The sequence below is a fragment of the Xenopus tropicalis genome, chromosome 4 (assembly GCF_000004195.4).
Source record: "Xenopus tropicalis strain Nigerian chromosome 4, UCB_Xtro_10.0, whole genome shotgun sequence".
Lineage (NCBI taxonomy): Eukaryota > Metazoa > Chordata > Amphibia > Anura > Pipidae > Xenopus > Xenopus tropicalis.
Window position 1 is genome coordinate 68,574,748 of NC_030680.2, and position 288,358 is coordinate 68,863,105.

General features: G+C 37.6%; 2 protein-coding genes, 1 long non-coding RNA gene and 1 other non-coding gene across 5 annotated transcripts; all 4 read left to right on the plus strand.

Annotated features, from left to right (window-relative positions):
• Nucleotides 1–5,861: 5,861 nt before the first annotated feature.
• LOC116410678 lies at nt 5,862–6,003 on the plus strand. The gene has a single exon (XR_004222585.1). It is a non-coding gene; the product is annotated as a U4 spliceosomal RNA (small nuclear RNA).
• Nucleotides 6,004–11,689: 5,686 nt separating this feature from the next.
• Nucleotides 11,690–136,942, plus strand: pepd (peptidase D). Of its 2 annotated transcripts, none has more exons than XM_012960953.3 (15): nt 11,690–11,898; nt 25,245–25,428; nt 28,225–28,352; nt 41,103–41,166; nt 43,529–43,576; nt 44,184–44,245; nt 47,052–47,096; nt 57,120–57,195; nt 58,928–58,974; nt 77,039–77,107; nt 83,781–83,858; nt 113,428–113,576; nt 127,669–127,853; nt 132,736–132,927; nt 136,500–136,942. In XM_012960953.3, exons 1-15 carry the CDS (start codon nt 11,714–11,716, stop codon nt 136,650–136,652), a joined length of 1,665 nt encoding a protein of 554 aa, XP_012816407.1. In that variant the 5' UTR covers nt 11,690–11,713; the 3' UTR covers nt 136,653–136,942.
• On the plus strand, nt 12,751–16,638 carry LOC116410407. The gene is made up of 3 exons (XR_004222371.1): nt 12,751–13,135; nt 16,134–16,357; nt 16,445–16,638. It is a non-coding gene; the product is annotated as an uncharacterized LOC116410407 (long non-coding RNA).
• A 37,512-nt stretch (nt 136,943–174,454) lies between the features above and the next one.
• cebpa (CCAAT enhancer binding protein alpha) lies at nt 174,455–177,651 on the plus strand. Its single transcript, NM_001011044.1, is given in 1 exon segment — nt 174,455–177,651. A coding segment is annotated over 1 exon segment (894 nt). The 5' UTR covers nt 174,455–174,575; the 3' UTR covers nt 175,470–177,651.
• Nucleotides 177,652–288,358: the final 110,707 nt, after the last annotated feature.

Sequence of the window (288,358 nt, forward strand, 5' to 3'; positions counted from 1 at the left end):
GCATATATAAAATATAATTTTTGTGCACTGATTTTTAAAGTGCTCATAAAAGATAATTCTTGACTTCACATGTAAAAACAAATGGAAACATTGGATGCATTGTTTATTCAAAGTTTAAAAAGTTAATATCTGTAGTAATAAGTCAGTTCAACTGGACTTGCTGTGTTTTTCTTGAAGACATTTAACCAGTCATCCGACTGGCTTTCTTAATTCAGAATTTCTCCGTTCAAATCTTTTTAATTATGAATTGAGAAAGCCAATCAGATGACTGGCGAAATGTCTTCAAGAAAAACACAGCAAGTCCAGTTGATTTGACTGATTACTACAGATATACCAAGACCTGGATAATTGAGATTCTGCACAAACTTAAAAAGGTAAGGTTTTAAAAGCATATTAAATCTATGTTGTTGTATGGCATCTCTATCAATGTATGGCATTGTTATCGATGCTATCTTGACAAAATTATAAATTTTTACTTCAGGTATAGAGGAGAAGCTAAACCTCCTGAATGAATAAATTCCTTTTGCATCTCATCAGACTACTAGCACATTTTGAAATACCATTACATTTTTCTCAATATTTATTATTCACATGCTAGTTATGCAGCTCTTTCTAAATATCTATAACCAACACCATTTAAGATTTTGTTTTTCAACTATGAATCAAACTTGGAAAACGTATCAAGAAAGGTATGTTCCAATTTAGGAGACTATTGGATGCTATGACTATTGACAATATTCACAATCTTCTCACAGAAGCATAGGTAACAAAGGTAGCAAAGCCTGTTTATTACAGCCAAATGTGTGTAAATGTAAGGCCACCATCCAAAACACTATCTAAGAGGCTACATTCCTTTTGCAATTACAGGTATCGGATCCCTTATCCGGAAACCTATTATCCAGAAAGTTCTGAATGATGGAAAGACCCTCTCCATTATAAGCAAATAATTCAAATTTTTAAAAATGATTTCCTTTTTCTCTAGTAATAAAACAGTACCTGTACTTGGTCCCAACTAAGATATACAGTAATTAACACTTATTGGAGGTAAAACAATCCTATTGGGTTTAATTACAGTTTAAATAAGTTTAACAGACTTAAGGTAGGCAATCTGAATTACAGAAAGACCCCTTATCCAGAAAACCCCAGGTCTTGAGCATTCTGAATAATGGGTCCCATACCTGTACTTTAATTATTATTTTTGGGTGGATTTATTACTATATAACACACAAGAGCCACAAATAGCCTGCAAATGATTAACACTGGTAGTGATAAATGGTGGATTATCTGTCAACAAATAAGACTGGCAGATACCATTCTAGCTATATGGCCTCCCACAAAACACATAACCCGCAATACAGGTATGGGCCTGTAACGATTACCTGATGGTTGGAGCTTAGAGATGTAAAGGGAATCTCATGCATCTCACCACAAACACAACAGCACCCAGAGGTTGAACATAGTTTAGTGTAATCCAGAACAATTAGGATCAGAACTGGCAGTATTCAAGCGTAGTCACAATCAAGCCAGAAGTCAGGACAGGTGGAGTTCAGGTAAAGTTTAATATCAGGTCAGGGCACGCTGAGTTCAGGAATATGTCCAAAGTCAGGCAAAGGTTAAATACTGAGGATTACAACACAGGCTTACAGAAAAAGGAGCTAGGACTATAATAAAGCACTGATGGAGGTCTTCCACAAGCTTAAAGAGGGTGCTGCATGCTTGTGTAGTGACTCATGTGGTGCTGTGGTGGATCGTGCACGTGTCTAATTGTGTGCTTTGTTAGTTGGCATATGCACCTAACAATGTCACCAGTATGCACCTTACAGGGACCTATTATGCAGAATCCTTGGGTTTTCAGATAAGGAATCTTTCCTTAAATTGGATCTCTATACATTTATTCTGCTAAATATAATTTAAACATTAAAGGGGACCTGTCACCTTAAGAAATAATTCCAAATTGTTTTTTATTGTAGTTGTCAAGCAAAATAAACTTTACTTACACTATATAAATTATTTTAATCTTGGTTTCTTCAGCCTTGGAATTCACAATTGCAGCAAGCAGGCAGGGGCCATTTTGTGGACACTGTTATCAAAGCAGGCATTGCATCCTGCCAAAATCTTGTTTCTGTGCCAGTATGGGGGGACCTGATACCCATGTCCATGCACTAGTTACATAATTACATGGTGAGGAGGGAGGGGGAATGTGAGGGGTGCAGCAACATCTAAAAAGTCCTGAATTGATAGTGAAAGTAACTGTCTACCACACCTCTATGCCTAAGGCATAGAGGCGGGGCAGGCAATATATGACTGACAGCTGGGATTTTTAAATGCTTTTATAATGGGTATGGATGTGGTAATAAAAAAATGATTTTGGGTTTCATGTTTAATTTGAAAAGGGCTTTTATTATACAGCTTTTTATGTCTGGGTGACAGGTCCACTTTAAAGAAACTCCTTCTACAGGTTCTACCTCAGACTTATGAATTCAGAATGGATAAACAGCACCTGACATGCCACCCACCCAGGCTGCTGCCCTGCCCACCTGCCTTAGAGATACATACTCTTTCAAGCAGTGATAGTGACATTATCTGCACACCCCTTGTCCCCTCTTCATTCACATTATCCCACAGTTGCGCAGCAGATATTTTTTTCTCTGCATCAGTCAATTTATAGACAGGGCTTATTACTAAACAAATTAAACAAATTGTTGCCTTTTTTTCAAATACACTCACAATATTATTATATATTTTAATAGATTATCAAAACTGACCATTTTTATAGATGGAACTTTTTTTATGCTGTTTTATAATGTCAGAATGTACTTGCTGAAAAAAGTTTTCACAGTGACTTGAATAGCTTATGACAAAATGAATGCCATAAAATAACGGTTTTTGATACCATGATCAAGCGGTGTAAAAAAAAAAAATACAAACCTATAGAAATTCACCATTTATTTTACTTTACTTTTAAAACCATTTTTCCAGTGTAAATAAACGTAAACTGCATGATACAGTAAAGATGTGTGTATAAAGCCCAGTAACTACTCTGTGACTGTTACACACAACAAGCACTTATTGTCACTTGTATCTAACCAAAAAAGGAAGCACGGAAACAGATATAAAAGTAGAAAAACTGAAAGTGAAAAGTAGTCCAGGTCCCCACCCTCAGATAGGGAATCAAAAATTCATAGAAAGACAAAAATGGTGATGGATACTCAAAGAATCCACAAAGACTACATACAGTAAATAAAGAAAGAATCTATTTATTTATTTCAAAGTCACAGGGAAAAAAACTATATCTTAAAGGAACAGTGTACCCTCTGTATACAAATAATGCAAATGACACTAAAAACAAAGCAAAAGTATTTTGAAAAGTTCAAACCATATTCTATACAAACAAAATATATAGATAACACAACTGTACAGATAAACATGACTAGAAACAAATGTATTTATAAATAGAGTTGCCACCTGGCCGTTTTGACTGGCCCAGCCGATAAATCACCAGCTAGGGTCAGCAACGATATTACATATTTTTACTCCTTCCCTTGCCTTACCCTCTCCACTGCCAATCACTCTTTATAACTATGGGCCCACCTCTGCCCCACCCAAAACTCAATCTCAATCTGCCCCTTCCCCCGCCCGATCCACCCTTCCCCTACCAAGTCCCCAGCCCCTTACAGCATAGCTCTGCCCCAAATGACATCACGTCCGGCCCCCAACATGAAGGCCAGTATTAGTAACAGAAAAAGGTTGCAACCCTCCTTATACAAGGGGTTATGATTCTTTAAGTCTCACATTTAAAGGAAGACTATAGCCCCAAACAATGTAGGTCTCTATAAAAAATATATTGCATAAACAAGTTCATATGTAAAACCCTGCTTCATCTAAATAAACCATTTTCATAAAAATATACTTTTTTAGTAGTATGTGCTATTGGGTAATACTAAATAGAAAATTGTCACTTTGAGAATTAAGGGCCACCTCCTGGACTAGCAGGATTCACAGTGCACACAAACAAGCCAAGGCACACATACATGCTAGGCCACATCATCCAATTCATGGTGTTCTGTCTTTCGCTTTCACACTTCTTTCTATTACAGTTAAAGCTGAATTATTTCTAGCCATGTGATCTCTGAGGCACCACCACGGCCCATCACAAAATGGTGGATCAAGGGAAAGGATGTAGAAGGGCAATATTTACTGATATATATATTCCAGTTTGGCAAAATTCTTTAATTGCTCACTTAACATAATATAAATCTGTTAAAAATTCATTGTGGGGATATAGTTTTCCTTTAAGGTACCCAAGACCTAGTTAACTAAATTAGATCAACCCTGGTTAAAATAAATGGTAATTGTATTAGAAAAAAACAAACACTGAGAGAAAATAATATTCAGAAGTTACCTTCTGGACATTCTTTTTTTGAAAAGTGCTTGTTTTTTCAGAGACATTTATTCAGAGGCCTTAAATCTGTAAGAAATGTATATATTTTATTTGTGTGTGTGCGCAAATGTGCGTGCGTTTTTATATACTGAATACAGTACCCCCTGTTGTAAAATACAAGGATATTATATAAAAGCATATTAAAGCATGAGGCCAAATACAAGATTACTTCTAATATCCTCATATTTTTCAACAGAGGGTACTTTATTATTGTTTTACAAATATTTCAGTCAATCATATGACAGAAATGACATCACTAAACACCAATTATAACTGATGACATCATTATGCACCATTTATAAGGACATCATTTTCAGTGTGTGCGTGTGTATTTGTATAGAATTGTGTTTTGTAATTTTTAACATACTTTTGCTGTGCTTTTAGTGTTATTTACATTATTTGTATATATGGTTTGCTGTTTTTTTGCCACAATTTTTTTCTTCTGTTTTTCGATTGGTGCTTTTCTCTTTATATGTCAATATTCTGTTGCTCACAATTAGCCTTTGATTAAGTGACTCTGGGGTATAATATGCATAAAGCTACAGACATGGTGTCATAAATAGATTCTTTTTTTTCACTATATTTATGTGGCCTTTGTGAATTCCTCGAGTGTACATCGCATTTTTTAGGTCTTTCTCCTCACTGGGACTGAGGATTATGTATGAACTATTCACTGGTGGTTTTAAGCAGGACAAGAAAAATTTAAGGTAAAAAAAAGAAACAAAAGCATCAGGAAACCACAAACTACAAAACAACTGGCACTGTTAATTCCAATCATTAGCAAATGTTATCTTAGTCCTCAAGAAAAAGGATCAAAAGTCATCCCCAGAACAGTGCAATTAAGCTTTAGACTTTGCCCAGCATAAGCTGTGATAATATTCATCTTTTAAACCTTGATGACAAAGCTGTTGCTGAATAATCAGTTTACTTGTATTGCAGCTCAAAGACTTATCAAACATTTTATGGGATACTGGAATGACATGTGAAAAATACATATTTTAATTGAATGATACATCACATTCTACTTGAACCTTGGTCTCCTAATAATTAATACTACTAAACTTATACCAGAAATTCTTTAAATACTGCTTGATTTATTTAAAAGCTATCACAAAGAGTAAATATGTTTGCAATAGTATCGCATAAATAAAAAACAGGGGCCTAAATTCATACTGCTGAGCTGTACCTTGCTCTGTCTTAGTACATTTGAGTCTTGACCAAATACTGAATTACCACAAAAGACTGGGCTAAATTGTGAACCAATTCTGAGCCCTACTTTGCATATGCAAATAAGCAATTCCCACTTCAAAAACTTACAATATGGAAAAAAAGTATCATCTAGTTGCCCAGTGGTCTAAACCATGTTAGGCTAATGCCAGATGAGGTCGAAAATATCCGCCCTATGCCTCGTCTGGCATTAGCCTTTGCGCAGTGGCAGTATCACAGACAATGAGGTCAAACCGAGGCGTGATTTTTGCTAATTGTGATGAAAGCGGAGGGGCTGTGTTTCCATTAGGGAAGACCTGCTGACTTATTTTTTGTCGGGGGCTTCGCACATGCTCATTATGCCTAATCATGCTTCACTTCCTTGCCACAGCCATTAGGCGGCCGGGAGGTATTTTTCTTTTATTCCTTCCAGCTGCCAGCTGGAGCCTTACCAAGGCGATTAATGGCATTGCACCCGTACACTTCTGCACCCTTTTTGTGTTTGATTTGTGCACCCTGGATAGGTGTCATAGTCCTCTGGGCTTGACCCTAGGCCAAGACTTGGTGGTTCTCACCCTAGCTTCGGCGAAGGTGGATCTGCCCACACATGCTGTTCATTGGTGAAAGCCTTGGACACATGAGCATCGGCGCCCATACCTTCGGGTAGGACTCACAGGCAATGACTCAACATTAGCCTTATAGTAAGGGTTTTAGTTTGGCCAGACACACTTAAAATGAATGTGGGATTTAGAGCACCCATAGGGGCCGATTCATTAAATCACGAGTTCGAATCCCGAATGGGATAATTTCGGATTGGATGCAAAAATTTCTGAAGATAGCAAATATCACGAAAATGCTTACGAAGCGCCGAAAAATTTGGCAAAAATACGCTTGGAGAGTTCGAATGAGTGCTCAAAGAGTTGGTGTCTTAGTAAATGACCTCCATAATGTTTGGATTTCAGCCATAACTGTTACATTTATGTTTTTCAGTACTCTCTAATTTTCTTTATTACAGTGAGTTGCTACCAGGTTAATTTTCTTCTGTATTGATACTATTTTTAATAGATCTTTCAAAGCACTTTAATGAGCATAAATACTCAACTTATTTTTCCAGCCATGTTCTGCAAAGAAGACCAAGACTCTACATTTAAAAGAACATTAACAGTAAAAAATTACATTGTATCAAAATAATGTTTATTATGTACTATTGCCCTGCACTGGTAAAAGTTGTGTACTTGCTTCAGAAATCCTACTATAGTTTATATAAACAAAGCTGTTGTGTAGCCATTCAAATTGAAAAAAAAAAAGGCGAAAAGTGTAAGAAATCGTGTATTTGGGTGCCATTATTTGTGATATATATAAATATATATGTGTGTTTGTGGCTCTATTGTGTTATACACTGAGTATGGGGGGAGCTCTACTGATTACTAAACTGATTACTATAAACCAGTTTTTCAAGTTGCACCCGAAGCCAAATCTCCATATCTAAGGGTTTTTCTGTGGATGGTGGGACAGTACGTCCCCGAGAAGCCATAAAACTCAACAGTTACTGAACAATGGGCAAGGTGTGGTTTGTATCAACCCCCATCTGATCAGTTGGTATGTGGGGGGCAGTGGCTGAAAGGTGCATAAATGTGGGCTGGACAGTGGTCAAGGGGGCAACCGGGGAAGAGCAACCTGGGAGAGCAACCTGGGAAGGAGCACCTGGGGACTGGGCAGGATGTGAGACAGACCGGGGAGAGAAGGCCATGGCTAGGAATCAGACCACCATGTTCTTTGTTCATCGGTAGCTATAATGTAGATTTTGTCATTAATCTTTAAATGTAAATAATGTATAAATATTTTTTGTGTTAATTAATCATTTAAGTGTAACAATCCATTGATTTGCTACTCAATATATTCATTTTAATATACACTTATTGGTGTGGGTTATTTGTCTGCTTCTCAAAAGAACCAGAACCCTAGTAAGAGGGGTGATTAATATTATTATTAATATTATATTATTATTATTATATATAGTCAAAATCTTACAGATGGCGAATGCAGGCAGGAGAGCAATGCATGGCATTTAATTCATATTTATAAGTGTATATTATTGTGTAGCAAACCAATCGATTGTTTTGTTTTGTGTTGTTTTAGTCTTTGTTTTAAGTTTAAATAATGGATGTCTTAGCTAAAAAGATTGCCAAGGTCACGTGCTCAGGGGAGATAGGAAGCCCTGAAGCTATAAACGCAGGGGCTGCATGACAAGGGATCCGAATGACCAGCAGCCAGATTACACTGGTTTATGTTTAAAGATTGGAAAAATCAGATGCAGCTGTGATTGGGTGAGAAGCAATAAGTTAAGGAGGGGGAAAGCTAGGCTGGGGGTGGAGAAGCATAGGGATGTGATGTCACAAGAGAAGGAGTTCACTTCCTATCTTCTGAACAGGTAGAAACATCCCACCCACCCTCCCCTTATTTTTGCATATTTTGTAAAATGCCAGGATATTTTCTTCTTTATGCTCTCATATTATCTGTTAATAACAGAATGTGAATGTTTTCCTATATGCACTGTTATATTGTGGTTTCGGTAACACTATACAGTATGAATGTGAGAGTCTGCATGGTATTATTTATGTTAAATGAAAGTCAAATCCTTGATCCAGGGAATTTTCCGATCGCCAGGTGGGGTCAGGAAGGAATTTTTTCCCTCTTGAGGCATAATTGGCACAGGCTTCAGGCTGGGTTTTTTGCCTTCCTCTGGATCAAAACAGTTGATATATGTTAATGTATTTTAAGTTGTATCTGTCACAGCAGCGGTAGGACCTTGCCAGAGTACTGCACAGGAAATTTTAGAAGAGGGAGAAAGGAGCTTCTCTCCTTTGACTGCACGGTGGGTTGATTATACAGACGCTACTACTGCTTGTGCTAGGTGACAGCTTGCTTGGATTTCCTATCATCGAGGCACTGCAGATTCAGGACCGGCAGCAGGGCTGCTGAACTTCTCTCATGGTGGGAGATGCAGCTCCTGCTGGTAGCAGAGTTTGGGGCCATCCTCTCTGTAGGTAGAGGCAGCCTAATACTCAGTGGTGGATATAATGACATAGTGCTGATCTCAAGTCTTCAGTAAGGAACAGCAGATCATAGTAGCGATCTCTTATGGAATTCTGGCTTTGAATATTGCCTTGGGGTGAGGCTGGCAAGGTCCTATTTATTTGATAAAATGTGAATAAATGCTGTGGCCTCTTTTTAACCCATTTCCGGCTCCTGGTGTTTTATTAATGTATGTAACAATGGGGTTCAGAGGGATGGCTGAAGGTGAAGGGCAATTGAGGAGTCCCCTTGTCATGTTAAGTGTATGAAGGGATCTCCAGATCCATGGGCTGAGGCTCAGGTTTATGTGACCAGGGCAATACAGGAAAAATGCATGTCTAAAGCAAAAGGGAAATGTGCACTAGTTTTTGCTGCCTGCTGGATAGCAGAACAGTATAAAACTCTAGCGGTGCAGAAAGAGAATCTGGAGGAAAAGATTTTTTATTTGAATGATACGATTGATTCTCTAAAATTTTCTGTTGAAAATGCTGCTGCTATTTCCATTAGCAACCAGCAAACAATGGCAGAAAATAAGAAAGAGATTGCGCAGCTCCAACAGAGGCTGAGAGATGCAGAGGGCACCATTAAAAGTTTGGTTGCAACCTCAACCAGCAATGTAGGAGCTGATCATTCATCAGAGATTAAAGGGTTAAAAGCTCAGTTAAGAAGTCCTGTTGTATTAGCTGTTACCGGGCAGAGTAATACTAAGGGTAGAGATCTGTCTGCTAATGGTTTAAATGAAAGCAGTAGGAAATGTGAAACTGCAAGTGAAGGTAATGTGACTAGTTTAGAATGTACTAGTCATGCCAGGCCTTCTAAATTGATTTCTAATTGTGCAGAGTACAGGGCTGATAAACTGAAAGACAACAGTCCAGGAAAACAGGTTTCTAACCCCCTGCAGCATAACAAGGAAAGGGTGTCGGCGATAAAGGTTTCTCTCCCTGCTAAACAGAATTGTAACAATTCAGTTAAAAAACACACAGAAAAGAAAGTGTTTAGGTGCTATGTGTGTTCAAAAGTTGGCCACATAGCCAGGTATTGTACCATGAAAAACTATTATTGGGATAATAATAATTGGTACAATGAAAGAGAGAATTGGAATTCCTCTAGGTGGGGATTTCAAAAGAAAAGTAGGAATGGGAATACATGGATCCCATATCAGGTTCTTAAAACTCAGAAAGAAAGCCTGAGTGCAGAGAACTTCTATCTCCAAAAGGCATGGGGAGCATTTAAAAAAGAGTTGGAAAGTATCCAATTAGAACTTTCTCAAATTAAAGGAAGAAGGGCTAATGAGAATAGAGGGAAACAAAATGTGAATATGCCCTAACGTTTTCCCTTCACCAAGTTTATATTTTACAGGATAAACAAGGATTCAAGATTATGTAAAGGAAAATTCCGTACCTTACCTTGTCCTGTGGAAAAAAAAAAATTATAGAGGACCTTATGTATTTGTTTTTTTTTTCCTTTTTACACAGAAGGAGAAGCCTCTAAATTGGTTTGGTACAGTCAGGTTATACAAATTCAAAAACATTTTTGGGTTTTAATAGTTAGAATGACCTGCACTGTGAGGGAGTAAAATGGCTGCTGCTTTAGTTTAGTAGGAGAGTAAAAAAGTACTGAGGCACAATTTGAATTTTATTTTTGATATGATTTGCCTGAGTCAGATTTTGTTTTTTTTACTCTTTGTATTAGCAGCAACACGTTTGTGACATTTTTACATAGACTGCATGCTGCTTGATAACTTCAATATATGTTATGTGTTTCTGTATCAAAGCAGTATTCAGTCTATAGTTTTTTTTTCTCTCCAAAGTTTGTCTTTTGTTGTTTGTATTGTAAGTTTGATGTGTGTGTTCAAGGTGGGGTGTTTTTAAAATCAATTCACTCTACAAGTCTGCATTAGAGTTACCAGTCCAGTCTGTTCTATGCATCTCTAGTTACAGCAAATGATGTTTATGGTCTGTACCTGTCCAAAACAGCTAAAACAATACAATTGTCTTGCTCTATTTAGATGATCAGGCATGAAACTGAGGGAAAATACTGAGACAAAGATGACAAACAACTCACTAGTGATTTGGCTAAGATAGTGCTGCACACTTTAGTGTAGTGTATCTTTTTAATTTCCTGAAGTCAGTATTGGTTATGGTCACACCTATCCATGAATTGAGGTGCTAATCCCAGCTATGCTGATTAATAAAATGTGCCACAGAGTTTCTCACACTACCCCACAATAATAAAGGATTTTCCCTGTGTGGTCTCATTCATATGGTAACCGTGGTAAGCAAAATGTGTTGGGTGTTGCAAACACCAAAGTTTAATGGCCATGGGTTACTGCAGAGGCCTAAAATGGGATCCAGCCCAGACATGGGTGGAGCAGTGCCACGTGGGTAAGTGGTGTGTACAGCGCACAGACAATGCAGCAAAGTAAGCTGGAAACAAAGCCTCTAAAAGTGTGTGAGATTTTCTAACTGGCAGAAGGGTTCAAATTATGAATATAAACTGTGAGTGTTTTTATAATTAGGTTAAATATTACCTCACAGTACCCTAAAACTTAAGCATGTGTGAGTGTTATATAATTTGGGTCTCAGTAATCCTTTCACTTTCAGCACAAATACATATTATACATGAATGGGTGTCCCTGAATGTTATACCTTTTTGTATTTAGAGGGCTCTTTCCTTGTGAAGTCCTTCGCCCTCTAGGTGGGGATTTGTAAGAAATCGTGTATTTGGGTGCCATTATTTGTGATATATATAAATATATATGTGTGTTTGTGGCTCTATTGTGTTATACACTGAGTATGGGGGGAGCTCTACTGATTACTAAACTGATTACTATAAACCAGTTTTTCAAGTTGCACCCGAAGCCAAATCTCCATATCTAAGGGTTTTTCTGTGGATGGTGGGACAGTACGTCCCCGAGAAGCCATAAAACTCAACAGTTACTGAACAATGGGCAAGGTGTGGTTTGTATCAACCCCCATCTGATCAGTTGGTATGTGGGGGGCAGTGGCTGAAAGGTGCATAAATGTGGGCTGGACAGTGGTCAAGGGGGCAACCGGGGAAGAGCAACCTGGGAGAGCAACCTGGGAAGGAGCACCTGGGGACTGGGCAGGATGTGAGACAGACCGGGGAGAGAAGGCCATGGCTAGGAATCAGACCACCATGTTCTTTGTTCATCGGTAGCTATAATGTAGATTTTGTCATTAATCTTTAAATGTAAATAATGTATAAATATTTTTTGTGTTAATTAATCATTTAAGTGTAACAATCCATTGATTTGCTACTCAATATATTCATTTTAATATACACTTATTGGTGTGGGTTATTTGTCTGCTTCTCAAAAGAACCAGAACCCTAGTAAGAGGGGTGATTAATATTATTATTAATATTATATTATTATTATTATATATAGTCAAAATCTTACAAAAGGCACAGGTTACACAGTTAACAGATAAATTGCATAGATTCCTATTATTATCTGCTTATGTAGCCTGTGGCTTTTCTCGCTACATTGCAGCTATTTAAATAAACTATAGTAGTCTTTCTGAAGCAAACACACAACTTTTACCAGTGCATGGCAACAGTACATTATAATTTAATTACTTTAAAACATTTTTACTTTACAGTGTTACTGTTCCTTTAATTTCTATCATTTAATTACCTAATTTTTTGAAAAAAGCCTGAAGGCTCAGATTAAAATTTTGTACAATATATATAGTTCCCCTTATCAATTCAAACCTAAAGAATTATCCCTTTTTATGGGTTTACATTGATTCTATGTTACATAAGTGTTGAATAGAATATATTAGCATTTGGTTATTTGAAATTTATGAAATACTTGGTACACTGCACTTGGGTAAACTAATTTTCCCTGGTTAATTTGGCATCATTAACAAGAGGGTTATCTCCACCCCCCCTTCTAACTGGACAGAGCACATATCTTAGCAATTAAAGAATTAATAGTATATTATATATGCAAGCCTTCCCCCCAGCGCCTTTGTCTTTTTTTTCTCTGTCCTACTAACTAACTGGATGAAGATTGAGGAACCCATGTAATCTAATGGCTTCTATTTCCAGGGTTTTTTTTATGCTCCACTGAAGAGCCTGCGAGTCATGCCTGGTGGCCAAATAGCGGGTTACAAGATGGGGTAGAAGTGTCACAAGGCTGCAGAGTTCCTTACCTGGTGGAAGGGAGTATACGGGCATGCGACTCTAGAGGTCTGACCTGGTGCCTGACAAAGATATATTTACCGATGCGCGTGTAAGTGCTACAGGGGTCTGCGGTACTTTCACGTTTGACGCCAGCGAAGCATCAGGCAGGGGGGCGGAGATTTTTAAGGAAGTGCCTTCCATGCGAGTGGCGCTGCCATACTGGGACCGTAGCGTCTAGAGAAGCGCAGGATAAACAGAGAACAGGTATTGTAACTTGGATTTTTCAATACACAGGGAGAAAAGGCCATTTGTTTGTACATGGGACATCTCTTGTATGGTTTTATTTGTCTGTCTCCCATGCTTCTTTAGTGTGTCTTCCCCAATAAGAACTAAAAAAAAGACCAAGATGTGCAGCATGTGATAATCCAGCATCAAGACATGCAAAAATTTGTCAATCCTGTACAAAGAAATTATTAGGAGAAACAGATTCTGTTGGCATCATGACTTAAATTAAGGATGCGGTTGCTCAAGGCATCAAAGAAGCAGCGGGTCCTAGTACTTCAAGGCAGGTTTGGTAAAGAGTGGCTGAAAGAGAGATTTTCACTAGAGAGGAGTCACCAATAGAAGAATCATCAACGGAAGTGTTATCTGAGGAGGAACAGGAAGAAAATTTGGAACAATTTGCTGGATTTAATTTTGCCTTAGTTGAGCCCTTAGTCAAGGCAGTAAGGAAAGAGTTAAAACTGCCAGAGACTCAGGAGAGTCAGTCGTTTACAAGCAACCCCTTCAAAATATTAAAAAGGTTATACCCCTTTCCTCCAGACCAAGAAAAGGTTTGGGAGAAGCCACCAAAGATGGATGCGGCAGTAGACAGACTCTCCAAAAGAACAGTCCTTACAGTAGATGATGTTTCAACTTTTTCAAATCCAATGGATAGGAAAATGGAGGCAATATTAAAGAAGAACTATTTGGCTACAGCAGCCTCTTGTAGACTAGCAATAGCACTGACATCAGTGTCACGAGTTATGCAATCTTGGCTTCATGGGGTGGAGAGAGCCATTAAGCATGGAGTGGATAGAGAAGATATTGTAAAATCTCTTCCAGACAACAGATTTTGTTGCAGATGCGTCAATTGATTTGGTCAAGACCTCTTCTAGAGCCCTCGCATTGTCGGTGGCGGCAATACAGGCACTATGGCTGAGATCCTGGAGTGCAGATAAGGCCTCTTAGACAAATTTATGTAATATGCCCTTTGATGGTGACATGCTGTTTGGGGCAAAGCTATTAGACTTAATAAAGAGAGTCACAGGAGGGAAGAGCGTCTTTTTGCCCCAGGAGCGAAGGCTGAGGAGCAAAAAGAAACAAGTAATCTCATATCTACTGCTGCATGGGTGGATTATAAATCTAAAGAAGAGTCAATTGTTTGCTTCTCAAGACTTAACGTACTTGGGGGCAAGGTTCCGCACAGACAAAGCAGTAGTAACATTACCAAGAGAAAAAACAAAAGTAAAACAAAAGGTGCGTTGGATTCAAGAGAGGTCAGTCTATTCAGCAAGACAACTCATGGGACTGATAGGCTTATTGACGTCGGCGATACCGATGACTCAGTGGGCGACAGACGTCAGAATTCCTCAATGGGACAGGTTAAGCCCGGATTGAGACCAAAACATATTTATCACAAAAGATTTGAAAATAGGGTGGTGGCTAGAGAAAAGTCATCTATCAAGAGGCAGAATGTTAGGAGACGTTTCTTGGGAGCTACTGACCATCGATACCAGCTCAACAACAGGTTGGGGGGCATATTGGAGGTCAGAAGTGACCCAAGAAGTTTGGTCTGTACAACACAGTGTACTTCCGGGAATGTCAGAGAAATAAAAACAGTGGCATTAGCCCTAAAAGATTTGGGGAACTTGCTAAGCAACAAGCCATTACTAATCCGGATGGACAACATTACAGCAATGTGTTATATAAAGAAACAGGGGGGCACGAGGAGCAGGCAGTTGATACAGGTGCTGCAACCAATTACGCAATGGGCTCAAGACAATCTGGAAGATCAGCAATGTTCCTTCCTGGGAAGGAAACAAAATTGCAGATTTCTTGAGTCGGAACTTACTGAACAGACACGAGTGAAAACTCAGTCAGCAAATATTCGAAAGGATGGTCTGCAGATGGGGTCTACCAGACATAGACCTGATGGCAACAGAATCCAACAGGAAGGTGAGGACAATTTTATTCCAGAGTACTGAAACCGGAGGCGAAAGCAACGGATGTCTTAATACAATATTGCAGTTCAGGTCTCCTGTATGTCTTCCCACCAATCCCAATGATACCAAGGGTACTGAGGAAAATAAGACAAGACCGAGCAGAGGTAATAGCGGTAATTCCAGATTGGTCAAAGAGACCGTGGTATTTGCTACTCAGACGGTCTGACTATAGAGGTACCAATGGGATTACCACTGGCACCTTGGCTGCTGAGGCAGGGACCAGTACAGCATCCACAGGTCCATACGCTAGCCCTCAAGGCATGGCGTTTGAGAGAAAGAGATTAAGAGTGTCAGGCCTTTTATCGGCAGTAATAGACAATATGATGAATGCAAGAAAAGGGTCTACATATAAGACATATCAGAAGACTTGGAAAGTATTCACAACATTTCTGGAAGACAGAAAAGTGACAGCAGAGCAGTTTACTATTGTACAAGTTTTAGATTTTTTGCAGAGAGGCTTGGAAAAAGGATGAGGACACTAGAGGCGCAAGTCTCAGCAATTTCAGCCTTTACGGGGAAAGCTAGGGCACAAGAGACCGCAATTATTCAATTCATGGCAGCAGTATTAAGACTAAGGCCGCCAAGGAAGAATATGTCACCTTCGTGGAATTTGCCTTTAGTAAGAGAGGCTTTAACGGAGCAGCCTTTTGAGCCTTTGCAGGAAGCCTCAGACACAATAATGACTTACAAAACAGTCTTGTTAACAGCAGTAACCTCAGCAAAGCGAGTGAGTGGATTGCAAGCTTTATCAGCCCAGGAGCCATATATGTTGTTCCTGTTGGATAAGATTATTTTTAGAACTAACCCAGCATTTCTACCAAAAGTAATGACTTCTTTTCATCTGGATGCAGAAATTGTGCTGCCAGCCTTTTTTTTGCATCCACAATCAGATCAGGAAAAGAAATAGAGTACATTAGATCTGGTCAGATGTTTGTCAATCTATTTAAAAAGAACAGCAGAGTACAGGAAGTCACAATAACTGTTTGTTATTCCGGCAGGAGTAAAGAAAAGACAAGAAGCGGCAGTCTCCACGATAAGTCGGTGGATAGTGATAGCCATACAGAAGGCTTACACTTCAAAGGGGAAACAGATGCCAATGGGCATTAAGGCACACTCCACTTGAGCAGTGAGCGCTTCATGGGCTGTGGAATGTTCCGCCAGACGAAGTTTGTAGAGCTGCATCCTGGAGCTCTTTCGTTACATTCTTAAAGGACAAGGAAAGGTTAGTAAAGAGTTAATCTCAAAATGCAGGCATACCTTCAGTTGTCTCAATAGTGCCCTTAAGTCTCCCCATATTTCTCCCACTCAGAAGATCTGAAGCCAAACAGGAAGAAAAAAAAGCTGAGCTGGGTAGAGAAGATTCCCATAATGCCTCGCACCTGCACTGACCATGGGACCAGGACTATAGGCGGCACATGTGCACCAGCAGGAGAGCTCCCTCCAGCGTCCGGTTGCCATGGCGACCGCAGTCCTTATAAATAGTGTATGCAGCGGCAGCTTGGGACAGAACAAGACGAGACAGCCGTTGGCAGGTGCTGGTGGGGGGAGAGGCAAGCAGGGAGCATGGGATGCTGACAAGAGGTGCTGGTGGGGGGAGAGGCAAGCAGGGAGCGTGGGATGCTGACAAGAGGACGCAGTGGGGGGGTGAGTTGTGCAGACAAGAGGAGCGGAGTGGGGGGGTGCTGACAAAAGGAGCAGATCGGAGTGGGCGTTGTGTGACACGGGGGGTGCTGACGAGTTGGATACACATAAGTATAAGGATGTTGGGGGCGCATGCCCAGTAGAGACAGTGAGGGAAAAAGATGGCAGCGTCGTTCACTGAAACAAGTATGTAGAATGTAGCAGGTGTATCTCTATAAATCTTTCATTAGGGTAGCCAGAAATATAGCATTTTTACATAGCAATAGTAGTACTATTTTATAGTGTGCTTTATAGATTTTGACTTTCTTTGTCCTTTAAACCATTATCAGCTAGACGTTAGATCAACGTCAGAGATAGAATTTGGACAAAGTGTTCTGAGAGCAGTCCAAACTTGAGCAGAATAAAGATATTTTGGTGTTTATGCATACAAGTGTTTTTGGGTTTAATTTTTATTCAGAGATACCCTCCCATGACATTGCTTAGTAAATCCCTCTTGTTAATGATGCCAAAATAACCAGGGAAAAAAGAAAATTAATACCATACTTACCAAAATTTTATTTTCCTGGTTGATAGATGGCATCATTTACAAGACCCTCCCTAATTGGCTTAATGACCAAGACAAAGGTGCTGGGGGTGGGGCTTGCATATATATAATATACTATTAATTCTTTAATTGCTAAATTATATGCTCTGTCCAGTTAGAAGTGGGGGTGGAGATTACCCTCTTGTAAATGATGCCATCTATTTACCAGGAAAAGAAAATTTCAGTAAGTATGGTATTAATTTTCTTTTTTATTCCCTAAACTCATATTTGCTGTCAATTGTTTCAGAGTTCTGCACCTCCTTCCATAGCGCATGCCCAGCCAATGCACAAGCACAGTGGCAAAAAACACACAGTAAGCCTTGTTAATAAGGTTTACCATTTTAGAAACTAATTTAGTTTCTCATCTAAAATATAAATCATATCATTCGTATTACTTTGTCCTACCTACGAACGGATATTAGCAGCTAAATGAATTCAGAAACTGAAACCAAACAGAAACATCTGCTTTTGAGACGTTTTCACAATCATTAGTTTGCTAAAATGACAGACCATAATAGCATTAACTAATTAAAATTTAGATTATGCCAACAATATCAAAGTCACCAGTTTCGTTCTGCCTAACTCGCCAAAACACACGCTTTCACATAACCAAAGACCTTAAAGAGGACCTGTCAGTTTTGGGACCCCCAGTTTCTGAATATAGCTGTGATTTAGTATACACACACGGCTCGGTTGTTTCCTTTCAGAAGCTACGGGGGAGGGGAGAGAGCAAACAACGGAGCCAGCCGTGTCTATACTAAATTCCAAGCCCCTTCAGAAGCTACGGTGGAGAGGGGAGAGAGCAAACAACGGAGCCTCCCTTAAGTAAAATTAAAAGTGACAGGTTCCCTTTAAACAACACTCTCGGTTCGTATAAACTCAAATCGAGTCTTGGAACGCAAATCTCCGCCCGCAGAGCTTAGCACCCAGTATGGGAGAGTCAGCTGAGTTGTCATGTGACAGACAAAGTCCGGCAGGCAACAGAGCAACATGAGTTCTGCTGCAGGGTGAGTTTTTCTGTATGTAACGTGCTGGTTCTTGGGAAGTAGCTTTTTATGACAGGGATTCATACAGCAACACACTGTATGAGGTATATACATTAATTCTTAGGTTTAATAACAATATTAATAATACTTACATGGGGTATTTTGCGTCTTCGCCAACTAAGTTGTCTTCATTCATTATAATGCGAAGTTGGCATGTTTCTTAATCATATGCTGTAAGTTTGCACCTGAGCTAAAGCCAGGTAGCTGAGATTAGTTCAATATTAGAAATAACATATTTAAAATATAAGTTCTTGGGCTAGATGCTATAAAGATTTTAAAAACTGCACTCCACACATATGCTGTGCTGTTGGGCAGTGTGGCATTAGTCTTTACACCATGCATTGCATAGGAATGGTTTTAGGTTATGTATGTATAATTTAATTTCTTTTGCTCTACTTATATGCAGAGCAGTCCATAAAAAAACAGAACAGAGGCAAGACAATATAATAATAGAATATAGATACGGTAATTCAGTTACGCTCAATTAGTATTTAATTATAGGTTACAAGACAAGAAGAATGAGGTCCCTGTCCATAGAGCTTACACTCTTAATAATAATAATATAATAATAATAATAGAATATAGATACAGTAATTCAATTATGCTTAATTAGGATTTAATTACAGGTTACAAGACAAGAAGAATGAGGTCTCTGTCAATAAAGCATATAGTCTTAATAATACAGGTATGGGACCCGTTATCCAGAGTGCTCAGGACCTAGGGTTTTCCGGATAAGGGATCTTTCTGTAATTTGGATCTGTATAACTCAAGTCTGCTAAAAATCGTATTGAATAAACCCAATAGGATTGTTTTGCCTCCATTAAGCATGAATTGTATCTTAGTTAGGATCAAGTACAAGGTACTGTTTTATTATTACAGAGAAAAAGGAAATTTTTAAAAATGTGAATTATTTGCTTATAATGGAGTCTATGGGAGATGGCCTTTCTGTAATTTGGAACTTTCTGAATCACTGATTTCCAGAGAAGGGATCCCATACCTGTAATAATAATGGAATATAGATACAGTAATTCAGTTATGCTCAATTAGGATATTAGGATTTAATTACAATTCAATTTTAATTTAAGGTTACAAGACAAGAATAAGGTCTCTGTCCATAGAGCTTACAGTATAAAGCAGGGGTCCTCAAACTTCTTAAGCAAGGGGCCAGTTCATGGCCCCTCAGACTGTTGGGCGGCTGGATTGAACCCCCCCCATGTGCTGCATTCTTTGACAGCACCCCCCCCCCGCGCGCGCTCCCGCACTCCATCCGTCCTCCCTCTTCCAGCTCCCCTGCTCCATCTGTCTTCCCAGTGCCCCCCTCCCACTCAACGCTGGTCCTTTCTGCCAGTGCCATCCATCCTCCCTCTCAGCTCCCCCGTCCCGCTTCTCGCTGAGTCCTCTCTCTCTGCCAGGGGTGCGGACGCAGCGGGGGGTGGGTAAATTACCGTAGTTTGAGGATCCCTGGTCTAGAGCTTAAAGTGGGGAAGACATGAACAGTAGAGTAATTAGTGCAGGTGTTCGTGGTCAGATAAAACAAGTATTAGTTAAGCAAACATCCAACCTGCTCCCCTCCAGATTTTGACTGAAATTTTAATACTTTTGGGAGAAAACTGAAAGTTTTAGTTCACCATCAGCAGGAGGGAAATTAGGCATAATTGAAATTCATATTTTTAATTCCTTCATATTTGGTCCCTGTATTCAGCTGTTGAATTGCAACTGCACACTGATTAGGAGATGCTGAGAGTATATATTTACCAGTGCTTAGTGACGCTACTTTAGATGGTGGCCCTCAGATGCCTATATAGCAAAATAATTGTTCTGGGGAAAAAATAATACCCTCCATCCCCCCATGGCCACTGGATACTTACCAGCAAAATCCAGATGAATAGGGAATACCTGAAACTCCATGTTTGACACATGCACAGTATTGCAGATGCTTATTTGCGTTTGTTTATTGCGCATTTAGGTGGTGGGCTGAGATTGCCAAATTGCCATTCAACAGAAGAACAGCTAGAGGGCCCCTCTTTAATTATGCCACCCTAACTAAACCTAATCCTGACCCAGCCCCCCTATATATATCCCCACCCTGCACCCTCTCTGACATTGGAAAGGATTGGACAAAAATGCACTCCTGGTAACTTTTCAAATTAGGATTTTTTAACTGGATTTTCTGCTTATATGTGCAGATAGCACAGTAGCTATGCAGCCTTCCATGACCGCTGTAAAGTTAAGCACAGAGGGGCGATGGGGGCAGCTTCACTTCGGCCGCCTCTGGGGTCAGAAATGCCTCTGTTCATCAGTATTGCAATATGCTGCTAATTGTTACAGTTATGGATCACCATAATTTATTTATAAAAATTGCTATTCTTCGGTCTACGGTCATTTTTTTACAAAGTTCTATAGAATGAAAAATAGCAATAGAAAGGTAATAATAGCAATAGAAAAGCAATAAGTCAAATCAACTGGACTTGTTGTGTTTTTCTTGAAGACATTTCACTAGTCATCTGACTGCCTTTATTAGTTCTGAATTGAGAAAGCCAGTCAGATGACTAGCGAAACGTCTTCAAGAAAAACACAACATGTCCTGTTGATTTGACTTACTTCTGATATACCATGACCTGGATAAATAAGAACCTTCACAGAAATAGAAATGAAAAGGATTTTCTCTTTATTTTAATTTTTGAAGAACAGTTAAGTTTCCTTTAAAGGAGAAGAAAAGACTAAGTCACTTGGGGTGCCATAATGTTACTGAAAAGAATGTGACCTAAAGAATAAGTAAATCTTTTTTTTTTTCTATCAGTAAAATGACACTAAACAGCCTCTTGAATTACCTACCTTTGTCCCAGCATTCTCTCTGACCTGGTTCCTCAGTTAGAAGGTATTCTTTTTCTTTGCTTCCTTGTGCAGAGTGAAACCCCGCCCCCACTTCCTGTTCAGTTCTCTCTTCAATTCGACAAGGTTGTCGGAGTGGAGAGCCTTCTGCGCATGCCTGGAGGCAGCAGGAGCCAGTCTGTGCATTAGCAGGGTTTTTTTTTTGATGAGAGACCTGAACAGGAAGTGGGGGCCGGGGCTTCACTCTGCACAAGGAAGCAAAGAAAAAGAATACCTTCTGACTGAGGAACCAGGTCAGAGAGAATGCTGGGACAAAGGTAGGTAATTCTGGAGGCTGTTTAGAGTAATTTTACTCATAGAAAAAAAAAAACTTATACTTTAAATTGCTTACCTTGTACCCTGGGCTGGTGCTCCTGTTAGGGGAAAACCGCACCAGCCTGGAGTACCTGTAGCGCTTCCTCTTTTTTCTGCCGGCGAAACCCCTGGGCAGGCGCATGCACATTAGAGTGAATAGCCGACTTTCTTGTTAAAGTTCGGCTTTTCACTCTACTGCGCATGCGCAAGCGCGCCAACATGGAAGAAGGAAGCGCTCGCAGCTACCCTGGGCTAGTGCTGTTCTCTCCTAACAGGAGCACCAGCCCGGGGTACAAGGTAACTTTCCTTCTCCTTAATAAAAAGTGGGAAGTTTATTTTAGTTTGTGTTGAAATATCTTTTTGGCATTTGTGCTTGAATATGGACTTTTGTGACCCATACCAAATTGTCTCACCATTTGTTTGTATTAAACAGCAACATGTTGCTCTGGAGGTTCAGAATTATGAAATGTTGTGGTTTAACATGACTTGAAAATTGCATGTGTAGAATAAAAAAGGGGAAAAAGCTTGCAGGAAAAAAAATGGTATTTCTTGACAGCTGTATTTAAAATTAATGTTCAAAATAACAGAATAGGCTAGGGCAGTGCTGTCCAACTTCTGTGGTACTGAGGGCCGAAATTTTTCCGACCTACGTGGTGGAGGGCCGATAATGGAAGCCAGTTTTGACCACTCCCCTTTTTGAAACCGCACCCACTTGAAACCACATGATCATACCCATATTAATGGTTGTAGTACAGCAAAAACCTGCCATACTCTGCCTTCCCTACCCTGCCTGTGTGTGCCATACTCTGCCTTCTCTACCCTGCCTGTGTGTGCCATACTCTGCCTTCCCTACCCTGCCTGCGTGTGCCATACTTTGACTGTGTGTGCCATTCTTGGCTGTTTTGTGCCATACTTGGCCTGTGTGTGCCATACTCTGCCTGCCCTACCCTGCCTGTGTGTACCATACTCTGCCTGCCCTACCCTGCCTGTGTGTACCATACTCTGCCTGCACTATGCTGCCTGTGTTCCATACTCTGCCTGCCCTATGCTCCCTGTGTGTCATACACACAGGCAGCATAGGGCAAGCAGAGTATGGCACACACAGGCAGCATACAGTGACACAATGCTGGCACTGCTCCAACAGTCTGCACAATATTAAAAAAAACTTTTTAATTGCAGGACCACCTCAGTATATGTTTTTTTTGTAGTGTGCAGGGATTATTTGTGGGTTTCTACTGCTCCTACAGTCTGTCTGTGGTGTGAACAGGGGAACAATGTGGGTTATTACAGTCTGAGCCTGAGGTGTGAACACTGCAGGGGGTGAACAATGCAGAGATTAAAAAGTGTGAACAACACAGGGGATTACATTTTTAAAGAATACAGAGGGTTTACAGCCTGAATCTGAGGTGTGAACCATGCAGGGGGGTAGTTAATCACAGTACTGATACCATTTAAATCTTACACAAGAGTAAACCATCAAAGCAGCCAGACAGGTGGGGGGCCACACAGACGGGGGTCGCGGGCCGCCAGTTGGACAGCACTGGGCTAGGGTAAGAAAGGTTAAAATGCTCTTCCATTATGTTACAAATTCAGTGAAGACTTGTGTAAGTTTGGATTTATGGTTCTAAATCTTAGGGGCATATTTATCAAAGTGTAAATTTAGAGCTCACTACAGAAAACCTCATCCACTTTCTATTCATTCCTATGGAATACTTAAAAGCGTATTTATTAGTGGATGAAAGTTAGAGTGCACCATTTTAAAAATATACCTTTACAACTCCTATTTTTAGAACTCACTACAGAAACCTATAGGAATGAATTGAAAGTGGGCTCTAAATTCACTCTTTGAAATATCTGCCCCTTAGGTTGTATATTTGTTAGTTACAAGACATGCATATTTCATGTCTACTCCCATGATTCACTCATTTTTTATTTTAATGGAATTCCATGTATGAAACAGCCCTGGCTGTAAAGGTGTTAAGAATGCTCTTCAATTAGTAACCAACAGAATTACTGTGTAGGAATCAATAAACTTAGAAAATGCTAATGTGCTCAGTTTATTGTTAGTGGTTTGCTGCGTTTGCATTTACACAACTCTGATACCAACTAATGACTGAATTCTGCTGTAATAAAAGTGCAGAATTGCTCCTACCATTGATTTTTTTTCATCTAGTAATTACTATGTTTTTCAACAGTCCTGGAAACTTTTCTCTAGGACAATCAGTATTTCAAAATTCTGGGTCTGTCAGTTGGATCTTGAGGCAAAATACCAACAATATAGATCAGTAAAGATATAGTTTCTGAATATTTTTTTATATTTGCTATTAAATATTTAATGAAATAATAATAGGGAATCTAAAACATGTTGCTGTGAAGATAGCCTACACTGGTCAAAGGAGACTTCGCAATGTGGGTTAATTGTCACTACTTGTATAGATTACTAAAATGCATGATATCTGACTCATCATTATCAGTTTCCAGGAACGTCTCTTGGTGACTCCATTATCACTATATAAAGCCTGTTGTCCCATTGACATCAGTGGGAATTAATCTGCTGCAGAAAGTGGGCATTTTGGCTGCTGTTACTAGTCCTCTATTTTATGTTTATTTTTACTGGTAATTTACCTTACAGTATTCATTCATATAGCTGGCATCAGCAGGGGGACAGAAAGATAGTATAAAGCAGTGATCCCCAACCAGTGGCTCGTTAGTAACATGTTGCTCACCAACCCCTTGGATGTTGCTGTCAGTGCCCCCAAACCAGGTAGTTATCTTTGAATTCCTGACTTAGTGGCGAGTTTTGGTTAAATAAAAACAAGATTTACTACTAAATAAAGCCTCCTGATAGTGTGCATACCCAATAGCCAATCTTAGCCCTTATATGGTACCTCTGTGTACTTTTATGATGCTTGTGTTGCTCTCCAAGTCTTTTTACATTTGACTGTGGCTCACGAATAAGAAAGGTTGGGGACCCCTGGTATAAAGGGTATGCTATTATCTGTGTAAACCAACTATCTGATATATCTGCCAAAGAAATAACCTTTTCTGTCAAAAAAACAAAGCAAAATAAATTGATAGCCATAAGGTAGGAAGTAAAAATTTTATGTGCTAATCAGAAAATGTAATGATTGCAAGCTTATTTTGTCTAGGGAGAATTACTGTGCCTGAATCTTTGATTGCAAGAAACCTTGAAAAGTGGATAAATACTCAGTTTCTCATTAAAGGTGAAGGAAAGGCAAAGTCACTTGGGGGTGCCAAAATGTTAGGCCCAAATGACTTGAATCGCCTACCTTTTACCTGGGCTGGTGCCCCTGCTCAGAGAGAACAGCACCAGCCTGGGGTACCTGCAGCGCTGCCTCCTTCCTGTATCGCTCGCGCATGCACAGTAGAGTGAAAAGCCGAACTTTAACAGAAAAGTCAGCTTTTCACTCTACCGCGCATGCGCTTATTGTGTAGTCGCAGCGAAACGAAGCCGGAAGGAGGAAGCGCATCGCTCCAGGACCCCGGGCTGGTGCTGTTTTCTCCTAACAGAGGCACCTAACATTTACTGTACTGTACCAGAAATACTAACATTTCAACATTTCATTTTATTCATAATTTCATAATATATATGATATTTGTATGTTTAATTTCTGTTTTAAATACCTTTGCAGCCCATCATACTGGTTGGGGAATGAAACCCTGAGAGTTCCAGCCGCTTTGTTTGCTCTAAACAGGAAACGTCTGTGTGACAGACTTAAACAGAATAAGGATGTGCCAAAGGGGTCCATTGTACTTCTGCAAGGAGGAGAGGAGACCCAGCGATACTGCACTGATACTGGCATCCTATTCCGTCAGGTAGATCCCTTATTAGAAGATGTAGATATTGCTTTGGGTTTCTGTGTAGATTTTCAGAGGATGGAGTGCAATCTGACAGATTGAAGCAGAAATAATTATCTTAGGGGTCTATTCACTAAAGGTGTCCCAATTGTTAGATAAATTACTGAATAAAAGAAAGGAGGTTTCGGCTAAATATTCTGAAAGGATTTTTTAGTGTCAGAGCTGTGAAGTTGTTGAATTCCGTGCTAATTCATACTGGCTAATAGTTTAGATAGCTCCAAGAAGGGGTTGGATATCTTTTTAGCAAGTGAGGGAATACAGGGTTATGGGAGATAGCTCTTGGTACAAGTTGATTCAGGGACTGGTCCGATTGCCATCTTGGAGTCAGGAAGGATGTTTTTCCCCTCTGCGGCAAATTAGAGAGGCTTCAGGTGCGGTTTCATCAGTGTGTTAAGTGTGATGACATACCCTCATCTTTTTTTTAATAAACTGCCAAATGCCGTAGTTTTACAACTGTGCACGAGCCTACTTTCAGAAAAGGCGGTGTGCAAAGCCCCGTGGGAAAAAAGAATAGCTGAAATCTCATGAGATCACGTCTCATCCATTTTAATGTACGGGAAAAGGAAGAAGAGAGAAATGAGAACGTGGAAGGGCTTTTTTTTATCAGAGAAGGACTCCAGGTTTACCTTGCTTCAGTCAAAGCTGTTCAATCCCTGCATCATCCTCTTTCCAAATAGAGGAGTACCAATTAAACTTTGTAAGGCTCTGTTCCCCAGCTGCATTTGCATTAGGCAATTTATTTAAAAAGAGATGAGGGTATGTCATTACACTTAACACACTAAAGACATTTCTATTGTCAACTTAAAACTGACAGGTTCTCTTTAAGGTTGAAACTTGAACTTTAGTTATCGCATAATTTATTATTCTCTTGTGCCTTTCAGATAAGATGTATTATTTTGTTTCTTAATATTGCAAACTTTTTTTTTTTTTTAAATGCTTGTAATCGCAAACCCTGATAATACATGAGTTATCATTAGAGAGCATTGCCAGTGCTTTATGTCTTGTATTGTTTCAGTAAACTTTATTTTATAGAAACATAATTAACATATTAAAGTTTGTGTTCCCCTGTGGTGGAACACATGAAATATCCACAACAGGGAAAACCAGAGGAAGCGTTAGCATGTAAGAGCGCTTAGGGCAGTGGCACACAGGAAGATTAGTTGCCCCGCAACAAATCTTCGTTAACGCGGGCGACAAATCTCCCTGCAATGCAATCCCACCAGCAAGAATGTAAATCGCCGGTGGGATGGCATATGCGTCGCTACGATTTCCCAAAGTTGCCTTTCAAGGAAACTTATGGCGACTTCGGGAAATTGTAGCGATGCGTATGCCATACCACCGGTGATTTACATTCTTGCATTCTTGCCGGTGGGATGGTATTGCAGGGAGATAAGTCGCCCGCATTAATGAAGATTTGTCACGGGACGACTAATCGTCCCATGTGCCACTGCCCTTAGGTAACGTATAGACAATGTGACTGCAGTGTGTCTGACACTTTTCAGAAGTATATGATTTTAGGGCTGGAAAATGCACTAATTGTCTATCTAGAATGTGCCCTCGAGCTTTCCAGTTATTGCCATTTAAGAAACTGGGAAGCTTGTCTGAAGATAATTCATCAGGGTCAACTGGAGGGCCACTTGTTGCAGAACAAGTACTGCAAGTGCCCTGGACTGGAGTTAATTGTTGTTTTATTACAGCTGGAGGCCACCTATTTACACATTTACACCTATTTAGTACATCAGGAGTTTACCCTGTAACTGTGATGAAAGTTTGCTTAAAGGAAAAGTAACACTAAAATTTTTTAGCTAAAACATCTATTCTACCCTCCCCCAATAGAAAATACCTTTAAAAAACTTTGCTTCCGGTCATTTGAACAAAGGCGATACGGGAAAGTATCAGGGGAAGCATCAACTATGCGGCGATCAATTGATCAAGCCTAGCCTGACTCTTTCCTATACAGAAGCAAGGCTAAACTCGACCGCAGCATAGTGGACGCATCCCCTGAAACTTTCCCTGCATCGCCGTATCGCCTTTGTTCAAATGACCGGAAGCCAAGTTTTTTACAGGTATTTTCTACTAAAGCATTCACAATAACAAATTGTTTTCAGGATAGGGCACTTATTGGGGGAGGGTAGAATAGATTTTTTAGTTAAAATTTTTTAGTGCTACTTTTCCTTTAATCTAAGTCTGAAGGGAGTTTTTGCTGGCAGCAGGAGGGCCATCTAGCAGCTGACAATGAGACACAATAGAACTTTAGCTCCAGGAAAAAACTGCAGCTTCTCTGACATAAACAAAAAGCTTGTGGCACAGTTTAATCAGTCAGGGAGCAAAGAGACAGGAAGGAATTAGTTAAACCGAGAGCAGAGAGACATGAATCAGGGACTTGGGCTGCTATTGCTGACTTCTATTGGTCACTCACTGGCATCATTAGGTTATGCTAATGACAAAGAGCCAGTTGTTCTCCTGACTCAGTTTTAATTTTTTAACATGTGTAATTATATTAGACTTGCCTTAGCGAAAAATCAAGGTCCCCTTTAAAGTGATAGTGATCCATTTTTCCTGTTAAAAAACTTGATAATCCTGTTCGTATTCATTTAAGTATGTTAAGTTTCAAATAAGGATGCAAACGTCACACAATAGATTTTATTTTACATTTAAAATTACATGTAAAATTTATACATCATGTAATCTTTTTATTCGCTAAAACAATAAAACATCTAGTAACACCCAGCTGTCTAAATATTTTCAATACAGGAGTCCTTTTTTCACTGGACTTTTGGAGTGACTGAATCTGGCTGCTATGGAGCTGTTGATGTCGATAAAGGAAAATCAATTCTCTTTATTCCGAAGCTTCCCGAAAGTTATGCAGTGTGGATGGGAAAGTAAGTGTTTCCACCATTGCCTTTCTGTCTCTTATTTTATTGAATATATCTTTTCTGCTGAAAGCGCAGTAAAAACCTGATTGTGAAAAAAAGGTGTTTCTTATAGTTGAATGTTCCTTTAATGGAAAATTAGACTGCATAATGAATTCTAAGGGAATAACTTCAAATATGTAAGTTCTTTAATGTTTGTTTGTTGTTTTTTTTTTTTTTTTTTCTGTAATCTGTATGTTCGGTATGCTGCTGATGCTTTTAAGATGCTTGATAATAACAATATAGTCTTTTTTTTACAAATGCATGAGCATTGGAAACAAGGGATATTCTTCTGTATACAGCTTTATAATTGTAATATCTTCTTCATAGTCTTCATATTTTAAAAGCAAAGATAGTGTGTTTCAGTGGCATAACAAAACACCGCCGGGCCCCCCCACAAAATGTTTTTTTGAGGTGCTAGGTGTGCACTGAAGCCTACATGTGCATGCGAAAACGAGTGTATGCAAACTTATGCCTGCACCGGGCACACAATCTTTAAAGGAGACATATTGGATAAATGGGAAAAACCCTAATTTTGTAGGCAATTATGAATAATATACGGTGCTGGTTTCCCTTTGGGCTAAACATTAACCCTATCTGTAACAATGGCCCCTTTATTGGAGCTCCCTATAGATCGTATCACTTCTCTGTCCGAGTTGAAATGAAGAGTGGACGTGTCCTAACGGTCCCTGCCAGAAGCACAGTAGGAGGGGGAGAGCCAATCACAGCCCTGCAGTCACACAAGCAAAGATAGGCTTCAGTTCCCTATCAGGTCAGCCTAGCTGCTGATTGGTTCCTATCCTACAGTGCAGTGTACGGAGGGCCGCCGGCTCCCCAGCTCATCCAGAGAATTCAGCCAGCAGGAAGTGGAACAGATGGGCGGGACTAGTGGGGTTTTTGTGGAATTTCTCAATAAATCAGCAGGAAACACAACTTTTTAAAGCACAATCCTTCTATATCTAGAGGAGTATAATTCACTGGCACATTCTTAATTTTTATAGGATATGTCTCCTTTAAGTGGCTATAGAGGAACAGACCTTGTGGTTAGGGCCTCCCCTCAACCTCAGGGTCTGCTTCCTCTATAGCCACTAGTGTGTCTACTTCTTCTCTGCTATGTGAATTTATTTGTAAATTGAACATACTACAACATAACAACATATCAAACAAAATATGTTTAGTGTTGCAAAAGCTGGGAAAACTGTGCCAGGAAAAGTAGTTACCAGATGATATTAAAGTAGTGTTGAAATATGTAGCCATTGCCCTTCCTCTTTCTCAGACAAATAGAACCACTACACCCCCTGGTTTAACATGACTTTATTAATCAGTGCTTGTGCTGAATATACTTTTTACCCATTGTTTTAATTATGAAACATCTATGGGTTTTGTTATTTCTTAAGTTAAACATGTAAAAAAAAGGAACAAACTACCTCATTTTTGTTTTTTGCAAGGTAGATAATTAGATATTTGATTAACAGTCCACACATAAGCAGAAGTTTATTATACAGGGGTAATATACTCTGGGTATTCTACATCACCATCATGTTGTGAGGTGCTGACATTTGTCTTGGTGTGAAAGGCTAATTCCAGCATGAGTCAGTGGTTTCCAGTGCCCACAGCAGCAGGGCAGCATGACTGAACTCATATCTCAAAAGCTGGAGATAAAAAAGATTTTAAAAAATAATCGCAGCTGTAAAAAATAATTATTAAACGTTTACTACAATATGTGTGCCTGTTTATAGCCATGGACTCCAAATCTGATACTCAATGTCCAAAGTCAGATCAGCTGCTTTTTCTGATGACACATAAGATTTGTACTTTTTTCCTTAATTCTTTGTTGTAGAATCTGAAATTAGGCATCTGTACTTTCATTTTACAGAAAAAATACTTTAAATATTGTTTTGGTTTAAAGTAACTGCTCCTCTGCTGTGCTCATTATGCACATTTCTTAACAAGCAGTCATGCCATTTTGTCTTAGTATGTTTTACACTCATTTATTGTGGAAGTTTCCTAAACCATTTTCCAGCCTGCTTGCTCAAAATGGGCTTTTGTAAAGCTAGTGCCCAAGAAATAAATTAAGCAGTAAATTGGTTGTGCTTTCCTTAATTTCACTAATTAAAACTGTACTTACCATTTACTGCTCATTAATTTTAAATGTTAGAATGCGTCAATACATTGATCTGAGATATTCTGTAAGTACAACATATTGTGTGACAGATGCTTTCTGTAAATAGTTATCCATCTTATGATCTCATTAACTTAAAGTGTATGGTTACCAGCCTGCATTTAAAATTTAGACAGTAAGATGACTACCTCATTAAGTGGAATTGTTTAATGTTCAGTTCAACTTAGGAAGCAATACATTTTTTATGTTTTTAATTAAATAATAAAAACACTTTCCTTACAATCTGTTTAAGGTAAAATAAAACAGATACTTTTTTTTTTTTTACTTGAATGCATATTTATAAGCACAAAATAGTGCATTATTAAGGTCATATTTATTAAGGAGCAGAGCTCGGATTTGGCTAAAATGAAAACGCTCAACACCAGTAGCTTGGAACCTTGTATAGACAAGAAAGGACCTCTGTATTAAAGATAAAGCTCTGATAGCATTTATTTTTATGTGACTTTGTATTTTTCTCATCCCCTGTCTCAAGCTTACCACAGCTGATTAACCTGTGGTTAAATTCATACAGTCCTTCACAATATAAACGTGTATATATATATATATATATATATATATATATATATATATATATATATATATATATATATATATATAAAATATTATGATGACGCATTTTCTTGTTTAAAAATTAGACAAATGAACAGGAACACCAAAATTTAACTTGTATATATAAAAGCTATATATAGAAAAGTTCTCAGAAGAGCCCCCTAGTGATCAAATAACGGAAATGCATATACCAATTATAAACTCCTGTACTACTCAAAAAATAGTTTAAAAGATATTGTTTATTTCAATTCATTAAAAGCATAAACAACCCCATATGGATAGCCCTGGAGCCTATGATTAAGTGCTGGGTACACAGGAAACGCTTTTAATAGATTAAAATAAACAATATCTTTTTAACTATTTTTTTTGAGTAGTACAGGAGTTTATAATTGGTATATACAGTACATTTTCTCATTGTCAGACAGCTAGAATGCTATCGCTGGAAGCGAGTAGAATAAAATATTCAACAGTAACTGACTTGTGAAATTCACATATTTCATGTTTAGCGTAAAGACCGTTCTTCCTCGAACTACTGTAGGACTTGTTTAACTTGAGAAACATATCTGTCTTTCCCAAGGAGGAAAAGATCAGAATATCTTCAAGAAGTAACAAAACATAGAACTGGAGAAGATCCCCAAAAATGTTATTTACAAAGTCTTTAAAAAACCTCAAGAGCATTGCATAGGACAGCATGATTAAAAATTCATAGTGGCCATCTGCAGTGTAAAATGTTGTATTCATTACCTTGCTGGATACAAATGAGTTTAAAGGCTGCTTGAAGATTTAAATCAGTCTCTGAAACCAAGGGTAAAGATTCTTAGGGGGGATCTTTATTCATAGCTCCACAGACTATGAAGGGTCTCTAAGCCTTGTCTTTAGTCCTTCATAGCCTACATCTATGGTAGTGATACAAGATAGATTCAGTCTTCAGGTGTTAGGGTATCAATTGTGAGATCAGTAGGGCAATTGTAAGGTCTGATAGGAGAAAGGACTTTCTTTTTTCAAAGATATGTAATATTATACAGTGGAGGAAATAATTATTTGACCCCTCACTGATTTTGTAAGTTTGTCCAATGACAAAGAAATGAAAAGTCTCAGAACAGTATCATTTCAATGGTAGGTTTATTTTAACAGTGGCAGATAGCACATCAAAAGGAAAATCGAAAAAATAACTTTAAATAAAAGATAGCAACTGATTTGCATTTCATTGAGTGAAATAAGTTTTTGAACCCTCTAACAAAAAAAGACTTAATACTTAGTGGAAAAACCCTAGTTTGCAAGCACAGAGGTCAAACGTTTCTTGTAATTGATGACCAAGTTTGCGCACATTTTAGGAGGAATGTTGGTCCACTCCTCTTTGCAGATCATCTCTAAATCCCTAAGGTTTCGAGGCTGTCTCTGTGCAACTCTGAGCTTGAGCTCCCTCCATAGGTTTTCTATTGGATTAAGGTCCGGAGACTGACTAGGCCACTCCATGACCTTAATGTGCTTCTTCTTGAGCCACTCCTTTGTTGCCTTTGCTGTATGTTTTGGGTCATTGTCGTGCTGGAACACCCATCTACGACCCATTTTCAGTTTCCTGGCAGAGGGAAGGAGGATGTCGTTCAGGATTTCACGATACATGGCTCCGTCCATTTTCCCGTTAATGCGAATAAGTTGTCCTGTGCCCTTAGCAGAAAAACACCCCCAAAGCAAAATGTTTCCACCCCCATGCTTGACGGTGGGGACGGTGTTTTGGGGGTCATAGGCAGCATTTTTCTTCCTCCAAACACAGCGAGTTGAGTTAATGCCAAAGAGCTCTATTTTGGTCTCATCAGACCACAGCACCTTCTCCCAGTCACTCACAGAATCATTCAGGTGTTCATTGGCAAACTTCAGACGGGCCTGCACATGTGCCTTCTTGAGCAGGGGGACCTTGCGAGCCCTGCAGGATTTTAATCCATTGCGGTGTAATGTGTTTCCAATGGTTTTCTTGGTGACTGTGGTCCCTGCTAATTTGAGGTCATTAACTAACTCCTCCCGTGTAGTTCTAGGATGCTTTTTCACCTTTCTCAGAATCATTGACACCCCACGAGGTGAGATCTTGCGTGGAGCCCCAGAGCGAGGTCGATTGATGGTCATTTTGTGCTCCTTCCATTTTCGAACAATCGCAGCAACAGTTGTCACCTTCTCTCCCAGCTTCTTGCTAATGGTTTTGTAGCCCATTCCAGCCTTGTGCAGGTCTACAATTTTGTCTCTGACATCCTTGGACAGCTCTTTGGTCTTTCCCATGTTGGAGAGTTTGGAGTCTGCTTGATTGATTGATTCTGTGGACAGGTGTCTTTTATACAGGTGACTAGTTAAGACAGGTGTCCTTAATGAGGTTGACTAATTGAGTAGAAGTGTCTAACCACTCTGTGGGAGCCAGAACTCTTAATGGTTGGTAGGGGTTCAAAAACTTATTTCACTCAATGAAATGCAAATCAGTTGCTATCTTTTATTTAAAGTTATTTTTTCGATTTTCCTTTTGATGTGCTATCTGCCACTGTTAAAATAAACCTACCATTGAAATGATACTGTTCTGAGACTTTTCATTTCTTTGTCATTGGACAAACTTACAAAATCAGTGAGGGGTCAAATAATTATTTCCTCCACTGTATATATTATATAATTCAGATAGATAGTATATTATATACTATATATTATAGAATAGATATAATATTATATATAATATAAGATTATATTTAATATATAATCTTACAGTCAGGTAAAACTTTAGAGACCAAAGGAATAACATGAACTGTGATAAAACTGGAAAGACAAAAAGAACTTCAGGCAATTAGCTCTCCAGAGGTTCAGTCTATGAGAGGGTTATATTACTGTAGCAACCAAATTCCCAAAATAATGGAAGTATCAAGACAGTTGATTGTTACTCATAAAATCTCTTTGAAATGCACACAAGCCAGCTTGAGGAGAAGAGGGAAGAAGAAGAGACCTGGAATAATGGGTGTGCCATTCATCACTCCAGCAGAAAGTGGAACATGAAGTACAACCAACAGCAAGCCAGAGAGAACATCATTGAAGTTCTGAAAGCAGCACTGTAGTCAAAGAAGTCTTGGGAGAATAATTTGGACTCAGAAGTGACAGGTGCAAAGACAGTTATGGAAATTTGTAGGGAAAGAATTATATATTACTGAGAGAGACTTTCACTTTTTAAATTTTTCTTTGATTTACCCATCTGCTCCTTAGTGTAACATTTTAAATCAGACATTTCAGACATGATTAAAGAGCACATTTCATACTTTAATTTAAAGTTGCATACAAAACATTTCCGCAGTGTAGAAATAGTGAAAAAAAACCAACTTTTTTATACATAGTCCCCCTCATTTTCAGGGACATTAAAGCGGTCATGTTTAGCACTTTGTTGCATTTCCCTTGCATGCAATGACTGCTTGAAGTCTATGATTCATAGACATCACCAGGTGCTGCATATCTTCTCTGGTGATCTGCTAAGCCTCTACTCTACTACTGAACTCCTGCTTGTTCTGGGAGCTTGTCCCTTTAAGTTTCCTCTTCAGCAAACTTTTTTTTTTAAATCAGCTGACTGGCTTGGTCACTCAAGAATTTTACACTTTTTAGCTTTAAGAAACTGTGTTGCCTTAGCATTATGTTTGGAATAATTATCTTGTTATAGGATGAAGCACTGTCCAATGAGTTTGGAGGCATTTACTGGAAGCTAATGAAATGGAATTAACAAATATATAACTATATTGTACAGAAGTTTATATTTAGTATATAAATTTGAATAGCTAGGGACACTACAGTGGCTTGCAAAAGTATTCGGCCCCCTTGAACTTTTCCACATTTTGTCACATTACAGCCATAAACATGAATCAATTTTATTGAAATTCCACGTGAAAGACCAATACAAAGTGGTGTACACGTGAGAAGTGGAATGAAAGTCATACATGATTCCAAACATTTTTTACAAATAAATAACTGCAAAGTGGGGTGTGCGTAATTATTCAGCCCCCTGAGTCAATACTTTGCTGCAATTACAGCTGCCAGTCTTTTAGGGTATGTCTCTACCAGCTTTGCGCATCTAGAGACTGAAATCCTTGCCCATTCTTCTTTGCAAAACAGCTCCAGCTCAGTCAGATTAGATGGACAGCGTTTGTGAACAGCAGTTTTCAGATCTTGCCACAGATTCTCGATTGGATTTAGATCTGGACTTTGACTGGGCCATTCTAACACATGGATATGTTTTGTTTTAAACCATTCCATTGTTCTACTGGAAGGTGAACCTCCGCCCCAGTCTCAAGTCTTTTGCAGACTCCAAGAGGTTTTCTTCCAAGATTGCCCTGTATTTGGCTCCATCCATCTTCCCATCAACTCTGACCAGCTTCCCTGTCCCTGCTGAAGAGAAGCACCCCCAGAGCATGATGCTGCCACCACCATATTTGACAGTGGGGATGGTGTGTTCAGAGTGATGTGCAGTGTTAGTTTTCCGCCACACATAGCGTTTCGCATTTTGGCCAAAAAGTTCCATTTTGGTTTCATCTGACCAGAGCACCTTCTTCCACATGTTTGCTGTGTTCCCCACATGGCTTGTGGCAAACTGCAAACGGGACTTCTTATGGTTTTCTGTTAACAATGGCTTTCTTCTTGCCACTCTTCCATAAAGGCCAACTTTGTGCAGTGCACGACTAATAGTTGTCCTATGGACAGATTCCCCCCCGAGCTGTAGATCTCTGCAGCTCGTCCAGAGTCACCATGGGCCTCTTGGCTGCATTTCTGATCAGCGCTCTCCTTGTTCAGCCTGTGAGTTTAGGTGGACAGCCTTGTCTTGGTAGGTTTACAGTTGTGCCATACTCCTTCCATTTCTATATGATTGCTTGAACAGTGCTCCATGGGATGTTCAAGGCTTTGGAAATCTTTTTGTAGCCTAAGCCTGCTTTACATTTCTCAATAACTTTATCCCTGACCTGTCTGGTGTGTTCTTTGGACTTCATGGTGTTGTTGCTCCCAATATTCTCTTAGACAACCTCTGAGGCCGTCACAGAGCAGCTGTATTTGTACTGACATTAGCTTACACACAGGTGCACTCTATTTAGTCATTAGCACTCATCAGGCAATGTCTATGGGCAACTGACTGCACTCAGACCAAAGGGGGCTGAATACTTACGCACACCCCACTTTGCAGTTATTTATTTGTAAAAAATATTTGGAATCATGTATGATTTTTGTTCCACTTCTCACGTGTACACCACTTTGTATTGGTCTTTCACGTGGAATTCCAATCAAATTGATTCATGTTTGTGGCTGTAATGTGACAAAATGTGGAAAAGTTCAAGGGGGCCGAATACTTTTGCAAGCCACTGTAAATACTCGTGGCTACACAGCAGCTTATTTATATAAACTGTAGTAGTGTTTCTGAAGCAAACACACAACTTTTACCAGCACAGGGTAACAGTATATTATATTTTAATTACTTAAAAACACTTTAATTTGTTGATGTTACTGTTCCTTTAATTATCACAAGATCATTCCAAATAGGTTTCTGAACTGACTGAAGTAAAAAGTTGTCATTTATCATATTAGCAGATTTGCTTGCTTTTTCACACTAGGCTACCCCATTACTCCAGCCAATGTCTGCATAATTGAATCACCCATAATAACAACTTTATGTTTTAAAGCTATTTTATTCATATTTATAATGCAAATATGTGGAGAAGCAGCACTTTTTAAACATACAGTAAATTATGTCCACATTTATCTGTTTAAATTAAAATTAATGGATAATTAACCAAATATCTACATTTCAACAACAGATATCAGTGACCTGAAGCTCGATTTCCTCTTGTCTGTCCAAATAATTCATATTGCTTGAGAGCTTTGCAAATCCCAAGAAGGCTTATACTTGGGCTCATATTTTTCTCTATAATTGCCCTTGTGGCATTGATTTGCTATATTCGGAGATCAGAGGGTTGCTTGCTTAAACATTACTCACAGCTGCAAAGAGACTATTGCTTTCTTTGTGTTATAAACAAAATTGGCTAGGATAATAGAAGCCTAAAGGCCTGCATTATCATTAGCAAAATTACCATGTTATTATAACAACATTTGCATTCTCTAAAAGCTGTAGCAACATGTAAGGTGATAATTACTTAAATCTCATAACTCGGAATAAAAAAATGTATTTTAACCTGCTAATTTGAAAATTACCTTTTATCCGCATGTTAAAGTGCAACCATATTAATCTCATTTTTTGGTACTTAGAGTCCTAGATAGTAAAAGAATAATATATGTGAATGTTTACATTATGTGTTATAGTGTTATTTCATGTATCCTAACAGCAGTAAGCTAATTGAACTAGTAAGCCTTTTTTTGTGACGTATGCTAAAACGCAGTAAATTAAATTAAAATCATCAGGGTAAATTTTGCTCTAATATGGGTAAACCATGATTTAGCATGGGCTGCAATGTAACACCCCACTTCTAAGATGTTGTTTTTGGCTCATTTGACTGGCGTTCTAGTCTCAAACAATTTCCATGATTTACTCTTGCCATGCTAGTAACACCCCTATCCCCCAAAAGCATAAATACTCTTTAATAAGTCCATAACTGTTCAGGTATGTAAATTAGGACAGTCCAGCTTAAATAAGGACTAGTAGAGGATATGAAAATGTTCTAGCGTACTTAAAGGGGTGGATCACTTTTAAGTTAACTTTTACTATGTTAATAGAATTACCTCTTCTAAGCAATTTTTTAATTGCTTAGCCCGCAGGTCGGGTGGGTTCGGGCCGATCTCGCCACATCAACTGCGGGTAGGTTCGGGTTGAGCGCTTCCGGCTTCCTCTTCCGGCTCTCTAATTTATAGGCACACGCCCGGCACGCCCGCCCCACCCTGCCCCCTTTTGTGATGTAATTGTGGGGCGGGCACAGGTCTTTAAATAGAGGGAGGAAGCCGGGTCGGGTGCGGGTTGAGTATTTCTCGACCCGTACATCACTAATAGGGAAAATATTTATAAACAGTCCTATTTCATTTTGCACCTTTATAGTGAAAATGCTGTCTTAAAATGAATAACAAATGTAAATAGGTACAGCATATAAAAAAAAAACGAGGTTCCCCTTTGACATAAATTCCATATATAAAAGCTGTGGTCTATTGAGGTTCAAAAAACAGCATAGAAAATGTATATCTTCTTTGTTTTTGTATACTGTCTTTATAAATATGAATCTATGGGGCCTATTTATCAAAGTCCAAATTTCGGACATTTACAAGTACGATAGAAAAAATTCGGATTAACCCTTTCACTGCCAGCCGTTTTGAACAAGGTGGAACTTCTACTGCCAGAACATTTTGAACATTTTGCACTGTTTCACTTTAGGGGCTTTTCCTCAGGGGGACTTTTAGTTTACCCAGGAAAACTATATATCGTTTTTTTCAGGACAACCTAAGCTTTCAAAATATGGTGGAATTTTTGTGTAATTCAAATTCTGTAACAAGATATAGGCTTCTAAATGTCTAAAAAAATATTTTCCATAATATAAACACATACACCAGAAACAAAAATTATTTTATGCATGAAAATACAACTGATTTGGAAAGTTTCATGTCTCCTGAACGTGCGTGTCTTAAAAATCGCTTCAAAGCTTCCTGTCTATAGTATCTTATCTCCTACAGGTCATAAAGTAACCAGATAAAACACCCTAAATATGAACGCCAGGGGTCCACTGAACAGTTTGATGCCCAATATGTATAGGTTTACCTAAGTATGTTGCATGTAGGGGCCCCAATGTGAACATACCCCCATATGATCTATCATTTCTGTCATTTCAGCTTCTGCAAAATCAACACATTTACTTCATTTTATGTGGGATAAAGCTAGTAAAAAGTACACTCACCCCAGAAAATGATATATTTTTGGAAAGTACACATTCCCCGTTATGACAAATCCAACATGGGTAAAGAGTCCTTTCTACACCAAAGTACCAATCTGCAAAGCTTTCCTAAAGCTATTGGTTTCTATGACATTTCAGAAAATCACCTAAAAAGGTTGCAATTTGCCGCATTTATCTCACACAATTTCTTGCATACAAATGAAAATCAAGTAGGAACACCAGAGGTCTACTGAATAGTTTGATGCCCTATATGCATAGATTTGCATAGATATATGCGAAGTACAGGGGCACCCAAATGAAAATAGTGCATATGAATTTTCACAAATGACGCTCTAGCTTGTGCAGTTTTTGCACCCGGTATGTGTATTATGTGCCATAAGACCCCCCTAACAGTACGGAGACCCTAGAAAACCATGCATTTTCCGAAAGTACACATTCTGACAAAACAAAAATGGGTAAATACATCTTTCTACTGCAAACTACAAAGCTATGCTAAACAGAATGGTTTTTATAACATTTCTGAAAATTGTCACAAAGCTTGCATTTTGCCCCATTATGTACCCCACATTTCATAACGTGCCAACATAAAACACCGTAAATATGAACGCCAGGGGTCTACTGAACAGTTTAATGCCCTATATGCATAGATTTTCCAAACTATGTGGGGTACAGAGGAAGCCAAATTGAAATACAGCAGACAAAATGTCCATGTGCAAGACCAGTAACAAAGAACAATATGAAATGCAATAAAATCGTTAAAATCCCCCCCCAAAAAAACTAAAAGCAATGTTTTTCAGAATCACAGTTTGAGTATTCTTGCTTGGGCAAATTAGTTTTACAGACAAAGCCAAGCGAACAACAACTATGCATAACTGAAAATGCAATAAAATGACTAAAAATGCAGCAAAATCACAGAAAATGTAATAAAAACACCAAAATAATACACAAAAGGTATTGCGCAGTGCGGTTAGCGAATATGCTATCCGCAATGGCAATAAAATAAAATGGCAAGAATAAAAACGATGCGATAAAAAAAAAAAATTACAAAATTACATAAGTGTTTAAGTGTGTGTGTACACTAGGCAACATGTGTTCTGTGTGCATATGTGTGAGTGTGCTGTATCAAAGTACATGTGTGTGAGTGTGCTGTAAGTGCTGTGAATGTGTGAAACCCCTCAACCCCCCCACAAAATGTATAAGTGTTTATTAGTGTAATATGTGTGTGTGTGTTTGTGTGTGTGGCACTTACCTGGGGTCAAAGGAGCTGAAGATCGCTGGAGATCATAGGAGAGAGACAGCTGTAGTGGTTAGTGGGCAGCACAGGAAGCGGGGGGGCGGAGGGGGGAGTGCAGGAAGGGAGGGAGAGAGCAGAAAAAGTCTGGCACATAGAATCTACGTGCCTGACTTTTTCTATGGGGCCCCTGGGCGATCGCGCCTTAGGGGCCACTAGTTACCCCCCTCTGCTTGTTCCCTAGGGGGTTCTTTACTTTGTGCTTGTTCTCTGCACTCGGATTAAGCAGGGAGCGCAGAGAACGAGTGCAAGATAAAGAAAATGTAGCTCCTACGTGCTTGGCGTTTAACATCTGTTTATGCCAGCACGTAGGCGCTACGCCGTTGGCAGGGAAAGGGTTAAATACGATAATTTCTGCATCATTGTCGTACGAAAATATTGTGGTACAATCCAAAAGTTCCGAAATTTTCATATACGAACGATGGTAAACGACTTGATTTTGGAAGCCTCCCATAGGACTTAATGGCACTCTGCAGGTTCAACCTGGCCAAAGGTTGTCACAACACCAAAGCTTGAATGAATAACTAAACTTTCATACTCATTGCGACAAATATGATTTTGGCGCACAAATTGTCGCAACGTACGGGAAAATGTCGCAGAAAATACACACAGTTCTAAAAGTTAGAAAAAATACAAATTTTTTGTAATCGTACCCAATCGTAAATTGATAAATGGGCCCCTATATATTGTACTTTTTTATGGAATTGGAAAAGTATTGGCAAAAGGAATAGAAAGAAATGCTGGAAACAATTAACTGTTTTTTATATTATATATTATTATTTAATTTGTAACTTGTAATTTTTTCTTTTTTAAAGGATACACCCACCAGAGCACTTCAAGGAGAAGTATGCCATAGATGAGATTTATTTCACCTGCGATGTAAGTACAGTTTTTTTCCTATGAGTGTGTCATGGATCTAGAAGAAAATGCAGTGACTGTAGATCGATCAGCAGTAGCTGTTGGGTTTTCCTTTTTTTTTTTTCATTCTAATTTTCTTTTATATAATTGGTTTTTATTTGCGTCTTGTTTTTCTACTTTGCCTTTATAATTGAAGTATTTTTGGAGTCGGGGGGTGAGACCTTCATTAAGTAGGCAGTACCAAGCTGTCGGTTAGCCATCTAAACCTGGAGTTTTTACAGAGGGGAGACTGCCTATTGCTTCTTCTACTTCACAAAATGTTTTCTGGCCATCCTGATTAGACAATTCCACTCTGCTCAGTGGCTCTTGTAGTGTCATTAGTAATCTAGAAGCATATTTGCCATTTCCAGGGTTTAATATATACGTGCCATACACAATTTTATCTCTGAAAATTAGTATGGAGGGATGGCTCACTTTAGCTAGATATGCTAGTATCTTACCATATTTATCCCCTTTATCAAAGTATAATAACTTTTTTTGTACAGGTAGTTTGTGCAAACACTAAGCTTCTTTGGCCAGATGTCAATGGCTGGTGATTGGGTTTACTATCCTGGTCACAGAAAGCTTTCTCAGCTCTTAAATCCTGCTTCTGCTTAAACTTTTGCTTTTTTAGCATTGTTTTTCACTTTGAAATGCTCAAGCCATTGCCCTAGAGGACCCCCAGACTGCATTAGGCTGACCAGTGTCGGTATTTGCTTAAAATGGACTCTCATAATTTGGAACTTTGAAGTTAATGGATTTCCAGATAATGGTTGTCAAGCCTGTGCTACACTTAAAGGAGAAGGAAAAGTAAAAACTAAGTAAGCTTTATCAGAAAGGACTATGTAAATGAAGCCATAAGCACTCACAGAAATGCTGCACTGAGTCCTCAATCAAAAGAAACACAGGATTTCTTGTCTCATTTTTTGTAAACATGTTCTTAAAGTGTCTGACTTCCTCTCTCAGAAAAGTCCTTCATTCCTGGGGCCAGAGTCTGTGCAGTTCTCTCCTTTCTAACCTCTCCAGCTCCCCTCTCCCATAAGAATTCATAAAACTCACTCCCCCCCCCCCTTAGGAATATATGATCTGAGCTATAAGGGCTAGAGCTGTAGCAGGAAGCTATGAAGACCAAGGTAAAACGGCACCTGCAATCTTACATAAACAGAGAAAGTTTCCAAGGTTCTTTACTAAGGTATGATAGAGGTTTCTGCAGAATAAATATAGCGTTCTAGGTGGCACTAATGTGGCAAATCTATTAGCAGTAAAATATGTGGCAAATCTTTTGGCAGTAAAATGCCAAAATGACTTTCCTTCTTTCTTTAACAATAAAAAATTAAAGGATACTCTTATTTCATTGTTCATAGATACAGATCTCATAATATCTGTGCTGGAACAATTTCAATGTATTCATTACATTGTAATGTAATGTGTGCTCAATTACATTGTAATTTTTATTTCATATAAAGAAGGACATTTTATAACAGTACCTTGTACTTGGTGTTAACTAAGGGAGCAGTAAAATGGCAAAAATGCAAGGACCTCTTATTTGTTGAAACACCCAGGTGCCAAGACTTTCAGATAATAGGTGACATACAGTAACTGCATAATTCTTCATACCTGTTTTTTTTTTTTTTGTTAAGCTTTTTAAGCCATTGGTGTTGAATCTCTGTCATGCACTAGCTATAAATGTTTTGGGTTTTTTTTGTGAAGGATACAACAAAAATGTGTGTGTTAAATCAGTAATAGATGCACCAGCAAGCATGACTATAAATAAATTGAAATGATGATAGTGTTGTAACATTAACATTCACCATTATGTTTTATTATGTAATAGTCTCAACTTTATGAGTGCATACATATTTGTTCTTGGATTTTTATGTAATGCATATGCGTATCCAGCACATTTGATAGCACTGATGCATTAAAAATTGTTACTACATTGTTTACTTCCCTCAGTAGTTTGTCCTCATGCTGTCAGGGATGATTTAAATGGTTTTGTTTTTAAGCTTTAAGTTTTTCTTTCTCTGGAATGTAAAGAGGAACTGACAGATGCTACACCAATTCACCCCCCCATACCATCGTCTATTCTGTTTTGGCATGTTTGTGTCCCAAAACCTCACTATATCTAACACTTAGGTCAAGGATCCCAATATGATGACAAACATAAGCTATTTGAATGTTTAATAGAAGTGGCATGAAATTAGTTAAAAACCACAAAATAATTTCTTTATAGAAATAGTAAGTTGTATACTCATTGCCCCTGTGCGTTCTTGTTAGGATAAAAAGTTTGTAACATTAATGAAATGTATATATGTTCTTAAATGTTATAATCTTTTGCTATTAGATTTCCAGTGTTCTAAAAGCCAAGACCCCATCTGTCTTGCTTACTCTGGTAAGTCTTTTGTGTGTGTATGTGTATGTGTTACTTTTTGTCTGTACACATCTTTCTTATAAGTACTTAATGCCTAACCTAAAATGTTCTGGATTACTTGAGCTTTTATCTAATACCTGCACTAACTTTCTGTATAAATAAAGTAGCTCTGCCTTGAGATTACCTAAAGCACAAGGGCATAATGTTATCAGTATATTGGTATAAGCATTAGGGAACAGCTTCTGTCAGGCACAAGGATATTCTTTCATTTCTCTGTGGAAAGCTGGCCTTACACACACTGATGATATTGTACAAACCTTGTTTAGTACGATATTCGGTGCGTATATGGTGACTCGTTGAGTCGGATATCGATCGGGTGGGTTAAAAGATTGAAGGCGCTTGAGCAAAATCTACCTTGAGAGATAAATTGGCAGAAGGAGGTAGAAATCCTATTGTTTCTACTGCCATATCTGACGATTCAGCCCTGAACATCTGTGAAGGGTGGGAACCGAAGGTCGCACAAAAGATCAAAAATTGCCAAGTGTGTGGCCACCTTTACTCATCAAATTATTTGATATTAATATATGCCCTAAATAATTTTGCTCACAGATTCTCTCCTTCTCCACAGCGTGGTGTTAATACTGACAGTGGAAGTGTTTGCAAGGAAGCTTCATTCGAAGGAATTAGTGAGTAAGTAGAGCAATAAAAAAAACCCCACATTATATATACTATATATATACTATATACTTTGTATATAGTAGCATGTCTTAAAGGAAAACTATACTATTAAACAATCTTATCATATTGGCATATAAATATCTCTACATCTTTTACCCTGAGCCACAATTTTGTGATGTTCTGTATTCTCACTCACTGATCATCTGGAAATATGGCAGCTCTAACTGTAACAGAAATATGTGTAAGAGTAATAAACAAGGCTCTGTCCATTCGTTGGCTGATGTTGCTGGACTTTAGTAAATAAAGTGACAGTTTTCCTATGTGGGATTATCCCATGGACTCAGTACTAGAGAAATAGAATTTTCATGTAAAGTCTTTTTCATATGTATTGGTTTATATCCTTCAGTGTTCAGGTTATAGCCGTGCAGCATTACTAGATTTATATGTTTTGCTCGGGATGAGCCACTTGAGGAAGCAAGGAAATGACCCATCTGCCATAAGCTTTAAGGCATATATGTCTGCAGTTTTGTAGTCATCTGATGTTCGTGTAGTGGCAGAACAAATTTCTAGACACTTGCTTCTTGTTGGGTAAAGGTTCACTTGAAACAAAAAGCAGCAGTTCTTATGGGTGCACTAGACAAGTTATGTTAATTAGAATACGGAAAAAACTCTTTGTGCAGAGGATTAAACCTTAAACTAGGTTGTCAACAAACTGCTACAGGTATGGAATCCCTTATCTAGAAACCTGTTATTCATAAAGCTCAGAATTGCTGGAAGGCCATCTCCCAGAGATTCCACTTTAAGCAAAAAAATTCAAATTTTTCAAAATTTCTTCTCTGTAGTAATAAAACTGTGCTTTGTATTTGATCCTATCTAGGCAGCAAAAATTCATATTGGGGAGAAAACAATCCTGTTCCATTTATTTGATGCTGAAATGATTTTTGGCAGCAAAAAATTATATATATATATATATATATATATATATATATTTAGACAGTTTGTAATACCAATATATATATATAGTTATATATATATATAGTTTCTCTTATTTAAGTTAGTGATTTTATATTTCTAAACAGTTTCCACTCTGCATATGATTTTTTTAAATTTAGCTTTATTTGTTTTCTCTCTAGGAGGGATCCTCACTGAAAAAAAATGAACTTTTCATTCAAATATAAATTCATTGGTTTTAGTTATTCAAAAATTGAATTACAAGTCAAAATGATTGTTTATCCCTTTTTATTCTCTGTGTCTGACAGAAGTCAGTTTTTTCCCCATGTTTGTTTTAGGGATCAGAGCCAAAAGTACTATTCTTATATCTACCACTAAGTGGTGCATGGGAGAATTTTTAGCATTGCAATGTGTCCGGAAGCTGTTATCTTGTTACTAATTGTACTGCTAATAGGCTGCTGAGGGAAAAGGGAGGGGGATGATATAACTCCATCTTGCAGCGCAGCATTAAAGAGAGACTGAAATTGATCATAGCACAAGTTACATGGTTAAGGGCACCTGGGAAACTACACCAAATAAAATTTCAAAATGAAATATAAAAAGAAATTGATTTTGATGCAGGATTCTGATGGAGGAGCACTTTTAACTGATGCATTTTGTAAAAAACATGTAAGTTTCTTTCATTGGGCAAGCAATTTTTGGGGTCTTTTACTGTTCCTGCAATCATTTGTCAATGGCAGTCACATGTTGTAGCTCATTTTTCATATATTATCACAGTAAATATATAAAACAGCATAAAAAAATCTCACAGAAATGTTGTTGTTTATTATTTATTCTAATTAACCAAGACTTGTGACCCAGTCATATGCTTTCATTATTATGCATATCCACAAATATATTAAAACTGTAAATAGGAAGAGAAAATGAAAAGGTTTGCAGATACATATTTTTCAGATATCTCTGGCTTCTTGAGTTTGTCAGTTAAGCTTTTTTTACCACAAATTTATGCTTACAAGTATATTGATAGCCATATTTAATTAGTACTGTTGTTTTCACTTAAGATCACTTAAAATAAGTTCCTTTTTTGTAAATGAGTCAACAAGAACAGATGTTTTGTGGCATATTTTCCTTCCTACTTTCCTGTGCTTTGAAAATAGTAGAGATGTGATTAGAATGTTAGTATGCAGGACAGTGGGAATAGGTCTAAACAAATCAAAATAAGCACAAAAAAGAATGGCTTACAAATAAGTCCAGGATTCAGTACCCTAGATATGGGGTTAGTTGTATGGGAGCAGATGTGCATTATAGCCTTAATAAATGTTAATTGTTAGCTCCTCATTAGTTTGAACCATTTAGTCCTCTCTTTGCTGCCCCTCCCAAGCCAACCAAAAAGATGGGGACATGCTCTTAATACAAAAAAAATCACTCAATTCCTGAGCTGAAACCACCCCTGATATAGACAGAGAGGTAACTGAACTGCTGGCTTGTAAAGATGCAGTAATACCCCTGTTAATTATAATACTGATTCTGTAAAATAAAGAATGACGTGGGAACTAGTGGACTGATTAGTGCAACGTTATTATAATTGCTTTCCTGAGAACTAGGGCTCCCTTGTCTAAATTGTGGCTACTGGCATCTTTGGGGTCACAGATGTACCCTACTAAAGGGCTGTGGTTGCCATGGTCTGGTACAGAAACAAAAACATAACATTCTCTGCCCTACTTCTTTAGTAAAGCTTTAGTTCTCCTGTCAAAACGACTTAATTAGGGAAATGGAACCCATATTTTGCAAAAGGTCTGCTTTCAAAATTAACTGTATAAAATGTGTCTTAGGATGTTTACCTTTTTTGTTTTTGTTTTCCATTTAGATACAGTGTAAACAACACGCTACTGCACCCAGAAATTGTTGAATGGTATGTATAAATAATATGTCCTAATGCAGATTTCTAAATCACTGATCCTTATTGTTGTGTCCTTGGATTTTGCTATCATTTGCTATCATTTTTTTTATGTTAGAGGATGGGATTGTATTCTGCTAACATGGAAGCCTATTTAGAATCATTTAGAAAACTTAATAATAATAAGATTTAATAATTATTTAATAATAAGATGTTTTTAAGTGTTTGTTATGAAAAAGTGCTATACTGTGAATGACAGTCAATCATCTAAGTTTGAGGGAAACAACTTTTATATGTTGTTTGTTCTCATCACAATTGCCATCCCAGGTATTGTGATCTGCATATTTGGCCCTAGTTCTAAATGCACCATTTTGGCTAGAACCTTGTTATATAAAGGAAAGGTAGTCTTAGAACTCTTATAACTACCTGCCCATAGAGGCCTTATACAGTCTAGGAGATATTTTAGTAAATGTTTTTGTATTGATAGAAGATTACAAAAATAAACTTAAAAAACCCTATAGGGCCCTATAACATCCTGGGGGCACTGCAGCTATCCAGCAGTAAAGTTCCCCGCTACCCAGTGTTATAACTAAACCATATCATGATAAATTCATTATTTAAACCCTACATCTGGTGGACCTCATTCGAAATACAGTAAAATAGAATGGTGTAAGCATCTGCATGAAAAACTAAATATAAAAGTATTTCAATGCATATTAATTTATTTTATTTTGATCAGCAGAACTGATCAAAATAAAATAAAGTGTTGATCAGTGTGAACTATATATATATATATATATATATATATATGTGTGTATGTATGTATGTATGTATGTATGTATGTAATAGTGCTGGATTTGTGCTTTATCAGCTCTCATTATAATGAATGCTTTGAAAAACAGCCACAAAAGAAGAAATGCATTCAGAGAATTTGACAGTTTTCCCTGACATGTGGTGAAATTTCCTTGTTGACTTCAGCGGAATATTATATGAGATCTCCATCAATTAAGTGTAAAAATTCTCAGTATGTACTTAAAAAAGAAAAAAAAAGAATATATATATATATATATATATATATATATGTAATCGGTTGTTGTTTTTTTTTCTTCTAGCTATATTGTAGAAAGATGCAAAGAGTCTAGCTATAATTAAAAAAAAAATCTTTTACTGACTAATAAACATGGTTTTGATTTTGTTTGAGTTGTAGACCAAATGATAGATTTCTGTTTTTTGGTGGCAGTCATGCCATCTGGTATGCTACAATTAAATCAACTGGAATTAACTTACTCATAATAACACCATATGAATGGGAGTTTTTAGGATATAAAAACACTTTTTAAATCAGATGGGGCAATATCTGTGGTTTTGCTAACATCTATGATGCTAATGGAGAAAATGATTCAGATTCATAAAAAGAAAATAAAATAATGCTTTAGAAATGGGCCTTAATCTTAGCAGCACCTGTGCTAGTATGAAGTTCTTTGTTTACACACATCTAATTAATCATTTTGCTCACTATGGGTGACTTTTTTATAATCTGAGGCAGGGATTCTGTCATGATTTATATGGTGTACTTTTTATTTCTAAATTACACTGTTTACATAGCAAATAATTCACTCTATCATTTAAAATTTCATTCTTGAACCAACAAATGTATTTTTTTTTAGTTCTTATATTGGTAAGTAGGCAGCCATCACAGTGCATTGTGCCTGAGTCTGAGCTTTCAGAAGGAGCCAGCGCTACACATTAGAACTGCTTTCAGATAACCTATTGTTTCTCCTAATCTGTGTAACTAAAGGAGTTTCAAGCCAGACTTGGGTTTTTTACTATTGAGTGTTAAGGTGGCCATACACGCACCGATATTATCGTACGAAACCTCGTTTCGTACGATAATCGGTGCGTGTATGGCATGTCAGCGAGCCGACCGATATCGCAGGAAGCTGCTGAAATCGGTCGGCTCGCCGATCGGCCAAGTTAGAAAATTTTGATCGGGCGCCATAGAAGGCGCCTGACCAAAATTCTCCCTTCAGAGCTGAATCGGCAGAAGGAGGTAGAAATCCTATTGTTTCTACCTCCTTACCTGCCGATTCAGCCCTGAATGGTGTGTGGCGGATCTGACGATGTTTCGTGCGACCGACGGTCGTACGAAACATCGTGAGATCGCCACGTGTATGGCCAGCTTTATTCTGATACCTACCGCAGGTGTCAGGGAGCTGCTATCTTGCTACCTTGCTATTGTTCTGCTGATCGGCTTGCTGGTGGGGGGGGGAAGGGAGGCAGGTGATATCACTTCAACTTGCGTGGTACCCTGGGAAATGAAGAATATGGCTAGCCCTATGTGAAATTTCAAAATTACATTTTAAAAAAATCTGTTTGTGTTTTTTAAAAATGGATTCTAATTAAGCATTTGTTCTTGAGCATTCTACTTATGTATGTCGAAATTTGGAATTTGAAAAACCTTTGACTTTCTTCTTTGAAGGGCCTATATTCCCGGCATCTGTGTGAATGCTATCCAGAGTCTTCTGTTAAGTATCTTTGTAGACGCAACAATTTTGTCCGTGGGAACTTTAATGATATGTGGCATGATAAGGTTGCTTTTAGTCCAATTTGTGAATGATGGTATTTGTTTCAATTTTCTATCCACATTTACACCAACATAAGGGAGACTAACATTTGATTAGGGATAACCAGCATCCCACCCCTTGGATCAAACTTTTTCTAAAATATGTAGGTTAATAAAATAGGGACAGTTTGCTGGTGCAATGATTAGTTTCAAATAAGATATTATGTGCCTGGAGTATGTATATTTTCCAGTGTCTGTGTGGGTTTTCGGTGGGTGTTTCTGTTTCCTCTTGCAGTTTGAAAACCTACTAATAAGCTATCACATAATTAATAATTGAATTAATTAATACTTTTTACCATGTTATTAAATGTTTTTCAGTAGGGATTATTCAAAACCTAATCATATAAAATAAAAATCTTGTCAGTTACCAAGATGCTTGATACATACTTTACAAAAGCTTCTATGTAAGTTTTAGGTTTTAAGTTTTAGGTTTTAAGTTTTTACAGAAGCTATGTATACCACATAGGTTTCAATAAAAGTGTAGTTAAGCATTTTGTGTAACTTTGCAGCCGGGCTCTCATAAACTCTATGGATCAGAATTTAACTAAGCCCATCTTTTTTTCCCTCATCTTTTTCCTTGGTCCCCCCAAAAAAAACATTTATGCTGCCTGTGTTGTATTTTTTCCTTCTCTTACAATCTTCCAACATGTTAGGTGGGATAGCATGTTACAAAATTACTTTGCACTTGCTGCACAGTAGTGATTTAAATATTTACATTTTTTCACTCAAATCTTAGCCCACCTCAACCCAACGTGACTCATCATTATAATTTATAGCACCAGCCAGTTACACAGCGCTATAATATATAACAGCAGGGGTCATGCAATAATTAGAAAACAAGGGTTTCATAGATAAAAATAGAATCAGAGGGCCTTACTTGCAAGAACTTACAATCTAAAGAGTAAGGTTACATTTGAAACATAAGGGTATGAAAAAAATTGATGATTTATGATATTGATGTCTGATAAATTAAGATACTGACGTGTAGCAATGTGTTAGATAAATGAGTGTAGCAGCAGAGTTTAGAACATATTGTAAAAGACAATTGTCTCTGATAATTTTTTAGGTAGCCTCCCTGTGTGCTTGATTGAAAGGGTATTTTATTGACTGAGTGAAACCTGAGGCACAAGGGAAGATGTTGGGGGAAATTAAATTAATTCTGTTTAAGAGATATTCAGTTTCAGGTGGCAGTGCAACATCCAAGAGGAGAAAATATAGAAATAAAGTCTGTAACTTTGGAAAGAAAAGAAGAAGGAGAGGTCAGAATTAAACAGGTAGATTTGGGAGAATTCGGCATAAAGGTGGTACGGCATCCAAATGGCTAAATAAGTTTTCCTAGAATAGTATTATATAGTGTAATAGGAAATATTAAGATTTAAATCATGGAAGAGTACATCATATCTAGTATGAGTGGGTGGTCAACTCTGTCAAAGGCTGTGGAGAGATCTAAAAGGATGGGTATGGAATAGTAACCTTTAAGCTGGCCATACATGGTAAGATCCACTCGCAGAGGTTTCCAAGCGAGTGGATCTTCTCCCAATAGGCCCACCTATGGTTAGGCGTTATCAGGCAAATCGATTGAGTTAAGATAATGGGTATAGGTGCCGCCGGTTCGGGGACCACATCAATGAGTCGATGTGGCCCTGATCCGACTGAAAAATCAAACCTGCCCAATCGAGAACTGGAGGTAAAAGGTTAGGGGGTCAGGGAAGCAGGTTGTAGGGTTGGAGCAGTAATTCAGACAATTCGAATTGCTTTATAAAAGATGTTACAATACAGCACAATATTGCAGAAACAATATAAAACATTTATATGAATAAAAGACATTCCACCAAATTAAAAGCAAAGTAAGCAAAAATGTAAGGAAGCGGATAGCCAGGCCAAAAATGACAGTGCCCCAATGTATCATGAAAAGTCTTCCACTCTTCCCCTTCTCTCACAATATTGTGCTGTATTGTGATATTTTTCAAACATATTTTATAAGGAGATTTTCCTTTGACAATATTACCTCTTTGAATTGCTTCTCTTTACAGTACAAGTCCATTTTTTTATATGAGTATTTACTGTGCATGGGGGTATTTTAGGGCTGTGTTGCACCTTATTTTATTAATATTTTTTTGTTGCTTAATAGTGTGCCCTCCATTGATCCAAATTGTTGTGGGGTTGGAACAGGTCAGAAATGAGCTAATTTGCTCTGTTGTTGCAGGAGTGAAAGTAGATGTGACTGTACTGCAAGTTAATCTGCAATTGCTATCAAGTGGTATGCTCAGTCTACTGTCCTTAAAGGAGCAAGGTCTTAAGCGGCTATAGTGATGGGTGGAGGATCAGTGGAAGTAGCAGAAAGGAGTTAATATGGCAAACATGTGGTTTAAAGGCTAGAGAAGAGAGTACAGAAGTACAGTTGTTGAGCTATTGATAGAGCTTGATTGTAGCAGGAGAGCATGAACTTGAAGTGGTTGAAGTCACGATGAGTTTGTGACTTTCTCTACTGATGTTCAGCTGATTTACTACATCTGCTAAAGTAACAAGTTGAGTTAGTATGCCAAGGTTAGGGTTCCACTAACACAAACTGTGACAGGTGGTGTAAGGAGCAAGGGTGTCACAAGCTGATGAAAGTGTATCATTGAAGAGAGAAGCTGCCATATTTGGACAGGAGAGGCTGTTGCTATGATAAATCTGATATGCCGCTACTGTTAATAGTTGTGGGTGAAATACATTAAGATTTTTGTATGTGTGGGTGCAGAAAAATGGTTTTGATAAAACAGTAGAAAGTGTTATCTGAAAGGAATGTAAATAATGGTGAGATGGAAGTAAAGGAGAGTTAATGAGGTTGATAGGGTGGTTGGAGTGGCAGAATAAAAGATAAGACAATATAAGGGCATGACCTTCACTGTGAGTATAACTATAAACTTTGTTTAGTTGTTCCAATAACCAAGAATAGATTAGGATTATTTAAATGAAGTTATCTATAATCCACAAACCATCACCCTCACACTGAGCACTTTATTGTCTGGTGGGAAATGTCGTCTCCCATGCATGTAAAACACATTGCATGTAGCGAACCTGGATTATAATTAAAAAATGCCTTCCTTTGGGTGATTACCAGGGATGATCACAGCATATGAAACACGTTACTGTGAAAGGAAAGTTCAGGGAAAGGTATTGTCTAGCGCTTCATCACCTGTGCAGAGATTTTTTACCAGCCAATGAAGCACCCCATGTGGCAACTCCCTTATTCTTACAGTTTTTCTGTAGTAGGTTTTAAAATGGTGGGGATTTATATTCTGAGACCATAATCTCTCAGTATTAGACTTCATACAACCCCTTTAAGGAAATGATTATACCTGCTTCATTGTGCAAAATGTTTTATTTTACAAATCCTTTAAGTGGGTTTAGAACAGGGGTGGGCAAACTTTTTGGCTCACGGGCCACATTTACTCACCCCCGGGCCGGACCGGGCCAGGGCGGGCAGGGCCAGGCCAGCGTTACGCCCCCTTCGTCTCTTTAATTCCGGCCCGCCAATGACACCAAGTCTCGCGTGATGAGACTTGGCTTCGTCGGCGGGCTGGATTAAAAAGGCCAAGGGGCCGGATGTGGCCCGCGGGCCGTAGTTTGCCCACTCCTGGTTTAGAAAGACCTTTTTACAAACCCTTTTAGTGTCCCACGTATTTGCCTACTCAGAACAATAGTTTGCTTCCTTCTGTTAGTGTGTATTTTTTATTGGGTTTGAAACCCAAGACTCTTTTAATATACATTATATGCTTTCAACGTGGTCTTAATTTTTAGCACAAATCCTTCTTATCATTTTGCATTGGATTTGCTGATTGAGCAGTGAATTCCTTAATATTCATAACTTCCATTATCTTGATGCAGCTGTAATTTAGTATGTTGAAGACATTTTCAGCTGCATTCTCCCAAGGATTTCTTGCTCTAGCTATGCTTTCATATGAACATTTGCAAATAATGGATCCTATCTGCTAAAAGATATTGCCTTTAATGAATATTTTAAACTTTCAAAATGAAACATTAAATGCTTTATTGTTGAAAATGCCTGTAATAAATTATACTTCCTTTTTTCCTTTAACATTTAGGTGGAAAAGCATTTACATAAAATGGTCCATAGTTTTTATGATTGTTAAAGCTGAACACATTTATGTACCAATCTTAATAAATTACATTGACTTCCAAATGTATATTAATATGTGTTTTATGTTTGAGTCTACCAAAGGCAGAGTTATATAAATGGGTTAAATTAAATTCCAAGATTAAATCTGAGACATGTATTGTGCTTGCAAACACTGTATTAATTTGAATACATATTCAAGGAATGGAAATGAATTCCATAACTTTACACCTGAAAATTTGCTTGCTTTCTTTGAATAAAATGCATTCTATCTCATTTATTATGCTTTAGAAAAATGCACCTTTTACATGCTGATTTTATAAGCAGCATGGTTGTGCAGTGGTCAGATTTTCCATATTGATGTGGGTATTTCCTGTGGATACTCCTGGTTTCATCTAACAGTCCAAAAACCTACAGGCAGGTAACAATAACCCTAATATGTGTGCGTAGGACACACAGGTTGTAAGCTCCACTAGGGCAAGGAGCCCTGTATAAGGGGCTTTATATAAGTCCAACTAAATCAATTATTTGAATAATACAGTGAATTGTTAACCGTCCGACCTATAGCCATGTTGGTAGAATATCAGGTTGAACTTTGTGAGACTTGTCAATTGATATAATTTATCTGATCTGAGACTTTTCATTTTTACTCATAGTTTTGCATTTGTAGTGCATAACCCCTTTCAAAGTTAAAAAATGAATACATTAAAAGGAGAAGAAAAATTACTAGGGGATACATATTGTTAGTTAATCGATTGCTTACCTGTTAATGTTCAGATTGCAGGTGAAAAATTCAGATTGTTTAATGTAAAAAGTGTAATTTAATATTCATTATTACATAAAAGCAATCTGAAAACTTTGGTTTCCTCATATGTTATTTATAAATTGCACCTGACCCTAACCTGTGCCTTATGAACCTACACCCAGCCCAAAGCAATGCACTGATTTAGGTGATGCAGAACCTAACTTTTTCTGGAATGAGTAACTGCTGAAAAAAAAATTTCCTGTAAGACCTTGAAAAAGATGAAGAGGGGTATCATTTGCTATGGTAGATATACACATATTGTGTGCTTAAAGCTTAGGGCTCTCTTTGTAAGTGGAACTCCACATTGAGTGTCCTGTAAATATTTCCCACACAGGCTCAACTGCCTGCAGAGGAACAAATGTTTCCTATGGTTTTCAACAGATGTAATTTATTGTAATTTTGCAAAAATAATACTGAGTTGCTGGGAAAAAGGCATGGAGAACTGCCTAATTGTCTTGGACTTTGCATGATTTAGTAAATGATGCCCAGTATGTATGATTGGTCAACATTTCTGCAATACAGTTGCTATGTGTAAAATAGGATCTTGCTTCATCTGTGTAGCTTGCAGGGAAAAGTGTTCAGTATGTTCCTCCATGGGGAACAGAGACAAGCTCATTTAGTACCAGGGACATGAACACCACTGGGGATTAAGGGTTAAATTGGATGATGTTGCTTTCCATCCCTTAAACAGTGACACATACTTTGTGTTTACAGCTAGATTAGGCCATGGTCTGTTATGGCAAATTCAGACTCTTTTTGTCCACATTGTAAGGTTTTTGGCTGTGATGTGATATTATAGAGAAACATAATTGGTTTAAAATAGCTAGCCATGCCTTCTCTAGGAACTGGTTTGTGTACTGGAGTTCTGGAAGAAAACACAAAGTACTTCTGATGTTTTATGAACATATGTTCATCCAGTACCTACAAAAAAAAAAATCTCTAGGCAGAAAAGGTTTATATTACAGGTTTTTTTTTCAGTTTATAGTCCTTTGGAGAGCTGTGAGTAAAGGTGGCCAAGTGAGTGGATCTTCTCCCGTCAGTTCGGTGACCACATCAACGAGCCGATGCGGTCCCCGATCCGGCGGGAATAATGGCACCTGCCCGATTGCGATCTGGCCGATTTCAGGTCAGATGTCGGAGGGGGTGGCACGTCGTTTGTGCCAAAACATGGCAGATAATCTGCTGAATTGGTCTAAAGGACCAATATCAGCAGCTAAAATCGGCACGTGTATGGCCACCTTAATAGGGTTTCTCCCTTTTTTGGAAAAAATAGCCTTCCTATATTTTTATCATTCTTTGCTGTTAATCATTTTAACCAGCCATCTGGCAACACTGTCAGTAAATGACATTTAAACCTCATTTATATCCCTGTGTATGAACTAAAATCATTTACACCGCTGATCTGTTATTTACTGTTTAAAGCTAGTTATGCGTGCCCATATTTGGTCAAGTTTATGATCAGTCCAGGGCAAGCATTTAGACCAATAATGCTACAGTCCTGGTGGTTTGAGGATTATTAGTAAATTAAAATTTCCATTGGTAGAGTGTAAAGAAATAAGAAGGTCTGCAGTTCTGTGGCTTAATGTTTGGCCTGAACGTACTAAACAAACAAGGGTTGTCATGCAAGCAGCCGCCTTAAATGTGTACCCTGTAGCCCAGTTTCACCTTAAAGTGCTGTCTCAATGGCTACACAGTGGCTTATTTATTTCAAGTGTATAAGTGCATAAAAACTTTTTCTGGTGTTATGATGCTTTTAAGGAAAAAGAAGGGTAAAAATCGCTAATTTGTAATGCTTACCTTTTACCTTGGACTGGAGAAAACTGCACCAGCCTGGGGTAGCTGCGAGAATGCGATCCTCTTCCTTCTTCTCTCTTTGCCCAGCTTGAGCATGTGCAGTAGAATGAAAAACCGAACTTTAACAAGAAAGTTGTCATTTTTACCCTACTGCGCATGCAACGCCCCCAGGATTCAGAAGAATGAAGACAGACGGAAGAGGATCACTCACTTACAGCTACCTCAGGCTGGTGTGCTTTTGTCCCAACAGGAGCACCAGCTTGGGGTAAAACTTAAGTGATTACAATCACTGGGGGTGCCTAACCCCTTTCCTTCTCCTTTAAAAAGTAACTCTAACAGTACTTTAGGCAAAATTAAGGTTTGTTTCTTATTTTCAAATTGTTTTGCCTTCATTTTTCTATTTCAGATTTTGTTGATTGCCTATTAATTTGCTTACTTTCCTTCTAGATGTTCTTGGAATAATTGGAATAATTTAATCTGGATTTAAAAAAATATATAATTTAATAGTCTTGATTAACTTTTTTTTTTAAATACTGTTTATTTGGAAGGCTGATTGGGGCTGAGATCATTTTTCTGTTTTATTGTTTTTTACTTAGACTCTACTAGTTATATATCTTTTTTAATATATGCAATTGTGTATTCATTGGTGTGATCCAGAAATATTTATTTTATTTCCTTTACCTTTTTTGATAGCCGTGTGTTTAAAACAGACATGGAGTTGGAGGTTCTTCGGTACACAAATCGCATCTCCAGTGAAGCCCACAAGGAGGTAAATCGTTTTTTTAAAATGGTAAAATTTGCTCTTAGATTGACATACATGTTTTAACATTTGGCATATTTGAAAAAATGTAGAAAAAAACAAAAAAGATTAAAGGAAATACCTTCTAGATATAAAAAGGCTGTGCAGTTGTAAAGTCATGGTTCCCCTTTTGCTTTCAGTAAACCTGCCATTATTTCTTCTTGTTGCCTGCTTTTCTTTAATACACTATTCTTTGCTTAGGTACAGAAAGAATGTGACATATATTGGCGGCCAGTTTTCCCTGATTTACTAGGAGAGTAATGTGCTTTAAAGAAATTTCCCAGGGCGTTGTTTTCATCCCTGAAAATGCTTTTAATGCTATATGTCTAATTCTTAATCTAATATAAAGTTCAAAGATTGCTCCCGTTCCCAATAGTATCCAATCATCCGTTATAATTTACTATCTACTGATAGAAAGCAAATATCTGATTGGTTTCTATTAGGTACAATGCCTGGAGAAAGCTTTTCATGTGTTATTAACTTCCCTGTTGTAATGATTGCAAATATTTAACATACAGTGGGATTGTATTAAGGTGAGAGCGAATTGCAGTTTTCATGTTTAGTTATATGAATTAGCAAGTCTCCCTTTTTGAAGCTAGTGTAAATAGCTACAAACCACATTTAAAAATTACATGTTTTGAATGCTTCACCATTACGATGAAACACACAATAATAAAGAATAACCTCAAAAACACTGTCATTAAAACAGTGTGTGACTGATAACAGAGTGGAATTGGCCCTGGGTTAAATCACGGTTGGCTCTCACCTCCTCATTTAATTTTCAAGCCAAGGACTTCTTTTTTTGGCAATGTCTAGCCATGCTGTGTTTCTGTTTTGTTTACTCTGCCATGTGCTCTAAACAATTAAGATTTGCTGCAATTGGATAGGTTGTGTAGAGAACTTTTAACTCAACTCATATCCAGTGCACAGCTGAGCTGCTGAAAGTACAGTGTAAGTACAGATATAAGTGTTCCTGCAACCTGCTTACAAGTAAATTTATGCACTGTGAAAATGTTAAGCACACAAAATTATGTGCAAGTGTCTTGGGGGGGGGGAGGGTGTGGAAGGGCATATGGGGCAATGAAAAGTACAAGGGTTATAAGTGGAGAAAAAGACAAAAATATGGGGAGCAATGGAGAAAATAGAATAAGAGAAAAAAAGGGGAGCACGGAAGAGTAGAGCAAAGATTACGATAAGAAAAGGTAAACTAACAAAAAGAAAAAAAGGAGAACATAGAATTTAAAATAAAGGGGTTTTCAGAAATTGAAAGAAAAGACTAAGAGCGAAGAGAGATCAGAAGAGAGAATGGAAGAGGAGGAATGATAGTGGGTGACCGTGAGCGGAGGGGAAGGGAAGAAGCGGAAAAGTAGAAAACAAAAGATATACCATAACCTTTGCTGTCATCCAGCTACTGAATTGTATGCATTGGTATACTTGTGAGTCAGTAGCTGTTGTATGATAATGTTATTCAGCCACATTAATGTATAATTAAGAAGTAATTAAGTAGCTGACTTAATCAGCTTGTCTGGGGGACCTAAGCTACCCCAGCCTGACACTTCATAGCGAAAATAGCAAAAGTGATCAATTTGGCAAACATTGCAAATTTAAATCGCAATGGATGTGAAATATTCCAAATTGATATTAGTACTAGGCTTTGTGGGTGCACTTTTACCAAAATTATTAATTCCATAATTCTCCCTAGGTCATGAAGGCAGCAAGAATTGGAATGAAAGAATACGAACTGGAGAGGTAAAACAACCATTCATACAGTATAGTATTGATTGAGAAATGTTAGGTGTAAGGCATTGATTTATTGTCAGGAGGTCGTCTGTCAATAACAATTGACTGGGCTTCACCAAAATGTGTCGGTGTCCGCAGTGAAACCCATTCGTAAATGGCCCTCATTGTGTCAGACCTATGTGAGTATTTTTTTATTGGTACTGATAGCATTTTATTTCTACATTTGTTAATCACAAATGTCTTTTTTTTTCTTTATGTGCAGGTTTGCTGCATATACCCCTGCTGCATATGTGACTGTGTACAGTATTATTTCAGCTTAGGCCAATTGGTCTGTTTTAGGAATTAATATTTCATACAGCAGCCTGCCACACTACATCAGAAGAAAATTACTTTAAGAAAACTGTAGTTCTACCAGAAATATTTACACCAAAATATCCCTCCAGGACTCGACAACATCTGCTGAATTATTATACTACCGAAATGATACCTTTGCAAAACTCATGCAGCTAAGCTTTAATAATTTGTGTGCTGGAGGATTATGGTATGTTTAGGTTTATAGTCAGAGTGACTGGAGACTTTGAGATCCCTTCTTATTTCTTACTAGATGATTTTCAAGTTGTGTTTTACTGAAATAGACACAAAGTTAAAGAGTTTGTGGAAGGGATGTAGGCAAGAGACATTGGGGTTGATTCACTAAAGGGCGATAATGCTTAACGCATGCTTTTTTGCGTTATAAAGCATGCAATAATTAAGTCCCGATTCATCAAAGTCATTTTGCATGCATTAAGACGCAAAAAAACTCTCTATTATTTACCTCGCATTGCGTTAATTCTCACATAGAAATAATGCTAACGCATGATTCACAAACACATATAAAGCATTAAACGAGCTAAATATCGCATTAGTCTGTGCGAATATTAACACCTACTTGGGGCAGGCGGTACTTAAAGAAAATTGTGGTTCGTGAGCTTTTGGCAACATAACATGGACTTCACAGTGGGATTTTTTCAAGTATGTGTTGGCCCTAGAGTGATGCATCCTCCAGTTTTCAGGGAAATGGTAATTTTCAGAACAGTAGTTTTCCGAAAGTAATTGTTACGTGCAAGCGGCAAAATATATCGCGCGCAGCGGGGAAATAACACATACAGCGGGAATTAACGCAAGAAAAATGCTCATCGCGAGTTAAATAATGCAAAGAACATCGCTTCTTAATTATGACGCCTGTCCTTTTAGTGAATCGAGCATTAAGTCGCAAAAAATACGAAGCGATAACATTTTTAATGCATGCTATAAATAGCGCTCATTGTATCGCCCTTTAGTGAATCAACCCCATTCTGTTTCTCCTGCTTATAGCGTTATAATGAAGCGTTACTGGTGCATTATGACCACAGATGTATATTTATTTATTTCATGTAGGAAAAAGCATAACTGGTGTACATATATCATTGCATATGTTTTAATTCAGACAGGTGTCAACATTATCCAGCTCTGCTACTAAGATGTTTTCTAATTTTTTCTGATCGTTGGCTTCTGTTATATTGAATATGCCTGCATTGTACCATTCCATATGTTACATAGCATATACATCTACTAAAATCTTTTGATATTTTAGATAGAGCATGTGTCTGAGCACAAGGAATAGTTTATATTAAAGTAGCTATTGCTCAAGTGTCTTGACTCTCCCTTGCTTAAAATAATGTGTTTTGGATTTTAGATTTAGAAGTCCATCCTATGGCAGAAAAGTGAAACCAGAAGAAAGCAGGGCCAGCCTGAGCAATTTGCAGTAATTTATACATGTATGGGATCCCTTATTCGGAAACCCATTATCAAGAAAGTTTAGATTAGTGGAAGGCCATTTCCGATTCATTTCCGACTACATTATATGCAAACCAATTCATTTAAAAAAAAAAAAAAAATCATTTTTAAAAATGATTTCCTTTTTGTTTGTAATAATGAAATAGTCACTTTTATTTGGTCCTAACTAAGCCGCATGAATCCATATTGGTGGCAGAAACAATCCTATTGGGTTATTTCATTTGTAAGTGTCCTTGAGGTATGGAGATTCTATTTCTATAAAGATCCCTTAGTTGTGGAAAACCCATGTCCCAAGCATTGTGGATAATAGATTCAATACTGTAGTGGGAGTTTAAAGGACTCAGGTTCATCAAGGCAAGTGTCATCAAATTCTACAAACACTACTAGACCCAAGATCTCATGTTAATTACCTTTTTACATATTGGCAGATAGTAGTGCTACTTTTTTTTCCAAAGTTGAATTTGGCGTTATTGTGTGTGGACCCCCTGCGAGTTTGGGGCCCAGTTGGGACAAATATGTCTGGTCTAGGACTGGTCTAAGGCTGACTTTGATAAAAAGATGGTCATTAAAAGGAGGCGTGCTTATTTGGTTAAAATGGAGTTTCTGGATAACGGATCTCATACCTGTATATGAAAATGTGAACATTGAAAAAAAATACTGTTTTAAAGTGGACCTGTCGCCCAGACATAAAAAGCTGTATAATAAAAGTCCTTTTCAAATTAAACATGAAACCCAAATTCATTTTTATATTAACACATCCAAACCCATTATAAAGGCATTTAAAAATCCCAGCTGTCAATCATATATTGCTTGCCCCACCTCTATGCCTTAGGCATAGAGGCGGGGCAGACAATAACTTTAGATTTCCGTTCAGCACTACCTAGATGTCACTGCACATCTCACTTTACCCTCCCTCCTCATCATCTAATTGTGTAGCCAGTGCAAGGGCATGGGCATCTGTTCCCCCATACTGGCACAGAAACACAAGGTTTTGGCATTATACAAAGTTTGCCTTCATAACAGTGTCCACAATATGATGCCTGCCTGCTTGCTTTGATTGAGTAATTCCAAGACGGAAGGAAACGCGATTTATATTATTTATATAGTGTAAGTAACGTTTATTTTGCTTAACTAACAATATAGAAAATAATTTGGAGTTATGTCTTGGGGTGACAGGTCCCCTTTAAACCTTGAGTATTGCAGAGCATACTCACTGAAAATTGGCTCCTTGTTTAAAATGTTTTTAGAGTATTGTTCTACCCTATTTGAGTTGATCTGTTGTGTATACTCGGGGGAGAGATTTTAGTTTGCTGTTTGTTCTGTCACTTTGTACATTTTGCAGAAGTATTGTGTACTGTGTCTGTTTCTTTTCAACATGGGTGTTTATCGCCACTACAAATTATTTGCGTTGATAATCAGTAAGGAGCCAAAGACATTTTGTGATTATGGGTTTTCTAGAGATAATGTTTCCCTTGGCTACTGACCTTCATAGAGGAAGGTTTATATGAGATTAAAACATTATTTAGCTAGGCAGCATGGCTTTCAAAATAACTTGGATTGCTGCAGCCTTTTAAGAAAACGAGCATACTGAATATTGTTCAGGGGAATGTTTGCCACTTTGAGGTTTAAAATGCTAGCAGTAAATTGTTGCATTCCGCCACGTAGTCCATTGTAAAACACTACTTTAGTACTTACTGTAAAGTATATAAAATATAATGAAACATTTTCTAGTAACAAAATTGTTAAGAACAGTTTGTGGGGAAAATGAACATGTTAGCCAATAGAGCCCTACAAATATTTTTTAACCCAAAATGTAAGTAATTATTTATAGTTATTGCTGCAATTACTAAAAACAACCCAGTGCTTCAAGATAATAAAAATTAAATTGTTTTGCACAAACCTTCCTTTTAGTCAGCTACGGGGTGATTTAATTATGCTTATATTATCTGCCGGAGAGCTGGACATTATATTGATTCACCCAAGAACATTCTTTGAGATCAAGGCAAATGAATAAGATATTTAGGTGTGGCTCTGGAGAAGGATAAGCCAGTGATTTTCTTTACTTCAAGAAGCTGCTGACTGCATGAGAAAACTATTAGAAATTACATGCTTGCCAAGGGGTACATTGACTTACAAGGTAGGAAAATGGTTAAATAAACTTGGCACTGAGTTTTAAAAGGTGTAATGTGAAGGTTTCTGTTATTAGGAAACCACACTTTGTCATTAATAGTTTGTTTATGAGAACTCTTATTAGCAAAAGTCTTTGAGAAAGGGAGGGCATTTGGAGTTTATACTTCGGAGTGAATAAGATGTCATACATGAGCAAGAATATGACATCAATGAAAAGATTCTGAGGAGAAGATATAGGATGTTGTCCATTAACATAAAAGAAGAGATATTATGCTTAAGTTGCAAACCAAAATTGCAAATCCATATGGCAATCACCATGCTTTTTAATCTACAATGCAACTGTGTTCCCAGAATTCCAATATAGTATCACAGCCCCCACCCCAAAAAAAAAGTAACTCTGCAGTCGGCATATGATTTATCAGTGCAGACACAAGTTAGTGCCTGCATTGGTAAATTGCACCCGCTTTGAATTTTACTGGTGCTGGTGATATCAGTGTGTCCATATCAATGTGTGCAGCCTGGAAAATACATAGGCATGAGATTTGCTAGGTACTCGTCAGTTGTATGTGTGTTCTGTATTATGCACCTTATTCAAGAAAAACCATAAGCATTTTATGAGGCATTTTAATTCAAGGTGCATGCATAGAGAATATGTAAAGACCCAAGTACCTTTTTGAGTAGCATTTGGATGGATGCAAATTTTTGATGTACTTTCCAACTTTGGTTTTTCATTTTTTTCTTAACATATAATGTTTTATACTGCATATTTTATACATACATGCTTGCTGCTTTTTAGTGTGCCAGTATTGATTCTGCTATGTAGGTAGTTTTCATTCAATTTGCTGTACATTTTTACACTTTTTCTCGCACATCCTCTCTGGAACTGCAGAAGTGTTTTCTAAAAATACAAAATCCACTTTCTTGCAATGTTGCTTTGCTTAAATTTTTTTCTAGGGCATAAGCCTCTGTTTCATTCATTGATGACAAAATATCTGCATACAAATGGTGTATGTCATATTTCTTATCGTTCTTAAAACCTTACTAAACTTTGCACAGGGTAGTACGTTCACTTCTATTCAATGTTGTGTATCTTATGCCCAAATTGTGAAGAAAGGGTCAATTCACTTTACTTTTTCATGCCACTTATACAATAGAAGTGCATTTACAAAATACATCCAGATACATACAACATGTCTTTTACAGAGGATTAATTTTGCACCAGAAATACTTCAAGGCTAATTAACAACTGCAAGGTGCAGTGCTAAGTTCAAATATTCAAGGGAACTCCGCGACATTCAACAAATAACTTTTGTCTGCCATATTGTTCAGAGTAACTTGCAAGACACACAAGGCACAAATGAGCCAAGCACTTTACACATGCATTTAATAAATAGTAATTAAAGGTTTCCTATTTTGTGTTGTGCCTCTAGGCACTCCTACCAATACCAACTGCATGGAAATGACATTATTGATACATACTCTGACAACGCCATGTAGTTGCCACAGCAACAAGCTCTATATTTATACAGGCACAAGCAATGTATTATGAACTTTTTATCTATGTTAAAGGGGCAGACTTTTTCAAATTATGAGTTTAGAGCTTAATACAAAAACACTCACCAATGTTCTATTCATGCCTATGGGATTTTTACAAGCATATTTATAAATGGGTGAAAGTTAGAACACACCATTTGATAAATATACTTCTACGAATACTATAGGAATAAAAAGGTGGGTTTTTATGTATTAAGCCCTAAACTCACATTTTAATGTACTTCTGGAAGCAAGTTAAAAGAACTTAAACACATTTAAACAACCAAGTTATTTACCCACAATGTAGTATTGCTATGGAAAGCAATGTGCAAAATGTCTGTTTGCTTTGGCGAAACAGAATCATTAGGCGCAGCAGCACTTGATTTAGAACAGAAGGCAGAAAGGACTACACAACTATATGGACCAACCATCTGATTTTGATATCCTAGCGTTGTGCTATTCCAGTCTGTGAATTCTCTGGAACTGTTGGTGCTTGAGTTGGCGGTGGTACTGCAGCTGACAGATTCCACCATCATAGCCTTGAAGTCTCTTGAAGTTGGATACATTTCTAGTTACTTGTTGGCCATTTCAATGAGAAGTGACCATTGTACCCTTGACTTTGGTAACCTGATAAGATTCAGGATGATATGGCGAGGATAATTTGTTAGCAGGTTTCATCCTCTTGACAAGAACCCAATCACCAACCTTCATTGTTATCATTTTTCCATGATGACCACTCTGATCAGCATATCTTTTCATCCTCTCCTTGGAACAGCTCTGGCAGAGGTTGCTGAGACAGTTTCAAACACAGGAAATCTGGAAAAATCATCCATGACAACTAGTAGTTAAAAATTGTCTGGCATGCAGCAGAAGTCAACACTAACTGCTGTCCATGGACTGTCAGGCAGGGGTGTCATTTGCAAAGATGCACACTTGTAGTTAGATGTTGTTACCTGGCAGGGTATACACGACTGGATACATGCCTCCACTTTTGCATCAATTCCTGGAAACCATACCTTCTCTCTTAGGAGTTGCTTAGTTTTCACTATACCTTGATGAGCCTCATGAGCAACATCAACTACCCTGTCCTGAAGTTGAGTAGGGAGGACAAGGCGATTGTCACGCAGAAGTAAGTTAGAGTCAGATATGGAGAGGGAGTGTCGGGCATTAAAGAATGCTTGTAGGTATGCTGTTTTTTCTGGCCATTGTAGACGGCCCTCAGCATTGAAAGAGCTCCAGTTTTTGGACCCAATGGTTTCAATGACTAACTGGAGGTGAGGATCAGCATCTACTGCTTGCTGAATTTCTACAATTGTCATTGCTTTGGGCACAGCATGCGCTACTACAAAATTCACATGTTCCTCTGCTAGGATGGTTGCTGGGGTGTTGTCTTTTGTATCCTGCGGACATGGATGTCTTGAAAAGTAGTCAGCGGGGTTACCACTTCCCGCTTCATAATGCAGATGAAAATAGGAGTTTCGTAGTCTGAGTAACCAACGTTCGATTCGTGGTGGTGGTTTGAATTAGGGGTGGTTTATTAAAGATTGGATCAAGTTGCTTGTGGTCACTTGCCACAGTAAAACTGCGCCAAAAAAGGTAAAGGTGAAAATGCAGACACCCCCAAACTGCAAGAGCTTCCCTTTCTGTTTGTGAATAACGTTGCTCTGTCTCTGTTATTGCCTTGCTTGCATAAGAAATGGTGTACACGTGACCAGTTTTTGAAATTTGAGTAAGAATTGCACCCAGCCCCACTGGACTGGCATCTACTACAAGCTCTGTAGATTTGAGTGGATCGAAATAAGACATCATTGTGTCACTAGTCAAGCTAGACTCTAGTGCATCAAAAGAATTTTGATGCTCAGTGGTCCATGACCATGGAACATCTTTTTTGGTAAGCTGAAGGGGTATGCCGAAGGGGTTCTGACACCATGGCAAGGTCGGGTATAAAACAGCCACAATACATTACAAGACCAAGAAAACTGTGGACTTCAGAAGTATTCTGGGGCTGACAGGCTGATTTTATGGCGTCTACTTTCTGAGGGTCAGCTGATACTCCATTTTCAGAGAAAATGTCAGAGATTTCTAATTGTACTGACATTTTGACGAATTGAGAGTCAGGTTGTAGTCTTGTAATCTTTGAAATACTTGTTCCAGTCGCTTATCATGTTCTTGTTGGGAGGTGCCATATACGAGGATATCATCACTTACATTGAGGACGCCAGGTATCCCGTACAGTGTTTCCCTAATAACACTTTGAAAAATTTCTGCAGCTGATGAAAATTTAGTCTCTTAAATCTCCAAAGTCCCATGTGTGTGCTGAATGTTGTAATGTACCTGGATTCGGGATGCAGCTCCAGTTGATGATGTCCCGAGTTAAGGTCAAGCTTGGAAAATAAGTTAGCACCATTTAGATCTGTGATGATGTAATCAATAGTAGGTGTAATATGTCTTTCTCTCTGAATGGCCCGGTTTGCATGTCGCATGTCTGTGCATAATCTGATTTTACCAGGTTGTTTTGGTTTAGGTGCAACAACAATTGGTGAGACCCAGGCAGTTGGGCCTTCAGGTTGCAGTTGGTTTATGGGTTTGATGGGGTTTTTGTGTGATATTAGCTAAAGAGAATGACTGATCTGGAATGCTATCAGTTTGCTCAGTTTGCTCTGCTGCATCATTAATTCGGGCAGTCTTTAGTAATTTAGCTAATGTCATGGTGGGGTCTCTGAGTGCCTGTCGTCTCAGCTTGGCTGATGTGCACCCCTGTATAAGCTGCATGCAAATTTCTTTGTCTGCATCTGCAAATTCATATGTAGAGGCAAGATGTCTTAGTCTCACATGATATTCATCAGTGTTTTCACTTGGTAACTGTTTTGACTGTCTAAACTTAAAAATCTCAAAAACTGGATTTTTATATGGCGAAAAGTAGTTTGTTAGGGCAGTTTTGGATGCATCATAATCACCCCCTGTGCCAGGCAGAGTTATAAATATATCATATACCTGCTCCCCAGCATAATGTAATAGCATGGTTTTCTTTCTGGCATTGTCAATGTTAATGTTCATTGCTTGGAGAAATATTTCAAAGCGCTCAAGCCATTTATCCCAGAGTGTTCCTAGGTTTGCTTTGGACTGGTGCACATCAAAACAGGAGACGTTAGGCAGACTGGCCATGCTGTGTGGTGGACTGCCGACCATTCTGTGGATTGTGAGTTGTATTACTGTGATACCTGTATATCATATGAATCCTCGTCGCCAATAGTGATAACCAGATACACGGGTGGAGCAGAACTAGAAAACCCACATGAAGATCTTAGATAGCAGGGTTGAACTCAGCTTTATTCATGGCTGCTCTCTCCACACAGTGTGTCCCTCCCCTTCACTTCCATTTCCTGTGTCATAACCTTTCTCATTACTCCACCCAGTGCTAAGCTGTTAATGCATATTAAAAAGAACAGTTACCATTCATGCAGGGATGGATGGAACAACATTACACAAGCTTTCTCTTGGACAGCCTTGATTTTAGGAATTGCATCCCGAAGAAACTTTTCTTTCTTGATTATTCATATGATGCCTGAAACAACACTGGCAAATGAATATTCTTTATTAACACTACTGCTCCATTTAAGTGGAAACTTGGTTCCCTTAAGGCAAGCATTGTTTTACTCTTTACAGGAGTAGGCAATGTTATTGGTTGCAGAGGGTAAAATAACTCTGTGGGTGTTGGTTATACCAGGGTACAGTACGACAGGGTTATCTTATAACTAGAACACATAATGCAGAAATTAGCCCTATTCTTATAGATATGGTAGGGCCTTCACACCAAACTAGACCAAACACCTGCTCCCCATGACATTTTTTGAGCATCTTTCTATATGTAGGCTGTACCTACTGTGAGCTTTAAAATGGACACATAATTTCTGATTAAGAAACAGAGCTGCTGTGAATGGTTTAATATTAAATGTGGGAGTGAAAACATAATATGTATACAGCGCTTGCTCATTGCTCTTGGGTTTGTTTCTGACCCTTTATGTCCCCTGTAAGTTAGCATATTCTGCACAGCTCAGTAGGAAACACTCCTCTTAGTACCTGGAATTAAGTAAACATCCTTTTTACATGTAAGATGCTGACAGCATTGTCATACATGCACTCCGTACCTTAGTATACAGACTATAAAGGAATTTAATGTCGCTGCAGTCCAACAAACTTGCAAAGCATTAAAATACATTTGCATTTTACAGTACTGCATTATGACTGCCTAATTAGATTTTTTAAATAGACTTGGCAGTTAAAGATGTTACTTAACTAATGTAAAATTCAAGGCCTAAGCTGAAAGTTATGAAACTAATAACTTGTATTAAGGCCAATATGTGTGTGTTATATGCTGTTTCGATAATATTTTATTATGAAAATAAAAATTTGTTAATAATAAAAAAAAAAAGATGTTACTTGCTTATATATATATATATATATATATATATATATATATATATATATATATGTGTGTGTGTTTTACCTAGGTGTTTTTTTCTTTTAAATCAAAGGGGCACATTTTTTGAAACTGGACAAATCTGAACCTGGGCAATAACCCATAGAAGTGAAAGCACACATTTGGGTTAATGTGGGTTAGTGCCCAGGTACAAATTTTCTCCAGTGTTAGCTGTGGCAATGGGGGCAGATTTAGGTCACTGTGGCAGGAAAAAAAGCTGCAGCAGTCAGTCGGGGGGGGGGTTATTTGGGGAAAGTAGAGGAGACACACTGAATAGTGCATGTCTTTAAAGTTAGAAACAGAGCATTCTGATGTCAGAATGAGCCATTTATAAGGATATAATTTATAACTTGGGTCATGCCCAGGGAAATTCCCAAATATTTTCTTTTATTTATCTATATTTTTTTCCCACAATATTTCTAGTTTTTGCATTTAGATGCAATTTAAGATATCGATGTTCCAAATACCGTATATACTCGAGTATAAGCCGATCCGAATATAAGCCGAGGTACCTAATTTTACCTAAGAAAACTGGAAAAACTTATCGACTCAAATATAAGCCTAGGGTGGGAAATGCAGCAGCTACTGCTAAGTTTCAATAATCAATATTCAAAATAAATACCAATAAAATTACATTAATTGAGGCATCAGTGGGGTATATGTTTTTAAATATTTATTTCAAAGAAAAACAGTAAACTAGCTCTGTAAGTGGAGAAGAGGGTCAACAAAAACAATATGAGTACTACAATACATCTGTTTATATTATTTTAGAATGCAAGGTGAGCTTTACAAGCTTGCAATTAGCTTAGTACAGGTTTCGGACCCCTTATCCGGAAACCCATTATCCAGAAAGTTCCGAATTACGGAAAGGCCATCTCCCAGAGACTCCATTATATGCAAATAATTCACATTTTTAAAAATGGTTTCCTTTTTCTCTGTAATAATAAAACAGTACCTTGTACTTGATCCCAACTAAGATATAATTAATCCTTATTGGAGGAAAAACAATCCTATTGGGTTTAATTACTGTTTAGATATTTTTTTTTATAGACTTAATGTAGGAGATCTGAATTACGGAAAGATCCCAGGTCCCGTGCATTCTGGATAATGGGTCCCTTACCTGTAGTACAAAAGAATTAATGAAGGCTGAAAAGTATAGTTTACATTGAAGTTCAAGATTCTTTAGTTCATTCTAGAATGTCCTTGATCTTTCAATCTCTCATTCAGAATTTCTGTCTACACCATACTAAAAGTTAATAGGTTACTACCTTGTTAAAAACTAGACTCAAATGAATATTTACCACTAACATGGATTTATGCAGCTTAGTTAGGATCAAGTGCAAGAAGTGTTTTATTATTACAAAGGAAATCATTAAACTATATACCTGAGCATTGCAGGTCGGAATAAAAATATATCACATAAAACAGACCAAATGTAAAACATTGTTTTAGTTAAATAAACCATTTTTAATAAAAGTATACTTTTTTTAACAGTATGTACAATTGCATAATAAAAAATGCCATTTTAATTACAAAGGGCCACCCCTTGCTCATGAATTTCCCTGTGCTCACACACAAACCAAGGACACACATACATGCTAGGTCTGTTATTTAATTCCACACTTTTTCCTGTTATACTTGAGATAGAGCACACAGGCCATCACAAAAAAGTTTCTCAAGCTAAAAGATGTAAAAGAGCAATATTTAGATATGATCAGTTAAATCTTTTAGTTACTGCTTAAAATGGATTCTATGCAAGATAGTCTTTCTGTAGTTTTCCAGAAAACAGGATTCTGGATAAAGAATCCCATACCTGTATTGTAAACTGAAGATGTGTTATTATTGTTCAGTAGGGTTTGTGCCACAAGGTTTGCCTGAAAACAAGTTGCATCATCTCGCTCAAGTTGCTTGTGTAAGCCATAAACCAAGAACTTATATTGAACAGTAGAATTGAAGCATGATATATAACTTGATAAAAAATTATGAAAAGCGTTTTCCCAGAGGTGTATATTTCTTTTGTGAATTACTTATGCTGACTTTTTTGATAGTTTGACCTACCTGCTTCATGCCAGATAGGAACTTTGATTGGTATATTTCAGATTTAGAGTTAAAGTGGACCTGTCACCCATACATAAAAAGCTGTATCATAAAAGTTATTTTCAAATTATAACACCCATAGCTTTTATAAAGCCAGTTAGAAATCTTAGCTATAAATCATATTTTGCCGTCATCGCCTCTATGCCTTGGGTAGTTACTTTCCATTTTCATTTTGCCCTGCCTAAATGTCACTGCCCTCCTCCCATTCGTCCTTCCTCCGCACCGTCTATAATTGTGTATCCAGTGCATGGGCATAAGGGCCCTCCATTTGCTTCATACACAAGATTTTAGGATTAATAACAGTTCCCACAAAATGGTGCCCTCCATTATAATTAATCATGTATAAAGCACCAACTTTCTCATCAGTACTTTATAATAGATGGGTTTATACATTTTATAAAAGTTTAGACCAGTGACAAGCAACTTTTTAGATGTAGTGGGTTAAATTGATATATAGAGCACTTGAGCAAACTAGATGTAGTAAAAATCCTTTAGGTGGCCCCATCTATCCTGTAGGCCACCAGCCTAGACAATTCACTCTAGATTTTCATGTATATCAAATATTTAAAAAAAAAAAAAAAAAATCAGACTTAAAAGAAACCTTTGTTTCACTCAAAAGAAGCCATTTGTTTTAATTCAAAGTAACCTTTAGTGATAAGTGAACTTTTTCGCCAGGTATGGCAAAGCGGGACAGATGCGCTTATCACTAGTAGCCTTTATTTAATGCTGTTTCCAGTACACAACTCAATCAATTCAAACACATCTTTACAGCTACTGGAAATTATGAACAGAAAAGTGGGAGAAGATTATACAATAAAAAGTAAAAAAAAAAAAAAGCTAAAATCATAAATATGTATGGCTGTGTATTGACATTACAGATACAGAACTAATTGCTGCAGCATTGTTTAGGCCAGTAAATGAGGTAAATTTTCCTGTAAGTCTGTATGCGTATGCGTAGCACAACACCTCAGTCTCTCCTGAGATTCCATGCATTAAATCAGGACTCCTTTGATTAGAAGCCAAACATCTAAAATATTGTTACGGCTGTAACAGCAATTTATTTAAACAGATTTAGCAGTGAAAAATTAAGAGGCACAGATTTGTGCCACCACAGAAAGAGCACTGTGCAGTCTCGTACTAATTAGGCTTTATGCCGATTTGCCATCGCTTACATAAAAGTTTTTGACAGACTCTAAACAGGGCTCATTACTCCATAAGACTAAATAGCTCTTTTCCTTGGTTAAAATGAAAGATCTTGTTTTTCTCCAGAGTGTGTAAAAAATGTTTTTATTATATTTAATGATAAAGCAACTGCTGGGTGTGCATAAAAGGAAGAAAGAGCAACTACTTGAAAAACGCCCCTTAGAATTAATGACTGGTGCAGGCTGGGAGCACATATTAAAAATAAAAAGAGCATGCAGTGTAAGCACACCAAAAAATATTTTACAGGGAACACAGGAACCCTGCTATCATTTAACTTTGCTAGCTAAATCTGATAAAGTTGTATTTGGCAACAGTGAAAAATATCCATAAAAAAACTTAAAGTCTGAGCACTGATTTAGATACACAAAAATGTCACTTTTCTAGTCTTATAATAGAACGTCGGTTTCCTTGGGAGACAGATAAATGGTTTAAAATTAATTGTGGATGTCATTATATTTACTCTTTTCTATCGTAGGAAAACAAATGTATTTGTATTAAAAAAGCATCAGGCTGACCCAATTATTAGGTCAAAAATCCTTGACTAACAAAAACATAATTAGCTAGCACACCTCTATGTTTTTGTTAGTCAAGGATTTTTGACCAAGGATTTTTGTGTATCTAAATCAGTGATCAGACTTTTACGTTTTTTTTATGGATATCTTTCACTGTTGCCAAATACAACTTTATCAGATCTGAATCTAATAGGTTAGCAATATTCAGTATGGCCGCTGTACAAAAATATCCTAAAGTCGAAACAATGGGGGAAATTCACAAAAGTGGAGGTAGCCCTTTTTTGGAGTAAAAGTGGTGGAGAAACTGGTGGAAAACACTTTCTCCAGATTCACAAACAGAAATCCGCCTAAATTCCAACTCAACCGCCACTTTTCCATTTTTGGTGAAAGAAAGACAGTTTACAGACACTTTTGTGAATTTGTCGTTTAAACAACATTTATACAACGTTTTAATGACATTTTTTCCCCGACATTTTCAAAATGGAGTAAAGCTCAGTGTAACTCTGTCAGATCAATTCTAAACTCTTTTGTTTTGTTTCCCCCAGTCTCCATGTCACACCTAAAGTAGGGGCCCCATTGGGGGATCATTAACATATTAATGGAGATTAGCAGCCTATTGTTAGGGGACAAGTTTCTGTCTAACCCTAGAACAATAGGTGCAAAAAGCCTCATTAACATTTTATAAACAAGTAAAACACTGATTAAAAAAAGTTTAATTTATATCTTATATATAAAAAGTGTTTACCTCACATTTGCATTGTTATGCTAGCTTAATCAGTGAGGCAATAATAACATTTTGTGTGAATATATTGTAAACATTTTTATTAAAAGGAAAAGTAAAGCCTCCCAGGCAAATTTTTAGTTTAAGCAGCAGTGCCCCCTCTTTAATCACTTCACTGACATTTGCCCCAACTTATCTGTGCCCCATAGCATGCCTAGAACTACAGCGCTGCTTGACAGCATTGGCCCCCACCTGTTCCCATCCACCATCTTGGTGATCAGCAAGCAGCACATACTCACTGGCACCCAAACTGGGATATTGGGGTACAGGGTTGGACTGACCTCAACAGGGCACTGGATAAAAACCCAGTGGGCCCTAGCTCTATTTACCGGACATGTTGGTGTGTGGGCCAGATTGCTGCTGACCAGTAATTAGTAGGGGCTAGAGAAGAAGGTATTTAGACCCTTAAATCTTGTTACAGGAGTGGAATTACAAAGAAATATAGAAAGCATTTGAAAGCCCAGATTGTCCTGAAAAAAATGATGTATAGTTTCCCTGGGCAAACTAAAATTACCCCTCAGGAAATGCCCCCAAAGTGAAATGACAAATGGCATATGAAATGCAAAATTCTGCTGGTAAAATCTTTACCACAAGGCTCCTGTAGCTGTGGGACTGGGTTTGATGGCACCGACAGATTTACTAAGAGCTAAAGGCAAATTCATAAAAAAAATGTCGGGAAAATGTCAAAATATGAAAACTGTCTGTTTAAAAGACAAATTCACAAAAGTGGAGATAGAGGTTTGTGAATTAGGTGGAAAATCTGACAAATCTATCTCCACTTTTATTTTGTCTCAATATCACCACTTTTGTGAATTCCCCCCCTTGACATAGATAAATGGTTTATAGTAGCCCCCCCCCCATCATTTGTACGTTATTTGACAAATTTCAGGCAACTTACATTTTGGTTAAACTTTAGAGGACCATTTGCTAACATAAGTACAGATGCAGTGGATCTATGGGAATAACCTGTTTTGGGAACTTTCAGGGCTTCATTTACATATTGCACCTCCCTATTCAACTGGCTTACACCTAATTAATTGATCTGGTAAATGAACCATGTGTTGTAAGGTACATATACATTTGCTGTTCCGGGAAAATAAGCATTGAATACACCATAATGTTATCATTAAATATGCATGCAAGCAGATTATTTGAGGAGTTTTGTTTCCAGGGGAAGGAAACAAACCTTTTTCTGAACATCATGCTTTCATCTTTTTCCAACATTCCAGATATGCCGTGCACTGATTATAGATTTTGTTAAAGTAGGGAGCCAGGTAGTAGGTGAGCGACTAGAACCTCTGGGTGGTGCCTAACGACTTAGTAACTCTCAGTGATTTTAGGTTTTCTTGTTTTTCAATAAGAAAACAGATACATTAGTTGAAATTAATATATTGATGAGAACAAATTTCAGTGTACTGTAGTACCATATAATATTATGATATGATATATCATAAATACAGACATTGAAAGGTTAAAAAGGATATCAGAACTTCAGAATAGCAGGCATCCCCAATTGCAGCACTGGGAACCTAGGTTTGATTGTAGCTGGGGCACTATCTGCAGTAAGTTTATTTCTGTCCCCCATACTTGCACAGTATTCTTCCGTGTTTTCTCTCAAATTCTAACAACTTACAGTGAAACCTTCATTTTACACTACCTGATTTTAAGTGTTTCCTTTAAGTGTTTGTTTTGTGGCCCCACTACTATATAATACATAGGGGCTGATTTACTAAGACACGAATTCGAATCCGAATTGGAAAAATTCAGATTGGAAAATGAACATTTTGGTTCTTTTTCGTATTTTTGCGATTTTTTCGGCGCCTTTACGACTTTTCGGAAATTGTCGCGACTTTTTCGTTACCAATACGATTTTTGCGAAAAAACGCGAGTTTTTCGTAGCCATTACGATTCGCTCGTATCTTGTTGCGACTTTTTCGTATTGAGCGCTCGTAAGCGGCGGGCGAAACTTTCAGACTTAGCATGATTTTGGCACCCTGCAGCTCCATCATTACGAAAAAAACGCAATCGGAAGCATTCGGCCGGTTCGTGAGTAAGTAAATGGGCCCCATAATGTACATGTTTTTATTTGGCCCCTGATATATTTGACCATAGTGTATATGTATGTGTTAGGGACCTTAGTTTGCAAACGCCAATGGAAAAAGAATGTATAATATATGTAAAGCACCACAGATTATGTTGACACTATATTAAACTAAAGAAAAAAAATAATTAGGTGTCCTCTTAATGGGATCTGGCTTTTAAACCCATATCTGTCATATGTTAGCATGTTTACAGGACGGAAAATTAATGTTACTCCAAGGAAATATTAATGCTAATACACATCTGCCTTGTTAAATATAAGATTAAATATATTAACTTTATTTATAACTTTGGAATCAGTATATTACTATGCATGTTCACAGAACAAGTACATGTATTTCAAAATATTGTAAAATATTTCAGTTGATGAAGAAAGTAAGAAAAAACTGAATAAAATAGAGAACACTTAATTTAACACTTATAAAAAAAAATAGAGAACACTTAATTTAACAGAATTAGCTTAGAAAGATCTATAGATACTATGGGCAGAAACGCCACAGGAACACAACAAATGCACCCCAGCAGTCATAGTCATTAGAATGCATCAGATAGAGTAAATTAGTATCTCCTGTATCATGTCCAGTATATATTTACTCTATTTAACTGAAGCATCAAGGGAAAAAAAAGTAGAAAGCATAACGTCTATTTTTCAAGGTAATGTGTGTTCACACTAGAATGGCAGGATCTATCGTAGATGCATAATATAATAAATGCAGCTCAGCATATTACTCAGCTTTACCCAGTGACTCAAACATATTACATTAACATTAACACATTTTGCTTTCAGTACTTTTCTGTGGCTCTACCAAAGCTTGTTAAGGTCAAACAGCTAAAGGACTGTAGTGCATAACAGCTCCACAGAAACAAGAATAAATCATGTTATATTGCCTCTATCCCAACTGTACCCAAAGCACAGGGAAGAACACCGAACACAAAAAATATTCCTAAACTGTAATGTTGAATTTGCGGTCATCTAGTCCCTTTGAATTACACTTCATGAGACTCCTTACAGCCTGCTATGGGGTTCTAAAAGTTAAAGTTTTAGAATAGTTCAAGGGCTGTAGGTGGACATAACAGGACCATAGTATATCACCTTTGTACACTAGAACATAGCATAGCACAAGACTCTTAAAATACATTTCTGCCTCAAATGTGGGGCCTACAAGCTCTTGTTGAACTCTGCTTGAGCCAGCAGGGTGTTAAAAAGCATCAGGGTGAAGAGGATAGGTGAGGGAAGTGCAGTGGCACCAAATATGTATTCAAAAACTGCAGGCAGACTGATAATTTTTGTTTTCTTTTTCCATTTACTGTGGCTTCACATAAGAAAACTGTTCTAGATTATGTAGCACTCACCACTGAATTAACTGTATTCTATACTTCTGTTTTCTAACCTAATTAGAGTTTTTTTTTTGTTTTTTGCAGTGTTTTTCTTCACTATTGCTATGCACGTGGAGGCATGAGACACACTTCTTATACCTGTATATGTGGCAGGTAGGTTTTTCTTTTTGTTTTTTTATAAATAAAATCATTTGTGGCGTTGAGAGGTCTCCAAATCAATCCCAGGCCCATTCAAAATGGGAGGAGCTTGTGGGGATGGAGGTGAGAGCCAGAGCATTTTGCTTGTCCCTAGCCAGTGACACTGTGAGAACATACAATGCACATTGTTCAATGCACTGGGTTTCACTGGGTTTTTAGTTACAAAATTTTCATCATAAAATTGACAAGCCATCATACCACGTCAAGGTAAATCGCATATGCTGGTCCTAACTATTTACCTGTGGTTATTTTTTATAGGCTGGCACCTCCCTGCATGGTAGCATTTTTTGGAATATGTATCTCCTGAGCAAGGGACTGGTTTCATAGTACTTAATCCTCTGCCACTACCAAGAGCAAAACACTTGGTTTCAGTGGTCATATGGTAGTCCTAACTATTTATTACTATGGCAATGCTAGGAATTTGCTGTAAGGTCAGTTAAAATGATTGTTACATATTTAATGTTTATGACCCACACAGAATTTTGAGCACTCAGGTGACCTTACGAAGAACTGCTGTCAGAGTTGCCTTTTGCCTGTCATCAAAGGGGTCAAAATTTTTTAAAAGAAGAATTAACACATTCAAGGGTATATCTATCATGTTGTGTAAAAAGTGGAGTAAATCATTACTGGTGATGTTGCCCAGGGTAACCAATCAGAAATTCGGAAGTTGGAAAACCTAAGCAAAGCACCTGATTGGCTGCTATGAGCAACATCACAAGTAAAGTGTAAGGCTAATGCCAGACTAGGCGTAGGGTGGATATTTTCAGCAAGCGCTTTTCAGCTTGCCGAAAATATCCGCCCTACGCCTCGTCTGGCATTAGCCTGACATGCAAATAAACTTCTTGACTGAAATGCCAACACTGCCATAGTTTGTTATTCTTTCTTTGGTTTGGTATCAGTTGTGCTCCTTTTTGCACTAGTACAGGTATAGGATCCGTTATGCGGAAACCTATTATCCAGAAAGCTCCAAATTACGGAATGGCCATCTCCCATGGACTCAATTTTAATCAATTAATTAAAAATTTTGAAAATGATTTCCTTTTTGTCTGTAATAATAAAACAGTGCCTTGTACTTGATCCTAACTAATGCATAATTAATCTTTCTTGAAAGCAAACAATCCTATTTGGCTTATTTAATGTTTCAATTATTTTTTAGTAGACTTGAAGTATGCAGACCCAAATTACAGAAAGATCCATTATCTGGAAAACCCCAGGCCCTGAGCACTCTGGATAACAGGTCCTATACCTGTAATCATAAATATGTCAGGAGTATTATTTATACACATGTCAAATTATTTTATGCTAACTTTTGGGAGATAGCACAAGTATTACTTACTTGTTATTTTGTATTGTGTGTAAGATAGTTATCACTGAATAATAATAGGCTCACACTTGCAACGTGTGTAGATGAGTGTTAGATTTTTCAGAAGCAGTTTATGAAAAAAATTGTTCGTTTATTCTTTTAAAGTACATCTTAATGATATCATTTTCTAAGCAGATCCATTTTCTTCTAAAAAGAATTTACAATAGGAGAATACTATTCCAGCAACCTAGATTTACATTATCATGGTTTGAAACATTTTCTTCAAGCTTCCCTGGCAAATACTGAGGGGCCATATATTTATTATTCCATGTTATTTTTTTACTAGGCAAAAGCAATGGTTAAAATATAATGATGGTTTGAGATTCCAATCTCAATTTTTCCCACACAGGAACAATTGAGTTGCAGTGTGAAAAATATGTCATTCAGATCATTAATGCATAGTGTAAAGGTTGCTATTCAAATTTAGTCTTCTTCTGACTAACGTTCAGATATTGGTCATACGTTTAAATGCAATGATCTGAAACTAACATTCAGACTGAAATTGTAGGATAAATCCATCTAGATGTTCTGAACATAAAATAGTTGGCAGACACCAGTTGTATGAAAGTGACTTGTAGGTCCCCTAAGGATATTGTCCGATACACAATACATGCGCAGATTTTATCTTTATCTGACTAAAATCTTCTAACCTGGCCGTTCGACTAAATGACCAATTGCCATGGTACGAAAAAACTTTCTAGTAGGGGAAAATTGTATTTAGAGTCTGGCTGACAGTCAGTCAGTTTACATTGCTGGAAAACTCTGTTTAAAAGACAGATTTAAACATTTCCTTAGTACCCACTATGAAGTTTCTTCGTTTAGTGCAGCAAAAACAATATTTGTAGATTCAGCTTCAGTTTGCATTGGATTCTTGTTTGTTTGCTTAATGGACTTCATTTCTATACCCACACCTATAATCTGTAACCTATCCATGGGCTTTGTGTGCTGCCATGTTTACGCTGTCCTTCCAGGCCGTCAAGATACACTAGGGTAACCGGTACAAATCACACGGTTTAATGGTTTGCACTTTTACTGTTCTCCAGGGGTGTATTTGTGCCCTTTGTTTTTCAATCTCTGCAGAACAGAAATGAAAAAGAAAAATAGATTATATTTTTTCCTAAACTGTCACAATGGTTACATGTTCAGCTCTGTAAACGTCAAAATACTTCAGAGAGAGCCTGTCAACCATTCCTAGGTCTCATATCAGTAAGGAAAACTCTACGAATAAAATCCCATAAATAAATATTTTGAAAAGATAGCTCTTACAAGGTTTAATTCATTCTGCTTTAACATACAATTGCATTTTAATGCTGTTCTTAAATGAAAATGTATAACAAATGTCACCAGTGGCAGTTTATCTATAATACCCATTTGCTTATAAGCATGCGAATATTACAGTGGCAGCCAAAAACTGGTGGTAATTGAAAGACCACAACAGCAGATTTTGCACATAGAAAAATACATTTTCCATCATTCTGACAGTACAGCTAAATGATATAGCTTGATGAAGTAACCTGTCACCACTCCTGGAAAGACTAGTTATGTAGCATGCATATAATGATGAAAATGTAATTATTAGGCATTGTACACGATACTGTGTAAATACGGTGCCTTTGAGTGCAATACAGCCCTTGTTTTGGTACTACAGACTACGTCAGAAAACTTCTCTCTCTTTGTAAGCCATCTTGCCATGCCAAAAGTTGGCACTAAACATGTGACAGGATCATTTAAAAACTGAAAATGTCAATCCACAGCCTTGGCACCATTGCAGTCAAGAGCCATTGCCACAGACTGGTGCCATAGGCTTTATGATCTATAACAGTTACATTTAAGTAATCAGCATGGTCACTGCATGCATCAAGATAGACATAGGACAGTGTAATACAATAGGCACAGTTTAAAAAAACCTGATGCTCTCTTTCAAGGAGTGAAATACTCTCAATTTCCACAATCCATTGTACATTCTGCCTTTCATCTATCTAGGTGTGCATATTATAAATCCTACCTTTAGTCAGCTTCAGTTTGGGTACCTCAGTGATAATGAATGCTCATTACTCCTCCTTTCAATTATAGACACTGGTATTTCTATACACATCTGTTACATATAAAAAATAAATCTCACATCCTATTCCAGTAACAGTAGTTTTCGTGTTCCACACAACATCCCACCTATATGGGGTTTCAAATTAACCCAGGTAGTTGATTTTTCATCATGAGACACATTTAAGTTGCAAAGTTTTCTCCCCGTACTTATAACTACTCCCACCCCCCAAAAAAATATTAATTTACTTAGGTCACTATATTAAGGCTAAATAGAAAGTGAATTTTTCTGTGGTGAGATCTAATCTCACATTTTGATAAATCTGCTCCTAAGGGTTGGATTGTGTATTACTTTTTTTAATTGCCTTTACTTTGATGTAAGTGCCCAGTACTGATAATGAAAGCTGAATAGGCAAATTAAGGATCATCATCAAAAGGAATTTATGAAGTGGAAGAAGAGTTTCAATGACAGTTTTTTCTTTCTGCTACATGCCATTATGTCAGTTCTTTATCTTGATTTTTCCTCTGACATTTATTATGATTTAAATTTATGTATAGATCAGTTGCAATGCTTTATAAATATGCAGTTTCCCCTTCTATATACATAATGATTCATTGTCAGCCTTCATTTTACTTCTCCATCACAAGATTATAATACTCTTTTCCCTAAGTGACTTAAGATGACAGTTGTTTCTCTCACATTCTCACAGTTAAGCATTTTGTTGCCACAGCTCCTTAGACAAAACACAAGGTACATTTCTCTGACAAGGCATTTCATAATAAAAATCACCATAATAGGAACTGTAAAGGGCAGTAACCTAACAAGTGCAAAGTAGTTATTGTCCTTACCCCTTGTTAAATGAACAGAAAAGCATCGTATCTGTTCTAGAACAGGCAAATAGAGGTGCACAAGTATAGATTTTATATCTATTTACAGAGCATTTTTTTTAAATGCACAAGTTGTAATCTATTTACCTAGCTATATGTCACTTCAAATCTTACTTTATACTAGGGATCTTTCTGTAAAATAGTATGCAACTTTCCTGTTAAATATGTGTAGGATGCAGTATAGGTGTCATGGGGGTTATATGGATAATATATGGTCAAATCCATGGAAAACAATGATGTACATTTTAAAAAAATTAATAAAGTTAACACGTTTTATTTTGACAGCAGTATGCCTTTCACATTCATTTTCACAAGGGGACCTGTCAGCCACACAAAAAGCTGTATAAGAAAAGTCCTTTGGAAATTAACCATGAAACCCAAGTTTTTATTTATGAAAATATCAATACCTGTTATAAATGTTTTTACATTTTTTTAAAATCTCTGCTGTCAATCATATATTGCAAGAAATTACTTTCACTTTCCATTCAGCACTACCTAGATGTCACTGCACTCCTCGCATTCCCTCTCTCTCCTCACTGTATATAAATGTGTAACATGGGCATGTGCATTAGGTGCTCCATTCTGGCACATAAACAAGGAATTGGGGTGATACCAAACCTGCCTTAATAACAGTGCCCATGAAAAGGTGTCTGTATGCTTACTGTGTTTGTGAATTCATAGATTAAAGGAAACAATATGTTAATAATTTATACTGTGTAAAGTTTATTTTGCTTAACTAACATGATAGAAAGTCATTTGGAATTATTTCTTAGGGTGACAGGTACCCCTTTTAATGCTAACTCTCTTCTGCCCATTATTAGATTTTACTTTACTTTTACTTTAGTGTGCCCAAGTACCATGTTCTTGGAGGGTCTAGCTGTGACACCTAAAATTTTGTGTGGGTCATTAAGGCGTTTTTGCTGGTGTGACTAGTCATCGGCACTGGATCCCAGCAGTACCATAGACTGTGGAATCAGTGGAGTTTATTTACAAACATTATATCAATTTTGCCCCATGTAGCATCCCATAGCAATTATTAAGAAATTTCTGTTTGTTATTCTACCTGCAGGAAAATGATGAATGATCAACATGTATGTGTTTACTGGTTGCTGCAATTACTGTTTTGGGAATAATCTGTCATTTTGTTAATAAATGAGCTAAAATGATTTGTCGTTTTGATATTTCTACGATAGTACTTTCTGTTCATCTAACAGTTAAGTGGTTTGTGCCAAAGGACAGTTTTACATGATGTTCCCATTTCAGCACGTTGAGAAGGTCATCTGTCTAAGCGGGCCTTAAGGAAAATGTTTTTCCCAAATTTTATTATTATTACTAATAGCCTGTTTGGGATACTGTGTAAAATGTAAATAAAATCTGCACACAGATTGGAATTATTTGCAAATAATTTCAAACCTATACTTAATAGAAAATAGTACAAAGATGTACTTTTTATTTAATTTTTTTTTTTTGTTCTGTTTTTTTGTCTTACGCAACTTTTTTTTTTTTTAAATGTGTTGCTGGCATCAAACTCAAAATGTGCATATATTTTTCAGAAAACAAAATTTTTTAGTTTGAATTTTCAATATGTTGTCTTTGTACTATGTGTAATTTAATATAGGGTTTACGTGTTTTGCAAATCATCCCATTCTCTTTTTATTTACATTTTACACAGTGAAAGCCTTGTAATTATTATTATTATTGTTTTTGCCATTATGTATATTGCCCCATCACTCGCCGCTGCACTTAAAAGAGTAAAGGGATACACATACAAAAACTTACCGGTTTACATATACAGATAAACATTTCACCTGAACTGAATCATAGTTACAACTAAATATTGTAAGAAGACAATAAATTGGAGATTTGAGACTTTATCAAATGGCACTTTTTAGCAAGTATAGGGGACATATACCATGAATTTTTACAATGCACTAAACCATGTAAAATAGAAGTAAGTGCTTTTATTTTAATACCTTTTGGATCAAATATGTCCATAACTGCTTAAAAACTGTGTTGTCAGTCAGTGCTGTGACCACTTCCTGTGGGAGACTGAAGCGGCACTCCCATCTTTCATTTCATTCTGGCTTCTGACTTGAGAAGTTGTCTCTGCAGCTTTCATATAATGACAGTTTTAGGAGGTAAAATGCTTTAAAAACATCTTTTTTTCTGCATCATTTCACATTTTTAGGTTGGGTGCATATTATAACTCAATATGAACTTTATATAAAATGTCTCCTTTAAAGAAATGTATGACAAATTATAGCAATAAGCAAAGTCTGTGAAATGTTTACATTTTAATTTTTTTTTCTTTAATACTTTTGTATTTATTTCTCCCAGTGGTGAAAATTCTTCAGTTTTGCATTACGGACACGCAGGAGCTCCTAATGATAAGACCTTGATGGATGGTAATATGTGGTAAGTTACTGACACTGACAATCTGAATGTTAAAACTATATTCTCCACATAAGTGTTACAGCACAAAAAATACTTGTAAGTCTGAAAGCATCAAAATCTTGTCCTTAGGACCAATCTCAAAATTAACTTGAATTTGGAGTGGTGTTAAAGACACTAGAAAACAGGGTGGTGTTTAATCACAGCAGTTGAACCCATTTGAGGAACTGGCACTTATTTGCTCTGCTTTAATATGTATGTAAATTCATTAAAAAGCCCGACTGTCAGGAAGGTGTTAAGTAAAATTAAAACTGCTAGGAAATCCTTAAAAACTCATGTGTGTTTGACACATGTTTGAGACACAGGTTTGAGTGCATCAGATGACTAACGCCATTATTTTCTGGTTCTATTTATACTGGGGGTCATTTATAAAATCTGTACAGCGCATATTTCTTTCTCAAATGGGTGTTTTGCGCATGTTTTCCCCTAAACACTTACATTTTGCACTGCATTGCCTGTCTTTCAAATGTTTGTGAATTGCAGTGAAATGCAAATTGTGCACAAAAATTTGCAAATGTGATTGCGATTTGCATGAGCAGGCCCTCTGTGCATTTTTATTGTTTGCAAATATAGCGCTGATTTCACTTTGTGAATATAAATGCGCAATTAAATCAGTTTAGCAAATATTTTTTTCTGCCACCAAAGTTGTGGCATAACTTGGATGCAGAGTGTGCATGTGAATATTCACATTTGTGAATATGACATTGAAAAATGTTTCGCATATATTCGCACTGCAAAAAAAAATAGTAATTATGTTTGCACATTAAATGCACCAGTCTTGGCCAGCTTTTATATATATATATATATATATATATATAGCAAGAAAAAAGAGCTGCACTCACCAGGACTTGGCAAAAATATAGTAAGTTTATTTAAGCAAAGAGATCCAACGTTTCGAGCACTTACTGTGCTCTTCCTCTTTTCCCTGAGGAAGAGCACAGTTAGTGCTCGAAACGTTGGATCTCTTTGCTTAAATAAACTTACTATATTTTTGCCAAGTCCTGGTGAGTGCAGCTCTTTTTTCTTGCTTTATATTTTTTAGCCAGCACCCTGGGCATTTGAATTTCAATAGGGTGTGCTCCGTTTGTTCTTGCTATATATATATATATATATATATATATATATATATATATATGTACAAACTGAAGTGGAGCTAACGTACCAGTCTGAAGACCTAGTCCGAACTCACGGACAATACAGAAAGAAACAAAAAGGTCCAGACTCATTTAAATGAAAAATCTTTACTGCGCTGTGCAGGACAATTGCATTACAACGTTTCGAGGTTCTCGCCTCTTTATCAAGTAGCAAGAACTTTGAATCACGAAATGGGAAAAATTCAGATTAAATATGATAATTTCTGATGATCGGAAGTGTCCCGAAAATGCTTACAAAAAAAATCGTAATAGTCACGATAATATCGTAATAGCGTTCTGAAAGTCACAAAATTTTTGTATCCGAACAATTGTAAACGGCGGGAAAACCTTTCTGACTTTGATCCTTCTGTGCATGTTTTTGGAAGCCTCACATAGGACTCAATGGCACTCTGCAGCTCCAACTTAACCCAAGGAAAGTCACGATAACAAAGCTTTAATGGATCCGAAACTTTGATATTCATTGCGAAAAATACGATTTTGTTGCGCAAATTGTCGCAAAGTACGAAAGTCACACCAATTAACAAAAAAGTTGCAAAAAATACACACAGTTAGAAAACATAGAAAAAAAATACACATTTTTTGTATTCAGACTCAATCGTACTTTGATAAATGTGCCCCTATATGCATTAAAAAAAATGCCCGTTTGTAACATCCCTTAGGTTTTTCAGCATGCATTTTAGTCAATCTGCTCATTAGTGTTGCCAAAGTAATTTAATTATACCTTTATTTGACACTTTTTAATTGTCTAGGTCCAAGGTAAATTGTGATATTTTAAGCTTATTTTAAGTTATTAGTTTTCATTATTGTTGTGAAGCATGTTTTTTCATCAAAGCCTCACACATTTTTCAACACCCCAGCTAGTGAAATTAAGGTTACAGATCTCTGCAAATATTAGCTAAACATCTATGGGATCTATTATACGGAATGCATGGTACGTGGGGTTTTCTGGATGAGGGATCACTTCCTGCACTGTGAAGCATCATTCCTAAAGGCTACTAAAACAGTTTAGATAATTCATTTATTTAACTCCAGCTGTGTTGAGAGAATTGTATTACTTTTTTACACTCTTTTTGGCAACTCAATTATCTAGTTATTTTTTGACCTATTCTTTTTTATGTGGCAGTAATGAGAGAATTATAGCACCACCATCACCAGTTATTTTTAGATTAATAAATTAATTCAATTCCTTTGATGGTGTTCTAAGTCTGAATATAAGTAATACATAATATTTTTAACTAGTTCAACCACATGGCATTGATATTGTACAGTAATTTCATTTTAAACATTTAGCACTATTTAACACTATTCACTGTGAATGTTATATTTTATTGATTTAAATTAAATTTCTTTACTCTATTAGCCTTTTATTTGTGTAAATTAGTACTAGTGTGATACGCCAATAACATTTTCTTATAAATTCAACTTCACTCGCAGTATTGGACTGGGGGTATTTTAACTTGGCAAAGGGCCCCTTTAACCTGTTGTTAACTTTTCTATACATTGGTACTGCTCATGAAAGGGTTAACAATACTTTTACACTTCACAATTTAGCAGTGAAACACATTTTTTTGAATTTACATTTTTATCAGCTTTTATGAATTTGTACATTTATTGAAGCTCTCTTGACTTGTCAGAAAGTTTTTGATAAACACAAAAATAAATAAAACTGCTGGATTCTCCAGTTCAATATTTCATGTCAGCCCTTAAAGGGCTTTGGGTTCACAGTTCTACTAGAATTGTTCTAGTTTAATCTCTTAAAAGGGGTGATTAACCTTTGTTACCTTTTACTGTTATAGAATGTCCTGTTCCTAGCAACTTTGCCTTCCTCTTCTGCCCTTCCTAGCTTTCAAATAGGGGTTACTGAACCTGGCAGCTACATTGTTAACTTTATTGTTAATTTTTATTACTTATATTCTATTGAGCCCTTTTATTTCTATTCCAATCTATCATTCAAACTACTGCCTAAATCTATAAATCTATAGTCTTTCTAGAAATCTTTCGTCCAGACACAACATTAACTGCCTGTTCTCCTTGTTCATTTCTACAAAATTAACCCTTTAAATTTTCCTTTATCTAGCACTGCTTTTCAGAATATAAGCTTTCATAAACAAGCACTTCTAGACTTTTTTTCAGTTTGTTTTTATTCTAACCGTTGAAAATATTGTGTAAAATAAATGTAAAGAAAAAAGAAAAAGAAGCAGGGAGAAACAAAAGGCTTCTCCTAATTTTTAAGTGTGCTGCAGCAGAGTGAATATAGGCTATTAAGATGTCCCTAATGTTAGCAAATCTTCAGCACCACAAATAATACTATATGAGTGCACAGCAACTGCTGTGATGCTTAGTCTACAAGCCTATGCCTGAGCTCTTTGTAAATAGATATCTGCTCTCTAAACAAAGTGAATGAGAGCCCTCTACTGAAACGTTTTAGAATCATCCTGTCAGCAACTTTACTCGGCAGGATAAATATCACAACATATATACATTTCTCAGAATTCTTTATTTTGTATAAAATACTGTAACAACAACAGGACAGGTATAGACTGATGATCACCATTATCCATTCATACTTACAGTTAAAGTTCAGATATGAGATGTATTATTCTGTTGCTTGAAACAAATATTTCAAACACAATTCACACCGGAGCAGTAAATAAAACAATAATAGATACCTATATATAAAGGGATTTTTGTATAATAAAAGAAAAAATTCTAAGTAACTTTCCAATACAATTAGTTAAAATATTAAATGGGTTTTATGGGGTTTTTTTTTTAAATTCAATTGCAGAAAATAGCAGTACAGGTATAGGATCTATTATCCAGAACACTTCGGATCTGCGGTTTCTGTAATTTGGATCTCCGCATCTTAAGTCTTCTAAAAATCATTTACATAGTGACATAGTAAGTTGGGTTGAAAAAAGACATACGTCCATCACGTTCAACCATAATGACTATATATAACCTGCCTAACTTCTAGTTTATCCAGAAGAAGGCAAAAAAAACCATCTGAAGCCTCTCTAATTTGCCGCAGAGGGGAAAAAATTCCTTCCTGACTCCAAGATGGTGATCGGACCAGTCCCTGGATCAACTTGTACTGAGAGCTATCTCCCATAACCCTGTATTCCCTCACTTGTACTGAGAGCTATCTCCCATAACCCTGTATTCCCTCACTTGTACTGAGAGCTATCTCCCATAGCACTGTATTCTCTCACTTGTAATGAGAGCTATCTCCCATAACCCTGTATTCCCTCACTTGTACTGAGAGCTATCTCCCATAACCCTGTATTCCCTCACTTGTACTGAGAGCTATCTCCCATAACCCTGTATTCCCTCACTTGCCCTGGAAATGCTGCTCTTTTTCATATAGGCAAGACAAAACAGGGTCAATATCCCTCTGAGCTTGCACTTAACATGCACTCTAACTCAGAGATATTGGAATCAGCATGAATGCCTCCCATAAGGATTGCAGTCTAGGCGCTCTTATACATGGGTATTTCATGCTGCGCCCCCTGTAGTGGATCTTTATGCATATCACCTGCCTTTGGTGGTTGCCTGCACTGGATCCAGAAGTATGGGCTGCTTTTCTTCCTGCCTGGATTGGGACTCACAGAGATTTAAAGTGATAGCAGTTGTAATCCATAGACCTTGGCTTTAGAGGATGCAATCCCAGATTATACACACATACAACTATAAGCATTGCTCTCCCACACTCATTTTGTAGCACCATTTTTATTTTGGTTTCCTAAAAATGCCTAATTGTCCACTTCCACCTCTCATTTTGCTTGTTGGAGATTGTTGAAAAAGGCAAATGCCAGCACTTGATTTAAACTGGATGAATGAACTAGTAATGTTTTACCAGATTTCTATATACACCAACAAAAAAAACCTATATTGGAGAACTTTTGCAGTGCTATATAACCTAAATGTAAGCACCATTTAAGAAAATAGAAGTGGAGCAGGTTTGGCAGGGAGTACTCCAATTATTGCAGTGACTGCTTTCTGCTGTGTGCTTTAATCATTGGGTCACACACTTCTTATTGCTTTTGACTAATGTGCCTGGAAAAGACTCTGATTTCCGTCTGCCAGCTATATTTGGCAGGCACAGGAGCCTGCAGCCTCCAATGAGATTATTTAGGAGTTGTATTTAAATGTATGTGTTGGAAAGGAAACAATGCCTTTAATAACGGGTAGGACATTTTAAAAGGGAAAGTAAACCCTGTTTGGTGTTTAGCTTTTGTATAGTTTCCCATTTGGGAGCATGAATTTTGCTTTAAACCAAAAATCAAATAATAATTCATCAAAACCTAAAGGAATGGTTGTTATTTAAAATTATTTCTCTTGTTACATCAAAAGCACTCTTTAACTCTTAATAAACAATTTATGTTGGGCACTAAAACACTTGTGCACAGCTTGCCAATTCCAGGAGATCTCTAAATATAAATATTGCATAGGATAGCATTGATTGTCTTGTATAAAAAATATGGCAGTGAAGAGTGAAAAACGTCCTTAGCCTTTCCTTTGGGCCTTCATTACAGCAGCTCTTAGGTCAGCCACTTAACTATGCGCTTTTAAGTATGTTGAACAGCCATATATTTTATACAGTGCTCATATGGTTTTATAATTGTGTTCTGTGTGCTGCAAATTTCAGGGCAAAAGCAATATGCATTATTCATTCTGCTATTCAGTAATTTTTTTATTACAATATTTATAGCTGTTTTTCAAATGCCAAAATGTTCTGAATGCTTGAATATATTATTTCAGGCATTCATACAGTTTTTCTAGCCAGGATGTAATTAGGCATGCTCATTAGGAATAATAGAATACCAGTGGTAATCATTCAATATAAAACATCTCTGGAGTATGTCATGAAGCTTTTCTCTGAATAAAGATATGCGTTCAGAAAAGTCATAACATTAATAATTGTCATAACCCGAGTTTAGTAACTTCGTTTACTAACTAAGCCTCGGTATGTTGAAGTGCTACATATGGACCTATTTAAAGGCCAGTATGCTTGGGTAAAGCTTTGTACACAATTATATGAATAAGTGAGATTTGAACATCAGGAAGTCGGTACATTGGGCTACTGCCACACAGGATGTTTTATATGCAGGCTGATATACCTGCAGCCAGAGACACTGTTGGCTTGGGTGCAGGCACACAAGTGGATTTTTGTGCAAAAATTCATATTCATGCATTTCTGCACCAAAATCTGCACACTGGATGCAGACACTCCATAAGTCAGATTGGAGCAGAGGGGTGGCATTGCCAAGAATATGCCCCGCTACTGTAAAAACCTCATACTTGTGCTTGCACCCGAAAGCATTGAATACGCTTGGGTGCAGACACACAAAGGCAATATTCGCCAAAAAGCTAGACTTCACATTTTCAGCAGATATCGGCTACTTGTGCCTGCACCCAAGCGTATTCAGTGCTTTTGGGTGCAGGCACAAGTAGGAGGTTATTACAGTTATGGGGCATTGACACAATTGTGTACACAGCTTTACTTAAGCATATTGCCCATCAAATAGATCCTAATGAAAGAGCTGTAGCACACTTTTCCTTTATTTTTTTGTGGAGGGCATTTTACTTTTTACTGTTATCTGAAAGCACACTTTATAATTTAGCCACTGGTACATTTTTGCCATTTACTCATTAACTCTGTTTTGTTTTGGCCCTGTTATTTTATCTTTATTCTAACAAAATTGTTACAGTTAGGTAATGGCTGATACAGAAGTTACATCTTAGGACATTCTTCTCCAAGACAAAGCAGCATATTTACTAAATTGTGCATTTTCTACTAGTCTACCTTTACTAATGTTCCCTCAGTTAACCAGTCATATCTTCACAACTCATCTCTTTTTTTCCCTAAAAATCATAACTGTACACTGTTGCAAGAGAGATGTAGCGAGTTTTCTGAAAGAATTTCCCCACAATTGTAGTGATGTAGGTGGAAAATTTGCACTGCATACACTTGTGGCTAAATGAATAAATACATACATACATACATACATACAAATATGTCACACACTGTCTTTCTATCTAATTGAAGAAAATCTCCAATGTTCAGCTTGATGGGGTAGCAACATTAACTTTTATATAACAAGTGGCAAGGTGGCCACATGTTTATTACTGTAACTTTTGTACATTGGTAGATGTCTTCTGATGGCTGTTTTCCAGTAATGGACATCAGCTTTTCATCATTTCCTGGGCCATTTAAGAGAGGCGTTTTCACACGTTTCTTTAATTGCCCTACTCATCTATTTTTGCATATTCCTATAGCTGTCCTTGATGTGGTGCCACATTAGCCCCGTGCCCACCAATCCCCCTCTGCCATACTATAAAAAGTACACTGCTGAGAATTACAGTATGGAAACAAACCAAGCATTTCTTCATTTTAGATATCAAATAAATGGATGTTTATTGCCAAAAAGTAATATTGCCTTTAAAGTTTCTTATTCCTGTGCTGATAAACATAGAGTTAGCATGAGTGGGGTTTCTTTAAACATATTTCCATGCCCGGTGCCATGCTGACTCATGTGGCTGTAATGCAGTAGGCGCTGCTTTGTCATAGTCTTTGGCTTGGTACACAAATGCAAGTGGGGGACCTATAAACAATGTTCTCTTCTAAGTAGATGCTGCTGTGAGGCTGTTTGCATCCAGCTAAATTTTCCACCCCCTCTGGTGACATAATTTTTAGCGCTTCACAATACTGTACTGTTACCTAATAAATAAATGAGACATACAAATGGGAATAGATATCTGCCATGAAATTCTGTCTGTTGGGAATAAAGCAGTTTTCAACTCTGTTTATTTTGCAAATTGCTGTTGGTCAGTGTCCCATACATGCTCTCTAATGATAAAAAAAAGTTGTCCACTAGGGGGCAATAATGTCCTTTGAGACAATAAAATGCCAAATGTCATTCTTTTTTTTTTGTCAAGAGTCATAGTCAGGACCAAAATTACTTGGCTTATCTAAACGGTTTTTTTTTATGTTAAGATCACAAACTGAATGAGAATAAAAGATTCATGTATAGTGTGATTGCTGGGTGTAAGACCAGTCATTAATTGCACACTTAATATATAGGGGATATAAATGAGGAGGAACAGAACTAAAGCACAATGAAATACACAAAACATTCTAGAAAAAGCAAGATGTTCAGTATCCTGTAATCCTGCTCTAATATCCCTTATACTATTGTAAAAAGGAGGGTAACATTTTTAGAGAATTGTTTGATATTATTATTATTACTATTTATTTATAAAGCACCAACATATTCTGCAGCGCTGTACAATAAGTAGGTTTCATACATTGGACATACAGAGTAACATATAAAGCAAACAATAACCGATACAAGAGGTGAAAAGAGCCCTGCCCAAAAGAGCTTGCAATCTACAAGATATATTTTTGATATATTTTTAAACTTTGGTCCTCAGAGGGTGCTGGGCTCACAGCACTTTGCATGGCCCGCAGGTCAAGATAGCAGTCTTCATGATAATAATTTATCATTTCATATTTTATTATAATTACAACATATACACAACAACACATGTTTAGAGAGCCAAACATTTCATGGTGCTGTACAGTAAATGGGTGCATACACCGAACATAAAGATTTTAAACAGAAATACAAGCTATACAAGAGGAAAAGATTGAACAGTCCGCATATGTCCACACATTGGTTATACAACTAAATCTTGGGGCAGAAGGATTCTTGGGAAATGTAGTTCAAGTCATGCTATCAAAGGCAAATTATGGTTGGCTCTTTTGGGTATGTGCACTTTTGCAGTTTTCTTAGTAAATGAGCCAAGGGATGGCAAGTACTGAGCATTGCATTTCTCCTGCAATGCCACCTTCAGGCATTAGATGGCACTATATAGCTGTTCCATTTTCAATATCCAGTAGCCCAGAATAGTTAAAAATAGCAAGAGTACTTGTACACAAAGAACACATGCTGTGTATAGGTTGTTCTGATGACACCACACACGTCTAAATATCCAGGTATGCAAACTTTTGTCCAGAATCTTATTACCCAAACTGCGCTCAGAATGTCTAAACCGCAACACACTAACAAAAAAAAATGGGTTCTACTACATTTAGATATAAAAATTACAGAAAATAAATCTTATCTGGAAATTCCCAAGTCTCACACATTCCACATAAAATGTCCCATACTGGGTGGGTGAGCAAAACATTGTATAAACAACTTTAATCGGCAAAAGTGTTTATTAAAATAATTTTAAAATGTATGATATCAGCAACTAAATTGCATCCCAAATCTAGGTCTATAAAATAATAATTGGAGGAAATCTGAACTAAACAAGCCTTGTCTTGATCGTTTGTGAGTATATAGGATTTATTGGCCAGGGATCTTTTGAAGATCTTTCCAACATGTTTAGGCTATGCCTAGGGAATGTGAAAGGAAGCCCAAAAATCCCTATTATCTGCACTATAGGCAGAATGTCACACTTCTGTTAATGTCTGTGCACAACGATATGTTTTATAAACTCTTGCTGTTATGGGTTCAGTCTTATATGAAGTAATCGAGTTAATGAGAGTTTAATTTGTAAATCAGGGCTGCAAAGTTGCAATTATGGTTAGTTAGATTCAGTTTGCCTTAGGGCCCATGTGTACCTCAGCACGCGTGCAAGCGATTGGACATGCAATTGCTGCCCATTATGGTTCTGTGTTCCACTGTATGGCAGCACATGTTCACTGATGTGCCCTGAGGCTCCGCAGCACACAATAAGGTCTGTTGACACACATTTTCCTGTGGATGCAAAAGCACATTATTCATTTTGTTTAATTTTCAGCTAAAGTATTTATCATAAGTGCAGTTGTTTGGAGGAGAGCACAGCTATTGACAAAGGTCTTTTGCATGAAAAACAGCCGGAATTCTGAGAAAGAAGTTATATTTTGCTTTATAGTTTTGTTATATCATAGATTACTTACCCACTGAGTTTTGAAGTAAAGCTAGAGTAGGTGCTTTTAAGATGCCAGCTACAGACATGTTTCTTGATTTCTACATTATTAAGCCATTAAAAACAATGAAAGCATTCTTAAAAACAGAAGGTATTTGCAAAGCATTGTCATTGGGCCATAAATGAGAGATTTTAAACCAAATTAAGAAATAATGGACAGGAACATACCAATTACTGTACAGTAGTGGGCTATTTTGGCCCCCCAGAGTCGAAATCTTATTGGCCTATAGGGCCTTCCCAATACAAATGGGTATGGGATCCATTATCCGGAAACCCATTATTCAAAAAGTTCCCAATTACAGGAAGGCCATCTCTTTTAGACTCCATTTTAATCAAATAAATCAAATTTTAAAAACAGATTTCCTTTTCCTCTGTAATAATAAAACAGTAGCTTGTACTTGATCCCACCTAACATATAATTAATCCTTATTGGAGGCAAAACAATCCTATTTTTTGGTAGAATTAAGGTATGGAGATCCAAATTACAGAAAGACCCCTTATCCCAGCATTCTGGATAACAGTTTCTGTACCTGTGTCTGGCTGAAAATCTGTGTTGTATTCCCAGTGTTTTGGGTTCCCAAATAATAGTTTTTTGGGGGGTCCAGTAACTTCTAGTTACACTTCTGGTTAAAAAAAAGTAACATTGCCAAAAGATTGTGGGATTTGCCAGTTTTTCCAGTTCCATTTCAAATTCTAAAAAGTTTTAATTCGAATAAGACTTCAACAGAACACCTGGTTCAGATTTTTCAATGTCAAATTATTTCCTTTGGGTGATTAAGGAATCTCTTTTGGGCAACATTAGAGAAAGCATCAATATTTAACTATCTTTTTGTCCTTGATTGCTATCGATAGACTAGGTTATCATTAACGTTTTACTACTTGGACGACATTTTCATGACATGTATGACATTAATTAACCAGATTGCTTGGGACTCGGGATTTGTACCTTGCATTAGTGCTTTTTAAAACATTTCCACACTGAAAATCTTAATAAAATTAAGATTCTTTATATATAAATGTATGCTGTCATAGTTACAATCAATCACAAAGTGCTATCTAATTATTACAGGGAAAAGCAAATCAGTCAAAAATGAAGAATTATTTGTTGAAACAGGACACTAAAGCAACACACATTGCTGCATTTTGGAACTTTGTGGATAATAGGTTTACAGTAGGTTACAAACGCCTGTACTAAATTAATCATAATTTTAATAATAAAAATACTAACCATTCATTCTTCCACACATTCTAAATAGGGCCTTATGTGTATGCATAACATTTTCTGCCTTATCCTTTGTATTATCTGCTGCTATCATATCTTTTGTGCTCAATAGTGGATATTTATATTTCTGTATTATGTTTTTGTGCACTGTCTATGGGCAGGGTCGGACTGGGGGGTGGAGGGCCCACCCGGGGCTCCCACCCCAGGGGCCCTGCAGGTGCCCCAGCCAGCCGTGTCCCCTACCCCCCTGCAGGGCCCCCACCTGACGTCCTCCCCGAGCGCGTATAAATTGAACGCGTCAGGGGAGCACTGACAAAGGTCGGACTGGGCCACCGGGGCCCACTGGGATGTTTCCCTGCGGCCCAGTCTGACCCTGTCTATGGGATCCAAATTACTTTGATTCTCACCAAAGCTAAGTGTTTTAAATGTTTATTTGCTATTACATAAACAACATTGCTAGTAGTGTGTCCTTACTTTAGTCATTACATTTTCATCACGTTTTTTTTTTTTTTTTTAGAAATACGCACTGGTATAATAATAATAATTCAGCTTTACCTTTCATCCATTTTCCCTTAATGATTGGGGAAAAAAAAGAATAGGGGCATAGCATTATCTCTGCATAAAGCATTTCTTCTCTTAGTGCCCTGTTTCTTAAAGGAACAGTAACACCGAAAAATGAAAGTGTATAAAAGTAACTAAAATATAATGTGCTGCTGCCCTGCACTGGTAAAAGTTGTGTGTCTACCGCAGAAAATCTACTATAATTTATATAAATAAGCTGCTGTGTAGTATGGGGGCAGCCATTCAAAGGGGAAAAGGCACAGGCACATAGCAGATAACAGATAAAACACTATTGTATTCTACAGAACTTGTCTGTTATCTGCTATGTAACCTGTGCCTTTTCTCCTTTTTTCCAGCTTGAATGGCTGCCCCCGTGGCTACACAGCAGCTTATTATATAAATTATAGTAGTGTTACTGTAGCAAACACACCAGTTGTACCAGTGCAAGGCAACAGTGCATTATATTTTTATTACTTTAAAGCTCTTTTATTTTTTGGTGTTACTGTTCCTTTAACCTTGGGTTCCCAGATTTTGCTAGACATCTCCCAGCATGTTTTTACCTTTGATTATTTTAGTTAAAGAATGCTGGTAGTGCAGATACATCCGGGAACACAAAATTATTAGGGCGAGGACACACAGAGCTAATAGTAGCAGCTACTTGTCACAGGTATAAAAACAGACAATGCTGGTCATTTACTGATAACTGTCCCTAAGTGTGTTTTAGCAGAGGCAATTGTCAGTATTGTCCATGGCAGGGTATTTTCTGGCGTTTAGTAGCCGTGACAAGTAGCTGCTACTAAGTAGCCCCGTGTGTCTTTACCCTAAGTGGAAGCTATCCATTCAGAGGAAAGACTCCAACTTCATACTGGTAACAGCATACCTCTGTAGCCATAAAGGTGAAGACACATGGAGTTACTAGTAGCAGGTACTTGTCACAGCTACTGAAATAGACAATTCTAATCATTTAATTGTCTCTATGTGTGTATTAGCAGAGGCAATTCTTTCTGGCATTTAGTAGCTGTGGCAAGTAGCTCTGTGTCTTCACTCTTAATAGTGCTTTCTCTTTTGCTCTTTAAAGGTCCTCAGGCAAACAATATGGCATCTGTACTTATCCATAAATGCAGATTGCCAAAAGAAATGTCTCTATAAAGGAAACATGATTAAAAGATAAACCCTGTTTATAAACTGGGTAAAACCCTGATTTTACATCCCCAGATTTTTAACATGCCGCAAGCTTTTTTTTTTTTTTTTTTTAAGCTATACACACTGGTTACTTATAATTCAACCAACATCACAGGTGATGTTGCCCATAGCAACCAATAAGCAATTAGATTTTACTGGCCACCTAACAGTTATAAAACAAAAGCAAAGATCTGATTGGATGCTATGGGCAACATATCCAGTGATGTTGGTTTACACACTGTAATAAATATACCCCTAAATGTTAATTTAAAGGTGAGTAACCCCTTTAAAATTGCCCACTATAATTGCCACCACTGAGCACCAGCCTGGCGCATATAACGCATATGTAGGCATCTGCATCATTTACACAGCATAGGCTTTTGATGATTTGGAGGGGAGTGTAACTTCACATATACATATGCTTTTCATTTAAATAAAAAAACATTATTTACTAATGAAACTGTATATTGGATCATTTAATGCAAAATAACACTAATAATTTATGCTAATATCAACATTGCATAATTGCACTATTGTATCCTTTCAAAAAGATGTAAAACTTCCCTTCATTGCTAGCTACCTCTTCAGCTGTATAGTCTCTGTTGGCTTATGAAACTTACAAACTCCTTTCATTCCACTGTTTCCTTCTAGCAACCTCCTCATAATTCTTATGCTGATATTATGCTTTTTACAGATTCTGTACTGGATACAACCATGCATACTTAGCCTTTTAGTTTAGTTTATTTAGATATATTTTCTCTGCTCTAAAGCTTTTACTGTACCACAGCCTGCAGGATACAACAGGAGATCTACAGTTTGAGTTTTGTTCCTTACAGACTTTATCTCAATAAATTTTAAGGGATGAAGTGGTTTCATTTTTATGTGTGTTAAAATAGAACAGACTGGATCTGCCGCATTCCAAATATTTTATGTTGTTTAAAATTCAGACAGTTCCAAAACAAGACAAAGGTTGAGTGGGTGTATTTGCATAGGATAAGTTTTTATTCCCACTGTGTTTTAAAGGGCTAAATGGCTGTTACAGCTATGCTTGTAATATAGCTATGTGTGTGTGTGTATATATATATATATATACTTTATCCAAATGATAGCACTTACAGGAACTTTGCACACAAAGTTCCTGTGAGTGCCGTCATTTGGATAAAGTACATCTTCAATTACCGCACGAGCACCCAGGTATACTCTCAGGCTTATGGTATGCTGCTTACGCTGCTGCATATATATATATATATATATATATATATATATATATATATAATATATAAAACAGTCCACACGACAGCACCACACTCCAAAATCCGCTGCTCTGCAGCTGCCCCTGTGCACGGAATATCATATAAATATCAAAATAAAACAGCCAGCACAAAGGGTTTTTTGCAACATTTTTTGTAACTGTTCTTTGCAACATATGTCTTTTGCAACATGTATCAATTTGCCTACTAGCTGCAGGATTTTAAACTGAACCTTGTTTGTTAGCATTGCACTCCCATTCTATTTGCCCGTATGTGTTGACATTTGAATTTACCTTGCTCTGGTGGGTGTGGGGCTTGTTTACACTGGTTGCCATGGTAACCAGGGCCGCTTTTTTTTGCACCATTTTGTGTGGTGGGGGTATTTACTGTGGGTGTTGGGATATGGTCTGTTGGTTTGTCCCTGAGGAAGAGCACAGATTGTGCTCGAAACGTTGGAATTTTTTCAATAAAACCACTTTTTCTTTTGTATCAAGTCCCTATGTGTGCGGCACTCTTTCTATTATATATATATATATATATATATATATATTATATATATATATATATATTATATATATATATATATATATATATATATATATAAGTCACTTAGCTCTCACAGACTCTCACTGACTTATGGAAAAAATAGAAAACATCTTTATTTGTGCAAAATAAGATTTTTTTCCATTTATTCAGAAGTCCTGTGAGAGCTGATTTTATGTCTATATGCACAATTTAACACACAGCACCCAGGCAGAGTTTCTTTTTCAGGATTGTGCCCTCCATTACTGTGTCATTACTTATCAACATTCCACATACCATATAACCGGGATAAACATCACCTACCGAATAAAATGTATATTAAAGTGGCTCTACACTTCTCTTTCTTTATTTTGCAAACAAAGATAGTATTGTGGCCTTGGATAGCTAGACAGTTTGGTAAGGTTTTACTTTTACCTGAGTTCCAATATGCCAGGGCTATGGAGTCAGTACATAGATCCTTTGACTCCTGCTCCTCAGTTTATGTTACTGCCGACTCAAACTCCTCTGTTTTTAAAGGAACAGTAACACCGAGAAAATAAAGACTATAAAAGTAATTAATAAATAATGATCTATCGCCCTGCACTGAAAAAGGGTGTGTGTTTTTGCTTTAAATTCCTATTAAAGTTTATATTAACAAAGCTGCTGTGTAGCCATGAGTGTAGCTATTCAAATTTAAAAAAGGAGAAAAGGCACACATTTGTTATACATATACAAGGTATTTGTAAACATTCAGTTAGAACCAATGCACTCAGCAGAAGAAACTGTTAGGCTAATGCCACACCATGAGTATGGCACGTATTTTCGGCAAGCATTTTCAGCTTGCGCATGGTGTAGCATTAGCCTTAGGCCCTTTTATTTAGAAACACCTGGTGCCCTAATCTACTTTGAAGCCCATGCTCTAACAAGCTGTGGTGGGACAGTAAACTCTCTAGACCCTGTCCATTATGTTCTCACATACAAACCTAGAGTATGTGTAGAAAAGTCTCTCACACTAAGGGGTCTATTCATCAAAGTACGAGTTTGTATCCCGAATTGGGAAAAATTCGGATTAAATACGATAATTTCTGATGGTCGCAAATATCACGAAAATGCTTACGAAAAAATCGTATTAGTCACGATAATATCGTATTGGTGATCCGAAAGTCACAAAATTTTCGTATCCGAACGATCATAAACAGCAGGAAAAGCTTTCGGACTTTGATCTTTCTGTGCATGATTTTGGAAGCCTACCATAGGACTCAATGGCACTCTGCAGCTCCAACCTGGCCCAGGGAAAGTCACGATACCGAAGCTTGAATGAATCCGAAACTTTCGTACTCGGCGTGACAAAAGATTTTGTGGCACAAATTTTGTCGCAAAGTGCGAAAAAGTAGCAGAAAATACGCACAGTACGATCAAATATGAATTTTTTGTAATTCGTACACTTAATATATGAGTGTTCTGGGGTCCTTAACTAGCAGCTAGTTTAAACATATCTTCTTTCAGCTTTGGAGGAATCAGGCAGTCTGAATCAGGCCCTGACTGGTAATCTGTGGATTCCGACAAATGCCAGAGGGGCTGCTGTAAGATGTCATGGACAGTTACTATTTATTGGACCTCTGTGTACTTGAATTGCCTGGGCCTATTTTGAATCCTAGTCCAGACCTGGTCTGAATAAATGGATGTTTATATCTGAGCTGGCGTGATTCATGGAAGCAGTTATATACAGGGTCCCATAGCATTTGTTCCATATGCTCCTTTTTTTTTTTTTTTTAACAATTCTTTTATTGTACATAGTATGCAGTATATTATTTCCATTTTCTTTTGCTTGTTGTACAAAAGGTAAATAAAATACAATACATTAACAACTTAACCCTAATAACTTTGCAGTGCCTTCTTGTTTATACAGTACATACAGTATACTGTTCATCATTCAACCTTTGTTTTGGCCTTTTCGGGACTTAGTGAAATATTAATATTACTCTTTCACCTTATGTCTGGGTGTGGGGGTTAGTCGAGGGGGAGTTTTAGAAGTGGGGTCTTTCCAGCTTTTTTTTATTTTTAGGAGGGCGTTGTGTCAATCCATACTGACCATATTTTATCAAATTTTTGAGGGCACCCTCTCCTTATATACGTCAGCTTATATAGGGGTATAGCTTTATTAATCATGGATTCCCATGCTGCCATTCTAGGACTATCCGGTGATTTCCAGTACAGAGCAATCGTTTTCTTGGCGTACATACATAGTATTTGGATTAGTGTTCTTTCAGCCCTTTTGGGAAATAGATCCTCCACTTGATTTAGCAGAGTTACTGTTGGATCTAATGGTAGTACTAGATTCGTTCTGTCCCGTATGGTGTTTGCTACTTTCCCCCAGAACCTTTGTACCCGTGGGCAGTTCCACACCATGTGCATAAAATCTGCCGGGGAGTAGCCACATCTGGGGCAGTCCTGTCCCAGATCTGGATGTATTTTGTGCAGTCTTTGGGGTGTCATGTAAGTACGGTGGAGGTATTTCAGTTGTGTTAGTCTGTCTCTACTGCTGATGATTCCTTCAAATGTTACCTCAAGTACATCTTCCCATTGCTCTGGGGTGAGCTGGGGAATATCTCCTTGCCACTTTTCGTATAGCTTGGTGAGGTTTGTGTTGCTTGCCCTCATCAGCTGAGCGTAAAACACTGAGAGAGGTTTCTTAAGATCCTCTACATGAGTGAGGGTCTCAAAGTTTCTTGGGGTTGTGTCCACTACTTGACCACCAAATTGAGTTCTTGTGGCGTGGCGCAGTTGTAAGTACCTAAAGAGCATAGTATTAGGGAGTGTAAAGGTTTGTTTCAATTCTTGGAAGGTGAGCAGTGTTCCCTGTGGCATTACATCCGATATATATTTGATATTATGGCGAGTCCATATACTTGGATCAGGTATTGTTTTGTATTGTTCCAAATTAGGATTATGCCATAAGGGGGTATACTGTGAACAGTGTGATTGTGCCCTTGGGAAGATTTGGTATATTTTCTTCCATGCATTAACAGTGGCTTTCATTGGTTGAGTAGCTTTATCAGTATGTTTTGTACCCCTGTATAATAGATTTTGTAGATCTTCTTGGGACCCCATAATTTGTATCTCTAGCAAAGTAGCTGCGTTAGTCAGAGATGGTGAGGTCCATCTCCATGCCGTAACTAGCTGTGAGGCCAGATAGTACATGTATGAATTTGGGGCTGCTAATCCCCCCCAGTGGTTGGGCGTTGTAATGTCTGTAAGGATATTCGGGGTTGTTCCCCATTCCAAAAGAGTGATACCATTAGGCTTCTTAATTTGCGGAATGCTGTTTGAGGAATTGTTATAGGGGATTGCCTATAAATATATGTTAGTTTAGGGATAGCTATCATTTTGAATAGGTTTATTCTACCAGTCAAGGTAAGGGGTAGGCGCTTCCATGTATCTGTTTTGTTCTCTAGGTGTCTCATAATCGGGTTGATATTTAGTTCAGGGTATTTTATTAGGTCTGCATGAATCCACACCCCTAAGTATTTAAACGAATTTACCCATTTTAACTGGTTTGTTTTATTGGGCGGATTGGGGAGTTTGTCTATTGGGAGAATAACTGATTTGGTCCAGTTTATCCTGAGACCGGAGTAGGAGGTATGGTCGTTTATAATGTCTAGGGCTGAGGATAAAGCTCGATGTGGATTGGCTAAGTATAAGAGAGTGTCATCTGCGTACATAGATACTAATTCTGTTAAGTTGCCCATTTTGAGTCCCTCCACCTCCTGTGTCAATTTAAGACGGGATGCCAGTGGTTCCATTGCCAGGGCAAAAAGTAAAGGTGATAGGGGACATCCTTGCCTAGTGCCCCTGCTTACTGGAAAGAAATTAGACAGTTTGGCGTTAGTGCGGACTTTAGCTATTGGAGAATGGTATAGTGCCTGGATCCAAGCTATAAATGTAGGGGGTATTCCCATTACTTTGAGTATGGCCCATAGGTATTCCCACTCCACGGAATCGAAGGCCTTTTCATTGTCCAATGAGATAACTATCCTTTCCCCAGCATTGTTGTGCTTTATGGAAAGATTTGTGAAAAGTCTTCAGATGTTGGTGTCAGTTGACCTTCCGGGCATAAATCCTGTCTGGTCTGGGGATATGAGGCCTGTGATATATTTGGTTAGTCTGTTTGCTAGCACCTTTGCTAAAATTTTGGCATCCACATTTATTAGAGATATGGGCCTATATGAGGAGCATGAAAACGGGTCCTTGCCTGGTTTAGGTATGAGGACTATTAGGGTTTCCCTCATTGATTGTGGTAGTGAGTTTCCCTCTTGTACCCCGTTATATAATTGGGCCAGTGTGGGTGCTAGTTTTTTTGCATGCAGTTTGTACCATTCGCCTGGCATGCCATCCAGTCCTGGCGTTTTCCCTGAGGGTAAAGCCGCTATAGCTGTCTCTACTTCTGCTGGTGTGATGTCCTGTGCAATTTGTTGTGCTGCTGTCGGTGTGATTGTGAGGAGATGTAGGGAGTCTAGGTATGAGTGGAGACTTGTTGGGGTTACTTGGAGTTTGGTTGTGTATAGTTCGAAGTAAAAGTCTTTAAAGGCCTGATTTATTTCTTCAGGGGAGGAGGTGATTTGGCCATTTGGCAGTTTTATTGCTGATATGGAAGTGTTAATGGTATCATCCCTGGAAATTGTCGCAAGGAGTTTCCCTGTTTTGTCCCCATGTTCGAATATGTTTGCCTTCTGGTACAGTATGTGTTTTTTAGTTAGTTCTAGTTGGATTGTGTTGAGGGCATCCTGACTTTGTTGCCATTCTCGTTTGTTGTTATCACTGGGATCAGAGACATATTTTGCTTCTGTTTCTTTCAATAATTGGGATTTATAAGAAATATCTGCTTCTACATTTAAGTTGTGTGCCTTGATGTTGCTTATAAATTCCCCTCTAATGTACGCCTTTAGTGCGTCCCAGGTAGTATCTGGGGGAGTACCTTGCGAATTGGTAGCGAAGTAGGCGTCAATGCAGTTTTGAATATTTTCTGCCATAGCGTCATGGTTGGCCCAGTATGGGCTCAATCACCAAATTCTGTCTACTGGTTTTAGTGAGGTGGTCAGTGTTAGCAGTACCGGGGAGTGATCAGATATACCTCTAGTCAGTATCTCTACCTTCTGTACCTGTTTATTAAGTTCTGTGCATCCCAGTGCCAGATCTATTCTGGATAAAGAGTTATGTCCTGTGGAATAGCAAGTGAATTGTTTTTCCCCAGGATTTCTACTTCTCCACAGATCTATCAGTCCGTATGTGGAGACCCATCTGACAAAGGCCAGTTTGGCCGATTTTTGTGCTGCTAATTTGTCTAGATTCGCATCCGTTGTTGCATTGAAGTCACCCATTAACCGGATGGGTGCTGGGGGGAGGGATATAATTTTTTCCATTATAGCATATAATGTTTCATCTTGGAAGGGGGGTGGAATATATATATTTGCTATAATGATTGTTTTCCCATTTATTGCCCCATGTAGTATAATGTATTTCCCTTCTCCGTCCAGGATTACTTTTTTAGTCGTGAACGGGCAGGATTTGCTTATTAGGATTGAGACCCCTCTAGAGTAATTTGAATATAGAGAGTGTTACGTGGGGCCTATCCATGCCTTTTTAAGGGCTAGAGTTTTGTTACCTGTCAGATGGGTCTCCTGAAGCATAATTATTTGTGGCTTAACCTTTTTTAAAAAATCAAATACCAGCCTTCTCTTTATGGCATTCCCCATACCTCTCACATTCCATGATACTATCTTGGCTATAGCCATATTTTAGCATTTACCATATATGTGTTACTATAGTTCCCTGGAGGTTGTTGGTTGAAAGACATTTTGGTTAGTTGAAATTCAGACACTGCATTATAAAAACACATAAACTTGTAAGAACATGTTCCCTTCCCTTCCCTCCCCACCCACTCTGTTGCAGAAAATATAACCATGAGTGAGTTTACATACCGAACATTGAAACTTTAAGAAGTATGGGGGTTGTGCCTGGCCTAGATCCTGTAGGTAGTTTGCTGTGAGTCTATTCCCTGAGCTCCGAGCTTGGGGTTTAGTGTCTATGTCCTGTATATCTTATAGTATGGCAGTGTTGGTCCCGCCGGGACCTTTAGTACCAGTCCAGTGATGAGTGACAGGTTATTTGTCAGGATTAAAGCTGGTGAACCATATATGGTGATTTGCAATGTTTGCGTCTTTGGTGTTATTACCTGTCCAGTAGCCTGGGCTTCATCTTGTCCTCCCTAGGGGTATACCCAGATTATTGTAGGTCTCGGTTTGGAGAGTTGCGCGGGCGTGCTTCCAGCCAAGCTAACGTTTCCTCTGGTGTGTTGAAGAAGTGTGTTTTCCCGCTGTCTGTTATTCTAAGACGGGCCGGGAAAATCATTGCATATGGGATTCTTCTTTGTCTGAGTTGTTGCTTGACTTCCATAAACTTTGCTCTCGTTTTCCTTACTTCAGCTGAGAAGTCTGGGTAGATTGAGATTCTTTGATTTTCAAAAGTGATGTCCCCTGCTTTCCTTGCTTCTGCTAGTGCTGCATCTCTGTCACGGTAGTTAAGTAGTCGTGCGATCAGTGGTCTTGCTGGGGCGCCCGGGGGGGTGGTCTACCAGGGATTCTGTGTGCCCGTTCTACTGTAAATGCTGCAGAGAAGGCTGTTTGGCCAAAGGTAGTGGTCAGCCATTGTTCTACAAACTTCTCGGGTGTTGTTCCTTCCGCTCTTTCTGGAATGCCCAGTATGCGGATATTGTTCCATCTCAGGCGATTTTCAAGGTCATCAGCCTTGGCTTCTAGGGCTTGTATTTGTTTTTCAGTGTTTGTGATGCGCCCTGGTAGAGGGTTTGTGTTTTCCTCTATGTCTCCTATTCTGCGCTCCGCTTCTCCCGTTCGCTCCCTAATTTTCTGCACATCATGTTTTAAAATTGTGAATTCAGTTTTGAGTTCATCAATTCTAGTTATTAGCACCGTGTGGTTGCCGGTTATCGTGTTAAGCACCTCCGTTAGAGTAGGTTCAGGAGAGTGCATATATTGGGTTGGTGCTGTAGGCCCATGCGCCCCAGGTGGGGTTTCTATAGTGCCTGCATTTATTGATGGCGTAGGAGATGTATGTGGTCTGCCAGTGGGGGAGCGTTGGGGCTGCGGGGCCCTTGCATATTGTTCTAGCCTGCGTGCAACCGTCTCACCTTTACTTGTCCCGGGTGAGGAAGCGTTGCGCATCACATTCAAGTCGGCGCCATCTTGTGACATGGTAGCGGCTGTTGCGCGGGTCCGTGTCTTTTTCGCGGGTCATTTTATTGCGGCCCATCCACAGCGCTTGGAGTGCCTCGAGCTTTAGGGAGGTTACCCTTGTGTCAGCGGTCCCTTTGAGGTACAGTTGTTACGGGGTTATGGCAGGATTTTAGGATCCCCTGTCGGAGCTTGGGACTATGCGTCCTACCCGGAGCTCATGCTGGCCACGCCCCCCCATATGCTCCTTTTTAATGGATACACATGTACGATTCTTTTCCTTTAAAGAAAGTATGAAAGTTAACTACTTTCGGTTGTTTGCTATTTTTAAAATAGCTGATTCTGGATCAGCTGCAGACTTTACTGCTGCCGCTGATTCACTTCTGTCTTACTGAAAGTTTGTAATGATACAGCACAGAAACTGGGTTTATCAATGACTACAGGAGTAAGGAATTAGGAGTTATAACATGTGACGATTGTCTGTCTATTTTGACACTGACTCACTATTGTTAAATGCAGAAGTGGTATAATTTGATCTTTCACATACACACACACACACACACACACATATTCATAACCTAATTAGCTGCAAGATGTTCACACTGACTTCTCACCTACTTGAGTCACTGGTACTTGCACATTATCCTGTAACTTGCCTTAATTATACTTTTCATGTATTGGGGCACTGCTTTGTGAAATAGGTGTTTGGTGACATTATTGGTTACATAATCTTAAATACTGGTTTATTCTCCTTTGTAGACAGATATTTATTTCTGTGCGCAATTAGCCATAAAGTTTTATTACAGGATATAAAATGTAGTATTACATGCTTCTAAGCTCATAGCTGACGTGTTCAGATTTCTTAATATTAAACCTCCAATTAAATATTATTCAGCTAGGTTTGCTTTATTCTGAAATACATTACTGTAAAAGACATAAAATGCACTCTTCAAATGTTATGCAAATAAATTGAGCTCATAGTCATAATGTGTTTTGAGAGAGAGAGAGAGAGAGAGAGAGAGACACACCGACACCGACACCGCCGGCACTCACGAAAAAAGTGTTGAAATTGCCTGGGTGCAGAATTGAAAAGAGGTACACAGGGAGAAAAACGGAAGGCGCACTCGCAGGACTTATGAAGAAGGAAAAAGTTATTTGTTGCCAAAAAATGAACTAACGTTTCGGCTGCAACACCAGCCTTTGTCAAACTTTGACAAAGGCTGGTGTTGCAGCCGAAACGTTAGTTCATTTTTTGCCAACAAAATAAATTTTTCCTTCTTCATAAGTCCTGCGAGTGTGGCTTCCGTTTTTCTCCCTATATATATTTATATATATATATATATAGTCCAAGGAAATCAGGCACTCACATTTCCAAAGGGTAAGGATGCCTGGGTGCAGAATTATAATAATGGAGATAGTACAAAAAAATACCCCGCACTCACAGGACTTACAAGAAATAAAAAACTTTTTATTGGTCAAGTAACTAACGTTTCGGCTGGCACAGCAGCCTTTCTCAAAGTTTGAGAAAAGGCTGCTGTGCCAGCCGAAACGTTAGTTACTTGACCAATAAAAAGTTTTTTATTTCTTGTAAGTCCTGTGAGTGCGGGGTATTTTTTGTACTATATATATATATATATATATATATATATATATAATATATATATATATATATATATATATATATATATATATATATATATATATATATATATATATATATATATATATATATATATATATATATATATTATATATATATTATATATATTATATATATTATATATATTATATATATTATATATATTATATATATTATATATATTATATATATATATATATATAATATATACACTGCTCAAAAAAATAAAGGGAATACTTAAACAACACAATGTAACTCCAAGTCAATCACACATCTGTGAAATCAAACTGTCCGCTTAGGTAGCAACACTGATTGACAATCAATTTCACATGCTGTTGTGCAAATGGAATAGACAACAGGTGGAAATTATAGGCAATTAGCAAGACATCCCCAATAAAGGAGTGGTCCTGCAGGTGGTGACCACAGAACACTTCTCAGTTCCTATGCTTTCTGGCTGATGTTTTGGTCACTTTTGAATGCTGGCGGTGCTTTCATTCTAGTGGTAGCATGAGACAGAGTCTACAACCCACACAAATGGCTCAGGTAGTGCAGCTCATTCAGGATGGCACATCAATGCGAGCTGTGGCAAGAAGGTTTGCTGTGTCTGTCAGCGTAGTGTCCAGAGCATGGAGGCGCTACCAGGAGACAGGCCAGTACTTTAGGAGACGTGGAGGAGGCTGTAGGAGGGCAACAACCCAGCAGCAGGACCGCTACCTCCGCCTTTGTGCAAGGAGGAACAGGAGGAGCACTACCAGAGCCCTGCAAAATGACCTCCAGCGGGCCACAAATGTGCATGTGTCTGCTCAAACGGTCAGAAACAGACTCCATGAGGGTGGTATGAGGGCCCAACAATGAGGGGTTGTGCTTACAGCCCAACACCGTGCAGGACGTTTGGCATTTGCCAGAGAACACCAAGATTGGCAAATTCACCACAGGCGCCCTGTGCGCTTTACAAATGAAAGCAGGTTCACACTGAGCACATGTGACAGACGTGACAGAGTCTGGAGACACCGTGGAGAACGTTCTGCTGCATCCTCCAGCATGACCGGTTTGGCAGTGGGTCAGAAATGGTGTGGGGTGGCAATTCTTTGGGGGACCGCACAGCCCTCCATGTGCTCGCCAGAGGTAGCCTGACTGCCATTAAGTACCGAGACGAGATCCTCAGACCCCTTGTGAGACCCTATGCTGGTGCGATTGGCCTTGGGTTCCTCCTAATGCAAGACAATGCTAGATCTCATGTGGCTGGAGTGTGTCAGCAGTTCCTCCAAGACGAAGGCATTGATGCTATGGACTGGCCCGCCCGTTCTCCAGACCTGAATTCAATTGGGGACATCATGTCTCGCTCCATCCACCAACGCCACGTTGCACCACAGACTGTCCAGGAGTTGGTGGATGCTTTTGTTCAGGTCTGGGAGGAGATCCCTCAGGAGACCATACACCACCTCATCAGGAGCATGCCCAGGTGTTGTAGGGAGGTCATACAGGCACGTGGAGGCCACACACACTACTGAGCCTCATTTTGACTTGTTTTAAGGACATTACATCAAAGTTGGATAAGCCTATAGTGTTTTTTTCCACTTTAATTTTGAGTGTGACTCCAAATCCAGACCTCCATGGGTTGATAAATTTGATTTCCATTGATAATTTTTGTGTGATTTTGTTGTCTATACTAGTTACTGTTGTTATTGGTAGCTACTTTAGTTACTCCTTGCACACCACTTCAATAATGTTTTGCAACATCTTACTCTTCTATGTTACATGTTGGTACTGTTTTACTGCGTGTCTTACTTGATTTTGTTCTGCTCTCTATACACTAGCACATTGTTTATATTGGTTACTGTGGTTACAATCACTGTGTTTTTGGCGCTGTTTTTCTGTGGAGGGGTATTTATAGGGGGTTGGGTTTATACTGTCTTTTGGTTTGTCCCTGAGGAAGAGTTTTTTTTCAATAAATTTTTCACTTATTGCAAAGTCCCTGTGTGTGCGGCTCTGTGCCTTTATATATATATATATATATATATATATATATATATATATATATATATATATATATATATATATATATATTTGTTTTGCCAAACAGAGTTGTGTACTCTTGCACTGTATCAGTATATTAGTGTATTATAAGCTTTATAAAATTAGATGAAGTGTTAGGGACACCAGCAAGTCATCTTTATGCTAGGGTATCCTATAGGCAAATGTGAGGGCATTAGTATGGCATGAAAGGTTTTTCCTATGCTAGATAATGCAACAGGACAATGACCATAAATGCACAAGCACATTTTACAACTGTATGGCTGGAAAAAAAATAAAAATGTTAAGTTTTTACATAATAAACTTCACTTTCACTATATAAATAATATAAATCTTGTTTCCTTTAGTCTTGGAATTACACAAACACAGCAAGCAGGCAGGTGCCATTTTGTTAATAAGGAAAGCTTTTCATCATGCCAAAATCTTGTTTATGTGCCAGAATGGGGTTCCTGATGCTCATGCCCATGCACTGGTTACACAATTAAATGATGATGAGGAGGGAGGAGTGCTGAATGGAAGGCAATATATGATTAACAACTGGGATCTTTAAATATATTTTATATTGGCTCTTTGTGTTAATAAAAAAAGTAATTTGATTTAATATGAAAAAGACATTTATTATGCAATTTTTATGTCTATGTGACAGGTCCCCTGTAAGAGATTTGTTTCAAATGAATGTCCTCACAGAACAGCGAAGTAAAGCAATATTGAAAGGAAATGCCTACTAAAACCTGGTTCATTTTTCTAACCTATAAAGCATATGCCTTCTATGAGAGATATTTTCCTACTGACCTAAGACATGAGCAGTACTGTTTGGCTTTCAAGCAGCTGTGCTGCCTTCTTTGTACCTATTACAGAGCATTTATTACCTTGGTTTTCCTGCAGCCAACACCTGACTGGTTGCTCTTTTTCTCATACCTTTCATTGTCCCATTTATTTAACTGTGCTTTCAATATTTGCACGATAAATGAAGATGAAAATTACAGTACACATAACATTGAACACAAGCATCTATTTTTTTAATTTGCAGTTGGCATCTACCAGACAGGGTAGGATAGAAGACACAATTAAAACATTTATAATTGTATTTAAGCTTATTGTATGTCTGCCTATCTGTTAATGTTTTATTTAATATTCAGCATTCTTATTTTCTAATTGTGTGATTTTGGATATTTTATAGTAGCTGTGATATTACATCACCCATTAACATGATGTTCTGGAGGGAATGTGTCCTATTCACTTCTAGCTTTAGCAAGGATATTTCAGTATGGTAAAGAGTATAGAGAAGATTGTGAAGACTTCTATAAAACATAATACGGTGGGGTAAATACTTGTTAGCATCTAATTTTAGATACATTTCAGTTTTTTCCATCTAGCACCATTTTATAGGTCCTGCTATCAGGTGTCATGTAGCTCTATGAAAGTTGCATATATCATGCTAGTTTTTACACCAGTGACTTTTTTTTCCATCTTTTCTGGATATATTCTTGTCATCTTTTCCCCTTACCTTAACCACGGGGTTACCTTTACTTTTAGGATTTTGTTGCTTTAGGGGGCATGGCTTCAAGAAAAAAAGGAGTTTTGGCCCTGTGGTTAAGTCTCTCTTCCACCTCTCAACAGTTGACCAATCACAAGTTAAAGTATTAGAAGACTGTAAGGATGTGAATTTGAGACACATTAAATATGTATAAGCAAACTAAGTAGGGGTTGTAGCCTATGGCTTAAGGATCTGCACACCAGGTGTGCTAGAGGTATGCTCCATACATAACTTTTCCCATTGCCTACATAGTTCCAGATTTACTACAAGCTGAATTGGCAGTTGTGCTAATTGCATCTTAAACTGAAATAAATTGTTACATTTGGAATTTAAACAAAAGTAATAAACTATATGTAAATCAAATATGCACATGAAAGCTTCCTTTGCTTATTAGAATGTCATTGTAAGTATAACATGGTGACGCCTCTGGCAACCTTTATATGTACAGATATGTACTGACATATCTGTACACTATGGCCAAATTTCACTGGTCTAATGGATTGAATATATATGGGGCCCATGTAGTTCTGGGTTGTCATTGGGTGACCATTTTTTACATTTAGCAGTACAGGTATGGGATTCTTATCCGGAAACACGTTATCTAGAAAGTTCCGAATAACGGAAAGGCCATCTGCCATAGACTCCAATAATTCTAATTTTTGAAAATGATTTCCTTTTTCTCTGTAATAATAAAACAGAACCTTGTACTTGATCCTAACTAAGCTACAATTAATCCTTATTGGAGCTAAAACAATCCTATTGGGTTTATTCAATATTTAAATGATTTTTATCAGTCTCAAGGTATGGAGATCCAAATTACAGAAAGATCCATTATCCAGAAAACCCCAGTTCCCATACCTGTAATAGATAACTGCTAGTAAGTCTCTATTCTGTGCAGACATCATGCCAAACCACAGGGTCTTTTTGTTGTTTTTCTGTGTCTTTGGGCTACAAATATATGAGCAAACTTTGTGTCTGGTTTTATATAGCAGTAATTGTTTGCTACAACAACAGGAGAGCTATAGGTGCTGGTTTATTACTACTACTGAAAAAGGCAAACACTTTTCTGAATACTCTGGTGACTGCATATATTTGCCATTGCAGGTACACAGTCAATTTAAAGTTATACTGGCACCTAAAATTAAACCTGTCATAACATTGTCTGTGCATGCTGTAAATAATTTTGCCATGAAAGTATTTGCTGGATGCTTTTACATTACCTATCTGATCCATATGTTACCAATGAGGGGGCTGCCATATTTGAGCAGCAAGAGTCCATTAGCTTTAGAAGCTATTACCCTAAAAAGGGACAGTCAGGGTGGCAAAACAGTCAAGTTTAGAAACTTGATTGATCAACAATGACCTATAGGTAACTTTTAATGTACATTAATATTCCGAAGAGTAGTTTTTGTGCGTTAGTATCACTTTAAGGCTCTTACTCAAAGGAATTTTTAATTGTGCTTGTGCTGCCTTAAATAAGTTAAGTCATCTGCTCATCTACTGCTTTAGAAAAATGTCTATGTGCATCATTTCTTAAAACAGTGTTCTATAGCAACCAATCAGCAGCTTGCTTTTATTTGTTCTATAGTTAGAAAAAGGCATCTCATTAGTTGCTATGGGTACTGCACAACTGCAAATCTGCACCAAGTAAACAAAGCCTTAATTTTAGCAAGTAATTTTCCCTCTACTAAAATAATATATTACAGCTTAATAATTAGAAAAATTTTAACTATGGTTTTATATTGTATGGATACTACACTCCTGTACAGGTTTGTGATCTATTATCCAGAATGCTTGGGAACTGGGGTTTTCCCATAAAAGGGATCTTTCTGTAATTTTGGTCTTCATGCCTTTGGTCTTCTAAAAAAAATCATGTAAATGTTAATTAAACCCAATAGGATTGTTTTGCCTCCAATAAGGATTAATTATATCTTAGTTGGGATCAAGTACAGGTACTGTTTTATTATTACAGAGAAAATGGAAATTTGTGGGAGTTGGCCTTCCCCTAATTTGGAGCTTACTGGATAATTTGTTTCGGGATAACGGATCCCATACCTGTACATGGTTTGTGAAATGTTCATTACTTTAAAAAGAAGACCAACATTTGCTTAGTGGGAAGGTTAATACGTCACCATTTCATTAAAATAGAGGGGAAAGGTGACATTTTTTTATCCTCAATGTAAAATCTCACCTTGTCTTTATCTTTCAGCCTGTTTGACATGGGAGGGGAATATTACTGCTACAGTTCTGACATTACCTGCTCCTTTCCTGCCAATGGCAAGTTCACTCCAGATCAGAGGGCTGTTTATGAGGCTGTGCTGAAGTCATCACGTGCGGTCATGAAAGCTGTAAAACCAGGTAACCCATCCAGCTGCAAGAACAGTTTGTCTCAGGCAAACAGAATCTCTTCATTTGTCATCTACAGATATAATATCACACCTGACACCTGCTAAACGTCACCACTTTCTCCAATTGCTCTATTTGGCACCACTCCAGATAATCATTGGGATTAATCACGAGGACCTTAGATGGCCTTCAGGTTTTAACTTTTACATTAAAAAATGTATTGCCAGCTACTTCTGTACTAAGGTGTAATAATTACATGGTCTGTACTCTGTAAGTCAATGTTTGTGAATACCATTTAGGGTTATGTTTACTAAGATTGGAGATAAATATCACCAGTGATGTTGTCCGTAGATCAGGAATTAAATTTGAAGTTACCTACAAGTTAGAAATCAAAAGCAAAGATCTGATTGGTTGCTATGGGCAACATCACCAGTGATATTTATCTCTAATCTTAGGAAACACGCCCCTTAGTCATGTAAAATACAGTAAAATCTTAGTAATAGTAGGAATCCTCTCACAATATAAAGGCACATGGAGCTACATTATAACTACAGTGTATACATGGTAGTTCTGGACAAAGTAAGCAGAATATATATTTCTGACATTGAGGTTCTGCAATAAAAGATGTTTTGGGCAACTTAGTGCCTTTTATTTTGTATGAGGGTTAGTAATTTTTTTTGTTTAAAGATCCTTACCGTTGTGGCCTGAATCCTTTGGCTTTCTTATACTCCATAGGTTTCTGAAATTATATCTTATATGATGTATTATATCATATAAAATGCCCTTACCTGTCTAGCTGTGTCTAAAGTACAAACCCAAGCACCCAATGACAGTCTTTAGTTGCTAAAGTCCAGCTGATGCTCAACTACAGCTATGGTTTCCTTGACTTGTATCTATATATATATATATATATATATATATATATTCTAGTTTGGGTGCAGCTATTACAGTGGGGAAAACAAGTATTGAACACCTCAAGGGTTTTCTCTGTAAATATATTTCTAATGGGGCTGTTGACATGAAATTTACACCAGATGTCGGTAACAACCCAAGTAATCCACACATACAAAGAAATCAAAACAAATAAATCCAGAAATTGTTATGTGTAATAAAGTGGAATGGCATAGGGAATAAGTATTTAACACACTTACTGAAATGTATTTAAAACTTAGGAGAAAAGCCTTTGTTGGTAATGCCAGCTTCACGGCACCTCCTGTATGGATAAACTAGTTGCATGCAAGGTCTGGAGGCCTCTTCTTTGAACTCGGATTTTTAGTTCTTTCCATAGATTTTCAATTGAATCGGGTGATTAACAGGGCCATTCTAGCAGCTTTATTTTCTTTCTCGAGAGTTTCCTTGGCTGTGTGTTTGGCATCACTGTCTTGCTGAAATGTCCACCCTTGTTTCATCTTCAGCATCCTGGTAGATAGCAGCAGATTCCTATCAAGTGTCCCAGTACATTTCACATTCATCCTTCCTTCAATTTTATGAAGTCTGCCAGTACCATATGCTGAAAAACAGCCCCACGCCATGATGTTCCCTCCTCCAAACTTCACTGTTGGTAGGTGTTTTTGGAGTGATATGCAGTGTAATTTCTCCTCCAAACATGTTATGTGCAATAACATCCAAAGAGTTACATTTTGGTCTCACCTGACTGAACTATATTCTCCCAAAATTCATAGGCTTGTCCAAATGTTGTGCAGAAAACTTTAAAGGAGCTTCAGCATGCTTATTCTTAAGCAGTGGAGTCTTGCGCAGTGAGCGTGTATAGAGGCCATGTCAGTTGAGTACATTACTTATTGTTTTCTTTGAAACAACTGTACCTGCTAATTCAAGGTTTTCTGATGTTCTCCATGAGTAATCCTTGGCTCTTGGACAACTCTTCTGATTATTATTTTGACTCCTCTGTCAGAAATCTTGCGAGGCCGTGGCTGTGTAGGATAAAATGATGATTTTTCTACTTCCAGATTATGGCCCCAATGGTGCTCACTGGAACATTCAGAAGCTTAGAAATACTTCTGTAACCAATGCCATCAGTATGTTTTGCAACAATAAAGTTGGGAAGGTCTTGAGAGAGCTCTTTGCTTTTACCCATCATGAGATGCTTCTTGTGTGATACCTTGGTATTGAGAAACTTTTTATAGGCCATAAATTAGGACTAAACCAGTTGATATTAATTTGCACTGATAGGGGGCAGGATTGCTTTCTAAATACTGACAGATTTCAGCAGGTTTCTTGGCTTTCCATGCCTTTTTGCACCTCCTTTTCTTAATGTGCTTAATACTTATTCCCTGTGCCATTACACCTTATTACACATAACTTAATATAAAGACTATTTTGTTTTGATTTCTTTGTATGTGTGGATTACTTGGATTGTTACCAACATCTGGTGTAAATTTCATGTCAGTAGCCCCATTAGAAATATAGTTACTGAGAAAACTGTTGACGTGTTCAATACTTATTTTCCCCGCTGTATCTAATACTTAATTAAGCAATGTCCCTACTGTCTGTCTCAGAACTTTTTTAGCTTTAGTTCAGCAGCAGCTGGAACACAGCAGTTTGTATACCTCCAGTCTTAATTCCATTACCCATAAATTTGTAACCTCATCTGGGAGTTGTAATTTTAAAGCAGCAGGGGAACTGCAAGCTGTACTATACTGCCATATTCTAATAAATTGTAATCACTAAATACAATAATACACAAGATCCAATATTTATAGCACCTAAGTGATTTTCCAATTGTAACATAATATTGTTATGGTCATATGCAGTGTTTCCTCTAACCTATGCAGTCATGCTCGCACATTCAAAATACAGCACCAGCACACAGTGCTCAGGAAATTTTGTATATCCATACACATACTTACTAGGGCTCACTATTTGACCTGTTTCTGGCTGGAAAACCTCATCACGGGCTATGGATTATTGCCCAAGTACAAATGTACCCAGTGTTGATAAATAAGCCCCTCTTGCTCAACATTTAAAAAAGAAATTGCCCCACAGGAAAACAGAAGGAATGTTCGTCTTTTTTTCTGACATGAGAAAGAAACAATTCAAATCATATTATTTTTCAGTAAAACTAGTGGGAAACATATTTACTGATTATATATGGTTGTAATATATTAATGGTACATTTGTTTTGTAGCTAAACATGAACATTAATTAAATAATGTGCCGGCCAAAGTCATCCTGATTGGGCCAAAACCCTTAGCAAATTGAGCAGGTTGTACATGCATGCATTTGTTGTTCTTGTCAGTGTTAGACCCTTATTAGATTGTATGCAGGTAAATACAATTCATTTATTTAGCTAATGTTTTTGCTAATTATGCAGGCCCGTATTATATTATTAAAATACTAAAAGATAGCATTCTACATGTATTAACATCATTATCTTGATATACCAGTTCATAAGACATTTAAGTTCAGTGAGTGCAAGGCTTACTGAACTGAAAAGGGCTTTTATAATGAAAGCACGACACACTTTGTTTCAATGCTAAACATATGCCTTCATGCCATTTGCTCAAACGCTGACCTATATTTCTGGTTTAAATTCTGTTCTTAAACCACTGTCTGTGTAGCCAGCGCTTATGATTTCCGTTTCTCATTAGCTTCTCGCAGCAGGATTCCTGCCGCTGATTAGAGCTTGTTCATTGTTCACACTGAAATTCCTCTCGTGTGGATTACCATTGCTATAAATTTTCTGCTCCTGTCAGAAAGGCCAAGTTAAAGGGGCTAACCTTAACTTGAAAGCTTGCACAGGAAGCAGGCAGTCGTCTGGCCTTGAGAGACAACACACTTTCTCTAAACATGTCACCTCTAATATTATCCAACTCCAATTTAACTCTTTCCTATTGCTAAAAGTACGGACATAGCTGGAGCAGTATTTCATTTTCAAATTATTTCTAGAAAGACAAACATTACATGACTGTACCCCATACAGTTGTACAACTTGCCCCCTAGGTTTGGTCTAGAGCTGCATAGGTATGCCATGGGTTACTGGTATGGTGCAGAGTATCCCAAGAGTTGTAAGGGACCCCAATATAAAAGTGGTTTTCTGATGGTAGCCCTGGGTTGGAGCATCCATTAATAAAGGTGTGGTGTAGCAGTTGTGTTCCTTCTTAAACTTTTGGGTTTTACAATTTTTTTTTTTTTTCCTGGACAAGCAAAATGTCTTCTGGATAAAGGCCTGGGCATGGCTTTTCCTGTAAATAATTTTTCTTTAAATTTGTTTTAAATATACTGTCAGTGTTAGGTAACTCAGCCTGTTATCATCTGTCAGAATACAACAACAACTACCCATATGGAGGATTTGCTATTATAAAATACCAGTTGAAAGCGTTGCACTGCAACATTCAGAGATCATTTTGGAGGAACAAACTATTGTTTTCTAAAATCCAAGCTAGATGTTAGCTGGAAAGGGAGCATAAAAGCAAAATAGCCGGCAAGCTGCCCTTATCAGTGACATTCTTGTGATGGGAGAACTCTGCCACAATCTAGCTTTTGGCATTACAATATGGGCTGTGTATTGAGCAAAGGGATTTGGATGAGCAGGGTTTTTTTGGGCAGTGATCTGGTTAGCCTCCTATTCATGTGGATATGAAGAGAACATAAGAAAAACTGTCTAAGATATCACAGTGCTTCAGTGAGTGGAAAGGTAAAGCATGATACTAAGATTTGTGATGAGAGAGGAGTCTGTGTCAGAAAGAGACAGAATGGAAAGTGATGGGTGCCCCCTCAGTGATTATGGAAGAAAATTGCTGTACGCTGATGATTAAAATCAGATATTCAAGTACAAGGCCAATGCTGTGCTAGAAACAAGGCTGGCTTGCACCCTCTGCTATAATTCATCCACCCCCATATGCACTTTTACATTCAGTTTTTACAGTCCAAGTGACTGTGTTGCAATTTAAAATAAAGTCAATTCCAGTGATTTTATTTAGTCAGTGTGAAATGTATTAGGAGAGAAAACAACAATCTGATTTATTTGGTATAAAATAACAGTAAAAGTACAATGATTACCATATGACAGCATGTGGATTATTTTTTCCCTTAATGGAGGCCATGTTGTCTATTGTTTGCCATAATGCAGTTAGGAGGTACTTATCATCCCTAGTTCTCCCTGAAATATTTTTGCATGCTTGTTGGCTTCCAGAGCAGTTAATGGCAGATGTTCAATTGGCCGTGATGGCTTTAACTGAAAACACGTTCCTACAAACTCCCTTTGATTTCAGTGGAAGTCTTTGTGCCACATCTTATAAGAATTGATGTAGTAGGGGAAAAGAAACATGAACACAAGCGCAATTTATATAAAATACTATTGTTCTAAGATAGAGAGAGATGCCAGGGCTGCAAGCATATGGAAGTTTTGAATGGATAATGCTTGTTGATAAATAGCAGGACAGAAACTGAACTGCATTCCAGCCTCATGTGCAATATACTGTTACAAATCACTACTTGTGTGTGGGTGTGAAAAAGTTGTTTTTTTTTTTTTTTTTTTTTAAAGCAACACTGTCAGTTTTGTTGTCAGTGCAGAAATGTTCTAACTGGATCCTTTTTTGTACCTTCTAAAACATGTGTAATATGCTGAGCTCCAGCCTTCTGGAGGATTGTAGCTGTTTCCTTCAGGTGCTTAGAAAACCTGATGAAGGACCTGTGGATGCGAAACATGTTGCATATTTAGCAATAAAAGAAATAACTTGGTCACTGCTAATGGTTCTTTAGAGTGAAATTTAGTTTTTTGTCAAGTTTTGGAAGCTGGCCGGAGGTTCTGACTCTGTAAAAGAAACTACACACTGAATACACAGGAGGGAGAGTGTCACCACTTTGCTGTATTGCATTTCCAGCCCATTGGCCGAAATATTTTACCCATTGTGACTCTTTGTCCTCAGTAAAATGATGTCAGGCAGTGGTTAGGATTAGAATTATCTGCACCCCTACATAGAGATGTACTGCAGGGAATTCATTAAATAGTGGAACCACAGATTTGTTTCCTAAGGGAAATATTGTTATTTAGCTGCTGCTATAATATATTCTCTGTAGGTGGTCAAAAGGGACGTGCTGGAAGTGGGTCCAAGGTTTAGTAAGAAATATAGTCGAGGAATCTGATATTGTGTCAGTGCCTCAGAGCAAATGAGAATAACCAAGAAGCTTTGCACGAGTTTTCCCTCCATGCAGAATCAGCAAGAAAAATATACAAAAATGTGTTTTCTTTGTGGGTTTTTTTTTTTTAATTGCAAGGAAACATCTTTATAAAGTTTATTGCCCTCTGTTAAAAATGTTATTTGTTTCACTTGTTGTTTAGGGATATAAAATGGAATTTCTTGTTTCTCAGGTTCATTTTTAAAGGGGTCCTCCAACCAAAGACTTTTTGCACAGTTTCCAATATACAACAGTTAGAGATTTTCAGTGGTTTAAATGTATTGTTCAGTTGATTAAAGCTGATTAACTGGTCTGTAGGAGACTCCTGTTGAAATGTTTTAAGGGCAAAGTCAGGTGGTGATTTTTAATAAACCCAGTTGCTGTGACTAAAAAACCCCAGTCGCTGTGACTAATCACATGACTAACTTCTGTATAAATCAAGAAGTCGCTGCAGACGTGCAGTACAAGTCGCCCTACGTTGAGCAGTGGCAATGAGTCGCTGCAACTGGATTTTACAAATTCATGGCAACTAAGGGCCTGTCTGTCTTCACCCTGAGGGTCAGATCCAGATGAAAGAAGGGATAAACAAGTACTGCTTTATACTGCAAATACATTTATAAATAACGTTAAAACCATTGAACATTTTAAATTTAATTATTTAAGTTAATTAAGGTACATTAGAAAATTCCTTAGAATTACATTTCTTTCAATATGAAAAAGAGTTTTTGGGTTGAGGACCCCTTTAATCCCTCATCACAGGATAATTGTGGCTGATGTCATAATATCTGACACTAACAAATATGTTCCTTTTGAGCTTAAGCAGGTAACTTTCTCTGTCCAACACTAAGGGGCTGATTTACTAAGACACGATTTCGAATCCGAATTGGAAAAATTCCGATTGGAAATGAACATTTTGCGACTTTTTGTATTTTTTGCGATTTTTTCGGCGTCTTTACGATTTCGGCGTCTTTACGAAAGTTGCGCAAAGTCGCGATTTTTTCGTAGCGTTAACACTTGCGCGCAAAGTCGCGCCTTTTTCGTAGCGTTAAAACTTAAAAGGCGCGACGTTTCGCGCAAGTTTTAACGCTACGAAAAATCGCGACTTTGCTCAACTTTCGTAAAGACGCCGAAAAACTCGCGTTTTTACGCAAAAATCGTAAAGACGCCGAAAAACTCGCGTTTTTACGCAAAAATCGTAAAGACGCCGAAAAAATCGCAAAATTACCGATCATTACCAAAAAAATGCAATCGGACGCATTCGGCCCATTCGTGGGTTAGTAAATGTGCCCCTTAGAAGTGGAAAGTGCTATTTCCTTGGAATCCCAGTGGGTTCCCTTATAGTTGCTTTGTTTGTATTTTTAAAAATGCCACTGAAATCATAGCTGGAATTGTTTTGGCATAACTTACGTGTAATACAGTGTAGACACAGACCAGCTATATATAAAATATGCCTGGTTTTGTCAATACGTCTTTTAATTTTGGGTCACAGACAATTGCATTACCACAAGAGTTTGTTTTTGCCATTTAAGCAAGAAGTTGTTCTGTACCTATTGAAAACATAGATGTAAATAGAGTTATATGGGCTCATTTTTAGTCGTAAATGAACCCTATAATGTTTGCCCCAGGTCTGATTACCAATAGCAACTAATTCAAACAGGTCAACAGTAAATAGTATGTACTTATTGGCTGCCAAGTCTTGTGCAGAAAGAAGAAAATGGAGGGGGGGCAGATTTATAAAATATTAAATTTTTCACACTGGTCAAATTTTTATTCACACATTTATCAAAGCATTCCCGCCATTGTTTTTTACTCCAAAAAGTGTTCTTATGTGCTGTGGCCCAAATCTGTCTTAAATGTTTCATTTAAATGAGGTAAAAATGTATTTTCATTCAGGGGAAATGCTAGGGAGCAGTGATAAACATAGAAATTGTCTTAACAACAATATTTTTTTCAGATGATAGACTGAAAAAGAAAAAGGGATAAATCAGCCATTCTTTCACCAGAAGGCAACTACTGTTTGTCAACTTTTTAGATTCAGGCATATTGTATACATATTTAGTTTTTCTTTGGCTGATTATAAAGGTTGCCTTTATACAGCTCTCTTCAAACATTAGCAGGGGAGGGGGCGCTAAACAGTTTAGCAGCCTGTTTGCAATTCTCTGACAACTGGATGTGCTGCATGTTTCACAGCTCTTATCTCTTTCTGGTGGCTGAGCATCTGAGGCATGAATTGCAGTCTGTCTGCCTCTTTGAGACTCTGTCAGAAGAAGCCCTGCTCTTTTACCCTTAGTCTCAAGACAAACCAAGATTAATGAGCTAATAAATTTTTTTACTGTGACTGAAAAATAGCAAAGCGAAAAAATCTGCTAACATAGATTACTGTGCCACAATTTGTGGGCAGACTGTGGGTACCTGGAATGTTGTTATTAACACTCATCAACATAAATAGTAACTGAATAATATATTTATATCTTTATGTACTGTATATATGTTTTATTTGAATGGGTTAAAAATAAGACAAGTGTTTTGCACATCTCAATTTGCAAAAAGAATGAAGGGCACTCTGTTGCCCACTGTGTAAAGGCCAGACATTATTGTTCTGTAGAACTGAGCAACTGTTATTGATTATGATTTCATTACTAGGGGCATGGATTCATAAGAGTCCAAGGAATGTATTTTATTTTACTACAGCAAAGAAAGCAGAATAGCATTTCTTAGATATAATGATTGATACAAAACAAGAAAAATAAGTATACAAAAGATCAATCCATATTCTCTGCTCCCCTATTTCATTGATAATTTGATATTTGTGCTAGTGCACATATTTTAAAAATCAGGGTTTTTTTTTAGTAAAATAATTATCATAAAATTGTCAAGCCACCATACCAAATCTAGGAAAACCCCATATGGTGTCCTAACTATTTACCTCCATTCATACTTTTCACTTGCTCCTCCCTGCATTTCTTAGGATAAGTGTTTCCTGACCAAGAAACTGGTCTTTAAAGGAGAAGGAAAGGCAAAGTCACATGCCAAAATGTTAGGCACCCCCAAGTGACTTGAATCGCTTACCTTGTACCCCAGGCTGGTGCCCCTGTACAGAGAGAACAGTACCAGCCCGGGGTAGCTGTAGCGCTTCCTCCTTCCTGGTTCGCTGCGCGCGCATGTGCAGAAGAGTGAATAGTGGAACTTTAACAGAGAAGTCGGCTTTTCACTGTACTGTGCATGCGCCTATGTGTTAGTCTTAGCGAAACGCAGGCGGAAGGAGGAAGCACATCGCTACAGGTGCCCCGGGCTGGTGCAGTTTTCTGCTAACAGGGGCACCAGCCCGGGGTACGAGGTAAGCAATTAAAGTCCCTTGGGGGTGCTTAACATTTTAGCACCCCAAGTGACTTAGCCTTTCCTTCTCCTTTAAGGCTGTATCACAGATCTGGGCTGGGCTGATTTAAAATTGGCCCTGGCATTTAGGGCTCTGGCACACGGGGAGATTAGTCGCCCGCGGCAAAACTCCCTGTTCGCGGGCGACTAATCTCCCCATGTGCCAGAGCCCTTAAAGTACACAGAGATACAAACAGCCCACCAAATAGTGACTGTCTGTGGCATCTTATAGCAGCCCCTCTGGCATTTTCCAAAATCTAGAGATTATCAGTCTGAGCTTGCTTGATCCTCTCCTGTCATTAGCTTTTATAGGAGAGAGACTGCCACAGCCAAAACATTGGTCTCACAGGCATAATTTTACTTGTGGCTTTTAAAGACCAGTGCATTGGACAGGAGACATGTTTACCAAGAGATGCAACCATGCAGGGAGGTGCCAGCCAGTAAATAGTATGTGCTGAAGTGCAGACCACAGCTGGTTCAATGAGCATACTCTTGCACGTCTTCCCCATGTCAGCATAAATTACCCCCATTGCCTCTTAGATTTAAACCAGTTTAGCTCAAAGATGTACTGTTGAGAAAATGCTAGTAAAATCAACTTGTAACTTTATAAAACTTTTTGATTTTTAATCAAGTAAGTAATAAATATTGTTATAACATGCCTTGCAAAACCTGATTAACAGCCGTCATTTAAGCTTTATAGGTGTTTACTTTTGATTTGCAGCTCTATAACATATTGGCTCAAAATAAAGGGGAATTCAAGTAACAGGGTAAAAGAAGAAGCATACATGTTAATAATGAGATGTGCAGAAATTCAGAATGACAAAAAATACTGATTAAGTGAATTAAAGAACAAATAAGAACCAAAATGCCTTCCCAAAGAATCCTGTGGAAGATGCAGAAACTCAGTGTGTACCAATTACATGTAGGTCCCCAGCCATTTAACCCGGATATAATATCACCATATAAATGACAAATCTAACGCAACAAGTCAGGACTTAAGGACAGAAAAACCTGGGGCAATCCATTTACTAATTACTTAGAATTAATGAGAGTTGTTAATGTTAACAAAACCTCTAACAGTAAGATCTTTTGTGCAAAATGCAGTATATTTAACAGCAGGAAAATCTTTAAAATGTGGAAGCATTAATCATAAAAAAAACATAATAAAGTGGGGGTAAGATTAAATTATATTACATGTTCAGTATAAACACACAGAACAGCTGGTCTAAAATGCAGTTTAAAGTTGAGTTATCCGTTCATGTTTCTATTTGATAAGCTGGTTTGGTCTTTTGACTACTGAACAATGAGTGGCTCCAAAAGAACTGGTTTGCCTAATTAAAGGTTATGAGAAAACAGATACAAATGTTTCCCTAAACTGTTCACCTTAAATAGCTACACATGCAGCATGCCATCAAATGAATTCAATAAGTTACTTACATTCGTAAGTGCCAAACTGGCATATAGTGCTAGAAACCATTTTACACATGCATTGCTTTTCATGAATATACCTTTACATATTACAACTTATGACTTTTTGTAAATGTAAATATTAAAATGCAGAAATACTATTACTAAACAATTTGTCGATCCCGAAGCAGTGTTTTTATTACTCATAGATAAAGGTAACAAGTTAATAGAATAGTTTTAGCCTCGGTATATATTTATAAAAATCTGCTGATTTGAAATTAGGCTTAAGTGCAACAGAGGACTGTTGCTGATTAATGATGTCTCACTGTTAATCCCCTGGTTTCTAAGTTTATCATTTCCCTTGTGGATATTATTGAGAAAGGTGGTTTTTCATTCTTCCTTGTCTCTGCCAATAATTACTGGCTGGCTGGTGACCAATCAGGACTATAAGTGTACTACTCGGTGGCCCTCACTGAATGGCTCGGTCGCTGGTTCAGTGACCTGTATTACACATTATATCATTTGGCACAAAATTAAGAATTAAGCAGACACACGATCAGCAGATTTTTCTGGGCACATATGTCCCAAAGTCCAAGGGCACTCCATTCTAACTACACTGTCTGCTATGCTGTTACAGATATAGTAGGGATGTATAAGCATTGAATTCCTATAATGTCAATATTTTAAAACATTGCCAGTAATAAAAATTGCTCTTATATGAACCTGGTAATGATAAGAGACTGTTATTAAAGCCTTTTAAACACTTAAAATCTAACTAGCGTCCATGCCTTCCTTAGAATAATTTAAATCCTGACTCACCAAACAATGATTTTAGATAAAAGTCACACTTGCTGCTTTATGTGGAATGTGCAACCCTTAATGTTATGCTGCCAAATATTTCACAAAATAGATACAGATAAGGTGATACAGTGCCATTGTGTATACAAAGAAATTAAAAGAAATACTAACACTACTTTTAAATATATGCTTTTAGCAAGTAGCTGCATTTTAGGGCTACAGCAGCCTCTTTAGTACTTTAGTGGGTTAGACTGCTTAGAGTGCTGTCAAAGAAAAAGTGGACACCAACCCGACTTTCAGTTCTTCATAGTTAGTGGTACATTAATGTAGAACAGGGATCCCCAACCTTTCTTACTCATCACAGTCAAATGTAAAAAGACTTGGCGAGCAACACAAGCATCATAAAAGTACATGGAGGTGCCAAATAAGGGCTAAGAATGGCTATTAGGTAGCCTCTATGCACACTATCAGCTTACAGGAGGCTTTATTTGGTAGTAAATCTTGTTTTTATTCCAAGTCAGGAATTCAAAAATAACTACCTGGTTTGGGGGCACTGAGAGCAACATCCAACACTGATGTAGAAGTATGTTTTTCTTTTACACAATCTAGAGTATCTGAATTAATGTAATAAAGATACTTTTCTACAGGGTTTCTAATTTAAAAGTGAACTTCTCTACTTTTCAGCTGTTTTGGGGCTTTTGTAAAAAGTAATATTCCTTGAACTAATAAGTGATAGTAATTAATCCATGTCAGACCTCTGACAGAGATAGATATAAAGTGGCAGGGGCACACAGAAAACTGTGCCAGGCTGGAAGGAAATGGTCAGCATAACCACAAAACACAGGAGGGGACAATGTGACACTTCCCTGAACAGCTGCATTGCAGGTTAATGCAGATGATCAGATCTCCTTAGACATGGCAGCTTATCACACCTTGATTAAAATCCTGGCCACTAGAAGGTCAAAGTGTTAGTGCACAGGGTTTTTATCTCTGAAATTCCCCTTTTTATTAGTAGGAGTAGAGAATTTGAATCAGTTATTCAAACACCATGACATTCTAATTCATGGTAAAGAGCAAGGCTTGTTCATACACTATTCTACATCTAATGGGGCAAAAACAAGTATATTTTTCCTTCCTATTTTATTATTCTCAGCCTTTCTGTGCATTTCTGTTTTGACTGATTCTGTATAAAATTGATTGACTCAATAGCAGTCCTGGTCGTTAAAACACTAATCACTCTACTTAGATGTATTTGATTTGCTGAGCTTGGTCTTTGTACCTTTCAGCACTGAAATACTAATTAGTGAAGCTTTCCGTTTCAAGCTTAAATTCTTCTACTATTTGTGGTACGGTGTTTAAAATAACTTCATTTTTCTACTACTTACATTACATTAGCCTTATTATGGCCACTGATTTACTTTACTGCTTTAGATTTAGTGCCAGGCTAGAAACTCAGCCTCAGTGTTTCTGTTATATATAAACTGTATCCATTCTTAACTCCTGTTAATTGGAGAAACTACATGCCAGGCACACAGCATTTAATACAGTTTAAAGTGGTGGAACTAAAGCCAGTAACACTGAAATGTAATTACTTTTAAGGTTCTACAAAGGGCCGCTGTAATGTAATACATATGTGGGAGATACATTACTGTATGTTATCATATATCATCATGTATATGATTTATATTTGATATATTCTAATTTGCGGTCTAATGGGGCAACCTATTCTGCAATATATTTAGGTAAAACACTAAGCTCCTGTAGTACCTACTTGGATCCCTTACTACTGCCTTGCTGCTGTTAAATATAAATGTACCTATCAGTTGGGTTTGGACTGTGGAAGCACCTAGTGGAACATAAGAAGAACATGCCAGTAGTTTCTAGGTTAAAAATGAAGGCAGATCCCCGCCATGATAAATACATTTGCAAAAAATATCCATGGAAGGTCTTAAAGCTGCTTTTCAATGAACTGTTGCTTCTTTTCGATAAGATGAAAAGTACAGCATGCATATTGACCCCCAGTTAACAAGAATACTGTGTATTGCTATTTACTGGATAGAGCAGTGAAACGCAATAAAGTTAACCAAGAATTTTCAGTTGATCTGTGAGGGAACCACCTAAAACTGGTAACCAAAAAAATCTGTAATTTTTTTTCAGGCCAGGAACCACCATTAGCAGAGGTGTCAGACTGTTCTTATTACAGTCATTAGGGGCATTTGTGAACTTGTCTTAGATGGGTGAATGTGTTGGCTGAGAAGAACAGACCATGTGCCATGAACCTAAATTCTGTTGCTTCGGGTATTCTCCAGTTCCCCTCTTTTTATTAATAAAAAAAAGTTGTTTTTTCTCTGTTTCAGTCTGTTTTATAACTTGTGTCTTTTCCAAGGTGTTGCTTGGCCAGATATGCATCGCCTTGCTGACAGAGTCCATCTGGAGGAGCTGACCAAAATTGGCATTCTGAAAGGCAATGTTGATGACATGATAAAGGCTCACATGGGTGCAGTTTTCATGCCACACGGTCTTGGACATTTCCTAGGAATTGATGTTCATGATGTCGGAGGTTATCCAGAGGTTTGTGCTCTTTTAATATTGGAATGTTTTATGCGATCATGATTTCAGCGAATGCGCATTTATGCAATCAATCCCTAAGCATGTCATTAGTATGTGCCTTGTCAGCTAAATGTCATTGGCTCTCTGTATAATGTAGGTTTGCTTTTGTATCAGAAAAATACTTTTATTGAAGGTACAGACCTATTATTCCTTGTCAGTATTATTTACCTTGTGGTTATCGTCAGTATGAAATGTATGTCAGTTTTATTTCGGAGAAAAAAAAAGGAATTTTGATCATTCCTGGAAATTCAAGCCACAAAGTAATGAATGTTAATTTCCTTTATTGCATGTTTGCTCTTTCCAGGCACCAGCACCTCACGCAGAAACATTTAGGCCTTTTTACGCGCAATTTAACATTGTTTTAGTAGTTTTTAATATTTTGTTATTACTGGCCAGATGTTCTTAACTTTTTGGTTTTAATGATCCTTTTATTCTCAGTATTAGCAAATATAAGCACTTAACAAATGGAAATGAATTGTAACTAATGCAAAATCTCACTTAAAACTACCTATCTGTCAGAGTTGCCCTATGCAAGGCCAGTGCAGAGAGCTAAAAATATATAAAAATGAACTACTGCATATGTAGCATATAAACCACAGGTTACTAATGGACTTTTAATGGAATCTGTACACATATCACTTATATAACTAAGTTTATTTAAGGGGATTGGATATCTGCTTACAATGAAAAGAAAAATGGGGAATCCAGATATATGAAAACTGAACCACTTTTAAAACCAGACTTTGCCACACCTATCTAACACAGCTCTGTGAAGTAACTATCATTTAAAGGTTTGTGTAACTGACCATTATGTACTAGTTTGGGCCCATGGCCCTCCCACCTAACCTTCATTTTGTTACAGAGCTGTGAACCTGGATTTTAACATAGCAAATTAATACAATTGCTGGAAAATTGCATACTTTAGTAAATAATGTGCTTTTTGAGATTTAAATAAACCAGTATCGGAGCAGGACACAAATGTTTCCCTGTGCTTCTGAAAGGAGTACATAACATTATAGAATGGAATCGCTTCCACAATATGTTTTTTTTTTTTATTATATTTCCCTTCAAAAGGCTTAAGTTTAATTCTTGCTTAACTTTTAGGGCCTACAGTTGGCTTGTTGTAATCAGAGCTAAGGAACAAAAAAAATCACCCTGAAAACTTAAGCAAATAGGAGGGATGCCAAAGTGGCCCTCTTTGTCCAAGAGCATTGTTAGCTTAGTATTTCATGACTGATCAGGACTGTTCTGATGCTGGCATACACTGGAAATGTTAAAATGTACTGGTGCAACAGCCAACTAGTTTTTAAGTCCTGGCAATTCAAGCTGACATTTGATCCAGTGGATGAACTGATGAAACCAGCTGATACGATTGATGCCGTGATCAGGATAGGGGCTGACAAAAAACTGAATTTATTGACATTAATGATATGTGCATTTTTGAAAATTATTAGAGGATAAGATTTTCTAGATATCTAAATGAAAAAAATCTTCTAAATTTCTAAATGAAAAATAATAGAATTGCATTTTATGTTTATAAACATCACCTTTATTTTTCACATAAGAAATACTCGTATATATAAATGACATACAGGTATGGGACTGTTATCCGGAAATCCATTATCCTGAAAGTTCTGAATTATGGGAAGGCCATCTCCCATAGACTCCATTATAATCAAATAATTCTCATTTTTAAAAATGATTTCCTTTTTCTCTGTAATAATAAAACAGAACCTTGTACTTGATCCTAACTAAGGTATGGAGATTGTGAGGCATAAAATGTTCTTTTGATTATTTTGGTCTATTTTGGTATTATCTATAGCTGTTAGCATTATTTTGTATCATCACTTACCATATCTTGTAGCTCTGTATAAAAAATGTTTTATTAGAAAAATAATCCCTCTCCGCACAGTGGATTTAAAGGAATACTGTCATGGGACAACATGTTTTGTTTTTTTTTAGTTAATAGAGTTTCTCCAGCAGAATCTTGCATTGAAATACATTTTTCAAACACATAAACATATTTTTTTATATTTAATTTTGAAATTTCACATGGGGCTAGCCATATTCTTTATTTCCCAGGGTGGCACAGCCATGTGATTTGTGCTCTGATAAACTTCAGTCACACTTTACTGCTGAGCTGCAAAATAAATAGTAGAGTGAATCATTTGCTATGTAAACAGTGTAATTTAGAAATAAAAAGTATAAAATACAACCATAAAAATCATGACAGTATCCCTTTAATGATTTAATAGGATTATGTGCTAATATGGAAGAAACCCTTGCCTAGTCCAGACAACTTCAACCAATCAGCTGCTTGCTCTTATTATGCTTAGTGCACTATTTTAGTAAAAGCTAACTGTTAATTGGGTACAATGGTTTATGTAAACCAGGACCTGAGAATATTTGGTTGTGTTACTACATAATCCCTGTATTTTGAGTAGAATTGAGTAGATTAGCTGTTGAGTAGAATTTTACTGTCAATAAAAACAATTCTTCAGATATAGTCAACCACAGTAATTATACATTTGAATCATTTGATAAAGGGCAAGTGGGTTGATTCATGTAGTGCAAATAGATTAGTTGTATGTATATCTTTATTTATTTTTATTTATGTATTGGTTCTTGAAAAAATAGATTTACACCAACCACTTTTATTGTACATCTTCAGGGGCGGGCCAAGCCGACCGGGCGCCCTAGGCAACCCGGTCAGCCAACTCCGCCCACTCCCCTCCCGAAGGGCGCATGCGCGCCAAAGCACAGGAGGGGGCGTAGGGGGGGTGGAGCGATTATATCGGTCATTGCCTCCACCACTAATAACAAGTGGCGGAGGCAATGACATAGTAGCACTAGGGGTAGGCAGGAGAGGTACCTACCTGGCGCCCCTCGATCGTTGCGCCCTAGGCAGCTGCCTCTTCTGCCTACCCCTGTACATCTTTGTACCTATTTTCTGTCATGGTAACTTCTCAGAAAAACAACTTTAGTGAGACAATAACTTCTCAGGAAGCAACTTAGGATTTGAGGGTGAGTGTATAGGGTACTATAAAAAAGTGAAAATTTATAACAAGCCTGCTTAACCACCATCTTTCTCTTATATTTTAATATTCTCACTATGCTCTTAAGCCTTTCAAATAAGGAGAACTGTGTTGCAATAACAGTGTAAGCACTTTAATAGTTATCATAAATGTTTAGTATGTAAAATAAAGGTTTTGCCAGAAATGAGGAAGGCAAATAAATGTTTTATATGTGCACATGAATAAGATACTGCTAGTAGTTATCTGGTGTTAATACTCTTTTTCTGTCTGGAAGCTACTCAAGCCCTTTTTCAACAATTATTAATGCATTTTGTTCACACTCCCTTTCCTTTTTGGTGTCCTGGGCTTACATTTTGTTTCTTTGTCTCAGAAAAAAAATTATTCTGAATGTTATTTTACCTTAAATTTATCATGACTCTTTGGCTGTGCTTCTTGTTCAAAATTATTTTCAACTATGCACAAAAGATAAAATGTAAGTTAACATTTATGAATAGCAGATTGAAACTACAGGTTGAAGTACTCTTAGAAATATGAATGTAATCAGTCAACATACTTAGAAGCTAAATTCAGTCTGTAAAAAAGCACATTGTGGCTCAGGATTTTAGAGGTATGTAAAATGAAATGGTTGGCTTAATACCATTCATTTTGTTACAGAAACAGATAATGTGCAAATAAGAAATGCAGATGAAACATCCATGCTAGTAACATCAAATCAAGCTAGTTTTAATTCTGTTCAGACTGATGTGAGTCTTGCATGACCTGTGGCTTCCTAGGTCACTGCAAATGCTCAAAATGCTGAAATGTCAAACAGCCAATATATCCCTCAAACAGAAAACTCACAAATGGAATCACAAAACACAAAATCACAAAACACAAAATCAGGGTCTTTGGATTTACATCTGCACCATAAAGAAATCTAAAATCCAAGTCAAAGTGAAGGGTCTAAGTAGGCAAAGACAAGAGGTCCTCTGTACTCACCCATTATTAATATATTAGGGACATTCTGTGCACTGAGTTGCTAAGAAATGACCTTCCCTATAAATAAAACAGAGACTGTTTGTCCATATATTGCAATATATGTAAGGTGGCCAACTAAATCAACCCCGGTCTGGCCAGTCCTACACTCACTTTAACCCGATACATTAAGAATTTTACTGCTTTATTATAGATTTCCACAGGGCCTGAGTTTTACTTGCAACTTGCTTTCCAAACTCCCCAATGGTTGCCCTTTTATTGGCCACTGCATGCATCACCTGACCTTAGCTGGGAAAAGTTGGAGGCTACAACATGGAGCTGGCCAGTTATCCTGTATGAACTATATCAAAAAAGGGAAAGTTGTCCTCACCACTAAACAAATTGAAACCACTAACTTTCCATTTCTAAGTAGGGTAATCCCCCATGTTTGGAAGTAGGGTAATGCCCCATCTTCACAAACTCCATGCAGGAAGAAGTGGGAAGTCAATAATATAATATAATATAATAATATTTTAAAATTGTAGTATAGTGTAGTAGTGTGACTCCCCAAAAAAGCTTTGTTAACTTTAATGAACAAACACTATACTGGGTTTCTTTGAATTGCATTTGTTTGGATATAAACAAAGTAACAGAATCACAGAAGAACAGCTTTTTTTCTGCACTAATTTGTCAGTACTTAATAAAAAAACAGTTATTATCCAACAAAAAAACGTGTTCAAGTTTAGAAAATGTAAAAACTGTGGTTTTTTTTAGGCAATTTGGAATCGTTTTTCACAAGGGTACAGGGCAGATAGTAAAAATGATTATAACACAGTTTGTCTTTTTATTTCTAGGGTGTAGACCGCGTTGACCTGCCTGGTCTGAAAAGCCTTCGCACAGCTCGTACCCTGCAAGAGAGAATGGTCCTCACCATAGAACCAGGAATTTATTTTATCGACCATGTACTAGATGAAGCTCTGGCCAACCCTTCTCAGTCGTGCTTCATCAACAATGCTGTCCTTCAGCGCTTTCGAGGATTTGGTGGGGTCAGTAATTACAATTAAATGCTGCACATACAAAAAAAAATAAAGTTATTCAAATACACCAAAGGCATAGAGAAGACCACCTGCAACTTCATCTTTGAATGGTTTATGGTGGTCAGGAACCCTATGAAATTAAAGACAAAGACAGCCTACATATAAATAATAACAAAAATGCATGCACTTTGTTTTATTAAAGGAGAAACTAAACCTTAACAAAGAAGTAGAGTAGAAATGCTGCACATTATGTTTTGGGCTTCTGTACCAGCCCAAGGCAACCACAGCCCTTTATGGAGGATTTATACCTCCAATAATGCCCCCAGTAGCTCCCCATTTTAATATTCAGCCCTGTTTATGGTTGATGATATTAAATGACTCCTAATATTAGCCTAACAACAGCTGCCCAGACCATGCTAAGCATTTGCAGTGTCACTGACACTCCTAACAAAATCCAAGATGGTAAGCACCTGTGCACAAGTTTGAAGGCCTGGATCATTGCTGTTATTGGGATACTGGGGGGGGGCTGCTGCAAAAGCGCTACCCGCATCTGCAACAGGGGGCATGTTCTAATCACATAATGGAACTGGTGGACTCCAGGCTAACCATTATGTGCTTGCCTTGCAATATTGTAATGCATTAATAAGTTCCACGCTATTGGCAATTTAATGCATTGCTCTATAAATTGCCCATCTGTGCCAGCTATGGCCTTGGGTCCACTATGTTGGTTGCCAGTACGTGAGCTGATGATCCATTGGGCTTTTATGCCAGCAGTGCTCCAGGCCTTGCCCAGCCTCTCTGTTGAGGGCTTTTTTCTAATGAGTGAGCTCAGTGCTTGCCAGTGCAATTATGTGATTCGAATATGCCATATATATTATATACTAGTAGAAATAACCATTTTTATATATTACTTATAAGGTTAAGATATATTAAAGCAACTTAGAGTTGACTCAATAGTGTGAATGTAAACCTAAAAGTGCTGCTATTGCAGGTTAATTACTTACACTGATAAGATAGGTAAATTCCAACCTCAGCATTTTCTGCCCAGATTGGCCTTCCAACCTCATTAAAGTTTTCTTTCTGCAAAAACATATTTAGCTGTGAATAAATAAAAGTCAGTAGTGTTTTTATTTTCTGCGATTGGTGCATAGTATAAATAAAAAGCTAATTATTTTTGTTTATGCAGCACAAATCTCAGAAATCACTTTCATTATAGGTCAATTAATAAAGTGTTTAAAATTTCATTTGTCGTTTACATTGCACTTACGTACATACCATTGAGTATTAGGCTAAGGATAGAAACTGCATTTTTGTTTCCACCTCTCCGTTTTTATTAATGTCCCATTGTGTATCCTTTCTAATCTAATACATGTTAGTTAATTCTGGCACACAGTTAATATTTTATCACTATACAAACTATATCCCACTTTAGCTTTTTTTACAATGGGATTCTGGTTATTTCTGTCCAGGGGAACTGCTTACAGGGCATATAAACATCTTGTCTATATGGTTTATTTATAGGGCAAGCACTCGGCAGAGCATATTCTCTCTTATCTGAAAGTGTATATTTTAGCTAACAATTAGCATTGCTATACAAATTCATGCTGGTTAATTAATACCTCAGGGTAGGTGCATATTACTAAGCAAGAAATCACAGGTTTCTTTGGCAAAGGAATATTATCAAAGTAAAAGATTTGGCTCTGGAAATCAGCTTGAAATTTGCATGATAATTTATGTGCTTAATTCTGTATAATAATTTTTTTCCTACCTTATGTCCCCTTAAGGCACGGGACTCGTAGTAACATACTCCTGTACCAAGGGCATAGAGAATAATAACTATCTTACGAACAAATCACCAGGTTCTACTATATTTTTTCTTGTGGAACAGCCAGGAATGCGCCATTAGCTTTTTCTGTTTCATAAGTCTACTTATTATATCCCAAAGACCAGTTATTAATCAAAGCCTTGTGTCAGCTATTAGAACTTTAGGATCATATGATAGCAGGTGAGTTAATTTCAGAGGGCAAAGGCCACATTGAAACAAACCAATAATGAATGGATAGGAGCTGTTATAACTAGTGATGAGCAAATCTGTCCCATTTCACTTCAAAAATTTGCGAATCTATGGAAAAATGATCGAAACGGGTAAAAATGTGTGACTTTTTTTCCGCGACTGTGCATTTTTGTTTTTGACACGGCTGCGACTATTTTGATGGGACCACGTCTAGTTTGACGCAACCGTGCCTTTTTTTTACACCAGTGGCGACATGTAGAAATTCGCTGTGAATCCATGCCTGGCGAAATAATTTCCTCCGCTAGTTATAACCCAAAATGTGCTCATGGGGACAATATATTTTGTCTTTTGCATGTGCATTCCTCTGCCTCAAGTAGGCAGAAGAAAAAGTGAAAGGCAGGGTTGTTCATGATCTCCAATAAGGAGTGCATCTACTTTTAGTACTAAAAAAAAATATTTTTGTGAAAGTGACTGTTTTAAATGTAGGGATGAACTCTGAATCGTTCAATGTATTGCATTTTTCTGATAGCAAGCACAGACACCTTCATTTATTTTCATGCAATAGTGAGGGGAGACATATCACTTCCATCAAGTGTATTGGACAAGGGTCTGGAAAATACTGGCACTACCAAATGGTCTTGTTAAATGAAATACAGCTAAGAACTGGTTACTGCAAATGCCTTCCCTCTCCTGTTTCAATTGCATTGATCTGATTGGCTTAATCTTACCAGCCAATGGTATCATAGAAATGCAAATGAAGCATGAGAGGGAAGGCAAGCCCAGAGTGAACTTTTTTTTATTTGGCTGCCTGCCACGTTCACATCTGGGAAATCCCCTACAGAGAATGCAGAGGAGAGGGTCTGTCAGCAGCGATGATCCTGGTCTGTAGCTTCAAAGTAAACATTTTAAATAATGAAGATAAATTACAAAAATATTTTTATTGACAGGGGCTTTACAAATTCAGACTTTTGTCTGAAGGTGAACATCCCCTTTAAGCATGGGTAGGAGGGGTAAGTTAGAAGAGGCACTGCTGAATGCACTCCCTATAATCAAGCACCCTAGGTAATTGCCTCTTCTGCCTACCCCTAGTTCTGGCCCTGCATCTCAATAAGAATGCCCAATAACTTTCAGCCTGTATTGGTACAGTTATATTCCCTGCATATGCATATTATATATATGTATATTTACGTTAAGAGAACTGCATTCAGATATTATTCCCTTATTTACTATATAACAATCACTATATAAGATGTCATGATGTGCTTTAGATGAGTCGGTATATATTTGTTAAGCTGGTAGCTTTTCTGTGTTTTCCTATGCCAGGAACAAAGGATGCTCTCAGAACATTTTCACATGCATAATCTATAGGTATCCTATTTGTCCCAACAGTCACAGAAGCAGATATTTGGCTTATTTGGCTTGGAAACTAAGTGAAACTGGATAATTCAGGCTCACATCCATTCATCTGGAAATTAGCTTATTTGGACTAGCAAAATTGGCCAGATTGACCTTTCCATGTATATTTTGACTTTCAGGACTGTGGCTAACCTGTATTTCTTCCCTTTAGGTTCGCATTGAAGATGATATTGCAGTGGCAGCCAATGGAATGGAGCTGCTCACATGTGTCCCACGTACAGTGGAGGAAATTGAATCTTTCATGGCAGAGGCCAAGGGCACTAACAAAGCCTTTGATAAAGTGGTGCTCAGCCAGCAGCTGTGAGATCACCCTGGGAAATCCTTACAGCTAGTGCGCATTCAGTTGATTTACTTTCATAATCTTCTGCAGTCTTTTTCTATTAAGCAAATTTGGTTAAAACCCAGTGATTCCAATTTTCTAATACATTTTGGGTTCAAAGCAAGTGAACCATCAGCAGCCTTAGAAGAGAAACACAGCTATTTCCAAAATGGATGCAACATGTTGGCTTATCCATAGTTGGCAATAATATATGCTGAGCAATTTTCCGATGTACTGAATTCTCATATCAAATAAATGCATTTTAATAATGAGAACTCATAATTTTTTCCATGTGAAATTGGTTACATCTTCCTACATAAAACCAGTAAATACGTAAAACATGCCCTATGTAAGCACACATTTGCTTGTCTTGTGAAAGCGATCACTTGTGCTTAGAAAGAAGTCCTGCTTCTTCCATAGGGCATTTGTAATATTTGTATGTATGTAGCTGCTCAGAAGAAAAGGCAGCTTCTATAGCTCCTCACATTCATCCACCAATGGGATGCGAGAATATACACTGGCCTTGATAAATAGGCTTATAAAGTGTTTTTCTACTTTCATATTGGTCTTTGTTGCTAGTAGGTAGTAGTTAATGGTCAGTTTAGAAATCTGGTAACCTTATAATATGGTATACAGTACTATGACATTAAATCAAAACCTCCAATATATATATTTGTAATAAGCAAATAATATGTTGTAAATAACCGTAGCGCTTCATTACAGAAGTTTTTGTTGGCATTCAGACAAGTAAGATTTAGCAATGTGGGGTATAGTTATGACCTTAAGCAGTGCTTTTGACATCCTTAGGGATACTTCAGCTACACTCTTGGAACAAGAACCTTCAGTTGGCTGTAACAACATATAAGTAGCCCAGTCTTTTCCCGAAAACAGACAAATACTCTGAGTAAATACACATGTTGAACAAACTCATGATCATGGGTCTCATTATCAATTGTTAGAACTTATAACTACTGTACAAAACCTATAGAAATGTGCCAGTGGGTTCAATTTATCATCTCTGTACATTTTACAAAGTGGTACAGTTATGTCTGAAAGACCCCACCGACAGGTTAGGATTTTACTATTTATATAATTGCCCCTGCATTTGGGAGTAAGGATTTAGATGGGTATTAGTGCATATCTCAGATCGGGTGCTAATAAACCATAGGCAATGAGGGTGTTTATCAGATTGACAAATGTGTCAACTTTTGGTAGATACAACAAAACAGATTGAAGTGCCAAGAATCATTCTGGTTTCCATAGTTCTGTCTTTCATGAAACTGCTCCTGTGTTCCTTCCAGCTATTAGTACCTACAAATATAATATGAGGTGCCAGTGCTGTATAGTATTTTCTGCTCCTTAGCTGACCATAAAAACCTACCAACTTGACACCTCCAGGCCTACTCAGCAGTTTATTGTGGGCCATGTGTGAGTGCTTCCTAAAGGGCTACACGACTGATAGCTGGCCAAAAGATTTCATTATATTTACTATCCTATCAGACAAGGACCACTTTGTCTAACAGCAAGGCTGCAGTATGATCTGATCATTGGCATCACCCCATTTTGGCCTAGCATGTGGGCAAAGATCTGCTCTATGGCGACCTAGCCAAACAAGCAGACATTTACTTAACCATGAGCTTTAGTTCACCCCCTTCACCAGTGAGAAGAAATGTAACCAAAATTACTAGAAAAACTGATGTTTAGTTGTTAATCTCTGATAAGTGAATCTGGAACTGTGGCAAAATGTGCATAAGCGGTATATAGCACTATTCATTTGTACAATACAGACAGAGATCAAACAGGAAGCACAAACACTGCAATAAATGAATATAAACACAGTTATAAAGATCAAGTGTTGTGCCAAAAGATACAGTAGGAATGAGGCCCCTATCCCATACAGCATACAATCAACCCCTAACAAACTAAAAAATATGAAACCAAATATAAAAAGTAAAACAACACGGTTTTTACATCATTTAATTTCTTATCTCTTGCAACAATTCTTCTGAGAAGCTATCTTCCAGTCATTATGGTAAATACCACAACATTCCACATAACAGCTATACTAGAGAGATAACATATCAGGAAAACTCCATATCTGGATGGAATTTCAGCTGAGGAAAATACCTTTACGTTCAAAGAATTGGCAAGAAAAACATACAAACAACTGACGAATCAAAGCATGTTGTCCAAAATCTTGTTACCGTGTTCCTTTTCTGGAAAGGCTTCCCATTAGATGTTGTTTGTCATGTTTGCCCAGTCCCATTAGGTTATACATCCTATGTGCATTTAGCAACATTGAACCTCATCTGCCGCTTGACCTTCTGCGCGGATGCCACATCCCGGATAGAACTGATTGGGCTGCAGAGTTCTGTGTCATCTGCAAACACTGATACATTGCTTATAATACCCTCCCCTAAGTCATTAATGAACAAGTTAAATACCCAATACAGAACCCAGCTGGACACCAATAAGAACCTTACTTGTAACATTAACAACCACCCTCTGTACACAATCCTGTTGCCAGTTTCCTATCCATGTACAAAAATTTTATTAAGACCAATAGACCTTAGTTTAGAAAGCAGTCGTTTGTGGGGAACGATATCAAATGCTTTAGCAAAATCCAAATAGATTATATCTACTGCAAACCCCACTGTCCAGCTTCTTACTCACCTTATCATAAAAAGCAATCTGATTGGTCTGACATGACCTGTCCTTCATAAAGCCATGCTGATTACTGCTCATAATGCCATTCTCCAGAACATATATTTGAATGTTTTCCCTTAAAGATAAAGGAAAGGCTAATAAAGAGTTAATCTCAAGCTGCAGGCATACCTTCAGTTCTCTCAATAGTGCCCTTAAGTCTCCCCATATTTCCCCCGTTCAGACGATCAGAAGCCTCATGGGAAAAAAAACCTGCTGAGCTCTGTAACGAAAATTCCCATAATGCCACGCTCCTGCACCAAGACTGCTGTACATGCCCAGTTTGTAAGACTATGAGGAAGCTTCCTGCTGATTGGCTCAGATCACACATTCCTAAGGGCGGGGGAGTACTTGGCAATCTTGAGGGAGGGGGGAGCAGGAGAGAGGAGAGAGCTGCATGTATCTGGTACAGGAAAACAAAGAGACAACAAATCCTGTTTCTTTTGACAGAGAAGTCAGTGCAGCGTTTCTGTGAGTGCTTATGGCTGTATTTACATAGACCTTTCTGATTACTTAGTTTTTACCTTTCCTTCTCCTTTAACAAGCCTTCAATTAACTTGCCCACCATGGATGTCAAACTTACAGGCCTATAATTGCCAGGCTAAGATTGCGATCCCTTTTTAAATATAGGAATGGCACCAGCATTCCTCCAATCTATAGGTACCATGCCAGATGAAAGTGAGTCTGAGAAAATCAGAAATAGAGGGACTGGCTAAACCTGAACTTAGCTCTCTCAGTACCCGCGGGTGTATTCCATCTGGCCCTGGTGCCTTGTTCACATTAATTTTGAGTAAGCTTTATGTACCATATCCTGTGTCAACCACTGACTAGTGCCCTTATCAGGTTGGTTTGAGCCAACAGTGCCCCTATCAGGTGAGTCTGGAAAATCTGGCTGCTCCACACACTGAAGAAAAGAACTGATTTAGCACAAATACTTTTCTGTATCTATTAAAACCAGATGATTACCATGATTCAATGGAGCCACACTCTTGCCCCACATCCTTTTACTATTAATCTACTTATGACAACATGTTGGAGTTAGTCTTGGCCTCTGCTGCAATGTGCTCCCCATTTTCTATCTTTGCCTTCCAGATTGCAGTTTAACAACATTTATTAAAGAGTGTATATGCACTGAGTTCAATGTCTGACCCCCCCACAGACTTGTTTTGAAATGCCTTCCTTTTTTCCCTATTAACGTCTTTACTTACTGAGAATATTGCCATCATTTTTAATCTAGCTGCCAAAGAATCCAAGGGGCATAATTACAATAATATCAAAAGATTACTTCCATGTAGAATTTATTTGAACTGGCTGTTGAGGTATTTTTCATGGAATCTTGTGGAATATTGTATTTTCACCCTTTATAAATATGCAGTACTGTTACCCAGAATGCTCGGGACCTGGGGTTCCATACTTAGTCTACTAAAAAATCATGTAAACATTAATTATACCCAATAGAATTGTTTTGCCACCAATAAGGATTAATTATTAATCTTAGTTGGGACCAGGTACAAGGCACTGTGTTATTATTACAGAAAAAAGGGAAATCATTTTTTAAAGTTGTAATTGAATGGACTCTTCGGTAGGTGACCTTCCCATAATTTTGTCGCATTCTAGATAAATGGTTACCTATATTTATTTTTTTGCCTGTGGAGTTACCAAGAGACCATTACAGCTGTCAGTCTAACTTGCACTGTACCAAGAGAGGAAAAAAATATCCTTATGCTTTATATAAATCTGAGAGATCCAGACAACAACCTTCCAGCAAATGCAGTTGGGACTAATACATGCAAAAACAGCACATTATATACTTGCTAAACTCAGCAACCCTTGCTAATCAACACATTCTAGCATTTTATTTATTACCTGTAGGCTTCACATCTACTCTTTATATATAACTGTATATAATGGCAAACTCTACAAGAAGTGGAATTGTACCTGACAAGTAACCACACTGTGCTATCTCTTGTGAATATTTATTACTTTGGAAAAGACCACTTTTTTTTTATCCTTTTACAGCACATTGGCAGTAAATGTGCTGATGACAGCAGAAACGTTCTGATTGGAGGGCAATGTGCCAGGCTTATACACACCTCCAAAGCTGATCAGTTATCCCAGTACAAGGCTATGCACACGTTGCCACTTGAGAGTATCTGCACAGCCTGTCACTGTCTGAATGCTTGGCTGGTCAAAGTGCGCTCCCTGTAATCATCATTAGTTCACTGCTTTCAGCCTGATTGCTTTGGATCTGGTTTAAACCTGAGCTGCTTTAATTTCAGATTTTAACATCCTTTTTTCCCCCCTGTGTATTTAAATGAAGGCACTCTGTGCTTTTATTGACATTAATAGAAAAAATTGTTTTTATCTCAAGGATTGGAAAGGTTTTTCAAGAAACAGAGAAACAAAATATTAATATACTGTATAGTACGTCACATTTTCAATAAGCCAGAAGCAATGCCTTTAACATTCTTTCCCATGCAGTAACTATCCCCCCACCAGTGAGAGGCAAACTTTAGGGACCTACAGGGCGCCCAACATCTGAACAGCTGCAGTTCTGCAACATCTGTGTTGTCAGTGCCTTAGCAAAACTAAACCTGCATACAAAAGAGAGGAGATTTATCAACACACATTCCCTACTTGCCTATTATTTAGTATCTGTGCAAGTGCATATGTTAAAAAAATAAATAAAAAGGTTTAAGTTACAATCATAAAATTGACAAGCCACCATATCACGATTTGGAGAGTAGTAGTCAGAACCAAGCCTTGTGATTAGTTAGAAGTAGTGCAGGTTCCCCAATGGCCACTTTCCATCGGCATATCCTTGATAAAAGCTTGATAAAAGGTCTTATGTGATGTGAAACGTTGCTGCTGTTGTTGTTTGCCCCAGAAAACTTTGCAATAAAGGCTTTTTAATCTACAAAGACAAGAGGTGCTGTTCCTGTTCTTCTGTACCAAGCCACCATATCACATCAAGATAAACCCATTATGGTGCCCTATGTTTTTCCTAGGCTGGCACCTCCCTGCATGCTTGCATTTCTTAGGAACAATGTCTCCTGACCTGGGAAGTCCCTCTCCAGAGTGGATTAAGCCTGTGAAATCAGTGCTTTGATTTTGGCAATATCTCTTCTATGAAAGTTAGTGGTGAGGGAGAATCAAGCCTGTGCTTAGGTTAGGAGACACTTTCCCAAGAAATGCTACCGTGCAGCGAGCTGCCAACCTAGGAAAAAACTAAAAGTAAATAGGGTCACGGTATGGGATTCCTCCTGATGTGGTACGGTGACTTAGATATTTTATATTCATAACTTTGCAACTAAAAGTCTCTGTTTTTTAAATATATTTTACAACTTTTCTGTGGAGCTCCTCCTTGGGAAATTACGCATCTTTAATCTAATCTAGTGTAGAACAAGTCTCTTATCTAATCTAGTGTAGCACAAATGATAAACATGAACCTGTTCCCACAAGAATGGGCCCGTCGTAATACTAAGACATTCGTTATGCAGTGTTTTTTGCTAGAAAAATACCCAGGCTCCACCAGTGTATGTTGTTATATTTTCTATAACAAATTCTCTCTTTCTACCATATACAAATGTGTGCAGATTTCTTATGCTTTGGCAAAATATTCCATCTTTAGTTTCTCCGTTCTTCAAGAGACATTATTCAAATCTCTCACAATTGTGTGGTTTTTTTTCCTTCTGAATAAAGCGGTGAGGGTGTGGCTAATCTACCAGTACCGAGACTACAATCTTAAAATGAAACCCTCAAAATAATGAATGTAAAATTGGTGTTTGCAATCAACGTTTATTTTGTTTTTTTCAATGTCTAATTTAAATAATTTAATTCCACAGTGTAACCCCAGAGAACTGCCTATAAACCCAAAACTCATAGTCCAACACAACATGAGTGTAGCTCTACATCTTATCTTTATTTGTCACTCCTGTGTAAGTATTCCTAAACTTCTCACCATGGAGTGGGCTCAAGCCAATGAAGATATAAGGCCCCTACAACTGCTTAGGACTCCATTGCTGGACTTTGTTACTGCTCTTATTTCCTTGTCCTTGCCAGCTTTTTTTCTGTCTCCTTTACCTGCTGTTTCCTTTCTTCCAGAATCGACAACTATCTTACTGTATGTTGCAGCCACTTGCCGTTTTAGCTAGAGCGGATTTACTGGGAACACAGATTACATACCAGTTCCAATTACAGTAAAGGAAGACAATATTGTAACTAGGGATGCACCAAATCCACTATTTTAGGATCCAGCTGAACACCAAACCCTTTGCCAAATACTGAACCAAATCCTAATTTTCATATGCACATTAGGACTAGGGAGGGTTAAAGGCAACCACAGGCTTCACAGGCGGTGAAAAATGTTAAACTTCTGTGTTTATGTGACAAAGAGTCACACAATTTTAAGGATTCGGATTTGGTTGAAGAAAACAGAATTGCAATATCTTCTGCAGTAATGGATTCCATGCAATGTCAAGACCAGTATTGCATAATAGGAGCCAGCTTGTGTTCTTTGTGCTTTTTTGATGTAGCAGTGGGGACCACAAGGTGGCATAGAATTTTGACAGAATCCCAACTGACCAATATTGTCCCTTGATACTTTAAAAACAGCAGTATTTTGATTGTAGCTACTTTCTGCCTGGGGTGCCCCAGCTATTAAATAGTACATAACTGTTTGTAGTTATACTGGTTGTATTATGTGATTATCATCTCCATTTTGTCTCAAAAATCACATTTTTAAGTACTGAAGGAGATTAATACTAATGGCATCTTAGTTAGTAGGAGGATAATGGCCAGAAAATGCTGGTGTTTGCAGTTTCTAGATAAAATCCACCCAGAATGCTCAGCAGAAGGCACATCTACTCCTGTTACTATGCACATGAGGCAGCTCCTGGATCAGACTTTTCTCCGCCGGCAGAAAAACCTTGTCTCGCATTAGTCTAACCTTTTTGTTTAGGTGATATTGGCACTTCAAGACAATAAGATCCTGATTAGAGGGTTAGGGGGTTAATTACTTAAGTAACTAATGTATGAATGAATAATACCATAGCAGGATCAGTTTCATCTACTTCAAACAGAATTGATGTGCTTTATATTAAATCTGTCACCAACTATTAAGCATTGAGGTGGACGCTACTTTTTAGTTCATCTGAGGTTTTCAAAAAAAAAAAAACTGTTGATAGAGATCCAAGATAAACAGAACATTTTTCCTGTAGTGATGTAGATATATAGTATCTTGCGGGGCTATGTCTGCTACAGAGAGTGTAACAGAAGAAGAAAGTAAATTAAATGGGAACACTGTGTTAAACATAGGCCTTGCTATATCAATGCTTTTTAATATTAATGCAGTGATTTCGATTTAAGGTCATAATTTTACAGAGATATATGCACACTGGAGCTTGGTTTATTATTTTCTTATAGAAAGCAATAAGTGTCACATTACAATGTGCAAACTGTATACTGCAAGGAAAGCACTGTCCAACTCTTTCTCTAGTCAGCCAAATATTCAATATGCCAAATGTTTGGGAATAGGACTGACTTAAAAAGATAATGTCAAACAGAGAAGTGTATGGAGCTTATAAGCCCTTCAATGGAAGGCTGGATCTGGCCAGTTGGTCCCCTGGCTGACAGCACTGCTGTAATATAAGATGAACACAGATATTATAAACAGAGTTGGTCATTTATTGCTGAAATAATTTTGGCACTTTAGTCATTGCAGGGGCTGTAGTTGGATAGGTGAGGCCAAAAAAGACAACTACTCACTGCCGGATTGAAGTAGAACTTGTGTCTGGAGGTGCTCTGGGTGATGCCTACATGCCTCCACCAACCACCCTATTGGCTTTTTGATTTGACTTTGGATTTTCTGTGGTCTGAAGTCTTTAAATCATTCCACAAAATGCTTAATGGTTTCAGATCTGTTCTATTAATGGGTTAATGAAAACTGAAAAAGGTAGTAACATGAAACAACAGTCACTTGAAAACAAAAATGGTTATACTGGGGCCCCACATGGATTGAAGTTTGCTGATGTGATGGAACCCAAGCAACCTGACCAACCATCATGCTTTGTGGTCAGCTAACTATGAGCAAAACTTGCAAAAAGCACCTTTTTTCTCTAAAGGCCAAATACACAGAGAAATCTTGGGAATATTAGTTACTTTTGAGCTCAGAGTCTTTTCTTTTTAATATATCTAATATATTACATATGCAATTATTGTGCTTTATATAAATATATTATATCTAATATGCCACAATAATTGCACTAAAGTTACTACTTTTTCATAAAAAGCAAAGACAACTCTTTTAGTATTCTCAGTTACAGCATGTAAAACCCAGCAAATATAATAGCAAATTATAACCATGCTATTATCTTTCACCATATGCAGTAAATTTGGTATAGGCTTAAAATTAAACATTACTCATTCACCTACAGGTTCTAAACTCTTATGTAGCAGTAGTACTGCAATAATATTTATGTGAAATGTGGGTCTTTTAATTAAATATAATGCAGTCCTTGGCAGTAGCTGTTCTGCTCCAGTAATGACAGTGTGTGTATAGATAGTCTGTACTCAGTGAAATCTGAAAGGGTAGCCAATCAAGGAGGGGCAATACCCTGGGGCATGCATTTTTAATAAATACCAGCACTAAGTATGTTGCATATATAAAATCTTTATATTGCACGGTTAATTAGCAAATAATATGAATGCCAATTTTATGACTGTATAGAAGCAAAAACATGTCGAAGCGTGCTTTTACACTGAAAAGAGCTTATCATAAGCAATAAAATACAGTATAAATATAATTAACTTACTATTTATTTTTTCTGCTAAAGGGTTTTTTTCAAAGCAGCCATGACCACAATATAAAGTATACAAAGTATAAATGTATACAAACTAGAGGTTTATATCTGAACAGCCATATAAGACACAATACACAAAGGCCACTGCATTGCAATCACAGCTAGCCATGGTTTCATCAGTGTTACAGGAATCATGTCCACCCATACAAAATCAGATACCACTGATTAGTTTCAATTTTCATTGCAGAAGTGCAGAATCTGTCACAGAATTAATGGGGTCCATTCATATACAATGTTTATGGGTCACAGAATGTACCCACTAATCATAAATGAGCTCTATAAGTTAGTATTTACAAAAATTACTTTTGCATTAATGCTTTTTTGTGCTAGTGTTCATCGTATTGTTCACACAAGATATATACACTCATTCATACATATATTTCAAATTCACTTGTTTACTTTGGTGTCACATGAGTGCTCCAGTTCTCCCTACCCCCACACCAGTGGATCCAATATGGGGGTGCCAATCTTCACAACATCTGCACAGGCGCAGTGACATGCTGTTGCATATTTGCAGCAAAATTCAAAATAAATAATGCTGCGAGTTCGAATCCCGAATGGGAAAAATTCAGATTGGAAATTAAAATTTCTGAAGATCGCAAATATCACGAAAATCCTTACAAAAAAATCGTATTAGTCACGATAATATCGTATTGGCGATTCGAAAGTCACAAAATTTTAGTACCGAACGATTGTAAACAGCGGCAAAACCGATTTGATTTTTTCGTGCTAAAAATGCGAAAAACGTCGCTCAAGCGGCGAAAAAGTCGCAGAAGGTACGAAAAAGACGCGGAAAATACGATTGGACCGATCGAGCGAACGTTCGGAGCGTTCGTGGATAAGTAAATGTGCCCCTAAATGTATTATTATTACTGATTTCACTAGTTTATTTACTTGTGGCCTGTTTAAAAGCAAACATCTTATTGATTGCTATGGGTTACTGCTTCTAGGCAAATGCAGTGCCTTTTATTATATATGGGGGCTAGTCTGTTCCTGTCCATCCTTGATTGCTGCCTGCCTCCACCACTTCCTGTTTTTCTGATTACAACTGACTTGGATATTTGTGACATTGGACTTTATCAGCTTGTCTAAATGTTGTTTTCTCCTTGGTCTTGACTTAGGCCTTGTAAGGGCAGAGTGGCCTTGACAGTTGGGTGCAAAATGGTTGCATAGCTGTACAAATGCACATGATGCGAGAGTGTTCCAGTATCACTTGCTTTTATACTTATGATACTTCATGCAAGCTCCTGGGCATACTGTGCAAGTGAGTCCTGCAATAGTATCTGCCTTGAGCAGGCATTGTTTCCAGTGCTCTTTTGTATATTGTGCCTACAGACACAACCACTGACTCAAGCTAAAATGCCTGCAAATTGTGTTATTGCTGTGGTATGGTCTTGTATAAAGTTATCGCTCTGTAGCAACTAGTTTAGCTAGTTTATCAAATTCCTATATTGAAAAATTAGGCACAAGGTGTGTCACAATTACACTGGAATGTTGGTTAAGATCAAAGCACTATTGGTAAAAATAAGGGACATTGAGCCATTATTTTTCCCCTTTTCACAACGTGGTGGCTTAGTAAATAAGTCCTAATACATTTTGTAAAACTTTAGTGAATACAAAATATGTTTGTGACCACAAAAAAATATGTTTTCAGCAAAAAATGCATTCTGTGAATAAACAATTAAATTCGCCAGAAACAATAATATTGTACCTTTTTTGTGTTTGTTGTGCTTATAATATTATATTTGTGCTAACAAAATTCTTTTTGTGGCTATACAATTAGAATTTCATTTGCATGGACAGACTTAATGCTGTGTGGGCAGAATGTATTTTTTGCTACAAAATCTTTTTGATTGTGAAATTTACCTTTTGTAGACCAAATGACATTATAATAGATTAATATATACCTGATATTATTTCCATCACAAAGGCTTTTCAAGAACAACAACTTGACTTGATTTTTCTATAGAAATATCAATTTGCTGAAGCCACATAATGAATTTCTATGACGCTGATGTTGCATCTGAACCATGTGATCACAAAGAAGTACAGGGGCCTGGTTCAACATGGTGGACTAGATTTTGTAAATTTAACCACATACAGGTATAGGGGAAAATAACTTTGAATTAACTCAAAATTATAATCTTCTGGGACAAGGAGCTCATTCCAATTGTAGTATCTATTGTAGTATAATGATTTTATATATAATAATTTGTCTTTTTCAAGCACTGTATAGACTATTAGCATTATTAAAAAGCAATTAATATTTCCTAATTACTTGACACACAAGTAATACAAAAAAAATCCAATTTGAATCTAAATTTTATTTAGAAATCATGCCTGAGCATATGGACTAAACATATTGGTACTTTGTTATACTTCCAAGATGAAAAATATCCTGTTTTATGTGATCTGTGAATATACAGTAGTTGGATGGAGATATATGCTTGTCATATGCTTAATAGCATTATGCTGGAACTCATAATTTGACTCTCCATTATGTAATTTAGGGATTACATCATGGGAACCATTTATTGGGTTGTATTACATTCTGTATGACGTCTGACCTGAACTATTGCCATTATGTCAATTTGCTCTATAGGAAGGTACAGATTCCTTTAGAAGCTAATAAATGAAAACATTGCAGGCTGCCACAGAATTATACCCACATGCAACTAGAATTACTAAACCACGTGGAATTGTGTTACAGAAGTTGTCTCAATTGGCATAACCAAAACCTAAGATGTTTTTGAAGTATTTGCACTGACTTATCCTTCAGCTGCATCAATGTGATAGATAGATAGAGAGATAGATGATAGATAGATAGATAGATGATAGATAGATAGATAGATAGATAGATAGATAGATAGATAGATAGATAGATAGATAGATGATAGATAGATAGATAGATAGATGATAGATAGATAGATAGATAGAGAGATAGATAGATAGATAGATAGATGATAGATAGATAGATGATAGATAGATAGAACAGAACACTTACATTATATATAATTACAATGACAAGAATAAGTGATAAGTGATGCCTTGCTTGATTATGCCATGCACAAAAAAGGTTTGTATTCATATAATAAATAGAAAACAAAATGAATTTGCATCACCAAAAATCACTTCAAAGCAAGGAAAAAATAGGAATGTATGCCAGGTATAATGGGTTAACATGTGATGAGACATGCCCCCTCTGGCACCATCATAATACACTTGATATTAACAGCTTATTAATACCCGTCTAACTTGTATTACAGCATTTAAAAAAAACAGTGCAATTACCAGGCATGAAAAACAAACTATGAAGCATTGTATGTGGTTATCATGAAACTGGGTATAGTTCTGCAGCTCAGCTATCAAGGTAACAAACAGGGGTAAGAGCCTAAAACCAGTTTCCTTCCATAATGCATATTCTAATTCCAACACATAGTAAGGAAACAAGGCAGGAACATGGTAAAATAAAAAAAGTCAAGTCAATTTTGATACAAAAGGGGCAGAAGACTGTGGGTAAAATACACTTAAAATAATATATACAATATATAAAAATATCTCATACAGGTATGGGACCTGTTATCCAGAATGCTCGGGACCTGTTATCCAGAATGTTCAGGGCCTGGTTTTCCGGCTAAGGGGTCTTTCTGTAATTTGGATCTCCTACCTTAAGTCTAGTAAAAAAATTATTTAAATTATTAAATTATTTAAAGTAATTAAACCCAATATTAAATCCAGTAAGGATTAATTATATCTTAGTTGCGATCAAGTACAAGGTGCTGTTTTATTATTACAGAGAAAAAGGGAATCATTTTTAAAAATGTGAATTATTTGATTAAAATGGAGTCTATGAGAGATGACCTTTCCGTAATTTGGAACTGTCTGTATAATGGGTTTCCAGATAAGGGGTCCAATACCTGTATTTAAATATATTTATAATGCAGAAAAATTAACTTCCTCGACAAATCTTAACTCTTTCCCCAAACTATGTTTTATGGATAGAAAATCTTGTGGCAGCTGCCATTTTGGCTGTAACTAACCCATGGCATGAAGTGTAGTTTACACAGCTACAGAAAAGCTACATTCATGTCAAGATATTTTGTCCATAGAGTGAAATACCCACATTTTTTGTGCAATATGCTAATTTTCTAAATTCTATATTTCCATAACATCTTTGTAATTGCCTTTCTAACTGAAACATTTTCTTGATCATTTTCCTTTTGCATGTTATCCCTATATACTCTTGTTACCCCGCTAACAATAGGGATAGGGATCAATTTACCCTGTATCAAACCACAAACAAGTTTTTTTAATGTGTTTCAATGTACTCTGCCTTTGTCATATTTCCTGTATATTTTTATTATAAAGCACTAGCACAAAATCATTGCTTTGTTTTTACCCTTAGTACTTTCCTCTCCCTCACTCTGTAAGCAGGAGGGTTAACTAAGAGATAATGAACTATGTATAAACAAACTCCTTCTCCACAGCTGCAGAATTTTAATCAGATTACAGATTAGGTGGCGTTTATTATACAGGGGCTTTGCCAGTGGATTGCTGATTGGATCATCTTCCTTCTCCACTCTCACAACTGCTCTAAAGCTGACCATACACGGGCAGATCCGCTCACTTGGCGATGTCGCCAAGCAAGCGGATCTTCACCCGATATCCCCACCTACAGGTGGCGATATCGGGGAGGCATCCGACTGGATTTTCTAACCTGGCCGATCAATATCTGGCCAATTTCAGGCCAGATATCGGTCGGCCAGGCCCCTCATTTCTGCCCCTACACGGGCCGATAAGCTGCCGAGTCGGTCCAAGGGACCGATATCGGCAGCTTCTATCGGCCCGTGTATGGGGGCCTTTAAGAACCTGGAAGCTGGAAATTACTTTCACTTTCAGCGTCATGTTCAGCACAAATCCTATGCATTGTCTTCGACAGCTATTGCTGTGTTTAAGGTGATTCTGTCAGGATTTTTATTGTGTACTTTTTATCTCTAAATTACACTCTTTACATAGCAAATAATTTACTCTACCATTTAAAATTGTATTCTTGAACCAACAAATGTATTTTTTACTATTGGTGTGTAGGTGCCACCTTAGTGCATTGTGCCTGAGCACATTAGAACTGCTTTCAGATAACCTATTGTTTCTCCTACTCAATACACCTTCAATGTGACCCAAGTCGTATATTAGCAAAACAGGGTTTCTCCTTCTTGGGTGCTATTTCTCATGTCTACCACTAGGTGGGACATGTCAGCACATTTAGCAATACTGAAAACTGCTCCAGCCTTCAGGAAACCTGCTTTGGAAGGGTAAAGGGGTCTGGGGTGCAAGGCCACCAACGGAGGGGAAAGGCAGTAATGTTGTGCCCCATGAAATCTTCTTCTGTATGGGGGCCTACCCGTGCAGCAAAAACTTATTAGCAACGGCTGGTGCAGTTTTCTCCTAACAGGAGCACTGGCCAGGGGTATCAGGTAAGCGATTTATTTATTAGCACATTAATAATTCATTTCAACTGCAGGTATAGGACCTGTTATCCAGAATGCTTTTATTATTACAGAGAAAAAGTAAAAGTAAATAATTTTAAAAAAATTTGAATTATTTGATTAATATTGAGTCTATGGGACAGCGCAGAGCAGGGGCAGGTTGGGGCAGGTTGTAATTATTAGCACATTAATCAATTAGTCAAAGTCCCAAACTGTTATTATAGAGTTGTTTATATTGCACACACAAGGGGCGTGGCAAAATGTTGGTACTGTGCGCTTGTGTTCATGGGGGGCCATATATATATATAACTGTATAGGGCAGGGGGTCAGGGGGCTTGTGAAAATACACTCACTAAGATTTAGGACAGTACTAGTAGTGCTATTAGCCCATGGAAGCTCCTATACCAAGAGAGTGATGATCCATCTTATTCATATATAAATATGAATATGCCACAGTGTATTTTAGCTGGAAAGAAATGCCTGAAGCCACCCTTAATTATTGGGAAACAGTGTAGGCAGTTTTGCCTGTTTACCCACTCACTAAAATTCAGGACAGTACCACAGTACTGTTAGTCCATGGAAGCATTATTTCAGCAGAGGGGTCAGGGGGTTTGTTACGTCCCCATTGTACTGCTTATCGGTTGATGGAGGAAAAGGGAGGGGGTTAAAATCATTCCAACTTGCAGCGCAGCAGTAAAGAGAGACTAAAACTTATAGCACAAATCACATGGCTGTGGACACCTTGGAAAGGTAGGACATGGCTAATCCATGTCAACTTTCAAAATTATAAAAAAAACTGTTTGCTCTTTTCCCACACCCTAAGCTCATGGCTCTAGTTGGAAAAAGTAAAACAGTACAAAAGTACATGTTCAGTATAAAGTATAATAAAGTTATACATACATACATCCATACCCTATCTTCTTGTATGAATACAGGGGAGTTACAAGGCTTTAAAACCCAGGGCATGTCTGTAAGGTTATTTGCCCAGTGCCCTGGGTCTCGCCATCTCAAATGGAAATGTCTGACTTTTTTGTAGCTCTTGTGGAAGCTGGTGACTTTTATATTAACCACTTTTATTAAAGACAGGGCATCTCAATATGTATTACATTCTTAGAAGGGACATTTTTTGACCAGCAACTTCCTACTAATAGAAGCTGGTTCTGGCAGAGATTTAGGAGACTCAAAATGATACAATACAATGAGTTAAATGATGGATGTGCCTCACCTTTTATCAGGAAGACTTAACTTAGAAAAGTAGATCACCTTTGAATTGTTAGTATGATTTAGACACTGATATTCTATGATCATTTATAGTTTTGTTTTTAAAATATTTAGTTAATAAAAGTAACAACAATACATTTGTTCTTTCACCAAACTGCCGTTTATGTCATGACAACCAACATTGTTGCATTGCATTGCCTTGAAAAAGGAAGAAGAAAAATTCAAATAATAAAAAGCTACAAGAATGAGGACCAACTGAAAAGTTGCTAGCAGTGGAACATTCTATAACAAGAGTTAACTTAAAGATAAACTACCCCTTTAAGTGACAGAGTAATAAAGGTCTGTAGAATATGGAAGCCAATAAAACCCCTGTGTAAAATAAATTGCATATAATAAAGTGACACTTTTATTATATGTAAATAAACATCATGTATCTCAATCAGAGTAATAAACCATTACAAAGAGAAAATTGGCATATTTAGAAGGGTATATATATATATATATATATATATATATTTCTTTTACTCTAAACTGATTGCACTGCAGACCTGGTGTGACCTATTGAAGTAAACACATTGTCTAAAATGCTGGATTTTTTTCAAGGTAATACCTATTTTTATGGCATTTTTATAAAATAATTGCACAGCTTTATAAATATGTACAACAGGACTTTACACAAAAGCAGCACGATATTAGTGAAATAATGTACTGTACCTTGCATTCTAACTCAACTTTTAACATAGCTTCATAAATATGACTCTGAGAGTAAAACTTTTGCTTGTTATTGCTGATTATGTTGTAAAAAGTACAGGTCTAGTTAGCTATAGCAACCAATTGGCATGGTCACTGGTTAAAGAGCAAACATCTTATTAATCTTGTCCTTTTATTACATATGGGGGTTACAGTCTTAGGACATGCTGCTGAATAGCATAACATTATTTGGAATTGGACAGGTAGGAAAGCATTATTCCCTTGACAGGCAGCACTAGGACTGGGTATGGATTATCTGAAACAACCACAAATCTATATTTATGCAAATATCTGCATATCCAAAATATACCAAGGTATCATAAAATGTGATTTAAGCAAAATATTTCTAGTTTGACATTACATTAGATGAATTAATTTATAGTGCAATACAAAAGCAAGTATGGACTGGGGCCCTTGTTTGACTAGACATCACAACAAAACTCACTCACTATGGCATATCTTCCAAAACACCTGAAGAGCTGTGCTAGGAATGGGTCATCCAGACAGATGTGCTAGAGCAGTGATCCCCAACCAGTGGCTCGGGGGCAACATGTTGCTCACCAACATCTTGGATGTTGCTCTTAGTTCCCTCAAACCAGGTAGTTATTTTTAAATTCCTGACTTGGGGGCAAGTTTTGGTTGAATAAAAACAAGATTTACTCCCAAATAAAGCCCCTGTAAGCTGATAGTGTGCATAGAGGCTACCTAGTAGCCAATCTTAGCCCCTATTTGGCACCTCCATGAACTTTTATGATGTTTGTGTTGCTCTCCAAGTCTTTTTACATTTGACTGTGGCTCATGAGTAAGAAAGGTTGGGGACCCCTGTGCTAGAGCAATCACTTTGGATCCCCAACTGTCCAATCTCTATTAAAATACAAATTGTACTATTATGGAGAAATATGTTCCTAGTCACACAGATAGTCTCTTGGGAAGTGTAAATGTCATCTGCTCTTCTGTTTCTTTCCTTCTATGCTTTTTTTTAACTATCAGCCTCAACTCAACTATCTGCCTTAACTATCAGCCTCTGCCTCTGTCCCTCATTATTCCACTGTGAACCTAATTGCCCCCTGCAGATTAGTTAAATCTCCATCTACTTGTACGTGCTGTAGACTAATGGATATATTTGCATTGATCACCATGGATTAGTAATTGCTGTCTGGTTTGGGCAGGGACTGTAAATCAGTTGTTAATTAAGGGGCTGATTTACTAACCCACGAATCCGAATTGGAAAAATTCAGATTGGAAAACGAACATTTTGCGACTTTTTGTATTTTTTTTCGATTTTTTCATCGCCGTTACGACTTTTCGTAAATTGTCGCGACTTTTTCGTAACCATTACGACTTGCGCAAAATTTTTCGTATTGAGCGCTCGTAAACTGCGGGCAAAACTTTCAGACTTAGCATGATTTTGGAAGCCTCCCATAGGACTCAATGGCACTCTGCAGCTCCAACCTGGCCCAAGAAAAGTCACGATACTGAAGCTTGAATGAATCCGAAACTTTCGTACTCGGCGCAAAGGCTACGAAAAAGTCGCGCAAGTCGTAGCGCTACGAAAAAATCGCAACTTTTTGCGAAACAGTCGTAATGGCTACGAAAAAGTTGCGTCAATTTCCGAAAAAATAGCAAAATACCGATCATTACGAAAAAAACGCATTTGGACGCCTTCGGACCGTTTGTGGATTAGTAAATGTGCCCCTAAGTGTCTATTATAGCTATGAAATAGCAAAGTCAGCTGTATTCATTGCTGTCCACCGGCCAGTAGTGGAAGCTGGTAGGTCTGAACAGTAAGCAGAAATGGTAGCGGCACCTTATCCACATGGAGCCTAAACAGGATATCAGTTGTAATGTTCCAGGGCTCTGCTTCCAACATAACAGTGGTAGCCAAACAAACAATGCAATGACTTTGCTCTTTGCAGTTCTTTACAAGAGTCGGCTCCATCAGATAAACCCACTCTGGCAACATAGTCACCTGTGTGGCCCCAGCTAAGAACATTTTGTTCTGAGTCCCAGCAAATTTCAGTTATTTCACTGTGTGCAGCTTTATATCTTCTGTTATATACCATAACCAGCTTGCCTCGGTTATCAAATATTGTGTGCAGATATCGGTGGAATTTTTTTAATAGGATTTCAGTTTTTTTTTAGATTTTTATAAGAGAAGGCACTGTGGCTGGTTGGTATGGGAATACTCCATTAGAGAGTTGAAGCCTGCTCAACAACAGTCTTAAATTCTATGAAAGCTCATTGTTCCAAGTACTCCTCATCTGAAAGGCATTAAGGAACTCAAGCCCATGAAAGGGTAAATAGAAGAGTTGATGCGTGTAGTTGCAATTCTGGGTTACTGGGTTACTGAGCAGCACCTACTCAGCAGCCAAGGCAGAAATATTACTAGTTTATCAACTGCTGATAGGAGCTGAACCAACTATCAGCATATCTGGATAATGTTTGCTCAGTGCAAACCCATCAGCTTTAATCAGTTTAACACCTTGCTGTAGATTCAAATGACTGTCATTCCCCCCACCAGCACACAACATGGGATGATTTTTAATCATGTTTTGCGGAAAATAGTTGGATTGTGTATATGGGAAGTCCTCTGGATTTCTTATGATGCTAAAAATGAGTACTGGACTAGACGGGAGATCCAAATAACTGCTAATCTCCTGCCCACTCAGCTAGCTTTTGGTGATCAAAAACTGATTTATTACAACTGGTATAAGGCTGCTGTGACACTAGCTGTGGGCAGCAGACCTGCCACTGAATGTATAGCCTTGCTTTCCATGATTCCTTAACTTTAGGGCACAGCAGTTTCTCTCCTAGTGGTGCTGGGCCTTCAACTAATATACACTAGTACCCAGCAACCCAGGGAAGTTCAGTAAGAGTACACAATTTCCCAGACAATTTTGATGGTATGTATAGGGGTCTATAGGGGTCTATAAACTCCATGGTATAGGACTTCGGGCAGTACAACTAAACAATGACTAACAAAATAATATTGGCCTGAGGTTGTAGTTGCTGTTTTAAGAAATTTAAAATAATTAGCCAAGTATCAGTTTTGCAAAATGCATACAATGATTAAGAAAGAATTAAAAGTAGACTTAAGGTATGGTGATACAAATGAGGGATGCAGCGAATCCAGGATTCGGTTTGGTATTCGGCCAAGATTCAGCCTTTTTCGGAAGGATTCGGATTAGGCCCAATCCGTGGTCCTGGCCGAACCAAATCCAAATCCTAAAAATCATGTGACTTTTTATTACGTAAACAGGAAAGTTTAAAATTCAAACATTTAACATTTAGCATATGCTAACTAGGATTAGGTTCGGTATTCGCCAAATCTGAAAAAGTGGATTTGCATCCCTAATCCAAATTATGGAAAACCCCATGTCTCAAGAATTCTGTATAATAGATTCTTTTTTGGTACATTCAACTCCAATTTTAGGAACTAAGAATTTGGAGACAGATTTACATAGATTAATAGGGATTTGCATTGGAGGATAATTAAGCATTTTAATGTAGCTGCTTGCCTTGGAGAACTGGGAACAAGACTACAATACAAGCTTGATGGCTTGATAATTTAGTATCCTGATATTTGTAGTACACCAACAATTGAGTAAAATGTGGTTAAAACTGTTCCCCTTTAAGGTAGGAAACACATGGTTAGAAAAGATAAGGAGAAAATTCCAGAGGGAAGAGTAACATATTAGTTGTTCTAATAGAAAGAGCACAGTGTTAGGTTGGCAAACATTTGTGCAATATACTTTGCCATATTACATATTTTGATGGAAAACAAAACACTGAAATGTATATTGGACACAGCATTTATATTATCCCACTTCATTAACAAATTGAAAGGCTATTGTTGCATGAATGACTGAGTTTAATGCAGATGAACAAAATGATTTTGCAAGTTCTGAAGTAAACAAAATGCCAAAAAAAGCACCGATTTTTTTAAAACCTTGACCAAAATATTAAGAAGTATGGCATTCAGAATCAGACTGTCAGGCTACGTTAGTGACTGATAATGAATAGAAATAGGGTGCATCAAATGGACAAACTGAGAAAGAGAAAAGGGCAGAGACAAAGAAAAGGTTACATTGCCCACACACAGGCACCTAGCTGCCCACTGGACGCAGATTGCTGCTGATGGATATGCCAGATGGTGCTTTTACTGTGGCTGAATAAAACATATTTTTCCATGTTGGCTAGCTTTACTCTGTTCCAGTGACCTACACAGAGATCAAGGGCCCCCCAGAATGGCTCTTCTAGTTTTTACTTTACAGATTGTTGTCTAAAGCCACATTGCTAATTCTTTTTTTTTAGCACAGGAAAGTAAACACGCTTTAAAATAATGCATTTCGCAAATATTAGAATTGATGATCATCCCTAATGTCTGCCATAACAACTCTAGTCTTGTTGCAGACAAATTAGCATGCTAACAGGTTTGTCACTGTCTACAGATAGCTAACAGCATGTTGACTTCTGAACTTGATAAGCTAAGTCTAACCAAGACCCCTGTGTCTTTGGGTATCAGCAGTATCCTGTCATATGTCTGTGCCTGGCTCCAAAGGCTAAATTTAATGGCTTCTGCATTTACCACATCTCAGGTAAGATAAATTGCAGTCCACCTTACTACAACATTCATAAGGTCCAGAAAATATATTAGAATCTCTATAATGAGGACAAAAATCTACATAAATCAGTAATATTCTATCTGGTTGTTGCTGCAATTCAACTTTCAGCAATGCACTGATGTCTTAATTATCTATAGATAGAATGCTAGGTTTGTAACTAAACAGCTACTAAAGGCTTATAAGCTGGTAGCTGGAGACCAAAAAGCGCACATGTATATGGCATGTTTTCCCCAAAGGGGACACATGGTAAATGCTGTCAAGGTGGCCCTCCAAATTAGCACACAGAGTGAGTATTTGAAACTGTTGTCTGTTGCCAGACATGCTCTGCCATCTTCATGTTTGCTGGTTTTGTGGGGGGGTTTGGGTGCACATGCGTTGTCAGCAAATCCATATAGGTTTCTGTCAAGTGACAACAATATTTTTGTGTTGGGATATTTTTGCAGGGTATTCGTTTGCATATTTAAGCTATTTGTAAAATTTACTAGTCTGTAAACAAGTTTCTTTTGCTTGTGCATATTTGTGTAACGCGACAGTCTGTCTGATTAACTCACGCAAGTGCAGCTATTGACACAGGGGAACCTTGGAGCTTCCATCACCCTGAACTGTGGGCTGTGTAAATAGGTGAATCATTCACCTGTGTCATTTTAGCACAACTTTACATAATCCCCACTTCAACAAATTTTAGTGTAAATATATCTAATTCAATAAAATATGTAAGTGCAGTTGCTAACCTTTAAACACATTGGACACAAATGTACTGACCACCCACTAGACTCAACATGTTGCTCCCCACCTCCTTTGATGTTGTTCCCAGTGGCTCAAAAGTAGGTGCCCATTTCTAAATCTCTGGCTTGGAGGCAAGTTTTGGAAGCACAGAGACACAGTTTTCCTCCAAGCAGAGCCTTCTGCAGGCCAGCAGTCCACATGGGGCTACCAAATAGCCAATCACAGCCCTTATTTGACATCCCCAAATAACTTTTTTCCATGCTTGTGTGGCTCACAAGAGAAAAAGGTTGGGGATCCTTGCATTGGAGCTTCATTTGTAAATTAGAATTTGCATGAAACATATCTAAGATTCCCATACACTGGCCAAAGCTCAGCAAAGGTAACCTTTTTTGTATCCTACTGAGCCTGTGTATGGTGGTTCCCCTGATCAGTGACTAACTGGGGTATATTCAAATACTTGATCGTCATGCCAGAAAATTCCATTGCCTGAGGACCCCATTGGGCAATGGGTATAGTGTGAGCAACCCATTTGTGTAGGCCCCATTCTATGTCATCTAATTGTTAGTGCAAGGCCTTAAAGGGGTGTACCTTTAAAATAACGTTTGTATGACATAGACATTGATATTCTGAGACAATGTGCAATTGGTTTTTATTTTTTATGGCATTTCAGTTACTTAGCTTTATGTTCAGCAGCTCTCCAGATTGGAATCTTATCAGTTATGTGGTTGCTAGGGTCTTGTTTACCTGCAACCAGGCAGTGGTTTAAATGAGAGACTGGAGTATGCATAAAAAAATAAAACGTGTCAACAATAATACATTTGCTATCTTGCCAAGCAACAGTTTTTTTTGCTGCTGGGGTTAGTTGAAAGGTGGAAAATGTAGAAGAGGAATGTTAATGATAAAATTGTTTCATAAATAATAAATTATGAAGACCAATTGCAAAGATGCTAGGAATAAGTCATTCTATAACATACTAAAAATTAACTTAAAGGTGAACCACCCTTTTAATGCTGGGATCAGTCTGATTCAGCCCATTACTTGCTTGTTTGGCAACATTAATAATTATTGTTGTCCCGCAAAATTCAGTCACAGTGTGTACAGATACATACCTGTATCTGGAAATACATACATGCCTCACACACACAGTTCTAGATACAGAGTTGTACTTGTGTTTGTACTTTACATATACAGTATAATGCGTATACACTCCTCTGGAATGATCAGGTCTTGTGGATTGACACAAACTGTAGCCTTACATTTAGGAATTTTGCTATGGGATATAGAGAGGCTTATTACTTTATGGCTTTGTCTGTGTGCATTCCTCACCCAGACACATGTGGACCTCCTGGAGCTCAGTCTGCACAGAGACATCTTTCTCAGCGCTCATTTTAATGCTAAAGATGTTCTAGGAATGAGATAATGCAATAGATTCTAGAAGTGTTAATCGTATCCCACAGGGGAATATAATTTAAATAACAAGCTTATCCTTGTCATTCCTGAAAGGGAGGGTTAAAGCTACAAGTGCTACAAGTACTAGTAGCAGCTACTTGTCACAGCTACAGAAGTAGACAATGCTGATAATTTACTGATAATTGTCTCAACGTGTTTTAGCAGAGGAAATTCTCAGTATTGTCTATGGCAGGGTATTTTCTGGCGTTTAGTAGCTGTGACAAGTAGCTGCTACTAAGTAGCTCTGTATGTATTTCAATTAGAAAGAATCAGGACTTCAGATAGTAATGATATAATTACTATGAATATTCTGTGAAGACACCTCAGAGCTCTTTTATGAATGGGTGCAAAAAGGTAGTTGCATGCAAAATTGAGCACATATAATGAAAATTAACAATTTTTAGACACAAATTACCATTCTTAACCTACAATGTAGTTTTTTTTCTCACAGAATTCCAGTATAAGGACCCCTCCTAAGTTGCATCCACCACATTTTGCTACACAGGTGATGTGTCTATACAGGTACATTTACACCTGTTATCTGTGAATAACATATGATTTACAGCTCACAGTTTTGTGGGGTGATTTATCAACAGTCGATTCTTTTTTTTAGTTTTTTGAGCTTAAAAAACTTGAATTTGAGTAATGGTTCAGAAACTCAAATCTCTGGCAAAAAAATCCGAAAACTCAAATGTAAAAATTCGCCATCCAAATATTGCATTATCTACATTGCAATTTCTTTGTAAATGAGTGCAACAAAGTGTAGTATTGGAATAGATAGGCAACACTGACAAAAATGATCAACACGCAAGTTGTTGTGGTGCAAATTTTGCCAGTTATTGTGTGAAAATTTCCATCCACTAAAGATTCTTGTGTCCAAACCTGCTCCTCCCACTTCTGTGGAGTTTGCAATTCTAGAGCAGACTTGTCAGTCCTGAAAACATTTAAGTGATTTTGAAGTTATGCAATATTTCTGTTGCTTAATAGCATGGATCAAATTGAATTATTGTTGTAACATTTGGAAAAAATTTATATTTCTTTTAATAAACAGGCCCAAAATAGTTAAAACCGGCAATGGTAAACAGTGTGCACAGGTTAAGGAATATAAGTGTACAGAGTGGGGTAAGATTAAAATAATAGTAGCATTTGAGTGTAAAGGAGGAATTCCTAGGTCCATACTGTATATTGCAGAGGGTGCATGGGCTTCTAGTTATATTGTTCTGTGTTTTCTGTGATAACTGCTCCTGTCTGCAAGCCTCCTTGACAGTAATTTCAAGAGACTTAGATACAACTTACTACACACATCAGTACATTACAACATTCTAAGACATCTAAGTGGCTAATATATCAACATTTGAATTCAAATTTTTCTAGTGTTTCAAAAATTTGCTGTTAAGCTCACAAATTTGAATTAGGACTTGCAAAACTTGAATGTTCGACATTTAATAAATGCAAAAAATTTGAATGTCAAACTTTGTCATCTAAAAGCTTGCATGTGCAGGGCCAAGCCGGGCAGGTGCCAACCCCCGGTGTGCACGCATGCATGTGCAAATGAGCACATGATGGTGGGGTTACTGCAGTGGGGGGAAAGGGCCCAGAACTAGCCCCCCCACCATTATGCCCTAGGCAGGTGCCTCTTCTGCCTACCCCTAGTTCCGGCCCTGCATGTTCATGTACAAGTCAATGAGAGTTGTCCTAGGCAAAATGATACACATTTTATTCTATGTTATTCTATCAAGTTTTTTAGATTCAATTTTTTCAAAAAATAAGCACACATATGGTAACATATTGGAGTTTATGCAAATTGATAATAGAACTTTTTAATTCTAATAAATAATCCCCCACCCTTCTCTTTATCAAAGGAGACAATAGGTTCAGGAAACATAGCATCATATGTTATCTGCAAACTTGCAGCTATTATTTGTGAGAGCTACCATACTGTTCATCAATAGATTTCATTAAAAGGTGCCTCTGAATATTTACTTTGTCTTTTTCATTGTCACTGTTGCACAAGGCATATCTCCTGTAAATAAAATACCCTTATTTTACTCCATCAGATAAGTGTTATGAAACTTTAATTATCTTCTAAATTCATAATCATACAGTACAATGTTAAGTACCATTAAGATAAGGGACACTAATATGTACTTGTTTTGCAGACTGGAGGAAGAAACCTATCTAGTCCTTATCACTCTATTACAGTCTTGCCATAATAGATTACATCCTCCAGACAAGGAAGTATGGATTGCAAAAGAAAAATTCTTGCATGAATTCAACTGCCTACTTCCCAGTAGAGATGGTGGTCTGGCAGGTTCTTGGTGGTGAGGACCACATGCTTAGAAAGCAAATGTGAACACCAATAACAAAACACCAGTTTCGGTTTGCAGTTCTGCATGAATAATGGGATATGTTCTCACCATCTTTCTTTGTCTCACTTAGTAAAAAGTCCACAACCAAAATTCAGAAGAAATGTTTTTTTTGCTTAAAGGAACAGTAACACTAAAAAATGAAAGAGCTTTAAAGTAATAAAAATATAATGCACTGTTGCCCTACACTGTGTGTTTGCTACAGTAAAACTACTATAATTTATATAATAAGCTGCTGAGTAGCCACGGGGGCAGCCATTCAAGCTGGAAAAAAGGAGAAAAGGCACAGGTTACATAGCAGATAACAGATAAGTTCTGTAGAATACAATAGTGTTTTATCTGTTATCTGCTATGTGCCTGTGCCTTTTCTCCTTTGAATGGCTGCCTCCATGGCTACATAGCAGCTTATTTATATAAATTATAGTAGACTTTCTGAAGTAAACACACAACTTTTACCCCTGCAGGGAAGCAGCACATTATATTTTAGTTACTTTTATACACTTTCATTTTTTGGTGTTACTGTTCCTTTAAAAACAAATCGGTTTGCTTTCTTTAGCTATAGAACTGCAGTGTCAGTGATCCGTTGTTACTCTTTATTAATTGCTCCAGTGCTAGTTGTGTTGTGTCCATAATATTTCAATATTCAATTGTCATTCAGGACACCCAAGGCAGCAGGCATGTTTTGATACTGAGTGACAAGACAATACTGTATCTTTCATCTAGAAAGTAAAGGTAGGCCATCATGGGGACTAATAAAAGAAGGAACAGATTCCCATGCTATAATGTGACAATGTATGGACTACCCAAGCTTGGTCCTTGAAACTGCTTATAAGTTTAACCACGATCTGGTCTGTGGTCTGCATGAGCAGTCAAAAATAACTTATACTAAGGACCCAGCATGCCACTTTATCCAGTAACAAAATGAGGTTATGCTGGATGCAATACTTCCTACATAGTGCTTACACCCACAGGTCTGATCATTCATCAGTGACACAGTCTTGACCTGATTTCTGAGATAGCAACGTCACAGGCAGAAATGGCCTGCAAAACACACACCCTGTTACTCATTAATCTTGTTTCAGCATTGTTCCACTATTATCAGTGAGATGTGCATAGGCTTCATGTTAGCTCAAGGCTTCACTTACTACACATGTAAAAAGTATAACAGTCAGGGTTTAAGCTCTTCAGATCACAGATACCTATAAATGTGATGTCCATATTTGTGTTACCTTGTGAATTCAGGTATGTTATGCTGAGTTAAATGCAGTAAATTGCTTCTTAAATCGACATAATAGCCATTTGTCTGTCTTTAAAGGAAAGTGCCACTTTACAAATTTAGCTGAAAAGTATCTGTCTTTAATAGCTTTCATTAAAATTCAGTTTTGCCTTAAGGGTTACAAAAATGTGGCCTTAGTGCTAAATTGTTAATGCTAATTGCATTAGGGGCATTGCTGCACTCTGCACTCCATGCCTTATTAAAAATCCAGTGCAAGGTGCAGAGCACAGTCCTGGCAGGTGCAAGTCAGCGCTGTATGTACTTCCTGTATTTACCCCTGTAGTATTGATGTACCCTTGTTTAATAACATTGCCTCAATCTGCAATACACAGCAAAGCCTTGGCATAATATTTGCATGATTTTTTTTCAGAGATCAGGGATATCTCCCAAGGTACTTAGTAGCAATCTGCATGGTAATAACAGTCTCATGAAAAATATTACATTGAAAAATGTGAATTTTTGCTCTTATTAATTTTTCTCCATTAAACTGAGCCACCCTATAGAGGCTAGGAGTATAAAGTACAATAATTAAACATCAGCCTTTTAGTACTTTCTTTAGGAAAATACTAAATATGTATGATTTTATTTATAAAGCGCTGCAAGGATACAATATACACAATTACACACAGGGAGAACAAGTGTTATAATAAAAACAATAGGTATGAATACACAGAGATTAAGTGCCACGTGGTATGAGACGCAGTAAGAAGGAGGTGCCTACAAGGAAGAATCTAAATACACTCTAAAAGTACGTAGAACCATTACAAATTGCCAGTGCGAATCTGGGTCTGGTTCAAAATCTTATACACGTACTAATGAGGGGTCTATTATCAGCCTAGAACTGGCCAATTAATATGTGATTGCATCAGAGGTTGCTGGTCTTAATTGTCCATACAAAGGCCCATACAATCAGCACCAAATTTCTTATCCGGGCGTCCCGAGACCACCCCCATTCTCCAACCCCACCCCGTGCGCATGCACATGTGCATTCGCGAACACACCCCCATTTGTTTTTTCAGATATTTAAACTCACATACGGAGGAGTGGGGAGAGGTCCCCATTGCTCCGTATAGGAGCAAATTTTCGGCGTGGCATGGCGGCATGCTGCCCCTAAATTTATGCCACCCTAGGCCCGGGCCTTTGTGGCCTCGCCACAAATCCGGGCCTGCATACAAAGGCTAAAAACTGAGTACATTTTGGCAAAAACTACAGAGCTGTGCAAAACAGTTAGTTGTATAAAACTAGCAAAACTAGCCCCATGCCGCTTTAGACCACAAATTGTGAACTGCTGATTAATTGCTATGGTTTTAAGACAAGGGCAAATGCTGTACATTTTTGCATACCCCCATTACTTTAGCCCCACTTTGTTGTGAAAGCATTTTTTGATATCTAAAATTGCATCTTGTTGTTAACAGTGACAATATCTTTGAAAATTTCTCAATATCCCCAACCGGGTAAAAATATTACTTAAATAATAGTTTAAACTATTTAGCAGTTTTTTAAACGTTTAGTGAGCCACCCTGAGATATCATTTGCATGTATAATATGTATCAAATATATCTTTGCACGTATATGGCTTGAAGGCTGTTATATGCTTGTCCTCCAAATATTTTTTTCCTCTTTTTTTGGCAGGATCTCCAGCATACGTAAGTCCTGAATTCCTTTCCACGGACACCCTTCTCCCTAAGGCAACAGCGCGAATATGATTCAATGTACATATCCCAGCCTTGCTTGTTATCTTTCAACAGTTGGGTGTGTAATACATGCAGAAACCAAAGCTGTTTACCCTGTTAGGGGTAAATTAATTGCTTATTTAATAGTCAAAGTAAATGAATGGCTGTTGCAGAAAATAAATGGCTAAAGCATAAAGATATTCTTGCACGGCATTTGCTATTATTGTTTTTGCCACATAATTCTTTCAACCTAATGAGGCAGAAATATGTTAATAATGACTCACTCACTTGGTAAAATGTTCAAAAAGGAAAAATAATAGCATGCTGTAAAAATTATAAGATTAGAAGTAGATATGAAACCTAATACTTAAATAATAATTGAAATAACTCATTGTGAATGTAGAACAGAGTTTTCCTACTATTCAAATTTAGTATGAAGAATGTTTGCAGAGAAGGGGTGAATCATTTTAAAGGCACACTAGATAAATACTTGCTTAACACATCATTTTATAGTACCCATACAGATAGTCAATAAGCAAACCCTGGTGATTTAATTTTAAATTATTTGGCTCCACAGCAATCCAAAATGTTGGAGAAATGTCCTCTTTCCTAAACATATACTAAAAAAACTCATCCATTGGGATCTCACTGGACTCGCTGCACTCCTGGGCAATGCAGTTACAGGATTTGCTTCCCCTGTTGTTACACCCCTGGGTGGTTGTTGCACTTTCTGGCTTAATTTGACTTTACATATTTCGGCTGGGAGACATGTAATGATCAATTACTCTCCAGTAGCTTAAACTTTAAGGAAAATGTGAACAGAAAATTTTGTGATTATGTATCTAACACACACAAAATTTGTGCATGCCTTCTCAATGACCAGGATATTTGCTGACCAGTTAAACCAGCAGATGAGATGAGGCACATGCTCCTGACACATATGTTGAAATCCCCTAGTTAGCTGGAACAATGCAATACAGCCATCATTGAGTGTGATAATATACACAAATATCCACAAAATTAACTTGCAAGAAAATAAGATAACCTGTTCCTCAGTCCATGTAAGACCACCTAATTTGGGTGGAGGAGTTGGAGCTGCAACTAAAATAATAAGCTTATGATATAAGGAATAATTTACTAATCATATGGAAACATTTTCTAAAGAACTACGAGGTGTAATTTCTTAACACAAAGCTCTAGTGCTCCTACTACAGGTCCAAGCTGCTTTCTGTGCCATAAAAAGCTCCTCAGCACCTTTGCTTCCCCTGGTTCTGCCTAGTCTGCATGTACTGAGAGTCATGAAAGCAAAAGGGTGCTCTGGAATAGGGTACTCTAGAGCAGGGCTGTCCAACCGCAGGCCTGTGGGCCAGATGTAGCCGTCCAAATGATTTTTATTGCCCCCAGTCTGCTCTAAGGCTCCATTAACTTCGCTGTATGATATTATCATTTTAATTTAATCTGGCCCTCAAACATACTGTATGAGAAATAATCGACCTCTACATGTAATAAGTTCGGCAGCACTGCTGTAGAGGAGCTGTACCTCTTTCCCCTTCGGTATGCAATGCATTGCTGCTGAACACATTGGGACTTAAGTGCAACCCATTATATTCCATTATAGGAGTGCAAAGAACAGGGGCACTGCTGAAATAAGGGGAGCTGAAAAACTCGCCTCAGGTGGCAGTGACCCTGAAGTTACCAGAGGCAACCATTCCTGGTAACTTCAAAATCAAAATTTTGGCTCCTCTAGTGCAGAGAGCACTGTTGCACTCTCTCACTAGAGATGCGCCCCCCTCGCCTGATGCAAGTAAATTAAGTGCGGAGGGGCAAGGGTGGCCAGTATCCCCAAGGCAACCTCAGGGTAGCACTAGGGGCCGAAAGACCCATGGCAAACAGGTATATCTCAGCTCTTGAAATTCACAAAACACGAAAAATAATTAAAAAAAAATCACTTTGAAGTATGCTTGACAAACAATTACATTTTCTCTATAAAGAAAACAAAATGTGAGTACTTCATTGTTACATCCAAAATCTTTCCAGCCCACAAAAGCATTACCTAAAACACAATTCCTCAAAATCTGAGGGATCTGCATAATGGAGATTTTTTAACTCAATGGCAATTACTTCATCAAAGTTTTTTGGACTGAGGTTATTCACATCATGTCCTTAACAGAGCATACTTGTTTGCTGGGAATAAGGACTGAGATCCTGTGGATAAAAAAGAAATTATAAGTTAATTGGAAGCAGACTAGAATGGCAGATTATTTAAGAACAGGGAAAGAAGAGCAATTGCAAACTGTCTTATAATGTCAATGATTACATCATACTAAATATTCTAATTTAGAAGCTACTTTAAAGGTTCCTCTTGCTCTCTCTGTCTCTCCAAATTTCTCTTACAATCAATTTAATAATCATCTATGCTTGTGTAATAACCTTGTTTCCAAAAACCTAGCTGCTTATTGCCTTTCTCCCCTTACAGCACAAAGCTCAGGTTTCATATTTTGACAGAATGGAGGTATGTGCGGATAGTAAACATTTAAAAATCAAATCTAATAACACTTAACATTATATAGTGATAAATAGTGTAAAGTTAAGTTTACAATCTATCATTTGTGTCCAGTTTTTAATTACTTGCCATGCTTTTATATTTATAAATAAACAATGGGGAAAATAAAGTTTCAAATAATAAATGGTCTTTCAGTTGTTGTTATTGTTTATTTTGATGATTACAAACATGGTATGAAAGCATCTGTTGGAGACCAGCAGGTTTCTGCTTCATAATTTAATTTTAGAAATGTGGAAGGCTGGAAACAGTGGATAAGGATAAGCCCAAGAAATACACCCAACTTCATAGCTCCAGACAACACCACAGGGTAAACGTGCAATTCTGCCTTCATTGATGAATTAAATGCATGTAAGTCACAACTTGGTAGATATTTAGGATTCCTTTATATTAAATTATTTTGTAGCCAACTGATCAAATTATAAATATTAATGGAATAAGGTAAAAATAACTTGCAAACTTTGTATCCTGTCTGGTAACCTATAGCAACTGAAAAGAGATTTTCTTTCAATCAGTAAATGCTACCTGCCGATTGGTTGCTATGGGTTATACCAGTGGTCGGCAAAGTGCGGCTCGTGAGCCACAAGCGGCTCTTTAACCCGTGCAAGTTGGCTCTTTCAGGTGTGGGCTTGCACAATCGCATTTTCGTTGCCATAGCAACGGGAGACGCGATACGCCGGGAGACGCGGCGGGGATACGCAGTGCAGGGGAGGCTCTTCCAGGTGCGGGCTCGCAAGCGACATTAGGCCCTCTACATGTGAAGCCAGTGAAGATCTGTGGTGTCCTTTAAACAGACCGGTACATTATTGACAAGAGAAACCACCTTAGAAACCAATATACTGTATAATCCCATATTCATGTGTCTGCATCACCATTTTAGTTTCTTTTTTAATTAATGGGACACCAAAGATTTTGTGCAATGTTTCAATGGCCCAAGCTGTCTGTGTGCCCCGTCTGTATATGCCTGTTTAGCATTATTACAATGGCTCCTCCTTTATCTGCCTTACATATAAACATATAATATTTTTTTTCAGTGACTTTAAAGGAGACATATTGGATACATGGAAAAAACCCTAATTTTGTAGGCAATTATGAATAATATATGGTGCTGGTTTCACATTGGTCTCTATAACAGTTATACTATAACTAGAAGATCTGTCAGCTTCACGCAGTGGCGTCTAATATAAAGCTAATTAAGCAGTGCTGTTACTGGTATCTTGGTGGTATAGGTATCGGACCCCTTATCCAGAAACCCATTATCCAGAAAGTTCCAAATTACGGAAAGGTCATCTCCCATAGACTCTGATTCCATAGGAGATCGGAATTATGGAAAGACCCCTTATCCGGAAAACCCTAGGTCCGGAGCATTTTAAATTTCAAGTTTAAAAAATCTGGCTCTCAAAAGAAATTTCAATTGCTATTTTGTTGATAATTGTTGATAATTGGATAAATAAGTTTGCCCTCCACTGGGTTATACAACTTGTACTGTTTTTGCATTACCCATCTAAAGATGCACATCTCCTATGAGAGAGAAGCAAGTCTTGTATTTACTTTCAGTAATGTCAATAAAAATCACAGTTTGCAACACCAAGTAATCCACAGCAACCAATCAGATAATTACTTTTTAACCCTTGATCAGTAAATGCTACCTGATGATAGGTTGGTATGGGTTACTAAACCTGTTTGCAACTTTTATTACATTACCACATTATGCTAACACATTATTATAAGTATACTAGTATTATAATAATAATAGTAGACTATTGTATTTTGAAAGTGAAGCTTGCCATTAGTTTGGGTATCTTTAATGATCTTTTTTTCATTTTTCAGAGATGACACAATGGCAGATTATTGGCTCAAGAATAAAATTTTAAATGGTAGAGTGAATTATTTGCTATGTAAACAGAGTAAAAAATTGTAATCTGTCTGCAATGTGCCTCAAATTAGAGAGGCTTGGCTTTAAAGGAGAAGGAAAGGTAAAAAAATCACACAAAAAAAGACTCGGTATATAATATATATAATAGTCAAGAGCCATGGATATCCTTTAACCTTGTACTTTTATATGGTAAAATAACTCCTCTGTGACTTTTAATATCCTTGTATTTTACAACAGGGGGTCCATTATTCCTTATATAACATTTACAGTATTATCTAATGCCAGACTTGTAAATTATATGGAACTGATGCAATGAATTACAAAAGATTCAATCCCTGCAGCACAGGAACTTATGATCAAGTAGTACAAAATTAAACAAATAGAGCAATCAAAAATCTCGCCTCCCTGCTGATATCTGGTTTTACTTTGCACTATGTTTTGGTGCACAAAAACCTGCTTTAATGGCCATGTGATCAGAGAGGTAAAATGTTATATGTGAGAATTTGATCCAACTGCACAAATATTAATCATCTTACAGGGGTGGTTTACCTCTGAATTATTTTTTATCATGTTACACAATGTTATGATTTATTTTTTATAATTTATTTTTATATTTTTTTTATATTTTTTTTTATCATTTTTTTGAAATGATTTATTTTTTATAGTTCTTACATTATTTGCCTACCTCTTCTAGATTCTTCCAGCTTTCAAATGGGGGCAGCCAAAAACCTTTAACTACAAAAATAAAGGATGTAAAGACGTTCAAATACAAAATGAGTTCAAAATGTTCAGCTAAAACTTTCTGGGTACCTTTTTGTTCCACTCACCTCTATTATCTATACTAGTGATGAGCACATTCCACCATCAGCAAATATTTTTCTGAAACCGCCATAAAATTGGGCACGCCGAATAAACGGCTATAGACTCCAATGTGTTCTGCACAGAAAAAAACTTGCTGCAGGAAAAGTTGCTGCAAAAAAAACCCTGATTCACTTTGATGCGTTTCACAAATGTTCATCGTTTTGTGAATTTTCCTGTATTTTTGTGGGTGGGTTTTGGCAAAGCGAAACAGGACAGATCGCTCATCACTAGTCTATACCAAAGTAAAGCATTTAATACACATATGCATTGTGTATTATTTATTCCATATCTGTTAGAACTCTGATTTCTATACTTGCTGAATAGACAGTTACAATAAGAACTTCCCTGTTTTTAGCTTTCTGAATTAGGTCTTCCCCTCAGGTTAGTAGCCAAGCAGTGCCTAATCTGATACTGTAGTTTCCTTCAATTTTGTATTATCTATATCACGGTTACCAAATATCCTGTGGGTAACTAGTACTTAAAAGATTGACAAATTAGATTATAAAATTCCTGGTTTTTCCAGTGCATGCAAGATCAGATTAGGGACTTGCTCTGTCATTTCAATCAGCATTGTATGTTTCCATTTGATTTGATACAATTTGATCTAACATTTATAAACATACACTGCTATGTGCAGTAATACTGTGTTCTGGCTAGGAATGTCACCTGTCCAGTTATGACCTGAACAGTCTGGATTTCAGAGGTCTTGCTGAAGGTTTTATATGACTGTTGGTTAGTCAGACAGATAAGAAAACTGGACAGAGTTCATATCCTGCCGTGCCTAAATCCCACCTTATTCTGCCTAAATCCCTTCCCAATTCAAATGGAATACTGACACCTAGGCTCCCGAGCGTTCGTGCGGCGTATTTTTCATACCTGCACGACTGTTTGTATTTTTCAGGACTTTCTCGTACTTTGCGACAACATTTGTGCGACAAAATCGTATTGCCGCGCCGACTATGAAAGTTTTGGATTCATTCAAGCATCAGTATCGTGACTTTCCTTGGGCCAGGTTGCAGATGCAGAGTGCCATTGAGTCCTATGGGAGGCTTCCAAAATCAAGCACAGAAGGATCAAAGTCGGAAAGGTTTTCCTGCATTTTACGATCGTTCGGATACGAAAATTTTCGGATTGCCAATACGATATTATCGTGACTAATACAATTTTTGCGTAAGCATATTCATGATATTTGCGATTTTAAGAAATTATCGTATCCAATCCGAATTTATTCCATTAGGGATTCAAACTCGTGTTTTCATGAATGTGCCTCCTAATGTCTGTCAAATTATGTTGTGGTAAAAGTTGTTAAGTTTGTACCAGATCTAGAAACCCATGGAAACCAATTATCAAGCATGATTGGTCATGATTGGTGAAATATCATTGGCCATTGACCTATTGCTGTTTGTATTGCAGATGACTGAAAACTTCACAACTGTGAAAGATTATAGATCAGTCTGGTTCTATGAAAATTCTAATTCTCTTAAACACTGTAGGGTGATTCTAGCCCTGCCTTCTAGTGATGAGCGAATCTGTCCCATTTCACTTCGCCGAAAAATTCACGAATCTTTCAAAAGATTCGCGAAATAGTGGAAAATTCGCGAAACGGCGAAAATGTTCCGCGTCAAAAAAAATTGTCGCCCGCGACTATTCTTTGACTCGTGGCTATTCTTTTGTCGCCCGCAGCTATTATTTGGCGTGCGGCTATTATTTCGTTGCCCGCGGCTATTATTTTGTCGCCAGGCTATTATTTCTTCGCCCGTGGCTATTATTTCGTCGTGTGGCTATTATTTCATCACCCGCGGCTATTCTTTTGTTACGCAGCTATTCTTTTGAAGCCTGCGACAATTTTTGGACGCACGGCAAATTTTTGCCGCGAATCCATGCCTGGCGAAACATTTCGCCCATCACTACTGCCTTCTTAATAGCTGGTTGCTATGGGTTACTAGACCTGGTGCAAACAATGCTTCTGCTACCCAGGGCTGTATTTATATAAAGGCATCCAAGGACCTGTGCCTAGGGCAGCAGCTTTAAAGGGGCAGCCCTTGGGTGCCTATACAATAGAAAAAAAAATATTTAAAAATAAAAATACCCTCTCAAGCTGCCACCAGATGATATGGGGGGTGAGGGTGCAGAGGGCAATTGCAGGCAGGACGTGATGTAACTTCTGGCAGTAGTGATGTCACACATAGTTGAAGTTATGTCACTCACAGCTGTGCCTGTGACGTTGCTTCTGCTACCTGAGGGCGCTTTGAGGCCCAGTCCTTAGGAACTAAATACAGTCCTACCAAATCTTGCTTCTCTTACCCCCATTACCCTATTATAACCAACTAAACTTGCTGAATATTTCATTTTGTTTCAGCACTCATCTGACAGGTTCCTTCAGAAGGCTGATTTATGCCGACCTTCTTTGGGCTATGTTAGATTCTGCTTATATTTCACTGGCTTTGCAGGCATATTTCCATTTCAGATATAAATCGGTACCTGTAGTTTAAGTTTTAAGTGACACATTGGCCAGCAGTAAGTGAAAAAGGGAATTCTGCCACTATTAGCCCCACTGTCTGTGTAGCACATGGTATTATGTGCCATAAAGCAAGATCCTTCATCTGGTGCATTATCAGTGCTCTGCTTTTGCCAAGGTAACTGCTATTATTTATTACCAATGCCCTGCCGCTTTTTTGTTTTTTTTAATCGTGTCAGGTGACTAGTGCATGTACTAACACTTGCGTAGCACAGCCATTTATTAACACGCTGAGGAGATACATAGAAAAATAGATTTAGTTCTTCGGGTGACACTGATATTTTAATAAATGCATAATTAGTATATTACCTTTGTTTCTCAGTTAAAATTCAGATACTTTAACGTGGAAAACGTGAGAAAAAAGTTGGCAAAATATTGATGTTTGCCTCGGGAAAGAAACAAACGCTTTTCAGACGCAGAAACCCATTCAGCCTACGTATAACATAACTTGGCTGTGGTTATTTCACAGAAAACACGAACAGGACCCCGCAGACAGCTCGGTACTTGGGGAGTACTAGGTGCCCAGTGCAAAGTGCATGTACCTGCAGGGGAATAGGTCTCTCACACGGGAGCAAATAACGTACATTATCTCCTGAAAGTTTAACGCCGGGGGTTTACTCCGCCTGCTCGAGGTGTTCGCACAAACATACATTTGTTTGAGCAGTTCTGCAGGGAAGCGGCCCCACATAATGAGCGGGCTGTCACTGAGGTTATCCCTTGGCATTAGGACCCAGCCGAAGGGCAATGGGAGAAGAGGCCAGCAGGGGCGTGGTTCCGCAGCACTATATATACCAGGGGAGCGCGATAAGCAGCGCATTAGTCAAACAGGGGCACAGGGTTAAAGAGCTGAAGCCGGCACAGCCTGACAGCTAGGGCAGCAGCGCATTGCAAGAAGTAGCCTGAGCTCATCCTGGATTCTCGGAGCTCCTCACCATGCTTGGTTGGCTATAGGAGCTCCATGGATCAAGCCAACTTCTACGAGGTCGATCCGCGGCCATCCATGAACATCCAGGTTCAACCCCCGCACGGTGCATACGGCTACAGGGAGCCTCCAACTGCCCTAGAACACACCGAGCTGTGTGAGAACGAGAACTCCATCGATATCAGCGCTTATATCGACCCAGCCGCTTTCAACGACGAGTTTCTTGCAGATCTCTTCCATAGCAACAAGCAGGAGAAAGCCAAAGGCGACTTTGAATACCATCAGGGGGCCGTGGGGGCTGCTGTGGCAGGACACCCACTGATGTATGGCTGCATGGCAAATTACATGGACAGCAAGCTGGACAACGGACTGAGACCGCTTGTGATCAAACAAGAGCCAAGGGAGGAAGAAGAAGGCAGCAGGGCATCATCATTGGCAGCTCTGTACCCTCACCATGCTCCACAGCACTCATCCCATTTGCAGTACCAGGTAGCCCACTGTGCCCAAACCTCCATGCATCTGCAGCCTGGCCACCCAACTCCTCCACCTACTCCTGTACCAAGCCCACATCACCATCCAACACATCACCACCATCACCTGCAGAGTTCCTCACTCAAGAGCGTTTCCCCCTCATCATCTATTTCTTCTTCGTCCTCAGAGAACAGGGGCAAATCCAAAAAGTGGGTGGACAAGAGCAGCAGTGAGTACAGGGTAAGGAGAGAGAGGAACAACATAGCAGTGAGAAAAAGCAGGGACAAAGCCAAGATGAGGAATGCAGAAACCCAACACAAAGTCATTGAGCTGTCTACTGAAAATGATAAGCTGAGGAAGAGGGTGGAACAGTTGAGTAGGGAGCTGGAAACTCTTAGGGGCATCTTCAGGCAGCTCCCAGAGAGTTCTCTGGTCAAAGTTATGGGCAACTGTGCATAAGGTCAAAAAAACTCACTTTCAGTGCATTGCCTTGTAAGAGACAATTTTAAACACCCCCACCCAAGAGTGGATCCTTCCAGTTCTGAACATGAAGTTTTAATACATGTGCCTTTTGTGAACTAGGATGCCAGCCACCCCGTGAGACTTTATTCTGGTGTATGCAATCAGTGGTGTTAAGGGACACATCTCCCACCTGCAAGACCTCCTTGTCCCAGATAGCCAGGCAGCTTTGGTGGTGCTAGATGATACAAGCCAGGTTATTTCTTAGGCTTTGAGGTCCCTCCATTTATATGAAGTTATTTGTACCAAGCTAAGCACATTTTATATATTTTTTCATATTTTATACATCCTTAAATACTGAGTCACATTTAAATTAAAGAGTTAATTTTGTTTAGGGGTTTGATAACATTTGTGACTAGGTTACTGCAAGTCTCCAGCCTATTTACTACTAAAAATCTCTGCAGAGTTACTTTCAGTGATTATCTGCAACAAGACTATTCAATAATTGCAGTATATAACATTTTTTGTATATTCTCCTTGTTACCAGACCTAGGCATAGGAATGTTGCAGAGCACACAGGGTCATTTTTCTAACGTGCCTTATATGTTAACTTTTTTAAAGTGCCTTTTCTAGAATTTGGATGCTAAAACTTTTATTGTAGTACCTTACAGAGTCTTCATCTATGGCTGTTGGGGAATGCTAGGAACTGAAATTCAGTAACGGCTAGAGGGCTGCAGCTAGCACACCACAATCTATATCATTCTGGCAGCGGGTATGTAAGGTGATTAATGATAGAAGAATAATCAGGAAAATACCTGATTCATTTTTTTATGAGAGACTGGTAATTTCAATAACATTTTCGAAAATTCTTTTGCATTTTTAATACAAAATATAAATTGCTCACTTTATAAGGCAGTGCTGGACAAATACAATATTGGGCCCCTGTACTGAATAAGTGTTTGGGCCTCTACTAAAACCCAGATGGGAGTCTTCCCCAGGGCCCAAGTGCAGCTGCACAGTTAGCATGCATGCCCCTGGCATGGAGTGTTTATTCCATTAATTCTACATGTCATTTCCCTCATGTTTATCTGTCATGTTAAAGGTTTCACAGCTTACAGGCTAGAGGCACCATGGAGCAAAAATAAAGGGAACATTATGCAAAGATATACAGAATCAGTACTTATGTTATAACTAGTGTAAACTATCAGTTTTCATTGTGACGGACATTTATTAGCTGCTGTTGCTAATTATTATTTCATGCTTTCTGTGTGTGTTTTCTGCGACACTGTGTACATAACTTTTTTTATCAAATGTTCTTTGGAAAACCTGCAGACCAGCAGAATGTGAATGAGCTAATCTCTGTGCTCTACAGCATTATGCATTTCTTATGCTCATATTCTTGCCATTGTCTCTTGGGCGTTGCAGTATTGGTTGGTAATGCCTTTTGTCGCCAGCTGTCAAGCTCACTCTGCTGTCTGGCAATGAAAGTGTGTGAGTGAGTAGCAAGTGCAAAAGCACTACTGTATGCACGAGGAACCCCAGCAAGACACTTTGCACTCGTTTTAGGTGAATATTTGGGGATGTGCCCTTTATTGTCAGTTTATTAAGGGCTGAATAGCTGGAATTGTCACTAAATTATTGTAGCTTTGGAACAACTGTAGGACAATGTGTGCATGGCCCTCCTTTCTTTCTGCCCCAGATACCACAGCCTGCTAAATATGCAGTTTATTTTCTTCTCTAATATGTCACATTCATTGTTCTATTGGGGTTCCCATAGGTTCTAGGGCCTAGTCAAAACCTCTGCAGCCACTATTGTAATGCTGCTGTAATTTCTGCCATCAAGCACAATTCCTTTTCTTCCTATCTTAGTATTTTTCTGAGGATGATGGGAGTTGTACATTTGTACAGAAGGGCTTCATGTTGGACATCCTTGCTTTATATCCAAGTAGTTCCTCAAAGCTAACTACTATTAGCTTCTACTGCTAAATTATTGGCCAAAAAGAAATCTCCTGTGTTTTATTTTTGTGTCTTGAAAAAAGATATGTATGTTATAAAAATGTTATTGAAAATAAAAGAAATGCCTTTATTCACTTTTGTTAATAATTATAATTGTTTTTTGAAACGCAACTGCATATCCTTGTTTTTATTTTCAAAATAAATAAAACAAAAATGTAAAACTTGACTTTTTTGTGGGTTGAACTTTTTCCATGTTTGATTTTAAGAAAATAATTCACGGTGGTAAGTGAAATTGTTGATATCTGCCTTAAAGAGAAACAGTCGTCCCAACATTTCTTTTTTAAGTTTTCCAATGTTTCCATTTAAATATTTATGCATTTATAATTAGTGGTGAGAGTAGATATACTGTTACTAAATACATTTGTATTTCATATTGATTGGTTTCATTTGCCTTGCTAAACTTTCTTATCTCATCTCATGTTCTGAGATAGCTGCAAACTCAGACTCACGCCATACAGGAGCTGCTGCTATGGAGAAAAAATGGAAACAAACATCTGAATTTACATATGTATATTTTTATTTATATTTTTCTGTTTGTATGCAGAGCACTAAACATTCAAACATTGAATTCCAAAAAGAGAAGAATAACAAAACAATTTAACTTAAATATATATACCTGTACAATTACATTCAAGAATAAGCACCAAGTTTTAAAAAGCACAAAAAGAAGGCCCCTGGCCACTAGAGTTTATAATCTAAGCGATGATTTACATAAATAGGATAGTCAGTGATTACATTTGACTACAAGAATACAGACTTTAAATCAATAATAATTTATCCAAATTACTCTAAACTACAAGCTGGACATTTAAGTTATACCAGTATTATTTATAGATCTAGTATCCAGAATTTTTGGGACCTGTGGAAAAGGAATCATTTGGTCATTTAGATCACCATACCTCAAGTCTACTAAAATCATTTACGCATTAAACCCAAAAGAATGTTTTTGCCTCTAATAAGGACTATTTGTATCTTAGTTGGCATCAAGTATAAGGAACTGATTTTTATTACAGAGAAAAAAAAATATTTGATTAAAATGTGAGATTATACCTTATCTCAGAGATTTCTGGATAAGGGATCTCATACCTGTATTAAGTGTATATGACACAATTATACTTATGTTAATCATTTAAGGGTTTCCTAGTATTTAAGGTATTTTTATATCAAATATAAGTAATGTTAACCAAAAATAGAGGCAGAATTTAGAGGCTTACTGTATTTTATTTAAAGTGTGCCCACAAGGTTCATTTACATAGGTCAGGGCCCAAAATGAGGCCCCATGATATTTAGAGTCTTATGCCCTTGTACTGTAAAACGTATTCCTATGGTATGTAATCTGTGTTGCCTGCAGGTCCATATTTACTGTATAGGCACCAGAGGTTACATGCCCAAGAAGGCAGCATGAGGGGTGCCTATGTAGATAAAATCCCACCTATCAGGCAGTTTTAGCTAAATCTGGCAGTGAAGCTGATCTATGTGATCAGCACTGATGCAGACTGTGCATGTGCCAATTAGCAATGAGTAGGGGGTAAGTTGGTGAAGTGTGATACCTAGGGCAACACTGGACCTAATTATATCCTTGGTCACCTGAAAAAAGGTTAAACCTTGATTCTGTGGAGGCTTCTTAATGACAGAAAAATACTGTAATAGGAATCTGTTTCCTAACTGCTTTAAAGGTCATGTAAAGCCAACATTTTTCTACCATGTATGATGGTTGGGCACATCTCCCCACCCAAACTGCATCATTTGTACTGCATATATCCCCTCCAGTCACCAGCACCATCACATTTTTCTAACACAAATAGCAGCTTTTACCAGGTGGCCATTTTCCTCTAACACATAAACATGTTTCTTCAGCAGAGAGCACAGATAGAGCAGAGTTTCTATGGAAACCAGCAGTGCCATCTCTTCATTGGCTGGTAGACTGGACGGTGTGTTAAGTAACCTGAGTTAAGAAGAACTAAGCGTGCTCAGTAGCCAACAGCCAAAGTAAATTCCTAAGCAAAGGGGCCAGATTGGTTAGAGGAGGAGAAGGAATCCTACGTGATTAAGGGGATGCTGCAGCCTTACCAGAGTGGCAGTTATTTAAATCAAAGATTACATTACATTTTTTTTGTGGTGGGTTTACATGTTTCTAAGCATTACACTGATCTCTTTGGTGCAAGCTTGCTGATGGACAGAGAAGCTTTATTTAGGGTATTATTTAGTGAATTACAAATCAGTACATACTGCTGCTGTTCTAGTAAATACATTATTAGATGCTTCCTTGTTTCATTAAAAAGATAAAGATAATCAGTAATTGCAGTAATTGTATAAAGATAATCAGGGCCTGTAATAAGAGGCTGTATCACCACTGCATGCATAATGTACCCTTTTGTTACTGTGATAGTAAACCCTGTGTCTATGTGGCTGCTCAGAATTTATCTGGATCATACATTTAGTTTTGTACACTGACCTTAAATATAAACCCCAGGAGTAGTGTATGCAGTAGGGTACATAGCACGATAGGAATTAAAGAAAAGGTGACATTGGATTTGCTATATAAGTGTGGGGCAACTTAGATATGTTACTGTGCAGAATTCCCAGATCTGTTTAACCTATTTAAGTCTGTCAATTCAATTACACTAGTTTTTCAGCAGAGAATATCTCTTCTGTTAATTGCAGGCCACACATTCAAAACTAGGCATCTCACAAACAGTTATAGGTGGGGGTTTCTGTTAAATAAAATTCCCCAAGTTAAAGAACCAAAGGTTAACAAAAAAAAATGATTGTAGAAATAATATATTTTGTGAGTTTGTGTACCAGCCCAAGGTGACCACAACCCAGTAGCTTCATATTCCCTTTTCAACTAATTTTTGGTAGTGATGTGTGGGCTAGTCTGAAACATGCAGGTCAGACAGGTTCAGGTCAAAGTTGACTTTCCTGTGATCACTGAACTCACACATGAGCAACTGGATGGATGCTAGCAAAGTTACATCATTGGGAGAATGCCCACCCATCCACCCAATCTCCATGTTTTTCTGCAAAATGCCTCCATTTGCCCTCTAGAAGGTCCCTCAGTAGGAACATTTTGCAGGTTAGGGTCATATGTGGGTTATGATTTTGCAGACTTGGGTTTGAGTTATGATTCTGCAGATTAGGGTTGGACGGGGGCTAATTTTTTCCTGACCTGCACATTACTAATTCCCCATCTTTGCTTTCTCTGTTATTCACTCTCTTCCTTGGAGATTCCCTGTTGCAAAACAAAATGACAAAGTAGTCTTTCTTATGTAAAGGTTTATCCCTACTGGTTGTATTGTAGTTGTATTTCTGTATGACTTGCCCACCCATAAGAGATCTGGATGTATCTGTAAGGCATTGTAGAATCTTTAACTGTGCAATCCATATAGACCAGCACGTTGATATGAGTTGCCATGTTCAGTTTCAATGAAAGCATTTACTAGCTGGACTGAGAAGCTAAACACTATTATAACCAGGAAAAGTGGTAAACAAAAATGTAGGAATCATCAGACAACTAATTCTGCTTAATAAAATAGTTAATAAAATTGTTAGCCTTGATACATCACTAACAGTCCCTTGTTTAACAGTTAAATATTGCAGCTGTGCATGTAAAGCATAATAAAGACCAAAATGTCTGTTTTTAAGTTGAACTAAATGTGACTGCTTATATTGCTGCTTTCTCTAAAACACTCATGTAAATGAAATGTCCTATTGCTAACTTAATCTACTCTTCTAACTTTTCCCTGAAAATGACTTTTCTAATGTACAAAATGCAGTGTAAATATCTTTACAATAGTTGTAGGATTAGATGAACTAAATGTATTTGAACTCTATTTGTAATGAGTTTGCCTAAGGTTTAGTGTACATGCCAATATCAGAGATGTCTGCTTGCAAAGTCTGTGTACCTTACACAAGTAGGGACAGGACTGGGGTTATATCACCTTGGGGAGAATGTATTACAGTATCCTTCAAATGGCATATACCCTAGGGCCCTATTTATCATGCTGTGTAAATTTGTTTATGCTGGAAATATAGTGTCACTGATTCTTTTAAGGGGCCTTACTTACTAAGGGGTAAGGGGAGGGATACTGCATCAATTACTGTATTATGATAAGTTGTGTTTGATTGCACTTGACTCTTTTGAAGACCAATACAATTTTTGTAAGGACATAGGGAGCCTAAATCTGTACTATTACATAATGACACCGGTCTGGAATTGCTCAATATTATTCTCATCACTTTACAGGAAACACTTTGGCAATTTGTAGCTTCAATACAGTTCACTCTAACTTTTATCATGCATCCTCTTTTACCAGAAAGCTGCACAACTGTGTGAATGAAATATCCTTTCACAAAGAGAAAAAAACTTGCCTTTTGAAATTACTTAATGATATAAATAATCATTAGTAAACCCAAAGCATAATACATGGAGACATTGACCTGGGATATTGCTGCAATTGTTCTGTGACTTTGGCTGTGATCTTCAACACTTTTTGTATTTTAACCCTTTAAGTGCCAGCCGAATTCGTCATTTCGGTTCCCCCCAGTGCCAGACGTTTTTTAAGCATTTTGTACTCATTCACTTTAACAATGTTTTTTGGTAGGAAAGCCTCCACGAAACTAGGGAAATTATATATCGTTTTTTTCGTCACTAATTGGGCTTCGACATACATACCAAATTTTATAACTTTTCTGGAGATATGATGTGTATTTTGGGTGAAATATGTAAAAAAAAAATAAAATTATGAAAAATTTCTGTATATTTTGAGTTTTTTTTCCATAGAAAAGTTAATTTTACTCACTTTTTTTTATTGTTTGTAAAAGCCCTGATACTCCCAATTCCAACGATACCAAATATGTGGTGGTACCCCACAGTTCCTGTCCAGAAGTAACCCCCAAACTAAAGCAATACTTAGTACAATATCACACCAGAACAAAGCAGAAAAGCGCTTGTAACAGTTAATGCAGCATAACTTATATGTAAATCTAAAATATCCCCTCATGTTTGGTATCTTTAGAAACTACAGACCTTCAGGTTTCTAGGTGCAATGTAGTTTTCACTCAAAAGCCAAATACCTTTTGTCAGTGCATTGTGAAATTTGGAACTTTTTATGACATTTTTTTTTTTTTCTAAAACGTAAACTTGGACGCATGATCAAATGTGGATTTGACAAAAAAAAATCTCATAAAAATTTTCTAACAAAGGCATATTTGAAAGACAAACTTCTCCTGAATAAAATGATGCCCCATATGTATGGGTGCACATAAAGACATGGGCACCAAACACTCCAAAGCAGGGGCAATGCACAAGGGCAATTACAGCTAAAAATGTGGGGGCTGCGCTCTATGTGCACTTCCTGCAGTTTTTCAGTGTTAACCCCCCCTACCTGTGAAATAACCCCCACAAACTATATATTTCTGAAAAGTGCACACCTTCAGCTATTCAGAGACACCACTCTTCTCTTTCTACATGGAAAATTGTGGCCGCAGTCCCTTGCAGAAGTAAGCGCTTTGGTCAGAAATCAAGGAAAAACCAGATAAAAAACCTAGATTTCTCCCCAAAATCTCCATGGCAACTACCAAAAACTTACTAAACATCGATCTGCAAGTTCCCCTGAATAAAACGATACCCCATATGTATGGGTGCACATAAAGACGTGGCCACCAAATGCCCCAAAACAGGGGCAATGCATAAGGGCAATTTCAGTGGAAATTTTGGAGGCTGCGCTCTATGTGCACTACCTGCAGTTTTTCAGTGATAACCCCCCCTACCTGTGAGATAACCCCCACAATCTATATATTTACGAAAAGTGCACACCTTCAGCTATTCAGAGACACCATTCTTCTCTTTCTACATGGAAAATTGTGGCCGCAGTCCCTTGCAGAAGTCAGCGCTTTGGTCAGAAATCAAGGAAAAAACAGATACAACCCTAGATTTTGGTCAGAAATCAAGGAAAAACTAGATAAAAACCTAGGATTTCTCCCCAAAATCTCCATGGCAACTACCAAAAACTTACTAAACCTCAATCTGCAAGTTCCCCTGAATAAAACGATACCCCATATGTATGGGTGCACATAAAGACGTGGCCACCAAATGCCCCAAAACAGGGGCAATGCATAAGGGCAATTTCAGTTGAAATTTTGGGGGCTGCGCTCTATGTGCACTACCTGCAGTTTTTCAGTGTTAACCCCCCCTACCTGTGAGATAACCCCCACAATCTATATATTTCCGAAAAGTGCACACCTTCAGCTATTCAGAGACACCACTCTTCTCTTTCTACATGGACAATTGTGGCCGCAGTCCCTTGCAGAAGTCAGCGCTTTGGTCAGAAATCAAGGAAAAACCAGATAAAAACCTAGATTTCTCCCCAAAATCTCCATGGCAACTACCAAAAACTTACTAAACATCAATCTGCAAGTTCCCCTGAATAAAACGATACCCCATATGTATGGGTGCACATAAAGACGTGGCCACCAAATGCCCCAAAACAGGGGCAATGCATAAGGGCAATTTCAGTTGAAATTTTGGAGGCTGCGCTCTATGTGCACTACCTGCAGTTTTTCAGTGATAACCCCCCCTACCTGTGAGATAACCCCCACAATCTATATATTTACGAAAAGTGCACACCTTCAGCTATTCAGAGACACCATTCTTCTCTTTCTACATGGAAAATTGTGGCCGCAGTCCCTTGCAGAAGTCAGCGCTTTGGTCAGAAATCAAGGAAAAAACAGATACAACCCTAGATTTTGGTCAGAAATCAAGGAAAAACCAGATAAAAACCTAGGATTTCTCCCCAAAATCTCCATGGCAACTACCAAAAACTTACTAAACCTCAATCTGCAAGTTCCCCTGAATAAAACGATACCCCATATGTATGGGTGCACATAAAGACGTGGCCACCAAATGCCCCAAAACAGGGGCAATGCATAAGGGCAATTTCAGTTGAAATTTTGGGGGCTGCGCTCTATGTGCACTACCTGCAGTTTTTCAGTGTTAACCCCCCCTACCTGTGAGATAACCCCCACAATCTATATATTTCCGAAAAGTGCACACCTTCAGCTATTCAGAGACACCACTCTTCTCTTTCTACATGGACAATTGTGGCCGCAGTCCCTTGCAGAAGTCAGCGCTTTGGTCAGAAATCAAGGAAAAACCAGATAAAAACCTAGATTTCTCCCCAAAATCTCCATGGCAACTACCAAAAACTTACTAAACATCAATCTGCAAGTTCCCCTGAATAAAACGATACCCCATATGTATGGGTGCACATAAAGACGTGGCCACCAAATGCCCCAAAACAGGGGCAATGCATAAGGGCAATTTCAGTTGAAATTTTGGAGGCTGCGCTCTATGTGCACTACCTGCAGTTTTTCAGTGATAACCCCCCCTACCTGTGAGATAACCCCCACAATCTATATATTTACGAAAAGTGCACACCTTCAGCTATTCAGAGACACCATTCTTCTCTTTCTACATGGAAAATTGTGGCCGCAGTCCCTTGCAGAAGTCAGCGCTTTGGTCAGAAATCAAGGAAAAACCAGATACAACCCTAGATTTTGGTCAGAAATCAAGGAAAAACCAGATAAAAACCTAGATTTCTCCCCAAAATCTCCATGGCAACTACCAAAAACTTACTAAACCTCAATCTGCAAGTTCCCCTGAATAAAACGATACCCCATATGTATGGGTGCACATAAAGACGTGGCCACCAAATGCCCCAAAACAGGGGCAATGCATAAGGGCAATTTCAGTTGAAATTTTGGGGGCTGCGCTCTATGTGCACTACCTGCAGTTTTTCATTGATAACCCCCCCTACCTGTGAGATAACCCCCACAATCTATATATTTCCGAAAAGTGCACACCTTCAGCTATTCAGAGACACCACTCTTCTCTTTCTACATGGACAATTGTGGCCGCAGTCCCTTGCAGAAGTCAGCGCTTTGGTCAGAAATCAAGGAAAAACCAGATAAAAACCTAGATTTCTCCCCAAAATCTCCATGGCAACTACCAAAAACTTACTAAACCTCAATCTGCAAGTTCTCCTGAATAAAACGATACCCCATATGTATGGGTACACATAAAGACGTGGCCACCAAATGCCCCCAAACAGGGGCAATGCATAAGGGGGGGCTGTGCTCTATCTGCAGTTATTTAGTCTAAACACCCCCATACCTGTGAAATAACCCCCGCAAACTATATATTTCTGAAAAGTGCACACCTTCAGCTATTCAGAGACGCCACTCTCCTCTTTCTACATGAAAAATTGTGGCCCCAGTCCCTTGCAGAAGTCAGCGCTTTGGTCAGAAATCAAGGAAAAACCAGATAAAAAACCTAGATTTCTCCCCAAAATCTCCATGGCAACTACCAAAAACTTACTAAACCTCAATCTGCAAGTTCCCCTGAATAAAACGATACCTATGTCTGGTTGCGCATAAGTACATGGCCACCAAACCTGAAAATGCATAATATTGGGGCTGCACTCTATGCACCCCTTTTTTTTTGCCTGCACCCGAATGAATGGAATATGCTCGGGTGCAGGCACATGTAGCCGATATACGCATGAAAACGCGTGAGAATGCAAAGTCTCGCGTTTTCATGCGTATATCGGCTACATGTGCCTGCACCCGAGCGTATCCCATTCATTCGGGTGCAGGCACAAGTAGCAAGCGTAGGGCTGAATTTTCGGCAAGCGTTTTTCCACTTGCTGAAAAAATCAGCCCTACGCCATGTGTGGCATCAGCCTAACCCTTGGCAATAGAAACTACCAGAACAAACTTAGCACCTCTGGACCTTTCTAGAACAACTGAAATCAAATGAAGTTAAAATGGAATAAAACCACTAAAAGCAATCAAAGAACAATAGTTGCAATGAAATCGGTGGTCAGAGCCCTGGATCCACCAATGTCACTGCAAAAGCAACCTTTTTGGGGGCACTAAACACACAAAGAACAATGCAAAGATAAAACACCATAAAATCAGTAAAATCCAATAAAACCACCTAAACCAACAGAAGAACAATAATTGCAATGAAATCGGTGGTCAGAGCCCTGGATCCACCAACGTCACTGCAAATTCAGCACCCAATAGCAATAAAAAAGTTACAGTGCAATAGAATAATTCAAAAACAGAAATCAATTATGAAAATGCCAAAAAAACACTAAAATGCAACCAAATAAATCAGATAATTATAGAGCAAGATCAGAAATAAAGTTTTAGTAAAAAAAAAAGACTGCCAAAGAAAGCAAAGAAAGAAAGAAAAGAAAAGAAAGAAAGAAAAAAAAAAAAAAAAAGTGTAAGTGTAAGTGTGTGTGTAAGTGTCTGTGTGTGCTTGGGAAAGTTGTAAATAAGTGTGTATGTGTACAAAAGTGTAATAATGACAAAGATAGAAGAAAAAATTGAAAAAAAAAAAAAAAAAATTTTTAGACAGTTGAGATAGAAATAAGCAAAATAAACAGTGGTAGAGAGTTGTAGTTCAGCTTACCCAAGGCAGGCAGGCGATCAGGGGCGATAAATCCAGCAGGAAGGCAGCAGGGGAGCTCCATCCGGTCCAACGTGCGCAGCAGGAGTGAGGGAGCCGACAGTAGGCGGCGCTATTTAAAGGGACAGCAGTGGACACGTCATCAATGCGTGTCCACTGCTGTCATTGGCTGGAGCGACGATCGGTGCGGCTGGGCGACCGGATCGGTGAGTATGTCCTTATTCGCTCGTTGCCTAGGGGGTTGTGAAGGCTTTACAAGCGCTGCGCTGCTTTAAAAGCGAGCGCAGCGCTTGTAAACCCGACAGTGCCATTGGACGTAGATTCTACGTCCCATGGCACTTTGGTCCCTTGGTACCTAGGACGTAGAATCTACGTCCCTTGGCACTTAAAGGGTTAAATATTCTTTTGTTGTATAAAGATAGAATATTTTTACAATTATTCTATTGTATATTTACTAGGAAACAACTCTCTTCAGAGGGAATAATTGAAGATCAAGTATATGCCTACTGGCTACAGTTGAACTCTGGGATGCTTTTACCATAATCATTTTCTTTACTTGAGATCACAGCATACATTCATTTACATTGTTGTGTTTATTATGTATGTATTTATTGAAAAAGAGCTCTCTATAAAAGTAAGGGGTAATTGTTGGGAAGTATTTATCAGTATGCCTACTGGCTACAGTTGCATTAAATTATGCTATTAATGTACATTAATATGAAAACTGTAGTAGCCAATCCTTCTTATTGCAAGCTTTGGTCCTTATAACCTTTGCTTAATGGGCAATCATTGTATAGAAAGGTTATTGGAAGGAAAAACATTCCTATTGGGTTTAATTAATGTTTTTATAATGTCTTTAGTAGGCTTAAGGTATGAAGATCCAAATTACAGAAATACCCTTTATCCAGAAAACCCCAGACCCCAAGCTTTCTGCCCAACAGGGCAGGGTTTATGATGATAATATAAGGCATTCTGATGCAGAATACATGTGCTCCAGTGCATATTTAAGGCAATTAGAGTTATGTTCATGGTATATAAACAGCTTGGTTCAGTGTAACTTCCCTGATAATTTGCCTGGTTTATAGGCGCCTTAACTACAAACCTGTGTAGTCCTCTCTATTAATATAACTCTCTAAAAGCACACAGCGAAATGTGTGTTTGAATGGTAGACCTTAAAACACAGAACTAAGTTGTAAAATATGTTCCTTATTTAACGTGGGGATAGTTGAATATTTTACTGCTGTTGAAATTATCCTTTTTACCAAAGATTTCCCCTATGTGATTCTTTGTTCAGTATGGAATGTTTCCTGTGACATGAAATAGTATAGTATTTTTCTTTCTTTTGCTGGAAGATGTGTTCAAATAATTTTTATTGGTGATGATGTAGTTTGTAACATTGGTCAAAGTTTCTCTGCTGACTTTATCTTTACATTCTACCTATAAGCATTATGGGATCTGTAGCCTCAGAAAAAAACAAATTCAGATCTACAAGGCAGGGTACTTAAAGGGTTCACCTTTAAGTTAACTTTTTAATATGTTATAGAATGTCCTATTCCTAGCAACTTTGCAGTTGGTCTTTATTTTTTTTTTTAATAATTTGCCTTTCACTTCAACATCTTTCTAGCTTTCTAAACTATATCTTTCTGTTCAGCCTCTCTCCTATTCATCTTCTAGTCTCTCATTCAAACCACTATCTGGTTGTTGTAAAGAAGACCCTTAACCAGCTGCTAAAACTTGAAACTGGAGAGCTGCTGACCAAAAAACTGAAACCCAAACATAATAAAAAATGAAAACTAACTGCAAGTTGTCTCAGAATAGCACTTTCTACATTATACAGAAACTTAATTTTAGGGTTTGCACAGACGGGCATTTCGCCCTGTGTTCCCCTGTGTTGGCGTTCTCCTGCGTTCCACTGCAGAGTGAAATTCAGCCCTTTTTCTACTATCATGCTGTACTCACACAGGCGCATGTAAGTACCAACATGTTGCATTCCACCTGCTTTCGGTGCTTATGTGAACCTGTGTGGGTACAGAGAGGTAGAGAAGAATGGGCTGCATCTGTTCCTGCGTTCCCCTGTGGTGGAATGCAGGAAAAATCCACTGCAGGGGAATGCAGAAACAAGTGCTCATGAGTATGAGCCTTAAAGTTGGACAACCCATTTAAGTGGGCCCCCTTGAATGACCAGTGTCATTTTTTGAGTTACTGGACCATTTGGCATTTCAAATAGTGGTGATAGATGACATTTCTCCCTTTCTCTCTCTATCTCTCACTATATATATATATATATATATATATATATATAGTATGTGTAGTAAAAGTTGTAATTATTGTAATTTAAAGGTCAGTACAAATATATTTATTGCTTATTATATCATCGTTTCAGTCTCTAATGAGAACTTTATCTAGAACTTGATTAACATTTAATCTGAGACCAAAATGTTGACAATGTAATAAATATAATACTTTTAATCTTCAAACAGACCCGAAAGCACGGTACGTTTAATCTTTCTTGAACAATATATAGTTAGCTCTTTTTATTATATAGAAGATAATGCACTAAGCATCTGTTGATCGCAGGGCTCACTCCATGACACACTTGCAAAGCACTTTGTGTGCAAGAACACACCTTTTTTAATCACAATGCAGATTTTCTCCATGAATTTCAGTATAATAGTAGCCACTAACAAAATAATGTATCTTGCAATTTGCATGTGATTTACTAATGACGAGTCATACTATCATGCAGAAGTTATGGTGGCAGGTCTAAACTCAGGGGCACATTTACTAATCCACGAACATCCGAAAAGCGTCCGAATGCGTTTTTTTTCGTAATGATCGGTATTTGCGATTTTTTCGGAAATTGTTGGCGACTTTTTCGTAGCCGTTACGACTTTTTCGTAGCGTTACGACTTGCGTGAATTGTCGCGACTTTTTCGTAGCCTTCGCGCCGAGTACGAAAGTGTTGGATTCATTCAAGCTTCAGTATCGTGACTTTTCTTGGGACAGGTTTGAGTGCCATTGAGGTCTATGGGAGGCTTCCAAAATCATGCTAAGTCTGAAAGTTTTGACCGCAGTTTACGAGCGCTCAATACGAAAAAGTCGCGACAAGATACGAGCAAATCGTAACGGCTACGAAAAATTCGCGACAATTCGCGCAAGTCATAATGGTTACGAAAAAGTCGCGACAATTTACGAAAAAGTCGCAAAATGTTCATTTTCCAATCAGAATTTTTCCCATTCGGATTCGGATTCGTGGGTTAGTAAATCAGCCCCTCAGTGTAAGTGAATGGCTTCACTTTTGGCATTCTAGGGCTTTTATTTATAATTGTGCTAGCATGCAAGTTGCATTTGTATGTTCAACACACCAAGATAACCCTGAAAGTAACACCATCTTACAGAAAGTACAGTTTATTTTAAGGCTCCCATGCACTTGAAAATACATAAAGAAAAAAGAAATGGTAGATTGGGTAAATCTTTACAGCATACCTCAATTAGTAGAACGCATCTCCTCTTAATATTATATATGCCTTTTGTGTGTGTTTTTTTAACTATATGGAAAGTAAAAAATATAACAGCTAATCATACAAATACTAAAAGGCCCAACCTCAACCCTAGATCAGCACAATCTAGTTATTGTCACAATACCAGGTGTATGAGTGTCTTAGTCCTTTGCATGCTCTTGGTATAATATTAGTTTTATATATTTACCAAAGTTGCCTGAAAAGTCAGGGTTCTGAAGAAGTAATCAATCAAATTCTGGGTATGGTACAGTACTTTGTTCCTTCCAAGATTTCTAAACTTGCTCAAATGTATCATTTATTATTAAAAGAGGCAGTTGATCAATGTACATTGGCTTGTACAACATTACTTGTAAAACAGGGGTTTTTAGTTAACAAAGTTATAATCATAAGGTTGCTATGCCACCATACCATGTCAGAAAATCTGCATTGTTTAATCCCATCTTTTGTATGTTTGTAATAAAAATGGCTAGATCAGATGCACTCCTATTGTATTTGACTTGTATTTTGCTTAGCCATGGTGTGCTCCCACTTCTTCAGAATTACCGTGACTTAAAAGTGTTGAAATTGTAAACACAAGCTCTTCTGTTGCAGTAAATATAAAAGTAACTACTGCTCTCAACCCTATATAACCTCAGAACACTCTTTCACACCTCTAAATAATGTACATTCTGAAGGATTTCTTATACAGCACATTGGCTTGACTCACTTCAGCTGCTACAATTTTAACTCATAAGGTTGAGTAGTTATAGTTTCTCTGTGCACAAGAAGATAATTGTACTCCAAAGTAAGAAGTTGTAAAGTCCAACCTAGACACCCTATTATTTTTGCAGATCCAGGCACCTGGGCCAAAAATGTTTGTTTGCTTTTAACCATTTTGCTGTAGAAAGCATGGGTGCGTTTTCACGTAGTGAGACCCCATCATACTGAGTATTGTTTCACATAAAACAGAAACTGAAGTAAAAGAACATGTAAAATGTTTTATAGACTAAAAAAACAAGAAAAGCAAGTAAGTCAGCCAGAACACCCAACCCAGAGCAGCAGAGTATAAAATGACATATTGTACCTTTGAGAAAACTGTAATTAATACATTAATTACACCTATCCATATAAAAAAAAAAGCTTAGCTTGTACTAGGGATAGAAAATCATTCATTGTGTTTACTGAGTAACTGATATTATGTGACTCAGATATAATTAGTTGATAGTAACTGGCAACAGAGTAAACTAAAGCCAAGCCAGATAGTATTTGCTCTGACATAGCAACAAAATAATCATAAATATTTTGTGTTCCCGGCAATGAAGCAGTTAGCTCTCATGGTGCTTATATAAATATTGTCCAAACATGCCTCCATTTCATGCTTTTACCCTATTATTGGTACTGTTGCCTTCTTCACTTTCTTTGATTATTTTGACATAATGCTCAATATGATGTCATAAAAAAACTACTAAAAATGTTTGAGATTACGATTTATCTGACAAAGCTAAATTAACATTTGCTTTAATGTTCTTAGCAAGAACTGCAGAATGTATTGCGTTAGTGGCAAGCAAATTCTGAAGATACAATGTATGCACTTAGGGCAACAACAAAATCTCTCCCTTAAGACTCAAGTGATGTTTATTTTTATTGAAAGCACTTACTGGGTACCGTAAAGTCCATAGTTAATAAAAAAAAACACTGTCAGCCACCTGTATGGTGTTGTGATATGGTATGGGACTTGTAAGCTGGATAGAATATTGTTTACCCAAAATAATAAAACACTTGGAGACCAGAGCTGGGGGGAAGATAATAAATGTCACAAACAATAAACGCAAAATGATCCAAGCACGCCAGAATAATAACTCTTCCAGCTGCCTTATTTTTAAATCTTGTTGACTCCGCCTTATTGCCAGGCCAGGAGCATCTCAAATTTGTTTCAACTCTCCCATTAATTTTAAACCAACATAAATACCTGCAAGCTGCGACAATAATACATTTTTTTTTAATAACAATTAATGAATTACAGTCATTCCAAAGTAAACATTAAAAGGGGGTGGGTGGGTGAGAACGTCTTGAGACCGTTCCTGATGAAAGGTGAGCCCATTCCCCTGAGCTTGCCATTTATACCCCACTTACCATATACATGTGACCCATTATAGCCAATCTTTGTTAGCCCCTTTACTTGCCAGGACTCCTTGCCCAGCTGTTGCCTAATTTATCAGAACCCCATTACAAACCAGGTGCGTTATCGTTAACCCCGTAAATGCTACTCCCCCAGCTACAGTCCCATGATACCTACAGCCCTAAATTAGACCTTCCGTTTGCATTCTATAAGTCAGACAGGGCAGACTCGACCCTGTTTGAGACAGGTTCTGTGCTTAAGAAGTCAGAGGGAAACAAAAAACAGGAGGATAATAAAGCCAAAAGTGTTGGTTATGCAAGGGAAACCTTTTTTTAATTATCTCTTTATTTAACAAGTTTTATACACAAATTGGTAACATCATTGGTAGCGTAGGTGTACAATTCAGCATGGTAAAGACAGGTGGGAAAAAGGAATAGAGGTGAAGCACAAGTAGAATTGGGAAATATGAATGGTCCTTAATAAAATTAAATGGATGGGTTTGATATTCTTTTGGTAAAATTGAATTTGCATCTGGTAGAGGGGAAACCTTTTTTTAATTATCTCTTTATTTAACAAGTTTTATACACAAATTGGTAACATCATTGGTAGCGTAGGTGTACAATTCAGCATGGTAAAGACAGGTGGGAAAAAGGAATAGAGGTGAAGCACAAGTAGAATTGGGAAATATGAATGGTCCTTAATAAAATTAAATGGATGGGTTTGATATTCTTTTGGTAAAATTGAATTTGCATCTGGTAGAGGGGAAACCTTTTTTTAATAAGGGGGAAGGGAAAATAGCAAAATCAATAAATCTTGTTACTTGTTAATCTCAGAAAATTATAAAGTCTGAAAAAGGTTAGCTTTAATTCTCAAGCTACTTCACATCTAAGTGTGCCTCTATTAGACCAGCATGCCAGTCATATATAAATACCAATGCTTAGCCTATTAAGGCAAAGCACAAAGTACAGGTTGTAAAATTCAAATAATCAATAAGATTGAGAAAGAATAATGTATGCGCCAAGAAAACAGCAAGGAAATACTGGCTGTAGCAGTACCATGGAGCAAGTATTTTTTGTGTCTTGTATTAAATGGCAGGTCAAACTCCAGGAAATCTCCCTTTATTTGTTTAAACATAGCATTTGGTTCAGAACTGGAAGAACTCCTTTTTTCCAATTATTTTTTTTTGTTTTGTCTCACAATTAAAACAGAAATGCTGAATCAGAATCTGATATTAATTATAAAGGAGCAACAGATTTTTTGGGTCCTGTCAGGACTATGCAGCTATCGCCCACGTGGCCTTAAAATGCCAGTAACTGGAATGCAACAGTTTAAAGAAAAGTGTATTTGTTTAAACAGGAAAAGAAGGCAAAAGTCCATTTAAAACTAGTTAATAAGTAATCAGAAATACAACACAGTCCTACTGTAGTAAGGCAAAGTGGTCATTTATTTGCTGTCTTCAGAATCCAAAATATGCAACATTGCACTGCACACAATAGGAACTCAAAGACGACAAAATTTTGTTGCGATGTAACTGTTATTAAATAATGCAGAAAGTTTAGTTATAGAAAGCTAGAGTGGTGGGAATTATGGAAATTTGAAATCTTTTATCACTGTCAGCATTAAGCAATTGACACAAGCAAATATGCAGTGATCCAGGAGGTTATTAGCAATATTTAAGGCTTAAAGGAGACATATTGGATAAAAGGGGAAAAACAACATTTTGTAGACAATTATGAATAATATACGGTGCTGGTCTCACTTTGTGCTAAAAATTAATCCTATCTGTAAAAATGGCACATTTCTTGGAGCTCCATACAGATCCTATCAGTTGTCTGTCAGTGTTTGAAATGAGGGGTGGACTAGCCAATCACAGCCCTGCAGTCACACAAGCACAGACAGGCTTCAGTTCCCTTTCAGGTCAGCCTAGCTGCTGATAGGTTACTGTCCTACAGTGCAGTGTACTGAGAGCCGCCGGCTCCCCTGCTCATCCAGAGAATTCAGCCAGCAGGAAGTGGGAGAGATGGGCGGGGCTAGTGGGCTTTTGGGGGAATTTCTCAATAATTCAGTCCAAAACACAACTATTTAAGCCCAATCCTTCTATATTTGGAGGAGTATAATTCACTGGTACATTCATAATTTTTATAGGATATGTCTCCTTTAAAGGGCACCTATCACCCCTATAATGTTTCCCCCACCAGAGGTGTGGGCTAATTGAGCCCACACACCGATTGAGGGAAACAATAGTCTTTTTTAAAAAAACTTCCCCCGTCAGTGCTGGGCTACCCGCACCGAGAGAGAGCTTCCGGTTTTGGCGGTCATGTTGGTAGGTGCGCATGTCACTATGTGCATACGCCTAACATATGAGCAGTGTAAATCTACGTCGCACACATCCGCATAATGCTTAAGTTGTGACACTCGCTCATTATGCGTGTACCCCAACATGGCTGCCCACACCGGGGGAACCCTCTCGGTGTAGGTAGCCCAGCGCTGGCAGGGGCAGTTTTTTTTAATTCTATTGTTTCCCCCAACCGGAGTGTGGGCCCACAGCCACCAATCCGAAATTTGCTTTCATCACAGCAATGGTAGTAAATCAGTAAGTTTAACTAATGATTGGTTATTATGATTTATAGACCTAGCACTTGGTGGCCTTTCTGCAGCAATTATTTGATGTATTAAAAGTGCCCTTAATATCCACCATATCCATGTCAAGGTAAATCCCATATGGTGGTCCTGACTGCTTAGCTTTGATCACATTTATATTACATTATCTACAGATATCTACATTTTATAAAGTAGATATCTCCAGAACAACAACAATCTATAAAGTGTGTGTGTGTATATATATATATATATCAGTCCTGATGGTGTCTGCACTCCAAGGCTTTAGTATTCTGTGGGGTGCACAGCCAAAATCTGAGTATTTAGCATGAAATAATCCATGGCCGGCACACCCTTAAAATTCAAAAAAAATTTTTATTGAAAACTCATTGTTTAAAAACCAACGTTTCGGTCCTCCATGTATTTAAGGAAATCCAGTCTCACATGTCTTATCTTGTCAGAAAGATGAACTTAATACAAAGTCAAAATTCTGTCTGTTACACCAGACTCTCTCAAGGTTGAGAAAAGTTATACCAGAAACGTTGGTGTAACAACTGAAATGTTGGTGATGCAATAAAAAAAACAAGAGGCTTTCTATACTTACCCATTATCAATATATTTAGAACGTTACTGTGCAATTGGTCTTAATTTTTTATTATTTGTAACATAGTAAGGTAGGTTGACAAGTTAGGAAGACAAAAAAAAACATCTGAAACCTCTCTAATTTGCCGCAGAGGGGAAAAAAATAATTTCTGACTCCAAGATGGTAATTGGACCAGTCCCTGGATCAACTTGTACTTCCATATCTTCCATAACCCTGTATTCCCTCACTTGATAAAAAGCCATTCAACCCCTTCTTAAAGCTATATAATGTATTTGCCAGTATGACTGATTCAGTGAGAGAATTCCACAACTTTACAGCTCTCACTGTAACAACCCTTTCCAAATATTTAGACAGAACCTCTCGGAATGGGTGCCCTGGTGTTAGTTGGAAGCACCTTCAGGTATATAAAGTATTAGAGAGGTTATTATATGATCCCCTTATATATTTATACATAGTTATCATATCAACCCCTTTAAGTACCTCTTCTCTAGTGTAAACAGTGTAAAACCCCAACTTGGCCAGTCTGTCTTTATAACTGAGACTTTCCATACCTTTTAGTTAGTTGCCCTTCTCTAGACCCTTTCTAATTCCGTAATATTCTGTTTGAGCACTGGAGACCAAAACTGCACGGCATATTCTAGATGGGGCCACAAAGTGTCTGCTACCTGGCATTGCTACAGCCAAGTCTAATATCTACAAGGACTCCAAGGTCCTTCTCCATTATGGGCTTGCCTAGTGCAGTCCCATGAAGGGTATAAGTGGCTTGCATATGCTTTCCTTCCAGGTGCATGACCTTACTTTTATCCACATTAAATCTCATCTGCCACTTAGCCGCCCAGATTGCCAGTTTGTCTAGATCCTGCTGCAAGGATGCAACATCCTGAATAAACTGAATTGGGCTGCAGAGTTTTGTGTCATAATTACATAACCAAGACATCCTCTGCACTCACCCATTTTAACATTAAACTACTAAAAAATGCCCTCCCCTTTAAACAAAACAGAGATTGTTTGTTCATATATTGCAATGTATTCAAGCTGGGCAACTATGTCAAAGTCACCCCTGGTCTGGTCATTGCAGGTATATATATGTACCATGTATATATACAAATACAGGATCTATTATCTGGAATGCGTAGGACCTTGGGATTTCAGAATAAGGAATATTTCAGTAATTTGAGCCTCCATACCTTAAGTCTGCCAAAAAACATTTAAACATTAAATAAACACGATAGGATTGTTTTGCCAAGAATCAAGTACAAGGTACTGTTATATTATTAAAGTAAAAAAGAAAATAATTTTTAAAAATTAGAATTATTTCCTATAAAATGGAGACTATGGAAGATGATCTTCTCATAATTCAGAGTTTTCTGAATAATGGGTCTCTGGATAAGGGATCCATATGTTGTACAGGGATGCACTCCTTAAACTTTAATATCAGTTGCCCAAGTGTTACCTGTATCTCCTCTTCTCCTAACTATTACATGGTTGGATATTAGATGTATTGGTCATGGCACATACTTGGCCAGCTGTAATATGCTCTTGCTCTTATATGTACTATTCCTCCTATATATATAGTGTGTTAGCTGATTAATGCTTTACCGTATATTTGTTATATTTGTACACTTGTATACATGGGTGACTTATATATGTGAGGTGGATCACTTAAACAACTGGCTCTGCATTTACACTTCACTATCCCCTTCTGTTTATTCTCTCTATTACATCCTTTGGGGGGCCTGCACTTTTTGGCTAGAAGATATATTAAAGCTCTCTGTAAAGTTATTTCACTTCATGCAGGATTTGTGCCAGAGTCAGTTATTTTGTTACATTTTTTGTGAGCTGGAGTTATTTGAGTTGGCGCAAATATATCTATTCGGAAAGGGAGCTCTCACTTAAAGATGTATTAGACCTGCTTGTCAATTAAAATCTGACCCCAACTTTTGCATGAGATATATTGCTTACATAAAGCTTATATTAAATTTTCATTTTAGCAACAGTCCCCTTTACGGAAATTGGTCTCTTGGTTTTTTCTATGTCTTGAGAAAGGTTCTTGATAAAGGAACTGAAAGAATGACTTAAATAAAGAATTAATCTTGACCTTGAATGCTGCTATCTTTTGCTTTATATTTATATATATATATATATATATATATATATATATATATATATATATATATATATATATATATATATATATATATGTTCATATTGTAGCAGCTCATTGTGGGAACCCTGCAACTCCAGCCCCATTCCTGACTCACAAGTCATCAGAAGAGGCAGGACGAACACAATGGAGCTCAGAACAACTATGCATAACTGCAAGGAGTATGTTTAGACATACCACGGGCAACTAAATTCTCCAAAATGCTTTTTCACTGGCAAAAATATGAGTTGCAGGTGGAAAGACCTACTCATTGCTTCAGCCTTTCCACCGGCAACTCCTATTGTTAGTGGAATAGCATTTTACTTACCCACAGTAGTAGAGATCTATTGAGACATTCACATTTGTATGCAGTTTAGCACTATTGAATTTGAGCCTTCTTATTTTATGTTTATCTCCTGAAAATGTAAGTCTATAGGGAAATTTGTAACTGATTAAGGGGGTATGTGACGGCATCTATATTTTTTGCTTGCTTTCGAAGTTCTTTTTTTTTTTTATAATATTACATTTTGTATAACCTACAAAGTTAACAAATGCGATATAAACCAGAAAAAATGGTAAAACTGATAACAAACATTTCCCTCAAGCTGCCCACTGTTTCATCGACCTGAATTTTGCAAAGGTCTCAAAGCTATAAATGCTTAACTATGAATGGAACTAACTGAAATTTCAAGTACAGCTTATTTTCAAGCATTATTGCCACTCTAAAATCATATTTACTGAGGAATGCTAAGCTTTACAATGAAGTTCACTTCACTCTTAAATGGTCTTTACATGTTGGCAAAGCCCAGCAAACACAAATCTTAATCTTCGATAGTTTGTGGAACATTCTGTCCGCGTCTCCACTCTACAGATCTCTCACATAACCAGGAAGTTAGGACACACCTGTGATTGTGTTTATGAGCAGACAGGAGGAAAGAAACTTGAACAGGGAACAAAAGGATCTCTTTAAATTGTAACTAAACACCATTAGAAGGTTCCAAAATCATGTATGGTTCAGTATCGTCTCTACGTCAATATTTGCTCCTTCCATCTCCAAGTCAAATATTGCTTGCAATCATCTTCTCTTGTTTTTTGAGTAGCAATCAAAGTAAGATCTGAAAAAGCCACTTACTGGACATTGAACATTTTATTTTTCTGATTAAAGGCCCCTGGAAAGACAAAGAAATTAAAGGAATGTATATATATATATTTGAATGCTGTGTACTTTTACACTGCTCTTGTATAAATTATGTGCTTTATTGATTTTATGTAAATTATTCATTTTATATAAATAAGCTTCTCTGTAGCAGTGCAAGCAGAGATACAGAACCCTAGGGCCAACTTTGGAACAGAGAACAGGTAAGTTATTTAAAATCATTTTAGTACAGTATTGCTGATAACTCAGGCCTATTAATGGTGCTCTTCACATTAACAGATTTTGTTTCCAGTCAGGGCTTTATATTTAAAGGACATTTTTCATGTCTTCTCCATTCAGTAATGTATCCAAGTACAGATATGTCTTTATATATATAGATATAGTAGGTAGTTAATACACACATGAGTGCATAATCCTCATAGTATTTGTAATTTCTTTTGAAACTATTGCTTGCCAGCTGCTCTGTGATGTTTGTCTCTCCCTTTGCATACAGGGTACAGCATCTGGATTCAGTCATACCTCTCTAACTGCTCCTTCTCTGTCTCTTTCTTGGATAAATTCTCTCACCACTTGAACCTTCTGTCGGGATTCTTTTCTTGGGCTACCACTTATTTAGACCAGGGATTTTGATGCTTGAATGGTGTGACATCTGTCATTGTGACCTATTTTTTCCATTATTTTGAGTTCTATGCATATCATGTATGATTACTTTTCCTTTTTTCTATCTTTCCTTTTTCAATAAAAAGTAAAAAAAATATCCTCACTGAAACCATAAAAATACTCAGTAATTATCTCCTGTGCAAACTATTCCAACTTTTTCCTTGTTGAGCTACCACTCTCCAGTTTAATATGTGCATTCACACATAATTTATAAAACAGACTATTGGGGTACAATGACAGTTGATGTGAAAACACACAAATGCAAGGAGATTTGCCCAAATCAGCCAACATTTTTTCTGCACCAGGTTGAAGTTGTAATGGACATTTTTAGTACATCACTTGCCTCAGAATATTTTTATTGCACATTTATGAACAAGACAATGTGAAAAAACCTTCAAGATTGATTGCTTGCTGCTTGCGTCTAGAGTTGCTATATGTTATGTATGTCTATGAAGATTCTCATTCATCCAGGTCATGATATACAGGATCATACCTTCTTACACCTGTCAGTTTCAGCTAACAAGTTCGATGGAACCATTGTAATTGGATGTCTGTGACTCTACTACCATCAAGAGTTTAAATACCGGGGAATTCCCTACCAGTCATTTGAACTGAAGAAGCCACTCGGATGAGTGGTGAAACGTTTTCAAGAAAAACTCCGAAAAGTCCAGTTGTTTTAGACTTAATTCTACTAGATACTATATGTTATGTAGTTGTGTCAAGCAATGCTTAGGGACACAGATAAAAACAATTTAGTGTTCCTTATCATGATTTGAGTATTTCATGGACACCGGGCCTCCATGGCTATACTCACTGTAGCATTAAAAAAAAATCTGCACATTATTATATTTTACAGGTTATACTCTTCTCTTTTCACTCCTTTATGCCTTTCTGTTAATCAATTCTCTATGCCTTATTGGTGCTTTGTTATTTGTTATAAATGATTATTCACCAGACAACAATCTTGTGCGTCATCACATGACCAATGAAAGCACCAGGATTTTTCACTGAAACCCCTTTCATCATAAAATAGATTTTACATTAAGGAATAAAATTTATAAGGGTATAATTAGTAGATAGAGTTTAAATCTCTTAACCTTTTCTTACTGACAACACCCTGATATAACTACATTCATGAGCTGTGAGACAGCTGGAAAACACGTTGACACAAAATTGCCCCTTACACAGGTATAATGCCTGTTGCTTTCAGAGAATGGTACCCACAATAGAGAAGATGTTCCTGTTGGCCATGTACTTGAATTGATACTGTTTTGCCTGTAATTTAAACACAAAATGACAATATCTACCGTACATATTTGACATATACTTTATTTAAGTTTCAGGACAAGATGTTTATTTTGCCCAGAAACCACATTTTTTTCATAATGTGGTAGAATAAAGAAGCTATTTTTAGAAATACCATCCATATGTTGGATATCACAGCAAGCATCTTACAATATACAACAAGCCTATTGTATGTTTTCTAAGAGGATTTAACACAAACTGCATTACCAAACAATGTTTCCTTTTAAATGTCCTCAGGTGGAAATGTAATTGACAGTCTCAACTGAACAGTCACACATGCAGTTTAAAAATGCATTTTACTGTAACAAGGCAACTAATGCTTTTTTAGGGCCTTTTATGTTAATTAAATAATAGTGGAGCTAAGTCTTAAAAATATATTACAGTATGGATTGACATGAGAGAACTGATTGCTGTATAAAGTAACGATTATGAAGTCTGCACCATACTTTTGAAAGGACCAACCTCACCTTATATACCTGGACCTTAACATCCCAGTTTTTGGGGTGTTATCTTTAGCTTTATAGACCAATGTAATGATGCATTAGATATTTCTTTTGATGTCAGTTCTGTATGCTTTCAGATGTAGGGAACTTATATTTCTGCCTCTTTACTGTGATTTACTGGCATACCTTTGATAGGATCAGCAGTAGCTTGACAATCAAAACTTACATTTTACATTACATTTTATGTATGAATATAATGTCTTCCCTATTAATTCTGTATAGCTGATTTGTCAAGAATGGTTTAAAAACGATGTGTACAGTTCACAGTACTCAAGATGCAAGATTTCTGCCATATATAGAAATGGCCTTTCTGTACTTTTGATACTTTACATCCTGTATTGTCCCTTCACACAATTTATCAATGCATTTGCATGTAAAATGCACTATATCCATAAAAAGAATGGATATATCTCTGTTTGTTCTTTGTTAATGACAAGGAAACATCACTGAAACATTACAGCCTACTTAGTATGTCTATAAAGTATGTGTGTTTTTTGGGTGGCAAAGTGACATTTAGTTATGCCGTGAAACATAGTAGCTGAAGTGGATTCCCAGACTAAGAAAGGAAGTGGACACAGTCCCATGGGAAAGAACTGGTGGTCAGTTCATAAGACCATGTAATCAGTCTGATGCCAAATTATGCAGGGTTTATTTCATCCCTGAAACCACACATTGCTAGCTTCTGTAACTAGGTTTGTGTATCTTAGTTTGCTTGCAGAGCCTAAAAATGTATTCCTATTAATTTAGTCATTATTTGACTGACATGTCACTGAACAGCAAGCATTTTAATGGTAGTTGTCTGATGTTTCACAGCCCCCTTAGCCCCTAGTAATTAACATTTTACAAGAGTTGTAAACCCGAATATACAATTCTTCATTATAATAGCAGGTTTAATTGTACACAACTTTCCAATATACATTAAATACACATTTCAGTTATTTTAAAGTTACTTGCTGCTATCCTACTATTGAAAACAGAATCTGCCTGTCTTTTAGTATTCCCCTACACTGCTGGTACTGCTGTTATTGTTATTCTCACAATCCCACTTTGTACACTTCACATTGACAAAGCAGTGTGGGAATCTATAGTGAGATCCATGCGTATTTTAGGAGCACATTTTGGCCTTATGTGCCTGAGTACCCAGATCCAAAGTCATTTAACTTTCTTTTCAATCGTGATGTCATGTAAAAAAATTCAGAAAGCTTACATCAGACTATAGCAAGCAATTAGAAAGTAGCATTTGTTGGTCAGCTGTTTGAAAACAAACATCTGATTGGCTGCTATGGGTTACTATTGATGTCTAGACTGGGATATTTATCAAAATTTTAATTTGTCAATTTTAGAGTTTTTTTTGGTTCAAATAAACTTGAACTTTTACAAAACTTGAATGCTTATTTATTAATAATAAAATAATAATAATAATAAGCTAAAAAGCTTAATTGAAGTAAATTGTAAGAATACATCAAATTCATATTCTAATCAGCATTTTTAATGGGTCTACAAACTCTCAAAAAAATAATAAACACAACAAACATTTGAGCTTTGAAAACTGGAAAATCGAACCTCGACAAAAATTTTGAACATTGATAAAACAGTGTCCTTGTGTAACTTTTATTACAATTTCTGATGGAAAGTCACAGCTACAAAAACTCTTATAAGTTAGTAAAAACATTATTGTTACAGGTGGGATCTCTTTAACCATTATCCAGCAAGCTCCAAATAACGGGAAGGGCATCGCCCATACAATCCAAATAATCCATTTTAAGCAAATAATTCTAATTTTTAATAATAATTTCCTTTACTCTGTATTAATAAAACAGTACCTTGTACGTGATTCAAACAAAGCTGCATGAATTCATATTGGTGGCAAAACAATCCTATTGTGTTTATTTAATGTTTAAATGATCTTTAGCATGTATCATGATCCACATGATGTAAAGATTTTTTATCCAGAAAACCAAAGGTCCTGAACATTCTGGATAATAGATCATAAGATCTACTAAACTGGAATATAGCAACAAAACTCAATTGGGCTTATCAACACTGGACAGATTTGCACCTTGGCAGTAAACCATGGCAGCCAATGTTTTGCTTTCATTGCTTTTCATCTGCAGCAAGTTGACCAAAACTGTTGATTAATTGCTATTTGTTACTTTTTTTTGCCTAGTGCTAGTAAATGGGCCTCAGTGTGCTTTGTAGTTTGTATATAATAGGAGTGTATTATTGTAGAGAACATTAAGTCCCAGATACAGAAGAAAACAATCGTAAAAAATTATGAAGTAAACATAAAACAAGAAAATTTCACCTTTCCATTTCATTGATGTTGCAGAGTACAGGTATGGTATCCATTACCCAGAAAGCTCCCATAGACTCCATTTTAATCAAATAATTAAAATCTTTAAAAATTATTTCCTTTTTCTCTGTAATAATAAAACAGTGCCTAGTATTTGATTCCAGCTAAGATAAAGATATCCTTATTGGAGGCAAAACAATCCTATTGGGTTTATTTCATGTCTAAATGATTTTTTAGTAGGCTTAAGGTATGGTGATCCAAATAATGGAAAGATCCCTTAACCGGAAAGCTCCAGGTCCTGAGCATTTTGGATAACAGGTCTCATACCTGTACTGTACTGTAGAGCTGAAATAAACATATTTTACAGAAGAAAAGACAACATTCTTTAGTTTTTGTAGTGCTTTTAACCAGTCATTAAAAAATAAATGTTGTAAATTCTTAAAATCATCCTGCTTAACAGATCTTTGAAAAGATTCTGTCATTTACATCAATTTAGTAAATCCAGGATAACTCTAGTGAGTGAATCACTCTATAAATCGGACAATATTAGTGTTTCACACCCTTCCAGCCAGACTGTACTAATCTTGGTATTATACACTGAAATGCACCTTGTCTAGTGTCATAAACCTCTTATAAAAGGTAGCAGGGTGCATGTAATGTCCTTGGAAACAGCCATTCAGAACATGACGATAAGTGAATTATACAGGCACAGCTGCAGCAGACACAAGCCTCTGACCTTTTTTCTAGCCTCTAAAATAAAACTTCTGATATTGGTATTCGCTTTGGCAATTTTGCCAATGAAAGTGGACAACAAACCTTTAAAGAGGAACTAAACTTTTGCATTTGCTTCAAATAATACTCTCTGTTGGTTAAATCAACTATTTTTAATTTTTTTAATCGATAAGTGCTGAAAAATATTGGCTTCACCACCAGTAAACTACCCCCAGGTAAGAACTAGTGATCATGGTTATGTAATTCATCAGAATAAATAAATAAATAATGAGAATTGGGGTAACTGTTTTGACTCCACAATATTTTATTGAGTCCTTCTGCAGTTTTGTATCTTATCAGTATCTTTTTTTTTTTTTTATAAGAAATGCAGTACCTGCCTTGTTATAATATTAATTGCTTTTAATGGGGTTGGGGGTTAAAGCGTTAATTCCCTAGCTCCGTGAGAAGGAGCAGCAGTGAAAATTGCAGATACGGTGTTCTATAGAAGCTGCTATACTGCAGTGTGCTGCCAACTTGGTAAACAGTTCATCCAGCAATTTTGTGGTTGAAAGGTTTAACATTCCAGATAAACCATACATGAGTAGGCAAACAATTCTAGTTTTGTGATTAGTCATAGAGTTTCTACAGTAAATTACAGAGTTATAACCTAGCATAGTACAGGTAAGGGACCTGTTATTCAGAATGCTTTGGACCTTTTATTCAGAATGCTAGGAACCTGGGGCTTTCCAAATAAGAAATTTCTGTAATTTGCATAACTATACCTTAAATAAATATTATTTGACCCTTTCACTGCCAGTCAATTTGGTCACTGCAGAACTTTGTCAGACAGTTTTTGTACATTTTGCACTCTAGGGGTCTTTCCTCGGACTTTCAGTTTACCCAGAAAAACGATATATTGTTTGTGTAATTCGACTTCTGTAAAAAGATAAATAAAAAGAAAAGAAAAAAATATTTTCCATAATAAATACATAACGCATATACCAGAAACATTAATTATTTTATGCACAAAAATACGACTGATTTGGAAAGTCCCTGGTCTCCTGAATGCGCTAATACCAAATATACACTGCTCAAAAAAGTAAAGGGAACACTTAAACAACACAATGTAACTCCAAGTCAATCACACTTCTGTGAAATCAAACTGTCCACTTAGGTAGCAACACTGATTGACAATCAGTTTCACATGCTGTTGTGCAAATGGAATAGACAACAGATGGAAATTATAGGCAATTAGCAAGATATCCCCAGTAAAGGAGTGGTCCTGCAGGTGGTGACCACAGACCACTTCTCAGTTCCTATGCTTTCTGGCTGATGTTTTGGTCACTTTTGAATGCTGGCGGTGCTTTCACTCTAGTGGTAGCATGAGACGGAGTCTACAACCCACACAAATGGCTCAGGTAGTGCAGCTCATCCAGGATGACACATCAGTGCGAGCTGTGGCAAGAAGGTTTGCTGTGTCTGTTAGTGTAGTGTCCAGAGCATGGAGGCGCTACCAGGAGACAGGCCAGTACATCAGGAGACATGGAGGAGGCTGTAGGAGGGCAACAACCCAGCAGCAGGACCACTACCTCCGCCTTTGTGCAAGGAGGAACAGGAGGAGCACTGCCAGAGCCCTGCAAAATGACCTCCTGCGGGCCACAAATGTGCATGTGTCTGCTCAAACAGTCAGAACCAGACTCCATGAGGGTGGTATGAGGGCCCGACTTCTACAGGTGGGGGTTGTGCTTACAGCCCAACACCGTGCAGGACGTTTTGCATTTGCCAGAGAACACCAAGATTGGCAAATTCGCCACTGGCGCCCTGTGCTCTTCACAGATGAAAGCAGGTTCACACTGAGCACATGTGACAGACGTGACAGAGTCTGGAGACACCGTGGAGAACGTTCTGCTACCTGTAACATCCTCCAGCATTACCGGTTTGGCAGTGGGTCAGTAATAGTGTGGGAGGTATTTCTTTGGGGGGCCGCACAGCCCTACATGTGCTCGCCAGAGGTAGCCTGAGTGCCATTAGGTACCGAGATGAGATCCTCAGACCCCTTGTGAAACTATATGCTGGTGCGGTTGGCCCTGGGTTCTTCCTAATGCAAGACAATGCTAGACCTCATGTGACTGGAGCATTAGGTACCAAGATACAACACCCGATTCTATAGCATGTACAGGTCATAAGGTAACCAGATAAAACATTCTATATATAACCACCAGAGGTCCACTGAACAGTTTGATGCCCAATATGTATAGGTTTACCTAAGTATGTGGCATGTAGGGGCCCCAGTGTGAACATACCCCATATGATCTATCATTTCTGTCATTTAAGCTCCTGCAAAATCAACATATTTATATCATTTTATGTGGGATAAAGCTACAAAAAAGTATGTTCACCTCAGAAAGCCATATATTTTGGAAAGTACACATGCCCCTGAATTCAAAAAGGGTACCCATGTCTTTTTATTCTAAAGTAACAAGCTGCAAAGCTTCCCTAAATTTTTTTTCCCCTAAATGTACACATTCTGACAAATTCAAAATGCATAAAGAATAGTGATGAGCAAATCTGTCCCATTCCGCTTTGCAGAAAAATTAGTGAAGCTTTGGAAAAAGTTGTGAAATGGCAAAAAATGTGCAAACTAGGTACTGCATATGTGCTCGCCAGTTAAAGAGTTAAATCAACTCTATATGATTGTTTTGCCAATGATATTGATTCATACAGCTTAGTTACCATTAAGTACTAGGTACTGTTTTATTATTACAGAAAACAAGGAAATCATTTTTAAAAATGTGAATAATATAATTAAAATGATTTCCCATTATTCTGGGTTTTGTGGATACTGGGATTCTGGATACCTGATCCCATACTTATTTATAGTGAAAAATGCTGTCATTTTAAATAGGTGGGATATATTAATGGTGTCATTTACTGATGTTTGTGAAGGTAAACTAAACATCATTTTTGCATTTCTTCTCTAATTATATAGGTTATTTTCTTTAAATAGTGCTACTATTTGTTTGCAGTGCTGTACACAATGTTGTGTTTTAGGAACCATGAGTCCTTTTAGAGCTCACAACTTATGGTGACTGTGGCCCAGGAAGCTAAAGTTACTTGCACAAAGCCACAAGGTATTGAGACAGAAGACATTGCCAGGAAATGAACACAGGTCTTCCTTAACATTTTTACTTACCTATAGGGCTTAACCTTGTAGGTGTAAAGAGAGGCATACAAGATTCACAAACCCAGGATAAACTATTCATTGTTTTCTTCTTGAACAAAAAAACCTACATATTTCAGGAAAACTTAAGTGTCATTTTTGGGTAGATGAAGGCCAAATGATTTATTAAACATTTAGTAAATGCTTGCCTTGAATGGAAAAACTGAAATACCTTAATATTTATAAATGTAAAAGCAAAAAGAAAATGTGATTAAACTGTAATTTTTAAATATTTTGAAGAAGTAAATCTTCCTACATTGTATGATATACACTATATTGCTAATGTGGTGAAGGCAAGTGGAGGCTATTTAGTCCTTCCAGCTGTACTGTCCATAATTAAATTGCATGGAGTCAGGAACACACTAACCAGGCACATGAAAACTCAAGAAAAGTTAGAGTAATGTTGCTTTAAAAATACAATGCTGATATTGCTGAACTACAGCTCACAGTTTGTCTTAACCCATGGAAAAATGTTGAAGTATGCTAAGTCTTGCAGTCCAGTAAACTTTGAATAAAGTATGGTTGAGGAACAATGACCATTTGCCCTTTAAGTTTCATGGCTCTGATTTGATCACTTCTAATCACCATTGCAGAAAATACATAAATTGTCATTGTTATGAAGTTTTTCTCTTTTTTAAAATGTGTTGTGTTTTCTACAATGCTCTACTGATAATATGCTGCTTTATTAAGTGCACCCCCCATATTGTCTGGTGTATATACCACACCTGTCTCTGTGGCCTGTTAAATAGATTAACTGTTCCACAAACAATAGTAATGCAAACCAGACCCAAAGCCTTTCTAAACCTAATGCAGTAAGCCTCAACGATCCAATATGTTAAAGTCAGTTATGAAATGTACAGATAAGATGAGTCAGCAGGTATTATTTTTCCACAATACTCTATGTTTCAGTTATTTGGCATCCACCCCCACCCCCCGTATACACGCGTTAATAGTTTACCTAAAATATGCTTGGTACATAGTATGGTCCAGACAGTATTAGCTTCCTGGTTCAGCAACCTTGGTATGTTATCTTGCAAAGTGTTTAAATATTTAGATAGGTCAGAACCTCATCAGTCTGGCTTAATATTAAATGAGTTCAGTTGGGAATACTGTAGGCTGCCTGTAATGCACAAGAGCAGATAACAATGTCAGTCAAGAAGTGAGCAACTCAACCTTTTAAAAATGTGTCTAATGTGTGACATAAAAATGTACCAGTCAGAAGAATAAAATTTGCCAGTGGATTTAATGGAAGACATAAAGTCAGAAAATAGATTTTTTGTGTCAAAGAAAGTAAAGGAAGAAAGGAAAATAGTGCATTCACCTAGTGTGTCCTCAGAATGCTTCATTGTTTCATAAATGAAACAATGATTTCTTGCAGTATTCCCAGACACAACATTGGACCAAATGTGTGGCAAAGATTTGTTCCAACAGCATACTGTTTATTGTCTATTGCATTGTCAGCCATAACTAATGTAAGGGTAATTTAAGACTCCAAGCACATTGCTGTAGCTCAGATTGCATGTAAAATCCCATTCATCAAAGGTACTTTCATCAAAATGCACTCCTTGCACTTGCCTGTCTCCCATTCTGAATTGAGCATAGTCACACTTATTGACAAACAAATCTGGACCAACTCTGGACCAGTTTTAGGGTTCCCTTAGTGTCAATGAGCGTGCATGTGTCTAAAGAATAAGGCGCACACATCACTTGCACTCTGAATACCGGAAATTACATTGATGCAATTGAATGCGATTTTAGAGAAAGTACATCACCGACAATTGCTTTGAGTGCATCACCCCCTGCTACGTGCAACATCACTGGAATTCTGGAAGAAAACACTGCTTTATAGACAAAGAAAACATGGCCATTGGCCATGCACTTTGCTCTTGCAGTCTTAAATGACCCCTCTTGTCTTTCTGTGTAACATTGGCATACTGCTCTAACAATGCGTGGGCATGTTGGTAAGTAAGCTTAGTATTGTGAAAATTACTTTTTTGAGAAAGATTAGACTGCTGTCCCTTTTTAAATAAGTCACCGATATAACTATCAACCATTATTTAAGAATTATTGTCTCTTTAAATTACCTCCCTTGATAAGCTGAGAAGGAACATGTAATAAATCTTGAATGCTACAGCTTGATACCTGCCTCGAGCATGACATAAAGTGACTCAAAAGAGAAGAGCAATCATAAGGTGGAGGGTACAAAACAGGGAGTGTAAAGTCATTTGTATATGCAGGGTAATATATTGCTTCAGGTCTGCGCATGTTTCCCTGTTGTCAGTGCATAAATAATGCTATTTAGATGCCTGTGGTTATACAAGCATGCCACTGCTTCTTAAGTCTCCACATTGTCTCCCCCATACCAACACAGTTTTAAAGAACTTTTTTTTTTCAGTATGTTTGGCCTTTGGAATAAACACAAAAGACAGTTATCAAAATAATTTTCAGATTGTTTTGAGTTATCTGTTTCAGTCACATTTATCAGCAATTAAACTGGTTTTGCACATTGTTATGTTATTTGCTTAAAACGGACTCTATCAATTTTATAGGAGCTGGTCTTACCATGATTCAGAGCTTTCTAGATATCATATTTATATATAGGATCTCTTATGTAGAAACCCATATTACAGGAGAGTTTTAAGCAAGTCATTCTTCTGTTATTACAATAATTCCTTTTCTTGTATAATAATAATATACAGGTATGGGACCTGTTATCCAGAATGTTCTGACCTGGGGTTTTTTTTTTAGAGGTCTTTTTGTAATTTAGATCTCCATACCTTAAATCTACTAAAAAAATCATTGAAACACCCATAAAATCCAATAGAATTGGTTTATGTTTATTATGTAATAAGTGAAGTCAAGCATTACCGGTGATGTTGCCCAGGGCAACCAATCAGCAATATGATTTCAACAGTTAGAAAACCAAAGCAAAGCAAAAGCAAAGCATCTGATTGGCTGTTATGAGCAACATCACCGGTGATGTTTTACTCCATCACATGCTTTTTACTCAGCATGATAAATATATATATCTTTGAGTACAAGGTACTGTTTTATTGTTACATTATAAAAAATTTAATTATTTGTTTAAAATGGAGTCAATGGATAATGGGTTTCAGATAACTTATTCCATACCTGTAATAATTATTATATGAGTGAACCATCCAAAATTAGCTTCTCTTTTTTCATTATTGACTGTAAAATGTCTGCCACTCCCAGGCTTTAAGTGTTATAGTAGGTCACTGCAAGGTAATTTGAGGTAACTATCAGTTACTCTCCCTTTCCATTCCACATTCCAAGTGAAGCTGGAACAATGTTTGGTGCATTTTCTACATTTTGTAGAAGAATCTGAAAATGTGTCTTATGACTTCATTTATGCCTCATTTAAAGAGTGTTAAGTTGAGAGGACTGCAGGAGCTTTGCATAGCTATGAACTTGATTTATTGACTGAGTGCATTAGTTTTCCCTAAGCTCTATGTTTAAAGCCAAAATTATGTGTATCTGCAATTCTGCAAAACAAAACATGGCTTCTTAGAGAATAAGTGGCAGATAAAGAGATCCACAGGTGGATTGTAAAAATTGGTGTCATCCTCAGCAGGCTTTGTTCCCAAACATAGATGTGGTAAGCAGATAGGGAAAATGTAGGCAAAAGAAGAATTTCTGGATCAAGGGAGGCACCTATAAAGATCAGACAAAAGCAATACCTTGGTACAAAAAATGTTGTATTTAAGTTGCCCTTTTTTGAGAAGCATTCACTCCTTACAACTTAGCCTTAACATATATCCTATATATTGTGGACTCCTGCAATAACACTCATACCCAGAACATACTCGTGTATATGCACACTGGCCCCCTTAGATGATATGTGAAAGAGATCATGTGTGAGGTCACCAACAGAACCAGTAGGACACAGATAAAATGAACAGGGGTTAGCAGAAACGCCGAAGGAATTATTTAGCTGCATAGATCTATAACTGGAAGCACACAGTATGATAACTTTAGATCTCCTTTAATGCTCTGTTTGAATTGAAAATGCTCATTCCCCCATGATCTGTCCCTCAGTTTTAGGTGCTGCTTACAACTCCATGTTCAGCTACTCTCATAAATCCACAATATATGACCAAGCCTTGCCCCAAACCCAAACAGATACAGTATCATGGCTGTCTAGTACTATCTAGTAACTTGTGGGGCCACTCCAAACCTGTGGGGTAGGCCGAAGTTCTGGACAAGGATGAAACAGCAGAATCATGAGACAGGCCAAATACAGGGTAGGTGAGAGCAGAGTAATTAGGATCAGAAGGTCAAGAAGAGGCAGCAAACAGCAATATGTAATATCAGGTCAAGCAGGGTGCAAGATAGACTATGTAAGAGGCTTGAGGAAGGCAGGCAGCATTTATAAACCAGGAATTCAGTCAGAAAAATTAGTACCCAGAAACTTAACAATGACATTAATATAATTTTATTGAACTGAATCAATTGGTTCCATAACTATGAATATTTTTACTTCAAGTGCCTTTCGTTCTCTATATGAAGCATTATACCTTACTAGCAGATGTGAGATACAGTAGCAAGACTGAAAAGTTGCATGTTACATAACCTGTACAGTGGAATGTACATGCAAGATACAATTTAATGTTGTCTGTATGCAGAATTTGAGAAAATGTATAACTATTATTTTGCTTTCGTATTGACAGCCATTATTAGTCCCTTTAGTCCTGGCTGCTTCCTAATTGATGACAAACCAATGCTACCTGATATGCCTTGGCAAAAGCCATTCTGTTTATAATATTATCACAAAGAGCTAAGGCTGTTGACACACTAATCTCCAAGGTGTGGCAGGTGCTATTTCTGGACAGCATTTCATAAGATTTGTTACTTGATCTTTTGATGCTACCAAGCCTTATTTACAACAGCAAGTGCAAGGTGTGCTAAATTAGACAAAATGAATGTTTTTGCCATATTATGCTATTTATTAATAGGACTTAGTCCTGCGTCCCTCCTACCTTATGTCATGAATCACTCGCAAGTGTGCCTATTGATGCTGGGGAACCCTGGAGCAGCTGCAATCCTGGATGCACCAGCATTTTCAGGGTACCCACAGCGGGTTGTGCTGTGGGTAGGTGCTGCTGACTTGTGCCCAGCTAACAGGATGCTAATGCACCCAAATCTGTAAAATGTGGCTGTGCACACTGCCACCATAATGCTGGGAACATTCAGCACTGTGAGAAAAAAACATGGCAAATTGTGTCTAAAAACTGCACTTTGCACACTTCATCTGCTAATTAAATATGCCTTTACATTGGTTATAGCACATGTGGAAAGTTGTGATGATAAAGAACAGGTATGGCAGAATCAGCAAGCAGAGTTAGAGAAACTTTTCTTGGAGCAAGATAGATTCATCCATTTCTTAATATTTCCACTGTATAAATTCAAACTAAAAAATGCGTGTAACCCTACCCACAGTATAGAAGCCCAAGAGAATCAAGGCAGTGCTCCAAAAAAAATTCCATGTTTCTATTCTACCTTCTAGCAACTTTGATATAGTTGAATGTTCCTTCTGTGTATCTGCCCTCCACATTTTGTAGCATTAGCTTGTATACAGCTACGTGATTTGCAATGCTTGTAAAACATAAATCAGGCTTTGCTTTTACTGTTCTTTTTGTCATTGTCCAGTAAGCACAGGGCTCAGATAATCAGTTATATTCAGCCGTTTTCCAAACCCTGAGCTTACATTTAAAAATTTCAGAAAATGTTCTATAGCATAGAAAACTAAGAGACAGAGCTCTCATCTGATTATATAGAAAGGGAGGGCACACCTGAACAAAGAGTGCTGTCTTCCAGTTATAGGGGTTTTGTACATTTCTTTACTATTATTTGGAGAAGGGAATACCATTTTCAAAATTGTCAAGGTTTAAGATGGGCAAATATAGGAAAATGGGCAGTTGGTAGCTCTTAAATGTGTGTAGCCTTAACAACTGGAACTGCAAAAAAGATATAGACATTCCTGCTATGGGAAACAAGGTTCTTCCTTCACTGAAAGCACTGGTGTTCTGCACTACAACAATGAATCATTATACTGAGTATGTTTATATAATATCATATAAATACCAATCTCAGGTATTTATGTAGGGTAGTATTTACATGGGCATGTTGCCACATGCACTCAAGTAATAAACAAAGAACTATTCTTTCATGGATAAAATAGGTCTTAAACAAATCCAATTTGCCTCCGTTGGGCACTCCTTGTTATTCTGCTGTTGGAGTGACTGTTTTAGATGTATCTTACGATAAGGCGGACAATTCTAAGGGACTATAATAAAGTCTCCTAGGAAACCTGAAGATAAACATGCAGAGTCAGATTAAATGTGAGAGCAAATACCCTGCATGTAGTATAATACAGAAGGCACTGTTTAAAGAGAAATTAAAGGGTATTTAAGTTGTTTGTAATAAATAACACACACACACACATATATATATATATATAGTTAAAAAAGCAAAACACAAAGGGCTGTATTTACTACATCACAGGCAAATAAATACCTGATAAAAGTGAAAGAAATGCCACATTTACAGTATGTTACATATGGTTAGTAAATACATCCAACAGTATTGATATTTATTCTCTTTTATTCAGTTTATTTATTAAATTAAAGGTGTGCTATGCTTGCACCTATGTTTAAGATAAGCTCAGGCCTTTATGCCAATGGCTGATTGAGTAGCATTGCTGCCTTAGGACTGTGGCACACAGGGGAGATTAGTCGCCCGCGACAAATGGTGGGATGGCATACACGGCACCGTGATTTCCCGAAATTTCGGAAGTTTCCTCTTAAGGCAACTTCTGCAAATTCGGGAAAAAGCGGTGCCGAGTATGCCATCCCACTGGCGATTTACATTTTTGCCAGTGGGATGGCATTTCAGGGAGATTAGTCGCCCACGAAAAGGGAGATTTGTCGCGGGTCGACTAATCTCCCCGTCTCAGCCCTTAAAGTGCTGGGGTCCTGATCTGCAAGCAGTTAGTATGATCTTCCCGTTTTCACGTGGATTTCCTCTGGGTACTTTGGTTTTCTCCCACACTAAAATTACTTTTAATTTGATGTGAATGACGTATAATCTTTGTAAAGTGCTACAGAAATGTGTTGGCGCTATATAAATAACAGGAAATAAATGAAATAATAAAAATGGCTGGCAGCATGATTTGACAACTACCGCAGCCTACATGCCCTGTATGGCAAAGCCCAAGGCATGTGTGGAAAATACATTCTCCTGATTTATTATCTTCTATTCATAAAGCAGTGACATATCTATACAGTTTATTATAGATATTGTGTATCATTCACATCTGTCTCTGCCCAAGTGGTAGATATCACATTTGCATACAGTAGGGTCAGAGCCATTTAACCTGCCTTTATGTTTTTGGAGTGTGGTAGGAAACTGGTATACCAGAAGGAAGCCCATATGGATACATATGGATTTGAATGTACAAATTACATTGCTGCAAAACTATAAGTGCTGATTCGTCTAATGTAATTACATTTAAAAAAATCCACTTGTTTATATGTGTAAGGAAACCATGTTTAAGTAAAATGACCTGTTCTTAATCTCCAGCTATTTTGCAAAGCAGTGTCTGTCTTAGACTGTGTTAACTTATTCCCTTATTACTCAGGGTATCATAGTCAATATATTACTAAACATTTATTTTGTGGTGACATTTCCTATTTAGAGACTTTCCCTTCAACCAGTTAATAGTAGTTTAATGGTGTTGTGATAACTCCATAAAAAGAACATTACATATATTTTTCAAAGGAATGCTTCATTTTTGAATAATGCAGACAGCATTCATTGTGCAGTCAGTAATTATGAATTTGTGAAATGCCCGGTAGTTCTAATTTTGAGTTCACAATGCAAATCAGGGCACTGGAAAATTACAGGAAAGAAAAGAACAAATAAGGTCACCAGAGTCTCAGCCTAAAGCTATGTGTGGTGCGGCATTCAGGACTATGAACCAAAATATCTAACAAAAGTTACACTCAGTTTAGACATCAATATGAACTAGAAAGGGAAGTTTGAGAACAAACTTCATGTTGGGTTAAAAAACGTGAAGTCACTGAATGAAATCTGATCTGTTGTTGGTTTCGCACACTTTTTCTAACCTTGGATCACAGTTATAGCAAAAACGGCTGTGCAAAGTTTGGGGACCCTGGTTTTAATAGTGTCTGAATGGCAGCAATTTAAATTTCCCCACTGAAAGTCAACGAGTGACATCTGATTGGCGGTTGGTGGCTCCGCCTGCTTTTTCTAATCTCGAACTGCAGTTACCCAGTGACTAACTCTGCAAAGTTTAGGGACCCTAGGATTAATAGTTAAAGAATGGCAGCAGTTTAAATTTAAACCAATAAAGGCCAATAGGTAAATTGGGATTGGTGGTTGGTGGGTGTGCCCACTTTTTCTAACCTCAAGTCGAAGTCACCATTGACAAACAGGCACCCTGGCATAAATAGTGTAAGAACGGCAGCATTTTAAATTTAAACCAATAATGGATGAAATCTGATTGGCTGTTAGTGGCCCAACCCACTTTTCCTATTTTTGAACTGCAGTCCCCCAGTGACCAACTTTGCAAAATTTGGGGACTTAGGCATAAACATTGTGGGACTGACAGTATTTTACACTTCACCATTGAAAGTAAATAGGTGAAATGTGATTGGCTGTTGGTGGCTCCGCCAACTTTTTTCTAACTTTGAACGGCAAATACCCATTGACTAACTTTGTAAAGTTTAACAATGCTGGAATTAATACTTAAATAATGGCATCAGTTTAAATATAAACCAATGAAATTTAATTGGTGGACATGGATTGGCTGTTTGTGGCTCTGCTTTACAGAGTTTGGAGACCTTTGTATTAATATTTAAAGAATGGCAGCAGTTTAAATTTAAACATATGAAGTCTATAGGTGATATCTGATTAGCTGTTGTTGGCCCCACCAACTTTTTTAAAAAGTCACCCAGTGACAAACTGTGCAAAGTTTGGGGACCCTGACATTAAACATGTGAGAATGGCAGCAGTTAAAATTTCCCCACTGAAAACAATGAAAGAAATGTGATTGGCTTTTGGCAGCCCCGCCCACCTGTTATAACCTTGAATACATAGTCACCCAATGACTTACTGTGCAAAGTTTGGGAACCCTGGCATCAAACCAATAAAATTCAATAGGTGAAATATGATTGGCTTTTGGTGGCTCCACCCACTTTTTCAAAACTAGAACTGCAGTCCCCTACTGACCAACTGTGAATAGTTTGGGGACCCTGGGGTTAATACTGTGAGAATGGTAGTGGTAGAATTTCCCCATTGAAAGTCAATAGGTAAAATCTGATTGGCTCTTGGTGGCTGAGCCCACTTTAAAAAAAAAAAAAAAAAAACTTGAATACATAGTCATCCAGTGACTGACTGTGCAAAGTTTGGGAACCCTGGCTGTAAGATTGGCAGCAGTTTCAATTTCATTCGAGGTGCCCCCATGATTATGTTATTCAAGTTTGGGGGGTGTAGCTTCAAAGCTGTAATTGTGGCAGCAGTTTGAAAATCTTCCCTGTCAAAGTCAAAGGAAAAATTGGGATGTTCGGAGCAGCGCCACAAAAAGACGGGGGGCAGGATCGCTTAGAAAAGCACAAGCAACCTGCTCTGCTATGGGGAGCGAAGAAGTGTGGGGAGTTTGGGTGTTGTAACCCTAAAACTGTAGGAGGAGTAGCGTTTAGAAAATGGGGGGCGCTAAGAAGAAGAAAAAGCGGAAGAATAAGCTGAAGTCGAAGAACATTAGGTTGGGTTTTTCAACCCAACATAATTAATTTTTATGCCAAATATTATAAGAAGACAAGAGTGTCCCTAAAGTGTAAAATTATCAACAAGAAAAAAATCCCTATGTATGTATGTATGTATATCTTTATTTATAAAGCGCTACTTATGTACGCAGCGCTGTACAGTAGAATACATTAATACAAACAGGGGATTATTAAGATAATAATAGATAAATACAAAGTATAACAATAAATACAGATAGATACAAGATAAATACAGTTGCAATAAGTTAAGAGTCAAAGACACAGGAGGATGAAGGGCCCTGCCCCGTAGAGCTTACAATCTATATGGGAGGGTATAAAAACTACATTCTCGGAGTACAACCCATTCCAGGTTAATAATGCAGCTACCCCAGCTTACTAATTACAAGACAGATTCAAAAGTAGCCCAAAAGTCCAGTGACTCGAATTAGATAAATTAAACATTTTACCAAAATAATCAGATATTTTTAAGCAAAAACATTTAGGCTAATGTCTCATCAAGCTGACACAGTGCCTTTGAGTGCGCTTAACAGATGGGGAAGAATTCATAAAATTGCAACAAAATAAAAGTGGAGATAGATTTGCCAGATTTCCTGCCATAATTGAAAACCATCTCCACTTCTGTGAGTTTGCCTTATAAACAGACACATTTTTTGTGAATTTCTTTTAGCTCTTTCTAAACCTGTCAGTCTGCCTTTAGGTGACACTCAGCTGTACCTGTGCCTTGTACTAATGATTGATCCTTTCAGAGAAGAGATTCCTTGCCTCTTGTAAAGGCCAATATGGGAGAACACCCATTTTTTATCGCCTAATATTTCAGTTAATGTTTATACAATATTATCACTTTTAAGCGAACACTAGTAAAATAATGCAATTGTGAGGTAAAAACACGTTTGTGTCACCTATCATAGGGGTGCATGGAGACTAGAGTAAGCAATCCAGAGCCGAGGACAGGGAGACGAGTTAAATTGATCTTTGTTCCAACAAAATGTTGTTTTTCTTCTCCATTTTTGTTGTTTCAATGATGAATTCATAAGTAGTCTTTCTTTCACCAAAAAATAAAAAGTGGCAGTTGAGTCAGCATTTTGGTAAATTTCTGCTTGTGAATATGGAGATTGTATTTACACCAGCTTTAACACCACTTTTACGCAAAAAAAATTCTTCCTCAACTTTTTGTGAATTCCCCCCATGGAGTGTATAGGTGCGGATCTGCCCTGATCAGCTGTAGAAATGCAGGTGAAGAAACAGCCTAGTATGACATTAGCCCTAGTATTAAATTTAAATTAAAGGCAAGATGTCATAAACACAATTTATTGCCCTATTGACCCTTTTATGTGCTCATTAAATATAAATATTCACAGACTGAAATAAGTGATAAGTCCCTCTATATAGTCAATGCAGAACTGACACTCAAAATGTGTGTTTACTCAAGTGCAATAAAAAGCTTCGATCTATAAGGGCTGTGACAGAGGGGGAGATTAGTTGCTGTGCGACTAATCTCCCCGAATTGCCATCCCACCGTCGAGAATGTAAATCGCCGGCGGGATGGCATACGCGGTGCAGAAATGGGATGGCATTTCGAGGAGATAAGTCACCCACGACAAGGGAGATTTGTCACGCAGCGATTAATCTTCCTGCGTGTCACAGCCCTAAAACCCACTCTGTCAGGAACACGCCAATTCAGACTCATATGACACGGGGACGGGCAACAAGGGGTTCGAATTGTTTGCTCACTCTGCTGAATTTGTCACCTTCCCACAGTCCCTGGTTGCATATTTAATTAAGGGTCTCTGTGGGAGCCTGCGACCGGATGTTGATAGGGTTTAACCCTTTGCCATGCCAGGGCAATATTGCCTGGGCATGACACACTCCAATAACGAAACAAAATGACTTACAGTTATAAAACTTATACATCAGTAACTAGGATCCAGAATGAAAGAAATTTTAAAAAACTTTTAGTCATAGCCAAGAGCAAATTATCTGAGCAGTTGTATCAAATGTCATGTTTGGGGTAACAAGAGATAGACAGACAGATAGAAAAATCATAGTAATCCATCCACTTATCCATGTCAACATATTAAAAAGCTACTAAGAAAATGCCTTCCACTTAGTTTAGAATAGTTTATCCATATATTACAGTATATATAAGCTCATATATAAGTCATCCCTGGCCAGTCTTACATTCTTTTTATCTAATCATTAAGAATTCTAACATTTCATTTTATATATTTATAGGGGCTAGGTTTACCTGAAACTTGCTTTTCCAAGGTTAAAAGTCACCAATGATTACACTTTTTGCTAGACGCCACAGGGATCAACTAACAGAAATTGAAAATAATGGAAACTACAACTAGGAGCAAACCAACGCTTCTTTACAACTTAATAGCAAGAAGTAATATTGTGCTTACCTGAAACCTTTTTTTGACCTTTTTTTACCATGTGGAGGTACAATGATGGTATAACCACATCATTCATACACTTTTTGCTGCACTCTTTATTATTAATAAACAACGTATTGAAGGTCACTGGGCACATTTATCAACATTTAAATTTGACTCTTTACCACAATTCAAGATTTTTTTTGCAGCAAAACTCTTAAATTTAAGTTTCCGTAATTCAAATTTCCAAGATTTATGAAGTGCAAAAAACTTGAATACAAAAACTCTAAAAGCTGGCGAGTTTGTGCAAAAGTCGATGACAGTTGTATTAGCAACATTCAAGCTATTTTTCAGTTTGTGTTTTCAAGATTAATTTGGTAGACTTATTGAAAATTGTGGGTGGAATGTGATTTCACTGAATTTTTGAAATTCAAGTTTTATTAAAAGACAAGGAAAGGCCAGTTAATATGCAGTTGCATATGAAAAGCCTTCTTTAAAGGGCAATGAAAGGTTAATATAAATTAAAAGTAAGTCTAAAGGAATTCTTTTTACTTACTTACTGCATATCTAAATTCCCAGATCCCTGCTTGCTTCTCTGAGATATGGCAGCCTACAGCAGTTTGAAGACTACAGTGACATCACTGAAATCTCTCTTCCCTTCATGTAGCTGCCAGCGGCAGTCTTCCTATTCTCTGAGCATGTGTGTAACTTGATCCTGTCTCCTGTTCTGAGCTACACATGCCCACCAGCCAATCAGAAGCGGATCTGGCAGAGGGGAGGGGGGGAGGGAATGAAACACATGTGCAGTATGAAGCAAGGAGGGAAAGGAAGGGAGAATACCTTTTTAGAGATGGCTGTCTGTTCTAGAAAATGTGAAGTAAGTGTGACTGAGTAAATATTTGATTAGGTGAGCCAAAAGTGTGGCGTTTTTACTAAACAATAGGAGGACTATTGGGCAGTATGCTTTTTAAATTTTGACTTGCATTCTCCTTTAATACATACTCCAACACCCTGGAATCAGCTTACGTCACATCCGTTTTCAAGCAGCACCACCATCCGTTCAAAAAAGAGTGTAGATCAAAATTTTCCATGTGCTGCACTCTCAGACCAAGACCAGAGCATGCGCAGGCACTCTCCCCCCTCCCTCCCTTCAGAATGAGATTTGGCCATTAGGGCATGCACACGGGATGGCACTTTGAAAAAAAACCTATGTGGATAGGTCAGGTGCGGGGGGGGGGGTTGGGTGGCAATGCACACATGCGTATGCGTCTATGATGGCGGGAAAAATGGGCGCTGTGAAAAACTCATCATTTGCTCAGTGCAAATGTCATGGTGCTGGTGATGGGAGCAGTTCTGGGCGGCAGTAGTGATGCGGGTTCGGGTGGGGGAGAGGTCCTCTTCACATAGGGGCTGTAAGTGATTTTGGAGTTTCCTTTAATAAATAAGCCCATAATTAAGATTCAAGTTTTCAAGTTTCGGTTCAAGGTATTCCGGTGTCCCAATTCCCACAAGAAGTAAAATTTCAGTTGGTACATTATGAAACATAGTTTTTCAGTAAATGGATGTTTCAGCATGGTGTAACCCTTTGTAAACAGGAAGTTCTAAGTGATAAGCACCAGATCCTCTTGGTAGAATAAAGATGAATGCCAATTTTGTTTGAAACTCACTATTATTCTTAGCTAACATACTCAAAACTTGGATATGGGCCATTTTAAGAAATAATAAAAGATCTAATTAACGATCTAGTAGAAAATCTGAAATATTACCAGAAATAAATACAATCTCACAATGGAAAATATAGACCTGTAAGTCTGATATTTATAGTATGGAATATATAGTTTTTACATGGAATATGTTTAGAAAATTAAGTGGTCAGTATGCTTATTTAAGCATACCTAATAAATTTATAAGCACATTATTTGTAACAATTTTGACCATTCCCTACTACCATCAGAGAGTGCATTACTACCAGCAGAGAGTGCATTACTACCATCAGAGAGTGTATTACTACCAGCAGAGAGTGCATTACTACCAGCAGAGAGTGCATTACTACCAGCAGAGAGTGCATTACTACCAGCAGAGAGTGCATTACTACCAGCAGAGAGTGCATTACTACCATCAGAGAGTGCATTGCTACCAGCAGAGAGTGCATTACTACCAGCAGAGAGTGCATTACTACCAGCAGAGAGTGTATTACTTCAATCAGAGAGTGCATTACTACCAGCAGAGAGTGCATTCAGGTGAGCCCTCACTCTTATGGCAAAGAAAGCATTTTACACACACACTTGCTGCTTCACAATAATGTTTTTAGCGGTCCTTAAAAACACAATAAACTGATTTATTGTTGGAACCTAATCGCACAACACACTCTCCTCAACAGGTAACAATAAATCTATTATTTATTAGTAGCAATCTGAATACCTGTTGTCCATTTGTGCATAAGTCTGTACTGGCATTCCCTCTCTGATCTGGGACATGGCATAGCATGTGTGGTTGTTAGCATTAACTCCTTGCATGTGTCTCTTTATATGTTATTCTGGGCTTACCACCCAGTTGAACCATTTGATTTACCAGTGAGCCATGAGTGGTTAGGTACTTGATCTTGTGAATGGCCCTGTTATCCTTCCCTACGGCCTTTGGATTTCACAGTAATTATGTTTAGACCTGAGACAATGAATTCAGTTATTAAGTGTCTTTATAAGGCGTCCTCATCCTGCTGCCATTGCTTGGTTATAAGCCTGACTCTATGTATCTGTTCCTGTCAGGGTCGGACTAGTGGGCCCCCGACGGCCCAGACCCGACCCTTGCCGGTGCTCCCCCTCCCGACCGCTCCTCCCCTGACACGTCAAATTTACGCGCTCGGTGGAGGACGTCGGGTGGGGGGCGTCGGGTGGGGGGCCCTGCGAGGGAGGTTAGGGGAGCCCCTGCGGGGGGGGGGGGTTAGGGGACACCCCTGGCTGGGGGCACCTACAAGGCCCCTGGGACATATTTAACAACATTGGGCAAATTTGCCTGTGGGCAGTAACCCATAGCAACCTTTTTCACCCAGCTGCAGGTAAAACAATGAATGCAAGAATCTGATTGGTTGCCATATGTTACTGTCCATGGGCAAATTTGCCCAGTGTTGATAAATGACCCATTAATAGTGGATGGACTATTTTGTCCCTTTAAGTTAAGATTAGAACTGCTAATTAGGTATGCTGGTATGTAGCAGGGTAAGTTTAAATAAACTGGTAGGTTTGATAAAGAAGTCTGAAATCGTAGCAAGGTACCAAATTGGGTGCACAAGATCAATAAAAGCCAGAGATCTGAAGGCAGGAGGCAGGTCAGAAAACAGGTTTGCTTTTGGAAAGTGCTACAGAATATATCAGCAATATAAAATGATAGCATAATAATATTGTCTATGTGTAGCGCCCTTTAATAAAATAAAATGAGAAAAAATATAGTTAACTGTAATTGGGCATGACTTTAAGGAAGGCATTATACTTCCTTTCCCATCACTGCCTGGCTAACTGGATTTCTATACTATTTACATTTCTGTGGTAATATTTATAATATTGTTTGCCTGCTTTTCACTTTGCTACTGACGTTAAAATTGTTCACAAAATAGTTTAAAACAATTGAAGCTGACCTCTTCACAGCAACAGGTAGAACACTTCTGTATTTGAAAAAGACTTAAGAAAAATTAAAAAGAAAAATGCTCAGCTGTGTTTCCCCCCCACCGCTGTAATAAGTACTTTTAAGAACCACTTGCGGTGCAGATGATGCACAAATGTAATAAAACAAACATCATAAGCACTGAAGAGACCTTGGTGGAGAGTTTAATAGAGAAACACTCTTCATCCAAACTTGGCTCTCAATGAGCTACTTTCATGAGCAGCTGAGTGGCAAGTAAATAGCCGTGTCTGCAGGTACCTTAAAATGCCTGACATCAAGCACAGAAACTGGGCTAGTGTATACTGTGCTGCCTAGGATATGTTCTCCCACTGTAATTAAATTATGTTTGTTTAAAAATGAAGCACCAACATCAATATTCTGTACTTGTGCCATTCGTCTTGTGGTCTGCCATACCAAAGAGCAAATAAGAAGCTGGGTTGGGCTGTATTTTTGAAGTGGTGTAGACTATATTATGTTTTTGTTCACATCAGACCCAGTTTGATTAATAATACAGTCACTGCAAACATTTTTGCTTGTAAACAGAAAAGTGCTTTCTGAAGATAGTCCTCATTACACTGTATAGCACCAATATGTAAATTGTCTTCATTTAATATGTCTTTTTTCTTACATAACATATACTACCTTTATTATGAAGAGTCGCCCTGGTTAAGGTATTAACATTGACAAAGGTTGCCTAAGTTCATGCTTCCCATATTTTCCTAAGTGGCCCAAGCAGATATTAAAGAAACAGTAACACAAACACATTAAAACATACCAAAGTAATTCAAACAGAATGTACTGCTGCCCTACACAACTAAAAAGCGTGAATTTGCTTCAGAAATGTTACAGAACCCAAAGCTGCTATGTAGCCATGGGGGCAGCTATTCAAATTGAAATAGGGCTGAATGCAGTGGCACAGGCGATAAATCGCTCATGGTTTAATCTCAGCTACCTGGGTGACTAATCTACCCAAAATGCCTTTCTACCTACAACAAAGTGAATTGTCAGTGGATGGCATACACAAAATGGGGTCCAGAATGCTTGTAACTTGGGGCCTTCCAGAAAAGGGATTTGTTCATTTTTTGGAATTCCATGCTTTAAATATACTAAACAATTATTTAATCTTTAAATACACCCAATAGGACCACTATCATTAAAATAAGATCTGTAAAACACCATTGTATTCTACAGAACATATCTGTTAGCTGGTATGTAAACTGTGGCCTTTCTTCTTTTTTCCAACTTGTTGGTGACATTTAGAGGTAATGCATATAGCAAGCATACAAAAAAGAGAGGGGGATTGATCAATGCACATTCCCTGGTCCCCTGTTTCATAAGTAAATTATCTATGCTAGTGCATGTATTTACAAAATCAGGGGTTTTTAGTTACAAAATTATGATCATAAGATTGGTAAGCCACTAAACCACGTCAAGGTTAACCCCATATGGTGGTCCTATCTATTTACCTCTGGTCATATTTTTCAAAGGCTGGCACTCCCGTGCACTTTTGCCATTCTTGACCTGGGGGCTGGTTTGAGTCGGAGGGTTTAGTCCACCCCCATGCCTTCAACTTTTATAGAGAGAGATTGCCAAGACCACAACATTGGTTCTACAGGCTTAATCCTTGATCAATCCCCCTCTCTTTTTTGGCCAGATCAGTCGAACTTCCATTGTATTTGTATGCTCTATTTAGCCTTGGAGTGCTTCCACAACCCCCTTCTGTTTATCAATGCATATATCATGCTGCTACTTTGATTGACAGCCTATTAGGATACTATCTTTATTGGGATACTCCCAGGCCCCTTCCAAAAGGATCAGGTTTGCCCTTACATGTAACAGGTAACTTTCCCCATGAAGTGAAATCCAAAAAAGTATCGGAAATACCAAGTATGCCCATGAGTAACATTACAAATATTTATATTGGTTGCAATATTCACAATAATATAGTCATAATAATAGTTTGCCTTCAATTTTATTGATAGCAGACTATGAACACAACATTATTGGGCACATTCATCAAAGTACAACTGGTCCGAATACAAAAAAAATAATATTTTTTTAAAGGTTATAATTTTGCATATTTTCTGCGACTTTTTCATACATTTGCACAACTTTTTTGTACTTTGCGACAAAAAGAGCAACAAAAAAGCGCTACAAAATCGTATTTTCGCGCCGAGTACTAAAGTTTCGGATTCAATGAAGCTTCGGTATCGTGACTTACCTTGGGCCAAGTTGGAGCTGCATAGAGTCCTATGGGAGAAAATTTTTACTTTTCGGCCATTATACGATCAGATACAATTTTTCCGTATTTTGAAATACAAATTTTTCGTACTTTAAAAAGCACAATACAAAAAAAATCATATTTGATACAATTTTTTTGTATCGTGCTTTTTAAACGTAGGAAAATCATACTTTGATAAATCTGCCCCTATGTGACATAGCTACTAGGCAACTAGAATCAGTGATACATTAGTGAAAGGAAACCATCACTGTGTGACCTTAACACATCTTTCCTGTTCTCTACATCAATTTCTGACCTATATGTGATTTTGTGCAGACCAGGTAGACCGGGACTGTCCCATATAAACCAGGACATTCTCTGAACCTGTATGCCTTTGTACCAATTCAGTGAATTTCTTTGATTTTGACTTGCCGTTCTGTGATTAGTGGGCAGCCTATAGTTGTTACGTGTCTGGAAACTAGGTTAGTAGGGTGGTCAAATGAAACAAGCCACTTAACCCTATGGCTGCAAGCACACCATTGGTTTGTTGACCCCCTCACAAAAAATTCACTATTTTTCCATAACAAATGAAACTCTGGTGGAGAATTGTGCATTAAAGTGGAGTTTCAGTTTTAAGTTATGCTTCAGCATCATGTAGACAGTAATATAAGCAATTTTATAGTTGCCCTTTTTATTCATAAAAAGTATTTGTCTTTATGGTTAGCCTCTCTAACCTGGATGAAACAATAAAAATAAGAAAACCGACACTAACTGCAATCTGTTTTTACATTATGTTTGTTTTACATATGCAATTTTTAACTGTAGTTCAAAGGGGCCAAATGCTTTATATACAGAATATCCTTTATAAAGGGGGGGCAAAGGCTTCATATACAGTATATCTACTGAACGTTCTTTAGTTATTGACTTTTAACAAACAACGAAGTGAATGTGTTATTCCAGACTGCCTATATCACTTTTATATGATATTCATATAAGCACTGGGCATGCATTATATGTGTTTCATAAGCAATTATAAGCTTTAAATTTCCAAGTAAATTGTGTTAAGTGCAAGACATACATGGGCCACCAAGACTGCAAGCTGCTTGTAATTTAATTTTCATAAATACAAAAAAATGATCTGGAACTTTCATTCCGACCCTCTATCTTAACTGTTAAATATAAATCTCTACCCAGATATTCTTAATTACAGTTCTATTTAAAATACACACAGTAGGTACATTTAGGTGAGCAAATCTAACTACAGAATGTTGTATAGGCATGCGGAAAATAAAAATCATCTAGTCAGATTAACAATGCACATTGGTCATTGTTTTTAGGCAAACTCACATAATAGTGGTCCTCAATGGGAAAATTATACCTGATTCTTTTCAAAGACATAAAACAGTTTCTTGGAATTAAAGTGTATGCTAAAGTTTTTCTCTGCATGGTGTTAATAGGTTCTCTGTGATAAACAGAGTCTTTAATTGTTTATAACCTAGGGCAGATTGATCACAGTTGGTGCTAACATTTGCACAACCACTAAATGCTTGGCACATGATCAGTTCTTTACAAGAGTAGTTTTCTAAAACCAGCTGTTTTATGGGTAATTTGTGACATGCTTCATTAGTTTTTTCCTACAAATGACAACAAGCGAGACACATGTTTAGATACTTAATGTTTCTGATGGCATAATGAATCTAGGAGGAGAAGAACATAAATGGGAAAGTTTGGCACTCATAAAATTGCTTGGTCTTCTACAAAACTGTGTCCCACTTTGTAGCATCAAAATAGAGATGAGACAGGGATTGTTGAAATAATGGCCTCCCCTCTGCAGAGGTGCAGCCACGAACAAGTATGTGACACAGCCTCCCTGTAGGAGTCTGGTATTCCAGCTAGATGCGTGCAAGCAAGGTAAAGCTCTAGCCAGAAAAAAAAGCCAGAAAAATTTTCCATTTTTAATACAATTATGGTTAAACATATTACAGGGTTGTCACTCTTAACTCTTTATTAACTAATAACTCAAAACGTTTATGTATTACCTTGGTTAGTTTACAACGTAGTACAACAGAGTATACCTTTATATACTTATACCATAATATATATCCAATATATATATTTATATGTATAGTAAGTTACCTCAGAAGCATAATTTAGACCAAGTGGTATCCGTGTATATAGATAAAAAATCTGGAAAAATTCTCTCCTAAATACTGATGAGCAAATTTTTTCACCAGGCATGGATTCACAGCAAATTTGCGCATTTCACCTTTAGCGAATTGTTTTGCGAAACTTCTGTGAAAATTTAAAGCGAAAAAATTAGTCACACGGAATGTTTTTTTGTTGCGCGTCAAATTGGGTATGGTCGATTAAAAGAAGGGCATGATTTCACAGGAAATGCATTGCCTGCTGTATTGGAAATACTGATATATAGCTGATTTTTCTTCCAAGATTTACCACAGAACATATGAAACAAAGTAAAAACCGAAACAATGAAATATCAATTTGACCATGGGCTATCAATACTGGTCAGTATCCAATCGATCAGCTCACAGACACCTATTCTACTTTATTTGGACTGATACCTGGAATGATAGGAACAGGCAAACGTGACAAGGAACTGCATCTCCTCTTTATATTGCTGGTCAACAAGGTACAATGGTAGAGAAAGTTACCAAGCATAACTGATGAACAAACAGACCAATATCCATTTCACAAAGACATTCATTGGGATGCCTCCCCCAACCTCCCCCAAGTACCAGAAACATAGTGCATATGTGTATGGCCACTCTGTTACTTACATATTATAGATAACATTGTTTTATAAAATACATCTTCTTTTATCACTTCTGTATTAATAATATTTTAAAAAATTAAGATTTTAGTGATGTATGGTAAATAGAACAAAAAAAAAAATAGAGTTAGCCTATGGACTATTTTTTGTGTTTGATATGCTTTTTCTTTAAATAAACAAAATATTCTAACTGGACCAAATTATTTTCTGGTCCAGTTTGTGCCAGCTGTTTCCACCATATAATAATATTTTTACAGGGGGTCACTGATCCACAGGAGCCAAAAACTGCTGCTCTGTAAGGCTACAATTGTAACTAGAAAGGGAAGTTTGAGAACAAACTTCATGTTGGGGTGAAAAACGCGAAGTCACTGAATGAAATCTGATCTGTTGTTGCCCCGCCCACTTTTTCTAACCTTGGACCACAGTTACATAGTAAAAACCACTGTGCAAAGTTTGGGGACCCTGGGGGTATTAATCCTGGTTAATACTGTGAGAATGGCAGCAGGTTGAATTTTCTCCATTGAAAGACAATAAGTATAATCTGATTGGCTGTTGGTGGCTCTTTTAGGGATCCCACACTCATCATATTTCTAACTAACTTATATATCTAACTTTGAACCACAGTTAGCAGTTACCTGGTGCCTAACCCTGCAAAGTTTTGGGACCTTGGTGTTATTACTGTGAGAATGGCAGCAGGTTGAATTTCTGCCACGTCAATAGGTAAAATCTGATTGGCTGTTCACAGCCTCGCCCACTTTTGGGCATACAACAATCATCATATTTTCATGCATTTATTTTTTTAAATCTCATAGTTTTGTAACACATAAAGAATTAAATCAATGCTGTTAAATTGCCACTATTCTAACACTTTGTAACATGCTTATTTTAGCCAGTAATTAAAATGCCTAAAGATCCAAAATATGACCTGCTAGTGAGAGGAGTTGCTATCAGAAAACCATACCTGTCAGATATATGCTTTTCTGAACAAAGCAACCAGATAGCTAGTGTAATGCCAACTGCTAATATATTTGGTGACAGGATCAAACCTAGCTCAAGCAGTCTAGATTGTACTGCAAGAACCACTACTGTACCTGTGTCTATAGTCAGTAGTATAAGGAACTCTCCCAATCTAAACAGGCCAAAGGTAGTCACAGCCTGGAAAGAAGAGAAATTAAAGGATGGAGTTTCTAGTAATTCTAAGAAGACAGAGTTCAATATTTTACAAGATTATAGCAAAGGAGATGCAAAGCAATGCAATAAATATGCATTGGAAATGCCTGTAAAAGTAAAGGATTTAGTGGGTCTAAGACAGACCCTAGCAAAGAGAGAGACAAAAAACGTTGCACACTAGAACCAAACTTGCTTTGGTAAAGCCTCTTGGAGTGAAGGATACGGTGATAAACCTAGATTCTGCAAAAGAAAATCCTAAAGCTCTGCCCTGCATACTCTGCACGGGACAGACATGTAGCTACTGCAAGTCCAGGAAACCAGCTCTTTTAACTACTAATTTTCCTTCTGACCTTTTCAAGAGAAGAAAGTGATACAATTCTTGATCAAGAATAGTATGATAATATATAAGCTCAACCAACCAGAATTGGAAATCCCAACTTCAGCCCAAGCCCCAAGGATGGCAAGTTCAGTATAATACAGAATGTTTGTGCAGATTAATATAACTAATAACTACAAACCGGATTCCAAAAAAGTTGGGACACTAAACAAATTGTGAATAAAAACTGAATGCAATGATGTGGAGGTGCCAACTTCTAATATTTTATTCAGAATAGAACATAAATCACGGAACAAAAGTTTAAACTGAGAAAATGTACCATTTTAAGGGAAAAATATGTTGATTCAGAATTTCATGGTGTCAACAAATCCCAAAAAAGTTGGGACAAGGCCATTTTCACCCCTGTGTGGCATCTCCCCTTCTTCTTACAACACTCAACAGACGTCTGGGGACCGAGGAGACCAGTTTCTCAAGTTTAGGAATAGGAATGCTCTCCCATTCTTGTCTAATACAGGCCTCTAACTGTTCAATTGTCTTGGGCCTTCTTTGTCGCACCTTCCTCTTTATGATGCGCCAAATGTTCTCTATAGGGAAAGATCTGGACTGCAGACTGGCTATTTCAGTACCCGGATCCTTCTCCTACGCAGCCATGATGTTGTGATTGATGCAGAATGTGGTCTGGCATTATCTTGTTGAAAAATGCAGGGTCTTCCCTGAAAGAGATGACGCTGGATGGGAGCATATGTTGTTCTAGAACATGAATATATTTTTCTGCATTGATGCTGCCTTTCCAGACATGCAAGCTGCCCATGCCACATGCACTCATGCAACCCCATACCATCAGAGATGCAGGCTTCTGAACTGAGCGTTGATAACAACTTGGGTTGTCCTTGTCCTCTTTGGTCCGGATGACATGGCATCCCAGATTTCCAAAAAGAACTTTGAATCGTGACTCGTCTGACCAAAGAACAGTCTTCCATTTTGCCACATTCCATTTTAAATGATCCCTGGCCCAGTGAAAACGCCTGAGCTTGTGGATCTTGCTTAGAAATGGCTTCTTCTTTGCACTGTAGAGTTTCAGCTGGCAACGGCGGATGGCACGGTGGATTGTGTTCACTGACAATGGTTTCTGGAAGTATTCCTGAGCCCATTCTGTGATTTCCTTTACAGTAGCATTCCTGTTTGTGGTGCAGTGTCGTTTAAGGGCCCGGAGATCACGGGCATCCAGTATGGTTTTACGGCCTTGACCCTTACGCACAGAGATTGTTCCAGATTCTCTGAATCTTCGGATGATGTTATGCACAGTTGATGATGATAGATGCAAAATCTTTGCAATTTTTCGCTGGGTAACACCTTTCTGATATTGCTCCACTATCTTTCTGCGCAACATTGTGGGAATTGGTGATCCTCTACCCATCTTGGCTTCTGAGAGACACTGCACCTCTGAGAAGCTCTTTTTATACCCAATCATGTTGCCAATTTACCTAATTAGTGTTATTTGGTCTTCCAGCTCTTCGTTATGCTCAAATTTACTTTTTCCAGCCTCTTATTGCTACTTGTCCCAACTTTTTTGGGATTTGTTGACACCATGAAATTCTGAATCAACATATTTTTCCCTTAAAATGGTACATTTTCTCAGTTTAAACTTTTGTTCCGTGATTTATGTTCTATTCTGAATAAAATATTAGTAAATAAGTTGGCACCTCCACATCATTGCATTCAGTTTTTATTCACAATTTGTTTAGTGTCCCAACTTTTTTGGAATCCGGTTTGTAATATTCTAATGTAAAGACAGCCATCTTGGACAAGTTCAGTTAAACACAGTATGTTACCTGCGGTGGGTGGGTGGAGGGCCAAATCGCACAAAGGGTAACATTGTTCTTCCAATCGAAAGTAACTTTAAGAATAAACAAAGTGCCATTGTGATTGGATTAGTGGAAGAATATATATGCTGAGGACTTCCCATACCAGTCAGTTGAATTGAAGAAGCTGCTTGGATGAGAAGTGAAACATCTTCAATGATTACTTAACTTTACTTGCTTTAGATTTATTTATACTAGATAATGAAGAATAAACAATTTTTCTTTTTTAATAATCTTTCTATTTCAACAAATTTCTTTATTTACTATATTGTGCTTTTCATATATTTATACCTGCAATAATTGCATTGCTAGAATGTGAATGTACCATAGATTCAGTAAACCAATAGACAGTGTAGGACAGGGGACTTAACATGGCATGTGAGCTAGAATATTTTGGCCTAAGTAGTAACGACTCATTTTCTTTGCTTACATTGCTAAAAATTGGCAAGAAAATACTTTAAAGCAGTGCTGTCCAACTTCTGTTGTACCGAGGGCCGGAATTTTTCCGACCTACGTGGTGGAGGGCCGATAATGGAAGCCAGTTTTGACCACTCCCCTTTTTGAAACCGCACCCACTTGAAACCACACCCATGTTATCACATGACCATACCCATATTAATGGTTGTAGTACAGCAAAAACCTGCCATACTCTGTCTGCCCTACCCTGCCTGTGTGCCATACTCTGCCTGCCCTACCCTGCCTTTGTGTGTGCCCTACTCTGCCTTCCATACCCTGCCTGTGTGTGCCATACTCTGCCTGCCCTACCCTGCCTGCGTGCCATACTTTCACTGTGTGTGCCATTCTTGGCTGGTTTGTGCCATACTTGGCCTGTGTGTGCCATACTCTGCCTTCCCTACCCTGCCTGTGTGTGCCATACTCTGCCTTCCCTACCCTGCCTGTGTGTGCCATACTCTGCATTCCCTACCCTGCCTGTGTGCCATACTTTCACTGTGTGTGCCATTATTGGCTGGTTTGTGCCATACTTGGCCTGTGTGTGCCATACTCTGCCTGCCCTACCCTTCCTGTGTGTGCCATACTCTGCCTTCCCTACCCTGCCTGTGTTTGCCATACTCTGCCTGCCCTACCCTGCCTGTGTGTGCCATACTCTGCCTTCCCTACCCTGCCTGCGTGTGCCATACTTTCACTGTGTTTGCCATTCTTGGCTGGTTTGTGCCATACTCTGCCTATGTGTGCCATACTCTGCCTGTGTGTGCCATACTCTGCCTTCCCTACCCTGCCTGTGTGTGCCATACTCTGCTTGCCCTATGATGCCTGTGTGTGTGGCACACACAGGCAGCCTACAGTGACACAATGCTGGCACTGCTCCTACAGTCTGCACTGTATATTAAAAAACTATGTATTAAAAAACTTTTTAATTGCAGTACCACCTCAGTATATGTTCTTTTTGTAGTGTGCAGGGATTATTTGTGGGTTTCTACTGCTCCTGAGGTGTGAACAGGGGAACAATATAGGCGATTACAGCCTGAGGTGTGAACACTGCAGGGGGTGAACAATGCAGAGATTAAAAGGTGTGAACAACACAGGGGATTACATATTTAAACAATACAGCCTGGTTACAGCCTGAATCTGAGGTGAGAACCATGCAGGGGGGCAGTTAATCTCAGTACTGATACCATTTAAAGCTTACACAAGAGTAAGCCATCAAAGCAGCCAGACAGGTGGGGGGCCACACAGAGGGGGGTCGCGGGCCGCATGCGGCCGCCAGTTCAACAGCACTGCTTTAAAGAATGACGCAAGTTCATTTTAATTTTTTTTGCCCATCCCAAATCACTAAATTTTTAAAGCCCATTCTGAAATTCTTCAGGGGCTTAGACACACATTTCCTTTGTTTTCCAGGTACCAGCTTGCAGCTGCCATATTGGATTGCACCATGGGCTGTCTCAAGGCTACTAAACATGCTTGGTCTTTAACCTATCCCTTTAACCTGCTGCTAACTCAAGGAGAAGGAAAAGTTTAATCAATGGGGGGTGCCAAAAGGGGCACCATCCAATGATTGTTATCACTTAACTGATACCCCAGGCCGGTGCTACTGTTAGAAAAAAAACTGCCCTGGGTACTTGCAAACGAGAGATCCCCTTCTTACCCAGTGTCTGGGTAACATTTGTCACCCCCGGTGATTAAACATTTTCTTCTCCTTTAAACTGTCCAATTGGACATTATTCAGCCCTGCAGCACGGATTAGTGCGTATGAGCTCTGATTTTACTAAGCATGACGTGTTTTCATTAATTAGGCAAAAAATTATTTTTTGGGTTGACTTGACCTTTAAGGTTAAAGAAAGAAAAATCTATCAGTTCCTGTTTCTAATGATAGAAATAGTAAAAGGCAAAAAGGGTTTACTTTAGTATGTCTATGACGGGGTTGCGCAGAATTCAGTACAGGTATAGGACCCGTTATCCAGAATGCTCGGGACCAAGGGTATTCCGGATAAGGGGTCTTTCCATAATTTGGATCTTCATACCTTAAGTCTACTAAAAAATCAATAAAACCTTAATTAAACACAAAGATGGGATGCAGCCAGTCCCAAATGCAATCATGTATGCAGTGCATCCCCACTGATTAATATATACAGTGAAAGCATATAGATGCACTAGAAGTCAACAATGTCTATGAATGCCTTGCTGTCCACACAGCTTTTAAGTGTTACATAAATAAAAATGGGAAGAAGGATAACAAACAAGTAAACTATGGCTACTAAATACAGGCATCAAGCAAAAATAAATACTAAACAAGGACAAGAAAAAAAGAAGGTATTGTCACAAAGGGAATGTTATTGGATATGGCTTTTGCAATCTCGCCATCCAAAAGGGTTAAATGACGAGTTTAATATGTCCTGTTTTTTATAAATCTAAAGTGTTAATTTATATATATGTTTTTATTACAGATAAATAACTTCCTTGAATTTACATCAGGGGTAGATATACTCTTTCTACTTCATGTTAGGGTAAGAGAACTTGTTATTTGATCTATACTATTTGAATCACATTTCTTGTAACTAATTTTTAATTGTAACTTAACCAGTTACTTTTTAATGTAACAATATTGTTCTATGTTTTGTGTTTTAGTATCCTTTGGGTTTTTCTTCTTGACATAATATTTCACTCAGCTAAGAATCTGGACTGTAAAATGGACTTTTTATACACTTTTGATACTAGTCAATAATATGTATTTTCTATATATTTATTATGACACATTGCACTTTGTTGTATTTATTGAGTCTGCTACTGCTGAAAAATTTCACTTGGTTTATTGTAAAGTTTGTAAATCCAAACACATTGCACTTAATATGCTGTACGTAATTATTCAATTAAGTATTGTGATTATGCTAATGAATTGTAGATAAAATCACGGTAGCTTCACTGATCTGTATGCTTGAGAAAGGGGTCACTTTGCCCCGAAACGTTGCACTACCGCAATAAAGTTTGAACTAAGGGCTTGTCCCTATTGCAGCTCTGAGTGCCATTGCATTCATACCTAGCATATGAACAGATGTCCCTTGGTGAGGATAAGACATAAGGGGCCTGATTCACTAAAGGGCGATAAAAATGATCGCACGCTTTTTTGCGTTAAAAAACGCAAAATAATTTGCGCGTGATTCACCATAGTATTATCGCGTGCGAAAAATCGCCATTTTCGCATGGGTTATTTCTCGCACTAGTTTTACCGCATGCGTTAATTTCTGCCCTGAAAAGAATACGATCGCATGATTCACTATAACTTTTGCGCGCTAAATATCGCATTCGGCTATGCGAAAATTAACACCTACTACAGGCAGGTGAAAAATTATACAAAAGTACAGTAAATGATTTTTTGCAATAAAATATGGACTTACAGTGTTATTTATTCAAGTATGTGTTTCCCCTAGAGTGACGCAGCCGCCAGTTTGCAGCGAAATGTTCATTTTTAATACAGTAATCTTCTGCAAGTATTGGCGTGTATGGCTAACATGGCGTGCGTTCATTTGCGCGACTATTTATATTTGGCTACAAGTGATGAAATGCTTTGCCAGGCATGGATTCGCAGCTAATTTTTGGACGTGAGTTGAATTTTTTCGCGGCGGATTTTTTCATGCGTTTCGCAAAACAATCTGCCAATGGCAAAACGCATGAAAAAATTCGCCACGCAAAAATTCACCGCACATACAAAAATTGATACAAGCGTCAAAAAATAATAGTCACAGCAACAATTTTTTTGCCCGCACAACATTTTTGCCGTTTCGTGGATCTTTCGAAAGATTTGCTAATTTTTCACTAAAGATAACCAGAACACATTTGCTCATCACTAGTGGCTACTATTTATAAGCATCTACTATTTATATGATACCATTTATATGCTACCATTTATATGTGGCTAATATTTATATACACCATTTATATGCGGCGACAATTTTTATACACTATTTCTAAGCTACCATTGATATGCGGCGACTATTCACGGGCGTAGTTTAGCACATGTACCAGCAAATACCGCATTGAAATAGTCTTCGCGAGTTAAATAACGCATGCAATATCGCGCGTAAAAAAGCGCGAGTATGCTTATAGTGAATCGTGCGAAAAATCGCCAAAATTGAGACGCGGTAAAAATTTTAGCGCACAATAAAAATAGCGCACGTTTTATCGCCCTTTAGTGAATCAGGCCCAAGATCTGCACTGGATTCACAATATCTTTCCACAAACATCCACACCCATTTTTCCCTTAAATGTCAAATAAGTGCCGTTTACACCATATGCACCCAGTTCATCTATATACAGTATTTCACTTACAGGGGTGTACCAACTTTATTTATCTAGTATTTGCCAATTACAAAAATGTAGCTCACTGAACCCCAGCTCATAAGAAAAGAAAAAAAGGTGGGATGCAGCCAGTCCCAAATGCAATCATGTATGCAGTGCATCCCCACTGGTTAATATATACAGTGAAAGCGTATAGATGCACCATAAGTCAACAGTGTCTATGTATGCCTTGCTGTCCACACAGCTTTTAAGTGTTACATAAATAAAAATGGGAAGAAGGATAACAAACAAGTAAACTATGGTTATTAAATACAGGCATCAAGCAGCAGGGAGATTGTGCATATATTTTAGTTTTAGTTTAGGTATAGTGTTTTTACCAGATTATCAGCCTTTTTATTAACCTTTAAAGGTATTTAACACCCTGGAAGAGTGGTTAAGTCCTTGTTCCGACTTCCACTAAGGTATTATGTTAACTAGGAGTTCTAGACTTTTCCATTTTTACTGGCATCTCTTATTGCTTTAGTCCCTCCAGCACATCCACCACCCTAACTGAGGTGGAGTCTAAAGAGAAAGAGTTATGGGATCCTTTCCCTTTTACAGGCTATGAACCTTGTGTATACACCTGGGTCTCCCTCCCACAGGGCCGAGGTTAAATGTTAATTTACACACATTGTTTGTCAGATTTTCTAAGACTTATTAAGTATAATCTATCTCCTGTGCTGGTTACATCTTAGAATAATGGCTAAGTCATCCCACGGGCTTAATAAGGCAAGATCGATTGACAGGTGTGTAAAACATACTGTGGTTCTTCTGGAAAAATGTATTATGTAATTGACACCTCACAGAAATATGCCAATCTGCTGTGTAAACTTGCTGCTTACTTGAAGTTTCTTATCGTGGTGTGCTGACCTAGGAACACTTTTTAATACTGTCCAGGAACTATTTTTATTTTTACAATAAAAGAAATTAATTTATTTATTCAGAGCTCCCTGTAAGGTGGTCAAAGAGACCAGCGTGCCAAGGTAGGGAGGTGTGCCGGTCTCTTGGAGCACCTTACAGGGTCTTCACATGCATGGATATTTCATCAGGCACCTCTGGACACACACATTCTGATGTGTGGCACAGGTCCAGGCATTTGCACCATGCCATGGTGCCACTGACGTCACTTTGGTGCCAAGTTTGAAAATAGAAGCCCCTTTCCCCCCTTGCCCTTATGTCATTTTTTGTTCACATTACAATAGATTGGTCTAGACAACAGATTATGTGGCCCATTGAAACTGAAGGTAGAGTAAATACCGTATGTACTCAAGTATAAGCCAATCCGAATATAAGCCGAGGTACCTAATTTTACCTAAGAAAACTGGAAAAACTTATTGACTCGAGTATAAGCCTAGGGTGGAAAATGCAGCTGCTACTGCTTAGTTTCAATAATCAAAGTAAATACCAATACAATTACATTAATTGAGGCATCAGTGAGGTGTTTATGTTTTTAAATATTTATTTCAAAGAAAAACAGTAAACTAGGTCTGTAAGTAGAGAAGAGGGTCAACAAAAACAATATGAGTACTACCCCACGCTCATTGTGCATTGGCAAACTGGCAGCAGACTTGGTCCCAGAGACACGTAAGGGGAAATAAGTATTGCGACTGGGAGCGGGCCAGGGCACTGGAGGGTCTGGTTGTGGGTTGCCTAATTTGCAAAGGACAGAGGGTGCTAGTCTGGAGGTACCCATGTCACCCAACTCGAGTATAAGCCAAGGGTGACTTTTTCAGCACATCTTGGCTGCTGAAAAACTAGTCTTATACTCGAGTATATACAGCAAATGGACCTTTGATGATGATCAGTGGTTTATGAAAACCAAGCATCATGTCTGTTTTTTGTAAAGATAATAATAAATCAGCCCATCGATGTCTGAGAGGTGCATTGGACCAATGTCTGATAGCAAAGGCAACAAGGATTGTGCTTTTGACTTTGCCATTGTGTGTTGATAAATGCAAAGAATACCTTTTAATGGATTCTAAGGAAACATTTTCAAAGAAAGCTATCCGGCATACCCCTGCAATAAAATACACATATACTAATAAATAAGAATCATTTGTACAGAATAATCTATATTTATATGTTTTACTAAATATCTATAGGATGTATTTTCACTTTCAGATATGTTTACAAAACACTGATATGTCTATTACTGAATGAATATACTTTATGTAACACTGAAATGTAAATATTTGTTATTTAATGCTGGCAGAGCTGACTGCAGACTACAGGGCACCCTGTAAAAATATCCAACTTTGCATACCCACCCTGAAAAAAGAAATGAAGATATTACTGTGGCTGTCTCAAACTGTAATGATGCAGAATCAGAAAAATAACATACATATATATTGCAACATCTGAGGTGACAACTAATTTCATAACTGAACATTAGAGCAGCTTTTCCACATCTTCCTCATCTGACACTATTATTAAACTGTGGGAAGATGAAACCTCAGGAAATAGGCCATAGAGCTTGCACTCAGGGAAGAAAAAAACATTTCTATACAACCTAACACCAACCAACAAGCTAGATCTTGCCATTTAAGTTCAAAGTGTATCCCATTAGCTCAAAACTGTGAGACCGTGCACAGTTGGACTAAGTAAGAGTTTATACAGAGCCTGCATACAATATGCAGTAACCTTGCAGGAATTTGCACATTGACTCAGTAAGATGGTGGCCTCTGGCTGAGTTCAGGTCTTTGTGACCTTGGACAGTTTATTTTATCTCTTTGTGTGAAAAAAAACCCTAGGTACTTGTACTGTGCTACTACAGTGCAGCACTAGTAGGGTAAAGGTAATCAACAACACAGCACTCAAAGCAATTACACACATTTGTTTTGCTCTCACAAACAGCTAGCTTATTTTATAACCCTGAGACTATTCCTCAAATGTACCAGCAATAAGCATCACTTGTTTAACTAGCACTGCCTCGTCATGTTAAACTTTAATGAAAATATTTATAATCTAATCTTTCTATGTGTGAAAAAATTACTGTGCTGTGAGCAAAGTGCAATTTCAAGCTGAATCACCATGTTTTTCCCCCACAATGCAGCCTTTTTTCCCCAGTATTCCAGCATAGCAGCGGCAAGGGGCATTGCACTTGGAGCAACTGCACTGCTCCTACTGCAATAAGGCCCAGTTTGCCAATATTACTATGTTGGGTTGGTTTGAAGCCAGAGCAAAGCCTGTGCTGTTCTCAAATTCTGACTCAGGACATCAGCAGCAATAGCTAGGTACTTGTGCCCAGCAAGATTATGCATTCTTCTAAAGTGAACGATGCTGTACAAAGAAGAGTGAATAGTAGTGGGTGATTTAAGTCACATACTAGGGTTAATCTGGGTCATGAACTACAAAACAAGAACAAGAGTACTATCCCAGATCTACAGTAGTTACATTTATGCTGGCAGTTTAAAGCTTTTGTCATTAAATGACAGTCTGAGGTCAGTTAAGAGCCAAAAGAAAACTGCACCTTAAGTAGATAAAAAGGAATCTTTTGTTTACATTTTCCACTTTATTTATATACATGTCTTTCCTGTAGACATGTTGTGGGGCATTTCCTTAAGAAAAAAGACATTTACTTTATTTGCTGCTTATGTGGTGGTGTTTATTGCTCTCTGTGAAATAGATGTCTTTGTCAACAGGTTTAAACTAGTTCCATGGGGATCTTTGAACCACAGTAATATCTGAATTGAGTACTGTAAGTCCCCGCAATGACAGACCCTTCATTTTAATCAATGTATGTTCTGTTATAACAGTTACAATTAATGACATGTGACATTCCAGAAACGAAACAGAAAACAAACTATAGACTTCTATAAAACTGCAGTTTAGAAATATCTGCAGTTTGTCTGTGACAAACAAAATGCATTTTCCTTGCATTTGCACAAGGTACCACTACCATTTAGTGAGTGGCATGTTAACCTTTGGCTCCTATGGACCTATTTACTTTAGGCTCTAATCTCTCACTCATTATTGGGTGCAGTCAGGAGTCATAAATAAAAATGTGTCCCTTTTCTTATCCCAAACCGACACAAAGCCAGCCACAGCATTGTGTGTTTCCTTTTCAGAGACGCACAAAACTGGCTCGACATAAACAAAAGCAATGTGGCAATGGCCTGCATGTACAATTCATTGTAATTGTTATCTCACTTATTAAATGACATAGGCTGTCTTCCCTTTCTGTAATTGTGGTTATGTTATGAGGCCTCACTGCTGTGGGAAAAACATTGTTCTTTGCAAAATCCAACTGACGTTAATTAGTAATTCCACATTAGGCTCTGTCTGAAGTTGGTGTGACAATGTTCTATAAGCCTTTCCATCACAAAGTCTAAGAAGCGCAGATGGGCCAGGTACGGTATAGCTGCGGGCATCTCTGCCCAGCAAGTATTTTTGTGAATCCCTTGAGCAAAACATACATTTTTCCAGGATAATGTTTTTTAAGAAAGAAATACTTACGGTATATTTATATGATATGTATGCAGTGTATATACTTTGCTGTGCAAAAGTATTCAGAACCATGAACTCATTTTACTGAATAACAAATCATGCAGTCAGTGCTTTGTCTTGTATTTTTATTTCTAAGCAATATTTCTAAAAAATATCACAATTAAAATACAGGTAGGGGATCTCTTATCTGGAAACCCATTATCCAGAAAGCTCCAAATTACAGAAAGCCCGTCTCCCATAGACTCCATTTTAATCAAATAATTCAGAATTTTAAAACTGATTTCCTTTTTCTCTGTAAGGGCTCTGGCACACGGGGAGATTAGACAAATCTTCTTGTTCACGGGCGACTAATCTCCCCGAGTTGCCATCCCACTGGCGAAAGTGTAAGTCGCCGGTGGGATGGCACACGCGGCGGTGCGATTTCGGCAAAATCGCCAAAAAAGCCACGCGAGGCAACTTCGGCGATTTGCCGAGATCGCGCCGTCGCGTGTGCGATCCCACCGGTGACTTACATTTTCGGCGGTGGGATGGCAGGTGATGGCAACTCGGGGGGATTAGTCGCCCACGAACAGGGAGTTTTGTCGTGGGCAACTAATCTCCCCGTGTGCCAGAGCCCTTATAATAAAACAGTACCTTGTAATAGATCCCAGCTAAGATATAATTAATCCTTATTGGATGCAAAGCAATCCTATTGGGTTTAATTAATGTTTTATTGATTTTTTTAGTAGACTTAAGGTATGGAGATCCAAATTACAGAAAGACCCCTTATCCGGAATACCCTTGGTCCCGAGCATTCTGGATAATGGGTCCTATACCTGTAGTTATATAGAACCATTTTGGGGGGAGTTACTTATCAACATTCATTTTTTCCCCGCAATTTGATTTTATTTTTTTTTTTGCATTCAAAACATCTTTTTTAGCTTTGCAACCCATTAAAAATGATGCAAAAATTACAAACTCAAGGTATTAGCATTTTTTTACACTTGCATGTTTGCATGTTTACAATCAGTTTTTTTTAATAAATATGGTAATATTTGCATTTTTTTTAAATGTGAGTTTAGTCAAAGTAAAAAAAAAAAAACACAAAAATTACACAAATACGAATTATAACTCTGCCTCTTAGGGGCTGATTTACTAACCCACGAATCCGACCCGAATTGGAAAAGTTCCGACTTGAAAACGAACATTTTGCGACTTTTTCGTATGTTTCGCGATTTTTTCGGATTCTGTACGAATTTTTCGTTACCAATACGATTTTTGCGTAAAAACGCGAGTTTTTCGTATCCATTACGAAAGTTGCGTAAAAAGTTGCGCATTTTGCGTAGCGTTAAAACTTACGCGAAAAGTTGCGCATTTTTCGCGTAAGTTTTAACGCTACGCAAAATGCGCAACTTTTTACGCAACTTTTGAAAAAATCGCAAAACATACGAAAAAATCGCAAAGTACCGATCATTACGAAAAAAACGCAATCGGACTCCATTCGACCCGTTCGTGGGTAAGTAAATCAGCCCCTTAGTATCAAAAATGGCCTTAAGTGTGTTGTGGTAAGTATGTACAGATATGGGACTTATCCAGAATGCTCAGGACTAGGACTTTCATTAAACCCAATAGAACACCAATATGATTAGGCGTTGGCTGGGCATTGTTAGACAGTCACTTCTTGTTCTTGAGACATTTTAAGGTTACTTTGGCCTTGTGTTTTGGATCAGTATGCTGCTAAATGATTAACTTTTAGCCAAGCTGTATTTGTTTATTTTTTTTCAAAAGATTTGCAGTATTTCCCTGGATTTAGCACTCACTTTCCTCCTTCTGCTTCATCAGATGTTAAGTTTCTGCTGATGAAAAGCATCCCCACAATATGCTGCTTTTACCATCATAAGCCACTGTAGATACTGTATGGTGTTTTTAGTATAATCCAATCACAACCTTTTGCTATCTTCCCATAGATATCAGTTTTGTGTAGAGCTCTTGATATGTTCACTAGTGCTTTTTATTCCAGTCTTAGCTACTAAACTCTGAGCACCTTCATAGTGATTGGGATCATTGCTGGGCCCAGTGTAAGTGGTGCCCAAAGCAGCCCCCCCGCCACAGTGCAGTGATGATGTAATGTTACCGTTGTCCATTGCATCAGCAGGCAGTAAGGCAATTTCAGTTACAGAAAGCTGGACTAGGGGTAGACAGAATAGGCATGTGCCTAGCCTCCCCATTAGTCGCTCCCTAGGCACATGCCTCTTCTGCCTACCCCTAGTTCCAGCCCTGGTCCTTCCAGCTACTCTGTGTCTTCTTTCTGAACTTCTTGTTTGCTCATATTATGAGCTATTATGAGTTATGAAAGCATCATCTAGGCGGTTTTAATATCCTGATAACCTAACTCAGTGCTGTCCAACTGGCGGCCCGCGACCCCCCTCTGTGTGGCCCCCCACCTGTCTGGCTGCTTTGATGGCTTACCTTTGAGTAAGCATTAAATGGTATCAGTACTGAGATTAACTGGCCCCCTGCATGGTTCTCACCTCAGATTCAGGCTGTAATCCCTCTGCATTGTTTAAAAATGTAATCCCCTGTGTTTTTCACACCTTTTAATACCTGCATTGTTCACCCCCTGCAGTGTTCACACCTTAGGCTCAGACTGTAATCACTCCTATTGTTTACTTCTTCACACCTCAGACATAGGTACTGTAGGCAGAGTATGGCACATACAGCCAGCATAGGGCAGGTAGAGTATGGCACACACAGGCAGCATAGGTCAGGGAGGGTATGGCACACACAGGAAGGGTAGGGCAGGCAGAGTATGGTACACAGAGGCAGCATAGAGAAGGCAGAGTATGGCACACATAGGCAGGGTAGGACAGGCAGAGTATGGCACACACAGACAGCATAGGACAGGCAGAGTGCTGCCTGTGTGTGCCATACTCTGCTTGCCCTATGCTGCTTGTGGGAGGTGAACCTGGCAGGGGTTTGTTGTGGGAGTTTGTTAGCAGTTGGAAACAGCCATTAAATGGTCCCTAAGGTGTGTAATTATGTACTGGGGGTTGCTCTGCTATCCACAGGGGAGGAGGAGGCATATGGAATTTAAGGGTATATCTTAATATGACATAATTCTTTCACATATGAATGATGGTTGATATTCCCACAGTAAGGACCAAGCATTTGGGATTTTGCTGTGTTACCACCATTGTGATAAAATAGGTGTGGTTTGAAGTGGGTGTGGTTTCAAAAAGGGGAGTGGTCAAAACTGGCTTCCATTAGCGGCCCTCCACCATGTATGCTAGAGAAATTCCGGCCCTCGGCACCATAGAAGTTGGACAGCACTGACCTAACTAATGCTCCAACTAGAATATACAAATGCTTGGAGGACGATGTATTAACATTTGAATTCAATGTTTTCCAACAATTCGAGTTTTTTGCCCAAAAAAAAAATGTATTATAGTTCAAGCACTCAGAGGTCTGATTCAAGTGCAAAAAACCCCAAACATATGCAAAAGGGCTCCAAATGCACCGGACACAGCGGCTTGCTTAAAACTCGATTTTTATTACTCCATTTAAAAACAATACACCTGACGCGTTTCGTGTAAATATACACTTAATCATAGGCATAACAAACACAAGCAAGAAAACATTTAAATAGTGACATAACGATGATGAGCAGGACATCAGTACCGCCCATTTAACTCTTAAACAGATGGAGAAAATTCGATACAATCAAGTTCAATGTAGCAAGCCACACAAAGTTACACAGTAAAATTGAATCAATAATAAATATATAAGCACATGAGATAAAAGTCATAATACCCCACAGCGATGACCTTAATAAAATCAAAGTGATTAAAGTAAGAAACAATGAATAAGATCATTAAATTTCAGGTTAATTATGTCAAACATAGCAACTGATATCAAAAACAGAATTCAAACCAGTAGGATGCCGAGTGCCCAAAATAAAGATCCATTTCACCTCAAGACGCAACAGTCTATCATGCATATTTGAACCTCTTTCATCAGGGAAAACCCTGTCAATAACTTGAATCTGTAAAAAGGAAGGATCAGCCTCGCAACATTGTGTAAAGTGCCTTGCAATAGGACTGTTACTGCTCTTTGAAACAATGTGTCTAATGTGCTCTCGCATCCTACTTTTTAAAGAACGGATTGTTCTTTAAAAAGTAAATGTTTTCTTGCTTGTGTTTGTTATGCCTATGATTAAGTGTATATTTACACGAAACGCGTCAGGCGTATTGTTTTTAAATGGAGTAATAAAAATCGAGTTTTAAGCAAGCCGCTGTGTCCGGTGCATTTGGAGCCCTTTTGCATATGCGTGATTTCGCCTTCCCCAGCTACAGGTTCGGGGCTCTGAGCACCTGAACCACTTCTGAACAACGGTGAGTTCTTTGCATTTAGGATTTCACATTGTGAGAGCTGATATGATGGTGTTGGGAATTTGACCTAGATCAACTGTGAGACAGATCCGGGGTTTATACACCGGATCTCTCTATTGTATTTGGTACGTTTTATTTACTTGATTTCCTGACATTTGAGACATTTAGGTTAAATTAATTGAGCCATTTCTAAGTTTAGGTTACTACAAAAAAAACCCAAAAACTCGAAAGTAAAATTTCTAAAATCTGACCTTGGAGATGCCAATGAGAGAGGCCCTAGGCCATATTTTCAATTTGAAATTTTTAAGTTTTTCGAGTTTTTTTTCTGTGTTTGTAAACTCACAAATTCAAGGTATTTGAGTTTTTTTTTGTTCAAAATGAGTTTTCCATATTAATAAATATGCAAATATATGAGTTTTTTTTTCAAAATGTAAGTTTATTCAAATTAGAAAGAAACACTCCAAAATGCGAACATTGTTATATAAGCCCATTATATATTGTTTTGTACCATTCTGGTAAAGTATGCATTTATGTTATTTTATCTCTAAATTATATGATGTGCTATGAAGGGGCGTACATTTTACAGCTTTCTATTCATTGGGAAGTGGCTAGTTGGCAATAACTAGTGCCATATTAATATTGGGGGGCCGGAGTTGTTTCTGACCAGAGCACTATCTGCGTGGAACAATATGTTCTGTATGGATACTCACCTATGCTGTGTGTGTATATAAGTATTTAAGAAAACTGTTAATCTGTGTAGTGTGTGTGGCAGGTTGCTGTGCTTGTGTCAGGCCAATGATTAAATCAGTGAAGCTGCCATTTGTACCATATGAAGACCATATACAGCAGCGTAGGTGGGTTTTCACGGTCAGATTGGGGAATGCCCTTCCTAGTGATGTTGTAATGGCAGATTCTGTTAATGCCTTTAAGAGGGGCTTGGATGAGTTCTTGAACAAGCATAGTATCCAAGGCTATTGTGATTCAGGCATGGGACCTGTTACCCAGAATGCCTGGGACCTGAGGTTTTCTGGAAAGGGATCTTTCCGTAATTTGGATCTCCATAACATAAGTCTGCTAAAAATCATTCAAATACTGAATAAATCCAATAGGCTTGTTTGCCTCCGATAAGGATTAATGATATCTTAGTTGGGATCAAGTACAAGGTACTGGTTTATTATTACTACAGAGAAAAAGGAAATCATTTTTAAAATGTAGAATTATTTGCTTATAATGGAGTCTTTGGGAGATGGCCTTTCCGTAACTCTGAACTTTCTGGATAACGGGTTTTTGGATAAGGGGTCCCATACCTGTACTAATATTTACAGTTAGTATTGTTGTTGGTATATAAAGTTTATGTATGTGAGTGTATAGATAGGTCAGTATAGGTTTGTGTGTGTGCTGGGTTTACTTGGAAGGGTTGAACTTGATGGACTTTTTTTTAACCCTATATAACTATGAGACATAGATTATGTATTCTAACTTTTTATGTGCTTAGTGACTTGGACAGTATAGAAGAGTTTTGTGTATACATATAACATTTGGCCTTAGTAGCTGAGGAACAAGGCCAACACAGAGGAAAGATTGGCACCCTACAGAAAAAGTGGCAAATTATGGCATTTTAACCTCCACAACTATCATGCTATATTCTATTTCACTGCACACAGTGCATACCAGCTAGGCAATGCAGTACACATGTGCATGTCACTAATACTCACATTTCACTAATAAGCATCGCTCACTATATTTGGGTATAATATTTACAGCAAGCTTTAGAGATATTGGAAATAGAGAGAGAGTTTTCAGTACAAGTTGCAGCAGAATCTCGAAACTCTCTTACAAAATATCACTAGTCAGTTTACTGGCAATCTCATGCCGTTAAGAGTTTTCGTGCAACATGAAAATAACGGACGGTGGGACACTTGGGGAACCTCTCGTATTGTTGCACAGGCTGACCACATCCTGACCTCTAAAGCCGAAGTTACAAGCACATTATCCATACAACTTACACGAAACAATCAGTGGGATGAATCCTCTCGCAATAGCTAAGGAGACTGTGCGGCAGCAGACAATTAGAGGGGACCTACGCTTCTATTATTTTTTGCAGATATTTCTATGTACATTTTGAATATTAAAACATTTTCTACCTTTCTGTTCAACCTCTTCAAGTTTAAAAGAATTTTTGTTTCAAAGCAGTGACATTCAAAATTATTCGTTTTTTAAAATGTGACCTTGTTTTAAAGAAATATTTCAAACATATTGTTTTCTTTGCATAATATTTAATGTTTACTGCATAAAAAAACACCAAATGATCATTATTTGTTCAGAATCAAATATTCACCACAGGTCACCAGAGGGGAACTTTCCAGCTCTCCATTTACGTTAGTAAGTAGGATTTTAGAGCATTATTTATATAAGGGTAAAAATAAAGTTTGATATATATTTTCCTAATAGTGATGAGCTTTTTTTTCCACCAGGCATGGATTGACTCTTGAATGAGAAAAGTTTGGCTGAACAATATTGTTTAGATGCTATTGACAAGTAATTTCCTGCCTTCTCATCCAAATCATTTAGGGCAGCTAAACCTTAAGGACAATGACCTGTGTCCAGATTCCCCATAGGCCTGGATCAATGGGCAATATTTTTTCATGTTAAATGCACTGCAGTCAATGGCCATTTTTTTTTTTGCGTGTGTTTTTTCCACACAAAATACATTGGTCAGTGGGCATTTTTAGCAGTGGGGTTTTTTTCACACAAAATGGATTGAAGTCAATGGGCGTTTTGAACAGCAAAATATCACCAAGGATTTGCAACAAAAATTTGCATGTTGCAAATGCAGAATTTTGCAGTGAACCCATGCCTGGCAAAAAATGTTGTCACTAATAAGAAAAATATACATAATATATACTGCATGAAGACTGTGATATCCTCTGAGTGCATCTATATTTATACCTTGGCATATAAGCAAATAAACACATATTTTTGATCTAGTACTGTGCTACTTGTGCCTAGGACATTTGGGGGAAGATTCGCTAAAACTTTAATTTATCTTGTTTTTTTTTTTTTAAAACTATGAATAAACTCATTTCCACCAATGTCAGGCTTTTATAAAAAAAATGCTGAAGTGAAAAAGCACGTGCAGAAAAAAGTCACAGAAAAGTGGTGAAAAGTGCAACTTTTTTAGACCTGTCGCACAATAGCCACAACTTTTTCAAAATGATGTACAAAGAAAAAAAGAGAGAAAAAATCTGCAAAACCCCCCAAAAAAACCAAAGCAAAGCAAAAATTCCAGAGAAGGGAAGGGGTATCTGCCATCAATTTGTACATGACCTGGACAGGTTTTAGGTGGAGAGTTTTTAGGAAAAAGTTTCAATTTTTTACAGTGTTTTCGCCACCAAAAATATGCCCCCCTTGGTCTTAATGATGGGCCTAGTGACCTAGAACCGCAGCTCCATCTTTCCTATTGTTAATCTGCCCATGTTTGCCATTTTTTTTGCCATTGTTTTTTTTTCTTGTAAGAGGAAAAACAAGCATGTGGAACACAAGCACATTGAAGTCCATGGGAAAACTGGTGGTCAAGACAGAAGTGGTTAAGACAGATGAATTGTTTTTCAGAAAAGATTTGTCTTGAGAAAAGCTTGAGAAACATCTGTGAGAAAACAATTGTCTTAAGCTGACCAAACACTCTCTGACACTGGCTGCCACTCTCCTGACTAAATCTGACTGTATGGGGCTAAAATGATGTGATGTCTGACCAGAACTTAGTTAGATATAGATTTTTGTGTAAGTAGTTCTTTTTGCAGGTGGTTGTAGCAGGTGTGAAATTATCATATCAACCTGATCTGGCCCACTTCTTGGGTTGCCAAATCAGGCAAAGATCCATACATTTCTCTAAACAGGCAACATCACATCCACAATACTCTAACCCACAGTGGTGGGTGTCATGTATTCCTTTTACTAATTCTACATCAAAAAATCTGTAAGTGATTATTTGTTTATCTGTTGCCACATATCAGCTTTTTTTTTGTCAGTGCCTAAAGTTCATAGTGGAAAATGCAATGCACAGTGCAGGGAAGAATTGCTGTGATAATTAGGGCTGTATTTAGGTCTTGTGCAACCTTAGGCACCAGGTCTAACCATGCCCCCTGGTCACGAAAGTTACATCATGCACATAGCTGCATGTGGCGTCACTTACACTACAGATGATGTCACTTCTGCTGGAGATAATGTGTCTTATGCCCGCGATAACCCCCTGTGCCTTCAACCCCCCCAGCTCCGCTGTCGGATTTACATTGGTATAATCTGGTAGCGGTTGATGAGTTCGTTTTTTTTATTATATAGGCACCCGAGGGCCGCCCCCTAAAGCTGCTGCCTTAGGCACAGGCACGGGTGCCTTTATATAAATACAGGCCTTGAAATTATATTTTACTGGTATTTTGGCTCCTGATATTTTTATTAGATTTGGTAAAGAGATTCTGAACGTCTAAAAAATAATAATGAACTACTAATAATATTATTAGTAGTAATATTGGATTTATGTAGCAAAAGTTGAAAAGTTTGCTATAGGACCAGTCATCTAAAGTCACCAATCAGCAGTTAGTATTTACTGGTCACTTAAAGCAAATATCTTATTTGTTGCTATCTGCTGATCATTTACTACAGATAACTGGTCCCTTAATAAACTTTGTGCTATTAATGACATATAACGTCATTCAGGCACTACCCTTTGCAGACAAATTCTACTGTATAGGATAGATAATAATGGGATATATATATCCACATGAAAAAAATGGAGCACTCATGGGACTTACGAATAAGAGAAAAAATTGTATTCGTTTGTCAACGTTTCGGTCCTGCTAAGAAGACTTTTCTCAAGACATGCCTATTAGCAGGTCCTAAACATTGACAATCTAATAAAATCCCATGAGTGCTTCATTTTTTTCATGTGGATATTAATTTCTCTTGGATGCACCAGGGCCATTTTCATTTGTATATGGAGTCTGTTATTACCATTTGTCTATATATATATAGTTGAATTATCATATGGATGAAGGAATAAAGAAGGCAGTGCCACAGGATATGTAAGGAAATCAGCTATGTCATTGAGAATCAAATGACTTAAGAAATTATGTCACATCAGATTTCGCATTTATGTAACCCAGTTAAAGCTGCAAGTTCTATTTATCTTCACTTTATTAAATGCATTCATGAATGATATTTATCAGCGTAAAAGTCTCTGTCTAGCATTCATCCCTCTGTGATTGATAACTGCGGCTGCCATTTTGAAACCATAAGATAAAAAGATATAAGAAGGAAATCCACCATTAAGGAGATCATATCAGTACTCCACAGCTGCCTCAAAACAGGAAGTTCCCTGAAACTACACTAGCTATGCTGGAAAACTACAGAAACCTTGTACTGTTGGCCGTGGTGATAACACTATTTATGTTTACTGTGTTCAGTACTGAAAAAAACACTCATCTTTTTTGAAACAGCAGTTTCAGCCAAAGACATAATTTTCCATTTTAAATATGTCTTCACCTTGTAGTGTGACTGCTCTACAGCAATACTCTTAGGATTTATCAAATATTCAGAATGCTGGCACTTAAAAACGTACTGGATTCTAAAAACATGTCGCTTTTTTATTTTTTATCGTTTAATCTCTCTTTGCAGATATGCAGCAGATGACAAAACTAGTTCCACAGCATCTCAATACCCCTGAACCCCTCTCTCTCAGTGATCCCCAACCAGTGTATCTTGGGCAACATGTTGCTCACCAACCCCTTGGATGTTGCTCCCAGAAAAGCAGGTGCTTATTTTTGAACTCCGGGAGGCAAGTTTTGGTTGCATAAAAACCATGAGTACTGCCAAACAGAGCCTCCTATAGGCTGCCAGTCAACATAGGGGCTACCAAATAGCCAATTAGAGCCCTTATTTGGCACCCCAGGAACTTTTTTCATGCTTGTGTTGTTCCCCAAAAAAGGTTGGAGACACCTGCTCTAGGATAATAGTAGAAAGCACCAGTAACAGCACAGGGTTAGAAATGAATGACCCAAATTAAACTGATAGTAAGGATCATGGAATGACTGCAACTTTAAATTGTAAGTGATTATAAGAACAGTGCTTTAGTCTAATTCTAAGTGATTGTTTGCCCTTACTAAATTGTTTTTGTTACCAAGCCCAGGAGTGGATTATATAATAAAGTAAACGTTTATATAATTAAATACAGACATCAGTGTAGGCAGGGTCGGACTGGAGGGTGCAGGGCCGGATTTGAGAATGGGGTGCCCCAAGTCCGTCCCCTTTTGCCACCCGCCCACCTCATCCTGGTCCACCCCTCCCCGGAATATGAAGCAGTATGGAGAGGACATGCTAAAGTTTCTGTGCGTCTGGTCCCCATTGCTCCATATGAGCAAAAATACACTGCGGCTGGGTGACATGCCTCCCCTAAATTTTTGCAGCCCTAGGCCCTGGACTTTGTGGCCTCAGCACAAATCCAGGCTTGCCAATGGGGCTTCTGCCTCAGGGTCTCCTGCACACCCCAATGGCCCCCGCCACCTTCACACCTCCCCTCCATCACACAGAAGCCCCCAACATCTTCCCCCAATCACGCCTAAATGAAACTTACCTGCGGTGTGTCGGGGGAGGGAGACCGGTGGATCACGGAAGCGCCCTGGGGGGTTCGGGTCTGGCCCGCCGGGACCACAATGCTGAGTGTAGTCAAATACATATGTGGAAGCCATTATATATTCTCCTACATAATAATAACTGATCTTTATAACTTTTTTGCTGTATAATGCAGACTAGTCAGTTATTGTAATTTGTTATTCAGAAAAAATGAACCAATTTAGTTAAAAATTAAGCTTTGGGGCTGAAACACTTTATATTTAAATAGAGCACAGGCGTTAAACTGTTGTACACAGAGAGGCGTCAGGTTTCAAGCAAATCAGCTGATTTGTCCTTTTGTTTTGCTCTAAAAACAACCAGAACTGTAGTTAGGTGGTTATTTGGGTTGCTGCTGAAAGATAGATTACAGCGTCTGTCAACCACTTTGGGTGTTGCTAAACTGACCAGTGATCTGCTTATTTAGTCATTGGTTTGAACTAGTAAATCTGTTCATATATACCATAAATTAGGGAATATATAATTGAATAGTAAAAAAAAAAACAATCTTAAGCATGAAGATAACATTGATTTATATAAAATTCTGTATCTAATTGTATTTTAAGTTTAATTGCTATTTTCTTAGCTAGTAAGAAGATATGGTCAAACGCTTTCCAGGTAAAGGCTTCTGCCCATTTCCCATATAGTGGGAAACTCATTAGCTTTTTGCATGTCTCTGGACCAAAATAGAGAAGCAATATTGATTCCTCCAGGAGAAATCTACCAAAAAAACCCAGCAAGATCCTTTTAATTTCAAAGACACTCTAAAATCATAGACAGACATTAATTCCCAGAGCCAGCCCATGGTTATTGGTTGGTAGAGCTCCCCCAGGCCAAAGGGCTAGCACATTCATAATAATTATCATTGCAAAAGCAACAATACTATTATTAGGAAAATAGTACAGGCAGAGAAAGGCTTACAAATGTTACTGTATAGACGAACTGGGTGTTTGCTTTCCTTCTTCCAGCCAAGGCTAAGGTAATATAAATTATCTGTGTTGCAATGGGAAATATGTCATACTGGAAAATACCTGGCATTTACTTTGCCTGATCCAAGTGCATTCATTATGTCACACCACTAATACTTTAGTAGGTATGCTTGCAACTGCTAGTTGGTCTTGCATCACTTTTAAAACACTTTAGGGCCATAGATTTACATAATATACTGTTGCTGCTTTTCAAAAAATAGATGTGTTAAAGCCCATAATATATATGTAAAGGGTATTAACACATCCATATTTACTAATAAGATTTTTGTGTAGAGCAGACTGCCTACTGTACATATTAAACAAACAATGGAGTTTGTTGGAGCATTTCTAGTATGCCCTAGCACTGTTATCCTTTAGGGGGAAAAATGAACATGGTTCATTTGGGCTAAAAAATGGCAAGTATGCATCGAGTTCAATCTATTCGACGGTCAGTAAATTGGCGTTGTATTAATAATAATAATAACACAGCAGCAATGTTTTTAATAATATGTTAAAAAACCAGCACATTCTGTATATGAAAACCAGAGTTAAGAATTATAATAAAATTACTGAAGGGCAAATTTATTGAACTGTACAATTTTTTTGGCATTATCATGTCTGCTTGATAGAATTGGTGCATAAAAAATCCTGATGTAGAAAAATGGTGTTGCTATAAAATATTCTGCCCAGGTCTAGTAATCCATAAAATCATTTAATGCTGTACTTTTATTATTGAAACTGGCATTCCAAAGTTCCTCTGTAGGGAACACACTCTTGTCTCTGTTAATTTATATATTTGTAGACAATGTTTCTCCTCACTGTGTGCACTTTTCTATGCTGCAAAACTGTACAGCGCTGCACATCCTAGCAGAACTATATAAAGTTATAAATAAATATATACATAAAGGAATCGTATGAGTTACTAGAGCCAGACAAACTTTGCCCATGACAAACTACTCTTAGGGGCACATTCATCAAAGTACGACAGGTCCGAATACAAAATATTCGTATTTTTTTTAAAGGTTACAGCTTTTGTGTATTTTCTGCGACTTTTTCATACATTTGCGCAACTTTTTTGTACTTTGCGGCAAAACTGTATTGTCACGCCAAGTATGAAAGTTTTGGATTCATTCAAGCTTTGGTATCGCAATTTTCCTTAGGCCAAGTTGGAGCTGCAGAGTGCCATTGAGTCCTACGGGAGGCTTCCAAAATCATGCACTGAAGGATCAAAAAAGGTTTTCCTGCATTTTACGATCGTTTAGATATGAAAAAATCGTACTTTTCAGCCATTTTACGATCAGATAAGATTTTTCCGTATTTTCTAATACGATTTTTTGTACTTTAAAAAACACGATACAAAAAAATCGTATTTGATATGATTTTTTTGTATCATGCTTTTTAAACATACGAAAACTGTACTTTGTTAAATCTGCCTCTTAGGGTGATGGCACACAGGGAAATTTGTCACCCACTCTTAAATCTGGGCGACCATGGGTGACAGATTTCTCCAAAATGCTTACCCACCGGCAAAAAAAAGTGAATCGCTGGTGCTGGTGGGAAACCATAAGAGGTGCTAGGTTTTTCGAAGTCACCAGATGTTTCTTGAGAGGAAACGTCAGGTGGCTTTTAGAAATGAAGCGCCTCGTATGTCTAATACGTATGCAATATGCCAAAATAAACTGTAAATGTGAGGCATAAAGTGGATAATTTATTCAAGATCTTGGTTTTCCACGACTCAAGAAAATCACAGTAAAAAAACCTGATTGTGAATATTTTTGAAATTCAAACTTAAATTTTCTGGTTTTATCAATCAAAATAATCTTAAAAAGTTAGAAGCTAAAATTCCTGGAGCTTCTGTAGGAATCATTTGGTGCTTTATTTTGGACTTTCCATCTATTTTAAGATTGAAGTTTTTCCAACAAGTTGATATTTTAAAAAGTAAATTTAATCATGTGACTACAAGATTCGAGATCCTTAAGGGCCGTGACACACGGGAGATTAGTCGCGCCGCAACAAATCTCCATTGTTGTAGGCGACTAATCTCCCCGCAATACCATTCCACCGGCTAGAATGTTAATCTCCGGTGGGATGGCAAACACGGCTTCGCGATTTGCCGAAGTCGCCAAAGTTGCCTTGAGAGGCATATAAAGCCAACCGCTTACATGAATCCCCTGTATCACATCAGATGTCTCATAAATGCAGGAAATGGATCCAAAGCTCCAAGTGGGCAACCTTACATGGAACAGACATAAATCCAAATATAGTGCGATTAAACTTTTATTAAAAATATGTAGCTGCCACAAAATGGCTACTTACAAACTTACAAACAGCATATCTAGAGTAACTGTTTAACATGTTTCACATGGAAGTCTGCCACACTACTTCTGGAACTAAAATATACTGTATGTTCGCTCTATTTAAAGAGACGCAGAGAGTCGTCCACATGATGGAACCCAATGTAGGCATGAGCGTAAATTTGATGAAGCGTGCATTTGGGTAACTTAAGCAACCTACCATGGAAGCGCACTCAAAACTACAGCGCATAAAGTCATGGGGGTGCTTAAGGCAACAAACACCAGATGCAATCTAAACACACCAAGTAAGGAGATGGCACTTCTTTTGCATGTTAAATGTACTTTTATATATCCTACATATAAAATATATAATTCATTTTTTTAAATGAAATGATAAATACAATAAACAGAAACACAATACGGTTATAAATAAGTAAAAATACTATAAATATATTAAAAAGCCTCCAAATCCAAATCTATATTGAGACCACCGGGAGTGAGGCTATTAAGTTTAAAGATCCAGTAGGTCTCAGGTTGCCTAAGTCTAAGGAAATGTTCTCCACCTTTTAGGCATGCAGGAGGCATGTGTCCCTGTGGGATCACTGTTGTGGCATTCATTAAAATGTTGGGGGACACTATGGTTGTTTTTTTTGGCTCTTATATATTATATAATAATATATATATAAAATAATACATTTACATGTGCCATTGAGACCAAAATGTCCCTTTTGCTTCATTTTCTTACCCCACACCCTAGAAAGGGCTAACATATTTTTTAGGGTTTTCTTTCACCTTTCTAAAACTAACCAGAGGTGGCTTTTCTAACTGTTCCCCAAGTACCAGATCAGCACAAACAACATGCCAATGCTTGAGTATAATACTTCTGACCTTTTTGGAGGCCTCATAAAATTTAGTGTGAAAAATTGGATAACCCAAACTTTTCTCTTTAGCTGATTTGACACCTAGAAGTCATATAAACAGGGCAATAAACAGCTATATAACCCATGGGAGAAATAACTGTCTTCTACTAATACGTTCCTTACAGGCCTGCTGGCAGCAGTACCCGACCTCCTATGCCACCTATGCTATATTTAATGAACAAAAGTAATGATTCTACATTTCATACAATTATCATAATATTTATTCTGTTTGAATATGCAGCAACCATGATTCATAACTGATGTTTCAAAACCAAAATAAGCATGCGGAAAAAGTCTATAGATAGTCATAACTCTAAAAAGACAATAAAAATAGCCATTGGGATTCAGTTCTAACTAATAAAATAGCAGAGAGAAATAAAAATGAGACATTATTTCCAGCCACAGGCCTATTAATTTCACTGACAGATGGGTTTAAATGTTAAACCTCTATCTTCATTAAGATAACGGAGCTTCCCAACATGCTTAAAAGCCTTAAACTACAGATTTAGGGAAAAGTGATAAGAAAATGCACAATTTGATTCTGCTCCCACATTGATAAAGAAGAAGAACAGATGTTTAGGATGTTAAGCAGCATGTGCGGGGTTCTACTAAAATAATGCCATTTCCCTTCTTTTCTAAGATTGCCAAGTGGTGTGCGCTACCAAAAGTTCTACATCATACGGAAGCTTTTATTTGTACCCTTTACTGTATGTATATTAGTTCAAAAGTAGTTGTAATAGGATATAGTTTTTTTAATCACTAGTTAACATTTAACTTAACTTTTACCAAGAGGTAGACAATATTCCAAGGCAACTTGCAGTTGGCCTTTATTTGTGTTTGTTTGGGTTGTTTAAATTATTTAACATATTTATATTAATCAGATCCACTTGAAATGATCATTACATTTCCCACAGCCTTCTACAAAGTCTCTTCTACAGGCCTTCAAACTTGTCCCACTAGCTTTCCATCTTGGATTCTGTTCTGCACATGCTCAGTGTGCTCTGGGCAGCTGTTGAGAAGCTAAGCTTAGATGTTGTTGCAAATTATCAAGCAGAAAATGAGGTTTGTCATATGAGCGGATTATTACGTCCTGATGCTAATTGCACTAATTTTAGAGCTGCCATGTAATACTAATATACATTATTTACAAATTAGCTTATATTGTGACATTTATAATTTACACTTACAACATATTGTGCATCGGCCCCTAAGCTCAGTAACTGACAGCAGCACAGAGCATGTGCAGTGAATCAGCAGAAAAGAAGATGGGGAGCTACTGGGGCGCAGCCCCTATTAAAGGGCTGTGATTGCCCTACATTAAGCTTTAGTTCTCATTTAAAAGTAGGGTTGCCACCTGGCCAGTTTACCTAACTGGTAAAATACCAGGCAAGGCCAGGGACATTATTACATATTTACTGGCAATAAACTTGCTGGTAAATTTGTTGTAATAGCCAAAGAATTCGACCCGGGCCTGCTACCAACCCCCCTTCCCCGCCTGCCCTTTTTCCCCTCCATATTTATCAAATCCCCTTAATTCCATGTTTGATAATGCAGCTCAGTCTCCTTAAACTCCGCCCACCTTTCTGGTATAGTTTATAGACAAAAAGGTGACAAACCTATTGACAAATGCTCATGGACATAGCTATGTGTCCATTGACATAACCCAGTAGGGAAAACCTGGACTGTCGGGTCCAGGCTGTCAAAAGAGCAGGTCAAAGTGCGTCTACAAGTTGCTAGGAACCTGTATGGGTGCAAGAACTTCAGACAAGGTCAAGTAGGAACACCAGGCCTATAAACACAGAGCAGACGAAATGGTTATACATTGATCCCACATGCAAGTGTCTGAAAATGAATTTTTGTTTAACAAATAATACTTGTGTTTTTAGTAACACAATGTAAAAGAAATTAGCGCACTTAAAATACCAAACACACAAGGGATGCCATATGGTATAGCACTGACCCCTGAGCCAAAAAGCTATTGCTCTGTGAGGCTACAGTTTAATTGCTATTGCTACTTTATATTACGTATTTTTCTATTCAGTCCCTCTCATATTCATATATCAGTCCTTCCTTCAAACTACACCCTGGTTGCTAAGGTAATTTGGATCCAAGCTGGAGAACTGCCGAACAAAAACTGAAATCTTTTAAAAAACTACAAATAATTATAAAATGAAGACCAATTGCAAATTGTCTCAGAATATTACTCTCTCAATCATACTAAAAATTAACTCAAAGGTGGACAACCCCTTTAAAGAACCAATCAATATGTGCAAGGTCCAACATATACAGTAAGTTAGAGCTCTTGTTCTTTAGTTGTAGACTGACAGTGAGCACTAATATGTATACACTGCATTGATAACAGAATGCTGCTTATCTGGTTTCAAAAAGGGGGTGACAAGCAAATTCTGGAAAAGATAGAATAACTATCTCTAAACAGAGAGAACGCATACCTCAATAATTTTCATGGTATGGACTATTATATATGTTGGATTTCATTGCCTTTTAAACGTGATACTTTGATTTAAAAATTGTACATCTCTTGATTCTGTTTTCTGTATTTTTTGTTTAACATGTGAGTCACAGAAACAAGGCAACACAAGTCAGTGTAGTGGAACAAGCACAGTGCTGTCAACAATATGTTATGTCATTCTGTGAGCTGATCCACCCTTGCCAAGAAGGCATTTGACAGAAGCATCTGCAGAGAGTTGTGTCTTTGAAGAGTTAGTCATCTCGTTTGTTTGTACCAGGAAGCTTGGCTTTGCTCCAGTTTATTATGGGAAAGGGTGTGCTCGTTGCCTATGGGTAGGGAAGGTAAAGACAAATCTGTCCTTTAGATGTATCTAATGTATCTACTCATGAGTATTCCTATAATTCACTGCCACACTTACCAAACAATGCAGTATACTGAATCTTTGATGTAGTAGTTCCACATATATAAGCAGGTGAAACAATGAACCAATAAAATATCATAATAATCCCTTATAGCAAAATGAGTAATGACTAGATTTACAGTTTACAGAAAGTCCACAGAATTACAAAGCACTCATGTGCTTGTCTTTGTTATATTATTGAGTCAACAGAAACCAAGTTCATTGCTGAAATAAATCCTTCTCTTTAACCAACTAACTCCAAATTTGTCATAAATTCTTTTGTTTTTAATGAACTGACTTATTTGCAGTTACTCTTTTGTATGAAGCCCAGGTTCAAGAAATATTTGCGTTAACTTTTTGCATGCAATAGAATGGCCAATTCTAAGCAACCCTTAAACTGGTCTTCATTATGTATTTTTTATAGTTTTGGAATTATTTGCTATCTTTTTTTTACTCTTTCCATATTTCAAATTGGGGCACTGACCCCAGCAGCCGAAAAATGATTGCACTGTGAAACTACAATTGTATTGTTATAGGTACTTTTCTTATTGTTCTACACAACGGTGCCCTGTTCTTTTTCTAAAAAGTTCTTTGTGAAAACAGCTTTCAAAAATTGCAGAGAATGTTGTACGTAGATAACCGCAAGTGTTCTACTGTATGTTTATAGAAGCTCTCTGTAACCTTTTTGCCCTTAGACTTTGCCAATGTTTGTGGTCATCATTTTCCAGCTTTGTGGCTTATATCATAATTAAGAAGTTTTCTTGTAGTCCAACAACAACAGAGAGAGACCAAGACATTTATATTATGTTAGAAAGAATGCAGACTGAATTTCTCTGTAAAATGGATTTTTATTGACAATCTTTGCTATATTTTCAGTATTTATAGTGTCCTTTTAATAAGGTTTGTAGTTATGGCTATTTTTTTTCTACAAAAAAGTCATGATTACTTTTGATAATAATAACAATACTTCAAACGATCAGCAAATCTGTCCTGTTTTGCTTCACCGGAAAATTTGCAAAACGGGGAAAAATCTGTGAAACACGTTTGACGAGCAACTTTCCTGTTGCGCACCACATTTGTTGTCATCCGCTTCTTTTTTTTGTTGCTCGTGTCTTTTTTACGTCACTGTGCCCATTTTTGCTGTGCCCGCCTATTTTGACGCCACCACGCCTTTTTTGACGCAGCCGTGCCCAATTTTTTTGCAGTGCAACAAATTTTCCTACTGCGAATTTTCGTGGAATTTTCGCAAAACAATTTGCCAATGTCGAAATACAGGTATGGGACCCATTATCCGGAATGCTCGGGACCTGGGGTTTTCCGGATAAATGATCATTCCATAATTTGGATCTCCATACCTTAAGTCTACTAAAAGATTATTTAAACATTAAATTAACCCAACAGGATTGTTTTGCTTCCAAAGGACTGATTTTATTTTAGTTGGGATCAAGTACAAGGATCTGTTTTATCATTACAGAGAAAAAAGAAATCAATTTTAAAAATTAGAATTATTTGCTTATAATGGAGTCTATGGGAGATCGCCTTCCTGTAACTTGGAACTTTCTGGATAACGGGTTTCCGGATAAGGGATGTCATACCGGTACAGAAATTCGCTGCAAATCCATGCCTTCCAAAAAAATTCGCACATCACTATGTTAAACCCACCCTTAATAAAAAAAAAAACCTTCAAGATCCCATCAAGACTAAATTACAGTAATTCCATTTATATATAAATAAAAGGTTATTAACGCATTTTTGCATGAACATCACATGCAAAAAATGGTTATGGCATAGGGCATTTGAACAGTTTTGAAGAAATTATTTTGATTAGTATTGGAATTTAATTGCTTAGCATTTCACATGATATTTTAAAAAACAAAATGGTGCATTATGTAAATACCGGGCATTAAAAGAACATCAGCTCTATCCCTTTGGTCTTTTCTGTCTTATTAATTAGGTCTAATTAAAGTTTGAAGTTGGCACATACTGTTACAAAAATTATTTTGAACCTTGGCTGCAGCCTCACAATGCCTAATCTCAGGCACGAGCAACTGAAACTTACATCTGTGGAACTGATCCAATAGGGATAGTCAGAAAGAAAATAGTGGTGATACACAGAGTTTTAAAAATTTACCACTCATAAAGACTCTCGAGAATTCGAATAAAAAGATTCAGTAGCTAAAACCTTTTGAAATGTTATATATGTCAAAGGTAGGGATAACTTCAAAATTTAATTTTTTAATCATCATAAATCAATCATCATAAAACGTCTTTGAAACAAAAATTGCAATTTGTGTTACAATCAAGTCTTTTTTTTTTTTACCACAAATTAACATAATCAAGTTTTTCTGATTTTAGTTTTTCAATAGATGTTGTGATCAAGAAGCTCAAATTTGAAAGTGACAAATGTGTGTTATACTGTGTGTCAGTATCATTTACAATTTTTTATTTAATAAGGATTTTGGATTATTACAGTTTCTAGCATATTAAATATCCTGCAGACAAAAACAGGGCTAGGTTTTTTGTCTATTACTTGCATGATGCTTTTCCTGATTTTCTTGGTGTATGTGTTTAAGTAGAGTATACACTGTATTTAATATTTTTTACTGAAAAACTCAAATCAGGCATTGTTTAATGACATTTTGAATTCTAATGGAAACACCAAGGACCATCAAACAAGCAATATGGGTTCCTAAATAGCCAAGCATAATGTTTTATAATTAACGGTTGGTTTAAAAGGAGAACTAAACCCTATATGCCATATTTTATGTAATGAACTTACTGAACCATCCTAATGGCTCAATAGCTCTATAGTAGTAATAATCCAGGCATGTAAAGTTGTCACAGGGGGTGACAATACTGGACTTCTGTTAGAAGTGTCTGCGACACTCAAATGCTCAGTGGGCTCAGTTAAGGGTTGTCGTAAATTATCAAGCAAAGAAAATGATGTGTCTGTCATATAAACTCATCCTAATGGGCTGATGATTAAAGTCTGATACTAATAGCACTGGTTGCAGAGCTGCCATGCAATAATCATCTGTGTTAATTACTAATCAGCCTTATATTGTGACATTTATATCCTATATATGGTCAGTCCCTAAACCCAGTATCTGACAGCAGCATAGAGCATGTGCAGTGAATCAGCAGAAAAGAAGATGGGGAGCTACTGGGGAATATTTGAAGGCACAGAGCTTCCCTGCTAAAGGGCTGTGGTTGCCTTTGGCTGATACAGAAGCTTAAAACATAATTTACAACATTTCTAGCCCATGTCTATAGTTAAGCTTCTCCTTTAAATGATAGTTCTCCTTTAAATGACAATGTTTTGTCCTTGACAAAACATTGTCAAGGACTGAAAACAAATGACAAGAAGCCAAAAGTTTAATAGAAAATTTCTGTCTGTCTATGGCATAAACAATTTTTATGTAAGAAAAGTTTGTTTTCACAGATGTATTACCAAGTATTTTGTATTACCCACACAGTAAGGAATTCTTGTTAATCTTAGTCACACATTACTTTGGATAGTACCACTGAAACTATTAAAATGGTTGTGAAATGTATACCCCTCTCAGCATCTACACACAGGGAGCCATTTTTATTAACATAACGGGGACATTAAATCGGGAAAGCAATGTTATGTATTTGATGCTTAGTTAAGCATTGCCCACTGAATCTGGCATGCATCTAATTGCAGATGCAATCATTACTGCAATCATTTTAGTTGATAGAAATTATTCTTAAATTATGTATCCTTTAAAAAGAGCAAGACTGGTGTAAGAGGGTTTGTTTCAAGATGGATGTCTGTTGCTGAAGAGGAAAATTTTACCCTTATGTTTACTTATTTATATTATAATTTTAAAGAAGGCTGACTTGCTGAGAAGTCATATAAACAATATTAAATACATGTGTAATATACATACATATATGTTCATTCTTACAAACAACTTCTTAGTGAAGTTAGGGAAAATAACATCTTGGATTCTCTAAATGACTGTAAACATAGAACATTTAAAGGAAATGCCATGATACACTGACACATGTATGGTATGATGTAGTGCAGGGATCGCCAACCTTTTTAACCCATAAGCCACACTCAATGTAAAAAGAGTTGGGGAGCAACACAAGCATGAAAAATGTTCCTGGGGTGCCAAATAAGGGCTGTAACTGGCTATTTAGTAGTCCCTATGTGGACTAGCAGCCTACAGGGGCCTCTGTTTGGCAGTACAACTGTTTTTTATGCAACCAAAACTTGCCTCCAAGCCAAGAATTCATAAATAATCACCTGCTTTGAGGCCACTGGGAGCAACATCCAAGTCACACATTACTTTGGATAGTACCACTGAAACTAAAATGGTTGTGAAATGTATACCCCTCTCAGCATCTACACACAGGGAGCCATTTTTATTAACATAACGGGGACATTAAATCGGGAAAGCTTTTGCATTTGATGCTTAGTTAAGCATTGCCCACTGAATCTGGGTTGGGGAGCAAAATGTTGCTCACGAGCCACTGGTTGGGAAACACCGATGTACTGTATATCAATCGTCATTAAATAAAATTGCCATCTTTCTTATGTCCATTATTAGAGTGATACAGACATTAATAGTAATGTGTCAGCATCAACTGTAAAAGTTGCATTACATTCTTAAAATCCTTCCCACCTACCCCTATCCCTGTGTTATTTACAGTTTCTAACATACTGACACAGCTTCACTTTGCTGAGGAGAGCCAGTTCTGTTGTTCAAGCTATCGATCCTTCACTAGGCAGAAGTACTGCTTATTTTTTCTACTCCAGCCTATAGAAGATTTTGTTGCCCCAGTCCAGTGTGCCCATGACTTCTTAGTCATGATGGGGCTGTAAGTAATGTGGGTCTAAGGTGATTGCTTAGAAGAACATTCTTAGATCACCATCACTAGTCACTATATCTCATTGTCACTTTCAATCATACTGAACCTGAAACTCTGGCCATACAGACTAGACAACCTACACTCTCAGTTATTTTGACCACTCAATTGCAGTAGGGGCATAGCCAAGCTTTAGGAATTAAGACCAAAAGTTAAGTCACCTGTCTGGCTTTGCAGACATTTTTGCCATGGGCCTTATCCACAGTTATGTGCAGTCATTTGCAGATGAGATTTTTCACTTGATGTGATTGATCTTTAAACCAACATCAGTGAGCTATATATTGTGGAGATTATTATTTTCTTCATCATATGTAGGTTAATTATCTGCAAGGGATAATCTCGGTCATAGATGGTGTAATTGGCTAGAAACAGTCCAAAGCGGGGGAATACCTATCCATGTATGATATGTTTATGGTGAGGAGACTAAATATTTTAACAGTGTAATTAAACACAATGACCAATAAGATTGTTATTTTGGGACTTTGGCATGTTACTCACTGAAAATATGAACTCATGAATCCAAACCAGAATATATAGCATCAAGAAACATTGTTAAAAAGGGGTACAATCCCAGGAAAACCAACATAAATAGGAGCCCCTAAGCAAAACCATAAAACAATGTTGCAGCAAGTGTTGTGGCTTTCTTATCCTGTGTACCAATGTGGCTTGATGGTTAACTGCTACAAGCATCCCCAGTGATTGGCTGAGATTGGACACAACAGAATAACTGCCAATACTTACGTGAATAGAGGAATATCAAGGAGATTGTTATATGCAACACAAAAACTGGGTTCGCTTCCAGCAGCATTTACACACAGTTTGTTGATTACATAATGATATTTTGGAGACTTTATATGAAGTATGCACATTTTCTTCCTTGTCTTCAGGTATATATCTGTTTGTGATAGATAGTAATAGACCACAGAATAAAGGTTAGCTCTTTGATTTTAATGCAGACCTGACCACAGGATATGTGCACATGCTATCCAGCCTGATAAGTAGAGAGAGCTTCCTCTTTTTATGAAATCTCCATTTGGCAGGACTCTTTCCATGTAAAGGGCTCTGCCACTTGACATAACTCTGCAGAATCAGTGGTTAGAAATGTTTTGCTCCAGTGTTTTTCCTCTGTAGGATACAAACATTACAGGTTTGAGCATTTGTGACCACAGATCAGTTATATGTCATAACAGGAAAGATGAGACCGAAGATATTTCCTAACCATGATTTCCAGACTGTACTGAAATCAGTCAGTCCAGTGCCTTTTAGATGTAACTGACAATCCTTATCAGCTCTTTTACTTGGATAACCACCTTTTATTGAGCAGGCAGTGACATAATAGTACATTAACTATTACAGTTATAGCAGCATTTCTAACACTGGTTACTTAAATTATACTAATAATGCAGAGTAATATATAGAATAATATAGCATATACAATGTACATTTTATTGTGTAAATTGTTGCACTGATGCAATTACAATAATTCTCCTTATTGTAATATAGTAGAAGATGAACCTTCAGTCATTTTGTATTATTAGTGCTAGTATTGTACAGCATGTTAGGATGTTATAATAGTTATTGCAGATCTAGAACAATGCTTTGGTTATAACATATGCTTTCTACTATGTGCTTGGTTTGTTAGTAATCTTTGAGTTCTAATTGAGGATAAAATTGCACACAGTTACAACATATGATGAATTACCAGGGAAATACATTTTTTTTTTAATTGTCTTTTTATTGAATTTTAATTATATAAAAATAAATACAGAAGCCAAAAAAAGGATAGTGCAAAAAAAAAAAAAGTTATAACATCAAGGAAATAACAAAGGTGATATTATGAGTGTTGAAAACAAGTAATGCAATAGTCAGAAAATCAAAGGTCAGACCATTCTCAGGTCATATTACATATGGTTCACTTCCCCTTAATGTGATCTTAGGCTATCCATATAGTCCCAGTTTGACCATATTTTATCTAAGTTCCCGATGGTATCATGTTTAAGAGCAGTAAGGTAGTCCATTCTGGGAAATAACATTTATTTTAAAGATTAGGACCATCCCCAATAATATTTGGAAATTATTGATTTAATCTAAATCAAAGAGTTAAACCACTGAAATCCAAACACCTTTGACTTTAAAGGGTATATGCAATGGGGGATTTACAGATATTCTGAGGTACAAACAGAAGCCTTAAAAATGTGGTGTTTTGATAACATTTGCTTCTTTTTTACACTTGCGTCATATTGAGAATTCCCTATGGTATATTAATCTCAAGTAAAGCAGAGTTAAAGTCTATACATTTACAAGCACTTTATAGTTTGATAGTTTCTGCTAGTCATACATATGTTAACCCCTCAACTCAACCACTGTACGGGGAGAGACCAAATCCACTAAACCTGTAAACAGATCATAGCAGAGTTAGACGGGTATTGGCCAATTCAACAGCACATTCAACACAGCATGTTTATGACATACTGTATTATCCACTGTTCTCAAAGCAGATGCTAGTATAGTGAATGGAATCACTCACTACAGTAATATTGGTGCTTGTAACAAACCTTGAACAGAGGAACCTTGATAGCCACACCTGTCTTTTCTTTATACAGTATGTTATGTTCCAGTTGTGCCTGATAAACTGCCTAATCAAACAGTAATATGGAATCACACAAGGATACAGTGCTTTGTTGCACCTTATTTAGTCACAGAAGAAACATTTTTTAAACAAAAAAATAACTTTCTCCTGCCTGCCTGGTCTGGCTAGTAACTGTGTAATGTTTTGAACAGAGACTGCGATTTACAAAAGCAATACAACGTCAGAGAAAACAAAAGACTACAGATACATTGCCCAGAATTTTAATAGGATTTACACTTCTAAAAACATTGCAAAGCCAGTGTTCCAGTACTATGTCACCTGGGATGGTAAATATAAATATAAGTGACAATCAGATTATTAATGGTAGATGCAATAGTTTTAGTCAATGTGCTAAACAAAGCCCCCCCTGGATACATAGAATGGATAGGTGATAATAGATTTGTTAAAGCAGTTTTCCCAAGAATCCTAGTGGGGCCTGCTGCAGTTGAAAGCAAGGCTATCTCTTTGGAAATTCACCATGAAATTTTGGGTGAATGCCGATTTACTGTTTCAATACACGGAACTATAACAGGATGACTATTACAAACATTCTTTCATTTATCTATCACAAGTTAAATTAATCTAAACACTATGGTTCATACATAATTTACTTAGACAACCAATTTCCAGCATTATTCATTATAGCAAGCTGGAAAATTACACCTGTATATACCTTTCTTTCAATACGAGCAAAATAAATACATGTAGAAATACAAATAAAAATGTAGTCTGCCTATACTATTAATTTTAAAAAAAATCTATTTTTTTTATTTTGTTAATATATAAGGCACAAATCTTTTGTTTTGCTTTTACACTTAATTCATCCATCTCCCTGTGTTTGACTGAGTAAAGGTGGCCATACACGGTCTGATCCGCTCCTTTGGTGAGTTTGCTAAACCAGTGAATTGTCTCCCGATAGATATGCCAACCTACGGGCTAATTTGATAGTTTGGACCTAGGGCCAAACAATTGAATTAAAAGGGTGGGTATATTGGGTGTCGGACCCGTTCCCGGGAAAATCAAACCTGTCCGATCGAGATCTGGCCGGTTTTAAGCCAGATCTTAGTAGGGTAGGCCCATTGGGGGTGCTAATACATGGGCAGATAAGCTGCCGAATCGTTTCAAGGACCCGAATCGACAGCTGAAATTTGCCTGCCTTTGGCCACCTTTAGTTTTGATAGTGATAATGGACTAAGCAGCAGTCCATTATACAGGTAGCTTATATGTACACTGGTAATCTGATTACCTACCTTGTTTTCTTCCTATAATTACACCTAAGAATCAGGAAGATTTCTTCATTAAGATAGCATGCAAAAAGAATGTTTAAAAAAGTCCTATTCACTAATTTCAACTTGGACATTGGCTTGACAAGCTCCTGAGTCAGAAGCGCAACAAATGGAAGAGAATCCTCCAAAAAGAACTGCACCTGATCTGCCTAACCTTGCCTGTGTTCTTTGTTCCTGCAATTAAATAGCTGGAAGCATGTTTTTCATGCACCAAAAAAGCCAAACAGCAGTATGTCCTGTTCCCTTAGTTGGTACAGTATCATACTGGGAAGCCAAAATGTGCACAGTTATTCCAGTATGTTAGATAACAGCATGATAGCTAAAATTGCTGCTAAACAAGACTTGCATTGGTCAGCCATCAGAAGGAAAAAATCTAGGGATTTTTTTCCGTTTGTGCTGGTATCTGTACGCACATCTCTTTCTGGTAGCCAGAGCCAGTGCCCCCATTAAACTGCAAAATAAAACCTTCAGAGAGATTCCCACTTGATCTGTGCAAGTCTGGATCCATGTTCCGTGCTCTTGCAACTGGAGCCGGAAGACTGTGCCAATAAACTGCAAATTTAATTGGTAAATTATTTTACATCTGTAAGACCAATGAGCTCCCAATTCTCACATTTCTACTCACAATTACAATTTTGTGTTTGAATCTAAGGCAAATCACAGTACACAAAAAGTACACAAAGATATTTTGCTACATAGGTTTATCTATATTGTAACATGTCTGTTCATCTGAAGTACAACTCTCAGAATCCATAGACAGCTACGCTTAAGCTGGCCATACACGCACCGATACTATCGTACGAAACCTCGTTTCGTAGGATATTCGGTGCGTGTATGGCATGTTGGCGAGTTGACCGATATCGCAGGAAGCTGCTGATATCGGACGACTCGCCGATCGGCCAGGTTAGAAAATTTTGATCGGGCGCCATAGAAGGCGCCTGACAAAAATCTGCCGTCAAGGCTGAATCGGCAGAAGGAGGTAGAAATCCTATTGTTTCTACCTCCTTATCTGCTGTTTCAGCCCTGACTGTGTGTGGCGGATCTGATGATGTTTCGTGCAACCGATGGTCGCACGAAACATTGTTAGATCGCCACGTGTATGGCCAGCTTAAACCTTGCAGTTTTGCAGTTTAACAATAGCAAAACAAGATTTTTTAAGCTGAAAAGCAGCCCTTCCTGTTCCCAGATTATCTGCCTCTTATCAGTACAAGCAAGATAAAAAATGCCTGATAAACGTTCCACCCAGTCATTGTCATTCTTCTCACTATAAATCAAGCCAATTAAGGTGCCTGGAGAAGCCAGGTATAATTCATTACTGTTCCCAACAATTCTGCTGCATCTTTGGCTGCTCTCCATTTATCCTAATTAGTTATGCTGAAAAAATGATCCGGTATTTTTGGTTTGGAGTCTACAGACTTAACCCCTACAGCAAGTGACCTGGATGAAGCTTGTGAAAATAGTGCCACTGTATTACCTTAAATATACACATCCTAACAAGCAACTTACTGGAGGGGTTCAGTGGGTAGCACTATTGTCTTTCAGCGATGGGGTCCTGGGTTTGATTCTGCAGAGTGCAAAATAAGGCCACTATTGACCATTTATTGGCACTTTGCCCACTGTGTGGGCCTTTGTGAGAGTAGCTACAGGCCTCTGTGCTCTGTTTCAAAGTGCGGAGACCTGCTGACTGAAGTTTGAATCTAGTATCACATGCATTTGGCCTCATTAGATTCAAAAGGGGTGGGTAGGTGGAGACAACTAGATATCCCCTCTCCTGAGTAGTAATGAGTGAAATTTCTCGCCAGGTTTCAATGCAGAAAAATGCCCATAGACTCCAATGTAGAAAGAAAGTGGCTTAGTATGGCGTTTTGCAAATGTTTGCAGTTTTGGCGTTTCACAGTTTTTTCAGCAAAGCAAAACAGGACAAATTCACTCATCACTACTCCTGAAGCCTAGCCACCCTTGACCTTACGCATCATTCAGATGTGCAAGGTACAAAATGGCAGAGGCCATATAAGGGTCCTGTCCTTACCACCGGCTCTAAGGCAGGAAGTAAAGAGAGGGTGGAGTGCACCACCCAACACTGCACACCCCTGGGTGCAAGTGTTCTTAGAATGAGCACTAAGGGATACATCCTTATATCCCTTAGTGCTGTTGCACTTGCACCCAGGGGATTAATAATGAGGCCTTACAGATGCTCCACATCTGTGCATGGTTTCCTCCTTCTCTGCTTTTCTCCCACACTCCACAAACATATAGCCAGGTTAATTAACTCCTGATATAATTGACCCTACTGTGTGTGAATGTAAAAGGGACCTTAGACTGTACTGGGGCAGGGACTGATCTACAATCTCTGTAAAGCACTACATAAATGCATTGGTGCTATATACACAGTATATATAGAAAATAAGAGTTGACAGAAAGTGCTGGAAAGCAAATAAATGTGTTGGGATAAATACTGCACATGTCAAGGACTTGGATTATGGCTGTTGTGAATCTGATGTTCTTTTAACTCTACTATTAAATGATGGCAGATGATCTCAAACAACTACTATTCTTCACAGTGTAGTTTTGGATGCTTTCTTCAGTTGTCTAAGATGTTAGGGCTAATACTAAAGAGTCGTTAAGGTTGAGCTACAGTACATGGTTGATTTTACATCACATTTATTGGTCTGTGAGTGTGACTAGAAGTTTGGTGAGTATAAGAGTTGGGTTATGCTTATGTTGTCTCGCAGTTGTTGCTTCTTATAGAACAGGATATAGTCTGAGTAGTCAGCCCTGAGACTTATGACATAAAGCTTACACACTTGGTTGCTTCTGCACAATGAGTTAGGAGAAAACTTAGTTGCATTTGTTTCTGTAAAGCAGCATTTCCCAAACTATAGGGCTTCCGCCATCTGTGGGAGGGCATGGAGCAGCAGCAGGTGGAGGATGGGGGGCTAAGACTCAAGGCCAGTGAGACTAAGAATAAAGCCTATTTGCTCTTCTAAATACACCAGTTGTGGGATGACCACTTTTTTGTCCTAAATAACAAAATCTGTAACCATGTCATAAACCATGTAAGGATATACCAAAGGTTGGACCTGCAAGGGGATCTTTAACTAAAAAAGTCCAACCACTGCTTTAAAGAGCATTACTTCATACTGATTGCATTTTTGTAATCGTTTTGTGCCATACATTAGTCGCTTTCCTCCATTTTAAAAATGAAGGCAAATTATCAAACTTTATATTCTAGAATAGTCAGGTTATTATAGCCAAAATGTCCAGCTGTTCATTTTCTTAAACAACTACGAGCAACACATGTTGTTATACTGTGTTAAACTGTGTGACATTCTTTTCCCCTTGAGATTGGTGATAAACTCTCACTTAGCTTTGGAGACCCCAGCCAGATTTTCGAATACTTATCTTCTGTCTCCAGTGTGTTGTTTTTACAATACAGATCCACGCATGAATGAATTTAGAACTTTGACCAAGAATTGAAAGGATGATACTTTTCACAATTGTCATGTGGGAAGATTCAATAGCACCTGCCGACATCAAGCTTGGCCTGATATCAATGTATTCTTTTCATGAGGTAAATCAAGGAAACCTTGCTGAGCAGAATTCCATATTTCTCACATCTGTCATAAAATGATGCTCATTTTTTTTTCACGCAGATTGATCTTTATTTACTCTACTTAAGGGAATTTAGTCAGATTCAGCCCAGTATTCATTCTGAGTCAGACAATGGATATAAGGAATATAGCTTTGTGCTTTGTAATTGCAATGGAATCCAGAACGGAACAATGCAGAAATTCATCTGTGCATTAGCACCTGAAGGAGGATGCAACAGCTCTCCATAGGATTATTATGGCTTATCTTAGTGTTTTATGTATTATTGTAGCCTATTACATAGTAGGCTCACTGGTTATTCTCCTAGTACTATACCTAAACTATTCTCCTATAGCATGGGGTTATGTAATAAAGGTGCAAATTTCGGTAAAAAATTTGCAAATTCAGGAAACTGCAAAGAAATTCCTTTTTGACGCAACCGTGACCGAAAACCGTTGATAGCGAAATGCGTATCAATGCTTGCTGAAAAAATTTGCTCATCGCTACTAAAGACCTTGGAGCCAACTACTACTAGAACTGTCCACTGTCCTTCAGTTGGTGCTGGATAGCAGCTCCTTAACTGCTAAATCCTCACTGTAAAATACTGTTTCCTATTTCAAAAACAGGTGCTAGTGCCTCCAAAAATCTTTTTTATAATAGTGAAAATGATTATTCTTTGTGATGTTTCCTCTTAGTAATTTCTTTAGCTTCCATCACCATCACAGATATGTACAAGTTAAGGGCTGGTTTATATGTGGATCATTGAGATTGTTGTTACATTTACAAATAAGCAAAAGAGGCAACTTTGAGTCAACAAGAGCCATTTTATACAATAGGACAATTTACAGCAGCTAGCGCTGCATAAGTGTTTCATTAAACCCATTATTTATGCAGGGTTACTTTGATTTTGATTATTCACTTAGATCACTGCTCTCATACTAGAAAGTCAGTCTTATTGCAGTTCTGATACAGCTTCACTGGACTCCACTGCATATAGAAATAGGCTGTTCAAAAATGTTTTTGTCATGCTTAGATATACAGTGTATACATGTTCATAACATCTAGCCTTTGCTAATTGAGTAGCCAAATGGAGCCCACAGGCTCCAATTTTGTGGTCTGTCATTTGTAGCTCAATGGGAGGCAGTAAATCAGTAAAAAATACAAATAAAGCAAGAATACATAAGTACTATTTTATGCACACTGGTATAGCTTGTGTGTTTTAGGGGAGGAAGAAGGGGCAATACCTATATTGTAATCTTTCTCTAAAAAAAAATAAAAATAAATGAAGATTAATATATACTGGGTCAGTCTTCTACATCTATGTGAACCACAACTGCAACAGAGTGTAACTTCACTGACCCGGGCAAATAACTTTTTCAGTCTATCTTCTTCCTCCCATGCTCACAAGTAATTGGATCTAACAGCATGGTTGCAGGCTTTATGGAGGGTGAAAGGCTCTCCCCTGCAGTTGCAAGGTCTGCTGATAGGTAGATATCCCACTGCTGTAACAGACTGTACTGAATTGTATGCATACATGGTAAGATGCAAATTGTATGCAAACAAAATTATATGTAAGTATATCTTTTTAGACTGTTTATTAAAATATTTTAAAGGAGAACTAAACCCTAAAAATTAATATGGCTAGAAATGCTATATTTTATATAATTAACTGATTGGACTGGCTTAAAGTTTCAGCATCTCTATAGTAGCAATGATATAGGTCTTTACAGTTGTCACAGTAGCTTCCTATCTTGGATTCTGGTAGAACTGTACAGGACACAGCACATGCTCAGTGGGCTCTGGGCAGCTGTTGAGAAGCTGAGCTTAGGGGTCGTTGCAAATTATAAGGCAGAAAATGAGATATGTCTGTCATATAAGCTGATTTCATAGGGTTAATTATTCAGTTCTGGCGCAGTTGCCCTGGTTTCAGATCTGTCATTTAATGTGAATCTGCATTAATTACTAATCAACCTTTTACTGTTACATTTTTATTCCATTTATGCAGTATATTTTGAGTTGGTGCCTAAACTGAAAGCAGCACAGAGCACGTGTAGGGAAGCAGCAGAAAAGAAGATGGGGAGTTACTGGGCATCGGTGGAGGCACACATCTTCCCTGCTAAAGGGCTGTGGTGGCCTTGGGCTGGTACAGAAGCCCAAAACATAATGTACAACATTTCTGCCCTGCTTCTTTAGTTAGGGTTTAGTCCTCCTTTAAACAATATATTCCCTAATGATAAAAGGGCTATTAGCCTGCAAGAATGGTTGGATGCTACTAGCATTAATTCCTTTTTTTTTAATATTTTTATTATTTTGTAAAGAATATTTATTATATTTTTTATATTTTTATTATTTAGATTTAGTTTTTTCACAGCATACATACAAGTTGCTTGTTACATATAAAAGTTGTATCAGCAGCTACATAATGTAAAAAACATTTCAACTATAGCATTAATTCCTTTTATGTTGACAGTACCATTTATACTCAATAGTATAATCATACAAGAGAATACCAAACAATAAAATGAATTCATTCCTAAGCTCTAACAGTTAATTGTTCATTTTACAGTTCAACAAATAAATTATCACATTTTGCAAGAAAGTTCATTTTAGGGCTACATGAAAGCCCACTTTTTTGCAGAGACTGGGCAACAGTATAATGCTGGCAATACAATTGCATCTATACTCCTGGTACAATGTCTTTACCCCAAAGTACATCTTTACTTGCAAGAAAACACTGCAGCCAGTTTGAACAAAATGACTCTCATTGTTCTCTCTCGGTACCTGTGGGAGTTCTCCTGTCGTTATTTAATAATCAGAGTTTTGGATTTCACGCCACAATTTATCTATGCATCCAGTCAAAAGCTATGAGTCATTGGGTTTCCAGGGGAAATGTTGGTTGACAGGTTTAGTGTGCACCAGAGCAAGATCAGCTTTTAATCAGAATTTTCGGACCAGATGACTCCTTGGTTCATATGTTTGCATGTGCATTGCATCTGTAAATTATATCCTGGGCTCCTGCAGGAAATGAGATTAGCAGATTTTAGTTTTGCGCATATGGAGCTATTCATTTTAATCATTTCAAATGGATTTCTAGCAGGTCATTTTCACCTTTTTTTACAAAATTGATTTACAGGCTCTAGTAGCTTTGCAGGTTCCCACATAAAGTTTTTCTTGATTGATGTTTATAAATTCTAATAAGTTATGAAAATTTGTAAACCTTGCAAATGGCTATTATCGAACATAATATTTGTTCCCAATGAAGCAGACAACATTTAATAAGTTTTAAATATAAAGGCCTCAAAGGGAGCTTTCAACCCCTTCAAATGTCTAAATCCACTTCAGTTCTTTCACAGACATGCTCAGACAGGGTCGGACTGGGTAAGTTGGTATTGGTAAGTAAAAGATCTTCAATACCCTAAGCTGAGGCAGTCATAAGTAGCATGTTTCATGTATGTACACTGAATTTGTTAAATATTGGTCTATATGGACTATATACTGATTAGGGTTGTTCCTCAGTTTATAGAGAATGTATAAGAGAGGCAACAACAATAACAAGAGACTATAATGCTGCAAGAGAATATGACATTTTGTATAGGTTAAAACCTCACAAAGCAACAAAACAAACTGGGCACATTGCAAACTTCAATTCAAGTAAATACACTTATGAAATAAAAACAAGCCCCTAGCATTTTTCTAACAAACATTTTTAAAATGTTTTAAAAATGTTGCAGAACTGGTATGAAGCCAGTTGCACGGGTATTTATTCACAGTATATGAAGAGGGGACAAACTGTAACAGAAGGTATATAGGCAAAACAACATACAGTACTATTTCCAGGTAAACCATTGCAAAACATTTTACGTCCCCACACATACCAATAAAGGTTGATGCGCTTTTTAAACTTCCAGCATGGTACACTAAGGGGCCCATTTACTTACTCACGAACGGGCCGAATGCGTCCGATTGTGTTTTTTTCGTAATGATCGGTATTTTGCGATTTTTTCGGAAAATTATCGCGACTTTTTCGTTACCAATACGATTTTTGCGGAAAAACGCAAGTTTTTCGTAGCCATTCCGAAAGTTGCGATTTTTTCGTAGCATTAAAACTTGCGCGAAAAGTTGCGCTTTTTTCGTAGCGTTAAAACTTAAAAGGCGTGACGTTTTGCGCAAGTTTTAATGCTACGAAAAAATCGCAACTTTCGGAATGGCTACGAAAAACTCGCGTTTTTTCGCGCAAATCGTATTGGTAACAAAAAAGTCGTGATAATTTTCGTAAAGTCGTAAAGGCGCCGAAAAAATCGCAAAAAATACGAAAAAGTCGCAAAATGTTCGTTTTCCAATCAGAATTTTTCCAATTCGGATTCGAATTCGTGGGTTAGTAAATCAGCCCCTAAGGATCAAGGTATTCCAGCAAAAGTAAAAGCATTTACAAGTAAGTAAAAGCCAAAGCTTATACAGTGGATACTGTTTAGAACACACCCAAACTAGGTTCCAAAACATTTGAGTTTTCACACTGACTTCTGGGCTTCAGTGACAACTGGAAATTCAGTGCAAAACATGATATCTTGACCAAACATTGTGTTCGATGAAAAAAATATGCTGTTCTTATGAATGGATCATTGCTGGTATGTGTGCAAGTACTGAATGTTTTTGTAATTTGCTCACATGGCACATTTCTCTCCTTGGATTTGCACATTCTGCAACAGGATTAGGGATTATTAAAAGAGAGAAGTGTGACATCCTTACCTACATCCAAGTTATACCAAAAGCACTGTTTAGGGAGTTATTGTGAATTCTATGGCCAAGCATCTTCAGAGGCCTTAAAACATGCAAAGGGTATACTTACCTAATCTCTATAGTAAAAATGTGGGTACACAGCAAATAAAATCTATTTCTATGCCTCCATTCCTAGTGCCTCAATGGTAAGATTTATTTTTGTGCAGTAAATCGTGTTTAGGGATGGACCTCTATGTTTTATAAGGCTCTTTAACAACTGTCCACTACAATATTTATTATAATAACCTCCTTCTTAAAAAATCTCTTACCCTTTTTCAACTAATTCTGTATCTCCCTTCATCATTGAAGCAATTAAAATGTCTCTATTTTTCTCCTGTCTAAATTGTATAGATGGGTCCTTAGTTACCTTTTAAACAACTATAGCAAGAAATAGTCTAGTTACAGTGGCCTTTGTAACAACTGGCCTTTTGAATTATTACAGTGTACCCAAACATGAACTGTTTACTGCAATTCTAGAACAATGATAAAATATATATTTTTACACTTGAGAAAGGAAGAACAATGGCTTATTATACAAGTTTTAAAAAAGCAGCATAGCTTAAATTCATCTGCAGAACAGGTCTTTGGGGATTAAATTGGCTCATCGTCTTGTCAAGTGTAATCTTCCAAAGTGATGTACAAACGTTTATGTGCTCCAGCATCCCATTCGTTGTCTACATTTTATTGGCCGACTCATTTTTCATCTCAATGAACACCAGAGAGTTGTAAAATTGGAAAGGAATATGCAGAGTGCATGTTCAGCATCAATGTGCACCAAAAAAAAAAAAAATGAATGTGTTAGCCAGTAGATCAGAAGAACAAAATTTGTAGTTTTTCACTTGGATAAAAAACAATAGTGGCATAAATATCATAATTTAAATGGCTACATTTTAGACATATAACAAAGCAGTCTGTGCTCCCTACTTTAGACTAACATTATTCAAAATGCTATTTTATATTATCGGGCACATATATTGTGGGAAAAAAAGCAAAATGTGGTTCATAAGCGAGTAGCATTTTAATTCCCAGAACTTTGTAAATTATAAACAATTCTGCAGTTCCAGTCCTTTTTTCAGCACATGAAAGTATTAGTTCTTAATGGCAAATTAAAATCACAGAAGAAAGATCTGAAAATTCAAATTCTTTAACATTTTGGCAAAATATAGGCATGAGATTCAGTTAATTTCATTTTGTAAAATATAAGCCTAAAGAATGGTCCACAGTGTCCTGCAAAGTAGAGGTGCATTGAATCCACTTTTTGGAATTCAGGTGAATCTCCAATCTTTCAAAAGGGATTCTGGCAAATCCCAAACTAAATCTTAACAGCAATTTGCATATGCTAAGGCTCCGTGCGCAGAAAAAAGTGGCATTTCCTTAATCATGTTAAGTCACATGATATTAAGGGTTTGTATTTAGCTTGGCCAGGCACTTGGATTAGGCTGAATCCTGAACCAAATCTGGGATTTGGTGCATCCCTAACGGCAAGTTTCCACTATAATATTTCTATATAGTTAGCTATTTCATTAGTTATTGATGAAACCTACCTTAGTGTGTGTGTTTGTGTTGTTTGAATATTATAGGGACCTTAGATTGTAAGCTCCACTGGGGCAGGTATTGATGCAGATGATAAAAATATATATATAAAGTGATGTGTAAAATGTGTTAATGCTTAATGCGTGTGCAGGTCTGGTCATGTGCCCAACTGGGACTCTCAACCTGACCCATACACGCCAACCCGCTATGCCCCCTACCCAGACCCACTACCCGACCCTGCCCGCAATGGATTAATTTACCTTCCACCCGAGTTATAAAAGGTATTTCTGTTACTCTTCATTTTTTTATCATAATACAAGTTTTTTCCCTTCAGCATCAATACACAAACTGGGCGTAAACCAAACACAGAGATCATGATAGATTTATCTTAGAAAATCCAATTAACTATATGTATGTCCACCAAAATGCCATTTTTTAAAAATCTTCCAGGAATTGATTTCAACTTTTCTTTCATTAAATGCACTTATGTGGAAAGAAATGGATGACTGAAATGCCGAACCAGTCACTGTTTTGTGTTTGGCTACAAGACTGAGCTTTCCCAGGAAGTGTTCTATTGCAGCGGAACCCCTGCTGGAATTTTCAAATTGCATGAAAAATATCAAAAACAGCTGGATATATGTATTGAGGTTTATAAAGATCAACATTCAGTTTATGCTACTTGTAGTTATATTTTGTGCACCTATTGCTTCACAGGCCAAATAGGCGATTGCAATAATTGCTAACATTACTGGTGAGGTGTACTTAAAAGGAGGGAATTTAAACAAATGCCAAACATTATTTAGAACAGAAAAGGCAAAATAAAATTACACTACAAAATAGTAAAGTAAAAAGGGACTACTTCAAATGTGTAATAGAAATATGTATGGAATATGAAAAAATGTTTTATTTATCTGCTATACTGTGAGCAAACCACCTATATACCTTATATTGCATTGCATCAGTATAACCAAGCCCAAAAGAAAAAGTCACATTTTTATTTTAAAAGACACTAAACAGTTCAGAAAATGATATACCTCTCTCCCACGACTGAGTCGCTGAACCATTCTGCAGAAATCAGTCACTTCCTAATCAGATATGAAGCTCCACCTCGCCTTTAGTATAGTGAGTCTTCTTTCAGCTTTGAATAGGAATCCATTTTAGCGTGACTGCTCTTGCATGAGTAGGAAGATAGTGAAAAAGGTGCCCACTGCACATTTCCATTGGAGTAGGAGGCATAAGCATACACAGTAGACACCTCTTTCCCTGGCTTCCTATTTCTTTTCCTATTTGACAAATACAGGGCTCACATATAAACACAGCTGCATGTGCAGTCACAGTAAAATGGATGCAATTGTTGCATGTATTGACAGTATTCATTGACAGTTTAAAAACACAAAATGCATTGGAATTCTATGTGAAATAAAAGTGCTTTTGATGTGTTGAATCTCCCCTTGCTACTGGCCTGGGGTGCTGCACCTGGACCAAGTGCATTAAGTCGCGAGCACTAATTTATTTGAAGTCTGTATGTTCTCAGTAGCAGCATATGTTTCGCTGTGTAATATAGTTCTGCAAGAATCTCACCATAACATCATTTTACCTTTAAGCACCAGAAGTCACACAGTCCAGTCTTTTTAAAATGTTAGCCACAACCTGACTTCATGCACTTGCATTCATTTATATGTATTAAACAAAATTCCCCATGTGTCAGCAATTACGCTAAATCATGGAGAAAAAATAAGCCTACTACATTCCAAAACTCTGATTAACTTAGTATAACGCTGTTGTAAAATATAGAAAGAAATCATTTGAAAAGAAATAATATTTCTTAATGTGCCTTGCAATTTAACACCCTGCTTCTGTTTCAAGGACCACCCAGACAATTGATACCACCTGCACTATTCAGCATGTGTTTTGCACTTCCTACCATTTGAGAGAACTGATAGTTCTTCAGTAAAGCAGGTTGGAAACTTGTCTAAGGCTGATGCCACACCTAGGGGCCGATTCACTAAAGGTCGATAAAATGAACGCTATTTATAGCATCCGTTAAAAATGTTATCACTTCTTATTTTTTGCGACTTAACGCTCGATTCATTAAAAGGACACGTCATAATTAAGAAGCAATGTTCTTTGCGTTATTTAACTTGCTATGAGCGATTTTCTTGTGTTATTTCCCACCGCGTGCATCATTTCCTGTTGCACGCAATATATTGACCATTGACCATTTCCCTGAAAACTGGAGGATGCATCACTCTAGGGCCAACACATACTTGAAAAAATCCCACTGCAGACTCCATGTTGTGTTGCCAAAAGCTCAGGAACCGCAATATTCTTTAAGTACCTCAAGTAGGTGTTAATATTATTAACGCAATGCGTTAGAAATAACGCTTAGAGCTGATGCATTTTTTTGCGCATACGATATGCGTCTTAAGGCATGCAAAATGACTTTGATGAATCGGTACTTATTTATCGCATGCTTTTTGATGCAAAAAAGCATGCAATAAGCTTTATCGACCTTTAGTGAATCGGCCCCGTAGCGTATGGCATATATTTTCGGCAAGCGGAAAAAGACTTGCCGAAAATATCGCCATACACTCTTACCTGTGCCTGCACCCGAATGAATGAAATGCTCTTGAGTGCAGGCACATGTAGCCAATATCTGCCAAAGATATGAAGTCTCATGTTTTGCCGAAAATATACGTCATACGCTATGGGGCACATTTACTAATCCACGAATCCGAATCACGAATGGGAAAAAATCGTATTGGAAACGAAAATTTTGGAAGATCGCAAATATCACGAAAATGCTTAAGAAAAAATCGTATTAGTCACGATAATATCGTATTGGCGATCCGAAAGTCACGAAATTTTCGTACCCAACAATTGTAAACAGCGGTAAAACCTTTCCGATTTTTTCGTGCAAACGTCCGAAAAAGTCGTGCACTGTACGAAAAAGTCGCGCGCTGTACGAAAAAGTCGTGCGCCGTACGAAAAAGTCGTGCCGACGGCCGAAAAAATCGGCAAAAATACGCTCGGAGCGTTCGCATGAGCGCTCGAGCGTTCGTGCCTTTGTAAATGTGCCCCTATGTGTGGCATCAGCCTAAAACACAAAGAGCTGTGTGCTATCTAGAGCAGGAGTACATTAGTGAGGCTAAATGCTAGAAGGTTTTTTTTTTATATCTATGTGTAATGTTACTTTGGTGAAGCTTTCTATTTTTCCCACGCTTCAGAACAACTTACAATAATATAAGCACATGCATATAGCATAAGTCCACTAGTGAGCAGACTGCTAATATACTCCTGTATTGCCCTGGGGTCTTCTATTTATTGAGCCCTTTTGATTTCATGGGATCTAAGATTAAATACAGGTAGGAAAAATGTATTTGCATTCAGTGGTGCGCCTCATTTACACATACATTAATGACATTTATAAATAATTTACTGTTTCTACAAAATCTTTTCTACATCAAAATGTTGACTTTATTTTAATGAAACAGATATTACCAAATATGACAATCTTCTAGAAAAACTCAATAATGCCATATTTATATAGCAGCACCAAGTTGCAGTTATTTGGTGTAAACAAAAGCTATATTATACACTTTCCTATTAGCATCCCAATTCTTAAAATTCACAAAAATATAATTTTTTGCCTAATAAAAGAAAAAAAATCTGAGCAACTTTGCAATATACATTTATTACAACTTTGCAATGGTTTTTAATTTATTTTTATATATAATTGCTATTAGAAGTAGTGTTTGTCTGCCATGGTGGCTCTGGCATTTGAAACAATGTAATACAAGCCAGCAAAATAACAGACCTGCCTTGCTGGAGGAGTCTGACCTTTGCAACATTGTATAAAAAATAACCATCAGGAGTTCAGCAAATGCTGCTTTCAATAGCAATTACATTTACAAATAGCTTTTAAAGCAATACAAATGTTCAATATATTCACATTGGAAAGCAGCTTGGAATTATGCTTTCAATATTTTTGGGGTTGACATGTCTTTTAATCACTCTTGTGAAACAACAATTACTTTGCTACTGATTCGCCTAGGGAGAAAACGTCATGGTTGCGTCTAAAAAGTTGTTGTTGTGTCAAAAGAAAAGTCACATCAAACAAGTTACAGTAGCATCAAAAAAAGTTTTGTGCATCAAAAAAGTCACATGGTAGCCACATTTCACACTTTTTTGCTGTTTTAGGAATTTTTAAGCAGTTTCACATCACTCATCACTAATGATTTGCTCATCGCTTATTAAAATGGATTTAATATGTGGCCAACGTGAAAGGGGTGAGGTGGCTACCCTATGGAAAGATGAGTTTTTGCATTTGCTAAAATGCAGTGCATTTGGATTACATATATGTAATAAAATCACCCATACTATAAACATTAGTTGCTTTGTGCAATGATATTTTTAGTCTCTATTGAGTAGTTTGATTGCCTGCCGTATAATAGCATATATAACAAATACTTGCAGTCCATTTGGCAAAATAGGTAATTTAATACTTGCAGACAAAAAGAACTTCTTGTTTGAAGACACTTCCTATTCAAGTGAATGAACATAGCTGGTGGGATGGAGGAATAGCTTAGGACAGCTCACTTAAGCAGCTCAAGTTCTAAATCTGTTCATGATGAGTCTGACATAGGCAGAGCTTTAGCCTGTGATTTGAATGCATTTTCACTGTCACTAGTGATGAGGAAAAAAAGTCGACAAGACAAAAATTCTCGAAGACAAAAAAGTCGGCAAGAAAAAATGTTGCTGAGTCAAAAAAAAAAACGCCTGTTGACTTTAATGCGAATTTTTAGCAGTTTTGCTAAAACGGGACAGAATCGCTCATCACTATCTATCACGGTTCTCTCTGAGAGCAGCACAGCAGCCACAATAATGTGGGTCTTAGGCCTTTGGGTGCCTTTAACTCTTTAGTGTGATTTCACTCACATTAGGCTAATGCCACACCATGCGTATGGCGTATATTTTCGGCAAGCCAAAAAACACTTGCTGAAAATAGTGCCATATGCTCCTATGGAATGGAATACGCTCGGGTGCAGGCACATGTAGCCGAAATACGCATAAAAACGTGATTCTCTCGCGTTTTTATGCGTATTTCGGCTACATGTGCCTGCACCCGAGTGTATTCCATTCATTTGGGTGCAGTCACAAGGTAGGCTGAATTTACAGTAGCGGGGCATATACTTGCCAAGCGTTTTTCGGCTTGCTGAGAATATGCCCATGTGGCATTAGTCTTATTGGTTTGTCACCTTTTCAAGATTTTGCCATTAAATGTTTGTGAATAAGACTGATCAATACTCCACTAATCTTTGCATTAGTAAAGGGGCATGGAAGTATCTGACTGGATTCCACTAAAATGTGGAGAATAAAATTTGGTCCTCAAAAAAAAAAAAAATTCTCTCACCTTTAGTCTATTGGTCTGTAACAAGTAAGGCACACACCTAAGGTTTCCAGCAGGAGAACTTACATCATATCAGAGAACGTGAGGACATTTAATGCAATGCAAACTCACTTCTGATTTGCAATAATGTTGCTCTAAGGAAGGCATTTCTAATTATTATTATTATTATTATAATGAAAGACAATCATTCTTTAAAGACCAGTGCTAATTAGTAGTAGCTGCAACTAAAAATAGACTATTGCTTCTTCCAACTTTACTTTCCTTGCTAGTCATGTGCATGTCAGTTGCATACCCTATGACAGCCCATCAGTTATTAGGCATCTCTCAGAGCAACAACAAGTCATCAGTGAATAGGAAGTTTACATGGAATATGACAGAATTGAACTGTATAATATAACTGGTGGTTGTTTTAAAGATAATTGGTGACATTTTTAAGGAGAACTAAAGCCTTACTAAAGAGAAGTAGCCCAAGGCAACCACAGCCCTTTAACAGGGAAGATATATGCCTTCAAAGATGCCCAGTAGCCCCACAGCTTCTTTTTTGCTGATTCCCTGCACATGCTGCTGTCAGTTACTGAGTTTAGGGACCGACTTGCAATATACTGTATATATAGGATATAAATGTCAAAATATAAGGCTGATTAGTAATTAACACAGATGATTATTGCATGGCGGCTCTAAATCCAGTGCTATTAGCATCAGACCTTAATCATCAGCCCATTGGATGATATTATATGACAGACAAACATAATTTTCTTTTCTTGATAATTGGGACGTCCCCTAAGCTTTGCTTGATAATTTGCGATGACCCCTAAGCTCAACAGCTGCTCAAAGTGCACTGAGCATGTGAGTGTCGCAGACACTTCTAACAGAAGTGTCCCGTATGGTCACCCCCGTGACAACTTCAAAGGACTGGATCATTACTATTATAGAGCTATTGTGCCTTTAGGCTGGTTCAATATGTTCATTATATAAAATATGGCATGTCTAGCCCTATTCATTTTTAGGGTTTAGTTCTCCTTTAAGGGCAGGTAAATTACTTAAAGTATGCTGGTGTCTTCCCTACAGAGATCCATTTAAAAGTCTGAGAAACATGACAGTACTTCTGGGAGCAAGTACAGGTTTATCTGTATCAGATGGTAATGGATTCAAGTGATTTGATTTAAAAGATATATTCTACTGCAGTAGAACTTTATGGCTAATGGACTAAATATTTACAATTTTTCCTTACTGTGCAGTGCCACGTGACAGCGTAGGTGCAAATACATGTTCTTTGTGCTTCTTAGTTTCTCTTTAATGTGCCCCTTGGTGCCTTTTTATGGAAGTATGTAATGTATCCACAACACAGTTTGTGCGATTTTATGTTTGCTGCTGTATAGTTAATAAACATCATTACTTACTGTACTAAATTACATATGCCAGTGATCTGTGTAAAAGTGTATTCAGTTCTTAGTGTCATAGCATGGCACTTCAAAAACCAGATGTCAGCATTATTTATTGGAAATATATCAAGTTCGAACCTTCCTGCTGAATGTGAGTCTGCAAAGCAATGTCACAAACTGGTTTTCATAAGTCAACAGATAATGAACCAGCATGGAAACATTTTTTTATTCCTCTTAAATTTCATTGTATGGCTGAAACCCAGTAAATTTTGCAAATCCTAATCATTCCAAAGGGAATATCTCTGTCTGGTTTTTCTTTTATTTGTTTGTGTGTCTTTGGTAACTGGAATCACAAATGTTGGTTGTCTCTAAACGGTTCCTTGGCTTTCGGTTTGTAGACAGGGCTCTAAAACATTTAAGCAATATCATCAAGGAGAGAAAACGCACTTTGCTTTAGTTTTAAAAGTTGACTAAATCTAGACTCAGGGTCACAGCACATAGGTCATGGAGGCTAGGAATGTTTGAGGTACAATACAGTTTATTGCTTTTTATTTAAGTATATGCTGTATGAAATGTCCAAAAGCTATGGAATTCTCCAGAGCAACGCTGTGAAATTCCCTGGTTTATTAAGGTTGCAATACTCTAAGGGGCACATTTATCAAAGTACAATAGCTTCTGAATAGAACTGTGCGTTTTTTTCTGCGTTTTTTTTCGTTAATTTGCGCAACTTTTTCATGCTTTGCGACAAATTTTACATGACAAAATTGTATTTGTCTCAACCATTACAAAAGTTTCGGATTCATTAAAGCTTCATTTTCGTGACTTTCCTTTGGCCAGGTTGGAGCTGCAGAGTGCCATTGAGTCCTATGCACATAAAGATCAAAATCAGAAAGGTTTTCGATCGTTCGGATACAAAAATTTAGTGACTTTCAGGTCGCCAATATGATATTATCGTGACTATTACGATTCTTTTGTAAGCATTTTCGTGACATTTCCGATCATCAGAAATTATCGTATCTAATCCGAATTTTATCCATTTCGGGATTCAAACTAATACTTTGATAAATCTGCCCCTAAGGGTGATGGCACCTTGAGAGGAAACCCCAGGTGACAAAGTGCCACAAACTGTATTGTTTTCATTGCGGTGGAAAAGCATTCACGGGAGCTTGTGCCATCACCCTTACTAAGCAAATGAAAGTCTACTTAGAGACTGGACTATCCCTGAGCAATACACTCCTCCTAACCACTCGTCTTATCTGCTCTAACTGTGTATAATTAGCCCTATCCAACCCTGACCTCATCTAACACTGCCTTTATCTACCACAGTGCCATCAATATATGTCAAATGTACAAATGTAATTGGTTAGCCACACACCCTATCACTCACATCTCTACGCTACACTGGAGTCATTATACCACTAATATACCCATATAGGCTAATGAAACCATACACACCACTAAAAGGTTTTCCTCTTCTAAATTAGATTTACAGGAAAACTATACCCCCCAAACAATGTAGGTTTCTATAAAAATATATTGAATAAAACAGCTCATATGTAAAACCCTGCTTCATCTAAATAGACCATTTTTAAAAAAAAATCAACTTTTTTTATTAGTACTGTATGTGCCACTGGGTACTCCTAAATAGAAAATTGCCATTTTAAAATTTAAGGGCCGCCTCCTGGGATCATAGGAGTGTGCAAACAAGCCAAGCCACACATACATGTTGGGTCACATCAGCCAATTAATGGACAGAGTTCTGTCTCACATGTCTTCCTGTTACAGTTATAGCTCCATTATGTCCTGTCAGGTGATCTCTGGGGGAACACACAGCCCATCCCAAAATGGTGGCTGAAGGGCCTATATATATAGGCAAGATTGTTTAATAGGTCACTTAGCAACTATTCATTCTGGTTGGTATATTTTTTTTTTGGAAAGTGAGCAAATTAGGTTATTTAAAACTCTATTGGTTCTGGGATTGTCCCTTTTAAAACATTTATTTTACACAGTAGAAACAAAAAAATGTGCATTTACAGCCATTGAGAAACTTGCACAGGTCCTTTTCAAATGTATAGTCAGTATGTGGGGGTACAAATAAAAACAGAGCAGTAAACGTTATAAATGAGTTTAATTATTTATGTAAAATCATATCTATTTGTATATATATGTAAAATCATATCTATAAATCACACACACACACACATATATATATATATATATATATATATACAGAAAGTGCTTATTTTAAAATTCTGATTTCAGAACAGAAATAGTAAGAATAGTAGAAGTAGTAAATACTATCTCTAAATAAATAAATGCATAATTTTTCTAGAAGAGGAAATTGTTTCTCCTTATCTTTGTCATCTTAGCACTATCTATTAACACAAAATATTACTTAACCCAAAATCTAGAATGTCTTGCACCTGTCTCCTTATGGTGGCTGTCAGTGTGGCCATCAGGATGTTATGGTTATGGGAGATAGTCACTGATATCCTTCTGCAAACCAGCACACATTGCCCTCTGTTGCAGAAGTGCTGCCCATGCTCGTTTGGATTCATTTAATCAACATCCTGTCATTGCTCATTTTTATTAATTTATGGGAGTTATGGGAAAAATGGTTCACTTAATAAATGAATGTATTATTTAAAGTACCAATCTTCATTTCCTTTAGCCAGATAGTTATGGCTCAGAAAAAAACATAACTGATCATTCAAGATTTAACAATGTATTTTCCACAACTTCTCTTCCTGCATGTACATTGCATGTGAGTAAGGATTCAAATGGTTGTTAGAATTCTGTGTGTGTGAGTCCTTAAAGCAGCTGAACAGATTCTAATAATTGGACGCTGGTATCAGCTGTTATAAAAATGTAAATTCTTTAAAAACTTCCCTGATTTTTTTTTAGTAAATCTGAAAAAAATCCTTATGCATTCCAGTGTTTGGCCGTTGATACATCTGCAGCTAAATATTAAAAAGGTCATTTAGCAACAGAGGGGAGGGTGCAAAGTGCTAAAAACTGGCTGGTATGTGCACCCTTCCCCACCAGAAGCCCTGCTCATGCAGGCCCCTGCACTCCAGAATGGTAAAGCTGTATGTATAAGGTGTGGTAAAGCGGTGGCACATAGGTGTCCCTCTACCCACCCTCTACCTTCACATAACTCAATAGGCCAGTAATCCCCAAGCCCTTTGATGCTGCTCCCAGTTGCCTCAAAGAAGGAGCCCATTTTTACATTTCTGGCTTGGAGGCAAGTTTTGGAAGCACAGAAACATGTTTTACTCCAAGCAGAGCCTCCTGCAGGCCTGCAGTACACATGGAGCTAACAAATAACCAATCACAGATTTGGCATCATCAAAGAACGTTTTTATGCTTCTGTGGCTCACCAACAATTTTTACATCTGAGTGTGGCTTACAAGTAAATAAGGTTGGGGATCCCTGATATAGTCAGATAGTAGGTGCAGGATACAGGTGCATTTTGCACCACTGTCATTCTTTAGCTTGCAAGTCCTTTCTGGATTGCAAAGACC

What these genes read in the sequence shown, in the direction of transcription:
- pepd (XM_012960953.3), top strand. Translation starts at nt 11,714, where the DNA reads ATGTGGGGGGCAGTGGCTGAAAGGTGCATAAATGTGGGCTGGACAGTG. An exon ending in TATACCTGTATATGTGGCAG is followed by an intron (nt 77,108 to 83,780) that starts GTAGGTTTTTCT and finishes TATTTCTCCCAG; the next exon opens with TGGTGAAAATTCTTCAGTTT. An exon ending in ATGTCGGAGGTTATCCAGAG is followed by an intron (nt 127,854 to 132,735) that starts GTTTGTGCTCTT and finishes TTTTATTTCTAG; the next exon opens with GGTGTAGACCGCGTTGACCT.